The 288,358-nt window shown below is 38.8% G+C and overlaps 5 protein-coding genes, 1 non-coding gene and 2 pseudogenes across 23 annotated transcripts; 2 read left to right on the forward strand and 6 right to left on the reverse strand.

Moving 5' to 3' along the window:
• Positions 1–15,010: 15,010 nt before the first annotated feature.
• Positions 15,011–45,614, reverse strand: Clhc1 (clathrin heavy chain linker domain containing 1). Of its 6 annotated transcripts, XM_076937978.1 has the most exons (13): positions 45,555–45,614; positions 43,219–43,277; positions 41,250–41,510; positions 39,137–39,324; positions 37,584–37,717; positions 35,037–35,238; positions 34,807–34,919; positions 34,206–34,290; positions 31,687–31,793; positions 24,820–24,994; positions 22,200–22,402; positions 18,234–18,413; positions 15,011–15,322 (listed from the first exon to the last, which is right to left on the reverse strand). In XM_076937978.1, the coding sequence occupies exons 3-13, from the start codon at positions 41,424–41,426 to the stop codon at positions 15,129–15,131; spliced, it is 1,758 nt and encodes a 585-aa protein (XP_076794093.1). In that variant the 5' UTR covers positions 41,427–41,510; positions 43,219–43,277; positions 45,555–45,614; the 3' UTR covers positions 15,011–15,128. The 6 variants fall into 6 exon arrangements, with proteins under 6 accessions (XP_076794093.1, XP_076794094.1, XP_034364193.1 ...); XM_076937979.1 differs by lacking the exon at positions 43,219–43,277 and having other exon boundaries at positions 15,011–15,191; positions 45,555–45,612; XM_034508302.2 differs by lacking the exon at positions 43,219–43,277 and having other exon boundaries at positions 45,555–45,611.
• Positions 45,615–45,786: 172 nt separating this feature from the next.
• On the forward strand, positions 45,787–48,384 carry Rps27a (ribosomal protein S27a). The gene is made up of 6 exons (XM_034508311.2): positions 45,787–45,991; positions 46,087–46,151; positions 46,576–46,630; positions 47,378–47,463; positions 47,754–47,885; positions 48,202–48,384. Exons 2-6 carry the CDS (start codon positions 46,104–46,106, stop codon positions 48,349–48,351), a joined length of 471 nt encoding a protein of 156 aa, XP_034364202.1. The 5' UTR covers positions 45,787–45,991; positions 46,087–46,103; the 3' UTR covers positions 48,352–48,384.
• Positions 48,385–48,867: 483 nt separating this feature from the next.
• Positions 48,868–69,464, reverse strand: Mtif2 (mitochondrial translational initiation factor 2). 7 transcript variants are annotated; one of them, XM_076937974.1, is made up of 15 exons: positions 69,335–69,464; positions 67,684–67,786; positions 65,765–65,990; positions 65,222–65,333; positions 62,644–62,815; positions 62,075–62,235; positions 61,160–61,336; positions 59,394–59,533; positions 54,715–54,839; positions 53,183–53,387; positions 52,590–52,842; positions 51,982–52,122; positions 51,120–51,284; positions 49,618–49,758; positions 48,868–49,066 (listed from the first exon to the last, which is right to left on the reverse strand). In XM_076937974.1, the coding sequence occupies exons 3-15, from the start codon at positions 65,981–65,983 to the stop codon at positions 48,894–48,896; spliced, it is 2,184 nt and encodes a 727-aa protein (XP_076794089.1). In that variant the 5' UTR covers positions 65,984–65,990; positions 67,684–67,786; positions 69,335–69,464; the 3' UTR covers positions 48,868–48,893. The 7 variants fall into 7 exon arrangements, with proteins under 7 accessions (XP_076794089.1, XP_034364196.1, XP_076794092.1 ...); XM_034508305.2 differs by lacking the exon at positions 67,684–67,786 and having other exon boundaries at positions 69,335–69,457; XM_076937977.1 differs by lacking the exon at positions 67,684–67,786 and having other exon boundaries at positions 65,222–65,495; positions 69,335–69,375.
• Positions 69,465–78,512: 9,048 nt separating this feature from the next.
• Positions 78,513–80,493, forward strand: LOC117712761 (prolyl-tRNA synthetase associated domain-containing protein 1). The gene is made up of 2 exons (XM_034508894.2): positions 78,513–78,671; positions 79,901–80,493. Exons 1-2 carry the CDS (start codon positions 78,588–78,590, stop codon positions 80,324–80,326), a joined length of 510 nt encoding a protein of 169 aa, XP_034364785.1. The 5' UTR covers positions 78,513–78,587; the 3' UTR covers positions 80,327–80,493.
• A 3,097-nt stretch (positions 80,494–83,590) lies between these two features.
• Ccdc88a (coiled-coil and HOOK domain protein 88A) lies at positions 83,591–207,628 on the reverse strand. Of its 7 annotated transcripts, none has more exons than XM_076937972.1 (33): positions 206,820–207,626; positions 206,623–206,723; positions 175,262–175,370; positions 167,885–167,954; positions 165,605–165,663; positions 162,059–162,142; positions 161,194–161,334; positions 154,191–154,363; positions 150,044–150,125; positions 145,278–145,436; positions 143,268–143,414; positions 142,376–142,520; positions 137,596–137,780; positions 132,920–133,057; positions 131,246–132,316; positions 127,768–127,895; positions 124,234–124,372; positions 117,132–117,296; positions 114,066–114,227; positions 111,763–112,040; positions 111,402–111,545; positions 108,460–108,646; positions 104,813–104,958; positions 100,979–101,071; positions 100,647–100,861; positions 97,159–97,242; positions 95,984–96,187; positions 95,180–95,251; positions 93,362–93,442; positions 91,073–91,341; positions 90,410–90,869; positions 86,710–86,809; positions 83,591–86,240 (listed from the first exon to the last, which is right to left on the reverse strand). In XM_076937972.1, exons 1-32 carry the CDS (start codon positions 206,880–206,882, stop codon positions 86,745–86,747), a joined length of 5,619 nt encoding a protein of 1,872 aa, XP_076794087.1. In that variant the 5' UTR covers positions 206,883–207,626; the 3' UTR covers positions 83,591–86,240; positions 86,710–86,744. The 7 variants fall into 7 exon arrangements, with proteins under 7 accessions (XP_076794087.1, XP_034364444.1, XP_034364445.1 ...); XM_034508553.2 differs by having other exon boundaries at positions 124,234–124,375; positions 206,820–207,625; XM_034508554.2 differs by lacking the exon at positions 97,159–97,242 and having other exon boundaries at positions 124,234–124,375; positions 206,820–207,625.
• An 18,259-nt stretch (positions 207,629–225,887) lies between these two features.
• LOC117712762 (large ribosomal subunit protein eL43 pseudogene) lies at positions 225,888–226,523 on the reverse strand (annotated as a pseudogene).
• A 20,828-nt stretch (positions 226,524–247,351) lies between these two features.
• Positions 247,352–247,507, reverse strand: LOC117713037 (large ribosomal subunit protein eL39 pseudogene; annotated as a pseudogene).
• Positions 247,508–250,553: 3,046 nt separating this feature from the next.
• On the reverse strand, positions 250,554–250,680 carry LOC117713239 (U6atac minor spliceosomal RNA). Its single transcript, XR_004607411.1, has one exon. It is a non-coding gene; the product is annotated as a U6atac minor spliceosomal RNA (small nuclear RNA).
• Positions 250,681–288,358: the final 37,678 nt, after the last annotated feature.

Below are 288,358 nucleotides of genomic sequence, written 5' to 3' on the forward strand. Positions count from 1 at the left end.
TCCAGACACTCACTCAGTCATCTTGGAATGGCTTAACCCTTCTCTTTTTCTACACCCAGTAAAAATAAAAACCATCCAAAGACAACCATCATCCAAAGACATCAGTCTCCTCTGATAGGCCCTCCATAGCCAACTGTGCCCTGAGGTGATTCCCATTCCCAGCAGCAGAAGGTTTGAGCCTGTGCAAACCCTGACTACAGACAGACATGAAAGCAGCCCAGGGTATCTATGAGAATGGAGATAGCTTGTGGGAGTTAGTTCTTTATTTTCCCATGTGGAGGCCAGGGACTGATCTCAGGTTATCATGATTGATGAAAAGTGGTTTTTATCCACTAAGCCATCTCACAGCTGCCTCCCCTTTTGAGACAGGGTTTTACTTTGTAGCTGGGGCTAGCCTAGAATTTATGGCACCCTCTCTGCCTCACTTCCCAAGTGCTGGGATTACAGATATAAGCTACCATGCCTGGCTCCTCCTCACTACTGTTTTTCAAGGCAAAATTACATAATTACAAATTTACATAAGTTACCAAGTCATCACTATTCTTATTAAGGTCTTCCTCTTATTACACGGAAAGATGGAAAACTAAATTTTTTGGGTGAGTTTATTTTTATTCTTTTCAAGAGAATTCTGAACAGTGAAAATAAAGAAAGGTTAAGAGATAAACTAGGGAGGGAGCAGCTCATAGGTAGATGGCAGGCACTCAGCCCCAGGTAGATACCTAGTACACAAAAGAGAAGAAGCAAAACCCAGATCCTTCTAAACAAAGGGGCAAGAGATTCTGCCGCGTTAGTTGTAGTCCAATCTCAGATCATCTGACTGTAAGAAACGAGAAGCAAAACCACATGCTAGCACAGGGCATTAAAGCAGTCATGTAGAAGCCAAACAGTAGCCAAAGATAGCAGGAAGGCCACATGGTTATCCATACAATCAGCACAGCAGGAAGCAAGCACTAAGAGAAGAAAGGCTGAGCTAGTCTCAGCTCCAGAAAAGCAGTTCTCTGGGTAAGCCGCTGGCTGGGGCTTGCCTTTCTGTTCTAAGCCCGGCACTGCAAGTATTATCTCAGGGCAAACAGACACTTATCTCTTATCAGTCTGAGAAGTATAATGGCCAATTTACCCTGCACCTACCTGATGGGAGGAGCTTCCCTGAGGGACCTGTGGTACAGCTAGCTCAATGAGGAGGCATGACAGCTGTCAGTCAGCTAGAGGAGAAAAGTCAGTCTCAGGAAGATTTCCCCTTCTGATCAGAAAAATGACAAACCTGGCTTTGAAATGGCTTCTTGGGCAGCAGGAAGGGAAGAGACCCATCTGAGTAGTTAGTGAACCTCTTTGGGAATTGAGAGAAGATTCCTATCCAACCCCTAATCCACCCTTATAATTCAACTTTACCCCAGGTTCATTAGTCACAAATTCCAGAATTCCCAAGCCATTCTCAGCCAGTCCCAGGCTCCAGGAAGTTCATGTCAAGCTTCTTCTGATAAAACAAACCTATCAAGAGAGATTTATACTAGAAGGGTCCTACCTAACTTGCCAAAGAGAAGGACTAAGCAGGTAACAAGGCTGCTTATTTTAGGGAATATGACTTTGCTATCTGTAGCGCCTGGGCATGTGGATAGTAATTCTGAGAAGAGAAGAGGAGGGGAGGGGAGGGGAGGGGAGGGGAGGGGAGAGGAGAAGAGAGGTTCTGGGACAGCCTTAGAGAACTTCCTACTCAAAGGCTCTAGGGCACACAGAGGGCTAGCCTCGGCTCTCAGTTTATACATAACTACCATGCTGACTTCCTTTCTACCCACTCTGGGCAGGAATTGTTCCTATCGTGTGGCTCTGAGGCCACTGAGGCGGTATGGGGGGTGTGCAGCCCTTTCCCCAACAGTGTCCAAGGAAATAGTTCCAACTCCTCCTCTGCTATTCCTTCTTCAGAAAGGAAGAGGAGCCCCTTGCAACGCCTGCCCTCACTTACAGAATTACTGCAGAACACCTACTTACAAAGTAACTTAAGTGAAATACTTAAGGCAACTAGGAGAACACTTAACTAAGAGTGATTGTCCCATCTGCCCAGCAATAATTGATGAATTCTCACAAGTCCATTACCCCTTGTATACTTTGTTTTACACCATCATTGCCAACTCTCTCTAAATTCTAAATATATCTTTTTCAATGCTCGTTATGTATCTCTGTTAGCTACTATAGTCTCATTTATGACCCTCAGTTCTGATAAGTAAGTGTTTTGCTATTTGCTTATTTTTTGTGTTTTGAGACAGGATTTCATTATGTCCTCAGACTCCTGGCGCTTCTGCTCAGCACCTTGAGTGTTGCGGTTACAGGGATGCACCTTCAGACCCAGGCCTATGGTATATGTCATGCACTCGTGCAGTATTTACTAAATATGCAGCTTGCTCTTAAGACGTTTTCAGATCTGTTCCTCAAGAGCCTGACTCCTTTCATATTCACCAAATGCTCCCAACAGTTTCCACACAGTGCTAAGTTCACAAAGAAAAATGTGACTGGAACCTTTATTTCTACTCCCAAGTACAGTAGGCTGCATCTGGGGTTGGGGGGTGGGGGTTGAAGTAGTATTCTGTAGGTCTCTATTGCAAACACATTCTCTTCCTAAAAGAAGGTTTCCTCAGCTCAGCTCCTCATACGACACACTCCAAGACTTAAGAAACATTAAGAGTCAAAACCAAACTGCTATCCTTGGCAAAATATAAGCGTGGATGCTCTCTCATACTGTTTTAGCTTAGACAGTAAAAAGGAGGCTGATGACTAGTTACGTGCCCCAGGTGACCTCGTGGGGGCAGCCAAAAGGAAGACAGTCAGAATCAGCAGCTTCCAGAAAACAAAGAGTTTAAGTTAAAATCTCTACAAGGGCCCTGAGCCACTGCAGCAGAATGCGGTGTGATTAGAGGAGTCTGAGAATCAATACTGACTGGGCAGCCAACATAGCACCATGAAAACAGCCAGCCAACGGGTCTTCTCCTTCAGGAATCTGGCAGCCACCACACTCTGCAGTACTAGTCAGAGACCTCTAAACTAAAACAGTGTCCAGGGGCTGCAAGACAATGAAGGTCAAACTGGCAGGAACATTTTTATACATTGCAAGAAAGAGAGGAAGGAAGGAAGAAAGGAAGAAAGGAAGGAGACAAGCAAGTAAAAAGGCAAGCAAGCAACTGGGTGATGGCATACTCAGGAAGCAGAGGCTGGGGGATCTCTGTGAGTTCAAGGCCAGCCTGGTCTACAGAGAGAGTTCCCAGACAGGCAGGGCTATACAGAGAAACCTTGTCTTGAAAAACAAACAAACAAGCAAACAAAACAGAAGGAGGAGGAGGAAAAGAAGAAGGAAGAAGAGGAGGGGGGAGGAGAGAGAAAGAGGAAGAGGAGGGGGAGGAGGAGAAGAAGTTGAAATAAGACAAAGCCCCTGAAAGTGGTCCATCTTCACCACCACTGTAGCTCCTACTCTCTAATTATAGTGAGGAGAAGCAGGTTATTGCAGCTCTACACATCATCCAATACCTGCCCATCCAGACACTGGATGCATTCGCTCAGCCTCCTAGTCCACACTGTGTGAAGTAAATAAAGAGGCTAGATCTGGGAACAATAAAAAAGCAGGCTGAGTGGAGAGAGATGCAGAAATGACCGCCAAGTATTGGAGATGCCATTGAGTCCTTGGTCTTATAAAGGAAAGAGCATGGTGGGAGGGTGGCCCTAGGGTGTCCTCACCAGGACCTATTTCTGGAACCTTAGAGCTAGGTTACATTGTGAAAGTGCCGAGATGTCAACTTCCTAAGATTCTGCGTTACATCTTTTTTCCTTCTCCACCACAGTAAGAGAGAACATTTTATTTATTTAGTAATCATTGACAATTTTTCTCTGGATTAGGTTGTTTATATCAGAGAAGCCAAATATCTGGTAGGCACCTAGCAACATGAATTCCTGAAGAAGGAATAAAAGAAATGCCATCTTCATAGAGGCAATAGACTCAGGACATGGAGGCAGTGTGGCATTAGCCTAGGCCCAGCTCAGAAGGGGTCCCCTTCATGACAGGCAGGGGCTCCTGAACTGCCCTACCAGGTGAGGGCTCTTGGCTCCTTTGATTCTTTCTCGGAATCTAACATTCTAAGAGAATTTAATACATTTTGTAATGCATGTGTGCTTTTTCCTCCTGAAGCCTGGCCTTCTGAGCTTCTGGCTGGCAGTTGGTGAAGTACAAAGTCCCCCCTGATAAATGAATCCCTGCTGGTCGCCAGGGCTATCCCCACAGTGGCTACCAGCTTCCTATGTCACCTCCTCACCGAATGGGAAAGGATTTGTTTCCCACCAGGCCACAGCGGATGTGCTTTAAAGTACAACCTGACATGAGCTCCCTGGTGACAAGCTTATGCAGCTGCCATGACAGCCTACATGGCTGCTGAATGTCCCTGCTTCCTAGGCAAATCCAGCTTGCAGCTCCTAAGGCAAAAATGGCAAAAATGCCAATAAAACTTGAGGTGGCAAATGGGGGAACTCACACTGCAGCCGATGTCTAGTGCCCTTTGACAGGCATCCAATTTCCTCTATACCTCCTGTTGTCCCTAGAGAGAAGAGGCTAAATCAAAACCTCTGAAGGTCAGACCTGGAGAGTGGAGAATTTCAGAGTCCTGTCCATCCGTAAGGCAGAAAATGAGCTTCTGGCACATAGCAGTTACTCATGAAACATCTGCTGAATAAGCACATAAAAGCAGCTGAGACATGGCTCAGGTCCCTTCAGGCATCCTCTGAAAAGACAGTACTAATAACTGGTGTACCGTCAGAACATTCCCTGCCTTCCTTACTGTGTCATTTTCCGTTTTCACATGTCATCCATCACATTTGATCTTTGCAACAAGGAAAGGGCGTTAGAGCTGCACTGAGAAAACATGTCTAGTTGGTAGTGGGAAAAATTAAAACAAAGAAAAATAACTTAGCTGAGTCACTCAGAAAGCTGATGGCAGTCGTGAGGAGGGAGCCCTGACTGCTAACCACTGGTTCCTAAGCATTCTCCCACTTCAGCCACCACTCCCCTTCCTCTCCCCTGACTGGAGTCATGGGACATCTGAGAGGAGACAGGATTCAGTGTGCAACAAAGTCTGGTCCCTGCCCAGCTCAGCAAGTTCTTGGGTGATGAAGTATTTATATGAAAGCCCTTGCATTTCAGATCAGATGTCTACTCCTGCCTGGCTTACCTCATAGCAAAGTAGGCTAATGCCCATGTCGGTTGCTTGCTCCCTAGTCGCCTCCAGTCACTGTGGGGGCATCACTCTAGCTCACAGATGAGCACTGAGTCAGGAAAATCAATGGCAATTTATAACTCTAAGCACTTGGAGACATAAGTAAGTACTCAGCTGCAGAGTTCTTGTGTTCGTCTGAGGGCTCTGGCCTACTTCTATTTCTGTTGCTGAGATAAAACCATGACTAGAAACAACTTGGGGAAGCAAGGTGTTTTGTTTGTCTGCTTTTCATTTACAGGTTACAGTCCATCATGGAGGAAAGCCAAGGCAGGAACCCGAAGACAGGAACTGAAGCAGAGACTATGGAGAAAGGCTACTACTTACAGCTTGCTTTCTTATATGATCCAAACCCACCTACCAAGGGGTTGTCCCTCACACAGTGGGCTGGATTTTCTCACAGCAATCATCAATCAAGAAAATGCCCCATAGGTCACCTTTTCAAGGTGACCCTGATTTTGTGCCAAATTGGCAAAAAGTAACCAGCATATTCCTTCATGAGACTACCTTGTGGGAAGAAAGCTCAAGTCTGGGGGACTGAGAGAGTGAAGACAAGTGCTCACTCTCCCAGGGATTTCTGTTCTACTTGGTATTCCAAGGTTGGCCTCTATTGGCTACTGATGGGTTCTTCTTTGTCAGCTCATCAGCTTGGCGTGCTATCATGTGAGTGTGCCTTATTTACCAACCCCTTGCATTCCAAAGAGTCCTGGATCTGCCCCCTTACAGAATAACACTGAGGAGTTAATGTGTTTGGTGTTGGTGCTAGCTTGAACTGCGGAGCTTGTGAAAGCTAGGCGAGCATTCTGTTACTAAGTTATACCATCCATTCTTTTAAAATTAATTTTCTATTTTGAGACAGAGTTTCAGTAAGTTAACCAGGTTCAACTTGAATTTACTTTGTAGCCCAGACTGGCCTTGAATTTGTAATCTTCCTATTGCTGTCGTCCAAGTTGTTACTGAAATTAAAGACCTTTACCACCAGGCTTGATTTATAAACTTCTTGCTATAAATAATACACAATGATTATATAACTCATCAGTATGCTACTGGTTATTCTTAAAGGCGCACGCACACACATGAGTGTGTGTACATGAGTGCAGATGCCTGCAGAGGATCCCATAGTGAGAGCACAGTTTGTTGTGAGCCACCTGTCTTGGGTGCTGAGACTCCAATTAGGGTGTTCTGGAAGACGAGCAAGTGCTCCTATCGACTGTGCCGTTTCTCTAGCAGCCCGGACTGGCTAGTTTTTCATTCAACCCTCCTCTATGCAGGTTCAGCCCTCAGGAGGCTGGTCCTTGAGAATAGCATACAGAGCCGGGCAGTGGTGGCGCACGCCTTTAACCCCAGCACTTGGGAGGCAGAGGCAGGCGGATTTCTGAGTTCGAGGCCAGCCTGGTCTACAGAGTGAGTTCCAGGACAGCCAAGGCTATACAGAAAAACCCTGTCTCAAAAAAAAAAAAAAAAAAAAAAAGAGAGAGAGAGAGAGAGAGAGAGAGAGAGAGAGAGAGAGAGAGAATAGCATACAGAGCTTCTCACAGTTACCTGCCACTTGGCCAGTGGGGTTACCCAACAGGGAAAGTGAGGAGAGTGCATTTTCCCAATCCCTCCCTGCTCCGAGTGCCGTTTCCAACAGTAGCCCATAGCCATGTGTCCCTGGTTGATGGCAGCTTCCATAGTCTCTTTCTATAGGCCCACACACTCATAACTCAGACTTGGGGTCTCCTTCCCCCAGGAAGGTAATAATTGGTTTCCAGTGAATAAAAGTCTCTGGGCCCTAAATATTCTTTTTTTTTTTTTTTTTCTTTTCTTTTTTTGACAGGGTTTCTCTGTATAGCTCTGCCTGTCCTGGAACTCACTCTGTAGACCAGGCTGGCCTTGAACTCAGAAATCCACCTGCCTCTGCCTCCCAAGTGCTGGGATTAAAGGCGTGCGCCACCACCACCCGGCTCCTAAATATTCTTTATTTGTTCCCTTATCACTATTTACATCTATTCACAATCCCTTTATAACGTTTCTCTCTCTTTTTAAAAAAGAATTATTCACTTATTTCATGTATTTATTCACTTATTTCACTTATTTCATATTGTCACTGTCTTCAGACACACCAGAAGAGGGCATCAGATCCCACTACAGATGGTTGTGAGCCACCATGTGGCTGCTGGGGATTGAACTCAGGACCTCTGGAAGGACAGTCAGTGCTCTTAACTGCTGAGCCATCTCTCCAGTCCCCCTTTATAACTTTTTTAACCATCTGAGGTAAATTCTCATTTCCTGTCTGGCCCCTAACTGGCATGCTCACATGTCCTCAGGACCTCCAGCTCCCAGCCATTCTGCTGTCCTTCTCTTGCTTGGCCACAGAGATATGTTTGCCTCTAATTAACTGAAAAGTTCAGCCGCACCCTGAGTTGTCTCTAGGAGCTGAGACCAAAGTGTTCAACGCTTTCCAACTCCAGGAAAAGTAGCTTGCCTTTCCTTCTCTCCATCTTTCTGGAGACAGAGGCCCAGGAGCACATTCTTATAAAGCAACTCAGCGTGGCTGCCAGCAATCTGCCATTAGGGTGAAGAGTACAGAGAAACCTCTGAGGTCCCAAACTTTCTGGAATGGAACGATTCTGCTGACCCTGTTTGGCAGTAGCTATTCCAATTTCAAGATGCTGAAATCACTTCTTTGTTCTTTTGCTGTGTAAGTAGGGCCCCACTAAGAGTCTGGCAGAAGAGTTGCTCTGTGTAAGTGTTTGTGTGTGTGTGTGTGTTGTGGGGGCTGGGGGTGGGAACTATTTTCACCAACAGTAGTCTCCAACTGACCCTTTCCTCAAAATAATGCTGCCCTGACCCCTCAGTTTTGACATTCAAAGAATCACCCTTTCTCTCCCAGCAGGAGCAGACTCTGTGTGGATTCCAGGATCCTCCTACTCTTTCATTTTCACCCTCCAGCTTCCAGTAACTGCAGCTCTCTGACACACCGGGTGCCTTTGATAACTTCATCTCACACTTACTTAAGGAAGGCCTGGCATGGGCCAGGGAAACAACAGCAACCAAACACTGTCTCAGCTCTTCAGGACCTCTTCAGACCTTTTGGATTCAGACGCTTTGGGGAGTCATGGAGCAGCAATGTCAGGGCGGAGAGGTGGTCACTGGTGCTCTGGAGCAGGAACAGTCTAGGACAGGGAGCAGGTTCACACACAGACAGGCTCCTACTGCTCTCCGAACACTTCACCACAAGCCTTTCTCCCCAGCTTCTTCCTCTGTGCTATATTTACTCTGCAACTCATTTATCATGGCCTATCCTTACTGAAAGAAACCACCAGCCTAGAACAGAAAAGACAATTTCAAGTCTTTACTTGACCTCCCCAGTCGTGAGTGCCTCTCAAGGGCAATGTGTGCCTGGGCTCAGTCTCCTCAAAAATTGCCAAACAAAAACAAAGGCAGTGGGGGGTGGGGGTGGGGAGGTGGAAGGGGGTAGGTGGGAAGAAAACAAACCATCTACCAAGAGTTCTGGATAACTCTATTGTAGATCAAGGAAAGGGGAGAGCACAGGGGTGTCACTTAGTGGCAGAGCTCCTGTCTAGCATGCCTAGGGCCCTGGTTCTGTCTCCAGCGCTGCAAAGGAAAAAGGAAACAAGAATTACAGAATGACGCGGGCACAACAGGAAGGCTTCTGGAGCATTCCCAAAGCAGGAGGAATCCAGGTTGATCTGCTCCAGCTTAACCTCACTGTCAAGTTTCAGCCTGCAGGCAAATCCAGAGCAACTGAACAGAACTTGCAGACCTGATTGCCTTCCAGTGTCCTAGATCCCAGTGTCACCACCCAACACCTGAGATTATACCATAGTTAACCCTCTATCTTGCATGTGACTGAGAAAGGAGCCTCTAAGGTGTTTTGTTTGGATGAGACAGGAAGCAAAGGTGAAAGGAACCTGGTGCTCCCTATCCCACCCTCCACCCTCACCCCACCCTCTTTTCTCATTTCTCTTGTGGAAACCCCTCAAATCTAAAGGTTCTTAAATGCTGGTGTAGAAAGGGTGACAGAGATTACCTACTTAGCCTTCCTCAGTTTTAGAGAGGGAATGGGACTTGATCTAGGACTGGCAAACCAGAGCCTGAGTCAATCCAGACTCCAGTGCAGTATCTACCAGCTGTATCTACTGCTATGAGAATTCACCCAGAGGTATTATCAGAGGAACACATGGCTATTTTAAAGAAATAACGTTAAAACTCAAGGAGCTGGGAAATAGGCTGCACACTTTGCTTGCCATGCAGGCTGGCTATCATGAAGGAGAGAAGGAAGGAGATAACCATAATTCTGTGTTTATTCACATACTGGAGTGGCAAAGGTTGGGTGGGAATGAGAACGCAAAATAATTTCTGAATGAGTAGGTAAAGGGTGAAGAAAAGCCTCAAAGGAAAAAGAAGAGCACGGAAGCTTGGTGGTGGGAGCTGTGATCTACCCTAATGCCCCTTTCATAAGCAAAGGATGCACTCTCTCGTGTGGTAGGAAAGACTCTGGGAGAAGACTGCCCATAAGCATTCCTGTTCAAGCCCATGCCTTCTTCTGGTGGCAGCCCCATCCACTGGCACAGAAGGCTAAAGGCCCAGCCCATAGCTCCATCTGGAGGCACCTCAGAGAGGCCCCTAAACATCCACCTTTGTTGGAACTACTTCAGAGCTAAACTTTTCTCAAGTCCAGTCCTGTTCCATTCTTCCTCTTCCTCAGTGGTGACATCAAGAAAGCTCCATAATGAACAACCCGCACCCAAATCATCTCTAAGTAGGTTTTGAAGGCACCTGACTCCACACTAGGTATGACAGATTACAGAGTGCCACCAATCATTGAGAGATCTTTACCTTCTGGGCCTGGTCAGACAACTTCCATCTGTAGAGAACGTAGTTGGCTGTCACATCACTGCCACATGTGCCCTCAGAGCACAGGAGCTCGGTAGGTCATCCCTTCACTTGGAAGACCACATTTGCCCCAACCAAGCAGCCAGATGTGACCACAGGTAATTCTTAAAGATCTTTAAAGATAGGTGGGCATGGTAGCACACACCTTTAGTTCCAGCACTTGAAGGCAGAGGCAGGTAGGTCTCTGAGTTTGAGGCCAGCCTGGTTTATAGATGGAGTTCCAGGACAGCCAGGGCTACAGAAAGACTGTTTGAGGTCTGGGGTTGGGGAAGAAGAAAGATCTTTAAGAATGACCATGGTTCTGAGTTCTGCTTCCTCTCTCAGGCTGCTCAGGCAGATGTTGACTCAGCAGTGAGAGCTGGGGAGTCGGGTGGGGTGGGGATGTCTTCTTTGAGGATTTCAGTGTTCTTTTCGATGATACTCAGTGAGACAGCTTGTGCTCTTTATGTGGGGTGAACAAGGGCGAAATGAACCTTGGAGAGAGGGAAGGGATTTTTAGGGTGGATGTAAATTATTGGCTGGAGCTTAACATACTGAGAATGCCTCATTTGCATGGAGGGACACTTTAGGAATCCCAGGTGCTGGCAGAGCAGGTTGTATCTGGAGAGAGGAAATTGAACTTGTAATTTTGCTAAGTGGCATTCCTCAGGTAGAAGGTTTGGGGGTTGGGCTTCCCAGATCAAGCCCTGTTAAAAGGGAGTCCTCCATTTTTTGTCAAGCTCAGGAAAGCTGTCTGGACATGGTAGATTACAACATTAATAGCAAGGTCCAACAGATGACTTCCAAACTACTGAATATAAACTTTAACTATAAGAAATATTCCCCTGGGGGCTGGAGAGATGGCACAGATGTTAAGAACATGTACTGCTTTTGCAGATGATTTGAGTTCATTTCCAGTCCAGTGTCTTACCATGGTAACTCCAGCTCCAGGAACTTTGGTACCTCTGGCTTCTGAGAGTATTGGCATTTACGTACACATATGCACACACACACACACACACACACACACACACAAACATACACACACATACACATATGCATAATCACAGAAATACACCTTAAAATGAATCTTTAGGTCCTGGAGCGATGGCTCAGTAGTTAAGAGCACTTGCTGCTCTTCTAGAAGACCCAAGTTAAATTCCCAGCACCTACCTGGCTCACAACCACCCATTACTCCAGTTCCAGGGTATCTATACTATTTTTTTTTTTTTTTTTTTTTTTGCCTCAGCGGGCACTTCACACAGACAGTGCATAGAAATACATGCAGATAAAACACCCATATATAATAATTAAAATAAATATTAAAAACAAATCCTTTAAAAGTGTTCCCCTGTATAACTTAAATCCTCATACCCCATGTTAATTTTATTTTAACTACAGTAAAGGCAGAAAACATTTTGGTTCTCCATACAGAGATGCTTTAAGATTCATTGACAGTATTTCCTTCCAGGTCACTGATCTCACTTTCCTTTTGAGTTGCATCCCCTATGTCGCTTTCTGAGAAGAGCATAAAAGAGGCTCTTTCAAACTTTCAAACGGTTTGATTTGGTTGGTAAAATGGCTTCAAAAATTTCTCACTGGTTATAGCCACCTCCTACCACCCTCTCCAGTGTGCTAACAAGTCACCATTTGCAAACCACTCTACCCAGAGAGTGTGAGTGGCAGGGAACTGTAGAGATCACAAGGTGGGAAGAAGGTAAACAGAGGAGTCTCATTCCTTAATTGTCTCTTGACAAGCATCCCTGAGATGTTTGGGCTTTTGAGTTGTGGGTTAGTTGTTTGGCTGCCAGCATTTAACTTGAGTACTTTGTGGAACCGGCAACAGTGATACTATAGAAGAAAACAGCATAGAAGGCGTATTCACTCACTTTGCTATCTTTCACTCCGTTTTGCCGAGGATCACCTAGTAAAAATCATGTTTAACTGTAGATTGGCAGAGAGTTTATATATATCAAGAAAATTGACACAAAATGTTCAAAAACCCTTTGACAAGGTCTATTGCACTTTTTGATGGCCATACTGTGTGGGGAGATGGGGTGATGCTGGGATCTAGCAGGCTGAGGCCAAGCGCAGCTGAATATGCTGCAGACCACAAAGCCCCACACAGCAAAGAACTGTCAGAGTGAAGTTGAGGAACCTCAGTTTACAAATGATCCCACCTTCTCCCAGAAGCACTCTTTTTCCAGGAAACATTGGGCACTGCTATCTCTTCTCTTTCAAACACTCAGCTGACTTGGAGAACAGTGAAATTCCAACTGTGAATTGATAACAAGCTTAACCCTGGTTCATAGGCTCCTTCCAGAACCCTGTGTTATGGGGGTGGGGGGGTTCCTAAATAATAGACTAGATACGTGTCTTAGTTAGGGTCACTACTGCTGTGACAGAACACCATGACCAAAGCAACTTGGGGAGGAAAGGGTTGATCTGACCTACACTTCCACATCACCATCCATCATCAAAGGAAGTCAGGACAGAAACTCACACAGGACAGAAAACTGAAGGCAGAGTTGATTCAGGGGCCATGGGAGGCGCTGCTTAATGGTTTGGCTCCTCATGACTTGCTCCTCATGCTTTCTTACACAGCCAGGACTACCACCCCCCTCCCCAGTTGGCCTGGGCCCTCTCCTTTCAATCACTAATTAAGACAATGCCTCATAGACCTATATAGCTCTACTGGGGCTCCCTCTTCTCCAGTGACTTTAGCCTGTGCCACGTTGACATAAAACCATCCAGGACAGCACATGAAAGCTTTCAATATTACAGTTATGCCATGACTTTTTAGCCAGACTGTGTGCATCATCTCAAATGGCACAAACAATAAAGTCAGCTAAAGTAGGAGCCTGTGGCGGTGTGGGATAGCAACATGGAGGCTGGAAATCAGTGACAATGTGCCCTTTGAAGAGCATTGAAAAGAAATATTGTCCAGGAATCAAAGTCCTTCTGAGAGTTTGTCCCACTCACCCCATTCCCATCCTTGATTTGACTGAAGAAGTGAGAAAGCAAAGCTGGGGCTTGTGGGCTGCTCAGCAGGAAAGGAGCTTATCTCACCACCTGAGACTCAGCTTCTACTGAGTGGTTTAGAAGAACCCATATTTGGACCCACCTAAGGAGGAAAGAGAAAACTTCACAAAGTTGTCCTGAGACTTTCACAAGTACACTGTGGCACGCGCACGCACGCACACGCACATGCACACACACACTTTAAAAAGAACCACTAGAATGTTAAAATACTTAAATATAGGGTAACCTTTTTCTTTAAAGGCCCAGCTTCCTAAGAGTACCAGTCCTCAGGAATAGTCTTCACACTGTCTAAGCTCCCAGGCGGAAACACATATTAAAAATAGGTGGGTCAGCAGTTAGGAGCACTGCCTGCTCTTCCAGAGGACCTGGGTTTGATTGCCAGCACCCACGAGATGGCTCACAAACATCTGTAACTCTAGTTCCAGCAAATAGAATTTGACGCCCTTTCTGGTCTCCACAGGCACTAGGCATGCAAATGGTGCAGACATACATGCAGGCAAAACATAAAACAAAAATTTAAAAAAAAATTATCAAGGGTTGTAGAGAAGGCTCAGCAGTTAAGAGAACCTGGGTTCTTATTCTCAGCAGAAGCATGGCAGTGTACAATCACCCAGAATTCCAGGGGCTCTGGAACCCTCTTCTGGCCACTTTGGGTACTGCATGCACATGCGGGCAAAATTTCATCCATACACAGAATATTAAAATAAAAAAAATTAAAATATGTGACAAGACCTCATTTCTTCCCTCATATACATTCAAGAAGCTAAACTTAGTAGTTCTCAACTATAATCAATACTTTAAAGGCTAAGGAAAAAGATTGGGTGAGGTTGAAGCCAGCCTGGACGACAGGGTAAAGACTGTCTCAATAAAACAAAATTTAAACGGCTAGGTTTGCTGTCATTTCTGCTGCCATCTGTCAAGTCAAATCTGTAATAAATTCTAGTAAGCCCTACCACAGAAAGGTTTCCATGCTGGCTACGCTCCTCTTTCACACTTACTATCAGGATTAATTATAATCTCTTGTAACTTTACTTCTAGATCTCAGGTAGTCACAAATTATATATGATATCTTATTCATTTTAATAGAAAATAAGGGAATTGTTATTGAATTAAGTCACTGTGGATATTGCATGATCCTTGATCAAAAAAACAAAAAACAAAAAGAGAGAAAAGTAAAAGGACCAGTTCAAGGATCTTTCTTGAGGCCTCTTCTTTCAATAACTAGAAACCATTAGAATTATATGAAATAGAGAGAAATTAGTTGGATTTTTTGTTGTTCTTAAAAACAGATCCAGATGGTGGCAAATGCCTTTAATCCTAGCATTCAAGGCAGAGGCAGGGGCAGAGGGGCAGAGGGGCAGAGGGGCAGAGGGGCAGAGGGGCAGAGGGGCAGAGGGGCAGAGGGGCAGAGGGGCAGAGGGGCAGAGGGGCAGAGGGGCAGAGGGGCAGAGGGGCAGAGGGGCAGAGGGGCAGAGGGGCAGAGGGGCAGAGAGAGGCAGAGGGGCAGAGGGGCAGAGGGGCAGAGGGGCAGAGGGGCAGAGGCAGAATCTCTGAGTTCGAGGCCAGCCTGTTCTACAGAGTGAGTTCCAGGACAGCCAGGGCTACATACAGAAACCCTGTTTTCAAACAAACAAACAAACAAACAAAACAAAACCTGCCAAGATTCTAAACTTCAGTAGGAGTCTGACCTTCACTGTGTATAAATAGCAAAGGTTATCTATGCTACTGTATTCAAAGTTACACTCTTGGGTTTGCTCAATATTCTCTATAAGTGGCCACATGGTAGAGGGAAGGAATGTTTCAGTGTTTCAAGATTAAAAGTAAACATCATAATAGAAGTGTGATTTACTGTTGAGAGCTTTATAATCAACATTTATTTATATTAATTATGCTAAAACCAGCTTCCCCAGCCAATGCCTGTAAAGTGTTGTACTGGCGACCTCCGGTGGTTAAAATATAGAGTTACCAAAAAACATGTTCCATTATGTTGGTGGTATCATCTTCAGAAATTTCTGAAACTCCAGCCTGGGATCGAAGAATGGACATGATGTCATTAGACAAATTTTTAAAACCATTCTGCAAACAGATATTTGTTATTTCTTGCCACTTTTCTAAGGTGCAAAATAAATCACTCATCACAAGATGCTCGATCTCATCTGGAAAAAAATACAGTATTATATTATATTTCCTGTTAACTTGATAATCATTCAAAAATGAAAAGACATCAGTGCAACATAGTTACTATAAAACCTGGCGTTGGACCAGTAAGTTTCATGCTATGATAAGTACAGTGCTTAGCCCTAGGTCTTGTAAGTTCCTGAATGTTAGTCAGGAACTCAACCCTGGAACATGATTCACCTTCCATCTCCCCACTCTATCCTTTGTACAAGGTAGCTTTGTTGGAGGCTGTGAGCCTTCTTATAGGCACGAGGCATTGCTTGACACCATCAAGTGCTGAGAGCCTTGTGCTTGAGTTTTCACTATACTTTAAACAGCTTCATAAATGCTTTGGTAATTTTGCCCAAGGGTTTAAGAAACTCCTTAGCAAACCCTAAACTCTTTCTCTAAATAGAGAATATTCTTTGTAGTTAGTATCTATAATCAATATTTTCTTAAAAGAAATGAGACGGTTTGCTTTTAAAGAAATCTAGTATGATTTACTTTTGGAAGATAATTGATAGTAAGTCTCTTTGCTATTTATCAATTATTTATTTATTTGCTTTGTGTATGAGGAGACACATATGATGTTGTAGATGTATGGTCACATATGTATACATGAGTGAAATCCTTAAGAACCACCATTCTTCTATTGTGGTCTCTTACTGGTCTGAAGGCTTGCTGTGTGGGCTGCAGCGGATGACCAGCAAGCCCCCTGGGACCTGCCTTCCTGACTCTCCAGTGCTGGAGTTACAAATGTGTGCCCCCATGCTTGACTGATTACATGTGTTCTGGAAACTGAGCACAGACGGGGCTACTTCCCAACCCAGTACCCACCAGTTTATGGAACCAATGTCTTCTACTACCTGCGTCACTTGTGGACCTTTGTTAAAGAAGACTTTCCTTCTATTACTATCCTCACCACTGTTTTACTTTGAACACAATTGCTATTTTCCTACCAAGTATTTTAGTTACTACTTTTAATGATAAATTAAGAATATTAAATTATATCCCTCAATATATTTTCAGGTAATTTACTATTCTTTCTTTGACTTCAGACAACAATTTGAAAACTTAACTGCTTAGGCTTCTATATTAAATTAGTGAAAGGTGAAATGTAAAAAATGCAAAATTTAACTCCTCAATGTCGTTGCGATGTTACATTAAGAGAAACTATCACATGAAAATATGCATATAACGGATCTGGAAATTAAATTATATAAGGCTTATAGCTGATTAATATTTAAAGTACATATAAAATGATTGCTAACTTATATGTTCACTTATATTAAATTTTTATAAGTGTGTTGCCTTTTGCAATGATTATAGCATTCTCATTTGGACTTAGTAAAGATTTTTCACTCTAATTTCTTCAACAAACATATCTCATTGCCAACAGACTTACTAACATGGTAATTTTTACATTTACAAACTTCTAATGTTAACTCTGAACTCCATAAACAACTTATTACTATCTCTTTCACAGCAGCATTTGTGGTTACTTACCTATGGTAATATATTTTTCTAAAAATACCTTTTGCCTTCAAGGAGAATGAACTTTTATCAGAACTCAAAATCAAGTTAATAATAAGCTTTAGGGGTTGGAGAGATGGCTCAGCGGTTAAGAGCACTGACTGCTCTTCTAGAGGTCCTGAGTTCAATTCCCAGCAACCACATGGTGGCTCACAACCATCTGTAATGAGATCTGATGCCCTATTCTGGTGTGTTTGAAGATAGCTATGGTATATTCATATACATAAATAAATTTTTAAAAAACATTTTAAAAATATGCTTTAAGAACATTTAAAACTATGAACTCAAACTGCTATCCTACTGTGTACTCAGCCTGTTTTAAGTTTAACCCACTTTTAAGAAAAGAATGTAACCAACTTTACCATACCTGGACTACCCACTTAATTACATTTTACAACTGAAGCTAAATGCAAAGCTTTAATCTTAAACTATGTCCTCTTCTATAAGTGTGTGTGTGTGTATGTGTGTGTGAGAGAGAGAGAGAGAGAGAGAGAGAGAGAGAGAGAGAGAGAGAGAGAGAGAGAGAGAGATAGATTTGTTGAAAACAGAAAACCAGTTGAAAGCAACCTTAAACAAAACAAACAACCCAGGAATGTTGGAGGCAATGTTTGGATATAGGTTGACAGCTCCTGATAGTAGTCTGAGAGCTGTTCTGGGTCAGTAACATAACTTGTTCCCTGTAGGCTGCTGACCCGACTCGGCAGGCCAAGATGCTCGCCAGCCGATCTGACGTGGCTGGCCAAGATGGCGCCTGCCTAGGCCTCTGGTACTAACTACCAGTGCACTGCCCATGCGCCATTCAGTTTGGCTCCAACCCCTCCCGAACAGGGTATGCTAATTAAGTACCACATTCTGACCAATTACCCCCTCCCGGGCGGGGCATGCTAATGTGGTATGCTAATGAAGCACTGCAATTTGACCAATCGTACACCTCCATGCGCTTTTCCCCGCCCAGGGCTGAGGGTATATAAGCAGCCCGTTCTGGGCATTTGAGGGCTCTTTCTGAAATCTAAAAGATTCTACAATAAAGGCTGTTGAGAAGGATCCAGTTTGTCGCTTTTTTTTTTTTTTTTTTTTTTTTGCCTTGCTGGTTGAGCGGGCGCGACAGTTCCCTTGTAAACTCTGTGAAAGGTTTCTGTAGAAAAGTGTTTCCATCCCTCTCCAATACCATGCTGTCTGCGTTGTTCACCAAATACAAAGCAAAGCCCTTTGTCAGGGACAGTCAAGCAACAAGGGCATGGCAGTGATAGCCACGGACCAAACTGCAGACAGACAGAGCATAGGGACCGTAGTGGACAATCCAAAGCTGGGTCTACTCTTGGTCTAATGCCTAGCAAACGTCTCTTTCACTCCTAAGTGTGGTGTGCACACACTTACCTTTCTCGAATTTACTGACTTCCTGAAGCAGCCTCATGCCAACGTTTTTCATATCCACAGAAAACAGATGTAGTACAGCCATCCCAAAAGATAAAAATGGTGGTTTCCCATTCCTTTCTTGAGTAAGACATCTAATTAAGTCAGTTTGGGGACATGCTGTTATTAGCTGTATCAGGTCATCTGTGAGTGAAAACAGAACCAATCTCACTCTCCTGATGGGTAAGCACCTATATCTACTGCCAGCCTGCATTCTTTCCCATTCCTCTAAATCTCACTTTGAGTCCAACATAAACTCAACAATATTCTCTTCAACTTTAACCAAAATAAAGAACTTTAACCAAAATAAAGAAAGGACAACTCAGAACAAGGAGTATCAGGGAATATATGTTAAATATTATTCAGGGACAGAGGTGTGTTGTGATAACAGACAGGGGTTGACAGTCAGGAACTTGTCACTTCATCTTTGTAACTGTTTTCACATCTGAAAAGTACCACAGTTGGAGAGAATTTGTAAGATTTTATCTAACATTAGGTTGAGTTTTTCTTATCTGTTTTAAAGTATATAAATCAATGTGGTTGGTTTTTTTAAAAATTATTTATTTGTGCATACATATGGATGTCTGCATGCTTTGTTGCTCACATACAGACCAGCTTCTAGAGAGTATAATTTCATCTTTCTTTTTGTGTGTTGCACAGAAAACAGAATTTAGTCATGATTTCCCTAAAAGTATCAAGTATTTGAAAATTCAAAACTGAAGATTTTGAGAAGCATTTAAAAAAAAGTTGCCCATGATAACATGCCTATAATTCTAGCACTTAACAGGTTGGAGGAAAGAGAATTGTGAGTTTGAGGCCCTGGGCTACATAGTAAGTGTCTGTTTTTGAGTAATGAATCAATGTAGTTGGGTTTTTTAAATTGTTTATTTATGTTGTGCATATATGTGGATGTGTGCACTGGTATACAGGTGAGAGCAGATGCATGTATGTGTATGCATGTATGTGGTTGTGTACGCATATATATGGTACACAGGTGAGACCAGAAGACAAGGGAGAGTTGGTTCTTCCCTTTCACCTAGAGACTGAACTCAGATTATCAGTCATAGAGACAAGCCCAATATAACTATTTTAAGTAGTCAGAAGTTGATAGCATACAATCATTTTCTATTACTTATTTTAGGTGGGGGTTGGGGAGGCAACTTGGTGCTGGTGACAGCAGAGGTCACCAGGCATGACCTTGCAGAAGTCAGCTCTCTGCTTTTCCATCCAGTCCAGGCCATCAGGCGTCTTCACCCACTCAGTCATCTTTTGTGCCAACATTTTGCCATTTGTAACCCCAGAAAAGGAAGTTCATATGTTTAATATGTTCTCTAAACACTAAACTTGCCAAAACTACAATTACAGTTGTATATTTATAAATCTCATATTCATTTCCTAAATTTCCTTCCTTCCTTCCTTCCTTCCTTCCTTCCTTCCTTCCTTCCTTCTTTCTTTCATGTTTTTTGTTTGTTTGTTTGCTTGCTTGCTTGTTTGTTTTTGAGAAAGGATTTCTTTGTGTAGCCCTGGCTATCCTGGAACATATTCTACAAATCAGGCTGGCCTCAAAGTTGGTGACCTATCTACCTCTGCCTCCTGAGTGCTGGGATTAAAGGTATGTGCCACCACCATCCAGCTAATTTCTTAAATTTTCAACATAAGATATCCCTTTTAGGCCACAAGAAGTAATTTTCAAAATAAATTCTAGGTCTTTTGTGAACTATTATAAATGTAATTTGTCTGTAAAAGGCAATACAGGGTAATCTAGTTTTTACTGAACACAAAAACTGTGTGCCAGGAACTAACAGTTATGAACAGACTCTGCTAGTCAGAATGAGCAATATATTACCATTTTTGTATTACCAGTAAGAAAACGGGCTTAGAGATGTTCATTTTCTCTGAATTACACATGATATAATGTAAAATGGTCTACCTGGTCCCCAGTATTCACACCTTTCCCCCATATATTATTATGTGTACCTGTGTGTATGTACATATGAACATATGCACATACATATATATAAAAAAGAGGTTAGCTGGGCAGTGGTGGCACACACCTTTAATCCCAGCACTTGGGAGGCAGAGGCAGGTGCATTTCTGAGTTCGAGGCCAGCCTGGTCTACAGAGTGAGTTCCAGGACAGCCAGGGCTACACAGAGAAGCCCTGTCTCAAAAAAACAAAACAAAACAAAACAAAACAAAACAAAACAAAAAAAAGAGGTTAAGAGAGGAGGTGGGGGAAGGAAGTGCAGAATATTATTCTACATCAATTAAGTCAAACTATTAATTCTTAGAAAAGTAACAAGTTTGTGGCTTAAATCACTCATCTTGAATTTTAGCATCTAAAGCTAACCCATCTCTCTCTATTACACTCACTAGCTATTCAAACTTCTCTCCTATAAATTGATTTCTTTGACAATATTACCTGCAGAATTTTCTAATTAGAAATTCCAAATCTGACCCACTCTCCTTGCTTACTATCTAAGCAGAATATAGCCATATTTCACATCTAAACACTGATACAATTCTTTCACATGGAAACGGAAACCAGTACAGAAACTGAATCTGTGTCCTTAGTTAATAATACAATATATAATTTACTTAACAAATTTTAGTAGCGGGATCCCACTATACCAGGCTGCTCTGTCACTGTATAACTACTGGCAAATGTCCCTTTGTGCCTTATCCTCTCTGGGAAAACACACACAATTTTTTTCTATAAAAAAGATATTATAACAAAAATTACATTAGACTCAACAAAATGATTAAGTGCAACAATGCACAGAAGCAGCTGCCTCCTGCTCTGACAGTAAACTTGGGGACAATGTTGATATCAATGGATGAGAAGACATTAAGAATCTTGAAATACATGCATTGTGAGGAAACAGCAACTCACTACTTGAAATGATCAAATTCAACAGCTACAAATACCCTTTATCTTGGGAAATATGGCTTAAAATTGCTATGTTTTGATTTGCAACTTTTTCATTTATTTCTTTTTCTTTCTTTCTTTTTTTTTTATTTTTTTTAATTTTTTTTTATTTTATTTTATTTTATTTTTTTGAGACAGGGTTTCTCTGTGTAGCTCTGGCTGTCCTAGAACTCACTTTGTAGACCAGGCTGGCCTCAAACTCAGAAATCTGCCTGCCTCTGCCTCCCAAGTGCTGGGATTAAAGGTATGAGCCACCACTGCCTGGCTATTTCTTTTTTATATTTACTTATTTGTTTGTTTTTTAACTTCTTAGACTAAACAAACAGCCTAAAAATGGAGATTGGCTTATGCCTGAGGAATGGGGGCTGTTAGGCCAGAAGTTCCATAAGCTCACCCTGTTGAGATTCTTGTTAAGATGTTAAGACATCAGGCCATTGAACTAGGGTTAGTCAAGTGTATCAGGTCATTGAAATAGGATCAGTCAACTATATCAGGTCACTGAACTAGGATCAGTCAACTATATCAGGCCATTGAACTAGGGTCAGTCAACTCTATCAGGTCATTGAACTAGGATCAGTCAACTGTTTACAGTTCTCTCAAATCACATCCCATTACAAGCTAGGTATTCAAAATTCTGAAATGATAATTACTAATACTTCATGTATAATTGTCATAATACATATATGTACTAATGCATATTATTATATATAAAAAATTTAGTTATTTTTGAAAAATCTTTTAAAATGTAGTATGGTCTATCATATGAAGTAAATTTGTCCTTAATACTACATAATTCTAGTAATAGCCACATATTAAATGTTTCTTTTGCATAATGTATATCATAAAATTCAATTAACTCCATCTTATTTTCATGAAAATTTACAAAAGAAATATCCTATAGGTATGTATAAAAGTATTTCATAAGCTGAATTTCAAACAGTGCCAGCTCCTATGAGTGGTGTCAGAGTGGAGGTGTATTAGGAACCAGGCTTTTTTACTCACCAATGCTAACGTCCTTGGACTGTTGTATATGCTCCATAGCCTCATGAAACTGACCCTGTTTACACAGGCAAAGAAGAGCTTTCTTGTGTAGCCCACTTTCATTGTAGACAATCTGAGCTAACGCAAAACATTTGGACTTGTGGTATGGGTGCTCCTCTCCATAAGCAAAAATAACATCGCCAGCCTTCTCAGAAAATGTCAGCCTGAAGCAAGCAGATCATTACAACACATGTCAGAAAACTGTTGGTGAGTGGTTGAGACTGAAATATCTGAAAATTTAAGACTGTACAATTACCTATAAAATTGTAAGTCAATAAGCAATTGATAACGTGGTAGAAATTAAACACATTTGAGATTGGCAAAACCAAAGACAATTCTCCTTTGGGGAAATAATTTTGGAAAAATTGAGATCAAATGTCTTAATGTCTATAAGCAAGACTTAAACTCTCCTGCAAAGACTGACAGAATTCAGCCGGGCAGTGGTGGCACACGCCTTTAATCCCAGCACTTGGGAAGCAGAGGCAGGTGGATTTCTGAGTTTGAGGCCAGCCTGGTCTACAGAGTGAGTTCCAGGACAGCCATGGCTACACAGAGAAACCCTGTCTCAAAAAACAAAACAAAACAAACAAACAACCTGACAGAATTCAAATTGCCAGGTAAGGAAGGTTGGAATGCAACTGGGGAATCTCAGTGTTCTCATAAGTTACCTAGAATATGCAGAGTACAACAACTTTTTAGACATTGGCAAAAGGTAATGGGAACAATCTTGGCTTATAATTAGATCTTTCAGACATTCACACCAAAAGAAAAACCACAACTCCCTGTAGAGGGTGGGTCTGATGCTATGATTTAATCGGGAATCTGTGTTTACTGACACTGAAGGTCCTTGCCATCAATTGGTTTCTGATCTATCCATTATGTTGCCAGTAGCCAAAGGCTGAACACGGAGACATTGAGAGTTGAGCAGGTAGGATGCAGAGAGAGAATTAGGGACTGGGAGGGAGGAGAATAGGATGCAGTAGTGGAGGAGAAAAGTCAGCCAGCAATGTGAGATTATGGGTAAGCGACCACTAGTCACTTCCCCAACTGGGCCTGGGATACCAGGGGAAGATGCAGTAGGAGTGCCCAGACATTGAGTTAGCCAAGGCATTTTAAGAATAACTGGTGTGTGTCTCTCTGTGTGTGTTTTCTATTCTCGGATCCAAGATAGCTCTTAGGCAGCTATGTGCATGAGACTAGCCAGAACACAAAGCAGTGTAGGAAAAACTCCTGTTATATCTTGCCATCATATCCTTTGTTTTCCTGAAGTTCTTGTGTGTGCCCTACACCTCAGCACCCAGCTTTAAGTGTGACAGCACCTATTACTTTAAATTTGTTATAGATAATAAGAAGCAAAGTGTGTGTGGTGGGGGGGAGGGGGATACAGCTACCCTCTAGGAAAAACTGAGGAAACATTTCTTTCCAAACAGTTGAACTGAATCGCTTCATTTGGTACAATATTTAAATGTACCTGTTTATACTTCAATGACAGTGAACCAACCATCTGTACCACTGCAGTAATGCTACTCAGAAACTTTCAACGTAAGTCAAAAGAATATCTGGACATGATCAGAAAAAATCTTATCTAATTAGTGCTTATATGGAAATTGTGCTTTAGTTATATTTTTTAATTAATGAATGCAAAAATAGCAGGCTTACATAATAGTGGTGTTTCTATACATCTGACAAAATGCTGCTAACATTACAATGAAATTCTGATACCTCTACAAAATGTCTCAGAATTGGACATGGAGTAAATACAGACTCTGTTTATTGGGGTGAGAAGTGGAGGGGTTCAAAATCAGAAGGCTTGATTTTTTCTTTATAAACCAACCAAGCTGGTAGACATGAAAGGCGGGGCCCTTCCCTCAAGGTGGAGCAGTTCCAAGCATGGTTTGTCTAGGAGATGTGGCTAAAGCTTTGCCATTTCCTTGCTTGGCTCTTGCCCTTCCTTGTGTGGCTCCACTCAGATTACTAGGAAGCCCATGTGACCTCACCCCCACACCCCACACCCTCGTCTCAGCCTCAGGTTCTAGATAGGTGAGCCCTACACACACGCACAAATCTGCCAGTCTGTGGGAGACCTGGCTTCAAGAGTGTCCAGCTGGCGGCTTAAATGTTCCTCAGTATAACCATGGGGATGTTCCTCCTCTGCCCCGTACAAGGTTCCTTGCCTTTTCTCACCTAAGAAGTGTGCTATTAGCCAATCATTCTGTGTCCATGTCACTCAACTTACATCTGCTGCTAGCTTGTCATATTTTATTTTGTGAACTTCAGTTAACTGACTTTTAGTCTGAGCTCTCTGTCAATAGGCCTTAGATATTTTCTAACTAATTTCAACACAGAATTGAAGTAAATCCTAAAATACAGTATTTATAACGATCCATTAGCTGAATGTAGTATCACAAGCCTATAATCTCAGCATGTAAGAGACTGAAGCAGAGGGATTTGATCTTGAGGCCTGTCTAGGCCACACTGAGAAACTCTAGCTCACAGATGACAACTAACTATTGTAAGTCAGAAGAAAAACAGTCATATTAACTACATGTTGAAATTAAGTTAGCAGCTTAATTTTGCTTACTTTTCCTGAGTGACCCAGTGGGTAACTAAATCAAGCCGTTCCTCAGATAATCCACATTTGATTCCCTCCATGGTTAGTTCGGCATTAATAGGACGTTTGAAAGCTTGACTGGTGCTAAATATAGCCTCAAAAAACAAGAGTAATGGGAGAGGCTTTCCTCTAATTTTTCCAATAGCTACAAAAAGAAAAAAAAAAAAAAAGAATGAGAAGTTCATTAAGAATTAGATTGCATTTTGTAGTTCATATTACTCTTTTAATTTCTTTACATTTTCCAAACCTCTAACAATAGATACAGAATAAATTCTACATTTTTTATAATAATATTGCTTGCGGGCCACATAAAGATGGAAAGATGGAGGCAGAGACTATGGTGATTTGTCTGCAAGCCCAATGATGCCATAAATAGCTGAGAACCATCCGAAGCTCAGATTGCTCAATAGAAGACAGTGCATGCTTGTAACCTGGACAACTATCAGTGGCTGGAGAGGCTACAGACCGTAGAGGAGAACCGACTGTGGTGGTTTGTATACACTTGGCCCACAGGGAATGGTACTGTTAGGAAGTGTGTCACTATGGGGGTGGGCTTTGGAGGTCTCCTCCTATGCAAAGGCTCCACCCACTGTGGAAGAGAGCTTCCTCCTAGCTGCCTGAGGATGCCATTCTCTCCTGGTTGCCTTCAGATCAAGATGCAGAACTCTCAGCTCCTTCTCCAGCACTATGTCTGCCTGCTATGATGATAATGGACTGAACCTCTGGAATTGCAAGCCAACCCCGATTAAATATTTGCTTTTGTAAGAGCTGTCTTGGTCATGATGTCTCTTCATAACAATGAAAGCCTAACTAAGACAGAAGTTGATACCTGGGGCTTGGGTATGGATGTGATAGCCTTGACCATGTTTTTGTTCAGAGAAATGTAGATTTTGAAACTTTGGATTTGGAAAGCCATGGAATGCTTTAGGTGGGACTTGGGAATATGGAAGGCATTACCAATGCTAAGGGTGATTTTTACTCTGCAGATCAGTTCTTTCTTTCTTTCTTTCTTTCTTTCTTTTTTTTTTTTTTTGGTTTTTCGAGACAGGGTTTCTCTGTATAGTCCTGGAGCTCACTCTGTAGACCAGGCTGACCTCGAACTCAGAAATCCGCCTGCGTCTGCCTCCCAAGTGCTGGGATTAAAGGCGTGCACCACCACCGCCCGGCCAGTTCTTTCTTTCTTTCTTTCTTTCTTTCTTTCTTTCTTTCTTTCTTTCTTTCTTTCTTTCCTTCCTTCCTTCCTTCCTTCCTTCCTTCCTTCCTTCCTTTCTTTCTTTCTTTCTTTCTTTCTTTCTTTCTTTCTTTCTTTCTTTCTTTCTTTCTTTCTTTTTTGTTTTTGAGACAGGGTTTCTGTGTATAGCCCGGGCAGTCCTGGAACTCACTCTGTAGACTGGGCTGGCCTCAAACTCAGAAATCCACCTGCCTGTGCCTCCCAAGTGCTGGGATTAAAGGCATGTGCCACCACTGCCCTGCTTCTGCAGATCATTCTTAAGAAGCTTTGGGTGAAGAATGTTGCTGCTTTTTGCCCTTTTCCAAAGACTATGCCTGAAGCTAAAGTAAAGAGATTTTGATTAATTGCATTGATAAAGAAGGTCTCAAAAAAAAACCCAGCATGGACTTTGTCCTCTGGTTTTCTCTCATAGAGAGCATTTTGATCAAGCATAGCACGCTTAGAAAAAAAATATAAAATATATGGTTGAAAGAGTAAAGAGGCACCAGGAAGTGGAATGAAGCTAAATTCTTTGTTTAAAGGGATAAACAGATTAAGGGAGTGGTGATCTCAGGGTAGTCCCACACAGCTAAACTCATGCATTTGCAGTTGTATGAGAGTTATATCATGTTAGGTGTTGTTATGATCTGGTTATTTTCATTTGGACATAAGGAGAAACAATTATGTGTCAAATTGACAAAGGATGGATTGTGATATCTAGTCTCCATTTCCAACTCGTCTAAGATCTATAATGAAAAGATTTGGTCCATGTATGGCAGTACATGCCTTTAATTCTAGGCGACAGAGGCAAGCAGATCTCTAAATTCAAGGCCAGCCTGATACAGAACAAGTTCCAGGTAAAGAAAAGCTTAAGTCTAGACATGGTCGCACATGCCTTTAATCTCAGCATTCAGGAGAGAGAGCTATACAGATCTCTGAGCTCAGGGCTAACCTACAGACCAAGTTCCAGGACAGTCACGCTTAGACAGTGAAGGTGTTGGAAAACAGAGGGTTGGTGATAATGTAATAGAATAAGTGGTCCATGTTCCAGCCCCAACAAGCAGAAGAACTCGGTAGCTTTGGCCATGTGGCTCTGGGTTTAGAGTCAATAATAGAAGGGGTTACTGGGACAATTGATGCTGGCTAGCTGGAGCTAAGAAATTAGCAGTGATTAAGAAGAGACCAGAACCACTGAGGTGAAATCTTCTGGAAAGTGTTTTCTGAGAGTACAAAGAAGCTGTATCTAGAAATAGCCAAGGTTGTACCTCAGACTGCAGCTGGACTTGGTAGTATGTAAGAATCACCCAGGTGGTACTGGTTTTGAAGTCATGAAGGAGTCATGAAGAGCAGCTGAGCCTTGGAATTGTGAGAGGCCAGGAAAAGCCATTGGTGAAGGGTGAAGCCTCAGTTGTAGTTCATGCCAGGACTGAAGGCATCATGCAAAAAAGTCGAGGCTTGGCATAATGAAAAGAGCCTATGAGAGGCTATTGATAAAGCCTAGTTGCAATGGAAGACCCCGGCATGTTGGAGATGCCAGTACCATGAGATGACAACCAAGAACAGCAGCAGCAGTGGAGTCAACCAGAGCATAGAGTGCTACAGAGGGCAGAGTTGGAGAAGTGACCCAAACCCTTTGGAGGAGTCCAGAAGATCATGTGTGGATCCCAGACACTGGAACAGATATTAGAAATGTCAAAGTCATGGGATACCTGCCAAGAAAAGCTTCTAAGAAGTGGAGCCATCCCCAGAGAACAAAGTTTGTTGTTGCTGAATGCCAGATCTGCCAACAGAAGTCAACAAGGATGAAAGGAATTGGTGATCTGAAGACTGCTTTGACATTGGACCTGGAGATGAGGAGTTTGGAGTTTGCCCAGCTGGTTTAGGATATTGCTTTAGTACAGTATTTGCTCACTGTGACATTTTGGAATGGTAATGTCATGATATGTTGGAACTATGTGATCTTTTTTTTTTGATTTTGATTTTATAGGGGATTAAAATTAAAAGATTGCATGACTCTCAGAAGAGACTTTGAACTTCTGATTTTTGAAGTTGGATTAAATGTATTTCACATTATGCTATGGCTAAGTATGGCTCCCATAACTCATGTGTTTGAACAAGCCTCTGGGGACTAGGGACCGGAATATGGCAGTTTGAATATGCTTGACCAACAGGGAGTAGTACTGTTATGAGGTGTGGCCTTGTTGGAAGAAGTATGCCACTATGGGGGCGGGTTTTGTAGTTCCTCCTATGCTCAGGCTCCACCCACTAGTTGCCTTCAGATCAAGATGCAAACTTCTCAGCTCTTTCTCCAGCACCTTGTCTGCCTGAATGCTTCCTGCTATGATAATGGATTAAACTTCTGAAACTGCAAGTCAGCCCCAATTAAATGTTTGCCTTTATAAGAGTTGCCTTGGGGATTGGTGAGATGGATCATTAGTTACGAGCACCAAATGCTTTCCCAGGGGTCCTGAGTTCAATTCCCAGCAACCACATGGTGGCTTACAACCATCTGTAATGGGATCCGATGCTCTCTTCTGGTGTGTCTGAAGACAGCGACAGTGTACTCATATAAATAAAATAAATGAATCCTTAAAAAAAAAGAGTTGCCTTGGTCATAATGTCCCTTCATAGCAATAGAAACCCTAAGACACCTACTATAGCTGTTTCCATAAGCCAATGTAATTTCTAATTGTGTTTTTAAAAAAGATTTATTATTTATATGAGTACACTGTCACTATCTTCAGGCACTCCAGAAGAGGACATTGATCCCATTAAGAATGGTTGGGGCAGTGATGGCACATGCCTTTAATCCCAGCACTTGGGAGGCAGAGGCAGGCAGATTTCTGAGTTCAAGGCCAGCCTGGTCTACAGAGTGAGTTCCAGGATAGCCAGGGCTACCCTATCTTGAAAAAACAAAGAAAGAAAGAAAGAAAGAAAGAAAGAAAGAAAGAAAGAAAGAAAGAAAGGAAGGAAGGTTGTGAGCCACCAAGTGGTTGCTGGGAATTGAACTCAGGACCTCTGGAAGGACAGTCAGTGCTCTTAACCACTGAGCCATCTCTCCAGTCCAATTTCTAATTGTATTACAAACACAATATACATATACAAATAAGTGTAGCTTTCACTCCTCATCAAAGAAGCTTCATTTTACTGCAGATGGAGACTATTACAGAGATGCACAACTGGTCAAAATGCAGAGAAAGAGAGACTGTGGAGTGTTCAACCTCAAATGACATCTACAATGTAATCCTTACTGCTCAGAAACATTACAGAAGAGGGTGCGGAGAGCCATAATAGCCAGAGGATAAAGACATTCTCTTATAGACATTACAGGGCGCTTCATCCATGGAATGCTAAAGTACAGAGGATCAATGGCTGTTGAGAGAGAGAAAATCACTTTTCCTCTGGGATGAGTTAGCTCTTTGCTAGGTTATCTAATCCCAAGTATATGAGCAACACTAAATGGATTCATGGGAGGGTGTGTGTGTGTGTGTGTGTGCATGCACACATGCACGCATGCACTCGAGCACATATAACAATAATAATTTAAAAAATAGGTCATGAATTTGAGAGGAAGTGGGGGGACATTAGAGGAATTGAAAAAGGGAGAAGGTAGAATGAAAATGATGTAAAAATTTCCTGTATTCATGTTTAAAATTCTTTTAAATTTTTTTTAAGAAGCCATCTGCAGCAGGGCAGTGGTGGCGCACGCCTTTAATCCTAGCACTTGGGAGGCAGAGGCAGGTGGATTTCTGAGTTTGAGGCCAGCCTGGTCTACAGAGTGAGTTCCAGGACAGCCAGGGTTACACAGAGAAACCCTGTCTCGAAAAACAAAAAAACAAAACAAACAAACAAAAAAAGCCATCTGCAGCACTACTTCCTGAATCAACACAGGGTAACCATAGAAGTCTCTAGCAAAGACAATTCTAAAAAGCAAAGACTAAAGCAGTCAACATGGCCACACTCAGGACCCACTAAGGCCAGCTATTACTACAATAATTGAGCAAGACCTTTCCCACCCCTGACAATGGCACACCCAAATACTTAGAAGAAGGGAAATACAAGAATACAGACATAAACTCAGGCTTGGTGGCAAAGCCTTACCTGCTGAGCTGCTTCATCAGTGTCACTGTATTTTCTCAATGTCTTGGTGAAAACTGACCATCATTATGTTTGGCTTATTTGTGGGCTCTCTATTCAATTTCGCTGGCCTGTGTGGCTGGGTTGTCAACGGGTATTGCAGTATGAGGAATTGAATCCAGGGCCTCCCACATGCTAAGCAAGCACTCTACCACTGAGCTACACCTCCAGCCTGTTTTAATTTTATTTTGAGACAAGAATCATACTAAGTTACTTAGTGCTGCAGGATATTTGATCACACTGTGACCCCAGAGATTGTTATTTACTACAAACAAACAAACAAACAAACAAACCTGTTTCTAGTTAGGGTATGGCTCAACCTTAGCACACACCTTTATTCCCTCTGGCTGGAATACAGAGACACACACTTAGTACACACCTTTAATCCCAAACAATGAAGGTAAACTTTGTAGAAGGAAGCACCCATGTTTGAAAAGAGGTCTAATTGAGAGGCAGACAAAGTGATAAATCAGAGAAAGATTTGAAAGAATAGGATATGTCAAGCTATTATGGGAACAGAGAAGAAAGGAAAGGGAAGCTACTTAAGAAAGCAGTGCAGAGAAAGAAAAAAGGAAGAAAGAGGATGAAGTTTTACTGAGACAGGAGGAAGAGGAGTCTTCTTCTTCTCCTCCTCTTCTTCCTCCTCTTCTTCCTCCTCTCCTCCTCCTCCTCCTCCTCCTCCTCCTCCTCCTCCTCCTCCTCCTCCTCCTCTTCCTCCTCCTCCTCCTTCTCATTCTTGCTCCTGCTGCTGCTGCTACTACTACTGCTACTGCTACTACTGTGGGGAGGAGCATACCAGGTAACTGTGGGGGTAGAGTTTAGACAGAATGCAAACACCACCACCTACAGCCTGTTCTAGTTATAGAAAAAAACTTACCTACGGTAACTGAAAGCAAGTTAGTGGTTTCATGGAGTCTAGGAGAGCCTGTAGACAGTAGTGGGTATGAGGAGTGGGAAGAGGAAACCTGCCAATGGGCTTGAGGGATCTTTGTGGTGATGATGTCATATATGATAATGTGATGGGCATGTGCATATGTCAATCTTAGCAAATTATGTACTTTATACATAGTATTTGGGCTGGGGTGGTATCTCCATGGTAGAGCTTAGCATCTATGAAGCCCCTGTATTTCACACTCAGCTTCATACTGCCAAAATGTATAATTTATTTTATGATACCAATCTACAAAAAAAAAAAAAAAAAAAACCCTTTAAAAAAGTATATGGAACATGTTTGACCAAAAAATTAATATTATAAAATCTTGATGGTGGGTATATTAATACTATGTTTCTTCATGCTTTCCCATGTATGAAACACTTCACAATTTAACTTAGAAAATTTTTTAAAAATCCCTAATATTATAGCTAAGGAAACAACAAATAATAAAGATGTGGTAATAAAAGACTAGCCTCTTAGAATACTACTTTCATTCTATCCAGAAAAAAAGCATAATATATATATATATATATATATTTCAGAGAGATTTGCTTACCCTTAAATTTATTCATTGTACCAGTATTTTGAAGAATTCTCTTTGGACTGTTTGCTGCAAAATAAGCTGCCTTCTCATATTCACCAATGGAGATTAATTCATTGAACCTACAACCATAGCATTTTAAAACATATTACGATACACAAAACCCAAATATTAGAAATTAAGTATAATGATATAGTGGAAAACAAATAGTAATCTAATAAGTTATAACTAAATTTATTTGTTCAGTACCATGTTCAGTATTTCCCTAGAATCCTAGGGTTTGTTTTGACCTCTTTGTCTCAGGGTTAAATTCTCATCCTCTGAGGAACATTGAACCTGACCCTGCACTCTGTCCCCACAAATCTCCCACAGAAAACAGAACGTGGGTTCATAGTGAGCTGGGGCTTCTCTTCTCACAGATCATCAGGAAAGAGCTATCTGTTTAGCAACTAGACCTAGGAGAAATAACCCAACGCACATGCAGCCCAGCTGCAGAAGCAAGAGCTGTCCCTGACATTCAGAAGCCAATGCTGGTCTGTCAGGTATCAAACCCCCATCAACACAGGCAGAGATAATAATTCCCATAAGCCTCCTTAACACAACAAAGCTCCCAAATTAGCCCTTAGGAAGAGAGGGGTCACACAGTGCCTCAAATGAATGTTGAATAAAGTGGAAAAAAACAACCAAGTAACATTGAGCAAAATGTCTGAGACTTCAAATCTCAACAAAGGTTTTCCTATCAAGTGAAAACTGGTAGCTGGAGTCTGATGGAGAAATGGCTTGGTTTGGGAAGTGTTTGTCATTCAAACGTGAGGACCTGAGTCCAGATACCCACCACCTACATACACCCTGGCATAGCATAGAGCTTCTCATCCCAATGCTGACAAGGCAGAGGATCCCTCAGGATTCAATGAAGGTTGGTGGCCTGAGCTTACCCTCCAGAACCTGTGTAAATTGGGCGCAAAGAGCTAATTCCACTAAGTTGTCCTGGGACTCAGCCTGAGTGTGGTGGTATATGCATGTGTACACTAACATTAAATAAGTGAATTAAACAATAAATAAGTAAATAAATATGATGGAGAAGGAATTAGAGAATGAAACTTAACCCTGATCTCTGGTGTGCACACTCATGTGCACCCACTCACCTATACATGCATATATAAACAAACACATGCAAGATAGTAAAAACCATACTAAATTTGGGTTGAAGATGGTTTAGTGGTTAAAAATACTACTCTTGCAAAAGACCCATGTTTGATGGTTGCCAGCATCTATACTGGATGGCTCATAGCCACCTATAACTCTAGTTCTGGGGGATCTGACTCCTCCTGCATCGATGGGCACCAAAATTCATGTACACAAACTCATGCATGTGCATACTTAAAAATAATAAATATTTGGGGCTGGGGGTGGGGGCTGGAGAGGTGGCTTAGCAGTTAAGAACACTGTTCAATTCCTAGCACCCACATAGCAGCTCACACTTGTCTGCATCTTTAGTTCCAGAGCTTCGGACACCCTCACAAAGACATACATGCAGGCAAAACACCAATGAACACTTTAAATAGTAAAAATAATAATGAATATTTTTAAATGATGCTAAACTTTAAAAATCCTGCTAGACTTAGGAAAATATATTGTGTAAGAAAATAAGAGAGTCTTTAGTGCTTTAAATTATCTGTATCCATTTCTTTGTACCACAACAAACAAGTCAGACAATGAGAACTGTTTAACATTTAAGAGCATAGATATTACATATGCTGATTACACGCCACCCTGGCAGCCTATAAGTTAATTTTAAAGGTGAATGGTTTAGAATATTTTACATCTATCTCAGATAATACATGTAGAGTGTTTGTTCATTGCTCTCTGCTTTTGACTTTGGATATAATACTACCAGCTGCTTCAGGTTCCTAGTCTCTACAATGATGGTCTGTGATCTGGAATTATGCAAGAATTCTTTCAAGTTGTACTCGAACTGCTATCCCCACTACCCTCACAAAATAAATAAAGTGTAATTAAAAATAAATATTATATAGTAATAAGTAACTTAATATGTCATAGAATAAAAATAATTACAAAAAGATTGAAGTAGCTAGGGTATTCTATAATCTTCTGAAAAAAATCATTAAAATTTATGAAAAAAAGAAATTTCCAGTTTCTTCCCACCCCCAACCCCAAGAGAGAGGGTTTCTCTGTGTAGCCCTTAGACCAGGCTGGCCTCGAACTCAGAAATCCACTGCCTCTGCCTCCCAAATGCTGGGATTAAAGGTATGTGCCACCACTGCCCAGTCAAATGTTCTTTTCTAATTTGTCAGCTAGAATATAATTTTCAAACTACAAAAGACAAACCTGCAAGCTAGCAGTCAGGAGGGGGCAGAGGAGGATCAGAAGTTCAAGGCCATCCTGCATTCTGTAGTGAGGCTTTTTGGGTGGTGAGAAGTTATCTCAAAATAAACAAGCAAACAAAAAGAAAGGCAACAACAGAACCCACCCAAAACAAACAAACAACAAACCGAAACACAAATGATATTTGCCTTTCAATGTAGTAAAGCATAACTATAGCTTCTTTTGTCTTGTTTGGGTCATCTTCAAATAGCTCATCAACAATGCTGTCGTCTCCTAAACATTGAAAGGACAATTTGTGACATACCAGCTTGCTCAGCAACAGAAATAAGCCAACAACATATCTTACTTTGCTTTCCCACAGCACCAGCCCCTTCCTAATGTGAGTCACTTCCCTTCCCAGCCTCATTCTCAAGAAAGAGGAAATGTTTTCCCCTCTCTTTACAAAGTCATTTATATTTCATGTGCACTGGTGTTCTGTATGCATGTGTATCTGTATGGGGTGTCATGCTCTGCAGCTGGAGTTACAGTTTTGAGCCACCATATGGGTGCTGGGAGCTGAACGTGGGTCCCCTGAAAGAGAAGCCAGTGCCCTTAACCACTGAGTCATCTCCAGCCCCAGTTGTTTTTCTCACTGCCTCACCAGGGCTACAGTTTCCCCAGTCATCTAATCCCTAATCTAATAATAGTATATTTTTGCTTACAGTTTTAAAACTAAGCCTAGGAAAACCTTTAGCTCTGGGGTAAAGTGCCTTCTTCTGGTCTTACTAATTAAAAATATTGATAAACTACCATAGACAGCTTTGGTTTTCCGAATTTTCTCCATGACATCTTGAAATGGAATTCTCATTTTCTGCCTCGTCCATGAAGTAAGTATGTGTGAAATAACCTGCAGTCTTTGATGGCTGTAAAAGAGCACGGACAACACACTGAGCAGGGTCACATGGCAGAGCGAGTCACGTGGCAGAGCAAGAGCAAACACAGGCAAAGCCTTTAAAACCTACAATAACCAACGTTCATACCGAAACTTCAGGTCCTTGTTCAGATTTTCAGCTATATCTCGCCGGTTTAGTAACACAATCATTTCCTCATCTAGATCCATTTTCTTTTGGGCTGGTACATACTCTGTTGACATGTCTTGTTTAAGTTTTATATATTGATCCTGAAGATACTGCTTATGTTTATTAAGGGCTTCCAGGTTGACAGAATCCTGGAGAGTCATCCCTACGGGAAAGCAAACAAAAACCCTGAGTCTTATCTAGGAGTGTTTACTGTATTATTAAATACTTCAGAAACACTAACAGGTACTTGTAGCTTACTGAACATAAATACCATTATTACAAAATTATAGTGCTAATAGGCTGGGTTTTTTTTTTTTACATATATTTGTTTGTTTGTTGTGGTACTGAGAACCGTAGCCTTATACAAAATAGGCAAATTGTCAACCCCTTCTGAGTTCTATGCAGCATCCAGGAGAATTCAGTGTCAATCAGAGTGTCCTAATGACTGAGGATCAGGTCAATGGATTTCTCTCATGCCACAGCTTCCATTACTCTCCAAGAGCCAACCTGTGGCAAGTTGCCTACCAAACCTTGAGATGTCTCTTACTCTTGAAATGTTCTTTGTGTTCATTACACACACACACACACACACACACACACACACACACACACACACACACACACTTTTCCCCTCCCTCCCTCTCTCCCTGTCTCTGTCTGTCTCTGTCTCTCTGTCTGTCTCTGTCTCTGTCTCTGTCTCTCTCTCTCTCTCTCTCAGAGTCAAGTGTAGTGGTACACACCTTTAATTCCAGTACTGAGAGAGAGATAAGAGAGAGGCACAGGCAGGTGGATTTCTGTGAGTCCAAGGTCAGCCTGGTCTACATAGAAAGTTCCAGGATGACCAGGTTACATAGAAAGAGCCCATCTTTGAGAAAAATAAAAAGATACCTACACAGGACTGGAGAGATGGTTTACTGGTTAGGAGTTCTGGCTCTACAAACAGAAGAGTGGCTTCAGTTTCTAGTGCCCACAGGGTGTCTCACTAGGGTCTTAACTTCAGTTCTAGGGGATACAATGCCTTCTTCTAAACTCTATGGGCACTGGGCATTCATGTGGTGCACAGACATATATTCAAAACAAAACACCCATGCACACAAAAAATAATAAAAAGGAGCTGGAGAGATGGCTCAGAGGTTAAGAGCACTGGCTGCTCTTCTAGAGGTCCTGAGTTCAATTCCCAGCAACCACATGGTGGCTCACAACCATTTGTGATGGGATCTGATGCCCTCTTCTGTGGTGTCTGAAGACAGCTACAGTGCACTTATATGTGTAGAATAAATAAATAAAATTTTAAAAAATAATAGAAAATAAAGCATTAAAAAACAAGACACACATCCAAATTCACCCTCTCCAGAATTTCCCTACACTCAGGATTAACCCTTCTAGATTTTAAGCACTCCCTCTCCAAGCCTCTTCTTGGTAGTTAGCCTATGTGATGTGTATTCTGTGTTTATTCACATGTATTATTTGGAGTTTGCTAGTCACAATTTTGCATTTGAAAGTAATCCTACTATTACCAAATGTAAGACGATTTGAAAACCTGGGTTGAAATTCTGTAGAATAGAATAGTTCATCACGTTAAGCCACAGCTTATTCAGTCTAGTCCAAATCTGTCTTTCTAAAGCTTCCATCTACCAGCTCTGTCTCTGGATAAACACTGAGCAAACAAACTTCAAGTACTGAAGTCACTATCCTCAAATTACTATCCTTACTCTTGTAAGTCACAATCTGCTCAACAAACTAATCTCTCTGAATTCCACATGAAGCCAGGATATACTCCATTTCTCAAATTTAGCAAGAGTATTATATTAAAGACATGAAACCAGTAAACTCAGACATCACCATGAACGACATTCAGCAAACTTAATACACTACAGTTGTTAATGTAGCAGTGGCTCTCGATCAGAATAACCAGAACTTCAGACAATATCACCCACTGGACTCAATCACCAAGTTTCTGATATCGTAAGTCTGAGATAAGATCCACAAATGTGTGTGTGTGTGTACATGTGCAGCAAGTGTGTATATATACCTGTGTGGACATGAACAGTTTTTACTAGCTGTCTTCCTTAAGCCAATGAGCTCTGGGGATCCACTAGTTTCCACCAGTCTCTGTCCATCCCAGAACTGGATTACAGAGGAGGCACTGGCTTTTGCATGTGAGAGGGGTTTGAACCCTGAGTTTGCACAGTAGCCACTTTACTGACTAATCTTACCAGCTCCACACATTTCCACTTCTAATAGTTCTCAAGTGATGCCAACATTGACGTGAGAGCTTCTGACTGTACACCAGGTGAACTGGCCAGAATGCAAGTCTTCACATCCTTCAGGATTGCTTGAAGTTTGCTCTGTGCAGAGTATCTACTAGGATTCTGCCTAAAGTCGCTTGTACAACATACGACTGAAGATATTACTATATTAGCATCTTATACTAGCTTGTGTAAGAGGGAGCCAACTGGACGCACTGGGAAGTCTGTCTGAAATAGAACTGTAAACAATACACTGCACCTGGGATGGGTTTCCAAAGCTGCCTGGAGGAATCACAGACCTTTACTTCTTTCTTGTCATACTCCATTCTCAGCTGCTTCATCTGATCTATTTGCGATTGAATCACTTTGGAACTTTTTTCAATAATCCTCATTCTTAAAAAAAAAAAAAAACAGAAATGCTTTCATATGCTTGTCACAACCAATCTAATTCTTGATTCATAATATTAAAAAAGACTAGATTTTTGTTTTATTTGGCTAATTATAATTTGAGTCATTATGACCTAGAAGTTTAGAAAACCCAAACTCAGAAGCTGACACACTACAAATAAGGAACAATTTCCTCTCAGATTTCCAATAAAAGCATATTGCAGACCCCAGTGCAAATCAGTAAATGTTATCTAGCCATAAAACACCATCTATTCAGTTACAGCTGTAAAAGTATCTTTAATTTTCTTTTTTTTTTTCTTTTTTGGAAGGGGCTCATTATGCAGCTAAATGTGGCTTTGGATTTGTTATCCTCGTCCTTCAGTCTCCCAAGTGTTGAATTACAGGTATGAGCCACCATACTAGGCTTAAAGAAGCTTGAAAGAAAGAGAGAAAGAAAGAAAGAGAGAGAGAGAGAAAGAGAGAGAGAGAGAGAGAGAGAGAGAGAGAGAGAGAGAGAGAGAAAGAAAGAAACTGTCATTTTGCTGGGGACTATTGCATTATTAGACATTTGGTGACTTAAAGTAACATTTATCTTCTCAACATTCTGGAGGCCAGAAGTGGAAAGTATTATTAGACCACACTGAAGGCAAGAAACTAGCATTTGGGAGGCTGAGACAGGAGGAATGTTGTAAGTCTGAGGTAATCCAGAGCTACATAGTGAAATTTAATTTTTTAAAAATTGTTTTGAAGGAGGATTTTAGTCTCCTTGGCAGGTTTCTTACTGCTGGAATCATTGATTAAGTGCTGTCATTCAGGTGGGAATCAGGAACTTGTACTGTCAAATCTTTCATGCATGAAATAACTCCCCTCCTTTTATGACACCACAATGTACCTTTATAATACCAAGAGGGATCATACAATCTTTAAGCAAAATTAATAGTTTTACTTGAAATATATAATAATTGGTATGAGAAGGGAATATAAAATATAGCTTGGGGCTGGTGAGATGGCTCAGTGGTTAAGAGCACTGACTGCTCTTCCGGAGGTCATGAGTTCAAATCCCAGCAACCATATGGTGGCTCACAACCATCTGTAATGAGATCTGATGCCCTCTTATGGGGTGTCTGAAGACAGCAACAGTGTACTTACATATAATAAATAAATAAATTATTTAAAAAATATATATAGCTTGAAATAACATTTTAATTAAAGGCAGGCACGGTATAATCTTGTAACCTGTAACTTGAAGGCTGAAGGCCTTGAGCAAGACCAGCCTGGTGAATTCACAGCTAGCTTTGGCTAAAACATGACACCCTATCTCAAAATCATAACATAAAGAAAACAGTAATTTAAAAAAAAAAAAAAGACACACTGATTATCACCCAATAGCACGATACCTTTCTGGCTAGTTATTGACACACTCACTTTGCTTCAAGTTGGATTGCTCTTCTCTGGTAATACACGAATGCTGTAGGCTCTGCTGCCAAAACTTTAAGTTTTCCATGAAGATAAAAAGCAGTTCTTCGGCCTTTCTTTATTGTTTCAATAAAGGCATCATATTCTTTTTTGATTGAAGTAAGAATGGACTTGTATGCACTGACATAGTCTATTACCTGAAATATAATTTTTCTGTCTGTGGCACTGAACTTAACAGATGATATGGTGATCAAAAGCCTTTTAAGCAGGCTATTTTTAGGTGAAACTTAATTATTAATTAGACATACAACATCTTATACCAAACTCAACATGAGTAGGCACTAAAATCAATAACCACCAAGCATACACTCTCCATGGGTCACTATGTAGACATTGCGATCCTAGATATGAGAAAGGCTTTCTTATACTTGGTATGAATTCATACATGAAACATGAACTGATGTAATACTAGGTCTACATTTTTCAACTGTAGATTTTTTAATTATATATCATCTCTTACTCTTTTGAAATCTAGTCTCTTGACTTAATTTTTACATTATTTTTATACTACTTTTAATGATTTGTATGTGTGTCCGTGTAAAGGTGTGTGCATGTGAGTGCAGGTTCCTGAGGAGATCAGAGGTTTCAGATCCCTCAGAGCTGGAGTTGTAGTTATGAACTAATTACCTGCTGTGGGTGCTAGAAATCTAACTCAGGGCTTCTAGAAGAGCACTTTAGGCTCTTAACCACTGAGTAATCTCTCCACCCACCCCCACTGAGATACTGCAATCTGAACTCATTCACCTTCACTAGGGAAATCAGATCAGAGCTCCTAACTGCATCTCAACATGTCAAAAACAACTGTGAAAACAGCCCACATCGCTATATGGTCATGGTTTCCAATAATATGTAAGCAAAGCATCTATCAAGTGTAACAGAGGAAACGGACAGTAGAAAGGTTAACAAAGAAACCTAAGAGCCCTCAGGAAGGACACTCCCCATGCAGGGAGGAGGGGAGGGGGGGTGGAGCACAGAACATGCCCCTTTATTAGGGCTATTTATTCTCAATCTTGTATATTCATCATTCACACAAAAATAAATTATCAAAAAATTTAAATAGGTTAAAAAACAAGACAGAAAAACTTTGTATTCCAAATATTGATGATATATAGGGAATAAAAGTAATCGATCCAAATTTTTCTCTGACGTCTGCGATTATGCTTGTTTTTCTCTGCTACATTTCTTGGGTGCGTTATCCCCCACAAGTTTTTTTTTTTTTTTTTTTTTTCTAGCTAAATAGTATCTAAAGAAAGTTATCCAGGAAGACATCCATTTTATCACAAGTGATCTAGAGAGGTCATTAATCTGCAGCAAGTAACAGGAAAAGGTATCTTAGGAATACAGTGCTCTTTTTTTATTTTTTGCCATAACCACACCTTTTCCACCGCAAAGAGGACCCTTTCATACTGAAAAGCTTTCCACATTAAGTACCCTGATACTTGTTCCTGCTCATCTTTTATCTCACATGTTCCTGTTATGTGTTCTAATAATCCAGTTCAGGTACATGAATGGGTAGTCAATACAACTGCAGCGACTCCATGATCAATGACCATGCCAATATGCTAGAAGAACCAGATCTCAATAGAACACGATGGATGCCATTTTGAATATACTGGAAAGCATTACAGTGGAGGATACGAAGGAATATCACCATATCTAGACCTCTAAAAGGCAAATTTTCATTGATTCATTCATTGATTTCATGTCATAATGTCCATGGTGGCTGCCAACTCTTGGCTTTGAAAGATTTTCCAGCTTCAGCCTCCCTATCAGCTGTGATGACTGGCATGTGGCATAGCACCTGGCTTAAGAGGTCTCAATTTAACATGCCATATCATATCTAAACCAAGATTTTACTGATACAACAAACAAACCCAGAACATAAAATACTACTTCTTGCTCACAATGCAAATTCTAGCAAATTAGCACCTTCACTTGAAATGGTAAAAATGATTACCAGAGAGTACAAGCAAGTTATTGAAAACAAAAATGGATGAACTTCTCCAAACTAGCATCCAGAAAGCAGTGATCAGACATGCCCTCCTCAAGAGCATCATGGTACCTTGTCGAAAACGTTTCGGTATATGATGTAATATTCATCAGCAGGTCCTTCCTCGTTGCAACCCACTCTTTTGGTTTCTGTAATTATGTATCTATGTATGCTTTCCAAAAACTCCTTGTCATTTCTACTAATGATAGGAGGGAGAACTGCATGTTTGTTTACTTCTTGGACTGACATAAATCTTAATCTGCAAGCTTGTTCACTGGAGAAAAATTAAACCTTGACCTTCTTTTGCAACAAAGCCAAAAAACTTTAGTGAACCTGAAAGAAAACATGACAATCAGTTAATGGGTAGGCCTAAACTCTTAAGTCAAAGTCAATTTAAAAATATGTATGTGTTAGAAAAACATTGAGATCTGTTATTGAGATAAATATTTCAGTCAATGAATTAAAAGGTCCATGCTAGTCTGCTGAGATACCGGCTCAGCAGGAAATGTATTTGCCACAAGAGCCTGAAGACCTGAGTTGGAGATCCAGAACCCAAACAAAGGTGGGAGAAGAGAACCAACTCCACAAAGCTGTCTTCTGACCTCCACCCAAGGCCCCCTGCCAGAATACTGATGAAGTATAAAAAAATCCCCGTCCCTTTGGAAACCAAGCAGACTCCTATGATGCGTATCAAATGATAGCTTCCTAGGTTTCAACTCAATACTTAAAAACAAACCCACCATGTATCTTACAACGGTGGGGATTAAATCAGGGTCTAGAACACAGTGAGTAAGCAATCTACCACTGAGAAATATCACAGCCCTCTTTTTAAAATTTTATATCACATTTTAATTATTTTAAGGTATGTGAAATGGGCAGTAAGTAGTTGAGACTTCACTCTTCCAAAAGTTTCTTTCTTTCATCTTGGGAATGATGACTGTGTATCCTTCTTGCTGATACAAACAAGGTCAAATACTTCTCTACCTCGGTGTCTGCCTAGCCCTGTGATGCGCACCCATCACACAATGACCATAATTAGGTGAGTTATGTATTGTTTTAAATTGTTGTTTAGAGACAGGCTTTGTTGCAATTCTAACTCCCTATCTAGTTGAGAATGACCTTGAATACCTCTTCTCCCTGCCTTCACTTCCCAAATGACAAAAACACATGCTTAAATAAATAAATAAATAAAACCCCAGCAACAACAAAACGTGATTTCTGGGGGTAGAGAGATGGCTTATCAGTTAAGAGCACTGGTTACTTTTTTATTGAACCTAGATTTGATTCCCAGCACCTACATAGTGACTTACAACCATCTTTAACTTCAGTTCCAGCAAATTGGATGCTTTCTTCTGGCTTCCACTGGCACCAGGCATGCAAGTGATGCAACAGACATAAATGCTGACAAAGCACATGTGTGTGTGTGTGTGTGTGTGTGTGTGCACGCGCACACGCGCAGATACACAGATACAGACACACACACACTCACTCACATGCAGACACACACACATACACACACTCACTCACACATGCACACAGACACACACACATAAACAGGTAGAAAAGGCCTTGTTGGGAAGAAGGGTTTCAGTGAGAGGAATTGGGATGAGACAGGGTGACAGTGAAAAAAACTAAAACTCACTAAATATATGACGCCATCAAAGAAGAAAAAAATTTAAACTACTGCTGTGGGGGACACACCTTTAATCTTAGCATTTGGGAGACAGAAACAGTTGGATCTTTGTGAGTTCAAGGCCAATTTGGTCTACATAGTAAAAATCCAGGCCAGCTAGAGCTACATAGTTAAATTCTGTGTCAAAAATGTTAAAATGTTTAATTTTTCCCCCAAAGAGCTCTAATGATAGTATTTATTGCATAGTATTCCATGGTATGAGATTCCACTAATTATTTAGCCATTCCCATTAGCCACTGAACTTTTACTACTATAATGATGCTTTGAATAAGTGTTTAAATTAATTTTATATGTTGGCAATATAACTGATAACCAGTTATCTAAACTAATGTATCAAGCTATACATACCACAAACATGAATCAGGCAGGACACCAGTGTCCACAATGGTTTTCTGCCTCTCATCATCCTAGAGGCAGAAAAACAGCCGATCATCTGTGGTTCAAGACCAAGTTGGTCTACATAGTGAAATCCTGGCTAGCCAAGGCTACTTAGTAAGGCCTTATCTCAAATAAATAAACTAAAAAAAAAAAAAAAAAAAAAAAAAAGGGAGACAGCACAGTAATTTTGATGAGTTGGACAACAAAAAGTCAGTTTACAAGAGGACATAAAGTAGTCCCAGCAAAGCCATAAGCAATGTATGCTTAAAGTGTTAATTAAAAAAAAAAACAACAAAACCACTTAGTGTCTGTGCGTGTGTACATGCTTGTCATGGTACTCATATAGAGGTCAGAGGGCAATTTATGGAAGTCGGTTCTTCTTCCTTCATGGAGGTCCCAGTGACTGGATCAGCAGGCTTGGCAGCAAGTGCCTTAGCTCTTGGACCCATATCACTGGCCTAAAGTGTTCTCAAATCTAAAATCCATTTGTTTTACTCATTAGTTCAATCACTATTGGATGTCTGTTTAGTATTTTACTGCTAGGCATTCAGCAATAAGTAAAATAAGGTCCTGGCTCCTTGGAGTTTACAGTCTGGTAAGACATAGTACGGATAATGTAATTGCAAATAGTAACAAAGTTAAAAGACAGAGGAAGGGCAGGATCACTGGGGCATGTGTGCTCACATCTGAGTAGTAGTGCCTGAAACCCAAGTTCCTTTGGTGGCCTATTAATGTCCTTTCAGGGGCCAACAAATTTTTCTCTCTGACAAAACCATCTTTTTATGTTATGTATTTGTTCTTCTTACTCGAAGAGTAACACTTTTTTTTAGTATATATTTATTTTATTATGTATATGACTATACTGTAGCTGTCTTCAGACACACCAGAAGAGGGCATCGGATCTCATTACAGATGGTTGTGAGCCACCATGTGATTGCTGGGAATTGAACTCATGACCTCTGGAAGTGCTCTTAATCACTGAGCCATCTCTCCAGCCCCGAAGGAAACACATTTTACTCTTTGTAGTGTTGATTATCAATTCTAGGGCCCCACATATGCTCAGATAACCTTTAACCCCAAAGTGAAATATCTGAATGATGTAGAATAACACCATCACTTTTTTCTTTTCTGTTTATGTTCACTTTCGTGTGGGTATGTGTGTGGAGACAGGAGGATCACGTTGTGTTGAGTGTGTGTGTGTGGGTCTACTTGAATCGCTCTACTTTTAATTTTTAAATTTTTATTGCATTTGGTTAGTTCGGGAGGGCGGGGGTAGGATGTCCTGTGAAAGTCCAACTTACTGTGAAAGGGCAACTAACTTACTAGAGTTGGTTTTCTCTACCAATTGAATCTCGAGGTTGGAACTCCAGATCAGATGTTAACTCTCTTAACTGATGGAGCGATCCAGAAGCCCTAACTTATTTTAAAAAATATGTGTGTCATGTGGGTGTGGGTGTAGTGTCGAAGTTCCCCATGTCTCATCGAACCTGCTGGGCAATGAGCTCCAGGAGTCTCCTGTCTCTGCTGGCCTACCATGTCAAAGACTCCGCCAGACAAGCCAGCCTTTGTTAAAGTGGGTGCTGGAGTTCCAACACAGGGTTTTGCATATCGAATATTTACCTACTGAGTCATCTCCTAGCCCCACATTTTTACTTTTCAAAATGTGTACTTTAAAGGCAGCAGAACTAGTAGATTTAAATGAGGAAAGAGCAAACAGATTATTAGGAAGATACGGATCCCCTTTATAAGAAAACGGAGCTCGCCTACGCTTACGGATAGGAAGAAAATATATTGAGAGGGTACTTTAGAAAGGGCACGGGGTTTGTGAGGTGGAGAAGGGACTGGGAAAGGGCACAGCCAGTGTCTAACAGCTTCAAGGTTCTCCGAGAGTACATGCTGCTATTTTCTCCAGGACAGACACTCTCCACATGCAAACTTGTAGTCGAAGACTAATCATTCTGCAGATTTCCTTATTGTATGGCTTTTAAAACGTGAAAAGACGAAGATTCCAATACACTTAACCGTTTCATACTAGAAAGGCGCGTGAGGCTCAAAGGCTTCTTCGGATCGGAGAAAGGGTAGCGGAGGGACAGGAAGGGGCTACACTTGGAAGAGGCAGAACCCCGCACTTGGAAAGACGACTGTACTTCAGCTGCCTTGGAGTTGGCCCGACCAGATACTCATTAAGGCGTGACCGACACCTTCATCCCCAAATGTCTTTCTAGCCCTTAGGCCTTCCCTCCTGGGCATTTCCGAAGAGGCCCCAACCAAGCGCAAATCACTGGGACTCATCCCCAAGTCCTCACCTGACTCCTAACACTGACTCCACAGCTTAGACATTGTAATCAGGGATCCCGGAAGTGTGGAAATGCATCTTGGGACAAGTAGTTCTAGCAAGAAGAAAGTGGTGTAAAACTACAGTTCCCAGATAGACTTGTTTTACCTCTCTTTTCTCATGCTCCACAGGCTCCCTTTAAAGGAAAGCCCCTATTAATTGCATCGGCTGTATAAGAAAGCCTTCTGAGGCATTTTTAGTTGAACACACCATTTCGAGGCCATTCTGAGGCAAAATGAGAAAAGAGCGTAGAGAAATCGAACGCCCAAGCTAGTCTGGCACTGCGTTAGACAGCCACGATTCAGCTGCAGGGCGCAGGCACGTGCGTGGCCGCCTAAGGGGCGGGTCCTTCGGCCGGGAGACCCCGTCCGCCACGCTAGGCTCTTCCTTTCCGATCCGCCATCGTTGGTGAGTGTGTGCTCTGTTGCCTGGCTCTGGCCAGTGGCCCTACGAGTCGCTCTCATCGGTGTCGTCGGGACTAATCCGTCTCTTTTCGAATGCAGGTGGAGCCGCCGCCACGATGCAGATTTTTGTGAAGACCCTTACGGGGAAGACCATCACGCTCGAGGTAGGTAGGGGCCAGGTGGCGTTGAGGAAGCCAAGGCCTGACTGTGGTCCTCAGTGTTTGAGAGCGCGTTTCTGAGTCCGAGTTCTGAAGCTTGGCTTTGAGCTGAGAATAGGTGCTTAGCAAGCACCTTCGTTTTGTTTTCGGTGCGGTACGGTTTCTCTGCTCTCCGGAGTGGCGAAATGTAGGGTATGTGGTGGGAGACGCTTCTCTCCGAGCAGACGCGATCGTGTGCTTCCCGGCCGTCGCTCGCCCTGGTCTGGGAACAACTTTGGATTGTAACACTCTTAATAGGTTGCCCGCTGTGCCATCTTCATTGATTAGCTGAAGCTCACCTCGCCCGTTTTGTGTAAAGTTAGCATTTAATGAGATTACTGCTCGAGTTTCTTACTGTGTAACTGTTAACTACGCATATCAAAACTTACAGGTTGAACCCTCGGACACCATAGAAAATGTAAAAGCCAAGATCCAGGATAAGGAAGGCAAGTAACGTTTTGGCACTGGAAAAATTCCTGGCTTTCCTAGACATGTTTGCTCTTAGGGTAGAAGACAGATTAACAGATTTACATGCGTTTGAAAATGAATATTCCTGAGAGTGGTGATAGGCTGTCTGATTGGGAACTCTGCAAGGCATTTTTTTTTTTTTTTTTTTTTTTTTAAACACAGTGTTTCTCTGTGTAGCCATGGCTGTCCTGGAACTCACTCTGTAGACTAAGCTGGCCTTGAACTCAGAAATCCACCTGCCTCTCGAGTGCTGGGCTTAAAGGCATGAGCCACCACTGCCGGGATAAGGCAAATTTTTTTTAATGCCTGACTTTTTAACAAGTTGATCTTTCCCTGCTTCCTGATTCTCACAGAGACTATAAATGTTCAGGTATGTTCAAACTTTTAAGAATGCTTAGGCTGGGCAATGGCCCAGCCCACACCTTTAATCCCAGCACTAAGGAGGCAGAGGCTGGTGGATCTCTGAATTCCAGGTCAGCCTGGCTTACAAAGTTCCAGGGTTTTATTTATTGTCTTGGAAAAAAGACTACTAAGGCAGTGACCGATGCTAGCGATTATTTGATACATGGTTATCTGTAGATACCAGGCATGTACCTTGTTCTTTTGGTTTTTTGAGACAGGGTTTCTCTGTGTAGCCCTGGCTGTCCTAGAACTCACTCTGTAGACCAGGCTGACCTGGAAATGTACCTTGTTCTTTTAAGCCCAATATTTTTTCCTCTAATTAGGAATTCCTCCTGATCAGCAGAGGTTGATCTTTGCTGGCAAGCAGCTGGAAGATGGCCGTACTTTGTCTGACTACAACATTCAAAAGGTTTGTTTGAGGGAAAACATGCAGAAATAGGGAAGTGGTGCATCCACTAACACTTGATGGGCACTGTACTGTAGCTGCTCCCTGATTTTAAAATATGTGGTGGGTAGTTGATTTTGGCTCATTGAGAGCAGTCTCCTGTAGTTCAGGGCCGCCTTGAACTGGATTCCTGAGCCCCCTTCGTTTCCCTAGTGCTAGGGTAGCAGACAAGTAGAATACCCCCCCAGTCTTTTGACAAGCTGGAGTCAGAATTGTTGATGCTACAGTGCTGCTGTTTCCTTTTCCACTAACAGGAGTCTACACTTCATCTTGTGTTGAGACTGCGTGGTGGTGCTAAGAAAAGGAAGAAGAAGTCTTACACCACTCCCAAGAAGAATAAGCATAAGAGGAAGAAGGTTAAGTTGGCTGTGCTGAAATATTATAAGGTGAGCCACCTAAGTGTAGTGTTAGCAAAGCCAGATGCATTTGGAACAAGAGCTGAGCAATAGACTTTTGGAAGTATAAGCTGAAAGTGAACTACCCTTTGATATTTAACTGAGTTTATATAATTAGAAACTGCATTTTGTTGCTGTTTCTAAGATTCTGCTCTAAGTCTTTGGAAACAGGATTTTAATTTGCAGAACCAATTTAAAGCACTAACAATTAGTACTGTGAGATCCAGAGGTTAATAGCTTGAGTAACTTAAATCAGACTTCAAACATGTTTTGTGAAATCATCTTACAGTGAATTTTTATTTTTCAGGTGGATGAAAATGGCAAAATCAGCCGACTTCGTCGAGAGTGTCCTTCTGATGAGTGTGGTGCTGGAGTTTTCATGGGTAGCCACTTTGACAGGCATTACTGTGGCAAGTGTTGTCTGACTTACTGCTTCAACAAACCAGAAGACAAGTAGTTTGTGTATGGGCTAATAAAAAGAAGGAACTGATGTTTAGTGTTGTGTTTTATTGTACATTTAAAGAATGTTTCCTGGGCTGTGACTAGTCCTTTTGTTTCCTACCTGAGAGGTGTCAGCTGCATGGCAAAGACTTCGGCCATTACACTGTAATGCGTAAGATTACTGTCTAAGCCAGTATAAACTTGGGTTTTCTTGGCAGGCACTAAGGCACCTGGGTCAGAATTCTTTAAGGGAGTATGGAATATCCTGTAGACTTGAAGCTACCTCCTCATCCCTTTGATCTTTCATTAAGAGACATGACAGTATGTCTCAGAAAAATTAATTCAAGGTGCTGATTCGGAGCCTTATATTCCAGGTGCTGCCTGGAATATAAGGAAATACACTATATTGGTATGGGCATGAGCTGTTAGGTGTTTTCAGTGTTTGTGATTTCTCCTGTATATGCATAATTAATGTTTCAGCACTTGAGAGACTACAGCAGGACTGTGCATTTAAATAAAGGAACCAAAACAATACATTTTACCATTTTTAATGTGCTTTTAAAATCCTGGATCCCAAGAAGTCTTCGTTGGAACTTTATTTTCTTCATAACAAACAACTTGATCTCCCACTTTGAATTCTACTTTCTCTTCATCTAAACTAAGGCCACAGTCCATACCAGTTTTTATAACTGAAACGTCATCTTTATGGTGTTTCAGTGACGTTAATGAGCCTTAAAAGAAAAGAATCATGGTGAGTATATTCAATAAATAGCAAGTTATCTACTAAGTGGTGTATAGTGTGTAAGAGCTGTGCCATGACAGTTGTGGAGGTCAGAGGACAACTTAGATGGTTATTACCTTCATGGGGTTTTGGATATTAATCTCAAGCTGTGGGGCTTATGTGGTGAGTGCCTTTGCCTGCTGTGCCCCACCCCTGTACCCAACCAGGACATCCCCAAAAATTGATTTGCTCTGAAATCTCCCATTTTAAAGGTATCTATTTTTGAAGTTGAACCCAGAAAAAAAAAAAAGATGGCCAGCAAGTCTGGAGATCACTTTACATTCAGTCCCCAGTTATGGGGACAAAACAATACAGGGGTTAAATGTTGGGAGCAAAAAAAGACTTAAATTATGGGGTGTTATTAGAACTAATTAGATGGAGCCTATCTATAGAGCAGTTAGAGGGTAAACTAAGGTGATTGTAAAAAATGCATACATAGGTTTTGGATGGCTACACAATGGGGACTGTACAATTTAGAAATAGATTTTTGATATTGCTTACCCTTCCAAACAACTTGGCCGTTTCGGATTAATTTAAACTTCTTCTGTCTTTCTAACTGTCCCTTTTGAACTCTGCAGCCAGCAACAGGAACTTTTTTCTTCCCTTCTGTTACAGTGAAGGTAGCTAGTATAGAAGCCTCACCTTTAGGAAGAAAACAATGTAAGAGCTGGGAGGCAGATACAGACATGTAACAGGTAACTGACTTGCAAAGGACCCCCACCTTGACTCTTAGTACCTACATGGTGGCTAGTGATCATCTATAACCCCAGTCCTAGGAAATCCAGCATCCACTTCTGGCCTCCAGGGACACAGTGCATAGACTGAAAAGAATTCTATTTCTCTGCCAGGCATGGCTGTGCACACCTTTATTCCCAGTACTTGGGAGACAGGCAGGCAGGCAGATGTGTGAATTCTAGGTCACTTCAGGTTCTGTAATATGCTGAGCAGCACTAGTTTGTAACCCGTGGTCTAGCAACAAAGCAGTTCGATCGTGTTGATAACTGGGGGTAGTAGTGATACCTGTTGTGCCCACTTATTTCTGGAAACCTCAACTGACTTTCCTAAATTGCTCTTGGAACAAAAAACATAATACACTCTTGTATAGTGTGAGAATATTTAGCAGGTCAGAGTAGCCTAAAATAAAGCTATATAGATCCAAGCTGCAAAACCAGATCTTAAAAAAAAGGAACAATGTTAAAGTTAAAAGGATAGATTCAAGAATTAGTCCAGATTACATAGGATATAAGAGATGACAACTACATGTAATTTATGAACCTGATGTAGGTGGAAAAATCTATAGTCCGTAATTTATGAACCTGTAATTTATGTACATGTAATTTATGAACATGTAATTTATGAACCTGATGTAGGTGGAAAAATCTATAGTTTCAAGACTAGACAAAATATGATCATAGACTGGATTACACTATTAGGGTTAATACTACATAACACCTATATAACACTCCCTTACTCTGGTCACTGGTTTTAAGTGGAGATATATATATATATATATATAATTTTTTTGAGGCAAATGAACATAATATTTCACAATTTTAAATAAATTTGGCCTTTAATCTGGCCAAGAATATGCTAGAATGCTTTAAAATATCTGATATTTTATATGCTTTCAATATGTAATATCAGGATAAAACCAAAGACTCCTCCATGACAGCCTGTATTACGAACATTGTTCATGTGTAGGCTTGAGCCAAGTTCTTAGTCATTTTGTTTGCTTTTGTATTCCCTAGGCTTAAGGCAACTTGTATGGGACTTACAAGTCACCATGAACTCTCATTCACGGTAGTCATTTTTTTCTAGAATACACACTGTGTATTGGGACAGTGAATCTACTTCTCTTATGCTTTGCCTTTTTAGGTCCTATTTCCAGTGCCGTAGTACAAACGGTGCAAAGTAGCACTTAGCACTCACCCATCGGGTGCTCCTCCAGCCTGCACTTAGCACTCACCCATCGGGTGCTCCTCCAGCCTGCACTTAGCACTCACCTATCGGGTGCTCCTCCAGCCTGTGGGGCAGCCTGCTGCTTAGTTCCTCCTGCAAATCTTCAATAAGATGGTAGATGATTTTGTGAAGTTTAATCTTAACTCCCTTTTGTGCAGCTGACTGCTGAATAGCACTGCCTGCATCCACATTAAAGCCATAAATAACACCTGGAAAGCAGAAACAAGATCCTGTTAGCACAAGCATCACAGTACAGTCACTTACCTCTGAGGCAGAAAGTCAAATCCAAATGGTTTTATTTCCTTCTTTGTAAATTACATAGCAATAGAGAGGTTCTGTGACTTTCATGAAAACTAGTAATTTAAAATTATTACTGGGTTTCACAAGCTACATCTTGTTTACAAAGATGTTTTCTGCATGATTTAAAACAATATTTTTTAGATTTATTTTGAATGTTTTGCATACATGTATAATGTGTATGCATGCCTGGTGCCAGAGGTGGTTAGAAGGGGGAGTCAGCTGTCTTAGAACTGGCATTACAAGGTCACAGGGTGTATAAAGTACTAAACAGATCGATGACAGATGAGAGCACTCAAAGGGTGAAAGATACCTGGAATTGCACCCACTGACCAGGGCAATAATGATGTTTTAAACAAAAAACAAAACAAAAACAACAACAACAAAAAACAAAAAAAAACCAAAAAAAAAAAAAAAAGAAAATCAAGAAACACTACTTGGGACTTGCAGTAGTTCCCAAGTTTGCAGTGACCATGACAGATGGACTACCTATGATAGTCCTGCACGAGGGAGAATGCTGGCCAATGATCACCCAAACACAAAACAGGTAAAACGTGTAACATATGATCTAGAGAGCACAGTTTAACATACAGCTAACAGAATCTTTACCATCAAATGTCTCAGCAAAGGTAACATCATTTTCACTGATGTCACCCAATCCAAAATGTACTAATTCTAGTTCACATTCGTGGGAAGCATCATAGGTATCCAGAAGGTTCAAGATGGCCTCGACAGACCCATCAACGTCACCTACAAACACAGCAAGAGTTTAAAATGTATTGGTTGTAAAAGGCAGATATATAAAATGGCAATCTATTTTAAAGCTAAGACAGGAATGGCTTTATCACTAAAATCACTTCTGTTTAACTTTAGCATTAAAAAAACTTATTGATAAAATACAAATTAAGATACATTTGCAATGAAATCAATATAATCTATGCTTGCTCAGAAAAAAAAAAATTGAACACTAAACCACTAAAATAGTTTCTACTTGAATTAAGGGTTTCCTGGGGGCAGTGAACGTCTGTAACCTGGACACTTACAGGCTAGGCAGGAGGAAAGGCCAGCCTGGTTTCTAGAGTAAGCCAGGCTAGTTTGGGCTTATAGAGCAAGACTGCAACTCCCCCCTCCCTAAATAAAACTAAAGGAGAGGGCTCCCATATGAATTATGAGGATAAAAACACCATTTAAATAGTTTTAAAACCTTCAAATTTTACCTTTAATAATTACAGGAAGTACTTTTGAGTTCCTTTCTACCTTTTCTTTGGGCTTTAAGGGTCTCTGTTCTTTTCTTTCAAGGTACTTTACATATGATCTCTCCTTCCAGTGCAGACTGCTGTACTTCTCACGGGTTTTCCGATACGCTTCTTGGTGTTCCTTTCGCTTTTCTTCTAGGATTTTCAGGTCATCTTTGCCTTTTTCTTCTTTTTGCTCAGACTTCCTCCATTCAACCACTTCACGGGCCCTTGGCTTTACAGGGAAAACTGACATGATTTAATGAGACGACACCAGTGTCTGCTAGGTTAAAGGCTTTCTGTTTTCCCCATTATGAAATCAGCTTAATTTCATGTATGAAACCACTAATTTTATAATTTTATGAATTTTATATAGAATTGAAACAGTTTTAAAACTTTATCTGAAAAATGTAATACTATAGTTAGATTCTGAAGTAGTATAATGTTCTCTTCATAGCCATTTACAAACTATAATAATTTCAATGTCAGCCCTCTTAAATTTAACATCAAATATTATACACAGGTATATAAAGCCATCATATAATATCTAACATTAGGGAATTAGGCTTGAATACCTCAGAGTCTACTTCAAGAATTTCATCTCCTGCAGAAGGGAGGTCTCTCCAGCCTATGATTCCCACTGGCATGCTGGGATAGGCTTCATTAAGTGTTTTTCCGTTTTCATCAAACATTAGTCGAACTTTTGCCCAACTCTTCCCAGCAACTAAAATTGAGCCTTTTCTCAGAGTTCCTCTTTGAATTATAGCTGTTGTAACAGGACTAAAATGAACATAAAAAGTAAGAATTCTTTAAGCTTAATCAGGACACAATTGTACTTTCCTAAATATAACAAAAATAGCTTTATGAAATGTGCACACAAACACACATACCTATGAATATATAGGATTAATTTCCTTTTCAACCTTTCAAGCAGTTTTGGATAGTATAAAGACATTTACTTGGCCAAGAATTTATCACACTAAACTTGCTTACCATGGGAAATCACAGCTTTTTCCCCCAGATGGTTTGTTTAAGATTTATTTATGTGTCTGAGTGTTTCACTCGCATTATATATGTCCACTACATGCTTGCCTGGTGCTCTCGGAAGGCACCGGATGCCCTGGAACTGGAGTTACATACAGAAGGTTGTGAGGCACCATAAAGATGCAGAGAACTAAATCTAGATCCTCTGCGAGAGCAACAAGTGCTCTTAACTGCTGACTCATCTCTCCAGCCCCTCAGTGTGGTTTCTTGAGACAGTCTCTTAATCTGGACTTAATCTAGACCAATCTGGCCTTGACTCTTCCAACCTCAGTCTTCAAAATGGTGGGATTACAGAAGTAAGTAAACACACGGGGCCAGGCCTCAGGCTTGTCCTCATTATGACAACATCCAAAAATAAAAACAAAGTATTCTTCACAACAGCCAAGGAGTAGAAGAAAAACAAAGATGTAGAAGCAGCCCCAAGTCTTTCAGTAGAGGAAAGATCAGGGGATCTTGGGAGCCCTGTCTCTTGCTAACTGAAGCAAGGTGATCTTGAATGGACAAGTCCTATGTGACTGCACTAACACAGTATCTAAAGGGGAAGGTGCCATAGGCAGTTTGTTCTGGCTCAGTCCTATCCTGCTTTCTAACCCATTCTACACATGGGTTATGTAATTGCTCATAGCTCTGAACAGCATACAAAGCAGTGAGAAAGTCTCTTGTGCTTCTGGGCAGAACAATCAAGAACATGTCATACAACGAGTTTCCTGGGTTAAGCCAAAGAATTAGACACCAATATGCAACAACTGATACTTCACTCCAATTCATTGTTATTCTATCTGTAAATGCAAATATGTGGGCCAATGGTGATTAGCAAACAAATCAATTTAACTAATTTAGCCATCAAAGTGTGACTAGGGATATACAGACAGTTGATGTGGTTGGTCTCCTGACAACAACTTCATTTTTGTATTCAGTGTACTAGTGCAATGAAATACTTTGAAAACACATTTAAAAAAAAATATGGCCCAGAAACTAAGAGTACATAGTAAAACTATATTGTTATACAACCAAATCACAAAAATAATCAACCATAATAATAATCATTTTAGTGCAATCCTACCCTCTTCCTTTGTCTGTGAAAGACTCTATTACTGTTCCTTCCACTGGACCCGTGGGATCTGCTTTCAGTTCCAACATTTCTGTGAGAGCAATTGTTGCTTCTGCCAAAGCCATCAGGTTATCTCCCTTTAACAACAGGGTAATACATATCAGTAAATGATATTGATAAATGTCAGGGTAAGACCAAATAAATCTTAGGACAGCTACAGTTTTCTTTTTAAGAATTAAAGTCATGAAATAACCAATTTTACAAAATGAAAAGGAACAGCAAGCCTTCAGCAAGAAAACCTGACCTGAGGACAAATGCTTCCAGGAACAAAAAAACAGGCGGCCACTGGAGCCCGTGACTAACACCCTTCATAAGCACATGTTCCATTCAGTCCACTCTGTCTCCTCTATCCGCTTCCACAATTGTGGGTTTCTTCTTTCTTTTTGTATTAAAAAGAGGATTCATTGATTTTTATTTTCTGTGCATTAGTATTTGCAAGCATGTAAGTATATGCACCAAGTGCAGTCCTGGTGCTGCAGAGGCCAAAGAAAGATCCTATGGGACCAGAGTTCCTGCCAGCATCTGGGTTTTTTATTTTGTTGTTGTTTGTTTTTTGAGACAGGGTTTCTCTGTGTAGTCCTGGCTGTCTTGAAACTTGCTCTGTAGACCAGGTTGGCCTTAAACTCAGAAATCTTACTGCCTCTGCCTCCTGTGTTCTGGGATTAAAGGGGTACACCAACACTGCACAGCATGTGTTTTGAATTTTGTAAAAATAGTCTCATGCTGTAACCCAGCTTTGCCTGGAAATCACTACTCACTAAGGAACAACCCAGGCTGGCCTGGAATTCAGAGCAGTCTTTGTGATTCAATCTCCCAATGCTGGGAACACAGACATGAACCACTGTGTAGATACAACTGTGGGTTTTTTTTTTTCCCACCCTGAAAACTTTCCTAATGATGCAACTTTATATCTCAAAATTATTCAATGGAACAAACCTTTTCATCTATTATCGGTCCACTCAAGAACCCTATGAAATAAGTAAATCAAGTATTACTTACTTATTAAAAAATAATAAGAAAAAAAGCTGCCTAAACATGAGTTTTAAACTATACTCTGTAGCCACCCACCTATGTAAACTTGAAAAATTATTTCACCTCCCTGGGTTGCCTTCAGCTATAACATAAAGCTAGATTAGATTCTTTGATTACTTCCAGTGGTATATGTTCACAATGCTCCCAACGATCACATAGCTCAGCTAGGTGTGGTGATGCACACCTTCAATCCTAGCACTGGGAGAAAGAGGGAGAGGCAGACAGATCTTTGAGTTCAAGGCCAACTTGTCTACACTGAGGTCCAGGGTAGTCAGGGCTATTAACTGGTGATAGGACTGAGCTGATGGGCCCTGCTGTTCTCCTGCCAGCTAAGGCTCTGGTTGTTTTCTTCTTTTTCCTTCTCCTTCTTCTTTTTTCTTCTTCTTTTTCATTTTTTCTCCCAGACAACAGGGTTTCTCTGTGCATCCCTGGCTGTCCTGGAACTCAATCTGGAAACTGGTCTAGCCTGGAACAGAGAGATCCGCTTGCCTCTGCTTCCTGAGTGCTGAGACTGAAAGCATGTGTCACTTCGCCAAGGAAGGTGGTGTCAGAGCTGAACCTAGAACTGCATAGCACAGTGCATCACTGAAGTCTATCCACTGCTCCTTTTTACCATTTTGAGACAGGCTTTCAAATTGCACAGGTGGGCCTCAAACTTGCTATCCCCCTGCCTCAGCTTCCTGGGTAGCTAGGATTATAGATGTGGTCTACTATGGCTGGCCAAATCTTTAAATGTTTTAACCTTACTACAGGAAGCTTGGCGTCTTACTTTCAGAGCACAATAAAATAAGGTCATATTTTATAAACATGCGAAGAAAGATATAATTTTACTATTAAAAGAAGCATAATTCCTAAGCATGTTAGAGGGACCAGATTTTGGGAAAATAAAAATCAAGTAAAAACTAATCAGAGAAAATAACAGCATTGAGAACCTTCCCCTCAATGAATGGGGGGGGGGGGGAAGGGGGGGATCATTATGAGGAAAGTGTGAGATATGAAAAGATGTGGAAATGAGATCATTTCTCAGTAGCAACCTGAAGAGAACTGGAAGGCAGATGTGGAGGTACAATATGAACCTCCTTGTATTTTTGATTCAGAGTAAATAGTTGGTAATTTAAAATAAAATGGAATCCATCATAAATGGCATCTGTAAACCCACAGCATTTTAGTGCACAGAATCATCCAGCCAGCAGCAACAAAACCAGCCTGACAGCACTTTGCTTCTAGTTGTGGGAAAATACCTAAGAAGCAAGTCAGGTCAGGCTTCTGGCTCAGTGCGGAGGTGCGAAAGTTGACATCTCTGACAAGATGTGATTCAGCTTGTGTCCTCATTTTATGCCGTCGGGGACCCCAGCCCATGGGATGGTGGCACCCACACTCAGGACAGAGCTGCTCACAACAGCGAGAATCTAGATAATCCATCACAAGCTACTGGCAATTGATGGTTGTTCTGGGAGAGAAAGTATCACTTTTCCCTAGGGATAATGTGACATCAGATGAGCTGCCCACACTCCAGGGCATGGCCCTACACCCATCACATGCTGGCAGCACTAAGTGGACTTGGTAAGTTTTTAAAAAGTTCTTGAAGTTGGTAGGGAAAAGTGATGGGGGTATAGGAGGAGGTTGAGAGGAGGAAGTAGGCATGTATTTGATCAAAATACATGATATGCAAGTAGAAATTCTCAAACAATACGTTTTTTTGAGAAAGTATTTCACTGAGTAGCCAGCCCTCTCAAACTCAGAGATCCACCTGCCTCTGCCCCACAAGTCCTGGGATTAAAAGCATGCGCTACCACATTCTGGAACAAACAATAATTTAAATATTTTTACCTTTTGGAGACAGGGTCTTACTATGTAGACCTGGTTGGCCTGGAACTCACTATGTAGACCAGGCTGCCTTTGCCTGGGGTTAAACATGTAGGCCATTATTAAAGAAAAAGGAAGGGAAAGGAAAGGAGAGGAGAGGGGAGGGGAAGGGAGGGGAAGGGAGGGGAGGGGAGGGGGGGGAGGGAGAGGAGAGGAGATAATCCCTCAGATGTTCTCAGAGTCTCCCCTCTTCAGTAATTCCAGATCCTGTCTAGTTCACAAACAAAACCAAACAACACTAAAGTGGTTATTCTTTGTATTAGTAATTCATGTTTATTTAACCCCCTCTTAAATACCCAAAGGCCTATAATTTTTTCTATAATTTTCCACTTAGACAAGGCATGAAACATAAGCACTCCAACTGGACGTCATTTCTGCATAACATAGTATTAGGACAGGTATGGCAGGGCATCCTGATAATCACCACACTTCAGAGGCTGAGGCAGAAAGAGCTCCAGGTCAAGCCCAGTCCAGGCTTTCTGAGTTTAAGGCCATTGTGGGTCAAACAGTGCAATCTTATAAAAAAACAAAAACAAACAAAGAGCCAAAAAGGAGCAGTCTTAGCCTACCATTACCCCACCCCACATCAGTTGCCATTTATTCCTCCTGTTTCAAATATTTTATAACTTAATATGCAATAGGTTTTCAACTGGTCTAAGTGACTTCTCTGAGTCCAATTCCTAATCTGCCAAATCTAGATAATCATGTCACCTTGCCTTGTATGTATGGACACACACAGACAAAGGGGGAGGTAGAGAGAGAGAAGGCTAGACACCAATATTAGGTGCCTTCCTCTATTATTCTCTTTAATTTCTTTTTATGTTTCTTTTCATTCTTTCCTTCCTTCCTTCTTTCATTTGAGACAGGGTCTCTCTGTGTAGCCCTGGCTATCCTGAAACTTGTTCTGTGGATTAGGCTGGCCTTGACCTCATAGAGATCTACCTGCCACCGCCTTCCAAGTGCTGGGATTAAAAGCGTGTGCCACCACACTCAGCTAGGTTTATTTTCTTTTCTATATATATGACTATTTTTCTTACATGTATGTCTGTGAACCATGTGTGTGCCTGGTGCCCAGAGAGGCCAAAGGAGGGCATGACACCCTCTGGAACTGGAGTTGTGGTAGGTTGTGAGATGCCATGTGGGTGCTGGGTTCACAGCAAGAGTAAATGTAACCATCTTTCTATAATTCCACCTTATTTTTATTTTACATAGGGTCTCTTACTGGGCCCAGAGCTCACTGATTGCCTAGGTTGGTTGGCAAGCCAGCTCCAGGGATGTGCTTGTCTCCCTGGTGCTACAGTTACAGACGTGTGCTACTATGTATAGTTATGACATGGGTGTGAGTCAGAAGTCAGGTCCTCATGCTTCTTTGGTAGGCACGTTACCAATGGACCCATTGTCCCAGCACTCAAAACAAGTTTTTGAAAACACTGATTATATATCTCAATGTTAGAAGGGGCTAGTGATGCAGCTGAGTTGGTGCAGTGTTTACCTAGCATGCATGATGAAGTCTAGGTTTGATCCCCAACACTGCGTAACCAAGTGTGGAGGGACACTCATGTAATTCTAGTACTTGGGCCTGCCTCAATAAAAGTGGCCAGTTGAGGTGGAACCATGGCTTTAATTCCAGCACTCGGGAGGCAGAGGCGGAGGGACTGCTGTGTGTTCTAGGCCGGCTAGGTGTCGTTAAGGATAAAGCACTGTGCAGGATGTCCTGAGATGCTGGTTCTTACCGTAAGTGCAGACACATGCACTGCCTGAACATCACCACCGTACTCTTCACAGACCACATCATAAGCTAGGAGCTCTTTCTTCACCTTTTCAGGATCGGCATCTGTCTTGTCACACTTATTTATTGCAAGGATGATAGGAACTGGAAGAGAAAGTCACAAAAAGTGCAAATGGAAACTCCTTCAATTCCAGACACTCACTGAAAAATACCGGCCTGCTCTGGTTTTCTCTTCATCCAATGGATGCACATAGTTAACCAAGGCTGAAAAGACCCACTTTAGACTCACATTACCTGACTCTCTTGTGTTGCATGGTATTCAATCACACTGTGAACCCCAAAATTGTGTTAAATACAAAAAAAAAAAAAAACCAAAAAACAAACAAAACTGTTTGTAGCTGTGGTGTGTCTCAGCCCTTAGTACACACTTTTAATTCTAAACAATGAAGTAAAAGTTAGTTTGTAGAAGGAAGCATTCATGTTTGAAAGTGACGTCTGACTGAGTGGCAAAATGACAAATCAGAGGAAGATTTGACAGAATAGGATATACTCAACTCTCATGAGGAGAGAGAGGAAAGGGAAGCTACTTGAGAGAGCAGTGCAGAGAGAGAAGCAGTTTTACTGGAACAGTTGCACAGAGACTGCAGAGAGAACAAGCTAGACACAGGCGAAGACAGAACAAGCAGAGGATAATAAGGAGTCAGAAGATTTGAAGAGTTTGCTAGAATTAGTTTGAGGCAAAATAGAGGAATTCAGTAAGAAACTGAGGGAAGCCAGATTGAATCAGTCAGCCTAGAGAGGAGTTTGAGCCTGAACGGCTGAGTAGAAAGAACTAGCTGGCTGCAGTTCTGAAAGAACTAGAAATAGTGAGCTTACTCTGCAGTAAAACTGGTCTTGAGTGGCTTTCTTGGTTTTTGTTGTTTTAAAGGACATGAAGTTGGGTGAATGGAGAAGAGGGGAAGACCCAGGAAGAGTCAGGGGAGGAAAAATGAGTATGATTAAAATACATACAAAACTCTCAAAGAGCAAATAAAAAGATTTTTAAAAGAAGGGCCATTTGTTTTTATTTTATGTGTATGAGTGTTTGCTTGCATATCATATATGTGTATCACATGTGTGCCCTGTAGCCCCAGAGGCCAGAGGAGGAGGGTATTGAATCTCTTGGAACTAATAGTTATACATAGTTGTGAACTGCCATAGATGCTGGGGATGAAAAGCAGGCTGTCTGGGAGAGCAGCTTAACTCATGACACACCTCCCTAGTTCCCAGAACCACAGTTCTGCTTTTTATGTTTCTTTCTTTCTTTTTTTTTTTTTTTTTTTTTTTGGTTTTTCGAGACAGGGTTTCTCTGTGTAGTTCTGGCTGTCCTGGAACTCACTCTGTAGACCAGGCTAGCCTCGAACTCAGAAATCCACCTGCCTCTGCCTCCCAAGTGCTGGGATTAAAGGCATGCGCCACCACTGCCCGGCTGTATGTTTCATTTTAAGACAGGGTTTCTCTATGTAACTTTGGTTGTCCTATAATTCACAGTCTGGCCTCTAACTCACAGTTCCCTGTCTCTGCCTCCCAAGTGCTGGTATTAAAGACATACACCATTATGCCCAGCTATAATCTTTGTAGTAAGCCCTTAAGAAGAAAAGAAAAGAAAAGAAAAGAAAAGAAAAGAAAAGAAAAGAAAAGAAAAGAAAAGAAAAATAAGAAAGAAAAAGAGAAGAAAAGAAAAAAGGAGACACTTCCTACTTAATGAGCCCAGCACAGCGCCTTCCATACCATCTGCATCTTTGGCATGCTGAATGGATTCCACAGTTTGTTTCATCACTCCGTCATCTGCAGCTACAACCAACACAACAATGTCAGTGACCTGAGCTCCTCTGGCTCTCATCGCTGAGAAGGCAGCATGTCCAGGAGTATCAAGAAAGGTTATCTTTTCTCCAGAGGGCAGAGAGACTGTGGAGACAGAGATGCAAGAGTACCAATTACTCAGCTTACTTTGTAACATGAACGGACATACAACATCATTAAACATAGTATGTGTGGGGCTTGTTGTTGTTGTTTTTGAGACAGGGTCTTTCTATGTTACCTTGGCTAGCCTGGAGCTTGATATGTACAGACTGATCTTGAATTCACAGAAGTACTGGGATTGAAGGTGTATGCTACCATGCCCAGCTCAATAATTTAATTTTATGGCTTCCACTAATTTTAACCAGAACACAGTCTGAAATTTCCTAAAGTGATCATATAATAGTAGTGAGACCACGAGGTCTTTCTTTTCATGTAATAATTTAATGCTAAAATTCTTTGTAGTTCTAGAATATAGGTACTTTGATAAATGTACTAACTGATTACCATTCTGGAGAGAGAACCCAGGAATAGTTGTAAGGTGATAACTTGTACATCGTCAAACTGCAGCTATACCACTATCTCAAACCACAAAAACGCAGTTTGGTATATAGCTGGTAGCTTCAAATTTAAGTCCAATAATAACAGGTTTAAATCTTAGCTTAAACCAGTAAAATAGCTTTGTCCTTACAGAACGTGTAAAGCAACATTTACTGCCTGCTCTACACATGACCATTCCAGTGGCTGGACGCAGCCTCTTTACTTCAGTCTGCTGATTTCACCAAAAGGAGTTTAATTAAAGAAACCAAGCGTGGTTCCCATGCACACTGATGTTTGTGTTCATACCAAGAAAAGCACCGATGTGTTGAGTGATGCCCCCGACTTCCATCGCTGCCACTTGCGTTTCTCGAAGTTTGTCAAGTAAGGTCGTTTTCCCATGATCAACATGACCCATTATAGTTACAACTGGGGACCTTGGTTTTAGTAAAGCTGGATCTGCCGCAGGCCTACAATTAACAGCAAAGGTGTTTTACTTCTTAAATATCAGCAATGACAGTGATCAGTTCATGGCTATCACAACAAGCAATCGTTGATAACGAAATACAACAGGTTTGATTAGACATAACTATTTCCACTCTTTTTACACAGAACAACCTAGCACAATAGCCAGTGACTCCCTATTCGTTATGAAGCTGGCCTCTTTATATTAGTGGGTGGAGCTGAATCAAAATTTAAAATTCAGACTAATATACAGTTTCATAAAAAGCTGAATATACTTTCTGGTGCCTTGAATAAATGCTTAGGCTATAGTCACATTCCATTTTAAGCTACAAAAATTTTTTCTAAGCAAATCTTCCCATAGAACACTGAGTAAAAGCACATGGCTGACGCTGCTGGTGCACACGAAGCCTTACCTCCTCACGGCGTCTCTGTTCTCTCTTATTCTCTCCACTTTTAATGTGCTCCATTTCAGCTTCATTCCTGCCTTCTTTATAACTTCTTTGATCCAGACTTCATCTAAATGTGAGTTGGCTTCTAGTGAATCTATGTCAATGGCCGTGTTCAATAAAGCTTCATATACACAATCTGGTTGAGATAAAGCACAATCTTTTATAATCATAAATTTAAAGGCTTAAAGTAAGTTCTTGGGATTGGAGAGATGGCTCAGCAGTTAAGAGCACTGGCTACTGTTGTAGAGGCCCCAAGTTCAATTCCCAGCACCCTCATGGTGGCTCATAACTATCTACAACTCCAGTTCTAGAGGATTCTATGACCTCTTCTAGCCTCTGTAGGCACCAGGCACACTTGTGGTATACACACATGTGGGCAAAATACCCATGCATGTTTAAAAAGAAAGTAAAATGATAGAAATAAATCACTTAAAAATGTGCTTTGTTTTGTCTTAATCTGTAAATATAAACCCATCTGTGGTGGTGATGAAATGTGTAGTTTTGTGTTTTGAAACACAGTAAGATCTTTCTCAAGAACAAAGCAAAAGGAAAGCAATGCGCAAAGATCATTCATTTCAGTGGTGTGCTGATAAACAGGGAAGTTGTCAATTAAAAGTCAAAAAAAAATTCATAGCCAGGTGCATGCCTTTAATCCCAGCACTTGGGAGGCAGAGGCAGGCAGATTTCTGAGTTCAAGGCCAGCCTGGTCTACAGAGTGAGTTCCAGGACCGCCCTGGCTACACAGAGAAACCTTGTCTCGAAAAACCAAAAGGAATTTATAGCATTTCCCAGTTGCCATCATAGAATCATTCAAACCAGCACCAGGGATGCAGTGGATGAGATGGGGAGAGCTGCATACTAGGACACCACTGGGTTGCTGTTCCATTAGACAGACATGATAAGTATTAATAACCCAAAGGCAGTGAAAATAGGAAACAGTGCAAGGAAATGACTAGGCATTAGACCTAGAGTGCACAGTGCACAGACATGTGGACATGTACATACAATAAATATATAAGTGCAATAAAATAATTTTGAAATGTTTTCATGAGTCTTTACTATCTCTGTGATTTCATGGTTTATTTATTTATCTACTTATTATTTATAGAGTCCAGAGTTCATGTAAGTGGGTGTTGAATCTCTAATCCTCCTAGTTTGGCTTCCGAAGTTGCTGAAATAACACACATGTGCAAGCAGAGCTGCCTTGTGTTTTAAGTTTTAAAAAATGGTGTCCTAGCATGTATAGGGCCCTGAGTTCAATCTGTAATGCTAGAAAAAAGGAAGGAGGGAGGGGAAGAGAGAGGGAAGGAGGAAAGGGGGGAAGAGGGAGGAGAAGAGAGAGAAAGGGAAGAAGGAGGGAAGGAAAGGAAGAGGAAAAGAGAGAAGGAGGGGAAGAGGGAGGAAGCTGTAATAGAATCCTTTAAAATGTATAAGTTTTTTAAAAAGAAAAGCTATGCTTATTTCCACAAATATATCTCTGCTGGTCTTAAACAATTTCTCAAATAAGTGAGAAATAGAAATCAGAAAATTATAGAAAAAGAGAACAAAATCAGGAGCTAGAAAGATGGCTCAGTGGTTTAGAGCACTCTTCCAGAGAACCCAGGCGTCATTATCAGCATCCTCAAGGCAACTTACAACCAACTGCAACTCCAGTTCCAGGGGATTCTATACCCCTTTCTGACTTCCTTGGGTACCCAGCATGTGTGTGGTACAAAGACAAACAGGCAAGTAAAATATAAATAAAATACACATAAATCAAAACCAAAAAAAGAGTAAAATTATCCCCTCAGTCCAAACAAACAAACAATAAATACATACATAAATAAATGAGTCTGGATTTACACTAACAGTCCAGAAATTTTATGAATTTAAAGTGTTCTTTTTGAGAGAGGGTCTGTCCTAGAACTCACTCTGGACACCAGGCTGGCCTCACAGAGCTCCACCTGCCTTTGCCTCCCTAGTGCTGGGACTAAAGGTGTGTGCCACCACACCGGGCTATGAATTTAAATTTTTATTTATTTGAATTGTAGTTCATGTGTGTGGGTGTTTTGCCTCCATGTATGTCTGTGTAACCTATGCATGCTTGATAACCATAGAGGCTAGAAGTGGGCATCAGAGTCCTTGGAACTGGAGTTACAAAGGTTATAAGCCACCATGTGAGTGCTGAGAACCAAACCTGTGTCCTTGGTAAGACCCAGTTTGTTTGTTTGTGTGGAAGGGCTCGAAATGTGAGAACCAGCTGGCCCGGAGCTCCTATGACCATCAGGCTGGCCTCTAATTTACAGCCTCCCAAGTGCTTGGATTAAAGGTGTGTGCCACACAGAAACTCCTACATATTCACTAAAGAGCATAGAGACTTACACTTGGCAATGAGTCAGGAAATTATTAGAGCTTGTAATTTCTAAAATTAAAAAAAAAATCAGTATAATTTAGCATTTGAAACCCTAGTCCAGCTTACCTGGAATACGTTACTGTTTCACTGCAAGTAAAATCCTAAGCTTTTAAAGCCCAGGGTTTTTCCTTGTGAACTAATCAGGCTCACCTATGTCTTTTGCCATGGCTCTGGCTAGTTCTTCAACAGTCATCCCAACCCAAACTTCTACCTCTTTTTTAGTTTTTACTGGAGACAACTGAGATTTCGGTGCTCTTTTTTCCTATTAAAAAGACAGAACATACAAGTGAGATGGAAGAAAAAAAAATATACTCCCAAGACAAGAATTTTCCATGTAGCCCTGGCTGTCCCAGCCTTGACTCAGAAATTTGTTTGCTTCTGCCTCCCCAGTGCTGGCTGGGACTAGAGGTATGAGTCTCAACTCCTGGATGAAGGAAGAACAATTTAAGAAACAAATTAGGTCTATTTTGTAATATGTACCACAATCCTGGCTATTCCTACCAGCAAACTCTCTTGAAAGTTCTTCAACTAGACACCAATAACCACGGAACTTCCTGTTCTCGCACAGATCTGTGTAGACTACAGGCTTACACAATAGTCTGTAAAGGACAAAATACCCAAAGGTTTCTCTACCTAGTTCTGTAAACTTGGACTTGAGATTAAGTAATGTGAGAGTTATAAATCTGCAACAACCTTCTTTGTTACAAGAAGCCTGTGCGGATGCAGAGCTGAACCAATGAGCATGTCTGTCCGCCAGGGCCAGGCACATGGCCGATCTGTGTACACGGGGGCAGCCAGTGCAAACCCATGCCTCCACCATGCTAACAGTCTTCTTTGACTTGGGCTGTGCAACTGCCTACAAATAGTGTGACATCGTAGCAAGTTTTCCAACTTCAGGAGCTGCTGGTTCATGTTTCTCCTAGAAAAAAAAAAAACAATTTTAGAATAAAATTTTGGTTAATATTGACATCAAATTAACAAATATCAATTGAATATTTACTACATGCAGATCACACAAATAAAACTGGGCTTCTGTCCTGAAAGAATTTGTGGTCTAGTCAGAGATTTTACGCCAAGTACTATTCTGACAATAGCTAGTACTATACTGTTGTTGTTACTGTAGTAAGACTGATAGGCCACAAGAAACACTTTACAGGGGCAGGGATGCAGCCCGATTGGCAGAGTGTTTGTCTTGCATGCACAATACTGCCTAACTGAGTATGGCACACATGTAATTCTAGCATGTGAGTGGCAGCAGGAGCATCAGAAGTTCAAGGTCATTTAACAGTTTGTGGCCTACTTCAGCCACATAAGACATTGTCTACAAACAATAAATGGCTATTTTAAAAAAATTTTCAGGGGCTTGTGACTCATAGCATACTTTCCTAGCAGACACAAGAACCAGGGTTTGACTCCTAGTATGCATGAACACAAACATGCGCGCACACGCGCACACACACACACACACACACACACACACACACACACACGCATGCATACACACTCTTAGATATTTTAATGTTCATTTTAATCCCTTCTCTATACTTACATATTTGTTTATATGAATGAAGTTGTATTATTCTTTTAAGATTTACTCTTATTTTGTGTTTATGGGTGTTTTGCCTGTATGTATGTCTGTGCACTATGTGGGTGTAATGCTCCTAAAAGCCAAAAGCATCATATCCTGGAACTGGAGTTACAGTTGTCAGCTACCATGTGGGTCTCCTGGAAAAGCAGCCAGTACTCTTAACTGCTGAGATGTCTCTATATCCCCCTACATTATGTTTTAAAATACTTCAATGGAACATGTCAGTCCATCCTCCTCACAAGTATTTCTGGTGCTGACATAGTAAATACACTGAATTGTTGGCATTGAGACATGGCCTCACTGTGCTGTTACACTGGCCTGGAACTCACGACCCCCTTGCTTCCTCCTCCTGAGTGCTGGCCTGAGACCCACGCCACCATGCTTTCCCATCAGTGTTTTTGGTTTCTTTGTTTTTCTTTTTTTTCTTTTTGTTTTTTGAGACAGGGTTTCTCTGTGTAGCCCTACCAGTTCTGGAACTCACTCTGTAGACCAAGCGGGCTGCAAACTCAAGAGATTTGCCTGCTTCTGCCTTCTGAATGCTGGCATTGTAAGTGTGCACCACCACCACCTACCTGGTTTGTTTTTAAAGGAAAAAAAAATGACAGCCAAGTATGGTGTAGGTGACTGTAATCCCACCACTTGGGAAGTAGAGGCACAAAGGTCAGAAGTACAAGGCCAACTTTGGCTATATAGTGAGTTTGGGGCCAACCCAAGCTTCACGAGACCTTGTTTCAAAAACAAATTTAAAAAATGAAAATATACCACATAGTTGATGAGAAGACTCAGCAGGTAAAAGCACCTAACCCTCAAGTTTGACAATCTGGGTTCAATCTCCAGAAGCCATACTAAGATGGCAGGAAAGGCTCAACTCCCAAAAACTGTTCTCAAACCTCTACCTGTGGCCCATGACATGCACACGATATGCCCATATATACACATAACACACATCATACATACACAGAAAAAATACAAATAAAAGGAAATGAGAGCTGAAAGTGACACAGTAAAGCAGTAGAGAAAGGACCTGATGCATATCCAAAAGCCTTGACTGGACACCTCTCACAGACCAGCCAGGATTGTCAGGGAGGAGCAAGTGACTCTTGTCCTATGCCTCATTTTCCTGAGCTCTGTAAAAAGAAAGTTAAGTATTTCTTTGTAGCCTTTCTATAACAAGGTTACAAAGAAAACATGAGATGATAAATGTTTTGTTTCTCACTGATAACTTACATGCTTTGAAGATTCACCAGAATGAATGTCAAAAATATTGACAAGCCACTATCTCCTTCATTTATAGATAATTCTGAGGCTTCTTGTGTGTTTGATATAGTTAGTATTTTACCTCTAAAGACTCATTCAAGAAAGGAAGGGTCAAAAGAAATCCTGACTTCATGCCAAATAAATTAAGATTTAGAAATTCAATCCAGTCCTGCTGGCACAGGCAACTCTAGGCAAAGACTGGAGGATGACAAGCTCAAAGCCAGTCTTCAGTCTTAGCTACATAAGGAGCTCAAGGCCAGGCTAGGTACACTAGGCAAACTATCTCTCGAAAGAAAATGCAAAAGAGAAGAAAAAAGAAGGGAAGGAGGAGGAAGAGAGGGGAGGAGGGAGATGGAGTGAAGGGGTAGGGAAGAGGGAGAAGAGAGAATACATTGTTTAACTGTGCAAGGGAGCTTGTGCCCAGTGCTGGAGGAAAAAAGAAGAGTCCAGAGACATGGCTTTGGTATACAGCACTGGTGCGCTTGAGAAAACTGAGTCCAGTTCCAGACACCCGATATGGGCAGCTTACAACTGCCGGTTACTCAAGCTCTATGGGATCCTACACTCTTTTACACACACAGAGAGCGGGGTAGACTACACCCATGCACAATATTTTTATTTTTTAAAAAATATTTAGAATTTCATATTCAATAATCAGACATTTGCATAATTATCATACACACCTCAAAAACCATGTAAGTCATTTGCCCTGACCTAAGAACTGTAAAAGGAAGTGCTCAGAAAGCATAGGATTCCTTAAACCATTTATTTTTTTCCTTTTGTATTTTTTGAGACAGGATCTCACTATGTAGTCTTCGCTGTCCTGGAACTCACTATGTAGACCAGGCGGGACTCGAACTTGGAAATCCACCTGCCTCTGCCTCCCGAGTACTGGGATTAAAGAGGTGCACTACTATGCCCAGCTTACGTAAATCATTTTTAAATGAGTTGTGAACCTGGGCACAAATTAACGGAACGGGAAAGACTCTATGAGACAAACCAACACAGAGATATGTAATCGAGAAATCAGACACATCAAAAAATAACCAACATCCCAAACCTGGAAAGAAACCTTGGTTGTTAAATATCCCAACGCCTCTCACTTTACAGAGGACGGTGGAATCCAGAGGGGTCATTGTCATTCCCTATTACCATAAGGTTAGCGGCAACCGGGAACTCAGGCTGACAATTCCCATAGCCGGGAGAGGGTGCGTGTGCTGCAAATGCGTAGCCGCATCACAGAAATGTCTGGATGGACTAGTGGGAGGTTTTAGAAAGAAAAAAAAGAAGCCGTGAAAATCAAACACCGCCGCCGCCACGCGGGCCTCTGGGGAGCGCACCCGGGCACTCGTGGGCACTGAAGCCGCGGCAAGTGACACTGGCACTCGCGACCACCCTAACGCAGAGACCCCACTCACTCGGCTCCCAGACGAAGTCGCCCTCCGGACCCAGAACTCCGGACTCAGTCCGTCCCTTCCGCAAGGTCCCCGTGGTGCTTCCGGTGCCGCCGGAAGCGGCTTCCCCATGGAATTCCGGGTTGTCTGTGACTGGTGGAGGTCAACGGTGGCGGCTCCTGTAACCTGCGGCCTTCGGCCCGTGGCCTGCATCGGGGAGGGGTCGCTCTGCAGTTCCCTCCCTTCCCCAGGAGGAACATGTTCTTCAAACACGCGTGTATCTAGCTGGAAGGAAGCGGCGCAAACGTGGTGGGCAGGGTAGGTAGTAGAGCCAGGATGCTCTGGATGCTGGCCCAGCCCGTTCTCAGTGTGAACTTGGAGGTGTGTTGTCACCTCTGGGCCACGACGTTATCTGCTTTATGGAATCACGGTACGGATTTCATAAGATCGTGGGAAGGTTTCAGTGACTTGCTGAGAGTACCCGGTTCATGTAAACGGTTTTCGTTATGATTTTCGTTGTTTTTCTTCACTTTGGAGTTTTTTGGTCCATCCTCTTTTGGCCACAGCCATCACCACCTCTTGATGGTAACTCGTTCACATCTAACACTACCACAGAGTAATGGAATGCTATAGAAAAGTTCTTACCCCAAAGCACGCTTTACCATTATCTCCCATTGTCTACCATAACTCAGGCCCTTCAGCCCACTTCTTTTCCTTTTTTAAAAATTTGTTTTATTTGGGCACACACATATACAAATATATATGCTTGGCAGTAAGCTCCTTTACCCAGTTAGCTATCTCACTACCCTTCCCCCTTTCCACCACAAAGATTCACAATCAGTATTAATGACTAGAGACTCCTGGAAATCTTTTTTATCTGAATCTCCCTTAAGCTTACACGTGAAAACACTCAAGTTCACAAAACATCTATTGAAGTTCACTCTCTGTAAGCAGTTCTTTGCTCTCACTTGCTTTGGCAGGCATTGAGAAACCAGCAGAAATAATGTTGTATGCCTACTAAAATTAATATCCAACCACCTGTTCATGTGCTTGCACCTGGACATTCCCTTCAGCTCTACAACCTCAACCACATGGCCTTTTTGCAGTTCAAACTCAGTCATCATTCCAGCCAGCCTCCAGCCTGGGTGCATTGTCTTTTCCTCAGAGACACTCTGTCCGTTAGTTTCCAGCTTCTGGTTCTCAGGCCTCTTTGAAAGTCCTTAACTCGGCTTTAAGCCTTTGCACATCTTTCAGCCTTTGTGGCCATTCTGTAACCTGCAGTGGAGTTCTAATAGAATCACTGTATCTCTGGGCAAAGATCAGAATGACTAGTTGTTTTCTAGAAGTACTTGGACCTTGAAGAAATCACTGTAGAAAACTGTTGGGGTTCAGGAATTGCTGCACAAACCATAGGAATATGGATCTCAGTTAAGCAAGAATAGTTTATTGAATGCACATCCTAATACTGGTCAGACCAGAGATATAGCTCAGAATTATCTGAACTATGACAACAGATATCTTTTTCTATTAGCTTATAAAGGAAAAAAATACAATGAATTCATTCTCAGGTGCAGGAAGTGCTGACCACTGGGCAACTCAGACTCAAGATATTTTAGGCATAACACAATTCATATTGATCTTTAACTTGAAGAGTCCTATGTGAAACTTTGTGTAATTTCTTAAGATTAACAAACCTCAGAACATAACGGGATGTGGTCAGCACAATCCTGTTCTGTTATTTTTCTATGTCAGTGACTGGCAGGCATATTACAGCAACACTATAAAATAGCTGGTGAGCATGGAAGAAAATGGCCACAGCTATGCTAGGGGTGGTTCGGGGAGGTCAGACCATCACAAAAACAATGATTATTTTCTTTTATCTATGGAGTTGTTTTTCTGAAGGAGCTTTACAGCCTTTGCATGACTTTGGTTACAAGCTGGTCCTGGCAGACCTGGAGCATCTTGCATTATTGGGAAACAGTGTACAATAAGGACTACATTTGTAGGAGGCGTGATGTTTTCCTTCAGGAAACATACAGATTTGATAAGGGGTGTTAAAACAAAATCCTAATCGTTTGATTTTACCAAATGAAGACTCAGGATCTAGATGCCAGGGTAAAAGCCTATTAGCTAAGAAAGACAGAGAAAAACTCAGATGACCTTCCTCCTCTATAGGTGTCTCAGAAGGAAAAGCCAGTTCTCCACACTGTCTGAAAACCCTTCAAAATGAATGTCCTCTTTCTCTTTCTTGTAGGTCTCTCTTATCCATCCTCCTGATTTACTCTGACTCTCTCATGTTTTTTCCCCTATGTTCATTCCCGTCAAGAGGCAGTTAGTTGCTCTGAGCCAGACCACAACCAGGTTTTTCCAGTATACAATCTTGGGGTGCACAGTGTGATCAGATATCCTGCAACATGGGCTTTGGTATGAAAACTTGTCTTATCCCCAAACCAACTTTGTTCAACAATCAATAAACATGCCTTTGCACGGCGGTTCAGGATGCAGTCAACAGCACGGAGGATAGATTTTCCTGCTGCCAGCAAGGCCTTAATTCATCCTTGAGTGACCCTTTTTCTTTGATTGTCCTGTGTGGACTCAGAACATCAGACTGTAACCAATGTATATACACATACAGATGTATTTACTGGGCATTGTATAATATGTATTTTGAGAATTAATGTTAGTAGTTAAGATTGTAAAAGGGAGGTAGAGAGATGGTTTACTGGTTAAAAGCACTGGATGCTCTTCCAGGGGGCCTAGGTTCTGTTCCCAGCACTTACATGACAGTTCACAACCGTATGTAACTCCAGTTCCACAGAGACCTGACCTCTGCATGCATGTGGTATACTACAATCAGGCGATGCACATATACAGGAAATAATTTTTTTTTTAAATGAACAAAACTTACAAGTTGAGTTGCTGACTTGAATTTCATTTTAAAAAGAGATCGGAAGAAAACCACAGGCCAGTGAGATGGCACTTGTTCCGAAGCCTGATAGTCTGAGTTTGATACCTGGAACCCACTACTGGGGAGGATAGAAGAGACTCCTGCAAGTTGTCCTCTGATACACACACACACACACACACACACACACACACACCCCACTCCCTGCCACATACATTTAGAAAGAACTTGAAGGAAAGCAGGACTTCTTGATAAATTGCTGCCAATAAAACCACTGTGTCTTGTGAAAAAAAATTTTTTAATGGCTAGAGACAGCCGAGTGTGCTGGGAACAAAACTCTTATATTTTGGGTTGTGAGCCTATTTAATTGCTGAGCCATCTCTCCAATCCTTATGAACTTAATATTATGCAATAAATTCTGCCATTTTGAAAGATGTAAAGGTTTGTTTTTGACAGTGTACTCGGGAGGAAGCTCAGATTCCCTAGGAGATGGAGCTGATTTCTCCTCCCTTACTGTAGGAGCCAATTTATCTTCCAAGATGAGTCTTCTTCATAATCTTTAGAAACCTTTTCCTGGAATGGGGCTAGAGAAAGTGGTTTTGGATTTCTCTCTCTTTTTAACCTACGAGACAAATGTAAGCCATCTGCTCATGCTTACAAGAATTCGAAGCAACCAACTTAAAAAAAAAATTTCCTGATGGTGGTGATGCACATCTTTAGTCCCAGCACTTGGGAGGCAGAGGCAGGCGGATCTCTGAGTTCAAGGCCAGCCTGGTCTACAGAGCGAGTTCCAGGACAGCCAGGACTACACAGAGAAAGAAATCCTGTCTTGAAAAACAAACAAACAAACAACAAAAAGTATTTTAGTTTGTGTATTTGTGCATGTGGGTGCTGGGTGTGGCCAGAAGAGCATGCTGGTTCCCTGAACTGAAGTTACAGGTAAGTGTGAGCCACCAGACACTGGTGGGTGCTAGGATCCCAACTCCATTCTTCTGAAAGAATAGCCTGTGTTCCTAACTCCTGAGACACCTCTCCAGGCCCCCAGTTTGTTTTCCTAGTGTAGTCTGCTATACATTTTTTTGAAGCAAAATCACACTACCCATACTCTTTTCAACATTTACTATACCTTAAATATTAATATGATTGACAGCATAGATTCATTAGGAAAATTTCAATGACGTTAACAGGCTCTTTTGCCAGTAAACATTTCTCCTGCTTTTCCCAAATGATGTATAGGATCTTTGGTGCCTAGCTTTAGCCCTGTCTCCACTCACTAGCCCTTCTACTAGATATCCATTGATAATGCCACAGGACACGCTGCCTTTTATACTCTATCCCCATGCACTTCCGGAGTTTCCCTCAGCTAGTCCACAGGCAAACTTCATGACACCATCTTCCCCTAATTCCTTTCCAGTCAGGGTTCCCAAAGGATTCTGAATTTTCTTTAATCCATACTTATTAAATATTTCAGTCTCTCTCTCTCTCTCTCTCTCTCTCTCTCTCTCTCTCTCTCTCTCTCGTGTATGCATGCACACACATGCCAGCCTCTCTTCTCTCTCTCTCTCTCTCTCTGTATGCATGCACACACATGCCAGCCTCTCTCCCTCTCTCTGTGTGTGTGTGTGTGCATGCACACACATGCCAGCCAGCCAGATTTTAAGAGCAGAAACCATACATTTTATGTGCATGCAACATATTTACAAGAATACACTGAAAGATACGCTGAAATAGACAACGGCAAGCATTAAAAACTAGTACTGTCTGACTTGCTGTCTGGGTTAGGACAGTTTTCAACCGACCTCTCTCAGATCTGCTCTTTATTTAATTCCATATTCAGGATTAAGATCTTTCACCTAATGCAATGAAGTCTACTCTCTGGGTGTCTATAAATGTCACACCTTTTCAGGCCTTTGATTTCCTTTGGCAGGTAGGGGTAGATCTGTAGTTTTTCTTTCATCAAAAACAGACAATAGGGTCCTTTGATTCTTGAACCCCTTCAATGTTCCTCTCCAAATTGTCCTACTGTCAAATGCCTACAATTACGTCACCAACAGCAAGTCTCCCTTAATCTTGTGGAAATGCTACAGACTTATTCTTTTTTTTCCCCTTTAAAAACAATTTCTTGTCAGGTAATGGTGGCGCATGCCTTTAATCCCAAGTGGTGGCGAACTTGGGAGGCAGAAGCAGGTGGATTTCTGAGTTTGAGGCCAGCCTGGTCTACAGAGTGAATTCCAGGACAGCCAGGGCTACACAGAGAAATCCTGTCTTGAAAAACAAAACATAAAACAAACCAAAAACCAAACAAAAAACCCAATTTCTTAGCTTTTACTTTTCAGTCACTCCTGAATAACTATTTCCTCAAGTTCATGCTAGGTACTTTTCAGTTCAAATACTTCCTGTTGTCCTCATTGTGAAGTTCTTATTGAATTTGACTTGAGGACAAACAGCCTTTTTTTTTTTTTTTTTTTTTTTTTTTTTTTTTTTTTTTTTTTTTTTTTTTTTTGGTTTTTCGAGACAGGGTTTCTCTGTTAGCCTTGGCTGTCCTGGAACTCACTTTGTAGACCAGGCTGGCCTTGAACTCAGAAATCCGCCTGCCTCTGCCTCCCAAGTGCTGGGATTAAAGGCGTGCGCCACCACTGCCCGTCGAGGACAAACAGCCTTAAGTACAGTGTTTTTTGTACTTTGTACTAAGTACTATTCTCACGCAGATGTGTGTTGAGGTATAATGATAATGTTTGAATGATGTAGTTATTTCAACACACAGAGATTAAGTTAGTTCTATTTTATAATATAAACTTTTGGTGGCAAAACTTTTGATACAAAATACTTGTCATCCAATTACAGGTATAAAAGTAGTAGTTCGGGAGGGTGAAGGATTTCAGAAACTAAATTGATGGATGGCTGCATTCAGGGCGGTACTCTGAGCTTACATAGCTGATAGATGGCCAGATTGACCACAGTTTAAGCATTTCCCATTTGACTCCTTTTCACCCAAGAGATTTCAGTATGATCTCAAGTACATAAAACAGGTATACAAATCAAAATTTACTGATAATAAATTTTTAATACTTTGGTATGCACATATTTTGTCATTTATTAATGAATGAAAAGTTGGACTTTATTTTTACATATGGGATTGAATTTGTAGGAATAATTGATCCTGCAGGAGTTGGAGAATCTTCAGTGTTTTTCAGAGTTGATCAATATTCTGGTTTATTTTGTGACCATCAATACTCAGACTATCACTTTGCTGCCATATGGGGACTAGGAATGCAGGTCCTCTGTAAGAACAGCAAGTACTCTCTTAACCAGTGAACCATCATTTCAGCCCTGAATTAATCAGTGTGGTGGTTTGAAGATGCTTGGCCCAGGAAGTGCCACTATTAGGAGGTATGGCCTTGTTGGAGGAAGTGTGTCATTGTGGGGGTAGGCTTGGAGAGACCTTCTTCCTAGCTGCCTGGAAGCCAGACTTCTGTTTGCCTTCAGAACAAGATGTAGAACTCTCAGCTTCTCCAGGGCCATGCCTGCCTAGATGCTGCCATGCTCCTGCCTTGATGATAATGGACTGTAAGCCAGCTCCAATTAAATGTCATCCCTTATAAGAGTTGCCTCAGTCATGGTGACTCTTAACAGCAATGAAACCCTAAGACAAACATCCTTAACTGTTTAACTTTTGAGACAAGGTTTTACTCAGTTGTCATGGCTTGCCTGGAATTCTGTGTAGGCTGGCCTCCCACTCACAGACCTCTATCTGCCTCTGTCTCCTAAGAGCTGGGATCATAAGTATGTGCTATCATGCTCAGAAAAGTAAAACAAATGCTTTATTGCTGGAGGTTAACTTTCTAAACTTAGACCAAGAAAACTTAAAAAAAAATCACATTTGGCTACATAAGAAACTTCTGTAGATAAAAATCAATCTAAAAATAAGAGAAAAAAGTGAAAGGAGGGAGGAAAGTAAACAAATCCAGAAGCCACACCTCTCTTACATTTTTTCTCTCTTATATTTCGATTAAATTGATTTTTATCTAAATCAGTGGTTTTCAACCTGTGGGCTATGACACCTCTGGCAAACCTATATTTCCCAAAATACTTACACCATGACTCATAACTAGAAAAATTACAGTTTTAAAGTAGTAATGAAGATAATTTTATGGTTGGAGGTCATTACAACATGAGAACTATATTAAAGGGTTACAGCATTAGGAAGGTTGAGAACTATTGGCCTAATATGAACCAAATATGAACAAAATTAGTTCAAAGTGGGGGGAAGGAAATAATCATGAGAAAATTGTCTAGGTCTGCTAATGAGAAAAATGAAGAGCCCAAAGACCATTAGGGTGGTAGGCATGGTTGGCGCTCATCTTTAGTCCCAGCACTTGGGGGCTGAATTAGGCAGCTCTCTGGGAGTTCCACGAAAGTTTGGGCTATAGTGAGACACTGTCTCAAAACAAAACAAAATGCCTTCCTCAAACCAAATCAAAATGTTAAGCCTTTGTTAATTTTTCCAAGTGTGCACGCGCACACATACAGAGAAGTGTTGGTGTGCACTGGGTTAATTTACTCATTGCTAATAAATTTAGAGTAGGTATTTTCCTAAACAATTTAGAAAACCAAGATTCACTAACGAACACCATCAATATGGAAGTGGCTAAAATTGTTATTGAGGGTTGGTAGATTGCTTGAGACCACGGGTTCCAGTCTATGCATCCAATAAACAAGATTATCATCCAGCTACATGAAATATTTACTAAAGTAGCCAATAGGTTAGGAACAGGAAAATGTTCATCAGTTAAAAAAAAGCAGTATAAAAAATTGTCTATGTATGAGGCTTCAATTGTCTAATGAACATGTTGATATATAAAACAAAGAATGAATGCAGGAACAGGGAAGGTTCCTATGGTCACAATGGTGGCAGTGTTCAAGATGAGCTAGACACCAGTCTGCGTACCACGAGGCCATGACTTAATACAAAAGAATAGAACATCACAGTGTTGTCTTAAGAGAGACTTTGAAGGGGCCTAGAGAGATGGCTCTATGTTTAAGAGCACTGGTCTTCCAGAGAACCTGGGTTTGCACCCACATGATAGGTAGTTCATGACTATACTTAACTCCAGTTCCAGGGGATCCTACACCCTCTTCTGGTCTCCAAAGGTGGTACAAACACACACAGGCAAAAAGATTTTTTTAAAAAAAAAGTTAAACTGAAAAGTTTTAAAATTTTGCAATCCTGAGTTTTGACCGGAACTGTAAACACAACTCTTCCTCTTTTGTAGCTTCTTCCAACAGTGGGTAAGTCATGGGTCACTTACCTGTTGTTAGGCTGAAACAAATCCCTGCTCCCCAGTCTGCCCTCCTTTCACTACCCCACGGCAGAGAAAGCTCCAGGCTGACGTGGTGCATTTGTGGTAACCCATCACCCAAGAGTGCCTGCCTAGGGCCTCAGTTTTTGACCATGTATGGATACTATCCCAACTCCTAGCCAGCACATCATCATTCCTTGCCTAAACTCTGTGAAACCCTCGTGTTTAAGACCAGATGTGACTTTACTGACTTCCACCTGTCAGATTGGTGGGCCCACCCAAGAGCTGCTTCCTAGTAAGTGCCCCTTTATCTACATTTAATCTGGTCTAATCTGGCTCTATTTGTGTCACCGAGGGAGAGAAAAAGCCTACCATCTGTGTCTTAAGAGGGTTTCTTTTTCAAATCTTCATGACTCACTCCCGAATAAATAAAATTAGTTTATATTAAAGTTAAACATGTCTGAGTGTATCAGTGTTTCATGTCGGATGTGAACCTTAATCTAAAATTTTAAGTGAAACACTAACGTGGAATTTGAACCTTATTCAAACAAAGTAAGTGGTCCCAACATGGTTGCAAATCCCAGGCCAAAAGATATCACAACGACCACTGTGAATCGTCGCAGTACTGTTTCCTAATATCAAAATATGCGGGAGCACTGGCTGTTTTTCCAGTGGACGAGTTCGGTTCCTAGCTCCTACAAGACTCCAGTTCTAGGACATCGAACACCCTCTTTGGGCCTCCTCAGGCACTGCTCACACGTGGTGCACAGCCATGCCAGCAGGTAACTAACGCCCATACACATAACATTTAAAAGTAAAAGTAGAAAGTCGTACGTTACAAACTACAGTTGTTGAAGTTGAGGCATAAAGCCACATGGCTGGGGCCTCAGGACGAGCAACATAACCCGGTCTGCGGGCGGCACCGGCGGCTGGGGGTGTGGCTAAGAGCACTCGGCCGTTCACGGATTGGCTACAGAGCTGTGCCGGGGCGGAGCAAGCAGGCATCACCAAGCCCCAGAAGCCGTGGCACTTCCGGCAAGCCCTCTCTTCACCCTGCCGACGCATCAGAAAAATGGCAGGCTCGGAACTGAGAGCGGCGTTAGAGCAGAGGCTCGGCGCCCTCGCCATTCGCACGGAGGTCGTGGAGCATCCCGAGGTGAGGCTGCGGCCCCAGGAAGGCCGAGGGTCTTCCGCTGCAGCTGAGACCCAGAACGGGGGGACGTAGGGCGAGTGTTTATTGGGTCCAAACAGGGACTTACGAGTCTATTTGAAACTGTGCTAACCTTGAGGAAACTTGGATGAATGATGTGACTTAAAAGCGGGTTGGATAGCTGGCACGTTATGTAGATGACTAAGCAACAAGGCACCATGTAAGTGGCAACCTTATAGAATCCCCTAGGCTGTATCTGGTGCCAAAGGCACAGCAGGTCATTGAGGTGGCTTGGTTTTTACTCCTTTGGTCAGTCGTTAGCACTGCAGCACAGCAAAGATCATTTCTCAAATAATTACAAAAACTACATACCCCTGGGTCGCGGTTAAAAGCACGCACTCTTCTTGCAGACGACACGAATTTAGTTTCCAGCACCCACATTGAGAGCATAACTGTTTAAAACTACAGCTCCAGAGGATACTAAGCCTTCTTTTGGCCCCGCCCCCCGGCTCGTGCCACAAACAAAAGTACATAACTTAATAATTTTAACATAACTTATACTGGAGATTTACAATTTCGTGGAAACTATTATGAGGGTTGGTAAGACTTGCACAACACATTTTATGACAAAAACATGTCTTGAGAAACACGTTAATATTCCCCTTTACAAACGTCACATTCCAGTTTTTTTTTTTTAATGTTCTTTATGTACTTCCCGGGGTCTTATGTTCCTCATCGATGTCCTTGTAGAGAATGCCACCAGGTACTCTGGAGATAAATATTAAGGACTGTCATCAAATTTTACACCAAAGTTCAAAAGTAATAAGCTTCTCAGGCATCTGACGGCTTTGTTAGCATATTGGGATAGAAAACTGACCAAAGAAAAACAGATCTTGAGGTCTGCAAATGTGATTAAGGCTCCTCCTGAACCCCAACCAGGATTTTCCTGAATTCTTGATCCCAACCTCAGCGCTGAGTATCAGTACTCCAGGTAGAGGGGCTTTCAAGTATTTGGAGGTTGAGGTTTTAGTTCAGATATACTGTGCCTGCCTAGCATGCATAGAGCACTCTGGGTTCTATCCCCAGCACCAAAACGCCCAACCACAAACAACATTTAAATGAATACCAGTTAAATTCAAAGCAGAGCATGCCCTAAGTCATCCACGCAAAATATGTACAACTGTGGATATGTATGTGTGCAACTTACAGGGGTTTTTCTTTTGCATATTTTGCAGGTGTTTACAATAGAAGAAATGATGCCTCATATTCAACATTTGAAAGGAGCACATAGTAAGAACTTATTTCTTAAAGACAAAAGGAAGAAAAACTATTGGTTAGTCACAGTTCTTCATAATAGACAAATCAATTTAAATGATCTTGGCAAGCAGTTAGGAGTTGGGAGTGGAAATCTTCGATTTGCTGATGAAACAGCCATGCTAGAAAAACTAAAAGTTGGTCAAGGTTGTGCCACACCTTTGGCACTCTTCTGTGATGATGGAGATGTTAAATTTGTTTTGGATTCAGCTTTTCTGGAAGGTGGACATGAGAAAGTATACTTTCATCCAATGACTAATGCTGCAACCATGGGATTAAGTCCTGAAGACTTTCTTGTATTTGTGAAGGCTACAGGACATGATCCCATAATTCTAAACTTTGATTAAAACCTGACTGGGAGCCAGGTGTGGTGGCACATGCCATTAGCCTGGCACTTGAGGCAGAGCAGGCTGATCTCTTGAGTTCTAGGCCAGCCAAAGCCTAATAGCCAGCGGTTGTGTCAAACAAAAGCCAATTGGACTAATACTCTTAATAAACTCATTTGACAACTGTTTTTATTTCCTGTGTCTTTAATTTGGAGGCTACTATTCACCGTATAGATTTTTATGTATATGAGCGTTTTACCTGCATGTATACATGTGTACCATATATGTGCCTGCCTGTGCCTGTGGAAGTCAGAAGAGGACAATGGATCTCCTGGAACTGGAGTGGCCGATCATTACGAGCCACCATGCAGGTCCTGGGAAAACTGAACCTGGATCCTCTGCAAGAACAAGGAGTTCTAACCACAGAGCTGTCTTTCCAGCCCCAGGTTTAAGGATTTTCTTTTTTTTTTTTAAAGATTGGAATTGAGGTCATTTTAGTTAGTTGAGAGATTCACTTTTGTCTCCAATCTTCCATGACAATTACTCATTGTAAGAAGGACTTCAACAACTGGGTTTCCTTTTAGGATTAATGAACTTAAACCTTTACTTTTTACTGCACTTGGAATTTGTTTCCAGTGAGACATTAAAAACAAAACTTTTTATTAAACATGTTTTGTCTTGTTGGGATAGGGTCTCATATAGGCCAGGCTGTTCTCAAACTAGCTGTGTACCTGAGGGTAACCTTGACCTTCTGATCTTGCCTCTACTTCCAAAATGTTGGGATTATAGGCAGGTACCATTACAACTGGCTTATTAAACTCAATGTAGAAAAACTAGAAGTAGAAATTGTTACCATTAAACCATTAAATTTATATTTTAAAGCTCAGCAGCAAAATACAGCGTATAGCATCAGAACTGGTTCAGATGACAGGAAGACAGTTTATTTTATCCTCTACCTAATTTACTATCTATTTTAGGATAACTTTAGTAATCTTTGTTATGGTGAGTCTTGGTTGGGAACTTGATTTGATCCAGAAAGAAATATTCCTCTGGGCAGGTCTGTGAGGACGTTCTGGGCAGGACTAAGTGAGGAAGACTCCACAGTGGGCAGAACTTTCTGACAGCAGCTTGGATGAAGTTCCAGGAAAGAACAGTGCTGTTTTTGTACCTTCATTTCTTCTTGCTGTTGAGCCCCACTGCTGCCATGACCATCCTTTATTGACACTTGCCCACACAGACTGAAGACCAGAGGCTCTTCAAGAATCTTCCAGGCTACTGCACCTACTAGGTTCTCAGAATCTCCAACATGTAAAACAGACATTGTTCCAATACCCAGCCCAAATTGTGTGGACTGATCTAATAAACCCCTTTGTAATATATATTCTTTTGGTTATGTTCCTTTAGAAAATCCTAATATCATTTCCTTTTAGTTATGGCAGCTGCAGCATTAAATCTGGGAACCATTGAGTCAATTCTTTATTCACTGAGGATCTGACATAGGCTAGAATACAGAAACTGCTCTTGCCACTGTCTCCATTCCAGTCAGCTGAGGTGTTTCCAAAAGAACTGTACTTTCCTGTTCAAGCTTTGGGGAAATACTTTCCATCTGGTAGAGAAACTAATTTGTACCAACTTGTGTTATTGAAAGGCAAAATGAAACTAATGATTGCCTTTCTCCCAGAGGTTCCATGCTGTGTTACCTGGTCTGGACTCTATCTCTAAAATAAACAAGTAGTTCTAGGTTTTTATGAACATAAAATGAAGGACCAGAATCAGAATTTGTAGAACTTGGATATCTTGTTGATCATGAAAACTGGCTCCAGAAGAATGATGTGGTAAGACAGTCATGCCTTGAGTTAGTAAGTACAAATAAAAGATTGAATAAATTTTTTGAGTTTTATTTTGTGTGTTTTGCCTGCATGTAGATGTGTCCTATGTCCATTGCCAAGAGAGGCCAGGAGAGGGCACTAGCTCCACTGGAGCTGGAGCTTACAGAGCTGGAAATGGAATCTGGCTCCTCTGAAAGAGCAGCCAGTGCTGAACCATCAAACCAACACTCCAGCCCTACAAAGACAAAAATTTTTGCAGCCTATCACATTCTTAGGAGTTTTAATTCCTGAAGTTTCAGAATTCAGTGGTTAAATGAACCAAAATTATTACATGAAAAATTCCAAAATCAAACAGTTGGTAAGTTTTAAACGATATGCCATTTTGAGTAGCAGGAGATGTCATCACTGAAGGACTGTCTAGCATATCCACAGCATATATCCTACCTACCTGTTGGTCACTTAGCCCTTGTTGTTACCAAACTTGTGGCAGTGAATGTGGTGTCACAGCACTGGTGCTCAAACAACCCCCTATTAACTGTATCAATGCACTCAGTTCATCACCTAGTTATTTTATCTCACATCACAAGAAGATGCATAGAGCACAAGAAGAAGTTCTGAGAAAGGGGCTGGAACTACAGCTAAGTGGTAAAGTGCCAGCCTACCATGCTTAAGGCCCTGAGTAAAATCCCCAGTAGTACCTCCTTTCCACCACCCCCAAAACTCCAAGGGGGTGGGGGGACAACAAACTATTGTTATAGTTTCATTTTATTATTAGCTGCCACTGTTGTTCTCACTGTTCCTACTTTATAACTTAAGCTTTCTCTTAGTAAACATACTTAAACTTATTTTAGGATGGACATAACTCTCTACCCAAACATCTTAATAACCAAAATGATTAGGATAAAGTCTATGAAACCTAAAAACAGTTCTTCAGGGCAAAAAGTAACACTTGGCCAACATACAATTTTAAAATGACTATAACAATTTGTTAAAAAATTACCTCTTGTTTTTATTTCTTTTTATAGCAGTTAGTCCAACATATATACTTTTAAGGAGAGTCAAAGAAAATGAAAGTGACTGTAAAAGACAAACAATGGTGTCTTGTTGTGCATGGACTCCTGTGACGGCTTCGTTTTGCCATTCAACTCTACCTCCCTTATTAGCATTCATTTTAAAGAAAATGTTACAGCTTTTTATATTATTTGATTTGGTATTTAATAACAGTTGTGAGTACAATGGCAAACACTGAAAAAAACTAGTAGAAATAAAAAAAGACAATTTAAAATCAGGTTTTGTCAAAGGATGTTATAAGTGCAACATTACCCATTAAGCATTCCTTTTAAGGCGTTTTCATTGTCCAAATATCTTAACCTGTACATCACGGTTTATACTATAAAATGGGCTCTTTTTGTACTACTCATATTCAACTTAAAGAAACAATACATCTCCGGACAAATAGCTGAAAAGAAAGACAATTCACTTTTTTCATAAAAAGTAACTTAAAGTACAAAAGTAATTTAGAATACATAATTTCCCATTACAATTCCAGATTTAGTACAGTATTGATTTTATTTCCTGACATAAACTGTTAAGACAGTTCAGGATGTAGTAATCCATTTGTGAGGTGGTTACAATTCTATAATATGCACAGTGATTTTTAAATAGGCTTTTAACATGCCTTGCATGAAAGGTGCTACACATGAACCTGTCTTGTGAACTCTTTGGTAACCACCAACTCAAAAAAAAAAAAAAAAAAAAAAAAAAAAAACCTTGAACCAAAACATTTCCATGGCCAGCTAGAAGGCATGTTATTAGAGCTCTGGGCTGATGCTATTATTCTGATTTTTAAAGTGTTCATAGAGGTTTAGGAATAGCACCAGATAGGTGGGTTTAGGCTTGGTTAAAAAAATGGTTTGGATTCACTTCCATTTGGCTTAGCTTCCTACAAAGTCTGCTTCTGAAGTAGATTTTGAAGGAAAAAATCATGTGGTTATCGGCTAATCCTTTCTTGAAGCGGTATGAGGAAGGCAATTAATATAACTGAGAATAATTTAATAGTCTCATTGTATTCCCTTGGTTTTCTCTTTTTTCTCCTCAGGGTTAGCCTACTCTGATTTAATGTATGACAGGTCCTTTCAGGCGCTGGGTAACTCAGCAGCTTCTGTTTGAAGATTATTGATATCATAGAGAGGTCAAACTGCTTTACTACTCACCCTCATCAGGTCACCTCACACTCATTAATTGTCCTGGGATGTGTGCTAATTGTGCAAATTGAATGCTAGTTAATATAAATCTAACTTACCCACTTACTATATTAAGCTAAAACATAATTCTACACTTATTTTCAACTTATCAACCAACAGTGAATTTACATTTTTTTTTACATGCAACTGTCTCTAGACTGCCATGATACCCATTTACCAATTTGATACTTGAATCTAAGGAGTCACGAAGAAGATTTCAAAGTCTAGAGAATGGATTTTTAGTATGTGTATTGTGTTTCAGAAAAATCCTTTGTATTTACATTTAAATAGCACCTTTCATTCAAGAATTTCAAAGTAATTTAATTTTATAGCATTATTTTCTGGCAGCACTGAGTTAAATAAATCCAAGTTCTCTAACTTTCAATTTCTGAGCAACTAAACATTTTTTGTCTTTTTTATTGACGGTCTTTCCAAAGGTCACTATAAACACAACCCGCTAGTGACCTGTTACAGAGAGTGGGGAGAGAGGGAAACAAAAAGAGGAGGAAAGAGGTGCAAAGAAAAGAGACTTCTGTCATGGCTACTGGGTTAGTGATGATACACAGTTTGTAAAACACACATTAGGGAATGCATAATTTTTCCAAAAAGTTCTTTAGAGCTGGTAATAAGAGCTTAAGAAGTATACTGTTAAAATAAAAATAGTATTTTTTCATTTCAAAAGATTATTCTGGTTTTTATGTTAAATAATGAACTTGCCTTAATGTGTAGCAATGTGTTTTTTTTGACTTCATAAGAAAATAAAACTGTGATATAAAATTGCTACTACTAAAAAATTGGTGTTTCTCTGGGATAACTAAATCTACTTTTTGTGCTTCTTTCAAATGTTTAAGGTAACAAACATATATAAATATTTCAAGATTACCTATAATAGTTATCAAGTTTAATATAATACTATAAAGGACAAAAACAGAAAAATTCTTAGTAATAAATGACCTTAATAGTATATGAGTTCCTGAAAAAAATGTAGATCATAGAAATTATTTACATTATTTTGCCATAAGAAAACTTCTTAAGCAATAATCAGCTCTCACATTAAAAAAACCACACACATAACCCAATAGCAGAGAAGGGAAATGAGTTAAAAACATAATCACTTCATCTTGTAAATGCTATTTGCTGGAAAACCATCTCACTAAAAAAAGTTTCAGAAAAATGATTTTTATCTTGGATCCATTTGTGAATACCTAGTGCAGCTTATCAGGGAAAGTGGTAAGATTAATATATAATTTTTATGACTCTTATATTTCACTATGGAAATTACTGCATCTTTTATGAACTGCGCTTCCTCTGCAGTGCATCCAAACAGTTGGCTCTAGAAACAAAAACAATAACCAGCGTACCAACACATGCAGTCTGCTAATGAAAAAAGGCTGGCATGCCAGAACAATTTTCTCTGTATCTTGATATATAGTACATTCCACAAAATACTACAGCACTTAATTCAGATTTATACAACTAAATATAAATGGCTAGCTTTTGGATAATACTTAGCAGAAGCAGTAAGCAAACATGGATAAATTAATAAACAAATGTTGAAAGAAGTAGGCTGTTCTTAGAATACTTGACCTTCAAACACTCGGTCCTTAGTGAGAGAATGTCCTTTATTCAGTAGAGCTTAGTGCACTGTACAGTGTCCTAAAACCTTCTAAAACTTTTGGCAGTTGAATCCAGTAGTGCTCCTTGATTCAAGGAAGAATGGAGTTTATATCTCTTGCCTGCTCTAGTCACGAAGGAATGTGTTAAAATCTCCTTACTGTTTTTAATAGTTCCTATAGTTGCTAGGTGTCTTGTTACTTCAGAAATAAAGTCTTCACACTGAGAAACTGAAGGACACTTTTCTCTCTGTATTTTGTTGAAAGACAGAAAGAAGAAAGAAAATGTAAGAATAGCTTGAAGATAAGAGGAATATCAACTACAGGGAAGCTACCTTAAGAACAACATGCACAGGTGTCTATATGGAAATGAGACGGACAGAAAGCCAGAGGGCGCCTGAGCTGCTCTTCATAAGACAGGGATTTAGTGCATTCTTACCAGTCATGTAGAAATAGCCACATCAAAGATTTCAGATTATTCACTGCTAAAATTAAATTTCAATTGAGAGAAAATACTTTTTAAAGGCTTGCTACCCAATTAGACAGGCAAAAACCTATGGCAGCCAACTAATCTTTACTAATTAAGCAGGAGGGAAAGTCAGTGGATCCAGCAAGCAAAATGTAATCTGTTAGTGCACTGTGCACTGGTTATCATACTTAATTCTGTTAGTCTGTACAAATGAGACTGACCTCATTTACGATTCAAGCAGGAAACTCACCCCTCGGCCCACATGTCATGCAGTGGGTCACTGAATTAGGAGCTTTGCTGCTCCCTAGACCTGCTTTTTGAATTTCTGCTTTCTTGTACTTTGTTCACATCTGTGGGAGAAAAGTAGTTCATGTTATTTACTCAAAAGTTCAATAAGACAATTCATGAAGATAAACTAAAAGGCTCTTACTGAGTAGGACAAAGAAGAATTTGAAACTTGGAAAATTATTAATCTGAAAGACATTTTACATGAAGCCATTTCTTTAAATATTTTAAAACCATAGGCAACGTTATTATGAATGTGGCAACTATTTTATATAAATCTAAGAGTTACCTCTTCCCCCATCTAGTGTCAGAGGCTTGTATACTTGCTATATTCTGATAATATAGTAATATGTTAATGGCCATCACATAATTTTAAGTAAAAAAGTCTTGCAATAATATAACAGTAGAAAGCATCTCCCCGATGATAGTCTTTACTGTGAACATTGGGGCTATGGCATAGTTTATAGCTAGTTACATTGGCTTAGCTTATGCTGTTCAAGTATCACAGTAATCATATGGATAAAATCTATAGAAGGCCAAAAGGATTAAAAAACTGTCAGCTTCATTATTTATGAACAGATCACAGAGGTATCTCAGGGCAAGTAAGTGCAGCTGCTTAACTCACAGCTGCTGCTTTTTTTTTTTTTTTAAACTCTCATCACTTTATTAGCTGGTATGGGATGAAATAACTTCTAGTGTTCCAGAGAGAAGCAGAAAGTCAGATACTATTTGGTTCAAAGAGATCCATTTATCCTAAAACGGGCAACAAGAGCACCCAAACAAAACATTCTGCCATGTCTTCTGAAAGCCAACTCTCCTTTTAGTATACCCAGGCTGACTGAGACAAGCATTTGTTCAACCAGCACTCAGCTAACCTGATACTCCTGTGGAAGCATTAGTGGTTACAGCTCCTTCATTTTTAATGCTGACATAAAAATCTTTTGGGAAACACTGGTTCCATATGATTACTAAAGCTTTATTTACTCCCTACCACTGAAAAGGTAAAATATTAGTGGTGTTTAATGAAACTTTGACTCCATAGTATGTGATGTATTTGGAAGAATCCTACACTGCAATCTTAGCCTGCAGGAAATATGAACATAGTATTTACCTGTCTTACATGGAGTGTATCCTTTACATTAGATTAGACATTAGAGACAAAATACTTCTTTAAGTTTGTTTTCATAAAATAAAACAATAAGGCTTTTATAAAATACATAATTTAAAATATATCTTGAATGAACAAAATTAACACCACTTTAAGTGTAGTAAGGGCACTTTTATGATGTGCAGGGCTAAGTAGAGCATCCCTGTCACCCAGCTGCATCAGTCTCCACTGCCCTACCATTGATTAGTAGGCGATGAACAAAAGGGAAACCAGCACAAAATGTCTCAAGTAGTAAGACTGACTAGATAAGAAATTCATAGTATAAGAGAATGATATATTCATGCAGAGAGCAAATGAGGAGATACTAAAATATGTAAAATACCACTTGTGCTCATCTGATCACCTGTATCAGAACTATTTTAAGAATAGCTGTAAGGAAAGAAACACATGGTCAGCAATATAAACAAAAGGTCTACTCGTAAAGTGATCCTGGGTTTGTACCAGAGGAGAGATTTTCACAAAAGATACAAATTTAGTTAAGCAAAGACTTAAGATTCCCCCTTTCATCCGGTATTAACTATAACAGCTCAATGAGGTTAAGTACACAGACAATAATCCCTTCGCTCACAGAGTTACTTGTGGTTCCTACCTAGGCTGAGTTATTATCAGTAATATTTAGGCTGAATCAAAATTACAAAAACATTCCGGAGACAGCTAAATATTCTGCAGAAATAAGACTATAGATTTTTTTTAACAGTGAGAGAGTGGAGCTGATTTAGTGTAGAATGACATGAATACAGAAAGATAATCTAAAACTAAATGAAATTAGAGTCCATGTTTATGGATATTATCTCTATCTTATGTGGATTGTTTTGGAGCGCAGGGAGCTAAAGAGTATTTTTGTTTGTTTGTTTTGCTTTTTTTTTTGTTTGAACTTTTTGAGACAGGGTCCCACTCTATAGCCCTGGCTGGCCTGGAACTCAAAGATGCACCCACCTCTGCCTCCCAGAGCCCCAGGGTTAAAGGCATAAGATTAAAGGCATAGTCTTAAACGCAAGACTATGTTTTTAATACAACAGAATTTAGAAAAAAAGACTACACAGTACATTTTTTATTTTTATGCTCACAAGTCCTAATTTTTATACTCTAATTTAAAAAAATTTGCATTAAGGATTTACATATTCAATTTAGTAGTAAATTAATGATAGAAGTTAGATTTTTCATCATTTAGAAGTCTTGCTATTCTTCTGAATTGAAGTAAAAATACAATTTCCCGAGATAATAAGTAACTTGGTTTATTTCTTTGACTCATGTAAAAAAAAAAAAAAAAAAAAAACTGGAAAAATTTCTTGTGTTAAAGGATTAAAAAAAAAAAAGTCATTTTGAGGGGAAGTACTTAAGCTACTGTATTGATCAGAAAAAGAACATCACCAAGTAGAGAATTATAATACAAACACTCCTACTCACTGTGTAAAGTACATTTAAATTTCATGGAAAATTATAGGAATAACACATTTATCAATAAACAATACTTTAAATTTGAACAATGTTTTATAAATGTAAGCATTAGTTCAAATTAAGTTGAAATATTAACTATTTCTTTGAAAAGAGAACAGGACAGATAACATGATTAAATGACAAAAAATACCATTTTAAAAACTTTCCTTATTAATGCTGTACATGTGCAGCATGAGTGCACATCAGGAAACACAGGAGAGAGGGGCGGGGGAGGTGGGCAGCAGGGAGAGCGAATGAACAGCTTTGTAGAAGCAGCCAAACAATGAACTGGATATGTTTTCTTGATGACAGACATGCGGCTACTTGGACATGCTCCATGATACTGAGTGTCTTTATCAGCTTTGTCAAGCATTAAAGATGTGAAAGAGAAATGTGGGAGAGGTTTTAAAGGCATGCAAAAATGCACAATGCAATTACTATTTCATGCAGACTTTGGTGTGATTACACATTCATGTTTATATACATGCCTTTTTATACAGCTGAACTCTGTGTAACAATCTTAAAAATATAAGCCTAATGAATAATATTAACATATTATGCAGTTTTGATCAAATACAACCATATTCATACCAAACAGTTTGACTATCCTCTGGAACTGATAATGCAACTTCTGTGTCATCAGGGTAGAGGCATGCAGGAATGATAAGATTGCTACCTACAGAGGACTGTGGCTGACTGTGACTAGGGTTCTGACTATCAGCGAACTGTTCATTATCATTCTGTGTAGCTTTATCCAAAGAGGCAAAGGTCTGGTCAGTTATTCTAGTGAGTGACTTGGGAGGTAACCCACTTATGTTACTAACCAATTCTGTGTTCAGGGATAGAAATGGCTGAGATGAATGAACCACAGTACATGCCCCATGGCTATCATTACCTGATATTCCAAATGTATCATTAGAAATTTTAAAAGTGGCAAAAGTTTGGTTTAGAAAACATGGCCTTTCTGAACTTGAATTTCTAGCCTGAATATAAACAGACTCAGATGTGTCTTCACAATGTGTCGGCATGTCAGGGGAGCACTGCTGCAAATGGTACTCACTGGATGCTGCAGTGCTGCTGCTACCAGCAGAAGGTGGTGCTGAGTCAACTGACACAGGCAGTCTACTGTCCTTGCTCAAAAAATCATGGACGCTCGTCCTTCGTGTTGTTCCTTCAGCAGTAGAGATCACACTGCTTGCACGAGGTAAAGTGGCATAAGGATTGCTATCTTTTGATTGTCTTGACACAGAGGTTTCTTTTACTAGTTTTATCTTTCCTTGAGTGCTTGGTGTAGGTTTTCCTGCAGAGCTGATGGTGTAGGCATCTTCAGTCTTTTGAGGACAGGATCTCAAAAATTCAGGTTTCGTTGTCCGTCTATCATAGAAGTCCCCTGGAGTTTTTCCACTTACTGACCTGGCCAGGGTACAGCTAACTGGCTTGTCTTTCCCCAGAAAGTCAGAAGAGACAGACAAACTTTTCATTACTTCATCTAAAAGATTCTCTTGACTCGAGGACTTCAACTGTTAAAAGGCAAAATAATGTAGATTTACAGACAAGAGTATAACCATGTTTAGAGTCTCCTGATAAACTGAACTATGCACTACAGAGTTGGTGTTATCTCTTAGTACTTCCATAACTTAAAATATTTTTTTCTAAGGTTCAGTCACAAGGCATTTAACTACTTTTGATCATTTAAATCAAGTTTACCATATAAAGAACTAACCTGTATTGAGGTAAGCTTGTTGCTTTCTTCCAAAAACTGCTGTAGAGTAACAACTTCACTTCCTGGGGAGCCAGCTTTCATCTTGTGATGGGCTCGACTCTCTACTGTTTCAGACATTTTGTGCTGGAGCATAGGGCTTGACCTGGTCTGTCTTTTCAAATACTGAATTGGACTGCTACCACTGCTAGACCAAGTCTCATGATCATGAAGCAGACTGAAATCTCCACTGCTGTGGCTTTGTGGCCTGCTTTGGATATTAACTGCACCTGCTTTTGGAGTAAATGTTGTGTTGAAACTTCAATAATAGAAATGAGACAATACTATGTAATATTTGTTAGCAGGTTTTTAACTCTATTAGTAGCCACACTGCCTTTGAACCCTCATTTTACACATACTTAGGTAAGTTATGTTACTTGTTCCTCAGTCTAACAACTGGATACCAGAGCTGCTTTTCTGGTTTTATTAAACTGACAAATACTTTAAGTTCTATTAGAGTAAAAATATACTTTTATTACCAAAGTCAAATCCTAAAGAGAGTTTCACATTAAACAACCATTCAATATATTGAAGACTAAATGAATGACTAAAACAAGTAATAAACAATTCAGGTTCAAATAACTGTAAAATAACTCCCACTTTGGAAAAAGAACATATTTTTAAATTACTACAGAATGTTAAAGCCCAAAACATCTAAATGCAAAAAAGCACTTTAATTCACCGTCTCTATGAAGTCTCAATTCAATTATTTATTCAAAGACTTCATACTAAATAAAAAAAAATCCTAAAAATGTCTAAAAAAAAAAAAAAAAAAAAAAAAAAAAAAAAAAAAAAAACCCTTAAGTACCATACACAAAGGAAAGCTGAAAGGAGACATAAAATAATTAGACAAGTCCCATAAAAAATGAAACAGTATTTCAGACAGGGTTTCATTGTATAGCCTAGGCTGGTTTGGATTTTGGTATGTAGGTGAGGCTATCCTAACACTTGCAATTCTCCTGCTTCACCATCCCAAATGCTGGGATTACAAGCATTTGTCACCATGCTTGGCTTATTCTTTCCTCAGTATCTGAATTATCTGACTGGATCTAATGTCCACTACTGGTATTGCTACCACATAAGCTTGAAAATTTTATTTAAGTTTGATTTATAATAGAATGGACATTAGTTTTAGAAAAAAGTTCCTAAGAAAGTTCACTATTCCTTTATAGGACTGATTACCAATAATAAACCGTAGACAGAGTACAAGACAGAAAGTGATTCAATCATAGAGAGTAAGGGATCATAGAAGAATTTGTGTAAAGTTGTGTTACTTTTCAGAACTAAGATTTTCTTGTATTTTTCAAATCAGAATTTTTCATAACTTCAGATTATATTTTTTAATGCAATGATTTATAAAACAAAATCAATTCCTTTCAAAATCATGTATTTCAAATCACTGTAATAAAAAGTTGTAAAATTAATTAGAAAATGAGATATATAATGTTATAATCCAAAAGCAATGGAACAAATGCATTCGTTATAGCTGCACAATTTTAGAGTACAGAGATAGCTATGGTAGTGTTTAACAAGCTCAGAGTCTGTAAAGGCAAGAATATATTTTAGAGAAATATATTACAGCTATTACTTAAAAAACCTCACACTGGAATATGCATTGAAACACAAGAGAAAATAATCTTGGAGTGATTCTTTATACAAGTCTTATGTGAATCCATATACTTTTTATGTGACATACATATAAATACACACAATTGCTTCTTATATTAAAAAAAGGTACATGTTTTGTTGACAAAGCTAGCTAACAGCATTACTAAAATACAAGTAATACATGTAATGTACATGCATCATGAAAAAATGTAAGGACAACCATTAAGATGTCAAGCACAAAATGTGACTTAAAATAAAGACCTATGGATACTTATGTTTTATTTTATCTGTGAAAAGGAAGAACTGAAACCAAAATAACTGCTCCTGATTTTACATTTGTATACACTTGTATACTTGTAATACATTTGTATCCCAATGCACAAGTGCAAGCATCCCAGAAACTATGTTTCAAACATAGCCGATTTGGATTTTGCACTTTATCAGCAGAAAGATCATCCTATTTTCAACTTTTTCTTCTCTGGTTCTGGAGCTAAACAGAAGCTAAGCTAAGATTAATAGAGCTACCCAGGGCCTTGTTCATGCTAAAAACAAGATACTCTCCCACTGAGCTGCACTCTATCTTTCTACTTGTAAACAATACTGGGAACCAGATGGAGTGCATCAATAAATGTACCCACAGCATACCTTTGACTTCATGGACTGAAGCATTATTATTGCTATTGCTAGTGGATGTTCTGCCACTATCAAGGCTGGCTGGTCTTGAGGCTAAATGAAAAAATCAGGAGACAGTGTAATGAAATTCCATCTGAGAGCATTGAATTTTACATTCTGGTCACAGAATGCTTTGAGGAAAAATCATGCATACTTTCTCAGGCTGCGCATGCTCACAGATAGTGAATCATACATATAAGAAAGCAAAAACATTTTTAGACAGCTTAGTAAGATACTTTGGAACATGGCACTTCTGGAAAAACAGTTGAAGTTACAATAGTGAGAGGGGGGAGAAAGAGATCATATTTCCATCTGAATATGATTTCTAGAGATGGATATCACAATTTAATAAAGTGACATGCTCCCCTAGTGTCCACCAAATGCTACTGATTAGGTAAGGAATGCCCATGCTTCAGAGAGCCATAAAGTGCAGGATGTGACCATCTGATCTGCATGATTAACATTACACACACACACACACACACACACACACACACACACACACACACACACACTGTTTTTTAAGGTTTAATTCTATGTGTATACATGTTTGCCTGTGTGTATGTGTGTATATGTACCATATTTGTGTCTGATGCCCTCAGAATTCAGAAAAGGGCATTAGATCTTCTGGAACTGGAGTTGTAGATGATTGTAGGCCACCATGTGGTGCTGGGAACGGAATCCAGTTCCTTTACAAGAGTAGCAAATTAACTGCTGAGCCATCTCTCTAGTCCCTAGCATCCTATATATTAACAAAATTTTAAATTATAGTTATTATCATGTACATGAATGCCTGCACACCAGAGGACAACTCTGCAGAGTTTTCTCTGCTTTCACATTCACATGGATTCTGTGGGCTGAACTCAGGTTGCTAAACTTCCATGGCAAGTTCCTGTAACTGCTGAGCCACTCTGCTGGCTTCTTCTTTTTTAAAATTATGTGTGTATGTATGGGTTTGTGTACATGAAAGCAGTGACTGTAGAGGTCGGCAGAGGCTGTCAGTTCCCCTGAATTTAAGAGTTATAGGCAGTTTGTTAAATAATTCATATGGATGCTGGGTATCTAACATGGGTCCTCTGACAGAGCAGTAAGAACTTTTTTTTTTTTTTTTTTTTTTTTTTTCTTTTTTTCGAGACAGGGTTTCTCTGTGTATCTCTGGCTATCCAAAGTGTCTGGAACTCACTCTGTAGACCAGGCTTGCTTTGAACTCAGAAATCCGCCTGCCTCTGCCTCCCAAGTGCTGGGATTAAAGGCATGCGGCACCACTCTCCGGATAGTATGAACTCTTAAACTACTGAGTTATCTATTTAGCCTCGTACATCTTATTCTTCTCTGTACTATGGAAGCTATTCAGCTAACACTGCTTCCATGATACTTCTTAAAAGTCTGCTTATTAATTAAGTTTTTTTAGTTATCTATTTGTTACTAGTAATAATTTCATTTGGTAAAATACAATTTTCCAAATAGGAATTAAAAAATCTAAAATACTCTATACTGTAAAAAGTTTGTTTTTTTAGGATTCACCCTTCATCAAAATGAAACTCAATGGTGAAATGCAACTATTAAAAAATGAACCTTTTATTATAGTGGTAGCAAAATTACCTCTGAAGATTATGTAGGCATACTTTGTAGATGACCTTGGTTAGAAGAGAATACTCAAAGGAAACAATAAAATTAAATGGAAAAACTGCAGTATTAGTTTGGGAGAAATGTATGAAACAATGCCACCTTCATCTCAGCACTTCAATTCAGTATTTAATATACAGCATCTAAGTTATGGTCATCGCTTACCATGAATTCTTGATCCCGTACTGGAATCATCACTAATACCTTGGGGACTTACGTCTTCAAAGGATGTAGTATCTACATGAAATAGCAAAATGGATATAAATAATTTTGTACTAAAACAATTCATTATAAATATTTATACAGAATATGCAAACTTTTTCAGTCACACATAATATGTCTTGATTTAATGTATTCTTAGACTGAGGTAGAAACTGGAACTAGAAAAAAAATAGTTCTGATGAGAATTGACTTGTTTAAGAAAACACTAGAAGCAATGAAATAATGTCCCCCATGACTGCAAAGCAAGCATTGTTCTATGTAGCTCTCTTAAATTGTGCTTTGGGGATTTGAGAAAAAACATACCACTGCCTCCTCTTTTCCACTCTTTTTTTTCCTCCCTGATACAGGGTTTCTCTGTGTGGCTTTGGATGTCCTAGAACACACTTTGCAGACTAGGCTGGCTTCAATCTCACAGAGATCTGCCTGCTTCTGCTTCCTAAACTCTGGGATTAAAGGTGTGTACCACCACTACCTGGCCTCTTTTTCACTCTTTATCTGATATTCTTCTTCATTTCACGTAAGTTCATAAGTTATATATTACATGGGGAGGCCTAGAAGAGATTTTGATTATTTACATAGTACCTTAAAAGTTTGAGATAGCTTGAGACTTTCCTAAAGACAAATTTATATCATGGCTTGATAATTATTTCAGGTTGTTTGGGAAAAATACAGTACACAAGGAAGTCAGATTAAAACTCCCATCGTCAATAGTTACACACCACAGTGCAAACAGCAGACGGCCTATACCTTTATTATTAACCAACTGCTTGGATCGGAAGGCTGCAGAAGAGTTGACAGTTGAAAAGTTGATGGCTGTAGTAGAGAAGGCCATAGCTCCCAATTCTTTTCTCCTTTTACCCGTTGAAATATCATCGGGGACCTCCAAATTTTCAGTACTACCTGTCCACTGTCCTCCTGCTAGGACCATGGACTGCACCAGGTCATTCATGGCTGGGATGCAAATGAGAGCAAATGAATCAGCATGATTAATGGACTGGCTTTTATTTCTAATTTGTATTATAAATGGTCTGGTTTTGTTTATGAATTAATGCGAATGGGCCCAAGATTGTAACTATAAGACCATTTGAGTAATGACATGCATTCAGCTGAATGAAATGAGGCCAAAGGATGATTGATAAATTTCCATACTCTTCCCACCCCCATGTCCCCAAACGCCTTTAAAAGACAGAAAGGAATTTTACGATGTCCAATTGCCATGCTTTTGTGCTATGGTATGAAATATCATTAGAAGCCTTCATAATGCAGTTTTGTGGTGACAAAAATGGAATGAAATAAGATGGAGAACAATTTTATACAGTTTCATTATTGAAAATGAAAGAGTCCTTGGTCAGAGCAGGTTACTGAATAAAATCTTCATCTTTAAAAATCAAGTAAATTTACCAATAAATAAAAACCTGAAAGAGATACTCAAAGTAATATTATATCATTACCCATATTACTTCAAAAGAGAAAGCCAAGATTATTACATAAAGAATGACAAACATTTTCAAGGGTTATAGGCCACTTTATTCATTTATTTATTTAATTAGGTTCATTAAGGAAATAAGTCCCTAATGCTAAAGGGTTTGTTATATTTTTCCTTAAGTAAATTTCTTTGGGGAAAAATCTGTATGACATATAAAATTAAGTTTGTTGTTTTTGCCAGTTTTGAGAAAGCACTGGACATTTACAAGTATATTGTATGTTATTACTAAACATATGCATATATATGTATGAGCAGTATACATATAATGCAAATTCAATGCCTTCTTTGAAAAAATATTCTTCCAGCTCCTCATATTAAAGGAAGACTGCACTTTGCAAAATAGGAAATTAGTACAGTCCAGAGAAAGTTAGTGAGAAATTAGTGATGGAAGCCAGTGTAGTCATTGGAAAGAAGCTGAGCTGTCATAAAGTCTTACACATGGAACGACGGTAGCAGGCCTTCATTTTGTCTTTATCCTTCGGTCTGTTCCTCAAAAAGGGCAGTCTTTTCAGTGCAACCACTTTAATGTCAGAGCATGAGGAAAAACAGAAACAGGGAAATGAAAGAAAAAAGGGAGAAGAACAGATGGGAGTTAAATGTTGAAATTAAGGACAGGAATGAATGTTGGTCTCAGCTATGTATGCTACATTATGGCTAATACCCTCATGCTGCTGAGGGCAGTGAAGGAAGCATGCACCCTGCTACTGTAAATACTCGGGAAGCACTGAGGACAATGATGAGGAACATGTATTCTGAGAGCACTGGCTACAGTCAGTCCTATAAAAACAGAAACTAATTACAATTACTTAGGGAGAAACCAAATTCCCTCGTTAAGTTGTAAAAGTAAACTTTTAAAATTAGGCTATGGGTGGCTTATGCTAATAAAGGATCACACACATCTATTTTTTAAAAACATTTTTTAAGTTAAAGGCTTTCTGTAAAAAAAAAAAAAAAGTCAGGAAAATCCATATCCCACTGGAGAATTTTAATAATATATATGTGTATATCTATATTTACATATAGGTAATACACATATATCAAATAAAAATTATGGTGGTCAGATATTTAAAGTAAAATAAACTAAAAAAAAACCCTTAAATTTTTTTGTTAGTCTTCTAATGTTCAATAAAGGAAACACTGATTTAAACTAGAATCTAGTGCATTGTTTAGCAGCACTGTGGAAATACACATTCTTTCAATAAGTCTTCCTAAAGATTAAACAGCAGGTATACTAAGCTCATTTTCCAAAAAGCTGGTTGAGAGAAGGAGGAAAAAGAATAGTTTGACATCAGCAATAAGTGTTAGCACTAAGTTCTGAGAAAGCTAACAAAAAAATGAACCTCAAAGCGAGCAAAATGGAAGGGAAATATAACGATTAAAAATATTTGGGGGCCGCAGAGATGGCTCAGCAGTTCTGAATACGGGCTGTTCTTCCAGAGGACCCAAGTTTACTTCCAAGCACCCACATGGCAGCTCACAACTGTCTATAGTTCTGGTTCCAAGGTGTCCAATGCCCTTTTCTGGCTTTGGAAGGCACCAAGCATGATTGTGATACCAGACATAAGGGCAGGCAAAACACTTATGTACATAAGGTAACATACTAGTAAACAACAAATTTTAAAAAAAGCACATATTTTTAAGGGCCCATAGGATGGGTTTATGCAAAAAAAAAAAAAAAAAAAAAAAAAAAAACACTCCACAATTTTTTTTTTTTTTTGAATTAAAAGAATTGTTGCTCAAGTACAGGAATCATTAGGACAAAAACTAAGCTATATCTTAGTATGACTTAATATAAGAATTCTTATCTTTAGGCAAACAACATGAAAACATATTCTAAACAACCTTAATAACTATGTTCTTCTTCAGAAGGTTGTCATCAGCATGAAAATAATCAAAGCTTTTTTTTTTCTCTTTTGGATAAATTGGTTAAGTATCCATTGAAAAATGTGCAAGTTAAAATAGCTTTTCCCTTTTTGACTGCTGTAAGGAAGAGTCATGACTCCTTTAAGCCTTTTAATTTGACATATCTTTCATGCTTGTAAACACAGCTATTCTCAATGACAAAACAGGGATGAATTGAAAGAACGTAAAAATGGACACTTAGCTAAAACAAAGCTGAATGGTTGCAGCATGCACATGTCATGTGTAGATACTTTTCTTTTTTTTCCTTTTTCTGTTTTCAGCTGTTTTTCAAAGACTGCTTTACTGACATGACAGACAGACATTCTTCCAAAATGGGCAGGATAAAAAGAATTTTAAAATTGCCAGGAATGTGATTCTTCTCATGGCAATTATGTTTGGAGACATATAATGTTCTTTTCCTGAAGCATACTTAGATTAAGGCAACATTAGTATTGTTGTGTTTTGTGTTTATTTAAAACAATATTTAAAGTTGAACAACTGTAGGAGAGGAGAATATTGTTTTCTTTTCAGTTTTATCCTGAATGTTCCAGGATAGAGTAAGAAAGAATGACTTATACTTTAGACAGACAAAATGACATAAAAAGAGCTCTATGTGTGTGTGTTTGTGTCTAAACTATATTCCTGTAACTTAAAATAATTAAGGATACACATTACATTTTCTTAATAGGATGACAGTGTTTAAAAGTAGAAGATAAAAATGACTTATTAGCCACCTGTAAAGGAAAACTTGATGATCTTTCCACACAATTAGGTGGACACAAAGCTAGATGGAAACAGATCCTATATAATAATCAACTTATGTGAAGCTAAAGAATTATACTGTTTCTAGAGACTATTAGATGTGTATTGCATATGCATCTGTACTGTTTGTACTGTTTGTACTTATTGACTATCTAGGTTGCTAAAACTGTTCTGTAAAATATATGCTACAGGTGCAAATACTACCTCCTTTCAGAGATAATGCATTCAAGGCCATACATTGTACCAATTTTTTGAGTATTTTGAGAGCCACATAGACAGGCAACCCCTGAGGGAAGCATAGGCTGCCTTTGCTTACTTTTTATTTCAAAAGAATAGTAGAGTTTGTTTGTTTTTATGTAAGAAAGAGGGTTTTATGTAGCCAGCTGGCCTTGAACTCTCCCCAACACTGACATTACAGGTATGCATCACCACATCTGGCTACACGTACGTGTTTAAAACTTAGATACACTGATAATGATGTGATCAAAGTATATAGTTTTTCTAAGTATTTTATGAGAACACAAATAACCAACTTTGTAGATATCTTCAAAAGCTTAATAATAAATTGTTCTCTCTCTCTCTCTCTCTCTCTCTCTCTCTCTCTCTCTTTTTAAATATATACTTTTTCAGGCTCTTACTTTGGTCTTTCTATTTAGCTAAAACATATACTAACTAGTAAGTGAACTAAAAGTCTATAAATTGTATCAGGCACATTTTGTGGGACTTCTAAGTCTAATAAAAACTAAATCTTAAGTTTATATATTTACATTTCCCCTTCTTTATTTCATTTTGACCAAAACTTCAGCAAGTATCCCTCAATAATTTTTTGAGACTTCAGTTATCTTTAAATAATTCTGTAATACCTCTTCAAACTACTATTTATTTTTACTTCCCTAATATAATTTTGTTCCAACTTTTACTATAAAAGAATATGAGCAAGAAGCTTATTTTGAGTAAGTTATAGTATTAATGAAATAAAATCTTATTTTTATTTCTTACACAGGAAAGACTTGCCCATTTTAACGGCATACTTTAGGAGAAGACAGAGCTAAGCTCTTTATCTGAGTGTTCTTTTTACAATATTTTACCTTACTAGCATAATAATGGTTATCTCTATCTACATGTACACTATTGTAGTCTGCAACTAATTTTATAAACATAAAGTTAAAATATCAGTGATCAAACTAAAAGACTGTTGGAAATCGTCTTTTAAAAGAGAAATCTAAATCAATAATCTGTTTAAAGCACTTAAGCACTCACTGCTGCTCTTCTTGGTCCCCAGGGTTTGGCCATCTTCTAAAGAGTTTGACCCTACTGAAGAGCTGTCTTGGCTGTCTTGATGGGGCAGCTGAAGAAATCCTTCACCGGAGTCTGAGCGGGTAGGTGTTAGTGTTAGAGATTTTTGACGTTCCCGGTTAATATCTTTCTTGGATTTTATCAATTTTCTCATTTTTAGAGTAATCCAGTTGCCTCTCCTAATAGAATTAAAAGAATTCTTAATCTAAAGTTCAACAATAATCCTCATAAAATTATAAGCTTTAATGAAACTACATTCTCTTTAAAACAGATCTTTAAAATTCGATTAGTGGTACCTTCTAGGAGGAGATGGGTCATAAAATTTGTACTGATCCATAATTTTCTCTTCTAATTTCTCTTTCTGTCGTCTCAATTCATTTAATTTATCACTATAAAAATGGAAATTACATTTTAGAATATGCATATTTTATCCAATGACTTTATGACTATTACCTTACTTCTTCGCAGAACATAAACAAACGCAGAAACCATCATTGATAAATAAGACCTAATTAAGAAGTAACAGTGAGCTTCTTCCATATTTCTCCTTTGAATGCACTTAAAGAATGTAGGACTTGTAAGTTTAAATTCTTCCGCAGGATTTATTAAAATCATCTATATTATAATTTCATCATGTAATTTTTTCAACATTTTTTATTAAATAGATACTATACAAACACTATTTCCCTTTTTACTATCTCAAAATTTTTTATAATAGATTATGCTTTATTAAACATAAAAACTGTTGCGTACTTTTTTTCTAACAATTATAGATACAGTAAATAATCTTGAAACCACATTTACATGTAGATAGGTTTCTTTCCCTTTAGGCTGAATTAAACTTAATGTGGTAGTCTGAATAGCAACGGCCCACATAAACTCATGTGTTTAATGCTTAGCCCACAGGGAGTGGTTCTATTAGAAGGTGTAGCCTTGCTGGAGTAGGTGTGGCCTTGTTAGAGGAAGTGTGTTATTGTGGGGGCGGGCTTTGAGGTCTCATGTGCTAAAGCTGTGCCCAGTGTGGTTCAAAGTCTTCTTCTGTTGCTTACACATCAAGATGTGAAGCTCTCCTCTTCTCCAGCACCATGTCTATCTGTAAGCCATTATGCTTCCTGCTATGATGATAATGGACTAAACCTCTGAAACTGTAAGCCAGCCCTAATTAAATATTTTCTTTTATAAGAGTTGCTGTGGTCATGGTGTCTCTTTACAGCAATAAAACCCTAATTAAGACACTTAACTTAGTTATAAAGATTTAGTTCTGATATCCCTCCCACAATGGATGAATATATTCTATTATTCACATTCTATATTCATTTCATGTTCTTAGTGTATTTGTTGCACATAGAAACATTATAGATTACAGCACAAGATCTTTTAAAAAGCTTTCAATGCCAAAATACTATTTACAAAGCAATTAATTAATGATCACTTAGAATGAGGAAAGCATGTTTATATAACAATGAATAGTTGTTTTGTTTATAATATAGTAGGGAAAAACATATACACATAAGTGACTATTAGATACCAAAACAATAATAATGATAACTACCAAATAAAGTACTATGGAAATATAGCAGGCACTTATAAAAAGGAAAATATTTCTATCTTAAACACCCCCCAAAAAATCTTCTTGAAGATAAAGGCTATATTAAACTAGGTGTGACAATTCATGCCTATCATCATAGCACTCAGGAAGTAGAGCAAGAGGATTAACCAGACATTTGAAGCCAGGCTGAGGTACATAATGAGTTCTAGGTCAGCTAGGGTTACACAATACCTTTGTCTTAAAAAAAAAAAAAAATGGGGATAGTGGGGAGAAGAAAAAAAGGGCTGTATTACAGGGTTGGTAAAATGGTTCAGTAGGTAAAAGTAAAGGTTCTTTCTGCCTAGCCTTGAGTCTGTCAATCAAACTTGAGTTTGATTCCTGGAACCAGCATGGTAGAAGAAGAAAAACAACTCGCCCAAGTTGTCCTCTGACTTCCAAATACATGCTATAGCAAGTGCATGCCCATACACTAGACACAAAACACAAAATTAAAAAATGTGAAAATTTAAAATTTAAAAGACTATATATTACATACGATGAAATGTCTGAATATAGGCAAAAGGGAGCAGTAAGGGAGCATTAGGTTTATATTTTCCTCAGTAAGAAATAAGATGCTTTAAGTTCTATTACGAAGTGATATTATGGGCCAAGCATGACATTATAGCCAACTCCACCATTCAGGAGATTGAGGCGGCAGAGCTCTGTGAGTTTAAGGCCAGCTAGAGTTACACAGTGAGGCCCTGTTTCAAACCAAACCAAACAACAACAAAACACTAAAACCTAAAACAGAACAGAATCAAACAAACAAAATCATAGAGTGATATGAAATCTTCGGCAAATGAGATAGGATATATCCTAAAGGTTATGGATAAAGAGAACATTTATGAGGCCTGTAGTAGAGTTGGTGGGTGAGGTAGAGTCTACAGAAGATGATCTATGAATAGATGCTGCTTAAAAGTTACAGAGTTAATGTCTGGACTTGTCACTTATGGAAGTCTGATAGTTGAGAAGCTAATGGCCAGACCACAAAGGACCATAGCTCCTAGTACTATTCTCCTTTTATCTGATGAACTGTCATTACAAACCACTAAGTTTAGAAATACTTGTTTGCTGTCCCTCCTTCCAGAACCACAGGATAGACATTTAGCTAGAAATGCTGTGACATTTAAGGTGGTTATCTGTAGCTTAAGTTCAATGAATTGAAGTAGAGAATATCTGAATATTCAATTATATAGGTCAAAAATCACTGAAATCTGGAAATGAACTGATAGTGAAAGTTAAGACTAAGACAAGAAGGCTTTCCTCTGCCCAAGGCACAGGAAACTTGAGTATCAAGGATTTTACATTTGCTTGGGATTTCTTAACTTAAAATATCTTCCTATGGCCGAGTCAAGGAATTCATATCCCTTAAAAGACTGAAGACGTAGAACAAATTGGCCAGTTACAAGTGAGATTTTGCAATTTTGCATTTATCTTAAAAGTTCATATTAACTCTTTGTTCCACAAAATGTCTGTGTATTAATATAGATGTTTCACCACCCTAAATTCAGCAATAACTTAATGCTTTAGAAAAACACTGTAATGCATCCTGCTTTCACATGCTCTGTCTTGCATCAAACTCAAAAAGTCTCAAAAAATTCCCATTGTAGCCAACCCCATGACCTAGGCCTTCTGACCTTCTTGACTATTACAAAGAGTGCTGGGTGGTATAAGGAAAAGGCTCCTATGTCCAGTTTATATGAGATCTCTCTCTTATTCACATTGAACTTGAACTTGTAAATTCCAGTTTTCCACCCCAGTTTGGCAAATGCTGAGACTATAGGTCTACATCTTGTTCATAATAAAAATTCCTTTTAGGGCAGGGCCCACATCGTTTCTATTCACTGTTTTGGTTATTACATCCTCCCCCAAGTTACTTCTGTGATGGCAGACTACCATAGGTCTCATGTTCACTCCCGAGAAAATCCTGTTCCAGTCAGTTCTTCCCTACTGTGGGAGGGTCTTCAGCCAGCTGAAAACTGGTATCTAGTGATGTGAAGGAGCAAATTTACAAACTGGCAAAAAAAAAAAAAAAAAAAAAAAAAAAAAAAAAAAAAAAGCTTGATTCCCTCATAAATCAGCATGGTCCTGAGGGTCTCACATGGTGTTGTATAAGTATGTTTTGTGACTGGTAATAGAATCTTGAGAATCTTTAGGTCTAAAAGACTGTCCCCTGATCTCCCTGAGATCTACTACTTATATGAGAAAAAATTTGCTGTTTTTCAACAGTTTGAGGAGAACAGAAAGTATAAGGATGCTAAATTCCATCTGATTATGTTACGCTCCAAATTCACTAACTGGCTTATTACTGTAAGATTAAGTAGGTCCTTCCTCCAAATGGAAATACAAGTTGTACACAGTCAACTATAGCACCATAAATTTGTCTTGCGCACTCAAGTAGTAAGATAATTTTAAATAAGTACGTACTGAAATAATGATGTAAAAACATTAAGAAAAATGAGCATAGATTTTTTTTCAGCCACTAGGTACAACAGTAACACTAATGTATAATAATTAAGAATACAAATTATTTGGTACCTACATGTACTGTCTTTGTTCAACATGAAAGAGATCCTTGCTTTCCATGTTTTGCTCCAGCAGTGTTCTGTTCTGCAGCATTAGTGTCTGGATCTGATCTAGTAGATGTCGATTTTCTTCCTCTAAATTTCCTTTAAGTTGGCTGAGCAACTGTTTAGATACAAAATTTATTTTTGAAGACAGATTTCCATTTTACACAAATCATCTAAAACATTATTTATACTTATATACAACATACAGTATTTAAGGAAGACTCACTTGATCACAACACTAAATGTTTATTTTAGTGATAATGTCACTATGATAAATTATTATTATTATTGGTTTTTCAAGGCAGGGTTTCTCTGTATAGCCTTGGCTGTCCTGGAACTCACTCTGTAGACCAGGCTGGCCTCGAACTCAGAAATCTGCCTGCCTCTGCCTCCCAAGTGCTGGGATTAAAGGCATGCTCCACTACTGCCCGGCTGCTAAATTATTGTTATAAACATGTATCTTAATTCTAACAAATATTGGGTCAAATATACACAGTTCCAAAATCAGTGCTTTCTATCTTCAGATTTGTTCAAAAGCTATATTCAAAATCTTATCATCTATTTAAATGCCTAAGAAATAAATGCTTAACATCTTAGTCAAATCTATACAATGAAGATAGCTCCTATCCTGCCAATATTGTTCCAAGGATTAAATAACTTAGGTAAAGAGCCTGGTTGTAACACTGTAGTTAATACAGCCCATTCTTCTCCCAAGTAATGTTTGCAAGTAAGCTTAAAAGTGTGTGAATAGTTTGGGTTGGCTTGATCAAAGAGAGTAAAATAATTTAATCAATGATTGGTACTGTGGTGATTTGAATAAAAATGTCCCAACAGGCCCATAGGGAGTGGCATTATCTGGAAGCCTGGCCTTGTTGAAGGAAGTGTGTCACCAGAGGTAGTTGAGGTCCCAGAAGCTCAACCAATATGTTGAAGCCACTTTCTGCTGCTTATATATCCAAATGTAGAACTCTTAGCTGCCTCTCCAGCACCATGCTGTCTGCATGGTGGCATGATTCCCAACATGTCAATAATGGACTAATCCTCTGAATTGTAAGCTACCCCCAATTAAATGCTGTGGTCATAATATCTCTTAACAGCAATAAAACCCTAACAAGGACAAGTACTAACAGTTACTTTAAGCTTTTCATAAAAGGTCAGCAGATATTGGAGATATACCAATTTGATTTGATATGCCAAAGTTTACAAAACTCAAAGGAATTATTGTAAAAAATTATTATTTCTTTTATGGTACATTTATGAGCCTCCACATCAGGATTCACAGATGAAGCCTAAAGATCTGTATTAGAAGCAACAATAACAAACAAGTAACGCAAGTCTCTTATAACTACTATGCCCCTACCTTCTACAGGGGGATAGGTAACATTTAAAATGTCCTTAAAAGGTACTGGGAAGAATAGTACTTATGAATATGCACAAACATGTAGTTACAACAACTGTCAATATTGTATCATGTTTTGTCTATTTACAATTATAAAACTAAAACATGGTAGACTTGTCAAAAAACTGAACGGATTATTTTTTTCCTATCTAAAGCTTTGCTTTGATTTTGAGACAGGGACTCAAGTAGCCCCAGCCCCGGCATTGTGTGTATTTTCACTCAGTGGACTTGGACCTGCTAGAAGATGGAAATTACAAACAACAAAGAAGAAAGAGAGCAGAAGAAGACCACAGACCAAACTGCCCTACAAGTCCCTTCCAACTAAAGATTTAGAATAGAAGTGAGCCCTTGGGCTTCATTTTCCATAGTGTATCAGCATCTTCTTGGCCTAACCACACACACTCTTGAGCCAAAAGAAAGTTACTACCCAATACCACTGAGGTTCCACTGTTATTTATCCTTATGGTGACAAAGGATACATAGTCAGAAAAGAGAAAAAAAATTAAGACATAATTTAGTCAACACGTAATATGTTTAGGTAACTAGTACACATGACAAGAACAGAGCATCAACTGTACTTCAGAAACACTGCTGACCTGCCTCTAGTTCCCATCCTTCCCTACCAAGGTCACCTCTCAATCCTATCCTCTTACAATAGGCTAAAGTCTCTAGCCTCTCCAAATCTTATTATATGATTTCACACCTAATTAAGTGCTAATATTTGATTCAAATTATGACACTTGGCTGGCATGCGCTCTAATCTGCTGAGTAGCCTTCCAGATCATCAGTGACATGTGTTATCTTACCAAACTCACTTCAGCTGTCTCATTTCTTAGAACTCCCAGTTCAATTTCTTACCAGTCCTGAAAAATTGGTCTATTTGCCTAAACCAGTATTTCAACTGCAGGCTATCTTCTGAAGGTTCATTTTTTGATGACTCTCAGGCACAGGGGTTTTCTCTGCTTTTCCAAATCAAGTTAGTCTTCCCAGTAGAAATGCTACTTGTTTGCAGTGTATCCTGTGCTCTCTCAGAGCTACCAGTAAACAATCCCTCATAACCACTGCCTACCTACCCTTGTCTAAAAGGAAAAAAGTAAACATTTGAAAATTTTCAAATGCAGAAAATCAGAAAGAATGGCTATTTATTCTGAATATATATGCGACCATCTCCACGAAACAACTATCAACATTGTACATGTTTGCTAAATTAATATTACATGGCAGATTTGTAGAAAAATGGGGGCTGGAGAGATGGTTCAACAGAGTCCAGGTTTGATTTCTAATACCCAATTTGTGGCTCACAACTATCAGGCAATTTGAAGTCTTCTGGCCTCTGCAAGCACCACACATGTAAGGCAAAACTCCTATACATATAAAAATAATAAATAAAAGAAAAACTGCACTTAATTCTCTTCTTTCTCCACCTTCTTGCAATGACCTTTCTGCTCCAAATCAAGTCAGTGTGAAGGAAAGAAGGAGAAAAGAATAGCAAAGCAGAGAAACCACAAGGTAAGGATGCCTCCTGTAGCCAACTAAACAAGAGTAAGATTTCCCTTTAATAAAGGTATTTTGATTTTCGGTATGTAATTTGAGTTCTAGAGTCCTAAAATATAATATGGCTTTTTCTCTCTTTCCTTCCTTCCTTCCTTCCTTCCTTCCTTCCTTCCTTCCTTCCTTCCTTCCTTCCTTCCTTTTCTCTCCCTCTCTCTTCTTTCTTTCTTTCTTTCTTTCTTTCTTTCTTTCTTTCTTTCTTTCTTTCTTTCTTTCTTTCTTTCTTTAGTTTTACCTAAGTGTTTTGCTTTTTCTTAAGGACTTCATTTAGTATCATGTTCCTTACTCTGTCTTTCTAGAAGAATCCTAACTATATAAATATGTTTAGACTTTTACAAATCATAGCTAGAATAAATGCCTTGAACCTTCTGCTGGGTATTTAAATATATATGCTCACAAACTAATGTTCCACTCTACTCATTTATAGTTTTATGCTACGCGTTCAAAAACAGTTCTCAATAAACAAGACACATCTGGACATACAAGTTTAAATGACTGATGACAAAGGATGAAATAAATCTGCTTTTTCTTAATTTTCAATTGTGTGTGACCAATTCTTTCACATACACCAGTAAGTCTACACCAAGGCTGCCATGTGATACGAATCATTACTTTTTAGGTATGACTTGACCTAAAGGAAGAAACATGATTAAGTCTGCTGGCACTCACCTCGCACTGGTTATTGAGCTTGGCAGATGTGATATCTAATTGCTGATACTGCTCCTTCAGCTTTGAAAATTCAGCTTCTAATCTTGTTTGTTCCAATTTAGAATTATTTAGAACACTTTTCAAATTTTTATGGTCCGTTTGTAAAATTTCAGTTTCTTTTAAAAGCTGACTGTATGTATGATTTAACCTACAATTAGAAATCATTAAGAATATTAAGAATATTTTAATAGTTTTCACAATGTGAAAATTCTGTTAATATCACCCAGACATATTTAGAGAATATAAATTTTGCCAGTCTCTGATCAATAATCAGCTTTTCTATTTAATTAAAAAATTAATTTAATTAAAAGGAAAAAGAAAAAAAACAACCAAATAAATTATAATTTCATGGTGTGGTGGTTTGAATAGGCTTGTTCTAGAGTGGCAATATTAGGAGGTGTGGCCTTGTTGGAGTGGGTGTGTCACTGTGGCAGTCGGCTTTGAGACCCTCTTCCTAGCTGCCGGGAAGACAGTCTGCTCCTGGCTTCCTTTTGATGAAGATACAGAATTCTCCAGCTGCCATGCTCCTGCCTTGATAATGGACTGAACCTCTGAACCGTAAGCCAGCTCCAATTAAATGTTATCCTTTGTAAGAGTTGCCTTCGTTATGATGTCTCTTCATAGCAATGGAAACCCTAACTAAGACACATGGAATTTCACATTCTAAATTAAATATAAACAAGGATCAGATTAAGTGAATCGATCAACCCAGTATTAAGTACTACACCAATGTGCTGGCTAAAACTTGAGAAACATGGGCATCAGCCAAATTATACATATGTAGCTTTTGCAGCTGTTGTAAATGATTATTTATGTAAGCTCCACTTACCACTTGGTAAAAAATCAAACTATAGTTATTCCCTTTCTTCTCAGAATTTACTTTCAAAACAAGGGTTACCTGATCTTCAAGGACAGAGACTGACATATTTTTTTATTTTAAACCAGAGAGAAAATAGTACATCATAGGCCACATGCATTCCCTGTAGCATGCTACTTTCCCCCCACCCCACTAAATTCAAAATACTGATTTTTTTTTTTAGTTTAGGAGCTGTCATGTCACAGATAGTTGGCTGGATCTGGCCGATTAAACTGAATGTAATCTGCCAAGTTTATCTTATATCCTTAAGATTAAGAGCCCAGAAAAGGAACACAGTAAACACAACAAATTCTTATCTAGGTGGTCTTTGTTACAATACCTAATATAGTTCATTCAATTCCTTCCTCAAAGAATTCAACTCAACTTACAAAAAACGCTAAGCAACCAAATTTTTTTTTTTCAATCAAGAACAGTGAAAAAAAGGAAAACCCCTCACATATTTGGCAAATGTACTACCAATAGGTAAAACTCCATGAACAAAAGCATTATCACTCACACAGCTACCTATATCAACACCTATGACAATTAACAAAAACTCTCATTGTTTACTTCCCAAGGAATGGGTATCAGAGAGAGACAGTGAATAGAGACTACTCATTTATCAGAAATGCTAAAATGAGTTAGTGAGATGGCTGTCAGTAAAGTGAGCCAATCAATGACCTGGTTTTGACTTGAGAGATCCTGCTTCAGTAAGTTAGATGGAAGAGTATTAAAGTATGATTTTCAGTATCAATTTTGGACCTCCACATGCACTCTCACATATGTGTCTCACTCATGCAAACATGCACATCACATGCGCATACAACATGCATACAACACACACACTCACTAAAATGAAAAAAAAAAAAAGAAGTACAGGATAAGACATTCAATGTCTACCTCTTATTTCCATGCTCACACACATTTGCACACAAACACGTAAATGCCTATATCTCCACATACACACCCAAACCAAAAACCTCCTAAAACACAAGTGTTAAAATAAGTTCTCTATTTTAAAAAATACTGTCCTTTAAAACAAGAGTGCCAAAGTAATGCAGTGAACAGAAGAGGCCAGACAACACAGTCTAAGAAAGAAACTTTGGTATTTTCTGTGATTAAACATGCAATTTAGTATTCAGTCTTCAGATAAAACCATATGTACACGTGTGCACATATGTGTAAACAGCTCTTGCTTTTTACTTTAGTAAGTTTTACTTACTGAAGCTTTTTCTTGTCATAGGAAACAGACATTAATAAATAAATGCTGAGCAAGAACAGACAGAGACACAGAAAACACTTTACTTGAGATCATTCCAAGCTTGGGATATTATTTTGGTCAAACTCATTGTTACTGGATTTTTTTCTTCATTTTGAACAAGTTGTACGTCTTGAGACTCCATAGAAATGTACAGTTTGATGCCTGGGAAGCCCAACTGAAGTCCATGAACTATTCCAGCTATTTTTAAAATGCCAGCAACAGTCAGCTACAAGATGAGACCTTTATAGTAAATATTTTCACCGAAGTTTGGTATGTAATAAAATAACCCTTCCTTTCTGTTCTATAACTTGTCACAATGTAATCTTCAAGTGCTTGTGCTGTCCATGCAGCATCCTCTTTATAAACCACAGTGTATTTCAGCACTGTATTGTGCTAACTGAATTCAACATCTTCACAACACAGTATCTAGTTATAATAACTTTAGAAAACTAAATTCAAAGCTGCAGAGTATCAAGATGAAGATGGCTCTAGTGATTTAGAGCCTTTTAGAAAAGAAAAAGGCAAGATAATGAAAAAGTTGAGTTGTGTACATGTGCACCTGTACACACAAACATGCACACAAACATGAACACTGGGCCGAGAAGACGGCCTAGTCAGTGAAATGTCTACTCCTAAAGAACAAAACAGCGTAAAAATAATTCCCTGCTAAGTCTAAATTGTAGATGCTATTAAACACACACACACACACACACACACACACACACACACCCTCTCTCCCTCTAGAGATAAGGCATGAAAAGTAAATACATGACTTCGCGTCATTACCTGTCATTCTCACCGCAAAGCTTCTTGTACTCTGCAGCAACCATTTCGTGGTTTTTGCTTTCAAGCAGCATTTTTTCCTGTTCCATTTTGATCATTTTTTCCAAATCTTCCAATTGTCCTTTCTGTTTTAATAACTGATTGTAACTGGGAGAGGGAAGGAGTTAGGTATTTGATTTATAATAGTTCTAATAAAGAAAATGTTTTAGAAAAGAAAGAAATGAATAATTTCTTAACAAATATCACATGTAAATGTATATAAATTCCTTTCATAAATTATCTCTTAGATGGGTCTAATATATAAAATTTATTATTCTACCCCCAAAAAATTTGTTTTAAATTAACACAGTAAGATAAAAGTTACCGGTCTTCAAGGTCTTTATGTTCCACTTCAAGATTTTTGTGGGCGGACTTTAGAGTGCCATGTTTAGAGATCAGAGATTCATACTCTGAAGCTTGCCGTTCATGAAGAAGTTCCAGCTTTTCATGATCTTTTATCAGAGCATCATAAAGAGATTTCAAGTCTTCTCGTTCTTTCATTATAGATTCATTTTCATTTTCTAAGGAAGACTGCTGGATTAGAAGCTGTGCATTCTGGTTCATAAGTGAAGTACTTTGTGAATTAAGGGTAGAATTTTCAACCTGTAAGAATGTGTCTATTATTAACAGGCTTAGGAAAAAGTTGCCAGAGATAGTGGTGTATACCTTTAATCCCAGCATTTAAAAAGAAGAGGCAGGCATGTATCTAGGAATTCACAGTGAGCTGGTGAGAGTGAGAGGCAGAGACAGTTCACGCCTGTGGTGGCACAGTGTGGAAGCCAGAGGACACTGCAGGGTTCACTTCCGTGCTTGTACTGTATGTACAGACTGCAAGGACTCAATCCCAGTCACCAGGCTTAGCAGCAAACATCCTTGACTGCTGACTGGCATCTTGCTAGCCCTATTTCATTATTATTTTTAAACAGGGTCTCTTCCCAGCCTAGAACTTACCATTAGGCAAGGCTGGCTAGTAAGTGAGCTGCAGGGATTCACCTGTCTGCTTCTCAGTGTTGGACCCACAGGCATTTGCCACCATGACTGGCTTCTTCTGTGACCTTATTGAACTCAGGTCCTTCTGCTTGGTATTGACTGAACTAGTTATCTCTCCAATCCACCTGTTGTTCTTTTTAACAAGAAGTTATAATGTTAACTTGAATAAACTCTAATTAAATCACTGCAGATATATTCATAATAAAATAGTTGGATTTTAGCTTCCCAAATAATTAAGGTTACCTATTAACTATTTTTAGACCTGAAAAACTATTTTTGGAAGATCTCTCTGGAGTCTAAATTAGCATTTACTTTGCCACTTGGAAAAAAAAAAAAACTTTAAAAGGAGAAATCGGTTTCTTTTCTTCTACCTGGATTGTTTTGTGTAAACTGTACTGCCATTGCTAAGTTGAAGATGGATGCCTCGGATTGCATCAAATGATTTCAGCAAAATCTAAAGGCAAAATTTCTATGTTGTATGTAGCAGGATAATTTCCTGCTACTGCTACATTATATTCACAATGGAGCTCCATGATACGGCAGTAGAAGAGGAGGTGGAGCTGGGAGAAGGAAAGAGGAAAGGGAGGGGAGAAAAAGAGGAAGGGGAGGAGAGGAAGGAGGCTATCAGCCATGGAGAACCACGGACAGGTAGAAAGCTGTCCTGAGTAGCAACTTCTATCAAAAGGTTAGATATTGGGTAACAACTCTAATTGTGTAGGCATATTGTTAATTGAGCATTTCTAAATATATAAATCCTTTAGATAATCATTAAGCTTTAGGAGTCTCATTTCTACCAGGTACTGCGAGGATGGCAGATATTGTCTGGGGTTCAGCCAAGCTTTGTGGATGCTGTGTGGTGGATTGGCAGAGCCATCCCCTACGCTGGTGTCTGGTGGGTGCCAGGGCCTGCGCATCTAACTTGCTAGAGCCCCCCTGTCAGAGCCAAGGAGCAGCGAGAACATGATGACTGCCTGGGAATATCACTGCTACAGCTGTATGCATTTCTTTCCCTCTCTCTTTTAAAAATTTAATTAATTTATTTTTAATATTCCACTCACTGCCCCCTTCCTGGTCACCCTTTTCCATTATCCTTCCCCCAAATCTCCCTTTCCCTTCTCTGAGCGGGTGTCCTCCCTCAGGTATCCTCCCACCCTGGCACTTCAAGTCTCTGCAAGACCTAGCGCTTCCTCTCCCACTAAGGCCAGACACGGCAGCCCAGCTAGAAGAAAGTATCCCTCATACAGGCAATGGCTTTGGGATAGGCCCCAAAAGTCAGTTCAAGACCCACATGAAGACCAAGCATATGCATTTTTATAATTAAACTTCTAAGAATGTTTTAAGAATGAAATAAGAAATATTGTGTTATAGTTAACACAAGGGGTCAACTTATTGAAAGGATAAAGAAATTCAAAACTAAATATAAGATCTTCACTTATACTGGAGTGAATTTAATAATTTATATAGGCTTTGACATTTAAAAATGTTCACATTAAGAGTGTGACATAGAAGCAAATGAAAATATTTCAATCTATCTTCCATTATTAAATTCTGAGGAACTAAGGAACAATGTTTACCTGTCTAGCCTCCCTTACTATAACAGTATATAATTAAGTATATAGTGAAAGTGTTTGGTACAACCTGAAGTTTGGCATTCTGTGTCTGAAGAGTGGTGTTCTGCTCCTGTAACGACACTGTCTGCCTCTGCAGTGCAAGAATCTGAGCCTGCAAATTATTATTTTGTGTTTCAAGTTGCTTCAGTTGAGTTTTCAGTGCTTGCTTCTCCGCTTGCAGCGTAGCATTCTTAAAACAAGAAAAGAATACCACACTTATTAAAAATAAACATTAAGATATTTTTTAACAGATGATGATATTTAATAAAATGATCTTAAACAATTTAAAAAAAGAAAGTCTTCCCCCTCAATCACAAGTTGTAAATATTTAATACATTATAAAAGACTGAATACTGCTATAACCTTAAAATGCTATTGTGCCTGTGTTCTGTCTGCTTTATAATGTCCTGAAATAAATCACTTTCTCTGCTGAGGGTGCAGATTAGTGGCAGAATGCTTTCCTAGGTTGTATCAATTAAAAAGATGTACCTTTTCAGTGTATACATAGGTGAATGGTGATTCTGGGTACAGGAGGAAAAATATGTACTTTCATAAAACCATATGAAAGAGAAGAAAAATTAAACAAATAATTTTAGCCATCTATTAGAAAACATAGTCTAGCCAGGCAGTGGTGGCGCACGCCTTTAATCCCAAGTGGTGGTGCACTTAGGAGGCAGAGGCAGGCGTATTCCTGAGTTCGAGGCCAGCCTGGTTTACAGAGTGAGTTCCAGGACAGCCAGGACTACACCACAGAGAAACCCTGTCTCGAGAAACCAAAAAAAAAAAAAAAAAAAAAAAACCCAAAAAAAAAATATAGTCTATAGGAGACCTAACAGATATTACATTTTTTTTGTTGTTTGTTTGTTTGCTTTTGTTTTTCATGGTATAAAACTAAGACTCTATTTCAACTATAAATGGGTGAATTACTACATCAGTCATGGGCATTAAAATGTGAGGTATATTTAAGATTTTTTTTTAAGATTTACATATTTAAGATTACTTATAACTTAAACTTCCTAAAATCTAAATTTATACTAAAAAGTATAACTAAATAATAGAAATAAAACTTCAATATACAAATTAACTCTAATTGGGGAGGGTGTCACACTTTCTTTTTTTTTTTTTTTTTTTTTTTTGGTTTTTCGAGACAGGGTTTCTCTGTGTAGCCCTGGCTGTCCTGGCTCACTCTATAGACCAGGCTGGCCTCGAACTCAGAAATCTACCTGCCTCTGCCTCCCAAGTGCTGGGATTAAAGGCGTGTGCCACCACTGCCCAGCGGGGTCACACTTTCTATGTAGTATTGACTAAATAGAAAAAATGATACAAACGAATCACAATATTTTGTTGTATCTTTAATAGAAGACAAAGATACCTTTATTTTTATATTATATAAACAATACCTCAATGTATAAAACAGAGATTATGATTTGAACCCAGAAAAATCAAAGCTGAGGAAGCAAGCTGTAGTAACAGCCTAAAGCACCGGAAATTGGAAGACACAACAGGAGGAAGGACTGTGAGTTTCAAGTCAGTTTGAGATACAAGTGGAGAACTTGTCTCAAACAACAACCAAAATATCAACTAATAAACACACACAGAAGCTAAGACAGAAATTAATACTGTATTCTTTTTAAAAATCATCTGTTGAAAGCATGAAAAAAAGATGGAATACTGTCCTGTTTAAACACACACACACACACACACACACACACACACACACACACACAAACACACACTGTTTTGATACAGGGTATCATATAGTCCAGACTTGGTCTTGAACTTATCATGTAGCCAAGCCATTCAGATACACTGTAATGGTTAAAACTGAATGCCAAGTTGACAGGATCTAGACTGTCTATGAGATAAAACATTGGTCATGTCCATGAGGGAATTGTAGAATGGGTTAACTGATATGTGTAGAACCATGACATGGACTGGTATAGACTGAATAAAGATGAGAAGATGTCCTGGGCAACACTATTTCTGTGCTTTCTGACTTGCAGATGCAATATGAGCAGTGCCCAAGGCTCCTTTGTCATGATTTCCCTGCCTTAATGGACTGTATCCTTGAACTATGAACCTATCTTTCTTTCCCTTGTAAGTTGCTTCACACAGGTGTCTTTGTAACTAATAAAGAATATTGTTATGAAGAACTGAAACTGTTGTGATAATCTGGCCATATAGTCCTCAGGCCGTTGGAATCAGAATCCAAGAATATTATGAAGAGTCTGGAATTTGAAAAGTGCTAGGATGACATAAGCAAGGGCCAATCTGGTTAGATTTTGGAAGAACAAAGCCCCCCCCCCCAGGGGGGGGTAGCTATGGAGAACTAGGATAGAGGCCATTTGCACTGTATTGTGGTACACAACATGGTTATATTCCGCCCATGTACTGAGACACTGAACTTAAAAGTCATGGACTTTGGTGTAGGAAATCTCACAAGATAGCAATCACACTGTGTCACGGTTATTGCTCACTGATTTTCTTCTGTCTACAGTGAGAAAGAAAAATAAGCAGAACAAAAAGATACAAAAAAGGGGCTGACAACAAGGAGAGGGTGTAAAGTTATAGTCAAGACAAGATCCGACATGACAGCTATAATTATTAAAGAGACTGGCACCATTAAAAAGAAGCCTTGTACTCTTTAATAGGACATCAAAGGTGACCCAGGTACCAGACTCTACTCATCAGACTCCATTTTGTGAAAACTGGTGATGATCTCAAAGGAGAGAGCTTACACTGTGAATACCACTGAAGGGGTTCCCTGGTAAACACAACCAAGGAAGGAAGTCTTCCCCAAGTCAGTCTGGAAGGTACACAAAGGCTAAATAAGCCTATGGGTTACACCTTAAGCTGACACAAGAACTTGATAGTATGTCCACATGGTACTGGTTTTGCAGACATGATGGGTGGGAGTGTTGATTAAGTTTGTGATTGACTTACAAAAAAGTAAGGAGCAAAGCATCCTAAATCTAGATCTGTCTTTTTTATGTGATAAACTAGACAAGAAAGTATAAAATTATCAAAGATAAATATAACCAACCGTTCTTTATTTTTGAAGAATTTTGTTCCTACTAAAAATTTTTATACTTACATTTCTTTCTACTTCAATTAACCTGTCTTTAACTTTCAGGAGCTCTCTAGTCGCTTCTTGACTTTCTCGGCCCCACTTGTCGTCTTCCCCAGAGACTGGAAGGGAACTCTGCACCATCCTTTCCTCATCTTGTCTCTGTTTGAGAGCTTCATAATTTTTTTTCACCTAAAATTGTTTAAAATATTTTAATGGAAAGAAAACAAACCACCTAGATTTCTCTATTTCTCAGTTTCTTTGGGTCTGTATTGGCCCAGTGAATATGATAGACACTGTAATTTAAATGGGATAAATGTGTGATGACCATTAATGTGATCAAAAGCTCTTTGAAATGCAAATTTGGGAGCTGGAGAGAAAGGTCAGTCTACTCTGCTGCTGTTTATAATAAGAATGGACCTAAGCAGCCTTTTAAGGAATCTGAACAGATTCTTGGGTTACATGCACATAGAGAAACATTACATCAAATCCCATTCATATGAACAATTAATGCCTAATAATAAAATATGATCAAGGATAAACAATAAAAGATAATAAAGTAAACAACAACAAAGAAAATGATTTTCAATAAAGATTAACCTGACACTGATGTACTACTACTTAGTATTAACAACTAGTTTTAGAGCAACCTTGAACTTATTTAGAAATCCCTATATAAAGAGCAAATAAATATTTGGCATATGTTAACATTAGCTTTAAAACATTCCTAAACTAAAGTTGGGTATCTTTCAGAATCTTTTTAAGAATAATGTATTACCTAGAATTAACTAAGTTAATAAAATATGACTTGTTCATTTCGCTCATGATTCGCATATATCATTAGTGTAATTTATATTGTAATAAGTAATTCAAGAATATCTTCTATAGGAAGTTTTTAGGTCTGAGTTGATTTTTTTTGTTTATTGTTTTGAGACAACGTCTCATGTACCCCCAGGCTACCCTTTAACTCCTTAGTCAAGAAAAACCTTTCCACAGCCTGTTAGGTGCTAAGACTACCCAGTTACCACACTGGACCTCAAACTGACTTAAAGTGGGTTGCAATAACACCAGGAAAGACTGACTAATACATAGACTTGAAACATTACTAATATGAAAAACCTGATCATCTTCTAACATCAAAACTGCCAAATTTAACACCTCTCTGTATTCAGATTTTTTTAGACTTTTATGATTAAAAAAAATCTATGAATGAATACTTTGTGTACCATGTGTGTGCAATGCATGCAGAGGACAGAAGAGGGTATAGGATCCCTGGAACTGGAATTATGAACAGTTGTGAGTCACCATGTGGATACTGGGAATTGACTCCAGGGTCTCTCAAAGAGCATCCAGGATTCTTAAGTACCAAGCCATTTCCTTAGCCCCTAAATATATTATTTTTACACATCTGTGTGTGTCCCTGAGCATTTGAGTACAGGTACCTGCAAAGGCCAGAGGCTTCAGATCACCTGGAGCTGAAGTTATAACTTCAGTTATAAACTGTTCATTTCTCTTGTCCCTCTGTAATTTAAACTCCATTTTTATACTTGACTTTCTAGTTTACTTTAGATATTCATAGTATATTTAAAAAATTAACACTATAGTTTATATCAATGGTAGAAATGATTAAATTAGTTTGTGTACAAAACTTAAGAGAGCCTTTAGTTCAGCAGTAAATTAGCATCGCTGTTAGTGAGTTACAAAATGGCAACAGCAAAAGGCAAAAGAAAAAAACAGCCAAGATGGAACGTTGGCCAGTGCTCTAACAGTGTTCTGGGATACGTGTATGTTTTCATACAGTCTTTTTACTATGCTCACAAAGGCTTTGGTTACATGCACTATTAAGGAGAGCTGACACGGAAGAATGTTAGGTCTGGCATGTACTATTCTGTGGTTGTTTGGCAAGAAGAGTTCAACTACGTTTAATAACAAGGGTGGAAAATGATAACCCAAAATAGGGGAGCTGGAAATAAAATTCAAGGCTTCTGGTTTTTAGTTTCTTCAAGTGTACCTTTAGCTTACATATCACTAATAAAAATCCTCATATTCTCACAGGAAATAAAATTTGAGTCAGAATAGTCACTACAACAAAGCAATGTAAAGTCAATTTAAAATTTAAAATCCATTAAGTTTTTGACTGTGGGATGGCAACTCCATCCCTCCACTTGATGCCCTGTCTATCTACTGGAGGTGGTGGGTGGTGGTGGACTCTACAAATTCCCTCTCCTCACTGTTGAGCATTTCATCTAAGGTCCCTCCCTTTGAGTCCTGGGTCCTACCACCTCCCAGGTCTCTGGTACATTCTGGAGGGTCTCCCCACCTCCTATCCCCCAAGGTTACCTGCTTCCATTCTTTCTGCTGTCCCTCAGGGCTTCACTCCTGTCCCCCTAACTCCCAATGGCCAGAAGCCAGGGACCTATGTGGTTGAATTAGGTAAAGGTAGGAAGAAGCCGAGGAGGAAGATGACCAGCAATCTCAACTAACCTGGACGTCCAGACCTCGCAGACACAGAGCCCACCAATCAGGTACAATACAGTAATTTTACTGTAAATTCAGATTTTTAGAGATTATAAAAGATAATGTAATCTTTTAGAATGGAAGTATAGTCTATTTATAGTTACTAATATATTGATTAGAAGAGATTTTTGATCTTTTGTTTGTTTTGTTTTTTTTGTTTTTCGAGACAGGGTTTCTCTGTGTAGCCCTGGCTGTCCTGGAGCTTGCTCTGTAGACCAGGCTGGCCTCAAACTCAGAAATCCGCCTGCCTCTGCCTCCCAAGTGCTGGGATTAAAGGTGTGCGCCACCACCGCCCAGCTTGATCTATATTTTTTTTTAAAGAAAAAGTATATGTAATATAAGTTATATAATAATATAACTTATAAATAATTATATAACTTATCAATATGATTAGAGCATTTCTATTACTCTGGAAGGATTACTGCTTACAAGACATCATTGTTTTGCTTTTTTCACTAAAATTTAGTTTTGCATGCTCTAAAACTTCATATAAATGAAATCACACAGCATAATCTTTTTATGTTACATTTTTCTGAGCATATTTTTACTAATACGTTAAATGAATCAGTAACTTTTCTCTTGTCTACTTTTGAACTATCTTGTAGTATATGGATATACCACAATCTCCTTATTCAATTACCAGCTGAGGATCCCTGGGCTATTTCTAATTTTTAATCTTTGTGTACAAATTTTAATTTTTATTAATAATTTTAATTAAAACTATATGTGTAAAGATGTTTGTGTACACAGTCTTTTGGAGACCAGAAGTATATTCCTCAAGTGCTCTCTCTTTAAAAACACAGACATGGGGCTGGAGAAATGACTCAGTAGTTAAGAGTAGCTTGCTGTTCTTTCAGAGGATCCAAGATCACTTACCATCACCCAGGATGAGTCACTAACAACCAAATGCCTGTAATTCCAGTTCCAGGGGTTTCAACACCCTCTTCTGGTCTCCTCAGGGACCAGTTAAGGCAACCCCCCTCTACTGACACCCATACACAAACATGAAGTTAAATTTAAAAAGTAATTAAAAAAAAATCAGACAATGTGATTAAGTTTGTTTCATTCCAGGGATGTGTGAATAGTCTGGCACACACAAGTCAAACAAATAAATCAAGTAATGCAACACCCAAACACACTGAGACACAACTTACTGCATCCCCTCAAAAGATTCAGAAAAGTTTAACATGTAATGATAAAAGCCTTGAAGAAATTAGGATACAAACACATACCTCAACATAATATATGCTATGTGCAACAAACCTATAACCAACATTCTACTACCCAGGGAGAAACTGACCCTGTTCCCTCTAGCCCTGGAATGGAGCGAGACTGTCTTCCCACATCTAGACCTGATGTCTTACTACAGCGGTCAGGCAAGGTAAAGTAACAGAAAAGAACAAACCGAAAAACACATCATACTATCTGTATTTTTGATAATATGATCCTATCCGGAAAAGACTTTAGAGGTTCCATCAAAAACACTAGACATGACTGAAACTTTTATCGAAGTAGCCAGATATAAATTCATCATCCAAAAATCAATAGTTTTTCTGAATACTGATGAACCTACTGAAAAACTAGGAAAACATTCCCATTTACAATAGCTCAAAGAAAAAGAGAGAAATAAATCTAAGAAGCTAAAGACCTTTATAAAGAAACCTTTACATAAGAGACAAGATGAGGAATCTAACAGATGGAAAGATCTCCCATATTTAAATTATCAAAATTAATATTTTGAAAATGACTATAATAAAAATTTTGTAATCAGCTAATTAATTTATGAATCTAATTTGCATTATGTTTGGGATTATATTGAGTTAACAGATTCATTTGTGACCTGCTTGTTTATTTATTTTAGTAATGGTGATTGAATCTAGATTTGTTCATGCTGGACAAGTGTTAAACTACTGAATTATATCCAAACCTGAGATCTGTCATATTAACAATATAAAACATTTCAGTTGATGATATGATATTCCTTTTCATTTACTAAGTAAGAAATTCTATTTCATTAATGCAGTTCTTTAAAGTACTTTATGGTATTTTACAGTATTATAAATGGTATTTTTCTTTTAAACTAATTTTTCATTGTTAATATATACAAATATGATTTTTACATATTGATCTATAACCTATTACACTTGATAAAACAAGCTTTAAAGTTTTCTATAAATTCTTTAGAATTTCTGCCAAAACAATCAAGTCAAAATTCAGTAAAAATATCTGTATTTTATATTTTCCAATCTGTATTTCTGGGGCTGAAGAAATGTCTCTGTGGTTAAGAGCATTTACTGCTCTTCTTATATGTGAAATTTATATGAAATCCTTTGTAATTGTGGACAGGTCGTTCTCCATGTCACTGTGTCAATATAGTTTCAACATAGTTTGAAGCTTTTGTCAGACACAAGAACATTTAATCTTTCTTTATCATGAAGCTAGAATGATTCTTTTTATCATTTTTAGCTGATAAGTTCTTGCTATAAAACTATTTAGTAGCAATTTTTTGATTAGTGTCACAATACTACATTGTATATATAATAATGTCACCTTCCTTGAAGGCGGCATTTTAGTAGGTGTTGCTTTTCCACTGAATACAGTCATCTCTACTTTAGAATGAGAATGTTTAGATTTTTTTTTTTTACTAAATATAATTATTTACATGATTTGGTTTAAAATGTCCCCTTTACTATTTATTTTTCTATTTGTCTAATATGTCCTCTGTTCTGTTTTTCTGCCTTCCTGTGGATGATTTAAATTAAAATTCTCTTTTATACTTCTATGTCACAGCTTAGCCTTTATATTATTCATTTTTAATTTTCAGAAATCTATTTTCAAATTATATGCATCTTTGAATATACACTATTCAAAGCCTAGAAAAGTACAGTTCCATTTGAATTCATGTATACAGGAGTAAGCCAGTTTATAGAAGTTATGCAAAGTGGCTGAAGTTAAAGACAACAATGGAATCTGGTATCTCTAATATTTAGATTTAAACTACACAAACTAACCCACACTCAAACCTGCTTATTTTTCTGGCTGAATAGCTTCATGAAGGTATCATTATTACTAACATTGTCTAACACAGTACAAAATTCAGGACATAAGGTGACTAACTACTTAAACTAACTATGAAGAACTTTCAACCGGTGTTTATGTTCCATGGCAAAATCGGTGACAAATGTCAGTAAAGGTGCTGTAGGTAAGTGGCAAACAAACGTCTTCTCTTTTTGCAGTAGAAACTCAAATTTGATTAACCATCTCTCTAGTCTAGAAACATAATAGAATAGTGTATTATTATACAATAATGTTTATGGAGGAAAAAAGACTGATGATTGGAAGACTATATCTGTAATAGAAAAACTACCTAATAGAAAGCAGAATCAATGCATTTGTGTACAGGCAGCAGCTATTATAATCAGTATGCACACTTTGGGAAATTTAAATTTATGTCTTTGAAGTTATATGACTTAATGACTATTATGAAGCACCAAGTCTCAAGACCACGGCAGCTCCCTTCTACTCCAGTGAGAATCTGACATTTTTTCTTGAACCATAACCTGGTAAGAATATGTCTCATAGACTACTGAGATGGTTCAGTAGTTCAAAGTGTTTGCTGCCAAGCAGGATGACCTGAGTTTGATCCCTAGGACCAATATATAGAAAAGAGAGACTTCTCAAGTTGTCCTTTGACCTCCACAGGCATCTGTGATATGTCTCCATTGTGTGTGTGTGTGTGTGTGTCTGTGTATACAAATACAAATTAAATGAAATAAATTTAAAGACTCAATCTCACACAATTATATGGAGAGACAGAATACTGCCTAGCTATCTACTTTTATTTCCTAGGTTATTTTAGATAGAATAGTTTTAAATGTGGCCTACAACAATCTCCTCTACCTGTATGGATGTGTCTACAATCCTTCTGCCTAGGGAAGAAGTAGGATGGTCAGCTCAAGGGCACCCTTGGCTGCCCAGTGCTACAAGAGAGCCTGTCTAGAAAAGAGAAGGAATAAAGAAAACGACAAGTGCTTGGGCAAGGAGGAGCCTGAAGAGTAAACAGAATGAGGCTCGTCACTTACCAACCTCACAAGTAGGCAAACCCTTTATATTCCAATCCACTCAGTGAGTGAAAGCAGGGCCTAACTTGACTGAGTAACTCCAAACCTCACAGATTTGGAGATGCAGAGAACACCTTCCATGAGCAGATCAGCGGCTTTATCAGCATACTCATGACTCTTCTCTCAACATTGTCTTCACAGTCCTATCTTTACAAATTAAAATTTACCTGGTGGGTCAACAGGAAAAATGCACCAGAGTAAAGGTATCCATTGCTATCTTAAAAACTGATGAGGTTTTTTTTTTTTTTTTTAAACAAAATAAGGTCACTTCTTGTCCATCTTACTTCTATAATCCTTCACATGTCCCTATCTATAAGAGGAACTATTATGTACTTGAAAACAATTGAGAAAATTGTAACACTCCCCTGTGACAAACATCTATATACTACCAGATACATGAAACAGAATAAAATACTAACAAATACACGCAAGCTTGTATTTTCTCTTTTTCTGTCCAAGTATTTATAAAACTTTACAAAGAAAAAACTTACTGCTTTAAGTTCGTGGCGCAATTGCTGATTGTAATTTGTAGACTCTTCTAACCGAGCTTCTAAAGCAGCAATTTTTTCTTCTTTTATTTCAAGGGACTTCTTAAGAGTGGATTCTAATTTTGATTCCAAAAGTTTGTACCTACTATCCAAATATAAGAATAATATAGTTTGTCACTAGATATCAAAACATTTTGGAGACAATTTATTTAATACACTCATGTATTAAATAAGATCTAAAACCATTCATGTTTAAGATGAAAATTATCTTCCTCTTAGTGGTGGTCACAGAACAAAAACTAGTAAGTAAAGAGAACTCTAAATTACTGTTAAGACTGCCAAAAGAACAATTAATGGTTAAAAAGATAAGCTGAATAGATAAACCCCAAATACTTCTAGCTTTATAAGACTAAACCAGAAAAAAGATAATGGCTCCATTATATTACACACATGTCTGTGGTACTAATATTTATGCATTTTAATGTAATGGTCTATATGATCAGTTGAGACTTAAAACTTAATATAAGCTGGCACAGTGACATACACCTTTTATCCCAACACTTGGAAGGCACTGGCATTCTTTACCTACACAGAGAGTTCGGGGCCAGTCAGGGCTATATAATGAGGCACTGTCTAAAACAAAACACCTCAATAGCTTAAGGTTTTTTTGTTTTTTTTTTTTTTTTTTTTTTTAAACAATAAAAAAGACAATACTATACTCGTGACACAGGCTGGTAGAGTCAGACAGGTGTGAATACCAATATTTCAATTACTGTGTAATATTTTAGAATGCATGGGTGAGTTATTAAGTAGTTTTAAAAATTGTGCACATGTGATGTATGCATATGTATACACATTTGTGTGCAATGGGCAGAGGAGGTATCTTTTCCTGTTGCTCTCCCTTGGTCTCCTGACAGGGTCTCTCACTGAACCTGGAGTTCATCAATTTTCAGTTAGGCGGGCAGGACATCACATCCCAGAGGCTTTCCTGGTCCTCCCCAACCCAGGGTCAGGCACACATAGCTTTCTACATGGGTACTATGGATGCAAACTCAAGTCCTCACACTTGCACAGAAATCTCTGAGTGCATATTAAGTAAGGGGTTTGGTTAATGTAATTTTTACACCTAACGAACCTAAAGGGAGAGCTGGGTTCAGTGGTACACACTTGTAATCTCAACACTCGAAAAGTGGAAGCTGGAACATCAAGAGCACAGTTCAAGGTCATCAGCAGCAGCACAGTGAGTTAAGAGCCAGTATGAGCTACCAGGGGCTCTATCTCAGTGTACCCAACTGAATATAAAGATAAAACAAGGCAAAAATAAATCTAAATTTTATATGAAAATGTTATCCCATTCTGCCTGTTACTGTAACTAAAAGTTTAAGATTTATTTTTATTTATGTGCACAAGTGTCTATATGCTACATGTGCATGTGCCTGAAGAGACCAAAGGGTAAGTAGATCTCCTGTAACTGGGGTTAAATGTAGTTGTGAGTCACACAACATGAGTGCTGAGAACCAAACCTGGGTCTCCTCTAGTTGTAGCAAGCACTCTTAGCCATCTTTTCAGCACCTTTAATTATTTATTTCCTGCCTGATCAGATTTTAGGTTTCATGAGTACAAAGAACACGTCTCCTTTGTTTTAGTGTTAAATTGTTCTACAACAGTTTTTTTTTTTTTTAAATAATTTAATTTTTATTTTATGTGCATTGGTGTGAGGGTGTCATATTCCATGGAACTGGAATTACAGACAGTTGTGAGCTGCCACGTGATGCTAGGAACTGAACCCGAGTCCTCTGGAAGAGCACCCTGTGCTCTTAACCACTAAGCCATCTCTTCAGCCCCTATAGTAGTTTTTAATATACTGACAAAGTCTGGTTTTAGCAGTGTTTAATTTTCAATGTATGAATTCCTTTAGACCATTCTGGTAGTGTTGCACTATAAGAAGAGAAAATTAAAAATCTCAAGTGAGCATATAAAATTCCAAAAAATATAAACCCGAAGAAACAATTATATTGAAAAAAAAAAATAGGATAAACAGACAAAAAGAATTACATCTGTTCACCACGCTGGCAATAAACTTACTGTATTATGAATTTATATACTTGATCCCATCAGTAAGCTATGTGTTTTAATGGCAGTATCTTCAAAGTGGTAGTAACATTAATTAGAAAGATAGAAGAAAAACAAAGGAATTAGAAACATCACCTGAAACTGATAGACAAAATTTCCAAGATGGAGAAGATGAAAGACTAAAAAAGTATTTGTACCTGTGAGCCTTTGTTGTATTTTTAACATAAAAGCTTACTTACTAGTTAAAAGAAAGAAGACAATTTAGTGGTTTAAAACAGAACACTCTTTTATAGTTTTCCCAAATTTAATTAGTTATTTTTTTCAATCCCATTTCCTGAAAGTTTTAGTTCACAATATATGGTTTCTATCCCAAAATCTTTTTTTTATATAAACAAACGTGGGATAATGAATGTTATTCTACTGGTTTTAGGTTTTAAATTGTTTTAAGAATCCATCAATACTGGCTGCCTATATGAATTAAGGCTTGAGCAGAGGTGGTAAGTCTTAAGAAGGGTCCATCTAAACTGGACTCATAAACAGTAGATAATACAAATAAAAAATAATACATATTTGGCACTTAATTAACTTTCTGATTAAATCAAATATAAAATTTCCTTAGAAAAATAATAATAGTTGTCTGACCTATTTTTAAATTTAAATATTTTTAAGATGTACTTATTTTATGGTATGTATGTTTTGTCTGAATATATGTCTATACACTTACATCCATGCCTTGTGCCCACAAAGATCAGGAAACTGTCAGATCCATGTAACTAGAGTAACAGATGGTTGCTGGGAAGAGAACCCCCTGTTCTCCTCAACTAGTGTTACAGGGTTTCTCAGTGTAGCCCTGGCTGTCCTGGAACTCACTATATAGACAAGGCTGGTCTTAAACTCAGAAATCTGCCTGCCTCTGAGTGCTGAAATTAAAGATGTATACCATGATTACCAGCTTTAGTTTTTGTTTTTTTCTTTTTTCAAATATTCTTAGGGAAAAGTTTAATTACATTTGTTTGTGTATGTGTGTGCATGTGCATGTGTACACACACATATGTAGGAGCATGTGTACCGTAGCATGTGTATGGAGGTCAGAAGAAAGCTTGCAAAATTTGACTTTTCTTACTATGTATGTCCTGAGAATCAAGCTTAGGTTATGAGGCTTGGCCTCGGCTTTTACCTAATGAGCCACCTTATTGGCCTACAAAAGAGTATTCTTAAGAGTACATCGCTAGTCTATCTGAAACAAGCGTCTCTGTAGATACTTCTTAAAAATCTCATTAATCTCAAAAGACAGAACAGAAATTTAAAAGAAATCTTTATCAACCGTTAATAAAGTTAAATAGGAATTTTTATACACTTTGTCAAATCTTTACTTCCCACATCATTTTCATACACTAACTGCATTTCAATATTATTTCCTCTTTCAATCCCCATTGTTCAGAACTATCCCCATATACCACTCACCTGTCATCAGTGCTCTGCTCATCGTGTAGGAGCCGCTCTTTATTTAAACCTATCTTCTCAAGCTCATGAGTTAATTTCTCGAGATCATTGTTCATTTGTTGCGTCTTCAATTTTTCACTGACTAAATCCTTATTTTAAAAAGAATGAAAGAATGTACAACTCATTCTAGTATCAAGAAAAGAATGTCAACTCAAACAAATCAGTAGCCTTTGTCTACTCGAAGGATAAACAGGCTGAGAAAGAAATTAGGGAAATGACACCCTTCACGATAGTTACAAATAATATAAAATATCTTGTTGTGACTCTAACCAAGCAAGTGAAAGATCTGTATGACAAAAACTTCAAGTCTCTGAAGAAAGAAATCAAAGAAGATCTCAGAAGATGGAAAGATCTCCCATGCTCCTGGATTGGCAGGATTAATATAGTAAAAATGGCCATCTTGTCAAAAGCCATCTACAGATTCAATGCAATCCCCATCAAAATTCCAACTCAATTCCTTATAGAGTTAGAAGAGCAATTCTCAAATTCATTTGGAATAATAAAAAACCCAGGATAGCAAGAACTATTCTCAACAATAAAAGAACTTCTGGGGGAATCACCATCCCTGACCTCAAGCTGTATTACAAAGCAGTAGTGATAAAAACTGTGTGATATTAGTACAGAGACAGGCAGGAAGATCAATGGAATAGAATTGAAGACTCAGAAATGAACCCACACACCTATGGTCACTTGATCTTTGACAAAGGAGCTAAAACCATCCAGTGGAAAAAGGACAGCATTTTCAACAAATGGTGCTGGTTCAACTGGAGGTCAGCATGTAGAAGAATGCAAATTAGTCCATTCTTATCCCCTTGTACAAAGCTCAAGTCCAAGTGGATAAAGGACCTTCACATGACACATGACTCCAGCTGTATATGTAGGGGAGGATGGCCTTGTTGGGCATAGGTGGGAGAGGAGATCTTTGGTCCCATGAAGGCTGAACACTGAGTGGGGGGGAATCTGAGGGTGGGGAGGGGGAGTAGGTGGGTGCACACCCTCATAGAAGCAGGAGGAAGGGGGTTGGGATAAGGGGTTCCTGGGTGGTGGGGGGAATGCGGTAAGGGGATAAAATTAGAAATGTAAATATATCCAATAAAAGAGGGGAAAAAAAAAAAGAAAAGCGGTTAGAACCAACATCCTTAATGAAGTCAGCCCTCTTAAAAAAAAAAAACTATCTTGATACTAACATTTGTTTTGAGAACTGTATATTGCAGAATAATCAGCCTTGGTGTATCTACTCATCAAGCAAGCTGGGCAGACCTGCTCAAACCTCTGAGGTCCTGGAATTCCATCTGGATGCAATGAAGACACAGCATCAGAGGCTTATCAATTTTCTCTTCTCCCCACTCCTCTTCTAATATCTCAATGTCCATAATCAGCTTGAAGAGCTAATGAAGAGTCATCGCCCCTATTCCCTGGGCTTGGGGACTAAGGTGGTAAATGTTGGGCTGTCTTTCTAGGGATAAAGGACCTTCAAATAAAACCAGATACACTGAAACTAATAAAAGAGAAAGTGGGGAAGAACCTTGAATACTTGGGCACAGGGGAAAAGTTCCTGAACAGAACACCAATGTCTTATGCTCTAAGATCAAGAATTGACAAATGGGACCTCATAAAATTGCAAAGCTTCTGTAAGGCAAAGGACACTGTCAATAGGACAAAACGGCAACTGACAGATTGGGAACAGATCTTTACTAATCCCACATCTGATAGAGGGCTAATATCTGATATATACAAAGAACTCAAGAAATTAGATTCCAGACAACAAAATCACCCTATTAAAAATGGGGTACAGAGCTAAACAAAGAATTCTCAACTGAGGAAATTCAAATGGCAGAGAAACACCTAAAGAAATGTTCAGCATCCTTAGTCATCAGGGAAATGCAAATCAAAACAACCCTGAGATTCCACTTCACACCAGCCAGAATGGCTAGGATCAAAAACTCAGGTGATAGCAGATGGCGAGGATATGGAGAAAGAGGAACACTCCTCCATTGTTGGCAGGATTGCAAGATGGTACAACCACTCTGAAAATCAGTCTGATGGTTCCTCAGAAAATTGGATATAGTGTTACCTGAGGACCCAGCTATACCACTTCTGGGCATATACCCAGAAGATGCTCCAACATATAACAAGGACATATATCTATATCTATATATCTATATATATGTATGTATGTATGTATATATATATATATACACACACATATATATATGTATATATAAATATGGTATTAAATAATATTATATATATAGTTCATAGCAGTTTTATTTATAATAGCCAGAAGCAGGAAAGAACCCAGATGCCCTTCAACAGAGGAATGGATACAGAAAATGTGGTACATTTACACAATGGAGTATTACTCAGCTATTAAAAACAATGAATTTGTGAAAATCTTAGGCAAATGGATGGAACTAGAAAATATCATCCTGAGTGAGGTAACCCAATCACAAAAGAACACACATGGTATTCACTCACTGATAACTGGATATTAGCCCAGAAACTCGCAATACTCAAGATACAACTCACACACCACATGAAGCTCATGAAAAAAGATCAAAGTGTGGGTGCTTTGGTCCTTCTTAGGAGTAACAAAATACTCAAGGGAGCAAATATGGAGACAAAGTGTGGGACAGAAACCGAAGGAGTGGCCATCTGGAGACCGTTCCACCTGGGGAACCATCCCATGTGCAGTAACCAAAGGTAGATGCTGATGTGGAGGTCAGGAAGTGCATGCTGACAGGAGTCTGATATAGCTGTCTCCTTAGACGTCTGCCAGAGTCTGACATAATTCAGAGGCAGATGCTCACCGATAACCATCAAACTGATCACTGGATTCCCAATGGAGGAGTTAGAGAGAAGGAGCTGAAAGGGTTTGCAGGCCCCATGAGAAGAGCAACAATACCAACCAACCAGAGCTCGCAGGGTCTAAACCAGCAGCCTAGGAGCACATAGGGAGGGACACATGGCTCCCGCTGTATATGTAGGGGAGGAAAGCCTTGTTGGGCATAGGTGGGAGAGGAGATCCTTGGTACCATGAAGGCTGGATGCCAAGTGTGGGTCAATTCAAGGGTGGGGAGGTGGGAGTGGGGGGGCGTTGGTGGGAGCACATCCTCATAGAAGCAGGAGGAGGGGGGATGAGATAGGGGGTTCCTGGGCGGGGTGGGGGAATGAGGTAAGGGGATAACATCTGAATTGTAAATAAAATATCCAATAAAAAATAAATAAAATTAGATAAAAAACCCACTTGCTCTAATCATTAATACCTTATTACTAATGATTTTAAAAATAAACTTAAAATTTCAACTAAATAGGAAAGTTAGAAGTTGTTTCTAGTTCTAGTTCCAAAATTGTACTTAACTATAGAAAAGACATCCCGAGTTACTGATGGGTTCAATAACATGGGCTATAGATATAAAAAATGTTTAAATATATTTACCTCACGTAATGTAACCAAGGTTTTAATATCAATAGTTGCTCTTTTCACAAGCTCTTTATTTTCTTTTTCTAATTCTTTTAGACGAACACAGGACTCTTTATATATACTAATTTCTTTAAATAAAGTTTTGTTTTCTTTTTCCAAATTCCCGATTTTCACATTATTTTCTTCTAATGTAGTATCTTTTATTTCTGCTTGTTGTCGGAGTCGTTTATTTTCCTTCTCCAACTGTTTCTTGTCCTTTTCAAGTTGAGATGTCTCTTGCTCTAATGACTTGTTTTCCTTTTCTAGTTGTTCCAGTCTTTTGCTAGATATTTTCAGTTCCTCTAGATTTTTTTGTAATGTTTGATTTTCCATCTCTAAGTCTTGTAGCTCACTCTCTAACTGTTGGATTTTTTTATTGCTATTTTCTAGAGCCTTTTGCAATCTTTGATTTTCGGTGTCTAGCCCCTGGTAGCTGACTTCCAAGCGCTCCGTCTTCTTGCAGGAGGCTCTCATGAGCTCCAAGCCCCTCTGCAGCTGTTCCTTCTCACTCTCCAGCTCCTTGTTCTCCAGCTGGAGCTGGGCCATTTTCATGCTGGCACACTTCAGAGACTCCACGCTTCTTCGCAGCTCTAAGTTTTCTTCATCAAGTTGGGAATTCTCTTTTTCTAGAGATTCTAACTGAAAAGTAAGGTTTTTAAAGCTATCCAAACTTTTTTTAAATTTCCTATTTTCTCTTTCTAGCTCTGAATTTTCCTGTTCCAATGTCTCAAGTTTTTCACACGTAATCTTTAAGTTAGTTATCTTTTTCTGCAACAATTCATTCTCCTTTCCAAGACGATTCAACGCATTCTCAAGCTCCTCTGCTCGCTCTCCTTTCTCTTTATAAAGCTCTAATTCCTTTTTCATTTGTCTTTTTTCAAATTCAATCTTGCTTAGTTTTCCACTTGTTTCTTTGATAGATTCATGGAGAATTTTATTTTCTTTTTCAATGTCTTTCACTCTTGCCTCAGCACTAATCTGGGAACGCTGCCGTAAGGAAGTCACTGTTTGATTCAGAAGTTCATTTTCCTGCTCCAATATTTTAATCTAATTTGACAAAATAAAAAACATTTAAAATTACAATGAATAAAAGTAGTCTTTATACTTTCAACTTTATACTTTTATATGTACTGTTTTGTTTCCACACACACTGATGATGATAATTTAGTATTAGGCACATAAGTGTATCATAAAGCTTGGTGTATTTTTTTCTTTCCTATCTGGAAAACTTTATCAACTTTTCACTTAATAGTTTCTCTGCTCTATATGAATTACAACATAGGGCCTTTATTAAGTAAAATCAGGGTGACCTGAATGAAAACGCTATGGCACAAGGGTAATTAGCAGTTATGGACAGGCAGTGGAAACAGGAGGAACTTGTACGGCCTGGAATACACAAGATTTTATGACACTACTCAGAATGACAGACAATTTAGAATTTACATATTGCTGACTTCTGGAAACAGCTGCATACATTAAATGACTTACCATTTTTTGGACTGTGATGAATTCTAAGTAACAGTGAAGCAATCCTATACATAACGGGGGGCTACTGTAGTTAGTCTGAAATCTACAAAGTTGTAGTGGATGTCTTTATAGTGGCGTACAAACATTCACTTTAGAACAACTGCTTAAGTGAGATACACCAACCTGCCTCTCTGAATTTTCTCTGAGTGTTTCAATTGTTTTTTCAAGCTGAGCTTTTTCTTTCATTAGATCCTTGCTCAAATTTTGACAATTCTGAAGACTTTGCTTTTCTTGAATAAGTTCATTTTCAAGAATTTTAACCTAGAGAAAATTAAATCACAAAACCAACATATTAAAAACTTAACAGACAAAATATTCCAAATCAAAAGGTGACTATTTAATTAAGGATAAATCATTTTAATATCTAAATGATAGAAATTAAGAATCTTGTATAAATTTCAAGTAGCATTCTATAATGATTGTATAAAGTTTGCATACATGACTCTTCTCTATGTTAAGACAGGTTTCTATTTTGACATACAAAAGCAAACGTAGCAGAATAAGTACTTATGATATACAAATCTCATCAGAAAACTCTTGACTACAGTAGATTTGTAATATACAATTTTATTACCGTAGACAATGCTGGTAACAAAGAAGGAAGAAATTATAAACGATCAGGTAGGCAAAAGAGAGATGTGGTAATGGAAGTTTAATCAAACAGCAAATAGGGGACTTGGTGAAAATTAAGAAGGAAGAGCAATACTAAAGAAATAACCTGCAGCAAAACTTACATTCTAGGCATATGGTGACATATGCCTGCAATCCTGGTACTCAGGAGAGAAAGGCACAATTTGAGGCAGAAGATAGCACTGTCTGTCTCACCTCCTGAGGGCTTCATTTTAACTTTACATATTGCCTTATTTATGCACTAGTGAGGATTAAGCCCATGGTGTTGTGGCACTGAGCATACTAAGCGAGCTCTTCAATCACCAAGGAGCATCCTCCCAGTCTGTGGTGTTAGAACAGAGAAACTAGTGGAGGTAACAAGCTTGGGAGTGGGGGAAGCTGGGATCCCTGCTCCTTCTACTCCCTTTCTTGCCAGTAGTCATAAGGTGAACACCTTTGCTCCCCGACATGTTCCTCGATATAGTTTTTTTTTTTTTTTTACCTACTGATAACTAAATAATTTGTTTTTACCTATTACATATGGAAATATGTAATGATAGTTTAGTGCTACCTAACAATTTGATGGGCTTGAGAATCTGTTAAGAGACAGGCTTCTGAGCTTAACTGTGAGGTAATGCCTATGAGGGATTGTAGTGATATGGTTGTATACATGCACACATAAACATGTATAAACACTACACAACCACACAAAAATATCTAGCTTAAAAACGAGAGTCTATTTGGAAAATCTAAGGCACTGGTTCTCTAAGACAGAAAGATACATATTACATAGAAACATCTTAAGCATAAGAAGTAAACAAATGTATATGTATACATCTTTAAAATTTTAATTTTGTGTGTATGATGTATGTATGTATATATATAGGCATAGTTATGACATAGCATACATGTGGAGCTCAGATGATGTTTCGGAATTATTTTTTCTTCCATCTTGGGTTGTGAGGATTAAACTCAGGTTGTCAGGCTTTTATGGAATGTGGTTTTCTACACTATAAAAGTTCAAATAAAATTCATCATCTAATTCAGCTAATATCTGAGTAGCCATTAAGTGCTAAGCATTCTGTTGGTTTCTGGTTTGAAAATGCCAGTCTTGTATTTGAAAAGTATATCTCCACATTAAAGAAATTCTCATTTATATGATATTTGGAGCATCAGTATATACTAGTCACTGATTTTGAGACTTGGTTTCCTGCTCCAAACCCCAGTACTGTGACCCCCACACCGTCCGTGTTGTGCAGTGCTAGGGATCCGAGGAAGAGTCTCATGCATGGGAGACTGCTCCACCAACTGGGCTATGTCCTGAGTCCCAATGTGCCCAATTTTTCGATATACCACTTACATGGAATTATGTCATATGAACCTCAAAAATACACAAAATAAACTAATTGGTTACACAACTGAATATTTCTATTCAATGAAAGTCTAATTAAAATTCACAGGATGGAGAAAGATGGTTTAGCAGTTAAGGGAGCTCACTATTCTCCCAAAGGCTCTGAGTTCAGTTCACAACACCCATTTCAAGCAGCTCAACAACCCCTCTAGCCCCAGCTTTAGAGGATTCCTGTTGCCCTCTTCTGACATTCCCAGTCAGCAGCATACACACAGCAGACATCCACACAAACACATAAATGCAAATAAATCTTAAAAAGTCCAGTTTTTATAATGTTAATTTGTGCTCTCTATTATTTCCTACAAGTGTGATGGCAATGGCTATAAGCCAAGAGCTCAGCAGACAGGTATGAAGACCACAGTGTGGTTACGATCAACCTGGGCTGCACTGCACAGTGATTCCCAGCCAGTCTAGATGACAGTGTGAGATACTGTCTCAAAAAACTAAATGAAACAACAATAAAACCTATTTCCTACTAAAAGAAATAAAGACTTTTTGAAAAAATGGCTGTTTCCAAAATGTCTTGGAGTAAGAAATGGTTTAAAAATAAGTTTCAGTACTGGGTGTGCTGCTGTACACCTTCAATCTCAGTACTGGAGAGGCAGAGGTAGTAAATCTCTGTGAGGTTAAGATCAGCCTAGTCTACATAGTGGGTTGCAGGTCTGCCAGAGCTGCATATAAAAACCTTACTTTAAAATAAAAACACCTACCAAAAGGAGGAGGAAAGGAAGAAAATAAAGAAACCTTAGCACTAAGGCTATGATAAGGAATCTGAAAACAGTTTTTAAACAGTCTCTTACAAATCAGCATAGTCCCTAGTTACAGTCTAAATACCTATCTTTTTTTTTTTCCCCCAAGACAGGGTTTCTCTGTGTAGTCCTGGCTATCCTGGAACTCACTCCGTAGACCAGGCTGGCCTCGAACTCAGAAATCCGCCTGCCTCTGCCTCCCTTAAATACCTATCTTGATATCTATAGATAAGTATAGTCCTCAGACTTTATCATAGAAACTTTTCTTTGCAACACACAGTGACTATGATACATTTGCAACACAACTCCTGAACCTAAGACTCAAAAGGGAGCTTGCTGTAAGACTGTGTGTTCTAGAAATAAATGACAAACTACACCACTGTAGTCTCACCAAAATGGCTACCCAAACAATAGCTAAACAAGGATGATAACATGGAGGGGTAAATGTTCACAAGGCCTTAGCCCTAGACAAACAAAATCGACAAGAGTATTTACAGTGGGACAAAGAATCTTCCCTGGACAAGAGCACATAATTGGTCATCCTATACCAAATGGTCAGATCATTATACAGATTTAGGTTTTATTTGTGAATTTAGGTATACACACACAATCCTCAGTTAAAGAAAAAAGCCACGAATTTGAAAGCAAGTAAGGGGAGATTGATACATTGAAGAAAGGGAAGGGAAAAATGATATACTATAATCTCAAAAATATTTTAAAAGAATGCTCATACTTAGATAGTAAACAAAATAAATGCAGAAAGCAAAGATACCTCAAATGTTAAGATGCACAAGCTCAAAAAACAAACAAACAAACAAACAAAAACCCAAAAAACAAGCACAAAAAAACCCAACCTACTGAAACAAGTAACAGACTTGATTTATCTCAGGAGGCTATGTGAAACCCGTTCACACTCTGCCATCAGGGAGAAAAAGTAAAAGGACATCAGTGTTCTACCAGCTGTGCATTCGAGAACTTGATGCCTTAAGAAAAAACAGTAGTTCTCAAAAGCAAATTTTCTTTGTAAAAAATCCAATTAACAAACTACAAAGTAATATAATTAGAATACCAGGATTTGTTAAACCTCTAATTAGTTACAGAAACTAACTTACAAACTCTCTGTAATATTACAAAAGGCAGATGAGCAGACATGCTACCCAAACGAGATATACATACTCTACAAATATCCATGGTTAAAAAAAGTAATTTTCAGGCACAGTAAGTTTGTAGATAAAAGACTTCAGCATTATAGCAATGGATTGTGTATCTCTTAGTGAGATTTGAGACTAACTAGGGTAACACAGGAAGACTTGTTTTCAACAACAAAAAGTTAATCTGGGCAAGTGAGAGGCCTGGAGACTTGGCTAAATGATTAAGCTGCTCTTGCAGAAGGCAAGAGTTGAGGTCCTAGGAGTCACAGAGGGGCTCACAACTGTCTGTAAGTCCAGTTCCAGGGGATCTGATGCCCTCTTCTGGCCTCTGCAGATACCATATACATGGACTACATACATACACACACAGGCAAAACACCTATATACATAAAATAAAAATAATAAAAAGCTTTAAAAAGCCAATTTTTGGTATGACATAATTGTTATTGTGTTCTAAAAATTCCTTATCTTTTGGAGATTTATATTCTAATGTTTTGTTATTAAAATGAGAGACTGATCCTAAGGCCATAAGGAGGACACATGATGTAATAATGAAGTAAGATCAGTAACAAGTTTGTTTTTCTTAATTTCTTTTTTTGAGGTACTGAGGACTGACCCAAGAAACACTCCATATACCAAGCAAGTGCTCTACCATGGAGTGATATCCCTACCATTGAGTGGTATCCCTACCACGGAGTGATATCCCTAGCCTAGAATTACGTTCACTCTTACTGAACCTGAATGATGGTCAGAGGGTTTGGTTCATTTATTCCACTTAATATTTAAAAATGAGATGAAACAATATTAATACATTACAAATGAAAAATACAAGTCATTGATATACATTAACATTACAATAAAGATTAAACTTTAGTTTACCTTTTCATTCAGTCTCTGGTTCTCCTTTTCAACCTTTAGGGTTTTGGAAGTGCTGCCTTCTGCAGAGTCCATAGTACTCCGAAGCTCCTCTACGGTTTTCGTCAGACTCTGATTTTCCATTTCCAGCTTTAATAACTTACTTGATGTTAATTCATTTACCTCATGGCCCAATGATTTCTGTGGTGCTGTAATATTGAAAAATGTCACTAATAAAACTATTACAAATATCGATTTCTAAGGTACCCTGACACTTGATCTTTAACTTCATAAAATTTTAAGTTATCTAAGATAGACACAATTAAAAAAACTAATGAAACAAAGTTAAGTCTTGAGCTTCTAACATACATAACTTAAACTTAAGAGACTATAAGAGTTCTAGTTCCATGAGAAATTACTAGGTAATCGTCATGTTGATGATGTTGGGCTATTTGATAAATTACAAGGGTTGCCTTGCAGTCTTACAAGATCCCTTTAACTCAAGAAATAAAAAGCATATCTTAAAATTTTGAAGTGATTTCAAATATTAAAAGGTAGCTAGAGAAGAACCCTTATAAATTGTCTGAAGATCATATACACTGTTCATATTCTTCTGAAAAAAGAAGTCAATGCTCAACTTAGGAGCAAAGATCAGTATCTGGTCTATTTTGTCATGAGAAAGCACCTTTAACATAACACTCCTCTTCTTTCCCAGCATTTTTATTGATTCTATGGAAATTTCACATCATACACACCTATCACATTTACTTCCCAGTCCTGTTCTGTTCTGTCCTCCCTTGTCTAGGCTGTTACTATTTTGCGAGGTAGGGAATAGGGGCAGGGTTGGGGTGGAGGTAGGGTTGTCACTGAAGTTTTCCATGTCCCTATTTCTCAACTGTGCATCTGTATTCCTATCATTGCAAAAGTACATGTCCCTACCACATTTAAATATTGGTCAAAATTGGGTACAGTAAATAATCTTATTATTTAAATAAAAACTATTTGTTCTAGACATCACATTGGTACCTTCTAATCGAAAGTTTACTATATAATGACAGAATTTTAAAATCCTACTAGACTGTCACATATTTTGTTGTTGATATTTTAGGCTACAATCCTTTTACTTCCTCAAAAATATCACTTATTCTTGGTGTGGTGGCACACATTTCTAATTCCAGCCCATGAGAAGTAGAGGAAATAGGATCAAGAATCTCAAGGATAGCCTCACCTAACTTGTCGAGTCTGACTCCAGCCTGTGCTTTATGAAACCGTAACTCAAAAGAAACAAACAATATGACTTAATTTTAACTCTAAATTTACAGATGTATTATTCAGAATGGTACCTAGTGAAGGGTTAAAATATACATCTGGAAATACAACATCACCTTTTTTGCATTTTGGGTAAAAAAGTTTTTAAGTGAATAATCTGAGTATACCTAAAATATTAAAAAAAATCTATTTGTATCATCATTTTGTAAATCTAGCTTTGTCTCATAAATGAAAACATAGCATGGTAACAATGTAACATGTCATTCCTTTCCATCAGCTTACACTGTTAGATAAGCACTCTTCCAAGGGCTGCAACCTTAGTCCTACAGCACTGAATGGAGCACCTCGGCCAGTTCAACCTGGATTACATAGTTTCACAAGAACAAAACAAGCTCATTTGTTGCATTAAAAACTTTTCAATGTCATTATGTACAGTTTATTCAATTATAAAATATGATATGACCTAGGAAATAACACATATAGTTTTTCAAAATTGTCATTGAAGAATGACAAAAATTTGAGAATAAATGGAAATTATTTGTGTTAATTGTAAATGTACATTTTCATATAAGCTAATTTTGGTTTTCATGTTAGTACTGGTATATTTTTAACTGAAAAATAAAATTTATATTTAAAGCACACAGCATGATGTGCTCTGGTAGTTTTATAGTTTCAAGTCTTCCTTTTCTTTTACCTTTCATCTATTTGCACTGGTGTGAAATCTGAGTATATGTCATTCCTTTACAACCAAACAGCATTTTCCCAGCACTATTTATTGAAAGGATTATCATTTTCTAAACCACTTCTCTGTCATGTTTGTCAAGTATCAGTTGAGCATAAATGCATAGCTTTATTTCTGGGCTTGCTAGTCTGTTTCATTTCTTTATGTGCCTACTATTTTGTTTTTGTTGTTGCTAATATGCCATTTTGTTTATATAAATGTGTATTTTTAAGAGCATTTATTTTTTATTGTATGTGTATGGGCATTTTGTCTGCATCTATGTATGTGAACCACTTGCAGTGCTAGTGTCTGTGAAGGCCTGAAGAGTACATTAGATCCCTTGGAACTGGAGTTACAAGACGGTTTTGAACTGCCATGTAGTAGTGGGAATCAAACAAAGATTCTCTTACCAGCCAGTGTTTTCAACCACTGAACCTTCTCTTGAGCCCTAACTCACATTTAAAAATTTGTGTGCTGCTTTTCTTCTTTACCATGTGGATTTTGGGGACTGAACTCAGGTCATTAGGACTGATTGGTTGCAGTTACAATTACCTACTGAGCCATCCTGACAATCTGTTTATTATTTCTCCCTCTCTTCCTTTCTCCTCAGGGACTACCTTCTTCTTCCTTCCTCTTCTTCTTTTTTTTTTGGGGGGGGGGGAGTGTTTCTCTATATAGGGTTTCTCTATATAGTCCTGGCTGTCCTGGAACTCACTCTGTAGACCAGGCTGGCCCTGAACTCAGAAATCTGCTTGCCTCTGCCTCCCAAGTGCTGGGATTAAAGGCATGTGCCACCACTGCCCGGTTGGCTTCCTTCTTCTTTTTTAAGATAGGTGGTGGCGCACGCCTTTAATTCCAGCACTTGGGAGGCAGAGGCAGGTGGATTTCTGAGTTCGAGGCCAGCCTGGTCTACAGAGTGAGTTCCAGGACAGCCAGGGCTACACAGAGAAACCCTGTCTCGAAAAAACCAAAAAAAAAAAAAAAAAAAAAAAAAAAGATAGTTAATTTGTGTAGCTCTGGCTGTCCTGGAACTCACTATGTAGAGCAGGCTGGCCAGGAACTCAGAGATCCACCTCCCTCTGCTTCCTGAGGGCTATGATTAAAGGTGTGTACCACCACCAATTCTTCTTAACAGCTATTACAAGTACAATTTTTTTCTTGATGTTTTTTCAATAATTGTTAATGTATGAAAAATACTATTTTTGACTTTATATACCTCATCTTTATTGAAGTAATTTTTTTGTTATTTTTATGGTACATTTTCATTTAAACTACCATATTCTCTGTCCTCCACATATAGGTAAGCACACATATATAGACTTTATTAGTAGCAGAAAACTGAAGTCTGAGCTGCTTTCTTTGTAACTCAATTTACAGAAGTACAATTAAAAGCTACACAAATACTTTTAAGTAATAAACTTCCATGAGTTCACTACTTATAAAGTCAGCACATAGGACACTAGGATTTTATTATTAGGTTCTCAAGTATAAAACTGGAAAAACTTTAATAGATAATATACAGGATGAAACATCTATCTGTATAACTGATTATTTATAAGCACTAAACTAGAAATTCTTTCAGAGCTTATATCTATGTACTCTGTTTACCTGTTACCTGGTAACTTTGTACTCACCATCCAGTATAGTGTGTTATATTTGGCAAGTGTTTAAAAAAATATTTGCTTAAAAGCCCCAGGTAAAAAAATCTAATACTGCATCATTTAGAAATTGTAGAACTAATAGCATACCCAAGCTTATAATGCAAACAAGTGAAATGAATTTAACTTTTAAGAAAGGGTTTGGAAGAAAAATAAAGAAGCACAACACAAATTTTTTTTTTTTTTTTTTAAAGGACAGGGTCTGACTATGTAGACCATGCTGGCCTCAAACTCAGAATCTGCCTGCCTCTATCTACCTAGTGAGTCCTGGGATTTGTAACTTCTTCCACGCCCAGGAAGAAGTTACAAATTTATCTAGTAGTCTTTCATTATCCCCAGCAATTAATTAGCTGGCATGGATAATTTATTTATATTTGTTAAGAAAACAGCCATAGCCATGAAAACCCTTGACTCTTTTTACTCTGAGTACATATTCACCTTTAGGATCTTCTTACTAGGTTTCTGACATCCTAGTTTGATTTGTCTGCATTCCAAGAACATATTGACTAGATAAGACACCTGTTTTACTTAATGGAAGACTATAGTTCTCAGGAGAAACCAGGAAATTAGTATTCCATCTCCTGTGATAGTAACTTGAAATAGTGCCTAACCAACCATCCAAACCTGTTAATGAATGTGCAAAACTGAAGTTTTGCTTTAGACTAATGTATAGCTTCTAAAAAGCTATACATTGTCATATGTATAATTTATGTTACATGCTAAATGAAGCTGTAAGACAATTTTTTGATATAACTCTTAAACAGAAAGGGCTGGGACTCACGTTTTTAAAAAGCCCTTCTCCCTGAACAAGTAAAATTGAGTTTTAAGTTATAAAAAAAGTAAAAACAAGATATTACTCTGTAGGATAATAATTTTGGAGACAGCTGGGTGGTGGTGGCGCACGCCTTTAATCCCAGCACTTGGGAAGCAGAGGCAGGCGGATTTCTGAGTTCGAGGCCAGCCTGGTCTACAGAGTGAGTTCCAGGACAGCCAGGGCTACACAGAGAAACCCTGTCTCAAAAAACAAAAAAACAAACAAACAAAAATTTTGGAGACAACTGCTTGTCTTGTGGGATCTCAGCTAGGAAAAATAAAGAAACACAAATAATCTTCATTTATTTATTAATCTACTTAAAGGAAACGAAACTGAGACTACCTTCAGCAAGTTCACTAGTTCTGGATATCTGTTCCAGCTCCCAGCCAAGGTGTAATGACTCATCCATACTTTGTTTCTGTGCCATTTCCAGAGTCATATTTTCTTCCATTAATTCTTCAATCTTCTTTCTATCCATATCTCGTTCCTTATCAATTATACAGAATAGGAAAAGAAAGCTAAGAAATAGTGTAATTTCCATCCATATTCATTTTTACTTATTTTAAATGAAATGTTTTTAGTTCCTTAAAATTTTCTCATTGAAGGCAATGCTTAGTTATTGTAATCACCACTGATCAATATTGATCAGGTACCTGACAGCCTTTTAAAATGATCTTTTAAAAAATTTAGTTCTTTGAGAATTTCTATAACATGTCTGGCTGTTTTCACTCCTCTTTTACCTTCTCCTAAATTCCCTCCTTCTTAACCACTGGCCTCAGACTGTGCCCTCTGTTTTCTTTTTAAACTTATCAAGTTCAATTTGTCACATATTCTTGGATATAAATAATCCTTAGGCACAAAATGAAAATGTTCCTTCATAGTAACAATTTTAGTCATTTAACAAAATAGTTATAGCCACTGATAAATTTTAGAATGCTGTAATATTTTTGCACTTTAAAAGACATGCTTGTAAAATAGATTTACTGTTTAATAAAGGCAGAAATAGTACATAATATCCATCTATAATTGAAACAGAAAATGCCATTGTATATTTATTTTATGTAATGGTGGAAATATCTTGAAATTATTGAGCTATAATAAATATGTCTATGTTAAAGCCTTACTAGAGACTCTAGCCATCCTTGTCAATAGGGAATTTAGTTGAATCATGGAATCTGAATCACAGAATTCTTCCTTAGAAACCAGGAAAATTGATGAATTCCATAAATCTTACCATTTCCATATCATGCAATTTAGCCTTTAGTTGTAAATTCTCTTTTTCTAACTCGTGTAATTTGTCAGAACGAGCCCGAGTTCCTTCTAGTTGATCTTCCAGCATAGTTTTTGTTTCTAATAAAACTTGATTATCTTCTTTTAATTCCTATAAACATTTAAAATAGGCTTTTAAAATTAATTAGAAATGTGCTAATATCTGTTTTTTGAAGCTTAGAAGGTAAAACCGCATCATTACAAATAAACACATTACACTTTTCTTACCACAATTTCCATGGAAGAGGAAAGGTAGTTAGCATTATACACTTGATTTTTTTTTTTTTTTTTTTTTTTGCCTCGTCTACTTTCTACTCCCTGCCCAAGAATTAAACATATTATACATTCAAAATATGTAAGCCTTAGAATGAGTAATATGACTGTAACTTCACAGGCAATTGATAGAATACATTTAAGTGGGCCACAGCGTTCAGAGATACAAAACTTCATAAAATCAACACTTACTTGGACTGAAAGAGACTTAAAATTTCTATAGAGGAGTAACTTGAAAGTTAACTTGTTCTAGGTTTTTACAATTCAAAACTAAGACTCAACTCACATAAACGATAAAACAAGACTCTTGTCAATTTAATTTATAATTATTTTGAAACAGAGTCTTCTTAAATAGTTAATAAGCCCAGGCTGTATACAAACTTGTGATGCTTCTTGTGTCTACCTCTCAGTGTGCTGGGATTTTATAAGCCTACATGATGTGCTGCAATCACTTAGACTCTTTTTTTACCTCTCTCCCTCCCTCCCTTCCTCTCTTCTCTCCCTCCTTTCCTTCCTTAAGTCAGGGTCTCATTATGTAGCCTGGCTGGCTTAGAATTCACTATGTAGACCAGGATGGCCCTAAACTCACAGATTCACCTGCTTCTGCTTCTAGAGTGCCAGGTTTAAAGGTATGCACCGCTGTGTCTTTTCAAGTCTTTCTTGTGTGGGGGCTAAAATCCAGAGCAGTGTGCATGTGTGGCAAGATATCCAACTCTGAGCTTAATCCTTAGTCCTCATGATAAATGTCAAAGAAACCATTTGAGGAAATCCTTTTATATAATTTTGAAGTATGTATTCACAATATATACTGTCATGCTTTAGGACCGTTATATCCATGACAGATATAATATGGATTTTATATATGGTTATATACATGTGTATTTTATCTCAGAATCTTCAAGTTTCAGTAGAATAATAAATGAATTATTAGTAAAAGGAATAAATGAATAAATATTCTATTTTCTCATGTTGACATTACACTTATTTACTTATTAGTTATGTGTACAGGCACATTCATTCTACAGCACCCAAATGGAGCTCAGAGGACAATTTGCAGTGGTTGGTTCTAGCTTTCCATCATGTAGATCCTTGAACTGAAACTCTCGTCATGAGCCTTAGCTGCAAGTGTCTTAACCACTGACCTCTATGACCTACCCTTTCCGGTTTTTATTTCTTGGCTCCACATACTCTCTTTTTCATCCTCATATAGAAACTTAACAAAATCTCATGTTTGCTGAAAATAAGGAAGTTAACAGAAACGAGGAATGGATGCAAGGGATGTCAAACTAAGACAAAAAAGTGTATTTTCCTAATTCATTTGTATATACAAAGCCTTCATTGATCTCAATATCCTAATACAAAAAAACAAACAAAAAAAAAACCCAAAAAACCCAATAATCAGAAAAATATTTTCCATCATTTCTGGGAACAAGCTTAAAACTAACAGAGATAAGTATTTTATTTTGAGTGTTAGAGGTGATCTTCAAAAGTCTTCCAAGGTTACAATGCTAAATTGTAGGGGTGGGGTGGGTGGAGGGGGTAAGAGTGCTCTAAAGGATTCATTAAGCTTTATAATGAGCGAAGATATTTAAATAAATTCAAAGAACTCAATGTTACCTTTAAATTAAATTCCTCTTCTTTATAAAATGCATTTTGAAAATCTTAACACTTTAAAATAAGTATAAATAATTATGCAACATACCTCAACTCTTGCCTTATAAAATTCAATATCGTGTAGTCTCTCTTTATATCTACTGAGTTCACTTTCAAGCTTATCAACTCTGACTGCTTTCTCTCGGAGGGCATCCAATTCATCTCGGTACATTCTAGCAGATCGAGCATCCGAAAGCAAATTCATGTTCTAAATATAAATATAAATAATATCTTGAATATAAACCTTCCTTTTAAAGCCATTTTTGTCCAAATAACTTCATTAATTTAATAAAATATAGTAAATTATATATTTTAAAAGAAAATTGTATTGTAAAGAATAATTTTTTCTTGAAAAATGAAGACAAGTTAAGTCTTTTCCTTGAACCAAGTACAAAAGGGTTTTTAAAAATATGTTTATATACAAATGTTAATAAAAAGTTCTTCATTAGAAATTTTTTAAATTTACTGAAAATTAAGTTAACTTCTACTTTAGACAACATTCACAATTAAATTTAAGTTTAAAAGTTAACTTTAGGGATGGCTAAGAACTATTAAGAGCACTGCCTGCTCTTCCAGAGAACCTGGTTCAATTCCTATCACCAACATAGTAGGTAAAAACCATCTGTAACTCTAGTTCCAGGGGATCTGTCACTTTCTTTTGGCCTCTGGGAGCAGTGGAACATAGGCATACATGCAGGCAAAATATCCAGACACACAAAATTAATATATATTTTTAAAAGTTTAGATTTAAAATATAAGATAATAAGTATATAGAAGAGCAATAAATCATTATTTTTAGAGAAATGATTTTTATCCGAACATGTGACCTACTACATACACATACACTTTCTCACACATACACAAGCGTACTCAAGTACACATACAAACTCTCACATGCATACACACACACACACACACACACACACACACACACACCCCTCTCTGTTATCAAGAAGTAGAATAAGAGCCTGGGCACATAAAAAATAAAAATGATCACTTCCCAATTCATTCATCTAGGGTAGTCTCAGTTTATGATCTTCATATAGCTCTTAACATCAAAATGGCTACAGATTCAATGCAATCCCCATCAAAATTCCAACTCAATTCCTTATAGAGTTAGAAAGAGCAATTCTCAAATTCATTTGGAATAATAAAAAACCCAGGATAGCAAAAACTACTCTCAACAATAAAAGAACTTCTGGGGAATCACCATCCCTGACCTTAAGCTGTACTACAGAGCAGTAGTCATAAAAACTGCATGGTATTGGTACAGAGACAAGCAGGAAGATCAATGGAATAGAACTGAAGACCCAGAAATGAATCCACACACCTATGGTCACTTGATCTTTGTCAAAGAAGCTAAAACCATCCAGTGGAAAAAAGAGCGTTTTCAACAAATGGTGTTGGTTCAACTGGTGGTCAACATGTAGAAAAATGCAAATAAAACCAGATACACTGAATTTAATAGAAGAGAAAGTGGGGAAAAGCCTTGAACACGTGGGCACAGGGGAAAATTTCCTGAACAGATCACCAATGTCTTATGCTCTAAGATCAAGAATTGACAAATGGGAGCTTATAAAACTGCAAAGCAGTAAGGCAAAGAACATAGTCAATAAGACAAAACAGCAACCAACAGATTGGGAAAAGATCGTTACCAATCCTACATTTGATAAAGGCTAATATCCAATATATACAAAGAACTTAAGAAATTAGACTCCAGACAACCAAATAACCCTATTAAAAAATGGGGAACAGAGCTAAACAAAGAATTTTCAACTGAGAAAACTCAAATGGCCAAGAAATATCTAAAGAAATGTTCAGCATCCTTAGTCATCAGGGAAATGCAAATCAAAACAACTCTGAGATACCACCTCATACCAGTCAGAATGGCTAAGATCAAAAACTCAGGTGACAGCAGATGCTGGCGAGGATATGGAGAAAGGAATACTTCTCCATTGTTGGTGGGATTGTAAGCTGGTACAACCCACTCTGGAAATAAGTCTGCCTGTTCCTCAGAAAATTGGACCTGAGGACCCAGCTATACCACTCCTGGGCATATACCCAGAAGATGCTCCAACATATAACAAGGACATATGTTCCACTATGTTCATAGCAGCCTTATTTATAATAGTCAGAAGCTGGAAAGAACCCAGATGTTTCTCAACAGAGCAATGGATACAGAAAATGTGGTTTACTTACACAATGGAGTACTACTCAGCTATTAAAAACAATGACTTTCATGAAATTCACAGGCAAATGTGTGGAACTTGAAAATATCACCCTGAGTGAGGTAACCCAGTCACAAAAGAAAAAACATGGTATGCACTTACTGATAAGTGGGTATTAGCCCAAAAGTTCAAAATGCCCAAGATACAATTCACAGACAATATAAAGCTCAAGAAGAAGGAAGACCAAAGTGAGGATGCTTCAGTGTTTCTAAGAAGGGAGAACAAAATACTCACAGGAGGAAATATGGAAACAAAGTGTGGAGCAGAGACAGAAGTAAAGGTCATCCAGAGACTGCCCCACCTAGGGATCCATCCCATATACAATCACCAAACCAGGATACTACTGTGGAAGCTGGGAAGTGCTTGCTGACAGGAGCCTGATATGGCTGTTTCCTGAGAGGCTCTTCCAGAGCCTGACAAATACAGAGGAGGATGCTTGCAGCCAACCATTGGACTGAGTGCGGGGTCCCTGATGAAGGAGTTGGAGAAGGGACTGAAGGAGCTGAGGGGGTTCGTAGCCCCATGGTGGGGGTGGGGGAGCAACAGTGTCAATCAGACAACCCCAGGAGCTCCTGGGGACTGGATCGCCAACCAAAGAGTACACATGGATGGACCCATGGCTCAGGCCGCTTATGTGGCAGAGGATGGCCTTGTTGGACATAAGTGGACCCAGTGACCCTTGGGCCTTGAGGAAGTTCGATGCCCCAGTATAGGGGAATGGCAGGGTGGGAAGGCATGAGTGGGTGGTGGAAAGGCAGGGGGAATGGGGATGGGATACAGCATTCCAGAGGGGAAGACCTGGAAAGGGGATAATATTTGAAATGTAAATAAAGAAAATATCCAATAAAAGAAAAAAAACTTAGATAAATACACAGGTAAATGTAAAAGGGTGGAGAAATGTAACACGTAAACACAGTCATAAAAAGTCAGAAGTTGTATGATTCTTAACATATATGCTGGCACATGGATTAAACTGAGGAAAATCTGGAAATGAAAAATTTAGGAATGCAACAGGATCCTCACAGACAAGCCTCATCAACAGAAAGAATATAAGAGATGGAGATGAGACTCTCAGCCACTGAAGACATGGATATGAAAATGCTATAACTGAAACTGCCAAATAATGGGGGAAGGGCAGAGTCCCAACTGGCTATCTTTTGTCATCAAATGAAGCTTCTAGTACTGGGTTTAGGTTACATCTAATTGTGCTGTTGGTCAAGGGGGGTCTCATGGGAATCCCCAAATAACCCAGATTAGTGCCTAGACTATCAATTGCTCTCTACAAACTGATGGCAAGGCCCGACTGCTGAAGACAACACTTACACAACTCACTGAATGTGAAGAAGTCGAGCTGCTGTATATAAAGAATTTTCACCCCTAATTTCTGTCATCTTTGGTATAGAAAGATACTCTGAAAGCTACCAAAACAAACAAACAAACAAACAACAACAACAAAAAAACTCCACAAAATATCAAAAATGGCAGGCTAAGTTAGTTAGGGGAAAGACATAACTGTCCAGCCTTACTCCAATCCTTGGCATTTATGACCTAGATACCCAAGTAAAGAACAACAAAACAGTGATTAAAAGAAGTTTAATCACTTCTTTAAAAAACAAAAACAAAACAACAACAACAACAACAACAACAACAAACAAGCAGGGCAGTGGCGTACACCTTTAATCCCAGCACTTGGGAGGCAGAAAGGTGGGTTTCTGAGTTCGAAGCCAGCCTGGTCTACAGAGTGAGTTCCAGAACAACCAGGGCTACATAGAGAAACCCTGTCTCGAAAAACAAAACAAAACAAAACAAAACAACCCCCCAAATGCTGTTACTAGCTTTTAATATTTAACAATGTTAATTATATAAAGTAATGGATTTTAGTATAATATTTTAGTTTTTTTATTTGTTTGTATTTTTGTGACAGGATTTCTCTGTGTAGTCCCTGGCCATCCTGGAACTCACTGTAGACCAGTATCTGGCCTGGAAATCAGAGTTCCATCTACCTCTGCCTCCCAAATGCTTCTATAAAAAAAAGCTTGTGCCCCTCTTGCCAAGTACACTGTGACATTTTTAACACATTGTTTATAATCTGACCATATTTAGTCTTATACCCACTACTCTATTCCCTTCTTCTCTATCACTCAAAAAAAAAAAAAAATCTTACTATCACTTGATTCAGGATGATGTAAAAAAGGAGACTAATACTTGAAAATATTTTTATATATACAATCTAATATCATCACTATGGGAGAGCTGAAACCCATGAACAGATCAATTCATAGTTTACTGAGGTGCTTAGGTAATCAAGTGATAGAAGACAAATACATAAAAAAGGAGGACTTGGAACTACCCCAGTACAAAAAGACCACTTTGAACCTTGGAAAAGTTTAGAAAGGACAAAAGTCTAAAGACCTTGATTTCTAGCTTTGGCTCTGCATTTTGATAAAAGTACTAAAAACTTACCTGACTTTATACAAACATATGAGGTAACTGGGCTTAAAATAATGACATCACGGTTATAAATTACAAGGAGGAAACTCAATTTCCAACCACTTCATGCTCCAGTATAAACAATCCAGGTACAAACCTCTTGTTGCAGTCTCTTCAATTCCACTTCTATTTGCTCAAGTTCTTGTTTACAGTCCAGTAACTGCTCAGTCTTTTCTTCCCTTAAATGTCAAAAGATATTTATTAAAGAATAAATGTACGATTTACAGAATCTGTGACCATCACAACTTGAATACCCACAGGGGACCGTCTCTTAACTGAGTGCTGCAGAGGGCTAGGGCTGAGTACCCAGCACCACATGTTAGCTCAAAGATGTCTGTAGCTCCATTTCCAGGGAATCCAATGCTGCCTTCTAGCCTCTGCAGGTACTAGTACACATTAATAACATACATACTTGTTGAAAAGCCCTCATACACATAAAATAAAAATAATAAATCTTTGCTGGACACCTCCATTTAATCCCAGCACTAAGGAGGCAGAGGCAAGTAAATCTCTTGAGTTTAAGTTCATCTTGGTCTATGCAGCAATTTTCAGGATTTTACAGTAATATATTGTTACAAAACAAAAACCAAAGTGAATAGAATTATTATCCATAACTATAGCACAGGGAAGGAATAAAGCAAGGAAAAGATACTATGAATATGTGACTAGACGTTATCAAACTTCCACCGATACTGTTAAAAGACTTATGTAATAACTATCGTCCTATATTTTATTATATACTTTCTTTTTTTATTTTTATTCTTTAATTTTTTTTACAGTCTAGTCATTATTCCCCTCCCTCTGACTGTTCCTCATATACTTTCTATTTCATCTCTCCTACCTTAGCTTTCTTTGTTCTCTCCCACTCTGCATAGCCAACAACAATTAAGCATGACTGATTAGTTGTTATCAAATAATGTGTATGACCAGTTGCTCATAAGGAACTCCAAACTATTTTCTACATCTAAAATGGCCTAAAGGAAACCATACACTTACTATTTGCTATACATATACCTAAAATTTCTACTTCATATTGCTTAACACATTGTAATATATGTACATACATATAATAGATGTACAACATACATATATTGACAGAGGTCTCATGGTGTAATGCTGGCTACCCAGGAACTCACTATGTAGAACAAGCCAGCTGCACAGAGATCTACCTGTCTCTGCCCCTCAAGTGCTGAAATTAAAGGTATGTACTTCCATGCTCAGCAATATATCAAAATTTTTATTAATTCTTTCTCTTTGAACTGCTTAATCTCTTATATATCTCCATCAGAGCCAACCTTCTGTTGTCTAATGATAGAATGAACTGTATAAAGTAGCCTAGTTTTATATATACTTATATGCTTCTCCGTATCCAAACCCCACAAAATTCTTTTTTTAAAAATTATTTATTTATTTTATGTATATGAGTATACTGTAACTGTCTTCAGACACACTAGAAGAGGACTTCAGATCCCATTACAGACGGTTTTGAGCCACCATGTGGTTGCTGGGAATTGAACTCAGAACCTCTAGAAGAACAGTCAGTGCTCTTAACCTCTGAGCCATCTCTCCAGCCCCTCCCCCTCCACACAAAATTCTTAATGGTAGAGGTATATTCCCTTTGATAAAAGAAATATAATTTATTAAGTAGGTTTCAGTTTTCAATATAATGAATAATACTTTATTTGGTGGGTAAATAATAAATTTTTATTTATTAAAAAGGCGCTATTATATGTCTGGAAATTGTTTCTAAAGGGAAAGTACTGTCCTTAAGGTCCTTGATCTCTACTGCCAAACTGCCCTGCTAAAAGATTATTAACATCCAGCAGAGAATAAAGGTGCCTATATATAGCCAGCAAGATGGCATAACAGGTAAAAAAAATTGCTTGCTCTCATGAGTAACAACCTGAGTTTGATCCCCATGATCCACACAGTGAAAGGAGAGAATTGGTTCCTGCCAATTGTCCTCTGATTTCCACATGTACGCACATGTGTGCACTAGCATACAATATACAAATACACTAATATTTTTTCAAAAGGTGGCTATATACAAAACAATTTAAGAAGTTAAAATGTCATTTTTTTTTTTATTTTTCGAAACTAGGAAGTGCTACTTAAATCTCTTATTTGTAAATTATTAGGCCCTATATTTTTTGTCCCGTTTATTCATTTATTCAAGGAGGGAGGTTGAGTGTCACAAGGTATGGATGAAGTCAGAGGACAACCTGAATGAGAAGGTTCTCTCCTTCCACCATATGGGTTCTGACCAGACTCAGCTTGTCAGGCTTAATAGCAAGCTTCATTTTACTGGCCTTCTTATTCTTTAACTTTCTGTAAGTTTGTCTTTTTATAAATTACAAGCTACTGCTTTTGTCATTAATAAGATATCAGTTACATGCTATAACATAGAGGAACCTGGAAGACATCATGCTAAACAAGAAGGCAATATATTATATGTTCTATTTATATGAGTGTCAAAAATAGGCAAACCCATGGAAATATAAGAGATTAGCCATTGCTAAGATCTGAGGGCAAAGAGGATGAACAAAGACACTTTTATTCAATTATTGTGGTTTTCCACATAATGACTGCACAACTTAAAAGCCTATTAACTGTACACTCTAAAAGGATGAACTGTCAGATACTGAATACATCTTAGTAAAAAGTATTTTCTTTTATAACAAAATAATTAATCATTATATAAAAGAAACTCCAAAACGTGGAATCAATTGTACCAGAAAGATCAACAAAGTCTCCAATAATATTAACTATGGTATAAAAGGTTTAATTTATAAAGAATTATTTATTCCATCTAATCATAAATTGTATTTTTACTTTATAATCTAAAATCAATTACATTATTTGGTATCATGCATAAATGAGCATGTATCAGTTACTAGTTAGTAAAAAAATAATATTCTAATTATTTAATTTAGTTTCCATTAGATATAAAACAATCTAGACCTTTTTATTTTTTTAAATCAAGATTTCTGCAGCTAATCCACTGCAGGAAATATCTGTCCCTTTTACAACAAAGGAAACACTTACTACATGTCATCTTAAGAAATATACAAAAAAATACATTTTTGCATGTATCTGGTATTTTCATTCACTTAAAAATATCCACTTACATTTTCAAATCATTACACATAAAACCATTTTTGTCAATCTTCTCAAGGTTGTTTGAATTTTTAATATATTCCAGGGCCAAGTAAATTCTATTTGAAAATTAAATTCTAACATAATGCAAACTGTTAAATGAATTCACAGCCATCACTAAAACTCTAATTGCATGCTTCAGCTAAAGACTAGGGAAGACTGGGCTAAATTATATGGAAAGAACTAGTGTTCACTGTTTAGGCTAGCCATTAGCTGCCAGTCAAACTAATAACAGCAATCTCTTCCCTAATTTTCCTGGTGCAGCTGTTTATAGAATATCCTGGGCGTATTCACTTCAATAGACACATAATAATGCAGACATCCACAAATGAAAGCTGTATTTTTTTTTGTTGTTTTCAAAATTTTTTACAGCAGACTATTTAATTCTTTTTCTACCTTGAATATCTATTTCACTTTTCTAAGTTACTTTAAATAACTAATAAACAAATGTAATGACTATAATGTGTAAATTTAAGTCTACATTCTGAAGCTCAAATTCTAGAAAACAAATTCTTAAAAGGAGAAAATGCACAAATCAGAAATCTTTTGTTCTCCTTAAAGAACAAAATTCAAAATCTTCAGCAAAGGTCAGTCATGCATTTACATGTAGTTCACCCAAGAATGATATGTAAACTTTATACTGCATTTTCTGTAACGAGCTTTGATAACTGATTAAGTACAGTTTTTTTCAGTGCTAATTAATTCTTAATATTTTACTGAGTAGATAACTGGCATTCCAATGACTTAAAGAAGGCAATATGTTTAAAATTATTTTTGTAATATTATATGCCAACAATTAAGTCTTTGAAAACAACATTGTCATTATTACTATTATTATTGAGACAGGATTTCACATAGCCTAGGCTAAGCTTACACTTATTTTGTACCTGAGGATGCCCATAAATTACTGGGCTTCTCCTGTTTACACTTTTTGAGTACTGGGCTTATGGACACAGTTTTCTCATTTTGACAAACACTAATAAAAAGTATGCTTAGGTTAATAATTGAGGACAACTGATCTATTGTCATACTTAAAATACTGCTTGTGACCACATTATTTCAATGAATATTGAATATCAGAGACTTACAACTCCTGCCTAAGTCTTCGGATCTTGGCCTTAGCATCAGCCAGTTCCACTGAGAGATGCTGTCGACTTTCTGTTCGCTTCATGCCTGGAGAACCGCAGGGAGACTGTGCAGATGAGGAGGCATGGGGTAGAAAGTGAACACCGTCTCGCTCTTCAGAGAGTTCTACAATAGTCTAAGAATTAAAGGGGTAAACATGGGATCAGTTTTAGTGTTCTACATATGAGTAACCTAAACATGGCAACACTAATCACTAGGTATTTTACAAAATAAAACTCACTGATCAAAAGCCTCTCAACTTTGCCAAGTGTGATAGTGTAAGCCCTTAAACCCGGCCCTGGGAGGCAGAGACAGATGCAGGTGGATCAGTGTGAGTTTGAGACCAGCCAGGTCTAACTAGCAAGTTTCTTGTCGGCCAGGGCTACATCCAAAACAAAGAACAGTATCAGAAACATTCTAACTTTGTCATATTTGCTGCCATTTTAAGTTTATTCAACAGTTCAAGCATGAATTACTTAACAGTAACATTAAAATAAAAAATAAATTTTCTCTCCCTAGAATTTTTTATAAAAGAAATCACTTATGACAAAATAGTTAGATAACAATTGTTCGAAAGGCATGAAAGACACAGGAAAGAAAACCAAAGAGTAATCTGTCTAGCTATTCAATTATGATAGCCAGTAGCACAAGTGGGTATTTAATAAAAATTTAAACACTCAAAATTCAGTTCTTGCCGGGCAGTGGTGGCGCACGCCTTTAATCCCAGCCCTTGGGAGGCAGAGGCAGGCGGATTTCTGAGTTCGAGGCCAGCCTGGTCTACAGAGTGAATTCCAGGACAGCCAGGGCTACAAAGAGAAACCCTGTCTCGAAAAACAAAAACAAAAACAAAAACAAAAACAAAAACAAAAACAAAACAAAACAAAAAATTCAGTTCTTTAGTCACATGTTTTAAGTACAAAATAAATATCTGTTTACTAGTTGTTGATATTGGGCAGTATAGAAATATGATCTTGCCACCACCGAAGGATTAGGCAATACTGTTTTTTATCTTTATAATCTTAGCAGAAGCAATCTCTAGAGAAGATAAGACCTACCACCACCCCCACCACCCCCGTGGTCAGATGACTGAGGCACAAAGATTGTATATGCTCAAACAAGTAGCCAATGTCACATTGATAGTACACACGAGCCGTTCCTTTCATGTGTTATAACACTGTACTACTTCCCATCTCAAAGCTTCCTTAATTCCTTTCTCAGTGGGGTACAACCCTTTTGTTTTTTGTATTCCTAAACCTCTTCTATATAGATTAAGTATGTAGCTAATTTATATTTTATACAATCATGTTGCTCCATTCTTCAAATTTTCCTTTTCTTTACTGGTAAATTATTTTATTCTAGGCCATTTTTTGCTAGTTTGTTTTACTTTAAACTTTGTCAGGCAAATAAACCTATCTCGTAAGGCAATTTTAACTGTCCCCCCCGAGACATTCATATGGGTGGCATTACTATTCTGGGACCATGAAATTGCCATCTTTATTTCTCATCACTTGTTTTTAATTTTTTTAGACATTTGTTCATTTTATTTTATATGTGAGTGTTTTGCCTGAATGTATATGCACCATATGCATGCCCAGTGGCCATGGAAATCAGAACATGGCATTGGATTCCTGGAACTGAAAGTTACGGTAGATGTGAACCACTGACATTCAAACCTGGGTCTTCCACGTGAGCAACAGGTGCTCTTAAGTGCTAAGCCGTCTCTCTAGCTCCATTTGTTGTTGCTTTACCACATCTCTGTTTTCCAGCTTGCAATTACTGCTTTCACAAACTTCAGAGAGTTCCATCCCAGTTCTTTGTCTCTCTACAAATCCATGTCCGCTATTTATTCAAAAAATTTAAGTTTCTCTAGTACAGAAACCAACCCATGTGTAGTATGTTTCCTTTACTGTCATTGATCCTATGTGACCATGCCTACCCTTGAATGAAGAAGGCTTTTATCATTCAACTGTCTCCTTTGGCCAATGCAAGAGATTATTTTTAACTACTCCATAGTTCCTACAGCTAGCCTTTTTTTCTCTCTTCTCTCTCCCCTCCCCTCCCCTCCCCTCTTCTCTTTATTTTTTTTTTCCTATATATGGTTTCTTTGTGTAGTCCTGGCTGTCCTGGAACTCCCTCTGTAGACTTGAACTTAGATAGATCTCCTGCCTCTGTCTCCCAAGTGCTGGGATTAAAGGCACACACCATCACCACCTAGCACAGTTTTCTTAAGTATCATTTCCCACTTTTAATTTTAAACTATCATTTTTATTGTCTGATAATGACTTACACTCCCATAATATTCTCCAACAAGATCTCATTTAACACTGTATTTTTCTTTCCTTTTTTTTCCATTTTTTATTAGATATTTTATTTGCACTTCAGATGCCATCCCCTTTCCCCATTCCCCCCCTTAGAAAACCCCTATCCCATGTTCCCTTTTCCTTTTTGCATTTATACATTTTTTAAGAAATGTTAATCATAGGCTTTATAAGTTTGGTATTGCTCAATCAGAGGTGTAACCCACTACCCAACCTAGATATATCAATTATCTTTGACTGGTGGAGATACATGAACATCTGCCTCCCTGTCTCCCCCCTCTTTCTCTCTTGTATCGCCTAGCTTCTCTTCTCCTTCTTCTCCTCCTCTTCTTACTCCTTCTCTTCCTCTCAGTACTCCTCCCACCTTAGCTCCTCCTACCTATCACCCTTCCTTTTAAAATGAAACTTTTCTCTCAAAATACAATTAGAGCATAATTATGCCGATTTGTACCAGTGAGGTACAAGATAGTCCTAATACCCAGTCCATCATTTTGTTGATGACAGAACCTCTGTCATCTATCCTAACTAAAACTGTATTTTTCAATAAAGTTCTATCTAATTTAAACATAAGAAACTGAGGCTTATATAGACTAATGTAAACCAATGTTACACAACCAATGATACAATATGTACAATAGTATAATCACAATTAGACTCAAGTTGGTATATGTATTTTAAATGTGATTTTTGTATAAATGCTAAAATAAATTTTTTTTTTTTTTTTGCTTTTATGTTTTTCGAGACAGGGTTTCTCTGTGTAGCCCTGGCTGTCCTGGAACTCACTCTGTAGACCAGGCTGGCCTCGAACTCAGAAATCTGCCTGCCTCTGTCTCCCAAGTGTTGGGATTAAAGGCGTGCTGCACCACCACCACCCGGCGCTAAAATAAACATTTACAAAATAAAATTCAAGTTTGACTATAGCCATATATTTCATTCTGTTTTTCTTCTTTGTTTGTATGCAGGCAGGGTTTTATATAACCCAGGCTGGTCTCAAACTTGGTATATACCCAAGGCTGGCTTTGAACTACTAAACATCCTACCTTTACCTCCACTGTTCTGAGATTACAACATATGTAACTTCTTGATTCCACTTCTAAAGTGACAGAACTTGAAGATAAAAACAAAGTATTACTTGGTCTGAGATTTTACCATTACAAGATTTTCAGTATCTTTCTTATATTTTTCCTTCCTGTTTTTCAAAGATATTTATACACACAGCTTTTTCTATGTAAACACACAATATTCCTTCCCTGTTACTTTTGAAGGTGACTAACTTTCCATGTTCCTGATACATGCCTATCTCCCACCCTGAGGCACATCCCAATTTCCCTGTCTTTTTTGACAATGTCAGTATTCTCCAGAGTGGATGAAGGCTCTATGGAGTAGGCAAAGGTTTCTAGAGTCAACTTTATGGTTCATTTTCCTGTTTTCTTAATTATCTTTAATTTTCTTAACATTTCCTGATGTTAATAACAGTATTATATTTAATTTATTAATATATTTTAGTAATATATAAATATATAATTAATATAGTTAATAATAGTGTTATATTAAACAAATAATATTTAATGAACAGTTGATTCCTACATAAACATATTAGTACTTAATTATATAGTAGGCTTTATTTCTACTTGCAAATAATGAAGATTTTTCCCTCAATAAACCAGAAATACTCTGTTACTCCTCCTTTCTGTCTTTCATCTCCTTATCTAGCATAGTATGGAGCACAAGAAAAAGTAGTAAAAAATATTTAACTAAGTAATATACAAGTAATGCAGAACCAGGAAAAGTATAGCTGTCCATGGTGGTATAAGCTAATAATCAACTGGTTAGGGCAGCCTGAGGCTATACTTTATTGAGCATGGTCAAAATATAATGTAATAATATACAAATAAGACATGATGCTCTGTTTAAAGCAAGGTTTTCTTTAAAAAATGATTTACTTTTATTAACATTTACAAATAAACTGGCTTAATTAAACACAAATTTTACAATAAAGTAGGTAAGGTAATTTTTTCTGTTTTCCATAGAAATTTATGTTTTTATTACTTAGAGAAAACAATTCTTAAAAGGTGTTTTACTGCTCTGTTTTAAGATCTTTAAGACTGGTTGAACACATATGCATTACATTTGTTACACCTATGTTTATACTTATATACTTGTACCCATATACTTCTAGATGTGCCTGTATCTGAGGCTTAATAATCTTAATAAGCTTTGCCATGACATTATGGAAATTTGTCATTAGAGGAACATAAGTGTAATATATGCAAAGATAAAAAGTAAGTGCTCCTTTTAAACAGTATGTATTGCATCTAGATCTTAAACAGTCATTAACTCTTGGTCTTCTTGTCAGTTGTATTCATTACCATTCAGCTAAAAGGACTGCATTGTTTGCTCAGTTCTGCTATTTCAAACATGATCTATATGCATTTGCTTTAATTAAATGAATGTTTTTCCTACTTTATATATGAGATGCACTTGTTCAAGTACAAGTTATTTATGAAGATTACTACTGTTTTCGAAACTTATAAGAGGTCTAAACCTATAATGATTCCAAAGTTCTCTTAGGTAGTTAAGACTAAGTACACAAAAAACTTAAGTACATTGCTGGCTTCTTCCTTTGTTCTTCCACTATACATTTTTCCTAAACTACAAATTTTAGAATACTTTATCAAGTCGGGATCAACTAGACTAAAATTATTAGTATTGATAAACTTTTCAGACTTATGTGTCTTCCCAATTACATCATAACTGCCATTCTGCATATAACTAATTAAATATACCTGAGTATTTTAAACTTTGAGCAGTTAGACTATGATCACCAGGAGTCCTAATGATAATAATAATGTATGCAATAAAACTAATGAGGCTGTTTGTGAATTGCTAAACTTTCTTTTGTTGTAACTGTTTCTGTTGATATTCTTCAAGAGTACAACTTTTGAAGCACCTGAGATACTAAATCAGCACATACAGATGAGATAAAATTAAGTTTAAAAATGAATTCCAGGTAAACTCAGCTTAAGAACTTTCCTTTAGATCTGTCAGCTGCTTAAATTTGACCACCAAGGTCTTGGAGCCAGTCCTGGTTGCTCACACCTAAAATCACAGCACTTGGGAAGTTTAGAAGCAAGAAGAGAAATTAAATTCATGGTCATCCTCAGATACATTGAGATCAGCCTGGGGTACATGAGACCTTGTAAAATAATTTTAAAGAACAAAACCAAAAGGGTTGTTTGTGCAAGACTCCCTAACGGTCACTTCCACTACTAACTTGGGATCAGATAGGCAAACCGAGAAATTTAGTAAATTCTGGTGCTTCAAGGCAACGTTTTTTCCACGTACATCAACTATATATTCAGTTTTACACTTCTACACTATTGCCAACATAATAGGGGTGACTTAAAAAACACACAGGAACAAAATCAGAATAATACTAATTTAAAAAGAAAAAGAAAAGAACTAAGAATTTGCTTATTCTAATAATCTAAAGTTCTTTTATTTCCTTGCAAATCCATCCCCCCCACACTAATAACAACAAAAGAAAGACATTATAGTTGGTATACCATGTGGGTTTCATATCTGCAAATTAAACCAAATGTGGACAGAAAATAATAAGGGTGAAAAATCCCAGTGTTTGCACTATACAGACTTTTTCTTGTCACTACTCCCTAAGTACTACAGCATATCAATTATCTGTGTATTATTTACATACTATTCATTATTATAGGTAAATAAAAGATTTAACATATACAAGCTATTCGAAGGTTTATATGTAAACTGTACCATTTTTTAAATAGTTTAGTATTTTAAAATAAGCTTTTTTTAAAAAATTGGATATTTTTTATTTGTTTCAGATGTTATCCCCTTTCCTGGTTCTCCCCCCTCCCCCCACAAATTCCCTATCCATACCCCCCACTTCTATGAGGGTGTTCCCCTACCCACCCACCCACTCCCACCCTGGCATTCCCCTACGCTGGTGCATCAAGTTTTCACAGGACCAAGGGCCTCTCTTCCCACTGATGCCCAAAAAGGCCATCCTCTGCTACATATGCGGCTGGAGCCATGGGTCCTCTTTGGTTGGTTGTTTAGTCCCTGGGAGCTCTGGGGGGTCTGGCTGGTTGATATTGTTGTTCTTCCTATGGGGTTGCAAACCCCTTCAGCTCCTTCAGTCCTTGAGACAGGGTTTCTCTGTGTATCCTTGGCTGTCCTGGAACTCACCTTTTAGATCAAGCTAGCCTTGAATTCAGATCTGCCTTCCTGGGTCTCCCAAGTGCTGGGATTGATTTTAGTATGTCAAGAGGGTCCCAGGTTCTAAAACCAGTATGTTCCACAGGTACCAAAGGATAACTATAGTTTATTACCTCCTCCAAAGAAACAGGATATCAATTTTAGAAAACTATCTTTTATTGTTTATTTGGGGGTGGGGTGGGAGAGAGTGTTTGTCTTTTGAGATAGGATTTCTCTGTGCAGCCTTGTTTTGGAACTTGCTCTATAGACCAGGTTGGCCTCAAACTCACAGAGAACCACTAGCCTCTGCCTCCTGAGTGCTGGGATTAAAGGCATGTGTCATCACCTTCTAATTTTTTTTTTTTTTTTTTTAAAGAAAGCACTAAGTTTCATGATAAAATAAAAGAACTTTACTAACCTCTGAATGTTCATCTCGCTCATCTATCAGTCTTCTTAGATGTGATGCCATATTCTTTAAGAGTGGTTCTATATCTTCCTGAGACATATCTGTCACTTCCATCCATTGTAGATCAAACACATTTTCCTGATTATGAGTTACCTTTATAGAAGCATGAAAAATTAATAAAGCAGAAAGAAGGAGACTTGAAGTTAATAATGGCAACTTAAACATTTTAATTAAATTTAAATAATTTCTCATCTGGACTCTTAAGTTAACTAAGAAAAAGATGATATTTTGAATACAATCCTCTGAGAATATTTAAAATACTACCAATTTTCACAATTTTAAAATTATTTTCCAACATGTAAAACTTATTATATAGCTTAACTCTTAAAAAACATAAGAGTTAAAGTTCATGGGAGTGGCAGTTTTTAAAATAAATTTTAATAAATTACATTAACATCAATAATCTGACACAGTACATTATGACTCTGATTTTTATAAATATTTTTTTAATCAATGCACTTGTATAATTCAAGTAACAGCTCAACAAAAATAATCATTCATTTAAGAGAAAAAGCACATAAAGACTAAGCTTATTATCTCTCATTCACTTAGTGCTACCTCATAAAGAAACAAACTTCACTGCTCAAGATTTTCATTTCCTTATAGACAATAGTGAGAGTAAATGTGTAGTAAGCACTGTCATAATAAAATTCACTTATAAAATCATCTCTCTCTTAAACAGAAGATATAAATATAAAAGGTTAATTTATATTTGATCTTTAACTTTTCTTGTTCATCCTGTAACTAAGTATTTGAGGAGGTAATATTAAAAAACACATTGTAAACTTCATAAAAATTAGTATGTATAAGTGGTTACCTCTTGAATATGTGCAGCAACTGCTGCTTTCGTATCAAAATCTAAACCTTGAATTTTTTCAATAAATTCTTCCTTTTTCTGACACTGAAATGAGATGGGGGAAGAGACCATTCAGACTCTGTATTGTCCTTAAAATGCTATATAAAAATAAAAATGCACCAAGCATGTTTTTGAACATTTGAAGCATTACATTTGAACAGCACACTGAGGGTTTTGTTCTACATTTAAACAACCTTTCAGATATACTTACCTATTGAAGATGCAATGATTTTGAAACATTTAAGAACCAGACACTGAAATCTACACTACTCTATGCTAGAAAGTTCTAAAGTAGGAACATATTACACAACACATCTGAGGTCAGGATATTATTATGCTAACTTTACAAACAGAGAAGCAAAGAATCAAAAACTTGTTTCAGAGGGAACAAGTTACTTGCCAAAACCCACAGTGAGTCAGTGGCAGAATTCGGAATACTGCCAAAATGCTCAGTCAGTCCCCGACTGTCACCAAACAACACTGCCTTTCTTCTTGAGGAAAAGAAACTAGGCAATTTTTACTTTAAGCTTACAATTTAGTCTCTCATATTCATCCTATTAATCTTAATAAAAGAAATTAACTTTGATGACCCAGTTTAACATTTGTTGTACAATAAATATTTGGTTTGTTTCTACTGTAACAAAGTAGCCAGAGGCAAAATTTAATACTGTATATAAATACACATGTAACCAAATGGGAACAAGGCAGCAATTCCTTATCAACTTTTTTAAAGTTTTATTTTAGCTAAAACAAATTATGAACCTCATCTTTTCCCAATAAGGATTAAATAACAACATACACCTTCATCTCTGCCTCTGTCTACATCTCTTATATTGCAATTCAGCTGTTAATCTAACTGTATTTTGTATGCACCAAATGAGAGGTGCATACAAAATAGACAGAGCTGCCTTGTGCCCAGCTAAGATGCATCTCCCAGGCCAATTACAGAGCCAGCAAAGACAATAAGCCCTCGAGAAGAAAAACTGGCTCTTTGATCATTAAGAAACCTACAAAGCTCTGATTCAAGTTAAGTTTCTAATGCTCTAATGCTGTCATTATACAATTATCTGAACATAATCCACACTTCACCTAGAGTTGAAAACTAAACTATTGCTATGATATACAAATCTTTAAAAGTAAATTACCAGGAGAGCACAATTTCTAGTTATGAGTAGGAATTGAAGAGTTTTTGAGGGAATGGAATTGGAATAAAAAACACTAATCTTCTTTGGGCTCAGAAATACTAAACAGGTCTTGTAAGAACAACTGTGAATTAACTTTCTAACTATATATTTATAGCATGTATAAAGCAGCTTTACAGGGACAGTAATCCCAACGATTTAACATTTCTGTAATTGCTGACTTACAAATAGTTTTTAGCCAATCAGAACATAAAATAGCAATGTTATTATGAAATGCAATAATCAAGATTCATTCAGAGTACCCTAATCCAACTGTCTTATGGTCTTCTGTTATAACTTTAAAAAAGAAATATACATTCTATTTTATAAGCCTTACTAGTCACTGTTTCTTCACTAGGACTACCTTGAGATACTTACCATTTATAGTTACTCTGTTACATTAATTATTATAACATTCATAAACTAAGGCATTTTTAAACACAAATGCAGTATACAGTAGCTATAAATGAGTAAGAAAAATGTTTCCAACTAAAGACTTGATAACCAAATTAGAATAGCAACAAACACAAACAACATATTTATCCAAATATTTAATTGGCTGTTAAATAATCATGTACAACATACTATAGAAATGAAATGAATCAATTTATATATTAATAGTGCCCCACAGTGGTTACTAGAAGCTAGAAAGGGTATTAAGAAGAGAAAGATGGTGGGTTGGAATAGAAATAGATTAGAACATAGAATGTCATATATAATACAGTAGGATCATTTCAAAACGACCAGTACAGAGGATTTTGTATGTCCTTAAAACAAAACAAAACAAAACTGTCTTGAGGTGGTAGGTATACCGATAATCCTGACCTGATCATTATCTATCATATATATGTATATATTGAATATGTATATATAGTCATATTGATCCACATACCTATTTAAAAGTATATGTAAATTAAATACTGTATCACCAAAGCAGTCAGCTCTGAAAGCCAACAAATTCTAGAATATAAAATGTATATAAATAAATGTGAAGTATTACTAGTGAATTAATTTGTTTGTTTACAAAAGTCTCACTTCATAGGTAGGTCTGTTAGCTCAGTTGGGAAAGTGCTTGCCTAGCATACACGAACACAGAGGTTCAATTCCAGGCACTGTGGACACTGGGAGAGGGGGTGCGCACCTGCAATCTCAGCACTGGAAGGTGGAAGACATGAACCACAAGTTGAAGGTCAACCAGAGCTACATATCAAGTTTGAGGCCAGTCTGGGACACATGAGATCCTGATTCAAAAAACAAACAAACAAACAAAAAAAAGCAAAAAAATACCCTAAAACAAAACCCAAAATACTTCATTCTATGAAGAACGGTACATTGAAATAATTCATTCTTTTAAAAAGTAGTGGGCTTCAGAGACAGTTCAATGTGCAAGTATAATAATCTGCTATTGGAATGGTGTGTATTTGCAATCCCAGTGCTCTTACAGAAATTGGTGGCAGAGACAGGAGAACTCCCAGAAACTAAAACAAACAAATGCTATTAAAGCAAACTAGAGACACTCTCTCAACAAGGCTGTTCTTTGACTTCTACAAGGGTGTCATAGCATGTTCATGTACACACACACACACACACACACACACCACATGTTGTTGTTTTTTTTAAGTTAATTAAGTGGAAGATCTACTATAGAAGATTTGAAAGTCAGACCAGTCCTACTAGCAAACAGAACTAAATCTATAGTGACTATCTCAATTTGTTGAAGAGATATAGACTCCCACTGTAATTATTAAAGCAGCACACTAAACTCACAACTATCCAGTTTGTTAAATAACTTCAATATCTACCCAAATGCTAATCTTATTTGAGAAAAAGATTGTAAGAAAAAAACTATAATATGCAGCAAACTATGTAGTCAATAAACCTTGGCTGTTATTATTGATATGGACAGAAGACGTTGTTAGATTTCATGAGAATGAGTTACAGATAGCTATGAGCTACCATGTGGTGCTGGGAATCAAAAGTAGGTCCTCCTGGAAGAGCAGTCAGTGCTCTTAACCTATTGCTCTAGCCCCAAACCCTTTCTTACTGCTAATCCTGCTTTTCTTATCCTAAAGCATAAACTTGCTCAAATAAACCAGAAGTGTATAGAAGATGTCTCAAAAGAAGCATAAAGATCCGAGTTATTTGAAGTCTCTAAATAGAAAAAAAAATAACTAAAGCACTTAAAACATGATATTAATGCCACAGATGATTTTATGAAATAATTTATTTATAAGGTGATATAGTTAAGATTATCTAGTCTTTCAGAAAACTAGAGCCTCAAGAGCAGTTTAAAAGAATGAAAATATGAAGAAATATTTTAACTTACCTGAACTGCACAACCAAGTAAGAGTAAAAGCAACTTTTTAACTTCTTCTGTACCTTGTTCTGAAATAAAAATACTAGTAAGTACAGCACTTAGCTTTGTTTACAACTCTTTCAAACACTGGAACAATAAATTCTAGAGAAAATGTTCTCAACACTTCTTGACAAAAAGATGAATTTTGTAAACATGGTGGAACTTACACAGGTGGCTTATGTGTATACAAAGTGATGATCACAGTAGACATGGCACGGATATCCCTTCTCAAGAGTTAACAGTGCACACAAATAGGCGTAAGCTAAGTATACTAACTGCATCTACTCCTTTCCTATAGATTTATATTATACCAGCTTTTTACATTATGTTGATAGAAGGCCATGCCAAAGTGGCTGCTAATGGGATTATTCTTCTTTATTGTTTTCTTATTAAAATACAAATATTATGGTTCACCTACCTATATAATTTAAATATGTTTCTCACTACACAGGATCAGAGGATCCTACATCTGATCATAAGGATCAGAACCTTAAATGTCTGTCACAGTAAGTTTAATTGGGTGTGGTAGTTCACACCTATAATTCCAGCATTTAAAAGGCTAAAGTAAGAAAACTGTGAGCTAGTCTGGACTACATATTGAGTTCTAGACTAGCCTGGGGCTACAGCGTAAGATCCTATTTCACAATAATAAATTTGAAGAAAGAAATATATGTAAAGAACTGGATAAAAGTTATCAGTCCAGAACAGAACTGTAGAAATGTAAAACAACACTAGTCAACAGCATTCAATTAAGATTGCCTTAAATATTCAGTTGAACATATCACAAACATGTAATATTCAGAAAGATTTTTCCCTATCAGGTTAATGTACCTGTGATGAATTTGAAATCTTTATATTAAAGACTTCCTCTTGCTTTCCATTAACCAATTTTTCCAGAATACTAAGCCATTTTAATAGTCAATACATGCAAGTACACACATGCTTCTGTCCTAACCCAGGCTAGACATTGCTGTCCTTCACTCAGTTCTGCAGTCAATCACTCCCATTGCCCTAGATACACAGACATCTGTGTGGTCTTTCTTGATCCAGTCACCACAGTTCCTAACCCTAACTCCGGCAATTTAAAGGACAATCGACAGCTCTGTGTTTTCACATGTCTTGGCATTTGATACATGTCTTTGCCATATGAATTATATGATCTCACAGTAATCTTTGGAGCTTTCACCAAACCACAAGAATCTCTAGCACATAAAGTATGTCTACTCTCTGATTTGGTAGTTACTTACTAAATACATATAGAATCAGAAATAATCATATTTTACATGCTAATCTTTCTGTTCACTTATACAACCAAATGTCCTAGAGTATCTCTAAAGATTATTTAAGTTAGTGAATTCCTAACTGAGTTCACTACTAATACATTTAAACTGTTAGTTTCCACTATAAAAACAACTGCTTACATCTTACATTTTGTTTGGATTTTATTTTTGTTTCAATTAGGCTAGTGTTCAGGTTAGAGAAGATATATTCAATTTAAATATCATGTAGCCCACAAAGATTAAGTCGTTTGCTGAAATGTTTTATAGCTGCTAGTTACTCAATTGTTCAAATTTTAATTTCTAGGGTGTATGGTTACAATGAATGTTTGGCATAGGTGAGGTCCTAGGAAAGTTCCATAAATGGCAAAATACAAATGAAAATAAAATTCTAGCAAAGGCAATTTTTGAGTATAATAATTTAAATAAATGAAACTTCCTCTCATCTTTCCACTAAGATATAGTTTAATACAAATTAATATTCATCAGTAAAACTTTCAACTTAACAGTTGGAGTACTGCTCAATAATACAGGAGTTTGGCTAGTAGTTATCAGGTCCAAGATTATTACATATGATTACAAAAATAAACTTACAGACAAACGAGAAAACAATTCCACAGTGCCAACAATTTTGGCAAAAGTAAATAGGTATGTAAATACAAGGCTTGGCTGTTTCAACATCATTGCTTTTCAAACACCACTGCTTAGAATGAGATAATAAAATCAACCATCATTAAAAATACCAGTTTGATAGAGCAGAAAAAAACCTTAGTGCTGAGTGTGCACATCTCACCGACAACTTAAAAACTGTGAGCTCCTTTTCTCTTTACAAACAGAACTATCAGCCTCAACTTTTCAACTGAGGTTGTGGAAAACCTGAGAACTGAGATAAACAATCAAGGCCGTGGTAAACGTGACTAGTGTTACACAAATGTAAGGCATTATTAGCACATCATACAGACTTAAAACTTACCAGAAAAGGGATTTTTGCCAATGATTAAGATATTTGGCAATGACATCATAATCAACTGCTGCAAAGTCTCCTGTAAAATGATATTCAGTAGTCAGTAACTGCATGGTTGATGGTTGATGTCCTCACCAAGTCGTAACTTAGGATAGCACACTTGTCTGTGGGTGTGCTACATTAGAAATAAATGTGCAGAGGATCTCTTTTGCACCTTTAATGAATTAAATTTCTAAGTTATAATGGACTTAAAGGATCGAGCATGATGAATCATACCTGTAACCTTCATATCTGTTAAGCTGAGAAAAAGGTTTTTTTTGTTGTTTTAAGAAGTTTTGAGGCCAGCCTGGGTTAAATATTGAGTCTGAGATAGCCTCAGCTATGGAGTGAAACCTATCTCTCTATATAAGTAAATAACTTAAAAGGAAAAAAGAACTTTCTATTTATTTTGAGTTTTAGATATTTTTACATTGAAGCAAATTGAATACTATCATAGTAAGTTTTAAAAAGGATTTTAAAGCAATCATTATTTTGTCTATATCATACCTCATAAAAATAACCTACCTTTGAATAAAGAACTTTTAAATTCACCCAGATAAAGAAAGATAGGGAAAAGTTTTGTCTTAAAGACTTTAAATGAGCTGGGCAGTGGTGGCACACACGCCTTTAATCCCAGCACTTGGGAGGCAGAGACAGAGGCAGGCAGATTTCTGAATTTGAGGCCAGCCTGGTCTACAAAGTAAGTTCCAGGACAGCCAGGGCTACACAGAAAAACCCTGTCTTGGAAAAAAAAAAAAGGGGGGGGGAGGGGGAGAAAGAAAAAAGAAAAGAAAAAAGACTTTAATCGAAAAAACCTTATCTTTTAGTAACAGGAGTCAATGTTGATAAATCTGAAAACACTATTCTACTGACGACTTGCCACGTGACATTCAGTATCAACTTCTATCCAAGTCTCTTCTCAGTAATCTACCCCTCCCATTCTACTGTTTCCCCATTCTCTCAAGTCACTCTTCCCCTACTGAGAAGACAGCCCCATACCCACTCATCACCAGACTCATCAGTGACCTTTTCATACCTTGACCTTTACACCACGAGTCCAGTTACAGTTCAAATTATACAATTGACAAATGTAATATCATGTAAAATGTACTTAACATAGAATGAAAATGTTTAATGTAGTGTCTCCTGCTATAGTGGAAATTTATAAAAACTTAAGTTTATAAAAACTTATAAAAACTTTTGTTGCAGAGGACAGAAAGTGAAACAAAAGTACAAAATCATTAAATTGTAAAAGATTATATCTTGAAATATGAAAATTTAGTTCTTAATTTTAAAGTGTTAATTTTAAGTTAACTCTAATAATAATAACATGAAGTAATAAGCTAGTTAAACATTACATAAAGTTTTTGGCAAGAATATCACTGTGGAGGTTTCTCAAAAAGCTAAAAAATAGAACTACCATATGAACCAGCTATAACATTTCTGAATATAGAACCAAAGGATTCTATATCTTAATGTTATCCATGTTTATTGCTGCTCTACTTGAGACAGTGAGGAAAGGCAATTTTAGCCTATATGCTATCAACAGATGCATGGATAATGAAAATGTCATACATGTACACAATGCAGTCTGAGGTCAACTATAAACATGAAATCTTATGTTTCCCAATAAAACGACTGGAAAAGATGTTAAATGAAGTAATCCAGGCTCAGGAAGAGAAACGAGAATGAGAAATGTCTCCATATACTCAGGCATTTTGTGCTGCATGGGAAGGTTTGGGAGGTACACCCTTACTGGAGGAAGTGTGTCACTTGAGGTGGACTTTGAAAATATATAGCCTTACCCTACTTCCAGTTCTGTTTTGTGCTTGCAGTAAAAGATGTGATCTCTCAGCTTCCTGTTCTTGTTGCCATCCCTGCAGTTTACTGCCATGCTTCCCAGGCCATGATGACTCATCTTTCCTGAAGCACACACCAACCTTATCTTGTCTTGGTCATGATATTTTATCATAGTAACTACCCTAGTTAGGGTTCCTATTAACATGCTGAAACACCATGACCACGAGCAAGCTGGAGAAGAAAGGGTTTGTTTGGCTTATACTCAGTCCATCATTGGAAGAAGTTAGGGCAGGAACTCAAACGGGGCAGGAACCTGGAGGCAGGAGCTGATGCAGAGGCCATGGAGGAATATTGCTTACTGGCTTGCTCCCCATGGCTTTCTCAGCCTGCTTATTATAGAACCCAGGACCACTAGCCTAAGGATGCCCCCTGCCTACAATAGACTGTCCCCCAACACCAGTCACTAATTAAAAAAATGTCCTACAGCAGTGGTTCTCAACCTTCTTAATACAATTCCTTGTGCTGTGGTGACCCCAACTATAAAATTGTTTTGTTCCTACTTCATAACTGTAATTTTGATAATGTTATGAATTGTAATGTAAATATCTGATATGCAGGACATCTGATGTGTGAGCCCCAAAGGAGTCAGGACCCATAAGTAGAGAACCACTGCCTTGCAGGCTTGCCTACAGACCTAGCTCACAGGGACATTTTCTCAACATAGGCTTTTTCTTTCAGATGACTCTAGCCTATGTGTCAAGCTGTCATAAAACTAGCCAGCACAGCTCAGAAAAGTAACTGATAAACCACCTTACTCAGTCAGAACAGCTGTCATCAGAAAACTGAATGCCAACCAGTGCTAGAGAAGGCGTACAGTGAAAGGAGTCCTTAGTCACTGTTCAGAGGACTGCTACGGATATTACAGGGCACTGAGAAACTAAAAACAGAGACACTGTGCGATGTAACAGTAGACTCTATATCCTAACATGTACACTCCCACATCCATGTTTACTGCTATATTATTCACAACAGCTAGAAAACTGTACCTAGATTTTTACCACTGATATATAATGAAAACATGGTACATATGTGCACAATGTAAAGAAAAACTGAAATTAGGAATGGGAAGGAATGGATGGAACAGGCAGATTATATTAAAGGATATAACCTAGGCTCACAAAGACAAGTATGTCCTTTCTAATATGTGGATCCTAGCTTCTAATTACTATATATGTGTATTTATGTAGGAATAAATGTCAGTAGATGCCTGGGACGTGAAAAGAAGCTTCGGTGGATAAAGCTGGCAAGTCCAACACATGTGACATAAAGCGGAAGGATAAACCTGGGTTGGGAAGGTTTTAGCAGGGATAAAGGCATGGAGATAAAGAAGGCAGTCGACCAAAACCAGGAAAAGCACTAAGACCATCTACTATTTAATATACTAATTTTAAAATAAAATTTCAGGGAAAAAAAAAAAGACCCAAATAAGTAAATTGCGAGATTAAATGGGGGACATTACAAGAGAGACAAATAAAATCTGGATTATTAGAGAAGACTTTGAAGATTTATATTTAAAAAAATGGGTATATTTCTTAACATTAATGATCTACTAAAAAGAGATATTAAACAACATAAATAGACCTACACCAAGAATTGATGTGAAAAATAATAAAGAGATTTTCTTCCCTCTAAGCACCTCTACTGAGACAGTACACAGTACCTTTCCTCTAAGCGCAGTCTTTATAGAGCACAACCAAATGGCTTGGACCTACTTTCTTAATCACTTGTAAAGTGTAATGCTTCCTTTTCATGTTTCTTTGTTCTAAGCATGTTCTCCCTAACACTTCAGGCTTCAATTTTTTTCTACAGCATCCACATCCATACTTCCCACTGTATGGCTGACTTCTACGTCTTTTTCTTTTCTCCACTTTTTCTTTTCTCACCTTACCTACCCTAGAGTATATTTCTTTTAAGCTCTCCACTTTTCTGGAGCTTCCATTTGAGTCTATTCTTAAGCTATTTTATTAATGAGATTAAGAAACCCAAGAGATCTTGAGACTGATTTCCTTGGTATCATCTGGCCAACATGATGAGACATAACAAAATATCTTCCAGACTTATTCTAAGAAAGTAGTATTATCTCAAAACCCAAACCAGATATGAACACAAGAGAAAGAGAAAATGATAGAAATTTCAAGTTAAGATGGCAGAGTCTGGGCCAGGTGGTGGTAGTGCATGTCTCTAATTCCAGTACTCAGAAAGCAGAGGCAGGAGGATCTATATGAATTTGAGACCTGCCTGGTCTAGAGACAGCGTTCAGGACAGCCATGGCTACATAGAGAAAAAAAGATAGCACAGTTTTAGAAGGAATCAAGGTAACAAAAAACATTTATCCTGGAAAATGAACAACAATAAAAGTGATTTTTAAAGGAGGAAGACAGCTGAAAAGCACATGAAACAGAAAAGCTATAGGGTTTTTTTTTTTTTTTAGTGTTTGTTTGTTTAAAAAGCAGGGCTCCAGCCCTCTCTCTCAGGGAGGAAAAGGCCAAAGTTAAGTCTAAATGGCAGCTAGGCGCACTGGGAGTCCTAGCCCAACTTTCACAAGCCTAAGTCTAGCAAGAACTCCTGTGCCAGCAATTTGTCTGCATGGTGACCCAGTATAGGAGAAAAAAAAAAAAATCAACTTTGTCACTCCCTACTGCCAGGGCCACACTGTTTTGTACACTACTTAATTTTGGTAGAATTGTGACAATTCCAGTAACTACAGTAATGGTTTCTAGAAGTAAATTTACTTGTTTCTCTAGGGTCTTCACTGTCTTGTCCTGTGGACCTAAGTAATGGCCAGTCAGCAAAGCTGTTTATCAGCTAATCTTTAGCTATTACTTATTGGTTACTCTTAGCAATGTACAATGACAAGCTAAAAACGGAAACTTTCAACCTCCTTCTCTGCCATCCTCTATACTCCACTTTTCTAGTCTAAAACTACCCTAGCTTGTAAGTAGATAGATAATAGGCTGATTATTAGAGACTCCCCTTTTTCCAATTCCCAAAATAAAGGCTGTACTGTCAACAATGTGTGCATCTTTTGTCTTGTTCCTTCTCCTTGACTTTTCTCCTATATCTCAAAGTGCTAGGAACAGGTGTCATTTTGTAAGGAGGCCTATTGTTTGAGACTGCTACTCTGAAGCCGGCAAAACAAAGACCCATCACAACTATGGGAGTTTGAAGACACCCTACCATTGTGTCTAGGTGAGGGGAGGTGATGAGAGGCATATGTGTAAATTGATAGTTGGACTTCGTGAGAATTTTCAGCAGCAGTGGACTTAGGCTATGAAAAACAGAAGCATTGGTGACTTTGCACCCTGCGCTAAGCACCAAGTTCCATAACCTGAAGGTAACAAAGATGAATTCCTCCAAGCTGTGGCCACTAAGAATACTTCCCTTCCCTCCCACATGTGGTCTGCTGCCAGGCAGGACTGGGAGCTCTGGGTCTAGATCTAGCCCATGACTTCATCTGTATTTACTTTTGCATCTGTATTTACTTTTGCATCTGTATTTACAGCATGTTACTACCTCTCCTGGTTTATGTGGGACTAGAGAAGCTAACCTAGGGTTTGTGTATTCTAGGCAAACATTCCAGGGCCGAGGACATAGCACAGTGATAGAGCACTTGGTCCTGGGTTCAATACACAGTATCAAAACACAATATGAGCACATAAAAATAGCTTATTAAGAAAAATCCTTGAAACTAATTATGAAAAGCAGTCTGAACCATTGAGAAACGGAACCCAAATGCTCTGAGAGTGTGATTCTAGCCCATTACAATAAAATGTTTCTCTCAAAAAAAAAGAAAAAAAGAAAAATCTTCCTCTTCTCTATCTACAAAAGAGACTGAAAGTGAAAAGATGAAGTGAAAGCTGAGACAATTAAGAATAGCAATATGTAATTTTGACAAGAGTTGATATCAAGCAAAAAGCAATCAGAAGAGAAAAGAAACATCACTATAACAAAGGGAACAAATAGTCAAGAATATGTACTTGTAGGGGCTAAAGAGATGGCTCAGTAGTTAACACAGCTTTTAGAGGACCTGGGTTAAGTTTCTTGAACCCACAAGGCAGCTGTAGTTTATTACCTTCTCTAACTCTAGTTCCAAGGAACCAATGCCATTCACTGATGCCCATGTGCACTGCATGCTCGTACAGGCTTAGGTATAGACACGCCATGCCTATACAAAACCTCTGTAACTGCACAAAACCGAGCCAGTAAGAGCAGCTAACATTCCAGCAGGTAGCACTGACAGGACGAGGTAGGTCACCAGAAGGGAGGGAGGGCAGATCAGGAGCAAGTGTGGGTAGATATAATTAAGATACACTGTATATACATGAATAAGATTGTAAAACATGAAATAGAAGATTTTCTTAAAAACACTTAAACCAATAATTTGGATAAAATGGGAAACAATGATCCAGTTCTCCAAAACAAGTTTATGTTCATCTTCACCTACTAATGTCTCTTCAAAGTATATAAAAGAAAAGTTGATAAATCCTTCAGCTTAAAATACCACCTCAACTCCTTTCTCAATACTCAAGAGTTCAAGAGACAAACCAATAAAGCTATACTAGATAATTAGCTGCCTGGCTAGTTCAGTTGGTAGAGCATGGAACTCTTAATCCTAGGGTTGTAAGTTTGAGCCTCATGTAGGGCAATGTCTGGTTTTGTTTCTAGGTGGATTTATATATTCAACTCAAATTGAGCTGGGCATGATAGAGAATGCCTTTAGTCACTGTACTCATGAGGCAGAAGCAGGCTGAGTTGAGGTCAGCCTGTCTACAAGTTTCAGGACAGCCAGGGATACACAGAGAAACCCTGTCTAAAAAAAAAAAATAAGAAAAGAAAGAAAGAAAGAGGAAAAAGAAACAAAAGAAAAAAAATGTCAAATCAGAAGCATATAAACTAAATTTTCTGAACAATTTTTTTTACTTAAAAAATCCTTGTATATTTAATTTAAAAGTGCCCTTCTCCATAACTCATAAATGAAATAGAATATAGCATATTATAAAACTTATTAAAATAAAAATTCAAAAATTTGATACCAAACAAAAATTTGTGTAAAGCAACTACAGAAATATTTAAGAGACATATTAGCAGCATTAAGAATTACTTAAGGCTTGTGGCTAGAGAGATGGCTGAGAGCTGAAGAGCACTGGCTGCTCCTCCTCAGTACTCTGGTTCATTCCCCAGCATCCACATGGTGGACTCACACTGTCTGTTAGTCCACTTCCAGGGAACCACTTCCCTCTGGCCTCCATAAGTCACTAGGTATGCACATAGTACATAAGCATATATGCAGGCAAAATATCCAGACATTAAAAAAAATAATGCTCAGAATTAACAACTGACTTATGTATTCAACTTAAGTGTTAAAAGAAATCATGTATCAAAAATGTAATTCAAGTAGGCTACCATTTATGCAAGTTCCCAACAAAGTCAATTTTAAAATATAAATATGCACATTGTTATTAAAATATTTTTAAAAAGACCACTTACCTGATAATAAAATTTTATCTGTTTCACCAAAATTGATAGATTGTGAATTCTAAGGGAAGCATCATTGTTGACTTTTTTATTTACTCGTTGACTCTCCGACTTAGGATTACTGGAATAAATTTAGAGAGAAGAAAAGCTTTTTAATTATACAGAAACATGATTAAAAATAAATATAATAGTTTCTTTTAAAGATTATGTAGTCATTTGTGCTAATTAGTGATACATAACAACAAATTACTACTCTTGTATATATTCTGTGCTTCTAAATAATATTGATACATCCAATATGCCTTAATTAGTAGAAAAATTTATTTGAAACCCAAATATCCTTAACTGCTATTCTGTTACTTTTTATTCCTGGAAGAAATAGCCTCCTAATCCCACCCTCTCAAAATAAATCCACTTAAACAAAGAAGTCAAAATACAGGTTAGTAACCCAAGTGGTTATTGATCCTCACTCAGTAATATGGATTCTATTTCTTTAGGAAATAACCCAGAAAAACTTTTAAAAAAATAAATGAAGTAAATGACAGAAGTTGGAACCTTTACCTTGTGTAAATTTTTGAACTGATTAAAAACAAAACAATACATATTTTAAAGAAAAATTATAGTAGAAAAGCAGTCAAGATAGAGTTAAAAATGAGAAACTGAAAAGTGGGACTAGGGCTGGAGAGATGGCTCAGTAGTTAGGAGCACTGGTTGTTTCTTCCAGAGAACCAGGATTTGATTCCCAACACCCAGTGGTAGCTCACAACTGTCTGTAATTCCAGTCCCAGAGACTGGCCTCTGCCAAGTACCAGGCACATACATGGTACACCCATGCACATAAAACAGTGGTTCTGTTAGAGTAGAAGATTATGGCCAGAACAGGAGCTATAAGCTAGTTTATGAGGGCAAGTAAGACAACCTGAAGAAAGATAATGATCACCCACTGAAGAATGGAATCTAAAATACCACAAGCGACCTGTTGAACAGTTTTGGGACAAAATATAGTGGTCCTAATATCCATCATAAATAAAAAATTATTAAATACAACAAAAAGAAAAGCAATCCATGACCTGGAAAGAAAATAAACAGTCAAAAACACACTTAGAAATGAATGAGAAAACAAAAAATAACAGACAGGATTTTAAAACCGCTACTATAAGCCTTGGAGTGTGGCAAAGTTATAGAGTACATGATGACAATGCTGAGGTCTTATAGTCAATACCAATAGCACAGGTGAAGGGCAAGGATAAAAATAATAAAATTATATATAATAAAATTGTCACTAAAAACCCCCACAAGCCCAGCCCCACATCTACTACAATGGGTGAATGTGTGATGGAGAGATGGGAAAGTTGTAGTACACGGTAGAGAGATAGGAGAGAAAGTAAAGCCAAGTGGTTTGTGCACTGTGGAGGAAAATGGAATTGAAGGCAATGATAGTAAGGAACAGGTGAATATGAGGAGCCTGTGCAACTGGGGTCTATGCTGATGTCTGTGGCCTGTGTTATCATTGAAGTCTAGTCCGATGTCAATAGTCCAGGCTGCTTGAGCCCCATGTTGATATCCAGGGGCCACACTGATGCCAGGGGACAAACTGATCTGAGTGGCCTGTGCTGACACCTGAAACAATGGTAGCATCTTGGCCTGGGATGATGTTGAGGGCCATGTCTGGGTCTGTGGTCCTAAGGTAGCAGGGAATCTGTGTCAATGTCTGTGCCCTGGGCTGTCACCTGAGAATGTAGATGTCTGAGCACTGTGATGAGCTGGCCCTGCCCCTCACTGGCCATCACATTTGGGACAGCTGGATCTACCCCTCATAGCATGGGCTCAGGAGAGCTAGCCCTGTTCCTCACCTGGGCAGCACTGGAGAGCTGACCCTGGTGGCATGGGTGCAGGAGAGCTGGCCCCAATGGCATTCAGTGTGGGAGAACTAGCCCTACCTCCCGATGGCTGCAGGCACTCTTCACTTGGGCAGCTCAGTAGAGCTGACAGGCTGACCAAATTAGCTATCACTCAGTTACAGATCCTGGGCTTTCAGATGGCCCACCCCAGCATCTGCACCACTTGTGAGCTGCTGGAGTGCATGAAGGGGTTGGTTCTGCAGAACCAAAGACTAAGAAATACAACAAAATCAACAACATGAAAGGAATGAATACAAAACTTTCGATAATTCTGAGTATCAAGACTCAACTTCCCCATCGAAAGACATAAACTTCATATTTGATCAGGAAACATGACTATCACCTCCAAGAAAAATACCTCACCACCAAAATTAGACACCACCTTAGAATGAAAGATGAACAAAAATATTCACACTAATGGGATCAGGAAATAGCAGGAGTCCCTATTTGATATATGACAAAATAGACTAACACAGATGAGAAGTAATGGAGGTCACTTCACAATGATTAAGAAAAACCATCTATCATTCTAAACATATACATCTAAAACACAGGTGTACCCAATTTCATAAAAGAAAACTAGATTTAAAAACCACAGATTAACTCTAAGACAGTAATAGTCTGTGACTTTCACCCCCTACCCTCAACAAGACAAGTCACCCAAGCAAAAAAGGAATAAAGAAGTTAAACAATGGAGTTAAACAATACTATAGATCAAATATAGTTAGCACATATCTATAAACCATTTAATTCAAATACTGCAGAACAGACATTCTTCTCAGCAATCCATGGAGCTCTAAAGCTGATAACATATTAGGACATAACACTGTCTCAATATAGAGGAAAATAAAGTAATTCCATGTATTTTGTCTCACCACAGACTATAAAGCTAGAAATCAACAGTGGGAAAACCACAGAAAAGGCAGTCCAAAGAGAGAATTCACAGCTCCAAGGGGCCAGATCACAAAAATAAGAAAAATCCCAAATAAATAATGTAAAGACATATTTCCAAGGCTTTGAAAAAAAAAAAAAGGAAAAACCAAATTCAAAACTAGGAGATAGAATATAATCAGGATAGAAATCAATATAAAATAAAAATAAAGAATTTTTTTTTGAAAAACAATGAAATGAAAGTTGGTTCATTGGGAAAGAGAGAGAGAGAGAGAGAGAGAGAGAGAGAGAGAGAGAGAGAGAGACAGACTGTTAACCCTTAGATAAATTAACCAAGAGAGAAAAGACCCAAATTAACAAGGTTAGAGACAAAGAGACACTACAGATGATACCAATATCATGAATATACTTTTAAAACGTATAGTCCAACAACTTGGAAAACATAAAAGAAATAGGTGAGTTTCTAAATGTATATGACCTACCGTTAGGAACTGGTTCTAATGCTTTGTCTTATTTTGATTCCAGACCTGAGGGTCCCTGCCCCCAGGGCAGCAAGACAGGGCAGGACTTTTAGATTGCTGGGCAAGGGACTGAGAGAAGAGAAGAGAATCCCCATGATAAGGAAGCAGAAAGATGAAACTTAAAGGTCCACCGGTGTTGGGAGCCGACTTTTAGTAGAAAGCGGCTAGATTATCTTTGCAGGCATCTGGAACCATATACCCTGACGAAAGATTTGGTTTTCAAAAGCCTACAACAGCTGAAGCACACTCTGATATCCCACATATTTTGTGTTGCTGTTTACTGCCCCAGCTGCAAGGCGCACGTGGTAGTCACGCCTGCAAGGCATGCGGTTCACGTGCTGTCCACGCTATAGATGCCTGTAAGGATTACGTCATATCCACACCTGCAAGGCACGCGCCTACAAGGCACGTGGCAAAAGTGTATAAATACCTCAGAATTCCCTTCAATAAACGAGACTTGATCAGACTTTCTGTCTTGTCTCCATTCTTCGTGTCTCTTTCCCTTTATCCTCTCTCTCTCCCTCTCTCTCTCTCTCTCTCTCTCTCTCTCTCTCTCTCTCTCTCTCTCTCTCTCTCCCCCCCCCCCCCAGTGTGGAGGCTCCTTGGGAGGTAGGGCTAGCAACTGACCAATGCAGATGTGGATGCATCAGACTGAGCTCAGGGAAACTTGTGGGGGATGGTGGAAGGACTGGAGGAGCGGGCGAGGATTGCAACCACGAGGAAGAGCAACACACGCTGGCCTGACCACCCAGTTCTCCCAGAGACTAGACCACCTGTACCTAGAGAGATCCATGGCTCCAGATACAAATGTGCCTGTCAGCAACAGGAGGAGGGCAGGCCCTTGGTCCCTGTGAGGTTTGATGCCCCAGAGTAGGGGGACGCTGGAGCAGTGGGGCAGGAGAGTATAGGTGGGTGAGCACTCTCATACAGGCAAAAGAGAGGAAGGAGGGAAGATGTGGGATGAGAGGGTGGCAGTGAGGTAACCAGGAAGTGGGATATCATTTGAGATGTAAACGAATGGAATGATTAATAATAATACCAAAATTAAACAAAAATAAGTGTGTTCAAAGAAAGAAAAATTTAAAATTGTAGATTTCTCAATGAGTTTAAGGAAAACACATTTAGGCAGTTGGATGAAACCAGGAAGTCTATTCAGATAAAAAAAACAAAACAAAACCAAAAACCCTAATGCTTCCTAAGTTAGAACATAAAAATAGAATAGAAAAGCTTCCAATTTTGTTGCAGGATATTTGATCATATTGTGAACCCCAAGACTGCATTATTTACTGCAAATGTCTGTTTCTAGTAGTGTGGCTCTGTCCTTAACACACATCTTTAATCCCAATGGTTGGAATACAGACAGGTCCTTAGTACACATCGTTAATCCCAAACAATGAAGATAAAATTAGTTTGTAGAAGGAAGCATCCAAGTTTAAAGTGATGCCTAATTGAGTAGCAAAGTGATGAATCAGAGAAAGATTTGACAGAATAAGATATGCCCAACTTTCACAAGAAGAGAGAGGAAAGAGAAACTACTTAAGAGAGCAGTGCAGACAAACAGAGGGGGAGAGGGAGAAGGGAGGGAAGGAAGGAGGCACTTTTAATGGGGCAGTTGTTCAGAGGCAGGTTGCAGAGAAAAAGCTAGACACAGGTGAAGACAGCAAGAGTTAGAAAATGAAGAAGGCACATGAAGATTAGAAGAGATTGCTAGAGTTAGTCTGAGGTAAAAAAGAACAATTCAGGAGGAGAGATAGACAGAAAAAGACAGACAGACACACACAGAGGGGGGAGGATAAGGGGGGGGGGGAGACAGAGACAGAGAGGCAGGCCAGATTTGGAGAGGAGTTTGAGTCAGAACAGCTGAATTGAATTAATCAGAGTCCAGAAAAAACTAGGAAGGGGTGAGCTTATTCAGCAGTAAGTCTCAGAGGCTGAAAACATAAGAGGCTAGAAGTTTCCAGGCCTAAGCTTAGGTTAGCAGACTGAGGTATTAAGTCTCAGAGATGAAAATTACATCAGGAGAATTACTTTTACACAGATTCAGCAAGCATTAGACTGATAGCAAAACCAGATAAAGATACAGCCAATATTATAAGCAATCTCCTCGACAAATACAGATCAAAATTTCTTATTATTATAAACAGAATTCAAGAATATATCAAGCTTGGCCTGTTGGTATATGCCTTTAATTCTAGTAGGCAGAGGCAGGTAAATCTCCATGAATTCTACAGAGTAAAATATTAGAAAATACTCAAAAAGATTATGAACTGTGTCAATTCATCCCACAGATTCAAAGATGGATCAACAACTGTAAATCAATAAATATAATCCACCACGTAAATAGATTCATGAACAGAAATCACATGATCATCTCCATAGATGCAAGACTCACTACTTTGACAAAATCCAACACTCTTTCAGAATAAAAGTACTAGGGAGACTACAAACACAAAACACATCTTGACCTAATAATGGTACATATACAATCCATAGACAAGAAATATCACACTAAATGAAGAACTCAAAAGTACTAAGATTATGAACAAGACAAGGATGTCCACTCCCTCCAGTATTTTTCAGGTCTTATTGAGAGCAGTAATTCAGTAGAAGTATATGTAAGAGGTACAAATAGAAGTCAAAATAACTTTATTTGTATATTATAAGATACTATACATCAAGAACCCATAAGAAAACTACATCTGTTAAGCATATTCAGCAAAGTGGCATAATGTAACACCAACAAACAAAAAACAGTAGCCTTCCTATATACCAATGACAAATATTCTGTGAAAGAAATCGAGGAAGCAATCCCATTTACAGTAGCCTGAAAAACAATACAATACAAACAAACAGAGAACCCTTGAAATAAATTTAACCATGAAATTAAAAGCCCTGTACAATAAAAACTTTAGAGCACTTAAAAAGAAAAAAAAAAAAAAAAAGAGGAAGAAACTATGGTTCTCAACCTGTGGGTCTTGATCCCTTGGAGAAGGGGGTCAAATGACCTATTCACAGGAGTTAACTAAGACAATCAGAAAACACAGATACTACTCAAAACTGTAGGAAAATTACAGTTATGAAGAATTAATGATAATTTTGCGGCTGAGGGGTGGTCACCACAACATGAGGAACTGTATTAAGGACGGAAGCGTTAGGAAGGTTAAGAACCAATGCACTAGAAGATGAGCTGGTCCATACACATGAATGGGCAAAAGTTCTATAAAAATGGCTATTCTAACAAAAGCAATAAACAGATTTAATGTAATCACAAACAACACTGCAAACCTGTTCTTGACAGAAATAGAAAAAAAGTCTCTAAATTTGTATGTAAGCACACCCTTGCGTAGGCAAAGCAATTCTAAGCATCAAGAATATTACTCAAATAGGAACATACTTGATTGTTAATTCTACTACAGAACCACAGTAATATGTAGTTTGTTCTGGCACACAAAAGAAACACAGATTGATGGAATACAACAGAGTACCATATATAAACCCACACAACTACAACCATCTGATTAGTTTTTACATAGAAGCCAACATGCACTTGAATAAAAGACAAGCCTTTACAAAAAAAAAAAAAAAAAAAAAATGGTACTAGTTAAACTGGACTTCCACATGTAACACTGAAAGTGGATCCTCTCATTGTACAAAATAAATGCCTCAAAATAGATCAAGGAACCTCAACAGAAAACCTGAAACTCTGCAAGTGCTACAAGAAAAAGAAGAGAATACATTGCAAGACAGAGGCATATTAACGACTTCATATATAAGACACAAGTAGCTCAGAAAATAAGGCCAACAACTGACAAAAGTGAAGTTAAGAGGTTTCTTGGGTTGGGACATAAGAGCACTCGCTGTTCTTGCAGAGAACCCAACTTTAGTTCCCAGCACCCACAACTACCCTTTACACCAGTTCCAGAAGAAACAATACCTTCTTCTGGCCTCCACAGGCCTGGTGCATACACACTGTACACATAGATACATGTAGGCGAAACACTAATACACAGAATTTAAATCTTTTAAATGTTTTTGAGTAAATAAAACTGTCAACTGGATAAAGAGGCAGACTATAGAACTGGAGAAAACATTTGCCACTTAAATATCTGACTGAAGATTGATATCTATATCCTAGATTCTAGAACAAACAAACTCAAGAAGAACTAAACATCAAAGAAACAAACAACCCAGTTTTGGTTTTTTGTTTGTTTTTTTTAAAAAGGCCCACTGCATGTGATGGAACCCATGTCTGACACAGCTTACATGGCCAAGAACCAGAGTATACAGACGGTGAACCTAGGGTAAAACCAAATGCTACTATTCTCCTAAAGGATCACTGCAATAAAATGACTCCTAACAGCATTTTGCTAAACCCATAGCTCAGTGTCTCCTCAGCCATCATCAGAGAAGCTTCTTCCTGCAGTAGATGGAAACTAATACAGAGACCCACAACTGGACAATGTGGAGACAGTGAGAGACCTTGGGACACTCAGTCCTAAATGGGATGGCTCCATCGAACCCCTCTCCTCAGGAGTCAGGGAACTATTCGGAAAGAGAGGCAGAAAGATTCTAAGAGCCAAAGGGGATGGATGACACAAGGAAACATCATTTTCCAGACACAACAGGCTTGACACACATCTGAGCTCACAGAGACTGTGGCAACATGCACACAGAGCCAGCACAGGTCCAAGACAGATGGGAAAATGAATACACTCTCCCACTGAAAACCAAGAAGCTATCTCCAATTGGTAAATGCCTTTAAAGGAGTGTAATTGGGCATACAAACTACATTTACAGATAGGTCCCATACTCAACAGAAGATGGCCCAAACAAATTGAACACAATGGTATTTTTGTGGAGATTTTGTTTTGTTGTCTCAATGCTTTGGTTAATATTTTATTTTTACTTTATTAGTCTTTTATTTGTTTTTTTATTTGTTTTATTCTGGTTTATCAGGTTTTTTGTTTGTTTTATTCGCCTGTTTGTGTTCTAAAAAGAGTAAGAAGGCATATAGTTGGATGAAGGAGATGAAGGGGAAACTGTGATCAGAATATATTACAAAAAAAAATTCCAGTTAAAAAATGAATTATATATACAAAAAGGGAGAGGTTGTGGAACTGAACAAGGTTCTTAAAACAAGGAATATTAATGGTTGGAGCTAGAGAGATGTCTCAGCAATTGAAAGCACTTGTTGCTCTTCTACAGGACCTCAATTCAGTTCCCAGCATCCACTCTGAGTAGTTCACAACCACTTGTAACTCTAGCTCCAGGGTATCCCATGCCTTCTTTTGGACTTTATGGGCTCACCTGGGCACACATGCATATACACTACCATCAAACATATGTGTGTATGTGTGTGTATGCACAAATACTATTTTTTAAATTTTAAAAACAGCACAAAAAGAAATATTAACCGGCAATACTTTAAAATATTCAATATCCTTAGTCATCAGGCAAGTGCAAATTAAAACTACATAGATTCCATCTCACCCCATTCAGAATTGAAAAATCAAATGATAGGGCTGGGAAAATGGCACTTGCAGCTCTTAAATATGATTCCACTTTCAACACACACATGGTGACTCACAACTGTCACTTTAAGTCCAGTTCCAGCTGATCTGATCTTCTGGCCTTTATGTGCAATGAACATACATGGTGCACAAACACACAATGCAGGCATAAAGAACATAAAAAATAAATATTTTTAAAAGAAAGAAAACAAGCCAAAGAAAATAAGCATAAATGTGACTTTCTTTGCAAAGCAGCAGTCAACTGGCACCTAGCTACACCAAGCTGCTTGTGCCAGACCAGAGTCAGCAGTAGATGCCAGAGAAATGGTCTTCCAGGTACCATGAGAGCCACTTCAGGCTACAGATATAGTCAGAGATGAGACATACGTTTCATACAAAGAAATTGCTATAGCAGTGGAGACAGAAATGTGGCACTAGAACTTCAAGCAGAACTTCTCAAATTGTCTAGGAAATACTCATCAGAGAAGGCAATGACTTCCTGTTCCTCAGGCACTACCACCATTGCCTGAAGAAGCTATAGCCAGTTCAGGGTTTGGTATGGAATCTGGTATAGCAGCAGCAAGGGGAGTATCCTCTCAATAACTAACATAAACACAGGTGAGTAAGCAGTCTATACTCTCTCAGAGCCTCAGTCATGAAATAAAATACAATAAAACTTGCTTGTAAAAAAAATGTTTCTCAGAACACCAGAGACAAGGTTATAATCTGCAGGCAGGGATCTCAGACAGGGAGATTCTTGCAAAAGTAAAATTTGGTCACAGAAATCCCTTTCATATGTAAGGACATGCTTACTTAACTTGCTTGCATTATTGCAAACAGCAGCCTCTCCACACCCTACACACATATGTAGAGATTTGATGAAAAAGACAAGTCCATGGGGTAAAAAAACCTATCACCCAAATAGGAAGGAATGAAGACTAAGGTTACAATACCTTCTATTTCTTTATTACTCTTAAAAAAAACAAAACAAAACAAAAAAACAACTCATTTTTGTTGCTGTTGTTTTGAGACATAGTTTCTCTGTGTAACAACTCTGGCTGACCTAGAACTCACTCTGTAGAGCAAGTTGGCCCTAAACTCAGAGATATCTGCCTTTCTCTGCCTCCCAAGTGATGGATTAAAGACATTTCAGCTTCACTTTTTCTCTTTAAACACACACTGTTGTCCTTTATTAGGTCGGGTTTTAAGCGTTATCTTGTATGAAAAGGCATTTATTACTATAGCTGTCTCTTCAACCACTCTACAAAACTTTCTTACTTCTTATAACTACAATTCATATATTTTACTTCCAATTTTTCTTTATACCCTCTTTTCTATACTTCCCATTCCTTTTTGCTACTAAAATGTTGACACAGATGCTCAAAAATACAACAAAACAAAACAAAAAAATGAGACCCACAATAACTTCTCTACAAGTTCACAACTCGATACCAGAAGGCTGCTGAAATGAGGAAAAAAAAATATTTCAAATTCCGACTTTTAAAAAGAAATTACTGCCGGGCGGTGGTGGCGCACGCCTTTAATCCCAGCACTTGGGAGGCAGAGACAGGCGGATTTCTGAGTTTGAGGCCAGCCTGGTCTACAGAGTGAGTTCCAGGACAGCCAGGACTAAACAGAGAAACCCTGTCTCGAAAAACCAAAATAAATAAATAAATAAATAAAATAAAATAAAATAAAAATAAAATAAAAAGAAATTACTGAGTGCCCGAAGAGGTGTTCAGTGGTTAAGAGTACGTGATGCTTTTACAGAGAACCCAAGTTTGGTTTCCAACAACCATAGGAGTGACTCACAACTATCTGTAACTCACATCCAGGGAACCCAATGCCCTCTTTTAACCTCTGTAGGCACCAGCCATTGACATGGTATATATACATACATGTAGGTAAACTACTCTCACATATACATACAAACACACAAGGTGGGAGGAGGTGAATACACAGAGGACTCAAATAAAGCAAGTGAATGAAGTAAGAAAATCAGTTTAGGAAACCCTTCTCAACAAGTACTACTTTTATATCTTTTTATGCATGCTTGCCTTGGGTCTTATAGGAGACTTTGAATAATGTTGATTGTTTGAGATTTGATGCATTTTGCATTATGAGATAACCATGTGGTTTGAATGTGAAATGTTTCCCCCAGCTTGTGTTTTGAACACTTAATTCCCAGCTAATTGTGTTATTTTAGAAGTTCTGAAAACTATGTATACAATCAAATTTTGTGAAATGTTCTTTAGCAATCCAGCTAAATTGATTCTTAAGCACTGTCTACTAGTCAATCTTCTTAAAGGTTCCTAAAGAAAACTTGTAGGTTTTCTATATTGATAGCCAATTACCTCGACACTATTTATTAATGATATACCCAACTCCCACATGTAGGTCTATTTTTGAAATCTAGTCTGATCCTTCTCCTTTTAGTATGTTATTGCCATGTTCAGCATGGCTGCCAGGACAGATCTAACTTGGGGTGGAGAGATAACAAAGGAATGAGTAAAAAATAGACAGACAGACAGACAGACAGACAGACAGAGAACCTGGTTCTCTGGACTCTCAACTGGAGAAACCTCAGCACTCCAACTCAGGTAGAATTTATCACAGAGGTGGGGTTATTGCATATAGCACAAGAAGGTAGAATTATTACATACAGATAAACATGAAGGCAGGGTTTAGCTAATCTTGGTAAGAGCAGGCTCTGTAGGAAAACAGTCTTTAGGGCAGAAAACCTCGGAAGACATTTTCTGCACACACTGTCAACATCCACACTTAGACTAGAGGCTTTGCCATTTCTCCATGGGTCTGAGGCTCTAGGGTCTTTGACATGGCCAGCTCTTATCAATAACATACATCTAACCAGGACTTCTCTTTGTCAGGGCCTTCTCCAATTCCTACATGTTAATATGGAGAATTATACTGTTACATTTCCTAAAACACATCCTCAAAATCTCAAGACCATACATTCTCTCAGGTCTAAGACACAGTATAATAATTATTCCCTGATTTGAAACATAATTTTATTCTGTTTTTTTTTTTTTTTTTTTTTTTTTTGACTCTTGGTCTCTCATTTAACCTGAAAGCTTTTTGACAAAAGCAAACTATCTTATTAACATTTTATTTTTAGGAGATAGCATAATTCCAGACACAAATATTGTGAGATAAATAAAAATAAATAATAACTGACTACACACAGGGTTTGATTTCTGTTTGTTTGGCTTTTTGAGACAGGGTTTGTCTGTTAGAACTAGTTCTACTGACCAGGATAGCCTCAAACTCAAGAGATCTGCCTGCCTCTGTCTCCCAAATGCTGGGATTAAGAGTGTGCACCACCTAGACATTTGAGGCGGATGTTTACATGCCTCTGCCAGTCAAGGATGGTTGATATATCTAGGTTGGGTATTAGGTTACATTTCTGATTGATATTGAGCATTACCAAACTTATAAAGCCTTTGGTTAACATTAAAAAAATTGTACAAAAGCAAAAAGGAGAAGGGGGCATAGGATGGGGGTTTTCTATAGAGGGGAAATAGGGAAAGGGAATGGCATCTGAAATGTAAATAAAATATGCAAAAAATGAAAACAAAAGAGTGTGTACCACCAACATGTGCATGCACGTGCACACACACAAACACTCACACACATCTCACACAGGGTTTTCTTTTTAATCTTTTTTTCAATAATTGCTTTTTAAATACCAACTATTAATTTGTCATTCTTTAATCTACTTGACAGCCTGAACTAGTCATTCCCACTCAAGTTTTTGTCTCACATGAAGTAATTGTTAAAGACAGTTATTCCACTGAATAACAAGATTCCTAAACCACAATTATGGCATCTGCAAAGGAAATACTGAATATTGCTAAGACAGGCTAAACCTTAACTGTGACTGATTCATGCTTACTACAAGGGAAACAATGAATAGTCAAACAGCCCAAGGCAAATGAGAATTTAAACAGAAGAGCTGTTAGGTCTCTGAAGTAAAAATACCAGTAAGAACTAGTTGTTTATAAAAAATAATGGTGCTTTGCAACAAAAGTCAGATTACATACCATAGAAAACAAATACAAACAGAAACATGATCAGGAAGTCACTGGTAAAACCACAGAAATCTGGAGGGAAATCTTATTCAACTCCAAGTCAGTAAGTTAAAAAAAGTTTAAAAAGAAAAGACAAAAAGAATAAATACCTAGTATATTTGTCATATTTCTTAGTGTATCAAAGTGTATTTTTAATTAGGAAACAAACCTGGTAATAAAATGTTAGATATACCTATGGTAAACACACACACACACAGACACACAGACACACACACAGACATACACACAGACACACATACAGACACACATACAGACACACACACACTTTTACTTGAAATCATAAGCTTTCAGTAAATACCATAGCTCTCTAGCCACCTTCTATCTTTCATATAAATTTGTATTATATATTTGAATCCCTTTATACACTTCTCATCTGTTTGTAAACACTGGCATTATTTAGAACTAGAAACTATTTTATTGATACCTAAACATAATATAATATAATAATATAAATCAGAAAGCTGAATTCCAAACTGCTTAGATCTACTAAGTTCATTTGGTTTATTCTCTCTGTTTTGTCTTTCACAAGATCATTTAGGAAAACGAAAAGCCAACAGGAAGGTTCCATTAGTGTTATCTATAAAACCCAACTGAACAATCAATCAGTCTATTATTTGAGATCTTCCAATTCTGTTTCACAGGAAGCAGTCAAGCTAAAGATGATGTGCTTCCTTCTTCCTGCCAGTTCATCACAGTGATGCTGTATTATGAATATGGGTACTTAAATCCAATAATAAAGTTTCAATATCACCACTGAAAATGCACAGATGTTAAAATAATTGTACATACTTACTTAGCACACAATCCCACATACATTATAGTATAAATCTGAACATGACAAGCATTTACCCACCCCCTCAAAGTTTTAAATTTTATGCCTGACCTGACACTTGATTCATGGAATCTCAACACTCTTTTGCTCTTCTAAGAATCTGCACCTATTCATACCTTCAGTTCTGGTTTGACTAAAACGTTTCAAGAACTTTGCATTAAACACAACTTTTAGGTTTTAAGGGTTTTTTTTTTTTTTAATTAAGCTTTTGAGAAAAACTGCAATCAAGATAATTCTAGATATACAAAAGGGGAGTTGCTTTCTTGACAATAGATCTCATTATGTACCCCGAGCTAGCTTCAAACTCCTAATCCTCCCACCACAGTCTCCTGAGGATTCAAACTCTGACCATCCCCAATACTTTATATATTAATGATATGAGACAAAAGTTAATAGAAACTAGAGGGAAAAGGAAAACAACAACTTAAGCTAGAAAAAGAAGAAAGGGGAGGGGAGGGATAAGGGAAAAGTACTTTAATACTTAAAATTAACCCTTATATTTAATAGGGATCTTAAAGAAACAGGAAAAAACTATTTTGTTTTATTAAAACTGCTTTGTACCTACAAATCTTTTAAGTATACACATGAGATCTAGGGAATTTTTTATGATCTAGAAAATATGTCTAACAGAAAGTAGAACTGTTTGAATAAACTCTGAACCCCACCAGTTTTAGTTTTCAAACTATTCTGTATCTAACTTAATGCTTTTTATTGTGGAGATAGAGCTGAAGAGGTCCCTTGTTAGAATAAGTGGGTATTACATCACAGTTCTAAAGTCAAACTTTCTGGACTTAGAAGACAGGACAGCTACTAAGCCTGAGTAGAAAGAGCAATAAACTTTCAATTACAAGGCTCAGGTTTCTGATGTGATGGATGCCTAATTTAATGTTATACTGCCATATGTTAGGGCCAGGGAAAACAGACCTTTCCATCCCAAGGATGTGATCTTCATGTGATAAACACTGTTCTTGGGTAAAACAACCTACAAGAATCTCAAATTCTACACCCATGAAAAATATTTTACTATTAAAGAATGAATTTACAGAGTTCCATGCACACAAAAAAAATTGATTTCAGTAACTCCAGGAAAATGAATACCCAGGTGTGTATGAAACATTGTAGAGTAATATAATGTAGATAATGATTATTGTCTTGTGATAAGCATGTTAGAAGGACAGGATAAGCAGAAATACAGATGTATTATCTACTACTATAAAAAAAGAGTCTAAAAATGATACATGATGAGTGTATGTGCATTTGCATGTCTCTGTATGTGTGTGTTTAGTAACAGAAAAAAATACTATTTACAAAGCAAGCTACAACTTTCCTTGTTGGAGAACTGAAGATGCAAGGAGAAGCACTGGTTTTCACTATAGGCCTTTAACCAGGTAAAAATACTCTTTTAAAAGATTGAAAAGCAACCAAAAAGGTTTTTTTTGCTTTATTAATCTTATCCACTTTATTTCTAGGGGCAAATACTAGTAATTTTGTCTGATCTGAGTTATAGATCTGAAGTACACATTTAATGAAACTATACTATGCCTTATGATTACTGACCTTAGAAGTTTAGAGTCGCAAGACACTAATAAATTAATCTATAAAGAATGGACTTTAAATAGACATATTTAAATATGCCCATTCCTCTATATAGTTTAAGTAATTCAAACATATATTATATGTGTATACATATGTATATATATAATATACATATATTATATATCTTATATTCTTAAAAATACCCTAGAATTTTTAAAAGAAAACAATATAGCCTATTAAGTATTCTAAACAATCTTTAAACAGTGTTTAATAATTCAAATGTAAAAAAGATTATTTTAGAATGATTGCAAAAAAATTTTATAAGGTCCCTTTTGTAAGCATACTGCTTTTTAAAAATAATTATCTTTAGAAAAGCCTTTTAAAAAAGAGTAGCTACTAAACATTATGCATAACGAGCATAAACAAGTACCTTTCTAATCAAACACTGCTATTTCCAAACCAACAGAATCACAAACCAACCAGTTCTTCTTACAAGAAGAAAAAGAATGTTTTAGCAGCAAACAGCCTAGCAATACAGGTCAAATCTGTCAAGCAAAACAATTTACCAGTAAAATAGAGCCTTAAACAAGCTACTTGTAAATAACCTACTTACAATAGGTTGCATTAGCTCCAACTAAAGAATATTCAGGTAGGTAAACATGTTACCTTACCATTGCACATAATTTTATTACTAAAAAAATATAAAGAAAAAGTTGGTAAATTTGTGACATGAATAGTTTAAAATCTGTGCTGGTACAAACCAGAATTATGTCTTTATTTATTCATTAGCTAATAACTATGGAAAACAGAAATCTGATAGTTTTAATGGTGTTATGCTCTTCGACCCAGACTCCAGGCCTGTCATGTCTCCTCTCAGCCATCTGTTCCGTGTTTGTACTTAAACTTTGGTGCTTAGCTGTCAGTGCTTTAGCAACATGTGTTCATATTTCTGACCCTGCCACTCAGTCTTAAAATTACTTGTATACAATTTTTGTTTTTTATTATTGCAAAATTTTTACATTTTGTAAATACATACATTTACATTTAATTATAAAACATTTGAAATAACTGATTTATATGTATAGTATTATGCTGGCAGTTTTTAAACTTCAATTTCACAATCCCTTTCCACTCTTTATAATAATTGTTTACTGTTTTGAAATTATAGTATAATTACATCATGTCTCCCATTCCCTTTTCTTCCTTTAACCCCACTCATATGCCATTCTGACCCCTCTCAAATTAATGGTCTCTCTTGTTTTTTTTTTTTTTTTTAATTTTTTAAATGGATATTTTACTTATTTACGATGCAGATGTTATCCCCTTTCTCCATTTCCCCTCCCTAGAACCCCCTATCCAATCCCCCCTCCTCCTTTATGCTTTTATACCATTTTAATCACATACAAGTATTAAGGTTAGTTCTAGATTGAGGGTCTAGCAATACAATAGATGCAAATAGTCAAGCAACAAGCAAGACAATAAACACAAATAGTCAAAGAAAAAGCGAGGCATTAAACCCAATTACATGAGCACTCCTGTGATCACTGTTTCTAAGGGCTTATCAGGATAACCAAAGTCCCTTTCCACTCTTAAAATTGAAATCGGTCCACAGAATTTTTGTTTATGTGGGTAATACCATTTATTGTATTAGAAATTTAAAAATTTTAAATTATCAATGCACCTAAAACAACACTTACTGTATGTAACAAATTATTAATGATACTATTAATGATAACTACTTTTTATAAAACAAAACGCAATTAGTAGAAGGTGACAAGTCTGTATATCTCTGTATGTTTTTAGTGTTTACCTTGATGGAAGACAGCTAGATTCTTGTACCTGTTTCTGTATTCAATGTGTTGATACATTGTTTTGCTTGAAGTATAAAAAGAAGATCTATCTTCATGCAAACAGGCAACCAGAAAAAGGATTCTGTTATATATTACAGCTTTCAAATTGTTATTGATATTATTATTGGATACTCCCAAAATCCAGTAAGAAGTACTGTCTTACCAGTTGGTTTTAATATGGATAATGAAACGTATCTTTTCTTACTTTGAAATAAAAACCTATTGGCCCAATGCCATGCACTGATTAATACAGGCAAGAAAAGAGTGGTAAGAATGGTGAGGAAAGAACAGAGGAGGGAAGGAGGAAAAGAAAGGAAAGACAAACGTCAGTTGTCTATCTAGTGTGGAAAGTGCATGTATATATGTGGGTTTCTTACAGCTCAGGTGCAGGTGATTTTAAATATACCAGCTGGGCCTAGTGGGACCATTTGTTATCCCAGCAGTAAGAGGCTGAGGCAGGAAAATCATGAGTTAAAGCAACTTTGGTTATAGTAAATTTGTGGCAAGTCTGTGCTATCTAGACAAACTGTATCAAAACAAAAACTGATTCACTGAATTATGCAGATATTGGTGAGACATTTTATTAGAAACTTTTTAAAAATTCATACATTTGTTCTTGAAGTGGACCCAAGATCAGTTCTCAGCACACACATGGTAGCTTACAAAAATCCATTAACTCTAGTTCCAGGGAATTCAACCTCTTCTGACCTTAGGCACCAGACATACATGTTACACATACACACATGGAAGCAAAACATTCAGGACACATAAAAATAATTAAGTAAACAAATAAATAAGTCTTTAAATATCGAGATGCCGATGTTTTCTATAACTCAAACCTCATCTTAGCAACAAATACAATTAGTTCTTCTCCTTAAAATGACAAACTTGGTTTAAGGCATTTAGGAATATATGTCTGTCCTGAATAATCACTGCCCGGCTTATGAAGTATTTCCTAGAGAGAACAATACTTCACTATGTAATGCAAGTATTTTGTAGATAATGTCCATTAAAAAGACATATTAAACATTAATTAGGGGCCAGAGAGAGAGAGTTCAATGGTTAAGAGCACTGACTGTTCTTTCAAAGGATGTGAAATAGCCTCACAGTGGCTTACAACTGTCTGTAACTCCAGTTCCAGGGAACCAGACACCTTGTTCTAACTTTTGTGAGCAACAGGCACATATACCATGTACGCAAAAAATACGCATAACAACCAAAATAAAAACAAATAAATACTTTAAAAAGACATTTTAATTAGACAAGCTTGGCCAAACACAGCAGCTTATACCTGTGTTCTCAGCATTTTAAGAAATGGAAAGAGGAGGATTACCATAAGGTTAAGGCCAGCTTGGGCTACACGGTGAGTTCCAGTCCAGCCTGGGCTACAAAGCAAGAATCTGTCTCAAACAAAATAAAACAAAAGACAAGCTTGAACTCTAAAAACTGATTCATTATTTTATGTGAAAACAAATTGTAACTACAAGTGCCATAATGTGAATAATTTATCAACCACAAACACAAGTGCTACAGTTCCTTGATCATGCCAAGGTGACAACAGCTTCACCCACATGTATGTATTTATGTGTGTATGTATTTGTAGACAGGGTCTCTCTATTTAGCTCAAGTGTCTTGAACTCACATACTAGTCCAACTTTTATTTCACGATCAGTGCTTTTGTAGCCCAGGGGATGGGAACATGTTAACAGAATAAAAATAACTCTGACCTCAGACAACCTTCAGACTCCTAAGTGGCAGGGGTTTGCCAATCTCACCTTGAGAACTACTACATTAGACAAATCAACTCTCATGTTCTTGGCTTGTTCATCTGGGGTGGAGCTTTTTTTTTTTTTTTTTTTGGTTTTCCAAGACAGGGTTTCTCTGTGTAGCCCTGGCTGTCCTGGAACTCACTCTGTAGACCAGGCTGGCCTTGAACTCAGAAATCCGCCTGCCTCTGCCTCCCAAGTGCTGAGATTAAAGGTGTGCGCCACCACTGCCCAGCCCTGTGGTGGAGCTTTAATCCACCATCTTGAACCTTGAGATAAAGTCAGAGAGGTTTGTTTCATTAATAATTTGGGATATATATGTGTTCCAGATCTAGTTTAGAGACAACAAATGTAAAGGCTGCTGATATAAAAATTTGTTTGCCATTTTCAACATACTAGTAAAGGACTTCAAACGGATTAATACTAACTATATTATAAAGCCACCAATTTAAGATAAAAGGTTTTTTAAAATAATTTTTATTTTATGTACATTGGTGGTCTGCCTGCTTGTATGTGTGTATGTGGGTATCAGTTCTTCTAGAATTGGAGTTACAGATAGTTGTGAGTTCTCATGTAGATGCTTGGAATTGAACCCGAGCCCTCTGGAAGAGCAACCCGTGTTCTTAACTGCTGAGCCAACTCTCCATGCCCTAAAAGGTATTTATTAAAATACTGCCAAAGAGAGGCAAAAAACAAAGAGAAATATAATAAAAAGAAATAAAATACTAAACAAAAAGATCCAGAAAACAAGTGCAATACTTGAAAAGTTATGAGTTACTAAAATAGCTTAGAGGAAAGCTACATATGCAGAAACAACGTTGCAGCGGCGTCCACAAGAGAAGACCTGTGTGGTGCACTTCTAATCTACTAAAATGAGTCACGAGTTTATACATGATAGAGGGTTTATAATACGTTCAAATTAGCTGAGGACACCAAAACTGATGCATACAATGTTGAAAAGAAAAAAGTAGGCTGGAGAGATGCTGTGATGGCTATTCCTGGTTGTCAACTCGATTATATCTGGGATGAACTACAATCCAGAAATGGAGGGCACACCTGAGATCTAGCTCTTGAGGCTGGAAGACAGGTTTCTGACCTAGATCTTGGCATGGAGATCTTGAAGCATAGTGGTCATGAAACTTAGGCCCCGGCAAGGTAAAACACGCCTTTAATTCCAGGGGACTGAGGAAGGCTGATCTCCGAGTTTAAGGTCAGCCTGGGGCACAAGTTTTAGATTCAGGCCACACCTTCTTCTGCTGGAGGCCTCCCTAAGGACACTGGAAGATGGAAGATTCACTCTTCTTTGACCCCTTGTGCTTACTTGCCAGCACATCTGTTGGACCCACTTCTACAGAAGACCAGCAGGGACAACCAGCTGCATGGGGCTGAGCAACTACTACACCTTTTGACTTCTTCTTCTTCTTTTTTTTTTGGTTTTTCGAGACAGGGTTTCTCTGTGTAGCCTTCACTGTCCTGGAACTCACTCTGTAGACCAGGCTGGCCTTGAACTCAATTAAAGGCGTGCACCACCACTGCCCGGCCCACTTTTTGACTTCCTATTCACAGCTGCCCACTGTTAGGTTAGTTGGACTACAGACTGTAAGTCATCACAATAAATTCCCTTAATATATAGAGATATTCTTTAAGTTCTGTGACTCTAGAGAACCCCAACTAAGACATATGTCCCCCCCCCCCCCCCAGAGTTAAGAGCACATAATGATCCTGCAGAAGACTGAGGTTCAGTTCCTAGCACTCATGTAGGGCCGCTTGCTAAGAGCACCCACATGAGGCACACACAGACTGCAATCAGTTTTTGGCTACTTTGTGGGTTCTTTTTTCTTCCCCCCTTCTTCACCCATTTCCCACTCTTTCAACCCCCTAACACTAGATAGGACATAAAAAGGATGAGGGGAAAGGGGGATGTTATCATTAGATTATTTCCTGATGATTAGGGGCATTGAGTTCCTTGGGGCAAGTTTGTTCACTGTAGACAACCCTCTAGTTAACTATGCAACTACTACCAGAATCTTCTTCCAAAATATAACTCAAAAAATAATTACGGGCTGGGTATGGAGGTATATACGTTAGTCCAAGGAGACCAAAGCAGGCAGATGTCTATGAGTTTGAAGACAGTCAGGGCTACAGAGTGAGACTTCCTCTGAAAACAACAATAAACAAAGTATACAAATTATGGTTTACAGAATCGTAAAACAGAGTGATTGAGTCTTTCCATATAGTAAAATTTACTGAAATCAGTACTGCCCTAACTCTGAAATGCAGCTTTACAGCTCTTAGCATAGATACAACTTTGAACTTTACAATTATTTAAAAGTACAGCCCAAAGATCACTAGTTACAAACTTAAAATGTAAACTGGGTTTGCAAGATGGCTCATCAGATAGAAGTGCTTGTTGACCAACAACACAAGCTTTCACAATCTGAGTTCAATGCCAAGCACCCATGTTAAAGCAAAAGGAGAAACCTAACTCCACAAAGTTGTCCTCTAACCTCCACAATAATGATATTTTAATTTTTTATAAAATGCAAATTAATTCCTAAAAAACTGTTGTCTCTTAGATAAATTATATAAATGGAGACTCACAAGTATTCTAACATCCTAAAGAATAACTGTAATAGTACATCCTTAAAGTTCTTACTTATTAAATAAATTTGAAAGTGAAATATGCACTTTTATCGGAAAGGAGAGCTTCAACAAATGTGCAAACATGCACGGTAGTGGTTTGATTAGGAATGGCCTCCATGGGCTCATATATTTTAATGCTTGGTCATTAGAGAGTGGTGCTACTTGAGAGGGATTAAAGTGTGGCCTTTCCGGAAATGGTTGTGGCCTTGTTGGAGGAAGTATGTCAATGGGAGTGGGTTTTGGGGTTTCAAAAGCTCAAGCCAGGTCCAGTTTATCTTCTCTTCCTGCTGCCAGCATCTGGATGTAGAACTCTCAGTGACTATGTCTACCTACATGTCACCATGAGGATAACTGACTTTCTGAAACTGTAAGCAAGCCTCAATCAAATGTTTTCCTTTGTAAGAGTTGCTGTGGTCATGGTGTCTGTTCACAGCAATTGAACACTGACTATGACACAAAGCTACTGAAATATTCCCAAAGAAAACTAGGGGATATTGATGTTTTACACATTTAAATGTTCTTAGTTGAAAATTATAACAAATAAAGGCAAATTAAACACTTTCTTTAAAATTAACATTTTCCTCTGCAGAAACATACTTTAAAAACCTGTCTACTCACTTTGGCCTTGGTATCATCTTTCACACTGTCATTTACACATGTGATCTAGAATGTTACCCACTGCCTGACCATGGCTCTTCATCTGTTCATTCTCCAAACAAGCTTGGCCTGATCTAGGACCCTCCCACCACCACACTGCTCACCATCCCTCTTGCTTGTTCTTGCCCGTTCCCACCTCAGCTTCAAGCACTGCTACAATTTAAAACGAACCCATTTACTGATGTAAATGTATTTATTATTCAATTAGATTAAATAAAGTTATATACTAAATGTCAAATGTATATACTAAATTAGACACTGAATCTATTTTTAATTAAAGCTGAAATGATTTTCCAAAATAATACTTTAATCTCCTATTAAGAAACTGCAAATGGTTCTCAAATGACTGTCATATACAACCAAAACTACACTAATTTTCAAATTTGCCATAATCTAGTTTATTCTGCCTATGCAACTTTGTATGTGTGTGTAAAATAACCTTCTCTTTCTATAATTATCCAAATCCAGTTATCTTTCAAGGATTGATTCAAATCTAAATTCTTCTATGTATTGATTTTTATGAATATACACATTCCACAAGCCAAACCTACCTTGTAAATATCAGGACTTACTAATGTATTCCCACTATGTATACTCTGGTATTTTACTACAGTTCATTCATCCATTCAGACTTTGTAAATATGAATTTCTATACAACTTCTTATCCTTCATTCTATGAAAATAACCCATCTTAATAAAAGACTAAGTAAGACCAAGCACCTGAATCTAAAGCATCTTTCTTTCCTTTTAGTGTCCATTGTGAGAAAATGGTTATGTTGCCAATAGCATACTGAATTTCAACTTCTTCTCTAGCCTTTATTAGGAAATTATGTCACATTAGAAGATTACATTAACAATTTTTTCCCTGAAGCACTACTGAAATATTCTGCAAATTTTTATTTTTCAATATAATGTTTATAAATCTATAAATTACCATCTTTCTTTTTACACAAAATTAGTTTAGTAACTGTTAATTATTTTGTTTTCCATACTTAATTTCTAATCATACTCATTTCTACCTCTAGTGGTAACCAAGAGATCATGGCTTCATAAAGAATTATAAGATTAGTTACTTCTCTGTAGTGGGAATTTTGGTTTTTTTAAAAAATCCAGTTATGTTATGTAAATATGTTTTTGTTTTAATCTCAGGTGTGGGATAAGAGGCTGCTTCACAGCAGGTGACGACGATTTGCTTCTTGCTCTAGCAGGCACATGGTTTTAGCAGATGCAGTTTCTGCGAGTGTATGACATTTGGAATTCTGGCAACTTTTCAGAGGGTATATAAACGCTAGGACCCTGAGATGGGCAGGAGGTGCACACCAAGGAGGCTGCTGTTGGTTCCTGCTGCTGCAGTCTGTCAAGTAGTCATGAGCAAAGAGACAAGAAGAAGAAGTTGGGTATCCTGATGATGAAGACTGGACTTGCCCCAAGGAACTTGATCCCCCTAATCAGCAGGAAGTAGTTTGAAAAGGTCTATGCCTCCTTCCCCTCTAACCTTCTCTCCTACCTAGTGCTGGGGGGTTGGAAGGGATCAGGGTAGAATAAGGTTTAGAAGGGTGGGAGATATAAGAACTCAAGTCGGGGAAGAACACATGTATCTATTAGCAACTGTCATGATTTTGGCCTTAATCACTACTTAAATTTCAAATTCTCTAAGTCCTCCCGACTTAAATTTTCTACTCCCCTTTCATTTTGTTTCTTCCCAAACCTACTGTTTCTTCATTCTTACTGCAATAGCTAGTCCCAACTTCTTCAACTGTGAGTTACAGCCCCATTTAGAGTCATAAAACTGAATGCAGGGTTTTGCAAATTATTGGTACTATTCCACTGTATAGATACAACACAGCTTATCCACTTATCTTTCAAAGAGTATTGTGTTACTTTTAGTTTGGGAAAACTATTAATAAAGGTCCTATAAATATTTTTGTGCTGTCTTTTGTATGAATGCAAGTTTTCACCTCATTTGGACAAATTCCTACAAGTGGATGGCTATTCCAAAGTTTAGTTTTGTAAGAAACTGTCAAAATGTTTCTTAAAGGCCAACTTCTTTAAAATGTGAATTGCAATCTCATATGAAAGCAACACAACTAAATATAGGGTCAAAAAAATCTGGCTAACAGTAAAAGGTTTCTGAATACAGTCCATTCAAAACTTAATTCAAAATAAGATGTGTAATGAAATCAAGATGTCTCTGGCAGCAGTTACCTGCACTGTGTCATGAAGCTACACTTCAGCCTTGATTCTAAATATAACACACACAGTGCATTGTGCATGCCGTTACACCACACAAGCCAATGAACACACTGCCTACAACATCTAAGGTCACGTTCAAAACTACTATATGTTATAAATGTCTGTGTTTTGAATGGGCATACAATGTTTTCTGCTCTTATGGAACCAATGATGGTTTAATTATGTAGAAAACAAATATAATTAACATTTTCCTACCATGAGTCTTCAAAATGTATCAAATTAGTGTATTTTTGTGTTGTATTGTTAGAATGTTTGATTTTAAAAGTTGCTAACATAATGCATATTCCATGACATGTAAATGAGGCATTCTTGCCAGAATGACCTAAGACAGGCTCAGTCTTGTTAATGAAATAAAAAAGGGAAAGAGGTAGAGAGCCTTTGGGGCTGCTCAGCAAGAATCTGACATGGGCAAAGGACAAGGAAGTGGGCTTCAGGCAGGAATCTGACATTAGGCTAGAACAAAGAAGTAATTTCAGGCAGGAATCTAAATCTTAGGCTAGAACAAAAAAGTAGGCTTCAGATATGAAAATGACTTTGGGCTAGGACAGGGAAGTTGGCTCAGATATTTTGGTCATCCTGATAAGCCTTTAGAAACAGTGATCATGGGAGTGTTGATGGAATTTTGTTTATTGCCTTGCTTATTCTTTGACTACTGGTGTTTATTGTCTTGCTTGTTCCTTGGCTATTTGCATCTATTGTATTGCTAGTCCCTCAACCTAGAACTAGAGGGGGGATGGGATAGGGGTTCTAGGAGGGGAAATGGAGAAAGGGGATGACATTTGAAATGTAAATAAATAAAATATCCAATAAAAGAAAAGGAAAAGAAAGAAAAAAGTTGCTAACAAGTTTCATTTTAAAAAATTCAATGAATTTTGACTTGGGATTAAAAATCAGAATTTCTAATGGTCCTAACAAAATATTGATCATCTCCACAATAAAGATGCTTTATAACCTATAGCATCAAATATTCAGCAAAGACAACTCTTTATATAAAAGTAAACAGATCTTTATTATTAGTATGTGAATTTGTTTTTATTTTTAATAACTGTTAGTTACATGACTATCAAAGAATTGCTTTAAAATAAACTAATGATTTATTATTGTTAAATGTTTAATTTGCATACCTGTTTTATATGCTATACAGCTAAGCTCATGGAAAAACTTCTCCAGAGGAAGGGGTTCATGACTGGAAAAAGTCTGAGTTCTGCTCTAGTCTATCAGTCTCCCTCTGATGTCATCTGCTTTCTTCCTCAGTTAATGCCCACACAACATACTACTACCAAAAAATTCAATTATTGGAGAACTAACTGGCAGAAAAAATAAGAGGGAAGGCATGAGGATGATGTAGTGTAGTGGGGAAGAAAATATGAGCAAAGTGCAATGATTTTGATTTATTAAGCATAAAATGATATAATGAAACCAATGATGCATGATAACCAAAACTAAAATATATGTAAAAAGAATTTATTCACCTTAGAATCTATAATCTATTTTCTTCTATCCCATATTTCCAATCCTAAATAAATTTTACAGATTTTTTTTTTTTAGTTTTTGAGCAGCTAGATTATTGTTTAAACAACCATGGTTACTGGTTCTTCTTATGTGAATATGTGATTTCCAAACCTCAAATGATCCTGCCTTAACTATACCTGTATTCATCTCTAACTTCCTTTGTTATTTCTCACCAAAATAATCTTGCACATTTTTTCCTCAAGTCTATTGGTTTAACCACTTTTATTCACATCTTATGCTTTTCATTTATTGCATATTCAAAATGTCTTCCCTTCTTTTCTCTTCTACTGTTTATGACTCCTCTGGTTCCCTCTGGTCATTTCTAATAAATTTTTACACAGTGTTCAGTTTAGGAAGTTTGTGTTTGTTTTTGTTTGTTTGTTTGTTTGTTTCCCCCCTGTGCTGGAAAGTGCTGGAAAATCAAACTCATGGCCTTTACATGCTAGGCAAGTACTCTACTACCTAAGCACATTTGTAGCCCTATAAAAGTTCTTCCATGTGAGACATCATTTACCTCTTTAGTACAACACTGTATCAAGGTCCTACCTACATCTACCCTTTAGTGTAAAGGACTTTACTGGTAGAGAAATCACCATATCCTATCACCTAGGAGACGGCACTTAGAAAGTATCCTTTTACTGAAATTACTTTTGAATGAACCTTCCCTTCAATCATCTCACCCAGTATTTTATCTGGATGCTGGCAAAAGATTTCTGCTCTGAATTCCACTCTTGGCCTTACTGGACCACATACTTCCACTAAGCAAGAAGTCTACATAACAAAGTGATACATACCTAATACAACTAGCTCGTCTTTTGCAGATGACACTTTTAAGTCAACCTCACAAATTCCTCTCTCTCAAGGCCTTGTCCTTCAGATGGACTACACTACAGATGAATGAAAAGGAACAGTGATTTGGAGAAGGGCCTGTAAGAACCTGGATTGGACACACCTGGCATGCCTCAAGGCACTAGACGTGAGGTAACTAACAAAACCCATGGTCCTTGATGAGAAACAAACCTGAACCCAACAACTGCCTTATCTTACTGCCTAGAAGATCACCAGTCCCTGAACAGAGAGGAAAAAACCTAGGTAGCTGAGTACAAGGAACTAAGCCTGGAAGTAATACAGCCAAATAGGAAAGGCAGAGTATCATAGAGGAGAGAGCTAAAAAAAAGAAAAGGATGCAAAAGGCATCTCTGCAGTCTTCAGGTAATTTCTTGTCAGTACATAAGTGGGCAGAAACTATGCAAAACCATTGAAAGCACCAAAAGTCATTTCAGATAACAACACAAAACAGTTAATGTTTCCACCAATCATAGTACTTGGAAGGGTTTTGACTCAGTGTTATAACAAGGTACTGCCTAAAAAAACCTTATAGCCACTGTGTTAATTGAACACTTCTGATCCCAGTACTTGGGAGGCAGAGGCAGGCAGATCTCTGTAAGACCATTCTGGTCTACAAAGTTCTAGAAAAGTCAGGACACATAAAGAGATCTTGTCTCAAAAAATAAAATACAAATGCAAATTCTGAAAAGTTACTGTTTCTGAGTAACTTAAATGCTTCTCAGAACAAAGCTCAAGATATCTGTATTTTATGGAATATTGAACTATCCAATAGCCAATAAAAATTAGAATTCTATATATTTGATATCAAATAAAAATTATCGGGATATACAAAAGCAGAGAAACATAACACATATTGAGGAAAAAAAAATCAATCCAAATCTATTTAATGAAATGATAAAATTCGTAGATATGGGGAGTAAGACAATTGTAACTATATACCATGTTTAAATATTTAAAGAAATAAAATTGAAAAATTTGAACATGGAAGATAGACTGGGCAAGCTTTTTATGAAGAAAACTATGTCTGAAGTGAAGTACATGCTGGGCAGGACTAAACATAAAAGATTAATGAATACCACAACAGACTATTCAAATCAAAGAAACAAACACAACAACAATAACATATACTAATGAACATCATTAAGCTTTAAAACCATATTAAGGAAGCTAACATACGTGCAATGGACTTCCAAAAGGAGGAGTAAGTTTGTGTACATATACACTCACATACTACATGTGTAGTAAGTGTGGTAGCACAGCACAGCGCAGCGCAGCACAGCACAGCATACAATAGTATATTTGAAAAAAACAAATGGCTGCACTTTTCCAAATTTGGTAAAAATGAAATCCACAGAGTCAAGAAGCCCAGCAAACCTGAAGTACAAGGAGCAGGAAGAAAACGTGCATCATCTCAGACACAAAGGGCTCTTGCTCACAAATTCTGTAACTAAACGTAATTTAGAAACTTTTTAAAATTAAGGTTCATCTTAGGTTAGCAATGTTTTCATGGCACAGAATTTCAACTGGTGATTGACTAGAGTACCTAAGTCACACAAGTAACTGAGAAAACTACAAAATACAATTCCTAACTGTTTCAAACTTGGCAAAAATATAGCTCTTAGAAATAATGGATTGTGGTGAGACATGGTGAGGCATGCTTTTAATTCCAGACTTGAAAGGCAGAGGCAGGTGGCTCTCAAATAGTTCTAGGCAAGTCTGATCTATACAGCAAGATCCAGGTCAGCCCGAGATATGTAATAAAACTCTATACATAAAATAATAAATAAATTAATAAGGTATTTTGTGGCTTTACTGCTTATATAATTCCTTAGACTACATTTGTGATGACCCAATTTTAACAAATTGTTCATTTAAGTAAGCAAAGAATACTTCTTTTCCTTTCCCTTTCCTTTATATAGGTCATTTGGAACAGAATTAGGACAGTAAAGAAGTCTTTTAGAGAAACTGAGAGATGGAACTGAAAATACAGAAGTAGATTTGAGGTTTAGAGAGCAGCTGATCTCCCTCCCAAGGCGCTGAGGAGAAACAAGCACAACAACTATTCCTTTGAACATCACTATTTTCAAAATATATCTATATCTTTTTAAATCAAAGTGTTGACCCAAAGTGAAAACAGATAATGTGGTTTTAAAAAATTTTGTATTTATTCTCTCATATATCACATCCCAACTGTAGTTCCCCCTCCCTCCTTCCTCCCTTCCAAGTGCCTTCCCTTCCCCACTCCCCACCCCCATCCACTTCTCCTCCGTGTCCCTTCAGAAAAACACAGGGCTAATGTGTTTTCAACTCTTCATTCAAGTACCAGGTTTCAAAAAAATCAAAAATATTCTTTAGAAAAACAAACATTAAGGTGAAAAGGTAATGTATTTTCCTGGTTTGGTACACAAAATTCAAATTTTCCTGCCTGTTGCCGGGCACACTGCCCGCCTTTAATCCCAGCACTTGGGAAGCAGAGGCAGGTGAATTTCTGAGTTCGAGGCCAGCCTGGTCTACAGAGTGAGCTCCAGGACAGCCAGGGCTACACAGAGAAACCCTGTCTCGAAAAACCAAAAAACCAAAAAACCAAAAACAAATTAAGCAAATAAAGAGACATAAGGGGAAAACTGTATGTATTATAATGGGGTCGATTCCTAAAAAGTGGTTAAATTATCTTATCATTTTGCTTAGGAAATAGGTATTTCAAACAAAAAGTAATTCCATAAATATCTGCTAAGAATGCACTAATCCTGAAAATGTCTATACTCTCTTCTCCCTCCTAAGGGGGTAAAAAATCATACATTTCTAGCTAATTCACATATCCAAGTGTATGAATTTTCTTTGGAAAAGGTATGAAACAACACTGTTTCCTGTAGAGTCACACATATGAAACAGCATGCAAGCCTCCGAGGGCACAGAGGTTAGCACTGGAATAATCCTTCTGTGTTTGACTTCTAACCTTGTCCTAGCTTTCTTTCCTTTGCTGTGATATACACATGACCAAAAGCAACTCGTGGAAGAAAGGGTTTATTTCCTCTTACTTCCAGGTAACAATTCATCACTGGAAAACCACCATGGCAGGAGCTGGAGGCAGGAGCTAAAGCTGAGACCCTAAAGAGAAGCTGTTTACTAGCTTGTTTCCCCTGGCTTGCCCAGCTATCTTTCTTATACAACTGAAGACCGCCTGCCTAAGTCAAGATGGTCGGCAGTGGGCTGGGCCTTCCCACATCAAGCAACCAAGAAAATGCCCGCACAGGCTTGCCTGCAGGTGAAAAGGGCAGAGACATTTTCTAACTGAGGATTTTCTTTTCCCTGAAGATCCTTGTGTCAAGGTGACAAAAACCTAATCAGCACAAACTTCTTTGTTGTTGTTTGTTTTGTTTTGACAGGGTTTCTCTGTGTTGCCCTGGCTGTCCTGGAACTCACTCTGTAGATCAGGCTGGCCTCGAACTCGGAAATCTGCCTGCCTCTGCTTCCCAAGTGCTGGGATTAAAGGCGTGCGCCACCACTGCCTGGCCAGTACAAACTTCTTAAAATAGAAAGTCTAAAAAGAAAAATAATTTCCAGTAAACTATGGAATTGATATATGTAAAATTAACAGAACAGTATACAAACTCTAATAACAAGTATTTATACTGCATGAATTTCTCACATATATAAAAGGAGTATCTTCAAATCAAAAAGTACAAGATTCTTGTAATGACACTCTATTAAGAAAGAAGTCTAAATCTTCAGCAATTGATAACCACTGAAGTACTCATCTGCACTACAGTGCCTTAACAATAAAATGGAGTTATCTGTATTACTCTGATCTAGGTACTGATAGGCTTTCAATATTCAATTTCTATCTCAAAAAACACATTTCTACTTAACAGAAACTCAATATTACAAACAAAAGATTTAACTAATTAAACCAGCTCTCAAAACTTCATTTATTTATAAACCTCAAAATATCTTTAAACAATTCCTCAAATATCAAGCAATTCAATAATTCATCAATAATACAAAAAGTAAGCCATCTAATGAAACTTAGATATTTAAATTGTTTGCTATAGAAGTCTTCCTGACCAATTGTAATGTTAACTGAAATTTTCACTTCTGAAAAATGTTAGTTCACCAGTTTCAATTTTTGAATCACTTATTCTTATATAAAAAAGGTCAATAAGGAACATCTTTACACATACATAACTTCAGTTGTCTTTTTCCTATCGTAGACAAGATTTCTCTGTCTCCGTCATTTTACCAAATTACCAAAGATGACACAATGTGGTTTGAATTTCAGCACTCAAGACAATAAATGACAAAACAGACAGGACTGGCAAAGTCACAGATAAAGTTTCCCAATTTTAACAGGTACAACTATTTGATTGTGATAAAATGGGGTAGGCACATAAGAATACCGCTCCTTCCAAGATCCAATTAAACCACCTGATTTTTTTTTTTTCTGGCCAAAGAATCAAATTAAGGGTTTAAGTCGTGAAATCTAAGTTCAAAGTATGTAATTTTTCAAAGCAATTAAGTTACCGAGAAAGAAGAAAACACTTACATTTGGAGCATGACCTGGTTCAAGAATACCCCATCCACCAAAGCCACATACTCATCCAGGTTAGTCCCATTTCCTGCAGCCAGAGGTCCAAATGTTTTAACCTGGAACAGAAGGATTATCACGACGTGAACGCCCACCTCCATCTCTGCAGCCACAAATAACACGGCCAAATATATCATAAAGGACATCTTCCTTACCCAAGTGACCAAGGGGCTGGTCATGAACTGCTCCAGAAGGGGAGTAAAGATTTCGTTCTCCATTTTACAGATTATATATTCAGGAGGGGGCGGGGGGGAGGAAGTACCACAAATACGCCCGGGGAACTGGTCAGTAAACGTAGAAGTAAGACGGAATCAATGAAAGTCCATTTCGGCAGGGGAGGAAAATCCCATCGAAGAGGGGGAAGAACTCTCCCTCCTCAGCACCCCCGGGGAAACGAGCTCGAATCCCGCGCTGAGCCGCAGCCGGCGCTGGCAGTCTGCACCCGGTGAGGAGGGGCAGAAAAAAAGGCATCTGGAGGAGGAGGACGCGGAGAGCGGCAGGGGCACGAGACAAAAAGCCCGTCAAGGTTGCCCCGCTCCCAGGGAGAGCCGGCCAGCGCAGCGGCCGCCAAGGACTCAAGCCCAACGTGGGGGCCGAGGGGGCCGGGCTGGACTTGGGAGAGCCGCTCTGGGCGTTCCGGCCGCCGGCGAGCACGGGCGCCGAGAGCTGGGAGCGTCTGCCCGCAGCCTCACCGCCTCAGGCGCGGCTCTCCCCTCGCCAGGCGCTCAGCATCCCTCCGCGGCCTCGCGCTCGCTTCAGCGCCCTGGCCCTGCCCGGGGCCCGGAGCTCCGAGGCGTGTCCCCGACCGTCCGGCTGCGGGAGCCCCGCCGGCCTCCGTGTGCCTCAGCGACGCCCGGGCGCTCCGCTGCCGCCGCCGCGCTCCAGCCTCCTCCGCCGCCCTCTGGAGGAGCTGGGGTAACGGCCTCGGAACCGCAGTGCCGCAGCACACCCACGGCCGGCCTGGCGGGCGAGCGCGCCGCTCCCTCCGCGCCGGTATCCTTCCGCCGACTCCCCGCCCTCCCGCGCCTCTGCCTCTGGATTGTGGGAGAAGAAAACCGCTGCATGAGCGCGCCCCCGCGCGAGCGCGCCCCCGACCGGCCCGCCGCCGCCCAGATTCTGGCGGAGCGTGGACGCGCGGGCCGCTGCAGCTGCGGCGGGGGCCCGCGTCGAGCCCGCGCCCCGGACGCTTGCCAGGGCGTAGGGGGCGGGCATGGGCAAGACTGAGGAACTGGGTCTGTCTGCTTGCTCGCTCATGCCTAATTATGGTTTATTTCCTCCCGGAGCGCCTTCTTTGATGTGAGAAGGAAAGGGAACGAAACCCATCTCTTTTAAACAGGAGGGATGCAGACATCCTCTTTCGGACACTTTGGTTTGCTCTGTTAGGCATGCTTTCTCGCCCCCTAAAAGGCCTAGGAAAACTGCAGCAAAAAGCAAAGGCACATCTTGGTGGGGGACGGATGGAAAACAAGGTTGTTTTTGTTTTCTCTTTTTTTCCTTTAAAAAAAAAAAAAAAGGATAAACTAGTCCTTTAAAGCAGAAATATTTATGAGTTGCGAATAACCAAAGCTGCCTTTCAACACGGGATTTTCTGACTAGAACTACCGTGATTCAGGCTTTTTTTTTTTTTTTTTTTTTTTTGTGTTGTTGTTCATTGAAAAAATATCCAAAACTGAGCCACAAGAGAAAATATTTAGAAGTCATCTAAGTTGTGTGACAAACATTTGTTAAAAATCATTTATTTATGTTATACACTTGTGGGCCCATCAAAATATGACAGTTCCCCAGTAAATTAAACATTATTCTTCCTTATACCCGTAGCATGTCCAGGATAAGATGGAATAGAAAACACCTTTTTTTCAAAAACAATATAATATTGTGATATTACAATGCATTTTATGTTTGCACGGTGCTTACAGGTACATATCCTCTTTGACTGCTCTTATTTTTAATGACGTCTACTTTTATAAACTTTATTTTATGTTGCTTGTATGAATTTTTGCCTTGCATGTATGATTGCTCCCCACTTATGTGCCTGGTTCCTGTGGAGGTCAGAAGAGGGTACTAGATCCCCAGGAAGAAGAGTTAGAGGCAGCCATGAGCCACACTATATAAATGCTGGGAATCAAACCCTGGTCCTGTGCACCAGCAACCAGTGCTCATAACCACTGAGTCATCTCTCCAGCTCTCATGTTTTAAGTTAACACTAAACATGTTTTATCGTATGCTAAATTAAACACCACAATCCCTTGGAGCCCGACTCCAGGATGTCTGATAGCAAGACTCACTAGCTGTGTGAACCAAGATACATTACTGAACCCTTCTATGCTTCACTCTCTTCACATGTAAAGCAAGAAAACCAATAAGGATCCATGAGATAGCAGTTCATTGCAAACAGTCTGCTGTCGTGAGCAGTAGCGCTGTAGTCATTGTTCCTCCGAATGAATCTTTATCAAGAACTTTAAACACTACAGGTTCTACTAAAGTTCAGTTGCAGGAAGAAATGTCTTGCTTCTGGAGTATCTGCAAATGAATGGCCTTCTTAAAATCACCGTGTTTCGTATTAGATTGTGTTCACGTGGTACAGAGCACAGCCTTGCATTTTCCTGGCCTGTACACAGATCCTGAGTCATCCTGGTTGCAGTCTTTTCCTTTTGCTCTTGCTCTCCTTCCCTAATCACAATTCTTTAATTGGCAAGTGAGGTGTAGAGGGAGAGGTGGCACCCATCTGGAAGCCTGGCTTTTAGGAGCTCTAATACCTGACATTTTTTCTTTTCTTTGTAATCTCTCAGAAACCTGACAACATGAAAGTACTCATACCTGTGTTAGGGTTGTTGTGAGACAGATGGATCTGTTTCCCTTAAAAGTGAAAACCCAGAAAGAATTAACACCAGGCACATCAGGTAAAAGGCATTCTGGACAGTGTTGACTGAAGGGTTAAAACAGGAACATTACATTAATTTAGTATTGTCTATCCAGTTTACATTAAGTATCCAACCCATCCCTCACAGAAATCTGGATTCCCCTCTGGAACCAGATGGCCCAGATGCTTCCTGGTCTATCTTTAGGATACACACACACACACACACACACACACACACACACACACACACACTCAAAAAAAGAAACATGAGGAGTTAATTGTAAAAACAGGAAACTTTAGACCAGACTGAGGTCTGCAAGAACTTATTTGAAAACCTACCAATTTATAATTCTCTAGTTTAGCAGCAGCCTTAGAAATGTTTTATAATATCTCAAGAGTGCAATCAGGAAACTTCTCTGTCTGGCAAAAGACAGATTGTGCATTATGAACCATTTAATGGTCTTTGCATTGCAACGTCCTGTAAGATGAAATCCAAAAGTTTTCTATCCTCCTCTCAATTAGGAAGAGATTTCTCAAAGTCCTTTAAAGTTCTCTTGGTTTTGTATTTTGAAGACATATTTCCATCTATCCTTTCTCAGAATATTAAATACAACAGGAAAAGACATTAGAAAAAACCATTCTCTGGTTAGAATCTTAAGTGACTGGATCAGCTCTCTTCACATTTTACTAAATGGTAGAAGTGTGCCATTGAAAAGTCACTACAGAGAGTTTTACCCTATGTACTACAATTGAGTCCCCCATCACATTTTACACATCTATAAAACAAGCCGTATACCAGATGATCCCATACCTACTACAACCAATGTGCATTTTGATCTATACTTCAGGAAGTAACAGACTTGCTCCCAACCTTGGAAACAAATACTTTTAAAAACAGATTTGAAGAAATAACCACTTTCATAAGAAGTAGAATGTCACCATTATTTAATATTCTCTACAGAATAGAAATATCTGAAGTGTCAATTGAATATGCGAATGAAACACAAATATTTTGGTAAATACATAAAATGAGGCACTGAGAAGATGCTACACCATGGACAAACCTGGAAAGTGTTGCACTAAGTGAAAAATCAGACACAAAGGATTGTATGGCTGTATTGTATGACTCCATCTGTGAAACTGTCCAGAAGAGACAACACTAGAAAGGCATAAAGATTCTCGGCTGTCCAGGGCTGGAAAAGGCATGTTTGGGGGTGGGGGTGGGGTTGGGGTGGGGGTAAGGTACAGGATTTCTTCTGAGAGAAAGAAAATATCAGAAAATCAATTTCAGGAGAAGACATGTAACTCTATAAGTATGTCTAAAAGACACTGGGTTGCAGAGCTTAAATGGATGAATTGTGTGAGATATAAATTACACCTCAATAAAGTTTTCTAAAACAAAACAGTTTCATTTCCTCATGAAAGGAATGTTTGTATTATCAACAAACCCATTCTTGAGTTGGACATAGCATGTGTCTCTGATCTCAGCATTCTGAGAGGTTAAGACAACAAGATCACCTGAGTCCAAGAGTGAGTTTAAAGCCATCTTTGATGTCATGTTAAGAACTATGAACGAAAGAGAATGAGAAAGTGAACAAGAGATAGGCAAAAAAAAAAAAAAACAAAAAAAAACAAAAACAAAACAAAAAAACAGAAAAGAGAGAGTGAGAAAGAGAGAACAGAAGAGAGAGGAAGGAAAAAGGGAAAGAGAAAAGAAGAGGAGAAATCAGGTCTCTTCTAGACTTTTCAAAGAGCCCCTTCATGTAAGAAACAAGTTTTCAGGCTCAACTAACAACATATATGGGATATGTTTTTAACTATCCAACCTAATTTTTGAAAGAGAAAGATAAAATTAGCCACATTATCTAACTTCTTTGAGCATCAGTTTCCCCAATTGTAAAATGGGCACCCTGGCCTCATATCCTGCTGCACATCTTCTTGGACCAATGAGCTTATTCCTGCAACAAAAAATGGCAGAGAAGACATGAGAAGTCCTAGCAACCCAGTGCTAGCTGTCCTTCCCAAACACCCTAATTCTGTAGTCCAAAGCAAACAGCTTCAAATTCAGTATAACATCCCCTGTACCTGGGCCACTGTGCATGCTCCAGACTGCCCTTCACTGCCTGTTAGCCAGGGAAACTCCTGTCCATCCTCTGAGATCAAATGTCTCCTTTCCCAAAAGTAGTCTACCACAGGCAAATGAAACACTCCTCTTTGCAGTCCCGTAGTAACTAACCCCCACTTTATTTCTATAAATTGCTCTGAATGGCATATGCTTGGCACATGAGTGCCTCATGCTCTTTTCCTAAGTGTCTCCACTTTGTTTACCTTTGCACCCCTAAGTCTTGTTTTTCAGAAATAGGCATCTCCATCAGAGCATTTGTCTCAGGGTTTCGTTTCTTGGAACAGACACCATGACCAAAGTAACTCTTATAAAAGAAAACATTTAATTGGGGGTGGCTTACAGTTTCAGAGGTTCAGTTCACTGTCATCACGGTGAGAAGCATGGCAGCATCCAGGCAGACATGGTGCTGGAAGAGGGAGTTCTACATCTTTTTTTTTTTTTTTTTTTTTTTGGATATTTTATTTACATTTCAGATGTTATCCCCTTACCCCATTCTCCCCCACGGCCAGGAACCCCCCATCCCATCCCCCTCCTCCTTCATCTATGAGGATGTGCTCCCACCTACCCCCTTCCACCTCCCCACCCTCGAACTGAAGTTCTTGTCATACAGATCTTTCACTTGCTTGGTTAGATTCACACCAAGGTATTTTACATTATAGGTGATTATTGTGAAGGGTGTCATTTCTCTAATTTCTTTCTCAGCCTGTTTATCTTTTGAGTAGAGGAAGGCTACTGATTTGTTTGAGTTGATTTTATAACCAGCCACTTTGTTGAAGTTGTTTATCAGGTTCGGGACTTCTCTGGTGGAAGTTTTGGGGTCACTTAAGTATATACTATCATATCATCTGCAAATAGTGATATTTTGACTTCTTCCTTTTCTATTTGTACAAAACCAAGATCTTTTTGTGGAAACATTAACTGTCCTTCCTTTCTTCTTCTCTTCTCTTCCCTTTTCTTCCCTTCCCTTCCCTTCTCTCTCCTCTCCTCTATTCTCTTCTCTTTCCTCCTTTCCTCTTTTCTTCCCTTTCCTTCTCCCCTCCTCCATCTCTCCCTTCCTCCCCTGTTCCTTCCCTCCTTTCCTTTGCTCCTTATTTCTTTCCTTCCTCCTTCTTTCTTCCTTCTTTTAAGGGGCTGGGAAGATGGCTTAGCAGCTAAGAATGCTTGCTGCAGACACTGTTGTGGATGCCAGGAAGTGCATGCTGACAGGAGCCTGATATAGCTGTCTCCTTAGAAGTCTGCCAGAGTCTGACATATTCAGAGGCAAATGCTCACAGCTAACTATTGAGCTGATCAAGGGGTTCTCAATGGAGGAGTTAGAGAGAAGACTGAAGGAGCTGAAAGGGTTGGTGGCCCCATGAGGAGAGCAACAATACCAACCACCAGAGCTCCTGGGGTCTAAACCACCAGCCTGAGAGCACATAGGGAGAAACCCATGGCTCCAGCTCTATGTGTAGGGGAGGATGGTCTTGTTGGGCATAGGTGGGAGAGGAGATCCGTGGTCCCATGAAGGCTGGATGCCAAGTGAGGGGGAATTCGAGGGTGGGGAGGTGGGAGGAGGGATAGGTGGGGGCACATCCTCATAGATGCAGGAGGAGGGGAATGGGATGGGGGTTCCTGGGCGGTGGGGAGAATGGGGTAAGGGGATAACATCTGAAATGTAAATAAAATATCCAATAAAAATTTTTTTAAAAATCTTGTTTCTGTTTCTGTTTTGAGACTGGGTCTTACTAGGTAGCTCTGGTTGACCTAGAGTTTTATTTGTAGACTATGCTGGCCTCAAACTCATAGAGATTTGCCTGCCTCTGCCTCCAGAGTGCTGAGATTTTATAGGCATGCACCACCTTTTCAGCTACCATTTGTACTTTAAAGCACTAAAAATAAGTGTAGATTAAAATAACTAAGTACTTTTAATCACAACAAGGTGGCACTACTTCTATATTTAAAAAAATTACAGGGCTGGGAAAATGGCTCAGAGTTTAAAACTGCTTCTTGCTTTTTCAGGGAGCCCAAGTTTGGCTCCCAGGACCAGCCCACCTGTAACTCTAGTGACAGGGGATCTGCTTCTTCTGTCCTTTGTGAGCACTGAACACACACAGCATACAAACATACAGACACACAGACAGACAGACAGATACACACACACATTGTTTTTTAAATAAACATTACAAATAAGGATATCTGAAGACGTTTTGTTCCTTAGTTGACTAACTAACAATAAGGAGACACACTCTGTGCTATAGTAAGGCTGTACTTGATAGTCTACTGTTAAATCAAAAGTCAAATCAAACCTTAAAAATTTGGAAGTGAACAATTTTCTAGATTTTAATAATATACACACCTGTGGGTTATTTTCTTAAAACATTATCTTAAGAAGAGTTCTCAGATTCAGTTTAATCCCATTACTTTTGTAAACTAAAGATTTTTTTTTAATTTTTAGAACTAAACTAATACTATAGAATATTCTGTTAATTGAGCTGTGCTTCATATATTTAAAGTTGCTATGTTTTTTTAGATTTTTTTTTTTTATTGATTCTTTGTGACTTTCACATCATGCACTTCAATCCCACTCATCTCCCAGGTGCTGCAAAACCACTCTTGGCTCTTGCAATTTCCCCTTGGAAATTTAAAAAAAAAAAAAAAAAAAAAAACTTTCCATGGAAACTATGGTGTGTCACACAGTCAACCCTTTTGTCCACAGCTTTACTTGCAAATGTTCATTGCAATGAGTCGTTGATTGGTCTGGACCAAGGTATCTGGCTTTTGCTACACTGTCAATACTGGATCCTCACCGGGACTCTTCTCAAATAGCCTGCTGTTGCCTTGTGTCATAGAAATCCTGCAGCTTAGGATCTGCAGGACTGGCCCTTTCACAAGTTCCAGTAGTTGGGGTGGACCAACTCAAAGCCCTGGATCTGGGTCTGAGTGGTAGCTGAATTGGTCAGCCTGCTAGCTCTCCTGTGCTGCCCAGGTGAGGGGCAGGGCCAGCTCAGCTCAGACCTCAGACACTAACCTGGCCCCAGGAGGCAGACCAGACCACAAATATCTACATGGCCTTTGGTGTGACGTGGGCCACAGACATCCACACAGAACCCTGCTGTGGCAGGGCTGTAAACCCAGATGTGTCTTGTCGTCCCTTGGTGCAGCGTGGCCTACACATCAGCATGACCTCAAGCGCAAATGCAGGCTACTCACATGAGGTTGTTCCTCTTGCTATCACTGTTTCCTGCCACACATGCCACATGGCCTTTCAAGTTATTGTATTTTGTTACAAGAATAATGTTTTATTGTCACAACTGGACCAAAACCAGTAACGTATTAAGAAGCAACCAAAACAAGTATAATTCTTTTACTTTCAGATTGATAAACCCTGCAATTTTCTATAATATTTAAGTGGATTGTACTACTCTCGGGAGATCATTGGAAAATTCAGGAATGATCTAAATTAGATCATGCTTCTCAGTTTGAATTATTCAATAAATAGAATTGTAATGCCATTTTCTGAATGATTATGTGTGTAGAGTTCCTGATGAACATTTTTAAAAAAAAAATGTTGAATTACATTTGCTTCTTTGTGTGAATGCACTGGCTGTGTGCATGTAGAAGACAGAGAACAACCTGCAGGAGCCAGTTCTCTCCTCTCACCATGTGAATTCCTGAAGTTATAAGTCATTAGTGGCACATGTCTTAACCCACTAAGCCATCTCCCCAGCTCCTGGTGAGAAAAATTTAAAACACCAGATGCAAATTCCCACAATCATGTTCAATTTGAATAGTAATTCTTATAGAAGACCAAAATGTATCCTCTGAGTGTAAAATTGAGATTGTGAACTCTTTTTCAGTGCAGCCTGGCTTTTTCTACTGATCACTTCTTACTATGACCACATATGTGCAAGACAAATACATTCACCATAAAAGATACAGAAAGAATTGAATATTAAAAAAAGGAGAAAGGAAATAACAGAGCATTCAACTAGTTCAGAGGTTGGCAAACCTTTCTTTGTAAAAGGCCATATAGTAAATACTTGGGGCTCTCTGGGACATAAGGCCTGTGTTACTAAATTCTGTCAACTACAACATTAGAAATAGACATAGCTAAACTCTACTTACAATTGACAGGATAAATCAGGGTTTTGTCCCCAAGAAATAGATTGTCAACTTCTAACTTACTTGAATTCATTAAATGCAAAGAAAACAAACAGGGTTGACATGATTCTCTAAATAACCAGTTAACTTTACATAACTAACTTTACAAATAACTAAATGTTTTTTTAAAAAACAAAATTCCAATTGTTCAATCTTATCAATGAAGACTTGGGAGCCAGATGATAGTTCAGAGAGGCAGAGGAAGCACCCAGCTGACCTTTCTCCACAGTGAGGTTCCAGACAAAAGGCCCTTCTCTCCTGCCATCTCAAAAAACCTCCTTCAAACTGAAAGTCCTTCCCTTTTACTTCCTGTGCATCTATCTGTCCTCTGGACTCCCTCTTACTCTCTACGTTTTTTTCTTAATATTCATGTAATCACTTCCTGTTAACTAGTTGCTTACTCTGTCTCTTGAACTATGGCTGACTTTATTTAATCCTGTTTACAATATTCAAGTGGAAATCTCTTGGATTAAAAGTGTGTGCTAAGGCTGAGCCCCACCACAACTAAAGACAGGCTTTTCCAGTAAAGAACACAATCTCAGTTTTACAGTGTGATCAAATCTCCTGCAACAACTAAACGAACCCTCAACAATATTGCACAGTTATTTCCCAGAGATTCCATGATTCAAATACACCAGATATAGTTCAAACAGCTTTCAATTTCTGCCACTATTACCTACCATTGGTGTTAGATTTCTCATGACTATGAGAAAAATACCTGGTAGGAGCAAATTAAGGGAAGAGAAACTGATTTTGGCTCACACTTTAAGAAGGATCATAGTCCACTGCGGTGGGCAGGAACGTGGACAGGGGTCAGTCAGGACACCAACAGTACACTGTCCCCCATTCCCTCCTTTTATTCATCTGGGATCCTAACATCGGTATAGCGTTACCCTCAATCAATGTAGGTCTTCCCTCCTCAATAGCTGTCTAGGAAACACTCAGAGGTGATTGCAAACCTGATGAAGTTAACAACACAGAGGAGCCATCATGTTGTTGAAAACTTTTCTCTTAGTGGTTTTTGTTTATTTCTTTTCTTTTTTCTTTTTCTTTTTTTTTTTTTTTTTAAATCTTCTTGAGCTGTATTTGGAACTGGAGAGACTAGTTAAGGTGTTTCACTGAGGAGAATTTAATAAAAAGACGTTTTGGAGAAATGTGGGTGTTGAGGCCTGCCACAGCATCCCCCAGCATGGCTGTAGCCGCTTTGTTCCATGCCTGCCCAATATTTCACATGCAGAAAAATAACTTGACTCAGAGTAAGGTCATGCTGACCACATACCATGCTATGTTCTATATGTTATAAGGTTTGTTAATCTTGAGAAATTCCACAACTGTAAGCTTCACATAGGGCCTATCAAATTAAAGGTCAACACGAGCTGTTACGTATAAAGTGGATCGAGTCAGGGCAGACCACCAGGCAGTACTTCCAGCACCTGCAAACAGGCTCATTGTGTTTTTTTTTTTTTTTTGGGGGGGGTTAGCCTTTATAAGCTGGCCCTGAGACACACCCAGTACACAGCTTTCAGCTGTTGCCCTGGTCAATCAGTCTTTAGGTGTGCGTTTAATAAACCATCCCTGTCTGACTGAAATCAGTGTTCATATGGTTTGTGGGGCGACTCCTGGACCCGATCAGTGGGAACATAGTGAGAGACTTGCCCAGTAATGAGTGATGTCAGGAAACTATTCTTAACCTAAGTCTGAGGAGACAAGAGGAAGAAACTATTAGTAGAACCTTGAAATACCCAGTGGCTTAGCAAAGAGGCCTCTGGGATGGAGTTGTACCCACAAAGCACAGAACCACTCTCTAATCACGACCCAGAAAACCGGCAAATAGCCCACTCCTTCTGTGCCTACTTATGCTTTTAACCACACTTCCTTTGTGCCCAAGGGAACTCTGTTGTTTTCAGTGTGTTCTTACTTACCCTATGGGAAGCACAGAGGAAGAAATTGTACACAATGCCGCTTGTACAGAGAGCAACTTATGGAACACAGAGATTGGTGGATGGTATGAAAAGCTCCAAGGAAAGACTGCAGAGCAGAGAACTGCCAGAGACAACTGTGGGTAATGCTTAGAGCCCCTCCTGTAGAGCTCCACTAAACCAAGTGGCACAGCTTTTCAGATCAAAAGAGGCTTAAACTTCTTTTTAAAGTATTTATTTATTTCTATTTTTTATAGGTATGAGTGTTCTTCCTGCATGTATAATCTGTGCACCACATGCATGGTGCCCTTGGAGGCCAGGATAGGGAGTAAGATCTCCCGAAACTGGAGTTACAAATGCTGTGAGCCACCATGTGGGTTCTGGGAACTGAAGCCAAGTCCTCCATGAGAACAGCCAATGGGCTCACTGCTGAGCCATCTCTTCAGTCCTCCAGAGGTTCAACCTTTTGATTATCATGAAGAAGCAGAGGGAGCTGATAATGATGTTAACAACTGGATATTAAAATTTTGGTATATCATTTGATGTTTATAATCATTAATTCATTAATGCACAGTAGTGACTTTTTAAACAGGGTTTCATGACATAGACTTGGGTGGCCTGGAACTCACTATGTAGACTAGGCTGGCCTCAAACTCAAGGATATACCTGTTTCTGCCTCCCCAATGCTGGAATTAAAATGTGTACCATCATATCCAGCTTAACTAATTTTTATGGAAAAATACACCAATATCCTTCAGTATTTCATTCATAATATATGTTCTGTATCAACTGAGTGAAAATATTTGCTACAGTAACCAATTTTGATATTTTTATTTAGATAATTTTAAGTACCACAATGTCTAATTTACTAAAAGATTTATTTTTTTTTTAAAAAAAGAAAACAACAAAATAATGTTAACTTGAGTATGGAACATTGCTTATGATTCTCTTATCTTTGTTCCGATATGCAGGAAAAAATAGCCACACACAGACCAAGTTTTGCTAAAACCCACTCATTAGGCACTCATGACTTAGAATGTATACCCATTCGAAGTCACATTCACCATTCTCTGTAATAAGAAAAATAAATCAGTAAGAAATTGGAATTTATATCTTTTACTTATATTTTTTTAAACTTTAAAAAAATGTGTATTTATATTTTGCCTTCATTCATGTCTGAGGACTCTCTGCATCCCTGTTGGCTTTGCCGAAGGGCAGACGAGGGTTTGGAATTCCCCGGGACTGGAGGTACAGATGGTTGTAAGCTGCCATGTTGGTCCTAGGAATCGAATTTGAGTCCTGTGAAAGAAGAGTCATTGTTTTTAACCACTGTGCTATATCTCCAGCCCTTCTTCTACTTATATTTGATAAAACCCAACCAGTCTCTTCAAACGTATGCCAGCAACATACTAGATACCTGGAATATTGACTGCGACGGACAATACCTACCAGCAAGTTTACTTATTTTTTTCTAATCATTGACTAAATTCGTGTTTTAAAGCACATCATTTATGTTAAGATTTTATTTCAATGAGGAAGAAAAATTTACCTTTCACAAATGCATACTAAGCATTTGTATGTATGTGGCAATGTACAGTAAGCAGGTTGCCAGGTTCTGCACCGAATATACTTTGACTCCAGAAGGCAGCCTATAGTTAATGTTAAAGCTCAACACCTGCTTTTATTTTTAAAATTATGTGATAGTATATCAATGACATATTGCTGGCTACAGATGGCTCTTAAATATAGTTATTCTGAATTGGCTAATGAGCTATCTCAGTCTCCTTTGTTTACTAGGATCTTACCTAACACACTGCGCATGCGCACCCCCTCCCCTCCCCCCAACCAGGCACACGCACACACCAAGGGTCATAAGGACAATAGTTGTATTTTTCCTGGAGTGCAATGTGAAGCATTTTTCTCTAACTCAACTTGCAACAGGCATATCAAATTACATAGAATTGGCAAAAATCAACATTTTTTTTTTTGTAAGAGTAAATCCTGCCAAACCAATTCTTTTCTTTCTTTTTTAACCAATTGCAAATCTGGCAGATGGTAGAGCAATGATCACCTTGACAAAATATCGTCTGTGTCTACTTTTCATTATATACATCATGTGTTTTTAGACATTCGGTGTGAGCATTGTGGAACTGTGAAAGAAATACATCCCTCTCCCTTTGCTGTACCCTCTAAAACTAACTTCAGCAGACAGACCTAACTGAGACGGGGACTGGCTATTGAATAGACTGAGTACACACACACAATATAGATCATCTCTGTCTCCAGAGAGGTAGGAAAGTAGAATTCCACCTGTTTTAGAAATTAAATGGCCTGGTATTACTCATATTTCTGAAAAACTCCAAGCATCCTAATATTGTGTATCTGCACTAAAGCATCACCATCTTCTATTATGTTGGCCACTAAGAAGTCATAAGGAAATTAAAACTTAACAAGAAATTCCAAGGAACCCAGAAGTGATCTCTTAGTAATGGTAGCTTTTTCTGAACCTGTGAATAGCACGTTCACAAGCTTCAATTAAAATGTCAGCCTAAAGTTTTAGCCAAGGTGTCAGAACAATATGAGGACTTACTGTTCAGCTTCTTTCCTTTGTTCATTCACAGAACACACGATGTGAGTATTTACTGTAAGTCAGGCTCCAGGAACAGGACAATTTATTATTTTTTGGTATGTGAACCCTCATGGCGCACACACTAGAAAGTGCAGTGCTGTGTACTCTAGCAGGGCTAGTAAGGTTCATGTTTAATGAGAAGCCACGAGAAGCATTACTGTCAGGCAACTTGTCACATGAAAGACAGTGTTTGATGGGGAGGGAAGTAGGGGGAATTTCAGGTAAAAGAAAAACAGAAGGAAACCAGAAGGATGCAATGCACTGAGCGACCCTGAGCAGCTTTACGCATCTCACGAATGGACATGTAGTTGTCAAAGGTGGACAATGGTGAGAAATGAAAGTTGAAGTTTACATAAGAAGAAACGCCAAACATCGTGAATTTAGTCTACAGTTAACAGGGCACAACTGAAGCTTTTTCTCTTCTTGCTAACAATTGGGTATGAGTTGGGGATGGTAGTGCACTCCTATAATCCCAGGTTTCAGTAGATAGAAGAAAAGGGAACAAGAAGTTTAAGGTTAGCCTCTACTTTGTCTTGAATTTTTCGAGAGCCCAGGCTTAGTGAGATATTATCTCAAAAATCAAGATGGCGCTGGAGAGATGGCTTTAGTGCTGAAGAGCACTGACTGCTCTTTCAGAGGACGTGGGGATGATATTAATGAGCCTGTCTTAAAAAAAAAAAGATTTATTTTTCTACAGTTTTAATTTATGTGAATGTGTCTATGTGGGTGAACGCAGCATACAGAAACAGGTCAGAAGAGGATGTCAGAATGCCCCAGAGCTGGGGTTATAGGCAGTTGTGTGCCCTATGATGTGTGTGCTGTGAACCAAACTTCAGTAAACTTCAGTCCAGGAATCTCAACACAGCAAGGACTCTTTTTTTTTTTTTTTTTTTTTTTTAAGAATTTATTTATTTATTTTGTGTAAGTACACTGTAGCTGTCTTCAGACACCCATATGAGGGCATCAGATCTCATTATGGATGGTTGTGAGCCACCATGTGGTTGCTGGGATTTGAACTCATGACCTCTGGAAGAGCAGTCAGTGCTCTTAACCACTGAGCCATCTCACCAACCCCATAGCAAGGACTCTTAACTCCTGAGCCATCTCTCCAACCTCAAACACTAAGATTTTTATGAACCTAGCATTCAATTTAGATGAAATGGTTAAAGTCTAGAGGAAATTGCAAAACTGACATAAGAAATAAAAAAACTTTAAATAGTCTTTTATGTATTAAAGAACTGTATTAATCAAGCATGGTAGCACATACCAATAACATACCAATATCCTCAATACTTGGGAGGCTGAGACAGAAGGGCTTAGAGTTGGGGGTCAGCCTGCTCAATGCAATGTATTTCAAGTCATCGTATGATATATAGCAAGACACTGTCTCAAAAAAAAAAAAGTTATTAGTGTTGAGAAGGCTATGCTGATTCCATGATAGGCTTCAAATTGGCAGTTAAGGAGACTAGGCCTAAATCTCTGTCTCCAAGAACTGGGCAATTCCAGGCAAGTCCAGGCCTCAGAAGCTGCCCTGTCACCTGGCCTAAGGCAAGGACAATAGGTCAGCATCAGTTCCCAGACTTCCTCAGCTACTTCCTCAGCAACAATTTCCGGATCTCTCCAGCAAGTTCGCAGCCCCCACACCCTGGTAACAGAATGTCTGTAGAGATGAGCCCAACAGATTAACATATAGGTCACCTACTCCAGAATTCCTTAATGTGCTTTAAATCAGGCCTGCCAGCGCAGTTAGTTGTCTCTCTATTCTGGTAATTGGAGATCCCAGCATGCAGGACTTCTGCAGAATAAAGCAGTCTTTGCATTTACATACTATTTGAGTCCTGAGTACCATTCTTCAGTGAATCATGGACCCTTACAGTGTAAACCTTTTCACAAAGAAATGTAAGTCCCAGGTAGCTTCTACTATATCTCCGCATATGTTGTAGGCAGAATAATGGTTCTACAAACAGGTACCCCACCCAGTTCCTGAAACATGTGAATATTTTACCTTGCAAACGGAAAAAGACTTTTCAGAGATAATCAAGGCTCCTTAAATGAGAATGCTAGGTCACATTTTCCAGTTTTCCTCAATGCTATTACAAGAGTCCTTGAAAGTGAAAACAGGTTTGTATCCTTCCAGGTGTGAGAAATACTCAAGATGGTACATTCATGATTTTAAAGATGGAGAAAGGTACCACATGTATTTAAATGTTGACAGATGGGATAGTTAGTCAGATAACGGGCAAAATAGTTCAATAAATTGTTTGTAAAGGAAGATATCAAAGTTGTGGGTCTCCCTTCTCCCCCTGCGTTGTTGGCCACCAGCCCACCAGGTTGAAGGGATCAGAGACGATGAACAGGGTTTCAGACAGCTGGTGGGTATAAACAGAAATGATAACACATTCTGGGATCAGCTTCAGGGAGACAGATAACTTTAATTGGGAAGAATCAAGGGTTATATAGTTTTAGGGAAGTGGGTAGGATATCCGGGGTGGTCAAAGGGCATTGGCTGAAGGCTAAGGTACTGAAATGCCTCATTACTGTGGGGAGTCATTCCAGGAATCTCAAGTGCTTGCAGAACAGGTTCTTATCAGGAAGGAAGCTGATCCTGTAATCTAATCAAGGCTACAAGACATTCCTCAGGTAGAGGGTTAGGGGGTTTGAACTTCACAGACAAGGTCAGAGAAGGAGAAGCCCTGATGACAAAGGGGGTCTGCCATTTTGCACTGAGCTTGGGGCTTTCTGGTAGTGTCAGACTTCAACCTGAGCAGCAGGATTTATCCACAAAAATGATCAAGGACCATATGAAAAGACTGTAAGCATCATCAGTTATCTGGAAAATTCAAACTGAAAGGACAGCAAATAGCATTACACACCCACCTGAAAGTTAAATGGATATACCAATGCCGAGATGCCAATCGATGCATATTTCATACTGGTGGTGGGGTAGTACACTGATGCTTCTTCACAAGACTGTATATCAGCATATATGAAAACCCAATGTACATACCCTACATAAAGTAATTTCACTGCTTGGTAAGACTGGGGAGTGGAGCAGGTTGAGAAAGATTAAGAGGTGTAGACTTGTTAGAGAAGGAGTGTCACTAAAGTACATGTCAGGCCCAGTACCTCCTCTACTGCACCTCCAGCACCATGCCTGCTATGCCTGCTGCCATGCATCAAGCCATGATGACAACGGACTAAACCTCTGCAACTGTAATCAAGCTCTCAATTAAATTCTTTTATAAAAGTTGCCTTGGCCATGGTGTCTTTTTATAGCAATAGAACAGTGACTAAGCCAAGCATGTGTGCTCTTACCCATTCTACCACCTTTCCAACCCCATGCTGTATATAATTTAAAAATAACTCCCAGTGGTATAATTAAATAAACAGTTGTACAGCAACAGAAATACTGCAGAGCTGAAAAGGAGAATCGGATCTCCATGAATGAACACAGGCTAATTTTCATGAAATATTATTATTACCTGTGAAAAGCAAAAGTGTAAAAGAATATTTATAGAACACTAATCTCTGTGTTAAAAGATAAGAAGGAAGAAAATGAGTGAATATATGTGTATGTGGTGGTTTGAATGAAAATGGCACCCATGGGCTCCTGAGGAGTGGCATTGTCAGAAGGCGTGGTCTGGTTGGAGAAAGTGTTTCAAATGCTCAAGCCAAGCCCAGTGTCACTCTCTCTTCCTGCTGCCTGCGGATCGAGATGTAGAACTCTCAGCTCCTTGTCCAGCACCATGTCTGCCTGTGTGCTGCCATGCTTCCTGCCATGATGATAATGAATTGAACCTGTAAACTGTAAGGCACCTCCACTTAAATGCTTTCCATTATAAGGGTTTCCATGGTCATGGTGTCTCTTCACAGCAATAGAAACAATTAGACATTATATTATTCTTAGTGCAAGAAGAGGAGGTAGGAGGAAGAGGAGAAAAAGAAAGAAAAATGAATGGGAAAAGGGTGTAAGCCAGAAACAGGAAATGTTATTGTCTTAGTGTGGGCTTCTATAAGAATTAGCACAAACTTTATAGCTTATGAACAATGGAAGGTTTTTTTTTTCCTCCCAGTTTCAGAAGTTACCAGAGATCTCCAGTATGGCAAGGCTGGGGAGGACTTCTGGGTTTCAGATTGCTAACCTCTCAGTTTTTCACCAGGTAGAAAGCAAAAAGAAGCAAGCTCTTGGTGTAAGAGTCGAGATGAGAGATAAAGCATCAGCCTAGCAGGCGTGAGGGCAGGTTTATCCACAGCACTCGAAGAAAGCAAGCTTTGGTGGCACTGATCCTGTTCATGAGGGTTATGACCACATCTCAGCCTGGTTTCCCCCAAAGCTTACTCTCATAATAGAAAGGGAAGTTCCAACGAAAGGGTATTTCATGTTTTTGTGTAATTTTCCCATAATTTAAAACTTTCCATTCTATGGAGTTTCGTTTTCAAGTGTGCATTTTTCTGATCTAGAAGTTTTGAGAATTTTCTCTGAGCAAAAAGATGCATGGAGATACAGAGAAGAGTATAGAAGGATGCTTCAGGCAATGCAATCTTGTACATAAAACAAACTAAAGAATATCTAAAGATTTAAGAGCAGAGCCTTGTGAGTTGTTAGAGTGCATTATATCCATTACTATAATTTATTTAAAATAACCCAGATATATTACCAAGCAAAACTTTCACAAAATATCTGTTTTATTAGTTAGAACCTTGTCTGCAAGTATCAGAAGGTGACCTGATCTGGTGGAACAGTGACTACATGCTCTTCCTCTGCTTAAAACCAAGCATCATAATGCTGGGACTGGAACCTTCCAAGTTCTCAAGTTCTCAGAGTTATGAGCACCCTTTCGGCTCTGAAGATAAGGCTTTGCAACTGATTGCTGCATTTGCTACTTCTCTGGTGGTGTTTATGAACAGCAAACTCAAATGTGTTTAAAGTAGACTGTAATGTAGATCTCAGATGTACATTGCCCAATGAGCAGGAAGCCCCTGGGCTCACTCCTCTCCCAGCACTGCAGAGAAATGAAGTGTCTGTGGGATTCCAACACAAGTACCTCAGGCAGGGATCATGCTAAAATTGTGATCAGTACCCAGAGATGTGTCAGGCAGGAATCATGTTAAAATTTGTGATCTGTACCCAGAGATATGTGAAGTACTCTCTCCTCCTGTGTCCTCACTCTTCTATTAACCCTCACCTCCTGTGTTGGGAGCATTCATCAGGTTATAGCTAATTTCTAGTTTTAGCTTTCCTTCACTGAGGAGAACATATCACTCTCAATAAGTATAATTCCAATTTCAAGTATCTGGTAGGAAGAATTTGACATGTACATTTTGGGCCACAAGTCCATGTGTAATCTAATTTTCTTTGATGAAGCATGAAGAAGTACAGCAAAGATGCAGACTGGGGCCCAGCTTTATGGAGAGGAAGCCAGCAGGGCCATTGTGCAATGAGCCAACATGGAAAAAAAAAACCTACCTCTATTTTGAGTGGAGACAAAAAAGACTCAATAATGCAATCCCATTTGTTGTTGTTTAAATTAATCCACTTATTGAAGGCTAGACAAGCCTTAAACAGTGCTTCTGGTCTTTCAGGTCCTTTAGTCTTCTGGTGGAAGACTTGACTGTGGCTGCAGAAGTGCAGGTTCAGGCCCCACCAGCCACCATTTTCATGTAGGAACCACAGAGCAAGATGCCAACGGCTCATCTCTTCATCTTAGTCTTGCCACAGAAGGAGCAAGGATATGTGGCGTGCTGGCTGATTTCAGTTCTTTTCACCATTTTGGAGAGGGAGGCACTATAAGCTGTTTCATATTTCCAAAGGAGCCCACCCTTCCTGGTGTAGAAACCATGTCACAGGAAAGTAAGCCCAAGCCCAGAGACAACCACATTTTTCAAAACAAGAAAAAACAAAGTTTTATATAAAATATGCCTATTGCTAATACCTGTATTAAAGACCCTTGTGACATGTATTCAAAGGCTTTGTGAATCGGATACATTTTACTTTTATCTTTTCTATTATGAAAAAGTCTCAGACAGGCAAAAATAGTACAAAGAATTCTCTAGTCTTCACTCAACAACCCAAAATGTTAAACCAATTACATAGCCACAGTGAAACGGTCTGAGACAGGGAAAGTCACAGCAGACCAACCTACAGACATCATTTGCATTTTGTCAACTATCTTACTGCGCCATCTTGTCTGCTGGCCAGGATGCTACTCAAAGCCACGCGGCACATTTGCTGACTTGTCTCTGCAGGCGCTTTGATCTGGGGAGGCTTCTTACTCTTTCTTTGTCTTTCATAACCTGGTGCACTGGCACAGCACACGCCAGCCGTTCTGTAGGAACACCTTTATTTGGGCTTTGCCTGACTTTTCTTCACGATTAAAACCATCTCTAATCTTTTGGCAGCACCTCCAATGGGGTTTTTATGTAGTGTTAAAGGATCTTCTCAGAAGGGAAAGAATCAGTAGTGGCAAAAAAGGAAAGCGTTGGGGCCATAGATACACCAGGCAGAGCCTTTTGAGCTAAGTGACTGGAAGTGACAGCCTTCCACATGCTGGAAGCAGAGAGCAAACTGGAAGTAGGGTGCGGCTACAAAATTTCTAAGCCTACTCCAGTGTGTGGGGTGTTTTCTCCAGTAAGGTTTCATGTTTGAAGAGTTATGTAGCCTCCCAAAATGTTCAAATACATGTGCTTATATGAGGGACCTACATTATTCGAATCATCACAGATCCTGTGTTCTTTCTAATGCCCCAAGGAGATTTGAGTGCTTGATTTTAGAAATGACAAGTTGTTCCATTCTACTATGTTCTTTCACTGTTAGCTCTGCAATTTGTCATTTATTCAAGGATCCTTAATTAATTAATTTCTAAAAATCCTCTTGGAAAATTGTATTTAGAGGGCTGGAGATATGGCTCAGGAGTTAAGAGCATGTATATTTACATTTTTTTCTTTTTTTGCAGAGGACCTGGTCAGCACAATACTGTCTGAAACTCTAGCTCCTAAGGACTCTGTGGGTATCTGCGCTCACTGCATTTTGTGCATTTGCACACAAATTCACATACACACATGTGTACAGAGGGGGGGAGGGGAAAGGAGGGAGGGAAGGGTATGGGAAGGGAGAGGAAGAGGGGGAGGGAAAGAGAGAGTGTTTAAAATAAATAAAAGAAATCATTAAACTTCAGAAAACAAAGGTCTGAGCACTATGTATGTTCATTACTACTGATAATCCATAGCTGGAAGTGACAATTTATCTGCATTTCCTGTGTAAATAAACTGAGATACCACTAAGTTAAGCAACTGAGCTAATTGTTAGGTCCTAGAGCTAAAATTTGGACCCAGGCAGTTTGATTCCAGAAGTAACATTGTTAGCTACTCTGTATGACCTACTAATACATCCAGGGGAAAGTAACACACTATAAATATAATTGTCCATGTCTCCTTGTTACTCATTTCCAGACACACCTGTAGTGCCTCTGGTGTGCCAGCCTCTCTTCCCCCAACCTTCATTTCAAGTACGTCTGTGTTCATCTTGTTGGGATATCCATATTACTTTCTCTGTCACATCAATCAGCTCTGAATTAAAGTGCTTTCTCTCATTGTCCTGACTGCATTTGGCAGCCTGACCTAAGAATATTGGTCTTGGCACTACTGACCCAGAATCACCACAGGAAACTGACCTAGTAATTATTCTCTTGGCTCTGTTCACTGTAGCCTCATGCCCATATGCAATCATTTTCTACAGATTTATATCTTGAAAACTTTCAAGTCTTCAGAACACTTCAAATAATAATGTAATGGATACAAAATGTTTTTTACATAGCTACAACAACCAAAAATTATCTTTTCTCACCATATTCAAATGTACCCATCTATCCAAAACAGTCATGTGTGCTTAGCAAATGTCCATGTGCAGCTTAAATGCCAAGAGCACCTAAATTTTGACATCTTAACAGAAAGACTCGAAAGTCCTAACATCAGGTTATACTTATGGCTAAAGCTTATTCCCACAAAGGGTACCCAAAAAAAGCAACAGGCAAAAGATAAACACTGAATAGAACCCCAAAAGACAAAGTATCAGTTTTAAAGTTACTCCCAATCAGGAGTCATATTAGCTACACCAGACATCTCTGTCTGATATAAGACACATATAAAACGACTCTACCAGTTCTAACCTCAAGGTCTTAGACTATTAATTTTTAAAAAGATATATTTTTTTTATTTCATGTATAGAAATGTTTTCCTTACATGTATGTATGTGTACAAAACACATAGAATAAAGTAACAAAAATAATGATGTATTTTCCTCCTTGTCAGAATATATTCAGTAATAAAAATTTATCCCAGAAGATACTAATACACTGCTGTGTGCCTGTCATCGTGGTGTGGATGAGATGGTCCTGTCAGCTCATGGGTTGGAATACTTAGTCCCAGTTCCTAGCACTGTTTGGGGGAGGTTTGGGAGGTGTGGCCTTGCTGGAGGAAGTACTTCACTGGGGTGGGCTTTGGGAGTTTAAAGACATGCCATTTCCAGTTTATTCTCACTGCTCCATGCTGTAGTTGAGATACAAGCTCTCAGCTAAGCTTCTAGCTCCAGCCATCATGCCTGCTGCCGCTGCTGTGCTGTCCCTGGTATTAGAGATCCTAAACCTGTGAAACTGTAAGTCAATATAAATTCTTTCTTCTTTAAGTGGCCTTGCTCACGGTGTTCTCTCATAGCAAGAAAAAAAAAGTAAGTAATACAGCGATGGGCAGTTAAAATTGCACCTGTCCATTTTTAAATTAGCACCATTATGAGCTAGCCACCGTAATATTTTGATAAGCTAAACCATTATTGTCTGATGGTGTCATTGCAATCTGTTCACTTTGTTTCTCTTTGAAGCTTCTTGTTGGCCGAAAATGGTGGAGAAAAATGGTGTCCACACTGAGTGTGGTCAGTACCTGGCCTGGCACTTCATGTCTGACAGAGGGAGCTATTAGCAGCAATCTGTTCACTTGAACCTCCAGTAGGCGCCCTGAGTCAGATGTGCTCCAACTGGGCCATAGGTCTCTTTGAGAACTAAATACTGCATATGGCATCTGTTGAATCAGTTATTGCTCACAGTTAGAGATAAATTCATTATGGACATTGTTCGCCTGGAAAACTCTTGAGTTCCTTTCCTGTACACGGAGACAAGTACGTAAATAAGGTGTTTTTACACTCTTAAACTCAAACGATTACACTAAATTAGGAAATTAATTTTGTTAGTAAAATTCACCTTACTTACACCTCTTTTCAGATCAACTCACACTTGCTCATCATAGGGGCTGGGCGGTGGTGGCCCACGCCTTTAATCCCAGCACTTGGGAGGCAGGGCTAGCCTAGTCTATAGAGTAAGTTCCAGGACAGCCAGAGTTATATAAAGAAACCTTGCCTTGAAAAACAAATTAAATATATAAATAACCAACCACTTAAGCAGAAATACAGAAAGTTCTTATGCCACCTGTTTTCCAGGGTTCTATCGACTACAAAACACGAGACAGACTAATGTTTACAGGATACAGAATCTTAAGACACACAGAAAGCGGGGCAGAAGGCCAAAATCAAGGTGTTAGGGCTGGATGAGAGCCTCTGTGGAAAAGCACAGCAGCACATGAACGAGGCTCTGGCTTTCGTTCTGAAACCACAGAGATTAACTAACTAAATAACTAAATAAAACTTAAAATTTCACTTAAGATATATAGAAAGTTTTAATATTTCTCATCTTTCATAACATTCAGCTTAATGTGCATAAGCTGAAGACCCCAAGTATGGAAAGACATTGCAAGGAGATCATAAGGGGCTACAGAGACTGTGGCAACTGTAGCTGGGGTGACTCTCTCTCTCTCTCTCTCTCTCTCTCTCTCTCTCTCTCTCTCTCTCTGTGTGTGTGTGTGTGTGTGCATACAGATACACAGGGGAGTGCCACCCTCTATTGTATCAATCTTACTTTTGAGACAAGGTCTTTCCCTGAACCTGGATGAATCTGGGGTCTGTCTATGTTTGTCTAGACTAGCCGCTCAGGCAGCTCTAGTGATATACCTGTCTCCAGCCACTCCACACTGAGACTATAGGTCTAATGTAACATCTCTTGGCTTTTGCATGTGTTATGGAGTTTGTGACCCCTAGACAAAGACTATAGACTCAATCCAATTAAAACTAAAAGATTTACCGATCAGCTGCTAGTAAGATGAACAGTCTTTGAGCCAAACTTGAGGTTACTGTGAGAAGGGGGTGAGAGAAGGGTTTTTAAAGGAGAAAAACCACAAGAAGACCTTCAATTCTATGCAAACAAGCAGAAACTGGTCTGTTCTGCCAAGTGGTTAAGGCAATTGAAAAAAAAAAATCTTTGGGTATCTGCGTAAGCAAGTTACAGAAGCAAAACAGCACTTACTCACATCATAACAAGGAGACACAGTCGTGCATTTTTGGGTGGGTCACTGAGTCAGGGTAAGTAGGAACTTAACTTCCAAGGATTAGACTCAGAGACAAATGACTAATGGGTACCAAGACTGATGCCTAGTATAAAATGGAGTTCCTTTAGCCATCACACTGCAGATCCAGGCTCATGCGTGGGTTGCAAGCAGTCATCTTCTGAGCCAGTCTGATCATTTCATTTGGGGGTGTATAAGTGACAAATTAAAATTACATACACTTAAGTTATATACACTTATGGTGCGACATATGCATTGTGAAATCAATGAATAAACTCACAGCCTCATGGTTTTAAAAGGAAAAACAACTTAAGATACAAACAAACAGTATGCTATGTACCCAGATACGATGATGAATGTCTGTAAAACCAGGTCAGACGAGGCCGAGGACAGAAGATGCCACATGAAGGCTGCCCTGGGCTATGTTCAGACCAGCCTGGGCCACAGAGCAAAACCCTGTCTCAAATATACAAACAAACTGGGGAATACTCATAAAGCCACGTGCCATTCATGCATGGCTCCCACTAATCTCTGTGTCCTACTAGTATGTGTGCTGCAGAAGCAAGCATTCCTATCCTGCTTTTTATAATAGTTCTCGGTCATGGACAAAACACAAACTAAGTGACCCAGAATTGGGTTGGGTAGCAGAATTCTTTGATGCAAAGCTTGCTCGGTGAGTGACACAAACTGAGATCACTCACATCTTCCTGAAGCAGGTTCTTAAAGGGGATTCCTAGGCTCTGGGACCTGATGGGACCAAAAAGGACATACATCTGGAGGAGCTTGCACATCTTGTAAAAAGGCATATCACAGAAGAGAATCACACCAGTGCATGGAAAGAAACAGACTTGTGAGGGAGATAGACACAGAGAAGAAAGGGGAGAAGGGAGGGGGGGGGAAGATTTACAATTCTCTGAATCCCTGGGTTTAGTGTACATTCGGCCAAAGCCTTTTCCTCTTATCCTCAAGAATATGAAATGCTAAATTCTGTTCTTGGCATAAATGACGGAGTGAGATTTTCTGCCCCTTGACTAATAGAAAGACACTTTGCCCATTTTTGAGTAATGCACCTATTTTTAAAGTCAATCTCACTTCTACATTCAGGAGACTAAAATACCCTGGCAACAAAAAAAGTATACACTAAAGTATTTTTAGCTAATTGTTTACCTGGAGATTGCTTGAAAATGTGCAAGTCTGTGAGTATGTGTGTGTGTGGGGGGGGGGGGGACAGAGGGGGTCTATGTGTGTGTGCATGTGTGTCTGTGTATCTATGTGTGCCTGTGTGTCTGTGTCTATGTATGTAGTCTGTGTGTGTGTGCAGTAAATACACACTCCAATACAGAGTCAGACGGCACTATCTGCCTGCCCCTGAACATTTTCCCAGTGAGATGGTTGAGTTCCATAGTGCAAATGCTTACACTCTACATAAACAGAGTCCGAGACCATGACAGCCTAGCAGCCACATGGAGTCTCCGGCAGCACCGGTGTCTCACTTGCTTACTTTGCTTGGCCTCCTCCATACAGAATTATTTCTCTTGAACTGATTGAAAGACCAATCTGTCCCTGTCAGTATAAGGTTGCTCAGCCTCCAAGCAAATCTTCCCTGCAAAGTGTTCGATAGAGCATCAGGAACAGGCAGTGTAGAGTTTATTAAGTCTCTGGCAGCTGTTACCTGGCTTCTATCATTTGGTCCTTTCACTAATATATGTATAGATGTATGGAAAATTTAGGCCTGACACTAGCATTCATTGTAATAAATCATATAGATAATGTTGTAATTTTTATTCTATTTTTCAAGGATATGTAAATAGTTGATATTTGACACATATTATGTGATATATAATGATAGAATCAAGACAATTAGTGTATCCATCACCATAAATGTTTTTCTTTCTTGTCCTAAAAACATTATCAGTTTTTTCTCTCAGCTGTTTTGGAATGCAAAATAAATTATGGTTGGCTTTTGTCTTCCTGCTATATACTGTGCATTTTTTTTTGTTAGCAATCATCACATTTTATGGAGAGAATATCTTGTATATTGTATGGATGTATCACCAGTCAATTAAAATAAAAACCTATGGCCTTTAGGAAAGGATAGAATAGAAGGTGGGACATCCAGGAAGCAGAAAGAGTTCTGGGATAGAGTGAGGCTTGGAAGATTTTCCAGAGAAGATGTGATAAGACTGACTGGTGGTACCTGAACACAGGTAACTGCCACATGACAGAATGTAGATTAGAATAAATGGGTCATAATAAGTTATGATCTAATCAGAGAAGAGCCTAGCTATATGGCCAAGGTATTTGTAAATGTATTTTGAGTCTGAGTCTTATTTCTGAAAGCATGGGGCTGGAAGGTAGAACCAGACCTAACTTTTACAACACTGCTATGCACTGTTGAAGTGGAAACTTAGGGGTTCTTTGGAAAGTCAGTTGTGTCAGATGGTGTTTTGCTGAGGCAAGCACGTGAAGGAGTGTTTTGCTGAAGCAGATACCGGTAAAAGGTTGTTTTGTTACAGCAAGCACTTGAAAGAACAAGTGATGAAGGATTCTTTGATAACAACTTACATTTCGTAGCTGAGCTTCCTTTGGCATAACTCCGTAGGGAACTTCTGGTGGTGTTCTTACTGCTTTCTTGCTGATTCCGAGGACTCAGGCTGATTGACAGAGTGGTATCTGTTGATATAGATAGACTCACGTGGAGTTTTGCTAAGACAGACTCATGTGGTGAGGCAAGACCAGTGGGAGGACACATGGTGTTTGAAGGGAGTGCAGATAAGAGTCAACGGACAGTGACGAGGGTTTGCTTGCACAGCTAGCTTTGCAAAGCTTCTTGGTCTCTCATCTTTGCTGATCTTCACTTCACTGAGAGAAGCACAGCTAAGAACTTCTGGCATCCCTGGTGGTCCTGATTCCTTATGCTGACTCGTGCCTGCCTGTCTCTGCTAGGTCGTGCCACCACTGTTGATTTGTGTTTGCTATTCCAACACTACTGAACTGGACAGCTGGTATATTTGTGAAGCGTATTGACCCGTATTAAGCTGCCACTGCTGATTCCTGTGAACCGAACTGCTGATTTCCGAGCAACGCCGACTGAAATCACCTCAAAGAACTATTTCTAAAACAGGTCCACTTCCCTGTATCCTGATAATCTTTCTTCCCCACTACCTCTGGTGGGTGGCAGGCTAGAAAGAAGGTTAATGCATTTAAGAACTGTCCTTAAATTAGGGTTGAGAAAAATTTAAGCCTACACACTGTCATTTTCTCCTTAGCCATGGTCCCACTGCTGTGCACTGTCTCCTTCTTGAGCTTCTGCCACAAGCATAACTCTCAGCCACTCACTTCGGTGGTTGAAAGGTAATTTTACTTCCATCAGGAAAACCACATTTCAGTTCTTTTTATCTAACATGGCACGTTTCTAAATTTGTTGGATCAGCCAGCAGAGCAGAACACAAAGACCCAATGAGTAATTAAAGAGTTGTCCTCAGGAGGGTGGGGAGAAGGATTTTGTATTGTTTACACAGTATAGGGCTGAGGAAAAATGGCCTTTCAGGACAGGAGGTGAGAGGTGCTATGGCTTAAGAGCATTTGAGAAAATGGCCAAACCTAAGCCTGGCATGGACGTGGGGAGGGAAAGGTGGGTGGGAGTGACGACCCTCAAAGTCACATGAGTGATGATGAAGCATAAAGTGCCACTGAAATACCAGTGACTTGAAGACCAGAGTTCCTTCTGCCACTGCTGCTGTAAGTCTGGTGAGGTACTCAATACACGACTGTATTACAAAGTTAATTTATTAGGGATGAATTCACAATTTAAAACACTGAAGCAAACCACCTACATAACAATTGCTTTTTGGGAATATTGTCTTTGAAAATTTTGTGTCACAGAAGGCTCCATTTGCATGAAGCAGACAGGGGCGTCATCAGCATCAGTTCCTTAAAGCAGCATGCTTGATTCACTCTCCATATGGTGGTATTGAGTGCCCTCTGTCCTCAGAAGAATTAGCTGCTCACCTCTGCCAGCCACCAGCCACCAGCAGCCTTCTCCTCGTGTTTCAATATACCACACAAACACGTTATTTCCACGCGTGTACCCGTGCTAGAAGAGCCACTTCAATGATCTGAGACAGTTTGTGAGGGGAAAATGTTCTTCAGTTTATCTCTTCTGCTGACAAAATTCGGGAGTTAAAGCCAACTGTTTTTTCCCCATCATAGAGTTTGACCATCACCGACTGTGTTCAGGATTCTGTCTGAAATGTGTTCATTCCCTGAAGTGTCCTGACTCAAGAGGACCAGTTTTTCCATAGTTTCTGTGCTACCCTTTAATTAGAAAGCTCTAGGGCACTAATTTTCTGCCCTGATGTATGTTGACATTACCTGGCTTGTCAGTTTGGGTTTTATTTCTGTGAGGAGACACTATGACAATGGTGACTCTTATAAAAAAAAGTATTTAATTGGGGCTGGCTTACAGTTCAGAGGCTTAGTCCATTATCTTCATGGCAAGAAATGGTGGCATGTAGGCAGACACCGTACTGGAGAAGCAGCTTCGAGTTGTACATCTTGATACTCAGGCAATAAGAAGGACTGTGAGCCATTGGGCCTAGCTTGAGCTTCTGAGACCCCAAAGCCCACACCCAATGGCACGCTTCCTCCAACAAGGCCACATCTACTCCAACAAGGTCACACCTCCTAACAGTGCCACCAAATACATGAGTCTATTGGGGGCCATTCCTATTCAAACCATCATACCTGTATACATTTTTCCCCAACAAATTAATGTTTGGATCTTGCTCTAAGCCAAGGACTCTCAAATAAAGTCCACATACCAACAGCATTACTCAACAATTTTCTAAAAATGCAAAATTTTGAACTCATCTCAGACATATTGTAAATATTTTGAGGGTGTGGCCAGAAATTGCATTTTAACAGCCCTCTGGGTGGTTTAGATTTTCATTAAAGCTTAAGGATGTTTGGTTTACAGCCAAACATTTAGGCAGTGCTCAGGGAGTCTTTCAGAAGACTTGTAGTGGGGGATGGGGTGGCTAGGGGTTTGAGGAAGTGGGAGCTGTCAAGAATTCCTACAGAGCCAACTAACTTGGGCCTGTGGGTGCTCACAGAGACTGAACTACCAACCAAAGAGCATACATTTGCAAGAGCTGAACCTAGGCCTCCCACATGTATGTAGTAGATGTGTAGCTTGGTCTTCATGTGGGTTCCTCAAAAATTGGAGTAGGGGGTGTCTCTGACTTGAACACTGTTGCCTGCCTGTGGATCCCGTTCCCCTAGCTGGACTGCCTTGTCTGGCCTCAGTGAAAAAGGATTCGCTTAGTCCTGAACGCGACTTGATGTTCCAGGGTGGATTGGTACCCAGAGGGGGCCTCTCACTCCTCAGAGAAGAAGGGATGGAAGAACGGGAGAAGGGGGTGGGAAGGGGGCTGCAATCAGGATGTAAGCTAAGTGAATAAATGAAGAAAGAAAGAAAGAAAGAAAGAAAGAAAGAAAGAAAGAAAGAAAGAAGAAAGAAAGAAAGAAAGAAAGAAAGAAAGAAAGAAAGAAAGAAAGGAAGGAAGTTTGGCTTAGGTAAATTAAATGAGAAAGCTGGAGGCAGGAGTAGATATGCTGCTTCAGGTGCTCCTAATGCACTATCTCCAGAGCACTGCTTTGGACAGAAGCCCCAAGAAACTTGAAAGACCCCCTAGTTGACTAAGCTTTCATTCCTCACACCTGGCTACGCCCCACCTTCTGGTTCAGGTCTCTTCCACAAAACACTGGCAATAACTCAACAGATTTTAGACTTAACTCTAGGACTTATTTCTGGCCTTAGTTTGACTTCATATTTAAATCCATTGCTTATTTGTAAATACCCATGAAAGTAGACAGCTATGGCTCACAGCAGATGTTCTTAGGGACTTTTTTTTTTTTTCCCTAAGAACTACTCAGGAATGCATTACAAATGGAAAAATAGGAAAAAAAAAATTGGACTCTTATATTTTAGAGCAGAAGTTCTCAATCTTGGCTATATATTAGAGTAAGCTTTTTAAAACTCCTGATGCCTAGACCATATCCCAGACCAATAAAATAAAAACCTCTGGGGTAGGACTCAGACACCAATATATTTTAAAGCTCCCAGGTGCCTCCGGTCGGCTGAAAATCACGCTCTGGCAGAGCCTTGAGTGGGGAACCTGATCTTCAGTAAGAGATGGGAAAACTCCTGAACGGCACAGAATATCTCACGACAGCCAGCCATTAGCTTCACATACACATGCTTGTCCTCTATGCTTTAAAAAACAAAAACAAAAACAAAAAACAAACAAACAAAAAAAAACAAACCTTATTCTCTACACAGACAGGCATGGCCCCACTAATGGTTAGGTAACACGAGAAAAGGAAAGAAACACTATGGCGGAGTGTGGCAGAGCCTGACAGCTGCTCATCTTGGTGACGTATAGGTGAGAGTTGATTATACTTTTTATCTATTTACCTTTGAGTGAATTTATCTTTTTTCATAGTTAAAAAATTTGGCCTTATATTTTCAAAATTTGTAGATTTATATAACTAAGCATCACACTGGGGATGTAGCTGAGTAGCATGCAAGAAGGCCCGGGTTTAATTTCCAGTGTAAGTCACTCATGATGATACACACATGCAATCCCAGTTCTCAAGAGGTGGGGACGAAAGGGGCAGATGTTGAAGGTTAGCCTGGACTACACAAGGGAGAGAGAGAAAGAGAGAAAGAGAGAGAGGTCAAAATGCATAACCTACAGAAAATAGACAAATTCCTAAAAACACCCAATTCCCCAAAACACCCAAGAAGGAGTACAATTCCCTACTGGAACTAACACAATGAAAGAAATTAAATGGACACTCAAAAGTTTTCCAGAAAAAAAGAAAAGCAGAACCAAATTGTTTATTAATTTCTGCCGTGCACTAACACCAATCCTCAAGCTATCCCAAAACACAGAAAAGAACCCTGAAACCTCATGGCTCAAGTCTCATATTGCTTTAATATCAATACATTGTGTTACTTCTCCTGTGGAGACATAAAGAAATGTTTGCTTATTCTACATACAGCACTAATGACAGACCAAAGGAATAATTTCAATAACCACTTCAGGGTTATTGACTGGAGCATGAGCCACTTATGGATAGCTATAACACTAAGAAGAGTTCCTCATAGTCTACGTCTTTTTATTGGGGAATTGAGTCCATTGATGTTAAGAGATATTAAGGAAAAATGATTGTTGCTTCCTGTTATTTTTGTTATTAGAGGTGGAATTATGTTTGTGTAGTTATCTTCTTTTGGGGTTGTTGGAAGATTACTTTCTTGCTTTTTCTAGGTTGTAGTTTCCCTCCTTGTGTTGGAGTTTTCCATTAATTATCCTTTGAAGTGCTGGGTTTGTGGGAAGGTATTGTGTAAATTTGGTTTTGTCATGGAATATCTTGGTTTCTCCATCAATAGTGATTGAGAATTTTGCTGGGTATAGTAATCTGGGCTGGCATTTGTGTTCTCTTAGGGTCTGTATGATATCAGTCCAGGATCTTCCGGCTTTTATAGTCTCTGGTGAGAAGTCTGGTGTAATTCTTATAGGTCTGCCTTTATATGTTACTTTACCTTTTTCCCTTACTGCTTTTAATATTTTTCTTTGTTTTGTGCATTTGATGTTTTGATTATTATGTGACAGGAGAATTTTCGTTTCTGGTCTAGTCTATTTGGAGTTCTGTAGGCTTCTTGTATGTTCATGGACATATCTTTCTTTAGGTTAAGAAAGTTTTCCTCTATAATTTTGTTGAAGATATTTACTGGTTTTTTAAGTTGGCAATCTTCACCTTCACTTATAACTATTATCCTTAGGTTTGGTCTTCTCATTGTGTCCTGGATTTCCTGGATGTTTTGTGTTAGGAGCTTTTTACATTTCACATTTTCTTTGACCGTTGTGTCTATGTTTTCCATGGTATCTTCTGCGCATGAGATTCTCTCTTCTATCTCTTGTATTCTGTTTGTGATGCTTGCATCTATGACTCCTGATCTTTTTCCTAGGTTTTCTATCTCCAGGGTAGTCTCCCTTTGAGATGTCTTTATTGTTTCTACTTCAATTTTTAGATCCTGGATGGTTTTTTGTTTAATTCCTTCACCTCTTTGGTTGTATTTTCTTACAATTCTTTAAGGGATTTTTGTGTTTCCTCTTTAAGGGCTTCTACCTGTTTATCTGTGTTCTCCTGTACTTCCTTAAGGGAGTTATTTATGTCCTTCTTAAAGTCCTCTATCATCATCATGAGAAGTGATTTTAATTCTGAATCCTGCTTTTCCGGTGTGATGGGGTGTCCAGGACTTGCTATGGTGGGAGAACTGGGTTCTGATGATGCCAACTTTGGTTTCTGTTGCTTATGTTCTTGCCCTTGCCTTTTGCCATATGGTTAACTCTAGTGCTATCTGCACTCACTGTCTCTGGCTGGAGCCTGTCTTTCCAGTTATCTTGCTTGTGTCAGAACTCTTCAGAGTCCAGATGTCTCTGTGATCCTGAGCTCCTGGGTGGAAGAACTCCTGGGACTCAGGCTGCCTCTGGGATCCTGAAACACTGCTGCTCTGAGTGCAGTGGTTCCTCTAGGATAGCTCAGGATATGGTGTCTTCACAGGAGCAGACCACCTAGGTGTCTGCCCCAGTAGAAATTAGTGATGGGGTAAAGGGAAAGGAGAAAGGGAAGAGAAATAACTACAGGTAGAAATAAAATTACCAAGAAGATGAAAGGGGATGGGATCCCATGATAGAGTGATTGGCCTTCTGAAAGAACAAGGTGATTCTTGAACTGAAACAGGAAGGCTGGTGGGCCTTTGTGCATGGAATGCTTGAAGCAGTGAGGCGGGGCGGGGGGGGGGTGTTGTTCAGGTTGGTGATGAGTGCATTGGGGTGAGCATGAGCATTCTCTTCTAGTCATTTTATTATTTCAGTAGAATAAGAGATGCATTCTTATTCCCCCCCACCCCCGCTACATTTTACAATAAACTTGGTAATTTGGGAGGAGCTAATGTGGGAGAAGTAAGGAGATAGTGTATGACACCATCTATGACACCAAATGCACAAACAATAATAATAGACTGAATTTCATCACATTTTAAATTGTCCTACACTTAAAGAAAACTGCCTAGGTGGGGGAAATATTGGTAAATCATTTATATGAAAAATAATCCAGTATTTAGACTATACACAGAATTCCTATAACAAACAACTGCTCATACCAGTCACATTTGAAGCAGTTAATAACTCATGTTGAACTACAGAGAGAATATTCAATCCTCACAGCACACTCTGAGAGGCAGCTGCTCAAAGCCTACTCAGAAATGTGTTAATTGATTTCACATATCAAAGAGTACATGTCACAGGTAGATCTGAGTGTGAGGTGTTGGGCCAGTGGAAGTGAAATGTTTAAAAAGGTCTTGTTCCAGCTCATCTGTTTACTTTCAAGTGTTATCAGTGACTGCTGAAGGCCTTCAAGTCCACAGAGCCCAGGAAAGGATTGAGAATGCAGATAGGGTGATCTTGTGTGACCATTGTCTTAAGACTGTTTATGTTGCTATACCAAAATGCATGAGGCTGGGAACTTTATAAGTAAAGGCATGTTCATTTCACTATTCTGGATGGATAAGCATGATACTAGTATTGGTTTTGGTAACATCTCTCTTGGATAAAGGATGAAATCATGCAGGGTAGGAATGGGAAATCTGAGAAGCCAGAGCTCTGAGAACTAACCAGATTCTGAGAAAATTCTATTAATCCTTTCTAACGATAGTGGTCCCGTGACTTACCACTGTCCATGAGACCTACTCCCAGGAGATCTCACCACCTTTCATGATGAGGACCAAGTCTCTATCACATAAGACACTGGGGCACAAACCACAACAGAGCAATAGCACCCATTCTGACCTCCATTGATGTAGTCATGGGTGAAATAATCTCAAATAACTCTTTACTGATGTTTGTGGATGTATAGCTTAGATTGTGTACAGACAATGGGGTTGAATGAAGACTGCAGGTAGGGAAGCCCCTTGAGATCATCACCTATGCAATATCCAGGGGGAAATGTTTTCCAGGCAGGAGGGAGCTAGGTATACCTGCTACTCTGAGATGGAGGCAGGAACAAGGACTAGAGAAAATATAAGCTCCTCCCTATTTCTGTGCACACCCCTGGTGTAGGATGCTGTCTGGCTTTTCCCTTGCTTCTGAGACACAAGTTTCTCAGCCTCGGGGCATCAGGCTTGGTTTGTTAGCATCTTTTGGGAATTGTGAACAAGAGCCTTGATTTGGGTTTTGGGTGTTGTCCCACCAGGAAGGGTACCAGTGACAGAACAAGCCTTAGACATGGGGGCTCCATAAGCTGAGGGCAGGGCGCAGTCACCCACAGTGACATGTTCTCTTCTTACTGTTAACTCCTGATTTTGAAGACCCTACCAGAATGGCTGAGCTAAAGGATATTTCTCTGGTCTTCCAGTTCATGGTCCTTCTAGAAGAAAGAGGCGATAAACACTGCCCCCCCCACACACACTCATCACTTAATTCTCAAATACTGGGACTATGAGTAGAATTCCCACCTTCTTGTACAGCCTATGTCCCAATGCCCCTTGGTACTTCCATAACAGAGCATAAATCTTAAAGGACATGTGGGAAGGGGTCATACAGTGGTCCTCGGAGTCCTGCTAGTTATATCTCTAGACACCTAGACTGGGTCATGGTGCTTCCGGATAACATAGGTGAGACTTCTTGTAGTCACAGTAGTCCAGCCAGTCTGAATGATCCCTCACTCTGACCTCCCATGTGCCTTTCTTGTCATTCAGGACAAACAGTGGTAGGTCCTGATGATGTTTACATGGCCATAAATCTACCCCTCGAAGGCTTTACTTGCATATATACCAGGGAGATATTGTATAAATGACTTCATGGCTAAGGTCTATCCTCTTTAGCTAGCTATGCAACTGCACGTTCTGAATTGCTGAGGCATCTGTTCAGCCCATAAATACTTTTTTTTTTCATTCTTTAAAATCCACATTTACAAATAGGTTATTAAGTAATTCTATGTGTGACTTTTTGAAGACCTAAAAAACTGTCTTCCACACTTCCACAGTAGCTACACCATTCTACATTTCTACTACAAATCTATGAGGATTCCAAGTTCCCTCATCAGCTCTTGTTTTTCCATTAAAAAGCTAGTGAGAGATGGCTTAGCAGTTAAGAGCACCAGCTGCTCTTCCAGAGGATGGGTTTTTAATTTCTAGAAAGTGGGTATAAACCTCTTGAAATGGCCATTCTGAATTCCAAGATTTTGTGAAATGATAATTACATCAGCTCCTGTGTCCACCAAACCTTCTATTTCAACACCATTTACTTGCCATTTTAATTTTGGTCTCTGATCATTAATAACTGTTTTCCAGTACTTCCAAACCCTCCACTTCTTTCTACTAGAGTGGCTTTGCCTTCGATGGAGGGAAACAGTAGCAGCTGAGCAATCCAGTCACCTGTGTTCAATTGCATCTATCTTTTTACATAGGCCGTAATTTTGATTTCTCCTTTAAAATCTTCATCTATACATACTGGATGTACAATGAATCCTTAAGAAGTCCACCAAGTCCTTCCCAAGGTCATCTCTACTATCTCTGAAGACAGAGGACCATACATTCTAGTAGTTATTTTATGTTATTGAATTTGGAGGGATAGAGTAACGTATTTATCTGTGGCCAAGTCTAGAGCCATATTGAATGCATTAAATCGCCAATACTGAGTGGAGATTATTTTTTGGCCTGCATGTCACTCCTTGGCTGAAACAGCTCATACTTTTGCTGCAGGGACTCAATGTAAGAAATCACCTTGAATATCTTGCTTGGTCCTCCACTCATTGTCCAATCACACCCCTTGCTACATTGCCTGTATACCCTGGAAGCCAAGGATATCTTTCTGGTTTATATTTAGAAAAATCATTGCCTCTAGAGATGCCTTGTTCACAGTTTTGTTGCAAATGACCATATTTCCCACAATTGAAGCACTGGACATTTTGATATTGGAGACCTCTAGCTATAGTTTGACTCATTATATTAGCATGATACAATTTATAACCAATATCAGTAGTATCTATTATTCCCTTGGCCATAGGTGCCTCTCACACTTCTAATGACCTAATAACCTTTTTACATTTGGTATTTGCATTTTCAGAAGCCAAGGTCTTTATCAATACCTGTCTTTCATTAGGCTCTGATATGGCTTTGTTCACTTTTAAGATGAATCTTTGAAAACAACAACAACAACAACAACCTCAGTGAATGCTTGTCTAGAACCTTGTATAGTCTTTATAACTGAGGCAGATATCTTTCCAGGCTCCTCAATTTTGTCCCAATCTATTAAAACTGCTAAGTGACATTGTTCTACAGTAATGTCATCAAGTTGAATCTGTTCTTGTATATCAGAGTACTGTCTTTCACCCAGCAACTGGTCTTTTATCATATTAATTTTCCTCATTCTATTTCACTGTTCAATATTCGTAGCTTCTTCCCTCCACCAAGTTAACCATTGCAACTGGGGACCTATCTCTAGTACAGTTGTTACCGATCCCTTCTGGTCTTGGGGAATAATTCTATTTTGAGTAGCCCAGTTATTTAGAAATTGTTTCACATAAGGTGAGTACATTACATATGAAGTTATAGCCTTTTTAACTGCCTTGGATCTACCATTTCCATAGGATACCATCCTACTTTGTCATAACGTTGTTCCACACCATTAGCAGGCCTTTGCTGTAAGACTTTGGGAAAGCTGAAGGTGATCTTGCAAACCTGGACCACCCCTCCACCCACTATGGTGGCACAGTTGGCTCGAGACTAACCCTTTCCTCGGAACCCTCATAACCCTTATGTAAGTTCTAGGCATCAGATTCTGTCTTGTAGTACAAGCTGGCTCCCTATGAACTATCTCCATAGCTCCTGCAATAAAAGCTTTATGACATAGAAAAGAAAATTGAAGCTACTAGGAGATAGAAATATCTCCTGTCTTCATCCATTTTGAAAAACGTATATTATAAAAATGCTTTTATTATTTAAAGTGGTGTATAGATTTGGTGTAGTTTCCATAAAAAAATCCAATTACATTCTTCACAAAACTAGAAAAAGAAAACCACCATAAAATGCATATGTAAACATAAAAGACTCTGAATATACAAAGCAGTCCTAAGCTTTGGCTTAAAAACAGAACCACAATACCCCATCTCACGTGATCCCATGAGCCATCTTAACAAAGACAAATGGACATGTACACCAACACAACAGCAGACCAGAAGGTAAACACACATAGCTACTGCCACCCAAGGACACCTTTGTAAAGAATGGTGCTGGGAAGACTGGGGGTCCACTTGTAAAAGAACCCTGACCTAGATCTTGCATTTTCACAATTGCAAATTTGAAATAGATGAAAGGCCTTAATACAAACTCCGAAATGCTGAGACTTATAGAGGTGAACATAGGAAAACATTCTAAAAAGGCCTCTAGTAGCACAGAATAATCCCTAGAATCAACAAATAAGTTTAAACGAAATTAAAATGCTCTACACAGCGAAGGATCAGCAGAGCAAAGTGACAATCTGAAAAATGGGGAAATGTTTGCCAATGTGTGTCAGACAGGAAGTATTACATAGAATATAAAAACTGACAGTCTGAAGTATAGTTGGTTTGGCCTAATGTCCACACATTTGCATGTAAGACACTGAGGGACCCTGACCCCAGTTGGTTCTGATTGGTAAATAAAGATGTCAGCAGCCAATGAATGGGCAGGGCAGACAGAGGCGGGACTTAGGATTCCTGGCCTTCAGACCCAGAGAGAAGAAGAAAGGAGAGAAGAGGAGCCATCCCGGGAAGAGTGGAGGACAGGGAGGCATAGCCGGCATGTGAAGGAGCCAGGAGAGTGTGGCCCAGATGGGCAGCCCTTTGGGTCCAGGGCAACCAAGGAAGAATTAATAAGTGATACTCAGGAGGTGGGTTTACCACTGCATGGAGCTTAGAAAGTGGCCCAGCTATTGAGCTGTTTAAAGCATATCAAAATATAAAGGCTGTGTGTGTGTGTGTGTGAAACACCAAAAGATCAAATCAGTCAGTAAATGGGCTGATGAACTCAAAAGACAGTTCTCCAAAAAGAAGTAAAGTGGGCAATAAGTATTTGGAAAAAAATGTTGAACATTTTTAGACACTAGGAGAATGCAAATTAAAATTGTTTATGAGTTTATCCGACTCCTCTCAGAATGGCTATCATCAGGGAAATGAATGGCAATATGATGTGAAGATGTCTGGGGAAGAGAGCATACACAGATGTGGGAGAGTGAACTTCAGCCACTATGGATGCAGTACGGAGATTCCTCAAAAAACTCAAAATGACCTGCCAGATGACCAAGCTGCACCACTCCTGGTATATTCCTAAAGGACTCTGAGTCAACATTCCACAGAGATCCACACATGGACATCCATGAGTGTTGCTGTATGTGATGGTTCATGTATGCTTGGCCCAGGGAGTGGCACTATTAGATGTGGCCCTGTTGGAGTTGGTGTGTCACTGTGGGTGTGGGTTGTAAGACTATCATCCTAGCTGCCTGGAAGTCAGTCTTCCACTAGCAGCCTTCAGATGAAGATGTAGAACTCTCAGCTCCTCTTGCACCATGCCTGCTTGGATGCTGCCCTGCCCCTACCTTGATGACAATGTATTGAACCTCTGAACCTATAAGCCAGCCCCCGTTAAACGTTGTCCATATTAGAGTAACCTTGGTTATAGCGTCTATTCACAGCAGTAAAACCCTATAAAACTAAGACACTTTACTATTCATAATATCCAGGAGATGAGCTAGCCTAGATTTTCATCAATAGATGAATAGATAAAAAGATTTTTTTTATTTATAAAGGAATTGAAGTCATGGCAGCTGGAAGAAGATGGATGGAATTAGATATCATTATGTTAAATGAAACAAGCCAAACTCAGGAGGACAAACGCCACTTGGATTCTTTCATATACAGACTCTCAAGGAGCGGGAGGGGTGGTAACAGCACATGTATGACAGGAAAGGAGGAGTATTTTGGAGGTGAGGACCAGCAAGGAGCAGAGGACAGGGAGGAGACAATGGTGGGGGTGGAATAAGAAATATAATTATATACAAGTACAAAAATGCTAAAAATGAAACCATTACTTTCTGTGCTAACTTAAAAATTGATTTAAAAAGTAATTATATGCTGACAGATAATTGTTGGGATGAAAAAACATTTAAATACACTTAAAACCATTTCTTTTTTGCGTCGTTTTTCCCGCCTTCAAAATAAGACGGCACAGTACAGTTCTATCCTGGCTCTAAAATGACCCGATTGGCATATAGCTTATTTATTTAGTCAGCAAACGTTTAATAAGCATGTAGTGTGTGTCAGTCACCACATAACTCAGGACACACTGGCTTCTGCCCTAGAGTGGATGGCAATATAAAGAAGTGCCTTGGACTCTGCCCGGCAACAGATATCAACCTCCATGTTGTTTTTCAGCCACGCCCATGGGGTCTCCTATGCACAGGCCTACACTATTTCTCTCATTTATGAACAAATTGTGCACAATTTTCCACCAGCGACAGTGATCTTTGTGCTTTCCTTTACTGTGAATGCTTGGGGTGGCAGGGTTAGAGACTCAACCCACGGCCTTGGGCAAGGCAGACAACTGGTCTGCTACTGACCCACGTGAAGGGCTTCACGCTGGAGTTGGTTCCAGAGCAGACAGGTAGGACTTAGTGAAGAGATCTGAGGGATAGCCTTAGCTCATTCTCACTTATGGATTCTTCCCCGGGGGTTCAAGTCAGAAGCCAAGAGATCATCTAGACTCAGGCCCACAGCTAAACTCTTTCATTTCTTTCCTTAGTCTCAAATTCCTTTCTTGTCCCTTTTCATTGTCATTAAGTTTAGGCATTTTTTCTTGTTTTTCCAGGTTGCCCTAACCTCTTGTAGTACATCAAGGCTGTCATCACAAAATTTAAAAAAAGTTTAATTAAAAAAAACAGAAATTAATTTCTCACCATCAAAATATGCTATCAATGGGTGATGGTGGTACACACCTTTAATTCCAGCATCTGGGAGGTAGAGGCAGGGGAATCTCTTTAAGTTCAAGGCCAGCCTGGTCTATAGAATGAGTTTCAGGCCAGCCAGCACTACACAGAGAAACCCTTACTCAAAACAAAACAAAATGAAAAAAAAAACCCAGCTATCAATTATAACATGTGCTTTTATTTTATACACACATATTAAATGTACACATATGCATACATATACACACATATGGATACATATGTACACATTATATATCTATGTACATATGTATGTATATAGTATTTTGAGACAGAATATATTATGGGGCTCTGGCTATCATAGAACTTGTTTTTTGAAAGGTTCTAAATTTTATTACTGGACAAACACCCTAATTTAGATACAAGCAAGTCTCCAGGTTAAAAATGTTGAAATCCATCTGGTAGGACTGATCACTGACCACAGTTTAATATAAACCCTCAGTCTTGCCATTGGGTGAATTTTTACAGACCCTGTTTTGTTCTCCTCCAGTGTCTTCTCTTAGAGTTGTACCTGACTTTGTTAGCAGTTTTCATCCGGATCCACTGAGGAACAGGACGATTTTGCTTTTGTTTCTTGGCCAGGAACTGCTTGATTCTGAAAGTCTTGTGAGACGACATGGCGAGAAGCCGAGTCAGGGGTAGTGTGCACGCTGGCGGAGGAAGGGGGAAGAGAAGGACAGCTATCTGAAGATGGTTTTCCAACCATTCGTATGTGGTTTCAGTGAGCACCTTTACTCACCGAGCAGTTGCCCCAGTCCAATCTCTGGTCTTGTTCTACTACGATTTGTTAAAATATAGACATCAGCTTTTTCTTATATCCCTTATATTTCTACAGTCTACAATATGATCTGTATTAGAGACAGTTCTGTAGGCATAATTTTTTTGAAACCTACTTTTAATAAGGGTTCAACTTCTCTTCTAGCCCACCACCCAGTGAGGTAATGGAAGAGAAAAGTTATTAGGATATGGAGGAAGTGGACCTGTTCAGCAATGGTTCTGTGGAAGTGAGCCTGATCTTTGGCAGCAGTTTTTCAGACCAGTCTTCTAGGCAGGCAGACAATAGGCACCAACCAGCAGCTACAGTCCAGTCCTTTCAGAGAGCAGTCATCAGGCACAAACTGACAACCATAGTTCAATCCTGAATGAACCTCGCAAATCGGCCTGAGGTGAGGCTGCTGAAGGAGCAGGCTGCTACAGGAACCTTGAGAGCAGTTCTTGGTCAAGTTTCTCTCAGTGTCGGAGTTATCACAAGTTGAGCTCAACAATGTTATATAAGGCAAACCAAGACATGTGTCTTTAGCGAAGAATAGTGAGATGGATCAAACCAAACCAAAAGCTCAGGGCTTGTCTTTCATTGTCTGTGGGGTCATATTTACATTCCTTCATCAAGTGTCCTTTTATGTGTCTGCTATATCCAAACATCCTTTCACCTGTGTATCTCAGCAAAACATCATAACTAACTTTCCAAAGAACTAGAAATTTCCACATCACAGTTCCATAGCCAGCTAATAAGAATGTGCATTCCATAGCTGTAGGATAGAATATTCTATAGGTATTTGTTAAGTTCATTTGATCCATAGTCCAGATTAATGTTAAAAATTAATGTATGTTATGTTGGTTTTAATTTTTTGCACATATTACCTATTACAGAGAGTGGAATTTTAAAATCACCACTATAATTTTTATGGACCCATCTGTTCCTTTCCATCAAGTAATGTTTGTTTTCTGACACTGAGCATATCAGAACTTGATGAGTCATAGAATTTTTATGTAGATCAGGCTAGCCTCAAACTCACCAAGACCTTCCTTCCTCTGCCTCCTGATTGCTGGGATTATAGATGTCACAACCAAGCCTGTCATCTTGTATTTTTAAGATGTTACTTTCATAGCAAAGAAATGCTGGCATACTATCTTTAAAAGATCATATCACTAGCAGGCGTGACTCTCATGTGTCATGGAAGATATCAACATCTCTGCTCTCTCTCTTTTTTTTGTAGTTCACACAGTTTATTTTCTCTTGGCATTATTTCAGATTTTTATAGCAAGTTGATATTTATTACTTAGAAAGATAATAACATCCTATCAGGGACAAAAATTGGATAAATCACTTATTCTAATACATATTCATCTTTAGTGTTAACTATAAGACTTCTGCTTGGGCACATCATCACTCTGTCCTGTTATGTGCATTGACAAGTAGCTTCTTCCTATTGTCTGGGAAGCCTGGCTTCTAGAAGATTAGCATATGTTGTGTGCAAAAACCAAGCATGCTCTCAGTCACCTGATGCTCATGTTGCTACTTAAGAAAAAAAAAAAAAACAAAAAAACCAGATACTTCATAAGGTAGAGGGTTCACTAAAGATAACAAACAAAATAGAAGCATATCTTTCTTTCTCAAATTACCCAAACTGCTGGTGACTCAAGGTTTACTTCAGCTCAATGATACTGATTCTTTCTCAGTGAAATATTGAGCCATTGAGTCATTGGTACGTTCTATTCATGGATTTTTTATTACATATTTTATTTACATTTCAGATGTTATCCTCTTTCCCCATTTTTCCCCACTCAGAAACCCCCCATCTTATCCCCCCTCCTCCTGCTTCTATGAGGTTGTGCTCCCACCTACCCCCCCACTCCTACCTCCCCACCCTCGAATTCCCCAAACTGGAGCATCCAGCCTTCATGAGACCAAGGACATCCTTTCCCACCTATGCCCAACAAGGCCATCCTCCCCTACATATATAGCTGGAGCCATGGGTCCATCCCTATGTGCTCCCAGGCTGGTGGTTTAGACTCTGGGAGCTCTGGTTGGTTGGTATTGTTGCTCTTCTCATGGGACCATAAACCCTTTCAACTCCTTCAGTCTTCTCTCTAACTCCTCCATTGGGACCCCTGTGATCAGTTCAACGGTTAGCTGTGAGCATCCCCCTTTGTATATGTCAGGCTCTGGCAGACCTCTAAGGAGACAGCTATACCAGGCTCCTGTCAGCATGCACTTCCTGACATCCACATCAGCATCTACCTTTGGTGACTGCACATGGGATGGATACCCAGGTGGAATGGTCTCCAAATGGCCACTCCTTTAGTTTCTGTCCCACACTTTGTCTCCATATTTGCTCCTTTGATTATTTTGTTATTCCTTCTAAGAAGGACTGAAGCACCCACACTTTGGTCTTCCTTCTTCATGATTTTCATGTGGTCTGTGAGTTGTATCTTGGGTATTGCAAGTTTCTGGGCTAATATCCAATTATCAGTGAGTGAATACCATGTGTGTTCTTTTGTGATTGGGATACCTCACTCAGGATGATATTTTCTAGTTCCATCCATTTGCCTAAGAATTTCATGAATTCATTGTTTTTAATAGCTGAGTAATACTCCATTGTGTATATGTACCGCATTTTCTGTTCTTTAATACTACTGTAATCAAATCAATTTTTAATTTTGGGAGTAATTCTGGAGAGCTTTTCTTCCAAGGCATGATGATATTTTATTTGTTCTTCTCTTATTTGATCCTATTTATTTGATTAATTTAATTCTAGTTACATGAAGGTCTAGGCATATGCCGGATGCCTTTAGGTATGCAAATATTTGGGCTTAATAATTACATTTCTGAGAATGATTACTAGGAATATAGTTTAAAATGGTTTTAATTAAAAACAAACAAACAAAGTACAAACCTGTACTGTAATGATGTTGGTAGCAATGCCTTGACTATATTACGTGGTTAGGCCAAAGAGCCTCTTCCATTCTTGTCAAGGGAAGTGATAACCTTCTCTCCTTTCAAACAACATGGCTTTAATATTTCTAAGTTACCTAACTAGGAGGCAAAATTTAAGAAAATTTACTTTATAGATGGTTTAAGAATATGGAAAAATGCTAATGTTAAAATATCCGCCATATTGGGAGGAATATCAGGGCATCTCCCTTCTCATAGAAAAAGGAGAAGGGGTAGTGGGGGTAGGATTTGTGTGAGGGGGTACTGGGAGGAGAGGAGGTGCTGATATTGGGATATAAGTGGATAAATACATTAATTTAAAAATCTACCATATAGCTAGGCAGTGGTGTCCCACACCTTTAATCCCAGCATTAAGAAGGCTGAGTCAGGTGGATCTCTGAGTTCCAGGCCAGTCTGGTCTATAGAGTGAGTTCCAGGACAGCCAGGGCTACACAGAGAAACCCTGTCTTGAAAATAAATAAATACCACCATATAAACTTGAATATTCATTATAATCAGAACCATGTAGAATCATTATTATAATCATAGGTCTGTGAAGAAAATCTATTATGACAATAAATATAAATGAGCATTTAAAGCTCTGAAGAACTCTAAATGCTAACCTGTTTCTAAAAAAAATTTAAGATAATCTATTGATGGTTTTCCTTTTACTTTATACTTATCTATACGTTCCAAATTTCTTCCTCAGTAAATAGGTATTACCAGTAGAAGTGTAGAAAACCAGAAACAGACTTTGGTGGCAGGGAGGTGGGGGTTTTGCTCAGCTCTTGGACACCCATATTCACTCTCTCATCTCTGTGGTTTCACCTTCCAGTTCTTTGACCACTCCCCATCATTTTTTAAATTTAGGAATGCTTTAGATAAGCTTGGATCATCTTCCTCCTCTATTTTAATTCTTTGTTGTTGTTATTTGTGTGGGGTGCATGTATGCCACAACATGAATATAATACATACTTGAAAACATCCTTGTATGATCACTAAAATAGAGTTACATAAATCAATGTCAGGTGCTGCAGGTCAGGGAAGGGTAAACAGTGCCAAGTAGAAGCCAGTTGGTGGGTTATTTCAACCAGGAAGCTCAGAAGGTCCTGTCTGACAGAGTATCATGTGCACAGAGACTGGGATAAAGGATGTGTTCCTCTGTTTTAGTTACTGTGATAAAATACTTTCACAAAATCAACTTAAAGGAGAAAGTTGGGGTGTCTCAGTTATGGTTTCCATTGTTGTGAAGACACACTATAATCAAGGCAATTCTTATAAAAGTAAACATTTAATTGGGACTGTGGCTTACAATTTCAGAGTTTCAGTCCATTATCATCATGATAGAAGCATGGCAGTGTCCAGGCAGACAATGTGCTGGAAGAGCCAAGAGTTCTACATCTTGGTCCACAGAGAGCAGCAGGAGACTGACTTGTGCAGGCAGCCAGCAAAAGGATCTCTTCTGCACTGGGTTGTAGCGCGCAGCCTCGCCGATAAGGAGCACGCCACACTTCAGGATTCTTCTGACAGCATTTATTAAACAGCTCTCTTAATAGTGAGGTGGAGGAAGGACCCCTAGCTCAGAAAGCCCGCTGCTTAAATAGAGCTTTGTGAGACGTGCAGATCCCTCATTGGCTCAAATCTTTCATCCAATTGTCATACTCTGTTTTCGCGCCACACGCAGGCACATTCTCAAGTAAAGCTTCCGTGAAGAACCAGGAAGCAGAAGCCTGCGCCATCTTTTAATGGCAAATTCGGCTCCTCACACTGGGTAGAGCTTGAACATAGATCTCAAAGCCCACCTCCACAGTGACATACTTCCTCCAACAAGACCACACGTATTCCAACAAAAAATCCTCTGAATGATTATAACATAGACCAACAAGTCAAAGTGACCTGTTAGGAGATGTGGCCTTGTTAGATCGCAACACCACACCAGGTGCCTCACAACCACCTCTAACTATGGCTCCAAGGGTCATCCTATTCTGGCCACACAGACATCTGTTCATGCTTGGCACACACATACATATAATAAAAATTTAAATATAAACAAACAAAAAACAGGCACGAAGAATATTAGTAAATGTGAGACTGTTGAGAATTTGTGAAGACATTCAAGTACTCAAATCTAGAAAATCTGAGCATTTCCAAGGATATTAAAAACAAAGTTTCACCAAAAGAAGGAAAGAGGGAGAGAGGGAAAGAATGAGGATAAGAATGAGTGAGGTTTCTGGATGGGTTTGTCCTCGGGCCTAGAAGGAAGTCACCTCATCGGGTCTTTCACACTTCCCTCTTCTGGTCTCAGCTCAGAATCCACTGTGCATGAAATCATATTCTTCCGTCTTCCAGGCTGCCAGAGAAGTAGGTTGCTCACAGCTCTAGGCTTGGACCGTCTGCTTTGAGGATCTTTGGAAAGAGTCTTGTCTCTCCCTTGTGTCTGTTCACCAGCTCCAGAGAAAGATTCTTAATAGAATTGGGCCACATGCTCAATCCCTAATATAGTCTTGGGAATGGAGTGTTATAAACAGGTGGGCTTGTGAAACATGCTCACTTCTGTCCCAGAAGAGATGTTCTAGCACTGGAAGAGAGAAAAGGACTAGTGCCAGCCAAGTTAAGAAAGGAGCAGTACATCAGAGCATGGCACAGTAGTACTTTTTACTGGAACTTGTTTTGTTTTATATTTTGAGATAGAGTCTTGTACTGGAGCCTGGGCTGGCTTGACACTCCTGGTTATTTTTCTGCCTCAGCTTCCTGAGTGCTGGGATTACAGATGTGAGCTGTAGCCCCAGCCTACCACAGTTCACTGTCATCATCTGTACCCTTGCTTTTTCACACAATTTCAGAAGTTCCCCTTGCTGAATTTAACGTCTCTTCATACAGTTCATCTTTCAGCGAAACAATGCAGGCTCATCCAGTGACTACTTTGTGTTAACATCTGGGAATCCTGGGGTGTATGATTTTTTTTCTTTTTAGCTGAAGTTTGGGCTTCAAATGCCATCTAAATTTTCTCCCTTAACTGTGAAATAAGAGCTTTGTGACTCAGTGTTGGTGCTGTGGGTCTGCACATAGGAAAAGTAAATCACCCCTGGCTATTACATGCCAGGACCACACTATTCACCAAACGACTGTTTTTGAGCCTGAGATAAACAGTGATAAACAACCTCAGGCTTGCTTATTGCCAAGCTGGAGTTTTCTGGTGCTACAATTCCCTTCATACCTCAGCTGGAGTTTTGCTAGTTATATACCTGGGGATTTTATAAACCAGTCACCAACATCAGAGATTTCACCCTACCCTTGCAGTTTCTGTTCCTTAGCAACGACCTCATCTTTCTACATCTTATAGCCTCTCATCAGGGCTAGCATACTGTGGCTGCATCCCAGTGGGTAGTGCTTTACTGCAGGTATGAATTTTCATTAGTTTAGTAAGGATAACAAAGCTGAATGGAAGGGGCGGGGCTCCTTAATTTGTGGGTTCTTACCAAGTCCCCAGTGTGTTTCCCTCTTCTGTCTTGTGTATTAATTTTATATTGGAGCACAAAATTCAGTTTTTCAGAGTTCAGCAAGAAGAATTACTATCTGACTTTCAGTAGGCCTGGCTGTTGGCTAGAGGTAAGATGGACTTCCTGGCTGCTGGTGCCTGTTTACTGTGAGAGTGAACTCAGGTTGTCTCCTCCTTAGATTACAGGGTTTCTCCTCGGATCCTGCTTGTTTGTATCATCCCGCTTAGAGCAGTATGTTCAGAGGAGAATAGTACCACATTTGACTGGACCAGAGTTGTATGTCCTTTTTGGGATGGGAGGAGTGCATTTACTGAAGGAGGAGGAGTGGGAATGTATTTTAAGCAGGTCACAAACCACAGAGTAGCCTGTGTTATTTTTATGAGTCTTGTACTTTCTATAAAAATCAATGAAGCCAAAACTTTAAATGTATGAGATAAAAAGATTTTTAGGGTCACCCCCTAATCTTTAAGAGTGATAAGCTGATCAAAGAATGAAAAGACTTGGGGACAAAGAACAAAGCAGAGGACAGTCTCCCAACTTCATCCCATCAGGTATGCAAGTACCAATCCTTTGAGTTTTCAGAAACATCCTCAGTTGCTGTTGGCAGCTTCCAAGCACTTAACACAGAATTTTAATTTCAGAAGTGCTTTGGAAGATGTCTCATTATTGTTACAGCCATCATTTTCGTTTACACATGTGTTTTGTTTCCATAACAACATTCTTTTAAAATCCCATTTTTAGACTTATATTACCATTTTATGAATACATAGAATCCTCACCCAGGGAATTCCTTTCTAGTTTAGAACTTTCTCATCATCCTCACTTGAAAATCCTATTGGTCCTCAGTTTTTTTACGTTTGCAGGAAATAGAGCACAGAGTTCCCACATAGCATCTATCCAGTGTCCCCTAAGGGGGATATCTTGCTCAGCCAGGGTACACTTGTCAGAACAAGACAATTAACATTTATAAGTCATTATTAAATGAATGGCAGGCTGCAGGGTTTCCACTAATTGTCTCTTTTTATTCCAGAATCCAATCCAACAAAGAATATTGCATTTAGGCTGCTATTTTTTTTTTTTTTTAAAGAAATCATGTCCCAAGTTACTTCCAGTTAAGTTATGACAGTCATGAGGGCTGTGGTATTTTAGTGTTTAAGACAAAGCATTCATTAGCAAAGGAATGAAAATGGTCAAGGAGCCCCTTGCACACTTCCAGGAGGTTTTGTTCTCTGGCACACTCTAGCTAAACACAGCTTCGTGCACTCTCTACAGGATGTAGTTTACACAGTAGTGAGAGTTGGAAGAAGCATAAGAAATACAAAAACCGTATTAACTTTTAATGGACAGCAATCTTGTTCTTCCTAATGTAATTGGTGGACTCAGAGTTTATTCCCATGTCAGGCCTTAGGAATGGATATAATTTATTAACACATGTCTGAGCCACAAAACCCACAAAGACCTCACAACCTGATTCTTGTCCAACTAGCTTCTCCAGGGAGAAGGATGCTTGCCAATAAACTGAAATGCTTTCTCTGTAAATGGTACCTAAGCGCCTGGGGAGAGGACAATGAAAATTACCTTGCCATTTTCAATGAAATTCTGACAGCTAAAGGTTGGAAAGATGTTCAGTGGTTAAAAGCATTTGCAGCTCTTACAGAGGACCCTGGTTTGATTCCAGCACCCACATGGCAGCTCACAACTATTAGTAACTCCAATTCCAGGGGATCCAGTGCCCTTTATAGATTCCATGGACATCAAGAATGTATACAGTGCATACATATGTATATACAAAACACTCATACACATAAATAGAACAATAAAACCTTTTTGAAAGGAAGCTGTTACCATTCTATGGAGGTTGTCTTATATATGAGAACTTAACATTTTTTTCATGTATAGTTTATTATGTTAGAAATAAACTTCTACTATATACATAGAATACTTTCTACTATATATGTTTAACTTTAAATTATAAAATAAATTTACATATTTTTCATTTTGAAATTAACATTTTAGGCATTGGGGCATTAAAACAAGAGTTATGAAGAATTTCATTTGATGTGTGTTCCAGATTTATTCAACCCAAAAGCATAATAGAGAAATATATTCTATCCAGTTCCTGCCACAAATAATATCTACCCTCAGGTACTGTAATTAATCGCATGATTGCATGGAAAAAATCTTACTAAGCATGCACTCTCTTCTCTTACTTTCTCCATCCCAGGAAAAAAATTCAAGACTTAGCGTAGCTGTTTTGTAGATTCCCCAAGTAGCAAGAGGCAGAAGGAACGCACGGAGGAGCAACAAGGTGTTTTCAAGAAGTGGAGTATTGTCTTAGTCAAGGTTTGCACTGCTGTCAACAGACACCATGACCAAAGCAACTCTTACAAGGACAACATTTAATTGGGACTTGCTTACAGGTTCAGAGGTTTAGTCTATTATCATCAAGGTGGGAACATGGCAGCGTGCAGGCAGACATGGTGTTAGAGACAGAGCTGAAAATTCTACATCTTATTCTGAAGGGAACCAAGAGAACACAGTCTCAATCAGCTAGGATGAGGTTCTTAAAGCCCACGCCCATAGTGACACACTTCCTCCAACAAGGTCACACCTACTTCAAAAGGCCACACCTCCTAATAGTGCCACTTCCTGAGCCAAGCATATTCAGACCATCACAAGTATAAAGGAAGCACATCATAGATATGAATTTTCACCAGCAATGTGCTTCCTGGAGAAATAAAGAAGATGGCAATTCATCTTATAAATCAGAAAAAAATGAAAAAAAATTACATATTGATTCCTAATCACTTTCTCATAGACACTTTCTAAAACAGTTAACTATTGTACAACTTAAGTATTGTCTATTTGATCTCTGAGCCTATTTCAACGAAACTTCCCTGAAGGTCTCTGACTCCTCTTCTCCTGAACAAGGTAGGGTCTACCACTCTCTTAGGAACACAGAGGATCAATAACTTTCATATCATTTCCATTGCTCTGGTTTGGTTTCTATTTTTGTGATGAACACCATGCTCAAAGGCAACTTGGGGAAGAAAGAGTTTATTTTATGTTATAACTTCTAGGTCCTAATCCTTCCTAAGGGAAGTCAGGGCAAGAGCTCGAGGCAGGAACCTGAGGCAGTAGCTGAAGCAGAGATCATGAAAAAATGGTGCTTTCTGGGTTGCTTTCTCTGTCTTGCTCAGTCTGCATTCTTTTACAACTGAGGACAATCTACCCAGGGTAGCAACACTCACGATGGACTAGTCTCACATTAATAATTAACCAAGAGATGTCTCACAGACTTGCCTATAGGCCAATCTCATGAAGGAGTTTTCTCACTTGGAGTTCCCTCTTCTCAGATGACCTTTGCTTTGTCAAGTTGACAAGAACTAACCAGCACATTCATGTTAAACTTACATTGTTATGTCTTTAGTAACACCATGTTTACATCTCTATGCTAAGTCACAGTATTATGGGTTGAGCTTGCACCCCCAATTTGTTAAAACCTTAGCTCTAGTACTTCAGAAAGGGCATTTGGAGACAGTTCCTTGAAAGAGGTGATCTGGCTAAAATCAGGCTGCTAGTCCTAATCAGAATGACTGGTAACCTTGAAGGAAGAGAAAATATAGACCCACAACTCAGGAGTGTGCACAGAAGAAACCTAGCCTGAGTCACTGTGATCTTCTAATCTCCAAAGCTATGAAGATAAATTTCTATTGTTCAAGCTACCCAAACTGTTATTTGTTAAACTCTCAGTAAGTCATCACAGTCATTGGTAAATGACATTTGATGCAAGCTTTAAAAGTGACAAGATATGGACCTTGGTGCAGTAGTGGGACTGGTGTTACAAGAGTAACCACTCACTTTGTGATTGGATTTGAGGCCTACTTCATAGTGGAATACTCATGCCTGGCACTGAAATCTGGCCAAGGACCCATGGCTAGAGAATCAGACACCTCAGAAGTTAAGCCACTCTTACTATTTTATTAGTGAACATGGTATCAAATGCCTTCGCACCTCTGCACCCATAGGTTAGTGCAGACCCGATGAGAGAAGTCTCTTTGGGCAATGTATAGTGGCTAATGGAAAAACTCACAACTGTCTAAGTACAGAGAATAATGTTTGTGGAGAGCTCAGTTACAAGTGAGATGTCTATATCACAGCCTCTCACAACGAGAGGAGGGGCTCACAAACCAGGTCCAAGCAGAGGAGCTTTCTGACAGTTGATGGCTTCTAAGAAAAGTATAACCACACCCTAGTTACCCAAAATAACGACTCTGACACTTAATTATATATGGATAAATGTCTAGGCCATAAGCTTGGGCTCATTCTCCAACTTGCTCATAACTGAATTAATCCATTTATTCTATTCTATGAATGCCACATGGCTGATTACCTCTTCTCAGTTTCATGTGTCTGTCTCCTCAGAGTTTGAGGTGGATCTTCTCCCAAGCTGATTCTACCCCAGAAATCCTGTCTCTGTACTAGAACTCTATTCCTGTATTTCCTGCCTAAGCTAATAGGCCAACAGCATTTTATTGACAGGTGATGCTTCAATACATTACACAAGACACTCTCTCTACAGAAGAGTTATTTTGCTTTAAGGGTGTGGCTCTAGGTAATTTAAGTACACTCCAGTGGGATGGTACTCACACCCATGAGTATATGGGAAGCACAAATCAGAACCAGAGGACTTGAAAAAAAAAAAAAAAAGAACATAGAGTTGGCAGAGATCTGAGAGGAGTTAGAGGAGGTGTGAGGTGTAAGTATGAATTTAATATATTTTATGCATGTATGAAATTTAAAAATCAATATAAATATATTAAAAAGTGGTACTGATCATGTGTATATTCATATATTATATATTCATATATATTCACATATACTACATATTCATATATATATGTATGTATACATATATATGAATTGCTTAACTTTTGCACCAGAGACATTTTTAAAGAATTCTGAAATGTTATAAAAATTTTCTGTCATGACCAAAATAAATTTAACTGCCCTAAGAAATAATTAAGTTCTATAATTCAGTTGTTTTAGTGTTTGGGGGTCAAGGAGATGACTCAGTGACTAAAACACTGGCCCTGCAAGCATGAAGACCTCTGTGCATATCTCTAGCACCTATGTAAAGAGTTAAATCTGATCATTCGTGCTTGAAACCCTAGCACTGAGAATCCAGACAGACGGACCCAAAGAGCTTGCTGGCCAGCTGAAACAGTGTGCTCCAGGTCAGTGAGAGCTGCTGCCTCAAAACAGTAAGTTAGACATTAATACAGGAAACACTAGATACTTTGTTCTCTCCTCTATGAGTTCAGACACTCATGTGCATAGACGATGCACAACACACAATAATACACACACACACACACACACACACACACACACACACACACACTTCACATACTTTAAGATTCCAATTAACTGAGGCTAGAGAAATGGCTCAGCAGTTAAGAGTGGTGGCTGTTCTTCCATGGGACCCAGATTTGATTCCTAGCACCCACATAAAAGCTTAACAATGGTCTGTAACTCCAGTTTCAAGCGGTACACAGATGTATTTGCAGACAAATTACCCAGATACATAAAATAAAAATATAAAACTACAAATTTGTTTTAAAGATTCCAATTAAGAAGGGAGATGATGGTTCTAGCTTTATTTTTTAACTACTTTTTTCATAGCATTTTTATTATTTTGTCACACTTCCTTTAGTTTATTTATAAGATAGAGCAAGAAATAAAGAGGGTTTTTTTTTAAAAATAATATAACTACAAGGAGAAACATTATTAAAAGAAGAGACAGAAAATATTGGGTCATCCTGTATGATTTGTAGAATCATAGCAAAAAATATAGGTGGGAATATCCCTCCTCTTTTTTTGTGATTGTTTGTGAGGATAACCTTATTGATGATTGATTGATTGATCAATTTGTTTGTTTATTTATTTGTGAGGATGCCCTTACATGTGAGAGAGACAAGGGGCCTGCAGTGTGCAAGGCAGTTTTACCTTCTGCCATCCAATTCCTGAGGAGGACATGCCTCTAAGACAGGAAGAGGATACAGATGTAGGTTCCCAAGGCAAACAGCATCAGGCCAGAAAAACACCATCCCAAAGGAAAAGCTATTTTTTCTGTGTGTGTTCTCCGCTGCTCCACAGCCTTCACTCATAGTCACCCAGTCTTGAGTGCCCAAGTAATCATCCTCTGATTCCCTGATCTAACTGTTCTACAATTCTGCCTGTTCTCTCTGTGCTTCACCAGGGATGAATCTCCTTGTGAATCCTGAAACATGCAGAAATAATTTCATCTGCCTGAAGAACTGTATTTCTTGGATCACATGATTCATCCTGTCCCTTCATTCCAACTACTACTTCAAGGTCACCTGACCAAGGCTTCACTTGTCACCCAGAAAAGTACCCATCACATCCCTCATACTCTTTGTCCTTAAAATCCATCCCCACATCTGTCAATACCTGACAGTGCCGCCTTTGTCCATATGTGTATTATCTCTGTCCTGCTACAAGACATCCAGCTTCACAAGGACAAAGGCTTTGCTAATAAATATTGGTTGGATATTTATAACATCAAACATAAAATCTGGGATTATAGCTTCCAATAGTTCTTAGTGAGAGCGAGGGCTGCAATGCAGTTGCCAAATAATGCTGAAAAATGAGTCCTGTGTAAATTGCGAGCATTGTGTTGTGCTGGGTGTTGTGTTTTATAAATTAAAAAAAAAAAAAGAAGAAGAAGAAGAGTTCCAGATATGTTTTAAAGAGCTTGGTATGGTGCAGTGGGAGAGGTGCCTTGGTGGGGCCCATGCAGAGGCATCCCTTCACCCTGAGGTATCAGCCATAGGATCAGTTTAGTATAGAATAGAGTTTATTTAGTACATGGGAAGGGGAGTTAAGAAGGGATGAGAAGGTAATAGAGGTAGAGACAGACAGACAGACAAACACAGAGGGAGAAGAAAGAGAGGAAGAGGAGCAAGAAGAGGAGGAGGGGAAGGAGGAGGGGGGTGAGAGAGAGAAAGAGAAGAGGTCAGCCAGGCAGTGTGGAAAGAGAAGGGGGAGGGGGAAGGGAGAGAGGAAGAAAGGAGCTAGGGAGTTAGGGAGAGTAAGGGGGGGTGGGAAAAGCCCCTTTTACAGTAAGCCAGGCCTACCTGGCTATTGCCCGCTGGGCAGAGCCTGGAAGGAATGCTAACACTGGGAACCTTTTTTTCTCTGTGCTGTATAGTTGACTCCTCTGAAAAGTCTGTTTTATCAGGACATTCATTCTGTTTTTCAGAACTTCCCCTCCCCTCAGGAGCAAATCCTCAGTAGCTATAAAAGCAACATCATCCCAGAGAAATATAGCCTGTGCTACATGTGTCCTTAGGAGTAACTAGTAGTAGCAGCTACCATTCTTCAAAAACAACAAGAAACTAAACGAATCTATTTGTTTAGACAGCATGTCTAAAATATTATCATTTCAACATGTAGTCACTAGAAAAAAATGGTCAATCTGGGTGTGGGCCTGTTGTCTCAGGGATGGGACAAAGTGAGTTCAAGGCTGCTGTCAGGGTCCTCAGAGCGGCCTTGACTCTGCCTCCCTATTTGGAATCTGTGAGAGAGTACTATACTCTCAGTAACTCCCCCACACCAGCCAGCTCCAGGTGTTTTCTGTTGTTTGTAAGAACATTAAATAGACAACTGAAGGAAAAATCACAGCAAACAGGTTTCCTTCTAAGGAAACCCATAGAAAACATAATTATGCAGAAGTATCTACTTTCTGCAAAACTGCTTTGTCGACCTTAGAAAAATCATAATTGTGTAGGGTGTTGCCAATATTCCACAGAACAGACAATAGTGAGTGTAGCTAACTCAAAACAGCAAAAAACGATACAAAAATGGAGCATTTGTTTGATTTTGGAATGCATTCCTGTGAATTGGGGGTGAGGAGGAGTGTAGACAAGATAGAGTTTCCTAATTGTTTTACAGAGAATTTAATCAGCATGATTCTCTGAGAATGACACTGATCACACAGCAGGTGCTCGATAAATGCATGTTGATTAATTGATTTACAACACACCAGCTGCCAGGGAAAGAATGTAATCCATAATCAAACCGCTTAACAGAAGAAAGCCAGGATGGTTTTTAAAATTAGTAACAACATGGAATTCTCCATGCAAATGGTCTGGAGATGGCCCTTGGTTGCCTTTCTGGATGACAAGATGATCAAAGTCTGCACTGGGGGAAGGGAAACAGTATTTAAGATAGAAACAAAGGAAATGGCACTGCCTTTTGATTTATAGATATCTCTCTGGTGGTGGTGGGTCAGAGAAATAACCATACAATCATAAAGAATGACCTGAGATATTAGGAGCTTTGATTTTTTCCCCCTTTCTTAGCATTAGAAATCAATATGTAAATTTTACAAGGTAAAAAGAAAGTAAAAGAGGACATCAGAGTATCAGGCTTAGTGGGTTGAGATGGCTCTAATGAAGCTATTCTTCTACCAGATTACAGGGAATATCAGCTAAGAAATGCACACAGGGCTGGATCAGCCAAATCTAAACTACGGAAAATTCTTCAAAACAAATGACCTGTTTTTTCCACAAGAAATACACTCTATGATGTGTTTATAAAAAGATAAAGAGAGGAGGGGATATGTATGATGGGGGTGTAGTCAGGTATGGGGGAAGGGGGTGTTTCGGCGGGCCCATGTAATAGAGTTTTATTTTTAGGTCGTGAGGAGGGGAGTTGAGAGGGTGATGGAGGCAGAGAGAGAGAGAGAGAGAGAGAGAGAGAGAGAGAGAGAGAGAGAGAGAGAGAGAGAGAGAGAGGAAGAAGGAGGAGGAGGAGGAGGGGGGAGGAGGGGGAGATGGGAGGAGGAGGAGGAGGGGAGGGGAGGGGAGGGGAGGGGAGGGGAGGGGAGGGGAGGGGAGGGGAGGGGAGGGGAGGGGAGGGGAGGGGAGGGGAGGGGAGAGGAGAGGAGAGGAGAAGAGAAGAGGCCGGCCATGAGCACGTGGGGGGCTGGGGGAGGGAATGGGGAGAGAGCAGGAGCAGGAAGGCCAGAACAAGAGAGGAGCAAGAAAGCATGAGAGAGTGAAGAGGAGCAAGCAGCATCTTTTTTACTGAGTCAGGCACGCCTGACTATTGCCAGGTAACTGTGGGGTGGAGCTTAGACAAAAAGCTAACACTCTAGAATTATTTTGTAAATGTCACAATTTCAGTGGAGGACAGTTGCCCCCTCTGGTAGAACATTGTTTGGGGCTTAATTTCTCCAAAGGTAAATAATCTGAGTAGGAAGTTGAATGCAGAAGTTGTCTGCAGACTTCTACCTCTTTGGGAAAAAGTGGTTGCCATAATAGGGAAGCTGAGTCCAGAGGGGCTTCATCTGGGACCTCAGTAGTCAAGAGGGAACATTCTGGAGGGAAACAACCTTTCAGAGTGGTCCCAAACAGAGGCCAAGAGGCCCGCAGTATTCTTGCCCCTAGCCAGCCATTTAACCCCGGGGTTCAGCTGCCTCCTGGCAGGAGCTACACGCTTTAGTAGGGGTAGCTCTTGGTTGCCTGGAGATGTTCTCAATGAAGCACAACAGCAAGTGATCCCAAGCAACGGGAGATGAAAATAGAATCACTATTGATAGAGAACATTACTACCTACTATAATAATACAAAGAGAATTAAATCCTGAGATTACTAGCAGCACTTAGCAATACTCAAGCCATAATTTGTATATAATGGGTATATTATTCTAAAGAGTCTAAAACACTACCAAGAAAGTCCCGACATTTCATAAAAATTCTCTTAAGTTTTATGTTTTGATGTAGGGAATTAAATTTGTTAAATTCATTTGTTATACATTAACATTTACATTTAAAACCATTCTTTGAGCTATGAGCAGGGAGGTGGGGGTTTTGCTCAGCTCTTGGACACCCATATTCACTCTCTCATCTCTGTGGTTTCACCTTCCAGTTCTTTGACCACTCCCCATCATTTTTTAAATTTAGGAATGCTTTAGATAAGCTTGAATCATCCTCCTCTATTTTAATTCTTTGTTGTTGTTATTTGTGTGGGGTGCATGTATGCCACAACAAGAATATAATACATACTTGAAAACATCCTTGTATGATCACTAAAATAGAGTTACATAAATCAATATCAGGTACTGCAGGTCAGGGAAGGGTAAACAGGGCTAAGCAGAGGCCAATTGGTGGGTTATTTCAACCAGGAAGCTCAGAAGGTCCTGTCTGACAGAGTATCATGTGCACAGAGACTGGGATAAAGGATGTGTTCCTCTGTTTTAGTTACTGTGATAAAATACTTTCACAAAATCAACTTAAAGGAGAAAGTTGGGGTGTCTCAGTTATGGTTTCCATTGTTGTGAAGACACACTATAATCAAGGCAATTCTTATAAAAGTAAACATTTAATTGGGACTGTGGCTTACAATTTCAGAGTTTCAGTCCATTATCATCATGATAGGAAGCATGGTAGTGTCCAGGCAGACAATGTGCTGGAAGAGCCAAGTGTTCTACATCTTGGTCCACAGAGAGCAGCAGGAGACTGACTTGTGCAGGCAGCCAGCAAAAGGGTGTCTGTTGCACTGGGTAGATCTTGAGCATAGATCTCAAAGCCCACCTCCACAGTGACATACTTCCTCCAACAAGGCCACACCCATTCCAACAAGGCCACACCTCCTAACAGGTCACTTTGACTTGTTGGTCTATGTTAAAATCATTTAGAGGATTTTTTGTTCTCTGAGGTCACCTCAACCAAAATCTTTAGTTTATATTATTTAATTTTAAATCATTGGGTTGATTTAGTAATAATTAAACTAATAATTGGATCAAGCATTCAAACATATGAGTCTATTGGGGCCAAACCTATTTAACCACTACAAGGGGTTCATTTAGGCTTATGATCCCAGAGGGATGGAGTCAGACATGGCCAGGAATACAGGAGACATGGCAACCTTCAAGGGACTTATGATGGCAGGAAGCTGGTTAATCACATTTTCTTCCACACACAGGAAGGTGGGAAGGAAGGAGGAAGGGAAGGAGGGAGGTGAGGGGGATCAAGAGAGAGAGACAGAGAGAAAGAAGAGGAAGAAGGAGAAGGAGAAGAAGAAGAAGAAGGAGGAGGAGGAGGAGGAGAAGGAGGAGAAGGAGAAGAAGGAGAAGAAGGAGGAGAAGAAGAAGGAGAAGAAGGAGAACAAGGAGAAGAAGGAAAAGAAGGAGAACAAGGAGAAGAAGGAAAAGAAGGAGAAGAAGAAGGGCAAGACCCTCAAAGACTATTTCCAGTGACATATGTCCTCCAGCAAGGCTCCCCAACCCCCACCCCAATGCTCAGATAACCTTTCTAAACAGCTACACCAACTGAAGACGAAGTGTTTATATACATGAGTCTATGGGGACAGTTCTTACTCAGATCATAGTGACGAACTGTCAGATGACAGGTAAGGAAGAAACATGGAGGACATTGGCCAAAGCTCTTTTTGTGAATGAATACTTGACTGAAATGGGTTCAAGAGAGAATCAGAGAAGATAAATTGGAAACATCAATATAGACTCTATATCAAACTTTTGAGGTATAGAAGAGCTGACAAGTGGGGCACTGAGTAGGAGAGATGTTGAGTTAATAGATAACTTTCTTTGTTCAAACAGGAAATATTCCATACTGCATATTTGATAATGAGGAGAGCATTTATAGAAATAAAACATTGATGAATGATTTAGTCTCTTGTGTTTTTATAACAAAATATCCAAGACTGAGTACTTTGTAAAAAATGGTTTATTTCGCTCAGTTTTAAAAACCTGTGTGTGTGTGTGTGTGTGTGTGTGTGTGTCTGTCTGTCTGTCTGTCCATGTGCGTGCATATGGAAGTCAGAAAAGACAACCTCCTCAGAAAAGCTACCAACCTCCTTTGAGACTGGACCTCTCCTTGGCCTGGAGCTCACCAACTAGGTTAGACTGACTAACCTCCAATCCCCACCCCACCAGATTCTCCACTTCCCAGTGCTAGGATCATAAGCATGCATCGTCATGTGTGGCATTTTTTACTTGAGTTCAAGAGATTAAACTCAACTTGTCATGCTTTATGGGAAAAACATTTTATTAACAGAGATACCACCTTATCCCCCTTTCATAGTTTTGGTGGCCATATTTAGCTAGCTTCTGATGGAGACTGTCTTAGTTACTTTCCTATTGCTGTGCTGAAACACCATGACTAACAAGGTTAAGGAAGGAAGGTTTTACTTGGGACTTACAGTTCCAGAGGGATAAAAGCCCATCCTCACTGTGGCAGGAAAGTATGGTAGCAGGTAGACAACAGTGGCCAAGCTGAGCTCACATCTCAAATTGCCTACAGGAAGCTGAGAACTTGACATGGCATGAATCTTGTGAAACCTCAGAGTCTACCCCCAGTAGCATGCTTCCTCTTGCAAAGCCATGCCTTCTACGCCTCCCCAAACAGGACCACTAACTGGGGACTGGCATTCAAATATCAGAGACAATGAGGGATGTCTCATTCAAACCACCACAAAGGTTTTTGTCTGCATCCCAATGTGGTGGAATAATATGTACAGGAGAGTACACATGAAAGAGAGAGTCTAGAAGCCAAATCTTTTTTATAGCAACCTGCTTCCATGGTAACTAGTCTTTTATACTTTACTACTCCTAAACCACTCTTGTAAGAGATACATTAACCCCTGAGAGGGTTGTGCCTGCAACACCTAGTCACCTCTTTATGATAAAACTAACATTCAAAACCCATGCAGTCTGAATTACAGTGACCGACTACATAGTACAGCAGCAGAGTTTATCTCTACCTACTGTAGCTGATTACCTATGGATGAACTTCCCATCTCTTCCTGCCTGTCACACTTTTCCTAGTCTCTAGTAACCATACTCTTTTGTTTGTTTATTTGTGCATTCCATTGTTTTGGCTATTTGAGACAGAAGGTCACATAGCCTAGGCTGGCCTTGAACTTACAGTGTGTTGGAGGATGACCTTGACTTGACCCTCCAGCTTCTACTTGCTAATGGAGATTACAGGTTATGAGGCACTGCATCCGGCACTTTAGTACCACAATTCCACAGTTTTGATGCACTTAGTTTTCATATTTCACACATTTCAGTTAACAACCTTCAGTTCTATCAATGTTCTAACCAATGACAAAACTTCATACTTTTTATGAGTGAATAGTCGTAATATACATTATATTTAGCAAATTGTCACAAGTGGTTTGAACTCACTGAGAAGCTGACTTTAGAAGCAAGGTCATTACCTCCCATTTCATAATGAAGTTGTTTTTTTGATTTTTTGTTTTTTTTTCTCTCCAACTGTCCTCCGGGAGTCCACATCTGGAGATGGCCTGGATCCTCTAACTCTGTGACAGGGAGGGAAGAGAATAATCAAATACCCTGAGAGTAAAAGTAGTATGTCTTTGAGAACAGGTAGAATGTGGACTGTTTCCAGTAGATGTTGCTATCCTTTATGCTGTGCTTAGAGCAGAGGGCTGGAAAGATGTCAGATAATAGCATTTGCTGTTCTTGTAGAGAAACTGGGTTAGGTTCCTACCACCCATATGGTGGCTCACAACCATCTGTTACTCCAGTTACATGCACTTTTCTGGCTTTAGGCACCAGGCAAACATTCAATAAATGTACGTGCATGCAGACAAAACACCCATACATGTACAGATAAATAAAATAGTAAACCATGTCTATAGTAGATAAAAAAGAAGCCAGAAGTTCATCCTCAGAAACTTATCCATGGTAGGAAAGTTCCATTGTGAACTTCATCTGACTCCTTCAGCTTTGCCAGTCAGTTTCTGCTGAATGTTGTGAATGCCCAATTTAATGATGCTATCTATCTTTGTTATTTGTTCTTTTACTTGAAAGCCTCATCAAAGAGACACAAAGAATCAATACAAAATAAAAAAAAAATTAAAAAGAACAACAGAAACAAACAAACAAAAAAGAAATACCCACCCAACAAAGACAGTACCAACAGATGTCAACACCTAGAATTACAGTCATCCCAAACCCAGCTTTCTAGACAGTAAACTCAATCATCAGCACCAAAGACAATATGCCTCCACCAAAATCCAGCAACCCTGTTACAGCATACCTGAGAAATACAGCAACCCCGAGAAATGCAGCATAGCTGCAGCACAAAACACAGACTTCAAGTTAGCGATTATGAATATGCTTCAGGACGTCAGAGAGGAGATGAATGAATCCATTAATGACATTCACGGAAACACAAAGAAATGGACGAGATGATGAGAACAATTCAAGACATGACAGAAGAAACAGAATCATTAAAGTAAGCTCAAACTGATGTAAAACTGGAAATGAAAAATTTAGGAAGTCAAACAAAAGCTTCCAAGGCAAGTCTCACCCACAGAACACAATTAATGAAAGAGAATCTCAGCCATTGCAGACAAGATAAAGAAAAAATGGATACCCGAATCAAAGAAAATGTTAAATCTAAAAAAATCTAGGAACAAAGTCTGGGACACTATGAAAGGACCAAATCTGAGAATAATAAGAATAAAGGAAGGAAAATAAACATAGGCTAAAGGCACAGAAAATATTTTCAGCAAAATCAGGATAGAAAATTTCCCTAACCTACAGAAGGGAGTTCTTATTAAGGTACAAGAAACATACAGAACTCCAAATAAATTGGACAAGAAAAAAATTCCCCACAGCATGTAAAAATCAAAACACTACATGTACAGAACAAAGAAAGAGCATTGAAAGCTACAAGGGAAAAAGACCAATTAGCGTATGAAGGCAAACCTGTAGGCTTATATTTTTCTAAACCTTCTTAATAAGTGTAAATAAAAATTTAGCCTCTTTTCTAGCCCACCACCCATCGGAGATAGCAGAAAGAAAACGTCAACAGGGCAAAGGAGGATGTGGACCTGTTTAGAAATAGTTCTTTAGAGAGATTCCAATCTGCACTTTCAGGATATCAGCAGTTCAGGTCACACAAATCAGCAGCAGTGCCTCAATCCATTCACAAACATCATTCATTAACCAGCAATGGAAGTTCAATCCAGAAGGAACTTTGAGGCTCTGTAAATAAGCCTGAGTTTTGCAGAAGCAGCAAGAAGCCATAGGAACATCAACAGAAGTTCTTTGGTGCACTTTTCCTCTATGAAGTCATTACAAATGACCAGTAAAGAATGGCAAGGTGAACCAATACCACACAGTGTTGTTAGCAAAGACCAGCATCAGCAAAACCCAACTGTGACCAGCAAAGAGTAGCAAAATAAATTAATACCATATAGCATCGTCTACTGTGTGTTGGGTTATGCTATACTGTTTTTTAAAAATCATGTGTTCTCCTAAGCATTTGGTCTAGCAAAACATCACGAGCCATTTTCCTAGGCTGCTTCCAGAAAAAAAACACCACATCTCTGTTTTAAGCAAAACACCCTCCCACACATCTGTTCCAGCAAAAACATACATCATAAAACAGTTTCCAGAAAAAACATCATATGATACAACTGAGTCTCCAAAGAAACCAGAAATTTCTACTTTATAAATTAGAATAACATCAGGCTTCTTAATGAAGATTTTTAGAGCAGACGGGTTAGACAGATGTTCTATGATTTTGTGACTACAGTTAGATAGGGTAAGTAAGCACTGCTGTGCTACTGTGCAAAGGGCAACTGTGTTGCAGACTGTGATGGCTACTCCTGGTGGTCAACTTGGCTGTATGTATTTGGAGTGAGCTACAACCCAGAAGTGGAGGGTGCACTTGTGGTCTGGATCTTGAGACAGGAAGACACAGATTTTTTTTTAACCTAGATCATGAGGTGGGAAGGCACACCTTTAATCTGGTCCATACCTCATACTGGGAGCCTATATAAGGACATAAAAGAAAAAATGTTTTGTTCAATGCCTGCTTGCGCTTGCCTTGTTAGCAAGTCCATTCTTTTATTGGCACTGGAGCCTACTTCTTCAGGATACCAGCAAATACAGAAGAGCAACTGAGACACTCAGCCTTGTGGGACTGAGACACTAAAAATTTTTGGACTTTCCATTCACTGGATTAGTTGGACTGCAGCCTTGTAAGTCATTCCAATAAATTCCGTGTGTGTGTGTGTGTGTGTGTGTGTGTGTGTGTGTGTGTGTGTGTGCGTGTGTGTGTGTGTGTGCGCGGTTATAGAGAGAGATTGTAACTTTAAATTTTTTTCAAATCCTATTTTTAATGATGGTTCTTAAATGCTCTGACCTTCCTTGTAACCCACCACCCACCAGAGGTAGTGGAAAAGGAAGGATACGGGGGAACCTGTTTAGAAAGGTTCATTGGAGCAACTCCTATCTGTGTTGTCTGGAAATCAGCAGTTCAGTTCACAGGTTAGCAGGCAGTGGCAGCTTGTTCCACTTGCAAACACCAAGCAGTCCAGTTCAGTAGAGTCGGGTTAGCAACAGTGGTGACATGACCTAGCAGAGACAGCCAGAACTCAGCCTCTGCTTGAGTCAGCAGGAGGGACCAACAGGAACACCAGTAGTTCTCCACTGTGCCTCTCCCAGGGAAGCAAAGATCAAAGTTGTGAGACCCACATGCTCTGCACAGCTAGCTGTACCAGCAAGCCAAGCTCTGTCTCTGTCACTCCATGGAGTCCTGTTTATGCCCTCCACACATCATGTGTCCTCCACGTGCCTTGCCTCAGCATGCGCATCCAATCAGCCCAAGTCCTTGGAAGTGGGAACAAACTGCAGCACATCATCAGAAGTTTTTTGGTGTGTTTCTCTCTATGGCACCCTAACAAGTGCAGCTCTATTATGCAATGTAAGGTGGACCAATACATGCATGTTTTTATCAAAGAATCTTTTATCACATGTCCCTTCATGTGCTTGCTTTAGGAAAAACATTCTCTCTCCTGTGTTTGCTTCAGTGAAATGTTCCTTCAAGAGTCTGCCTTACTTCGCCGTTCACACCTGTGTCCACTTTAATGAAACATTCCTTCACATGTTTGCCCCAGCAAAACAACATCCAACCGACTTACCAAAGAACCCTTAATTTTCTACTTCAAGAGATTAATTCCATAAGTTCTGTGACTCTAAAGAACTCTGTCTAATATACAGACTGTATACCATTTGTCTAAAAAATAATAATTAAGAATGAGACAAAGTTGTCCACTTTTTTCATATAGTACTTGAAATCTTAGGTAGAGCAGTAAGACGACTAAAGGAGATCGAGAGGATACGAATAGGAAAGGAAGAAGTCAAGTGTCGTTATTTACAGATGATAGAAATACACACAGATCATTTTTAAAAAATCTGAAAAATCCTACAGCTGATAAACACTTTGCAAACTAGCAGGACACACACCAGTATAAATGACAAACAGATTGAGTAAGAAATCAGGGAAACAATATCTTTCACAATGGCCTTTAAAAAGTGCATTGAGGTAATTCTAACCAAGAAGGTTTATGCTAAGCAAGTGTATCATACCTGTATGACAAAAACTTTAAGACATTGAAGAAAGAATTTGAAAATGATATTAGATGATGGAAAGATCCATCATACTCACAGACCACTAGGATTAAGATAATAAAAATGGTCATGCTACAAAAAACAATCTACAGATTCAATGCAATCCCCATCAATAGTCCAACACAATTCTTTACCAAAATTGAAAGGACAATTTTCATATAGTGGGTTTCATATAGACACACACACACACACACACACACACACACACACACACACTCATTCAGGAAAACTAAAACAGTTCTCAATAGTAAAATAATATCATCACCTCCAATCTCAAAATGTATTACAGAGCTAAACTAATAAAAAACAGTTTGGTATTGGCACAAAACCAGAAATGATGATCAAATGGAATAAAATTGAAGAGCCAGAAATAAATTCACACACGTATAGACACCTGATTTATTTTAAGTAAAAAAGCCAGAAATACACACTGGAAAAAAAACCACAGCATCTTCAACAAATAGTGCTGGTTAAGCTGGATGTCTGCATGTAGACAAATAAAAACAGATCTGTATGTATCATCCTACACAGAACAACTCCAATGAACCAGGGACGTCAATGTAAAGTCAGATACACTGAGCCTGGTAGAACAGGAAGTGGGCAATATCCTTAAACTCATTGGCACAGCAGAAAACTTTCTGAACATTGTTCACACAGGCACTAAGATCAACTATTAATAAATGGGACATCATTAAACTAAAAGGCTTCTGTGTGGCAAAGAATACCACCATTCAGACAAAACAGCAGCCTATGGAATGGAAAAAGGTTTTTTACCAACTACATATCCATAGAGGATCTAATATCTAAAATATATAAAGAACAACCCCCCCCCCAAGCATCAAGAAAACAAATAACTCAACTTGAAAGCAGGGTGCAGATCTAAACAGAATTCTCAAACGATAAAACACAAATGGCTGAAAAACACTTCAAAGAAGTGTCCAACATCCTTAGTCACCAGGGAAATGAAAATCAAAACTACTTTGAAACTCAATTTTACACCCTTCAAAATTGCTAGAATAAAACAAATGACAACTGATGCTGGCATGATTTAGAATAAAGGAAACACTCATTCATTGCTTTTAGGAACAGAAACGTGTACTGCCACCATTGAAATCAGTTTGGTGGTTCCTTGGGGGCCTGAGAATAGATCTACCTCAAGATCAGTTGGGCAGCTACCCAAAGAACTCTACATGTACTACAAAGATACTTCCTTATCCATGTTCATTGCTGCTCTGTTGAGACCCGAGCTGGCCCACTTTGGGTGGCCAAAAATGTTGCTGCCCTCTCCACTCCACGCTTGGCGGCCACTGTTTCCCGGCCCAAGCTGCCGCTCTGGTCTGCAGGTCAGAGTTCAGCAAGAGAGAGAGAGTGAGGATGGACTCGAAGAATGGAGACCAGATAGAGTGTGTTTCAATCCCGTTTATTCTTCAGTCTCTCTTCCTAGTCCAAGTCCCAAGTCTTGAGTTCCTAGTTCCTAGTTCCTAGTTGTACTCCTCCTAGTTCCTAGTTGTACTCAATCTAGTTCTTAGTTGTACTCCAAATTGTTCTCTTCCGAGTGTCTAATGTCTACTCTTACTCCTAGTGTCTGAATCTCTGTTACTCCAAATTGTTCTCCAAGTTGTACTCTCTAAAGTGTCTGATTCTCTCATCTCTCTTCGGTCTGCCTCTCGCCTTTATATGTCTCACTTCTAAGCCATGCCTTTTGGTCACGCCTTTAAGTCATGCCCTTAGGTCTTGTCTCTAAATCTGATCTCTAAGTCACACCTTTAAGTCACACACCTTTAATCTCACACACCCAAGGAAAGATCCTGGGTATCTAAAGCAAGATGTTATCAGAGTGTGCTCAGCTGTTGTAGGCTATTGTAATCAAGTCTCATGTCAGGGTATATGGCTCAAGATGGCTGCAAAGCTGATAGCCGCTTTCTGCTAAAAGTCGGCTCCCAACACTGCTCTATTCATAATATCCAGAAATTGGAAACAGATATCTATCTGTCAATGGATGAAAAGATAAAGAAAATGTGGTTCAGTTACACAATGAAATATTACTGAGTTATTAAAAAAAACAAATTCATGAAATTTGCAGTTAAATGTATAGAGCTAGAAAAAGTCATCCTGATGAGGTAACCTGAACCCCAAATGACAAATACAGTATGTATTCACTTCTATGTGGATCCTAGATGTTATGTATGATAGGCAGGCTACAATCTGAATAATCACAAAGGTAAGGTATCGAGTAAGGGACTAGAGAAGAGGAGAGGATTTCTCCAAGGAAGGCAAAATAGGATAGTTGTTGATGAAACCAGAATAGGAAGATCAAATAGAGAAGAGAAGGGAAAAGGGCAGTAAGACTGAGGATGAGCTCTCCACGTGGTCATGGCTGTCCTCTACTTTCTCTCTCTCTCTCTCTCTCTCTCTCTCTCTCTCTCTCTCTCTCTCTCTCTCTCTCTCTGCTTCTAATACCCTCCTGCCCCCCCCCATGCCCTGAATAAACTCTATTCTATGCTAAAACAACAACAACAACAACAAAACAACAAAAGAGTGAGGATGAAGGGAAAACCAGCTAAAACTAAAGCACATTTGAGGGATGGTATGAAAGAGAGTAGAAGCACCTTAAAATATATACATATATGAAAGAAATCTAAATGGAATCACCAAATAATGGGGGTAACAAATCCCCAACTAGACATCTTTCACCACCAAATAAAAGCTCTAATTCTGGAATTGGTTACATCTAATTGAGTTGTTAGCAAAAACAACAACAACAACAAAAACCCAAACAAACAAACAAGAAACTACAAGGAAACCCCTAAACAATTCAGGCAGTTGCCGAAGCTATTGGTTGCTCTCCACAAACTGATGGCAAGGCCCTCTTGCTGAAGGTAACATCTACATAACTCTTTGAATATTAGGTTGACACATACCTAAAGCCATCACTTCTACTGTCTAGTAGACAGTACTGGAAGGTACTTTGCTTGTTTGGAATACTTCCAGAGAAGGAAGGTAAACACCACCCCAACTACAAACCCTTTGATATACAACAGTGATCTGCCTGCAAGATATACCTGTACAATAGTGGTACAAAAGTTGAAATAACCAACCACTATCTGGTTAGATTTAAGGTCCACTCCATGAGATAGAATCCATGTTCAACACTGCTTGATCAACGTGTTCACCACTATATAAGTCTGGGAACTAGGGGAAAAAATTATTATGTTCTGCTAAAGGAACATGGCATAAAATGACTCCTTAGTAACCTTCTGCTATACCCTGGTGTGCCTTTAATACTTGAACCATACATTTTGTAGTTTTCTTTTCTAAGCTTGCTATGGTTGATCAAAATGTTCTTTATGAGAGTGAACTACAGTTCAGAGTCTATGCTAGGCTGTTTTAAGATTTCCTTCCAGCCGGGCGGTGGTGGCGCACGCCTTTAATCCCAGCACTTGGGAGGCAGAGGCAGGTGGATTTCTGAGTTCGAGGCCAGCCTGGTCTACAGAGTGAGTTCCAGGACAGCCAGGGCTACACAGAGAAACCCTGTCTCGAAAAACCAAAAAAAAAAAAAAAAAAAAAAAAAGATTTCCTTCCTCAATATAATTAATCTAAATCTCTTCACTTTAGCTTCAGGAAGACTCTTCAGACAAGGGCAAAATGCCACCACATTCTTCATCAAAATATCACAAGAACAAGCTCTAGGCAACATACTAAAATTCTTTTCCTCTGAAACTTCTTGAGCCGGGCCTCCACAGTTCAAATCACCCGAAACATCACTTCCATGCTTCTACTAGTATGACTTATTAAGTCCCATTTGAAGTATTTCACTGCTTTCCTAATCCAAAGTCTCAAAATCCACATTCCTCCAAACAAAAGCATTTTCAGACCTATTACAACACACCCCAATGTTCTTGGTCCCAAGAACACTGTCTTAGTTACCTTTAGTTACCTTACTTACCTTCTGTCTTAGTTACCGTTTCTACTGACGTGAAAAGACAATATGACCATAACAATTCTCTTTTGTAATTTTTATTGGTTATTTTATTTATTTACATTTCAAATGTTATCCCCCTTCTTGGTTTCCCATCTGAAAACCTCATATTCTACCTCCCTTCACCCTGCTTCTATGAGAGTGCTCCCCCACCCACCTACTCCCACCTCACTGCCCTAGCATTCCCCTATGCTGAGGCATGAAGCCTTCAGAGGACCAAGGGCCTCTCCTCCCATTAATGCCCGATAAGGTCATCCTCTGCTATATATGTAGCTGGAGTCATAGGTTCTCTTTGGTTGGTGGTTTAGTCCCTGGAAGCTCTGGGAGCTCTGGTTGGTTGATATTGTTGCTCTTCCTATGGAGTTGCAAACCCCTTCAGTTCCTTCAGCCTTTCTTCTAACTCCTCCACTGAGGTCCCCATGCTCAGTCAGATGGTTGGCTGCAAACATCTGCATCTGTATCAGTAAGGCTCTGGCAGAGCCTCTCAGGAGACATCCATATCAGGCTCCTGCCAACAAGCACTTCTTGGCATCAGCAATAGTGACTGGGTTTGGTGGCTGCATATGGGATGAATCCCCAAGTGAGGCAGACTCTGAATGGCCTTTCTTTCAGTTTCTGCTCCACTCTTTGTCCCTGTATTTCCATTAGACACGAGCAATTCTGGGTTAAAATTTTGAGAAGGGTGGGTGGCCCCAGCCCTCAACCAGGGGCCATGCCTAACTTCTGGATATGGTCTCTACAGGTTCTCTCTCCCCTTTGTTGGGTATTTCAGGTAATGTCATCCCTGTTGAGTCCTCAGAACCTCTTGCTTCCCTGGCATCTGGGACTTTCTTGTGTCTACCTCCCCCCCCCCACCCCCGTTCTCGATTCCCCCACTGTTACATATTTCTGTTCAATTTCCTGACCCTCTAAACCAAGAAGGGAGATAACATTTGAAATGTAAATAACTACTTCTCTCCTGTCTCTTCCCATACCTGATCCTGCTCAGCTTTATTCCCTCTCCCTGCCCTCTCCCTCCTAGGTCCTTCCCACCTTCTACCTCCCATGATTATTTTATTCCCTCTTCTAAGTAGGACTGAAGCATCCATACTTTGGTCTACCTTCTTCTTGAGCTTCATATGGTCTGTGAGTTGTATCATGGGCATTCTGAGCTTTCTTTCTAATATCCACTTATCAGTGTGTACATACCATGTGTGTTCTTTTGTGACTGTGCTACCTTGCTCATCAGGACAAGACAGCAAGCTACAGATTGGGAAAAGATCTTTACCTATCCTACATCCGATAGAAGACTAATAACCAATATATATAAAGAACTCAAGAAGTTAGACTGCAGAGAACCAAATAACCCTATTAAAAATGGGGTACAGATCTAAACAAAGAATTCTCACCTGATAAATCTCAAATGGTTGAGAAGCACCTAAGTAAATGTCCAGCATCCTCAGTCATCAGGGAAATGCAAATGACCCTGAGATTGCACCTCACACCTGTCAGAATGGCTAAGATCAAAAACTCAGGTGACAGCAGATACTGGTGAGGATGTGGAGAAAGAAGAACACTCCTCCATTGTCGGTGGGATTGCAAGCTTGTACAACCACTCTGGAAATCAGTCTGGAGGTTCCTCAGAAAATTGGACATAGCACTACCTGAGGATGTAGCTATATCACTCCTGGGCATATACCCAAAAGATGGTCCAACATATAACAAGGACATATGCTCCACTGTGTTCATAGCAGCTATATTTGTAGTAGCCAGAAACTGGAAACAACCCAGACGTCCCTCAACAGAGGAATAGATACAGAAAATATGATACATTTACACAATGAAGTACTACTCAACCATTAAAAACAATGACTTCATGAAATTTACAGGCAAATGGATGGAACTAGAAAATATCCTGAGTGAGGTAACACAGCCACAACAGTTCTTATAAAGAAAATCATTAAATTGGGGATGGCTTACAGTTTCAGAGGCTTAGTCCATTATCACCATGGTGTGAAGCATAGGAGCTTGCAGGCAGACATGGTTGACAGTTCTACATCTTGATCTGAAGGTAGAGGGAAAGACTGCATCCACACTGGTTATATCTTGAGCACATATAAGACCTCAAAGCCTGCCTCTACAGTGACACCTTCCTCCAAGTCCACACTTGCTCCAACAGGTCTTTACTTCCTTATACTGTTAATCACTATGGTCCAAGCACTCAAACATATAAGTCTATCTGGGTGATACCTATGTAAACCACCACAGCCCCCATCCCTAACCCAGACTCTATCTCCAACTGAAAAAATTAATCTTCCCTAACAGATTCTGACTGGTATTGAAACCACACTTGAGGACAAGCCCCATGCCCTGTAGTAGATGGCCAGTAGAAAAAGGACCCATGAAATCATGGTTTCCAGGTTTGTGTTTTTATGGAATTTCTGTGTATGCAAATGTATATATCACTGCTTCTATATGTGTTTCTTGTGCTTTTTTTTCTGTTGGCTTATTTTTTCTCTTCTTCTTTTATTGTTAACTTTTTAAACTGAAAATAATTTTATGATCACAGTTTCCCCTCCTCATCTATTCCTAGGTCCTCTCCACTCCTCTACCCATCCAACTATCTAACTCCACACCTTCTTTCTCTCTTTAGAAAACAAACAGGCCAATAATAATTAAAAAATAAAAAAGAACAAAGGAACAAGAATAAAACAAATCTACCAACAGAAAGAACAAAAAAAAAAAAAAGTAGGAAAAACACAAAACATATGCACACACACACACACACACACACAGAGAGACACATACACGCACACAAATTAAACACAGGAAAACCATTTAAACACAAAATTGGGACCAATAAGATTTAAAATGCCCAAATAAAGCATTATGGGACCAAAAAAGGCGCCAAAAATACCATTGAGTTAGTTTGTGTTGCTCATCTATAAGGTCTGTCCTTAAGTGTGCTCTGTATACCCAGCAGAGGCTCCATTGGAGAGTCCCTTGGAGAAACGCTTTCCTTTGTGAGAAGTTGTTAATTTCAGATAGCTTTTTGGTTAGGGATGGGGCTCCTGTCCACTTCCACTCTCAGTGCTAGAACCTCATGTGGCTTAGACGTGGGCAGGTTCTGTGCATGATGCCAGTTTCTGTGAGTTCTTACGTGTCAGTTCTGTTGTGTCTAGAAGGCACTGTTTCCTTGGTGTCTTCATCTCCTCTGGCTCTTACACTATTTTAAATTTTTTTTATTAAACTAATAAATTTTATTTTAAAATATACAACACAGCATTAACATTTTAAGTCATCAAAATAATTTATAATAGTTAAGTGCCTCATAAATATAAGTGGTATCTTCTGAAGCTAAAAGAAATATGCACTCAACCAGTTCTAAAAATCTATTTGGAACATTAAACATGATAGAAGTAGAAAAAAAAAATCTCTTATGAAGTCCTCTAGGAAAGGAAATTGTGACAAGTTCCTGATTAGACAGAAACCGTTCCAGCTCCAAGGGAGAATACACACCGTAACTGTGGCTTCATAGAAATGAATTGGGTAGTGTTCCTTCTGTTTCTATTTTGTGGAATAGTTTGAAGAGTATTGGTATTAGGTCTTCTCTGAAGGTCTGATCGAATTCTACACTAAACCCATCTGGTCCTGGGCTTTTTTTGGTTGGGAGACTTTTAATGACTGCTTCTATTTCTTTAGGGGTTTTGGAACTGTTTAGATGGTTTATCTGATCCTGATTTAACTTTGGTATTTGATATCTGTCTAAAAAATTGTACATTTCATCCAGATTTTCCAGTTTTGTTGAATATAGGCTTTTGTAGTAGAATCTGATGATTTTTTAAATTTCCTCAGTTTCTGTTGTTATGTCTCCCTTTTCATTTCTAATTTTGTTTATTTGGATACTGTCTCTGTGCCCACTGGTTAGTCTGGCTAAGGGTTTATCTATCTTGTTGATTTTCTCAAAGAACCAGATCCTGGTCTTATTGACTCTTTGTATAGTTCTTTTTGTTTCTACTTGGTTGATTTCAGCCCTGAGTTTGATTATTTCCTGCCATCTACTCTCCTTGGGTGTATTTGCTGCTTTTTGTTCTAGAGCTTTCGGGTGTGCTATTAAGCTAGGAGTGTATGCTCTCTCCAGTTTCTTTTTGGAGGCACTCACAGCTGAGTTTTCCTCTTAGCACTGCTTTCATTGTGTCCCATAAGTTTGGGTATACTATGCCTTCATTTTCATTAAATTCTAAAAAGTCTTTAATTAATTTATTTATTTATTCCTGGACCAAGTTATCATTGAGTAGGGCATTGTTCAGCTTCCATATGTATGTGGGGCTTTCTGTTGTTTTTGTTGTTATTGAAGACTAGCCTTAGTCTGTGGTGATCTGATAGGATGCGTGGGATTATTTCAATTTTCTTATATCTGTTGAGGCTTGTTTTGTGGCTGATTATATGGTCAGTTTTGGAGAAGATATCATGAGGTGCTGAGAAGAGGGTATATTCTTTTGTTTTAGGAGGAAATGTTCTATAGATATCTGTTAAATCCATTTGGTCCATAACTTCTGTTAGTTTCACTGTGTCTCTGTTTAGTTTCTGTTTCCACGACCTGTCCATTGCTGAAAGTGGGGTGTTGAAGTCTCCTACTATTATTGCGTGAGGTGCAATGTGTGCTTTGAGCTTTAGTAAAGTTTCTTTTATGAATATGTGTGCCCTTGTATTTGGAGCATACATGTTCAAAATTGTGAGTTCTTCATGGTAGATTTTTTTTTCTTTGATGAGTATGAAGTGTCCTTCCTTATCTTTTTTGATAACTTTTGGTTGAAAGTCAATTTTATTCAATATTAGAATGGCTACTCCAGCTTTTTTCTTGGAACTATTTGCTTAGAAAATTCTTTTCCAGCCCTTTACTCTGAGGTAGTATCTGTCTTTAATACTGAGGTGTGTTTCTTATATGCAGCAAAATGCTGGGTCCTGGTACATATCCAGTTTGTTATTCTATGTCTTTTTATTGAGGAATTGAGTCCACTGATGTTAAGAGATATTAAGGAACAGTGATTGTTGCTTCCTGTTATATCTTTGATGTTATTTTTATGTTTGTGTGGCTATCTTCTTTTGGGTTTGTTGAAAGATTACTTTCTTGCTTTTTCTAGGGTGTAGTTTTCCTCCTTTTGTTGGACTTTTTCATCTATTATCCTTTGTAAGGCTGAATTTGTGTAAATATATTGTGTATATTTGTTTTTGTCATGGAATATCTTGGTTTCTCCATCTATGGAAATTGAGAGTTTTGCTGGGTATAGTAGCCTAGGCTGGCATTTGTGTTCTCTTAGGGTCTTCATAACATCTGCCCAGGATCTTCTAGCTTTCATAGTCTCTGGTGAGAAGTCTGGTATAATTCTGATAGGTCTATCTTTATATGTTACTTGACCTTTTTCCCTTACTGCTTTTAATATTCTTTCTTTGTTTTGTGCATTTGGTGTTTTGACTATTATGTGACAGGAAATTTTTTTTTCTTGCCCAATCTATTTGGAGTTCTGTAGGCCTCTTGTTTGTTTTTTTTTTAGATTTATTTATTTTATGTATGTGAGTACACTGTCTTCAGACACACCAGAAGAAGATATTGGATCTTATAGATGGTCGTGAGCCACCATGTGGTTGCTGGAAATTGAACTCAGGACCTCCGGAAGAACAGTTAGTCAGTGCTCTTAGCCGCTGAGCCATCTCTCCAGCCCCTCTTGTTTGTTTATAGGCATCTCTTTCTTTAGGTTAGGGAAGTTTTCTTCTATAATTTTGTGAAGATATTTACTGGCCCTTTAAGTTGGGAATCTTTTCTCTCTTCTATACCTATTATCCTTAGGTTTGGTCTTCTCATTGTGTTAATGGATTTCCTGGATGTTTTGTATTAGGCACTTTTTGTATTTTTGCATTTTGCATTTTCTTTGACTGTTGTATTAATGTTTTCTATGGTATCTTCTGCACCTGAGATTCTCTCTTCTATCTCTTGTATTCTGTTGGTGATGCTTGCATCTATGACTCCTGATCTCTTTCCTAGGTTTTCTATCTCCAGGCTTGTCTCCCTTTGGGATTTCTTTATTGTTTCTACTTCCATTTTTTTTTTTTTTATTCTGAATGATTTTCTTCAATTCCTTCACCTGTTTGATTGTATTTTCTTGTAATTCTTTAAGGAATTTTTGTGTTTCCTCTTTAAGGGCTTTTAGCTGTTTGTGTTCTCCTGTATTTCTTTAAGGGAGTTACTTATGTCCTTCTTCAAGTTTTCTATCATCATCATGAGATGTGATTTTAAACCAAAGTCTTGCTTTTCTGATTTGTTGGGATATCCAGGGCTCCCTGTGGTGGGAGAACTGGGTTCTGATGATGCCAAGTATCTTTGGTTTCTGTTGCTTATGTTCTTTCCCTTGCCTCTCGCCATCTGATTATCTCTGATATTAGCTCATCTTGCTGTATTTGACTGTGGCACAAGCCTGTGTGTCAGTACTTCTGAGAGACCAATTCTCTCTGAGAGGAATTTGGGTATGGAGAGCTGTGGCACAGGGTCAGCTCCCGGGTGCAGATGGAAACCAGAAGGATCCTGTCCCCAGCTGTTCCTTGGTTCCTGTGTCCTGATGGCTCTGGACAGGTCCTTCTTGGGCCAGGAATTTGAGTAGAAGTGGTGGTCTTACCTGTGCTTGCAGGTGTGTCTGCACTCCTGGGAGACCAGCTCTCTCCTGATGGTATTTGGGTATGAAGCACTGTGGCACAGGGTCAGCAGACAGAAACTGGAAGGATCCTTTCCCAGGCTGCTCCTAGGTTCCTGTGTCCTGAGGGCTCCCGGTGGGTCCCTCACAGCAGAAGTGGTGATCTTACCTATGGTCACAGGCATATCCTCACTCCTCTCCCAGCAGTATTTGGGTATGGAGTGCTGTGGCACAGGATTGTTTTGTTCTATTCTTGTTGTTTTTATTTTACCTTATTTATTATTACATTATTTATTATTATTATTTATGCTTGTTTTGTAATGAAAGAAAGAATGTAGATATGGGATATCAGGAGAACTTGAGAGGATTTGGAGGAAGGGAAACATAATCAGACTATATTGTAAGAAAAAATCTATTAAAATGTTTAGCATTGGACTTTTTCTGTCTCTGGAATGTGTGTAGAAGTGACATGCCTCTCATATTTGGAAAGAGACATCTGTGGTTTAGCTATGAGCTGGTATGTCCTCTGTGAGCTCTGTTCTTTCAGCCTATATACTAGAATTCAGATTCAGAAATAGAACTTTAACCAACATGCTCAAAAAGTGAGTAGTAAACTTTGATTGTTCTCAAGTCACTGTGATTGGGGAATGTTTGTTGTACAACAAACAGAACAAAAGATAATTTATAATCTCAAAATTTATTTATCACCAACCTCCAAAAAACTAGATAAATCCTAACAGACATAATTTTAAACAGAAAACTTTCTTTGAAGTATAGTGAAAAATCTCCTTAGACCTATACCAGAAGTGGATTCTGAAGCAAAAAAATGTTAAGTTTTGAAACAATTCTCCAATTACAAATAGTAGCCAGAGAGGCCAGGGTGGGGGTGGTGGTATAAACAAGCCTTAACTAGAGGGGGAAAAAGCAAGTAATTTCTTAGACACAAAAAGGGGAAATATTAAGAATAAAAAGGAGAAATGAGCAAACTGAGTAATAGAAAAGCAGAACACTATCCAATGACGAAGAGTTTTTAACTGCTTTCTGGAGTGTTTCCACTCATTGCTGAGACGCCTCTCTTGCCTAATGCCTTAATTTCCAAATTGTCCTTAGGTTTGAGGTTCACTTTGAATACATGGATATATTTTGTCATATATTAATAAATAATGTTTAAAAGAATGTTTTAAATGAGATAATGTTGCATATATATTATGGATGTATGGGTAAAGTTCCATAAAAAATAAAACAGAAAAGTATCCTATCAGAAATTTTACGTTTTGAACATGTACTATTGCTCAGTTGAGTAATAGTCTTCTAAGTAATACTGAATATTATTCAATAGAAGTTTGTGATCCATTACTAAATTGTGAGATCCATTCTAGTGGATTTTAATTTGCATATAATAATAAAAAGAAATAAAACTGGGTATCAGAATACACATTAATACAGTGCTTAAAGGTAAGTACTGCTTCATGAAATATTATACATGTGAATTGATATTAAGATGTGTATCTTACAAGTGGTGGGTTGAAATACAAAATAAATTTGAGGGTTAGAGAGATGGCTCCGTGGTAAAGTGCTTGGTGTACCTAAGTTCAGATCCCCAGTTGTGGCTGTCCACACTGGTGACCATCTCTGTGAGGGAAGAGACGGGTGGATCCTTGAGACATACTGGCTAATCAGTCTAACAGAAACAGCAAATTTCAGGTTTGACAATAGATTCTGCCTCAAAAAAAACAAAATAAGGTGGAGAATGATAGAAGATACTTGAAGTCCATCTCTGGCCTCCATACATGCATGCACACAGGCACATACATATACCACACACAGGCAGGCACACACTCAGCACACACACACACACACATACACACTCACTCAGAGGCACACACACATCCATGAAAGTCACTGATTTCGGCTCTTGTAATCAGAAGCTTTGTTCAAAATATTTTCCAACTTGTAAAGCTTTGGCACAGTGCAGTCCGTTCTAAAGCTAGTTGTAGTATTAGAAAGCTGATGTGCCAGGGGTTGTCTTTATGCTGGGCTGTGTCTGAAGTGAAAGGCCAAAGTGGTAGATGGGTGTCTTTGTTTATTTATATCATAGCTTAAAGTAATATGAATTTATTAAGTTATACTAAGATTCAAGTCAGAAATAGGTCCGAGTTCAAATCAACACATATTCTTTTGTGGAAGCCTCAAGGAAATCTTCTTGTCTCTGTTTAGCCTTTCAATATGGTCCAAATTCTTTGACTCATGGTCACCTTCCTTGGTCTTCAAAGCAGTAAAGTGGTCCTTCCTTGGCCAGTGTTCCACGGGCATGTCTCTTTCCATAGAAGTCAGGACACTTTTTCTTCACTGCCAAGGATTTGAGTGATCATACTGATTTCCTCAGCGCTCTCTGCATTTCAAAACTTTAACCATAATTGCATGCACTAAGTCCTTTGGTCACACATACAGACTCCATAGTCTTCAGGAATGGATGTCTTTTGAGGATGTCCTTTGCAAACTCACTGAAGACAGGCTCTGTGAACTGATCCCCAAGAGTCTGTGTGGTATCTCAGGAATGTGTTTGGGATGTTTATATGATCTGCAAGTGGAATTGTTGAGCTACAATCCATGTTCCTTCTTTTGCTGACACCCCACCAGTGGTTTTCGAGGTGTGACTATGAAGTGGGCTAATTCCTTTACACCAAGAACTGGGAGGAAACTGTGTACAAACTTAAGAAAAGTGTCTATGGAAACATTCTTCCCTTTGGCACAAGGGAAAAACCCACCACATTATTTATGACCATAAGAAGGTGTCCTTTATGCAACTTTTGCATTTTGGATGGACTCATTCTCCTCCTATGATAAAAGAGACTTTACATATAACTTAGTAGTTATAGATTGTTTTTCTTCTCAGACTTGTTTCTTAACATAAAGGGCTTTCCTTTTATTGGGGTACCAATTTTCCACACCCATTTTCAATGTTTTCTAGTTGGAAGGGTGCATTATTTCTTAAAACCTAAGCTTGCCCTTCTGCCCCTGGCCTGGATACCGGTGGCTGGGGCAGTCCCCCAGTGGAAACTGAGTCTGGAGGCACCCTAGGGAGGGCACGGGCCAAAGAGCAGCAGGTAGGAGAACCCGCACACCGCCCTAGGCCTTAGAAGCACAACTGGCAGTAGAGACCCCCCAGAGCGCACCTGGCATCCAGACCCTGCCCCTGTGGAAAATCACTCCCCTTCCGCCCCTGGCCCGGATACTGGTGGCTGGAGCAGTCTCCCAGCAGATCTGCTCCCCTCTGGAAACTGAGTCCGGAGGCACCCTAGGGAGGTCACGGACTGCAGAGCTGCAGGCATCCTAGAGAGGGCACAGCCCACAGAGCTGCAGAGCAGGGGACACCGTATCCTGAAGCATCCTAGAGGAGCAACTACATTCAGAGCAGCAAACACCTAGCTGGTCTACTACTGTGGACCTGAAATATCCTAGAGGAGCCACTGTACCCAGAGCAGCTGGAGCTTAGGATCACAGAGTCATCCAGACCCCGAGGAGTTCTGACACAACCAAGATAACTGGAAAGGCAGACTCCAATCAGAACCAGTGAGTGCGAGTAGCACTACAGCTAACCAAATGGCGAAAGGCAAGCATAAGAATGTAAACAACAGAAACCAAAGTTACTTGGCATCACCAGAACCCAGTTCCCCTACCATAACAAGTCCTGAACACCACATCACACCAGAAAAGCAGGACTCAGAATTAAAATCACTTCTCATGATGATGATGGAGGACTTTAAAAAGGACATAAACAACACTCTCAAAGAATTTGAGGAGAACGCAGGTAAATAGGTAGAAGCCCTTAAAGAAATGCAAGAAAACACAACCAGACAGGTGAAGGAATTACACAAAACCATCCAGGATCTAAAAATGGAAGTAGAAACAATAAAGAAATCTCAAAGGGAGACTACCCTGGAGATAGAAAACCTAGGAAAAAAGATCAGGAGTCATAGACACAAGCATCACAAACAGAATACAAGAGATAGAAGAGAGAATCTCATGCACAGAAGATACCATGGAAAACATAGACACAACGGTCAAAGAAAATGTGAAATGTAAAAAGCTTCTAATACAAAACATCCAGGAAATCCAGGACACAATGAGAAGACCAAACCTAAGGATAATAGGTATAGATGAAGGTGAAGACTCCCAATTTAAAGGGCCAGTAAATATCTTCAACAAAATTAAGAGGAAAACTTCCCTAACCTAAAGAAAGAGATGTCCTTAAATATACAAGAAGCCTACAGAACTCCAAATAGACTAGACCAAAAAAGAAACACCTCCCGTCACATAATAATCAAAACATCAAATATACAAAACAAAGAGAAGATACTAAAAGCAGTAAGGGAAAAAGGCAAAGTAACATATAAAGGCAGACCTACAAGAATTACACCAGATTTCTCACCAGAGACTATAAAAGCCAGAAGATCCTGGACTGATATCATACAGGCCCTAAGAGAACACAAATGCCAGCCCAGACTATATACCCAGCAAAACTCTTAATCAATATTGATGGAGAAACCAAAATATTCCATGACAAATCCAAATTTACACAATATCTTACCACAAATCCAGCACTTCAAAGGATAATTGGTGGAAAACTCCAACACAAGGAGGGAAACTACAACCAAGAAAAAGCAAGAAAGTAATCTTCCAACAACCCTAAAAGAAGGTAGCTATACAAACATAACTCCACTGCCAATAACAAAAATAACAGGAAACAACATTCATTTTTCCTTAATATCTCTTAATATCAATGGACTCAATTCTCCAATAAAAAGACATAGAGTATCAGAATGGATACATAAACAGGACCCAACATTTTGCTTCATAGAGGAAACGCACCTCTGTGAAAAAGACAGACACTACCTCAGAGTAAAAGGTTGGAAAACAATCTTCCAAGCAAATGGCCCCAAGAAACAAGCTGGAGTAGCAATTCTAATATCAAATAAAATAGTTTTTCAACCAAAAGTAATCAAAAAAGATAAAGAAGGACACTTCATATTTATCAAAGGAAAAATGTACCAAGAGGAACTTGCAATTCTGAACATTTATGCTCCAAATGCAAGGGCACCCACATACATAAAAGAAACTTTACTAAAGCTTAAAGAATACATTGCACCTCACACAATAATAGTGGGAGATTTCAACACCCCACTCTCAGCTATGGACAGATCATAGAAACAGAAACTAAATCGAGACACAATGAAGCTAACAGAAGTTATGAACCAATTGGACTTAACTGACATCTATAGAACATTTCATTCTAAAACAAAAGAATATACCTTTTTCTCAGCACCTCATGGTACCTTCTCCAAAATAGACCATATAATTGGTCACAAAACAGGCCTCAACAGATACAAAAAGATTGAAATAATCCCTTGTACCCTATCAGACCACCATGGACTAAGACTCTTCTTTCTGGATTTCTGACGGGGTTGAAGACCTATAGTCTCATAGCCAATCCTGGCTATTTACTTTGAGAGAAAAGATCTGAGTGGATGGTTTTCAGCTGACATTCATTCTAAAGCCAAGAAAAAAGCCAGGTTCAAAACTAAGTGTTTTAGTTAGGAGAGATGACAGAGATTCTGGCTAGTCAACAAAATGATGGACTGGGTATTAGGACTATCTTGTACCTCACTGGTACAATTAGGAATAATTATGCTCTAATTGTATTTTGAGAGAAAAGTTTTATTTTAACAGGAAGGGTGAAGCTAGGTGATGAGAGAGAGAAAGAGAGAGGGTGGGGCATGGAGGCAGATGTTCACGTGTCTCCACCAGTTAAAGATAGTTTATATATCTAGGTTGGGTATTGGGTTACACTTCTTATTGAGCATTGCCAAACTTATAGAGCCTTTGATTAACATTTTTAAAAATTGTATAAAAACAAAAAGGAAAAGGGGGCATGGGATTGGGGTTTTCTAGGGAGGGGAAATGAGGAAAGGGGATGGCATCTGAAACGTAAATAAAATATAAAAAAACAAAAACAAAAAACCTAAGCTGGCCTTCAAGTTATCTGGTTTGTGTCTACCCTGGTCTTGTCCTGCATAGGTCCTTTTCCCTTTTCTCAATTCTCTCTCACTC

Source organism: Arvicanthis niloticus, chromosome 7 (assembly GCF_011762505.2).
Source record: "Arvicanthis niloticus isolate mArvNil1 chromosome 7, mArvNil1.pat.X, whole genome shotgun sequence".
In the NCBI taxonomy this organism is placed as follows: Eukaryota; Metazoa; Chordata; class Mammalia; order Rodentia; family Muridae; genus Arvicanthis; species Arvicanthis niloticus.

Bases quoted from the DNA above. Each gene is read 5' to 3' on its own strand.
- Mtif2 (XM_076937974.1), bottom strand. From the start codon at position 65,983: ATGAACCAGCAGCTCCTGAAGTTGGAAAACTTGCTACGATGTCACACT. The intron at 52,843-53,182 runs GTATTCAAGCCT...TTCCCTGTAAAG, and splicing joins TTCTTGAAGTAGACTCTGAG to CCAAGGGCCCGTGAAGTGGT. The intron at 49,759-51,119 runs GTGAGTGCTAAG...TTCTTCCTAAAG, and splicing joins GCTGGAGGAGCACCCGATAG to GTGAGGCTTCTATACTAGCT.
- LOC117712761 (XM_034508894.2), top strand. From the start codon at position 78,588: ATGGCAGGCTCGGAACTGAGAGCGGCGTTAGAGCAGAGGCTCGGCGCC. The intron at 78,672-79,900 runs GTGAGGCTGCGG...CATATTTTGCAG, and splicing joins AGGTCGTGGAGCATCCCGAG to GTGTTTACAATAGAAGAAAT.
- Clhc1 (XM_076937978.1), bottom strand. From the start codon at position 41,426: ATGTCAGTCCAAGAAGTAAACAAACATGCAGTTCTCCCTCCTATCATT. The intron at 34,291-34,806 runs GTAGTTTATCAA...TTCAATGTTTAG, and splicing joins GAAAACCAAAGCTGTCTATG to GAGACGACAGCATTGTTGAT. The intron at 31,794-34,205 runs GCAAATATCATT...CTATGGTTGTAG, and splicing joins ATGCTTTACTACATTGAAAG to GTTCAATGAATTAATCTCCA.
- Ccdc88a (XM_034508552.2), bottom strand. From the start codon at position 206,882: ATGGAGAACGAAATCTTTACTCCCCTTCTGGAGCAGTTCATGACCAGC. The intron at 161,335-162,058 runs GTAACCACTTAT...GCTTCTATAAAG, and splicing joins TTGCTGCACATATTCAAGAG to GTAACTCATAATCAGGAAAA. The intron at 93,443-95,179 runs GTAAGCGATGAC...TTTTTCATTTAG, and splicing joins TACGGGATCAAGAATTCATG to CCTCAAGACCAGCCAGCCTT.
- Rps27a (XM_034508311.2), top strand. From the start codon at position 46,104: ATGCAGATTTTTGTGAAGACCCTTACGGGGAAGACCATCACGCTCGAG. The intron at 46,152-46,575 runs GTAGGTAGGGGC...CAAAACTTACAG, and splicing joins GGAAGACCATCACGCTCGAG to GTTGAACCCTCGGACACCAT. The intron at 46,631-47,377 runs GCAAGTAACGTT...TCCTCTAATTAG, and splicing joins CAAGATCCAGGATAAGGAAG to GAATTCCTCCTGATCAGCAG.